Source organism: Gopherus evgoodei, unplaced genomic scaffold, assembly GCF_007399415.2.
Source record: "Gopherus evgoodei ecotype Sinaloan lineage unplaced genomic scaffold, rGopEvg1_v1.p scaffold_37_arrow_ctg1, whole genome shotgun sequence".
NCBI classification, from domain to species: domain Eukaryota; kingdom Metazoa; phylum Chordata; order Testudines; family Testudinidae; genus Gopherus; species Gopherus evgoodei.
The window spans coordinates 398,826-669,381 of record NW_022060049.1 but is presented as its reverse complement, the minus strand read 5'-3'; the positions used below and the strand labels follow the sequence as shown (position 1 = coordinate 669,381).

Below are 270,556 nucleotides of genomic sequence, written 5' to 3'. Positions count from 1 at the left end.
CCGCTCTCTGCACTTCACATGCGGCTGGCAATGTGCTGAGGAGCAGCCTGGGTCCAGGCTACAGAGCCATCTTCCCCCACTTGGCCATCAATGGGCCTTGTTGAGTGGGGCCCCGCCACCTGTTCCCCTGCAAAGTCAGACATGGGTCCTGCAGACCAGGCTGTGGCTCCTCTTCCCTCCACAAAGCCATCATTGGGCCCCACATACCGAAACCCAGATGTACTTTCCCTCACCAAGCCATTGATAGGCCCTGCTGGCCCAGACCTACCTCCACTTTCCCCTGCCAAGCCAGCTGTGGGCCCCACATACCTGGGCCCAGTACCATGTTCCCCTGCGGAGCCATCAATGGGCCTTTATCCCCCCTCATTCTAGGTCTGAGAATGCCTGTGTCTCCTTAGCCTGGGCCTTGGCCTTCCCCACAGGCAATGCCCACCTCCCCGTTCTGAGGTGGGGCATGCTCCCTCCCACCCACAGGGCAGAGACTCGTCCAAAGACCAAACCAAGGGTGGCTCCTTGTTCAGAGGGGTAACCCAAAGGGAAAGGCAGGCCAAGAGCCAGGGAACAAGAGTGACCAAAAACAGGACTTGCAGTGTCTTGGGAACAAGTATCAGAGGGGTACCCGTGTTAGTCTGGATCTGTAAAAGCAGCAAAGAGTCCTATGGCACCTTATAGACTAACAGACGTTTTGGAGCATGAGCATGAGCTTTTGTGGGTGAATACCCACTTCATCAGATGCACATGCATCTGACGAAGTGGGTATTCACCCACAAAAGCTCATGCTCCAAAACATCTGTTAGTTTATAAGGTGCCACAGGATTCTTTGCTGCTTTTAATGTCTTGGGAAGATGTACAGATTTCCCAGGACAGCTATTTCAAAAAATGGACAATCCTGGACAGGTGGCAACTCTTGCTCTGATTGAGCATGGTAAAAACAGCAGTGTAGCTGTGGCAGGACAGTTTAGCTGCCCTACATACATACCCAAGGTTTCAGATGGGATTGTACTTGAGGTGGCTAACCAGACCCGTGCCTATGCAGCTGCATCTACGCTGCTTGGCACACACCTTCCTCCTGCATTCTGTCTGCCAGTGTCTATGTAGACAGCCTGTCCGTATGAGGTTGAAAGAAGGCATAAGTTAGACACTCTTAGACTTACCTTATAACAGGTGGTGCAGTCCCCCTCGGTGCACTGGAGGTTGGTCCTGACTAGTATCATCAGTATTGGAGATCCAGGAGACTACAATCAGAGGGACTGGGTCGACCCCTGGGCTCCACCCCTCACATCCCGCAGTGTATGCTCCAGGTGAGGGCAGCCTTACTACCTGCCTCTCGTGCTTTCCTTGAGCGGGCCCTATGGGAGGGTGCTCTGTCCACCCCTCATTTCTGGCCCTCCAGAGCTCACCATCAGGCCCCTGTCCCTGGAAGCCTCCCTGGCTGCATCACCTCAGCAGGCTGTGAGACCTGTGAACTGCGCCCAGGAAACAGCTGCTCCACACCCATCACTTCCTTACCCTCGTCTCTTGCCCCAACAGCCGGGACCTCCTACCACCCATGGAAGGTGAGGAATGCCAGTTGGCCAGTCTGCATTCCATCCTGGTCCCGCTGCCCACCTGGCATATTAGTTGGCAGCTCTTTCACAGAGCCCTGAGCACATGTGGTTCACCACCTCCCCTGACACCTGCTCCTTCTGCATTGAGGGGAAGATCCTGGCAAACATCTACTTTGATTTGCAGGTTGCAGCCCCTTTTCTGTCTCTCCCAGAACCTCCTCCTCACATTCTAACCATACTTTCCCCCCTCATCTCCTGATATATGCATACCCCACCTGTGGCCCCACAAAGTCCCCACAAAGTCATGAGACCTCCTCACATCAACCTCCTCCTGGCGTCGGCCATACCAGGAGGAGAAAGCTAGATGTGCAAGTGGCCTGTGACTGTGGGACCTATTTCCGATTGTCCCTGAAGTCACGTCTCTGGGCAGAGTTCCTCTGGGCCACATCCACTGGTTCCCTGGATGCCTTAAGAAGCAGTGGGTGCTGTCCAGCGTTCTCTTCTTGGTGTCACCCTCTGGAACCCTGCTTTTGACTCTGCGACCCTCGCTCCTGTCCCGTTTTTTCATTTGTTGTCCCCCACATTCAGTTGAAACCTGGGTCTGGTAGCTCTTCTCCTTATGCTAGGGAGGGGCTGTTGGTTGTGGGTGGGCTTCCCCCAGAGCCTCAGTAGGTGCAGCTACAGTAACTCCTCACTTAAAGTCATCTCAGTTAACATAGTTTCGTTGCTGATCAATTAGGGAACATGCGTGTTTAAAATTGTGCAATACTCTCCCTTATAACATCGTTTAGCAGCTGCCTCCTTTGTCCATTGCTTGGGGGGATTAGAACTAGGGTGGGACGGCAGCCTCCCCCCTCCCATCAGCTCCCCTAAATTCCCTGTAAGGTATGTGGCTCTACAACTGTCCAGCAGCAGTTCAGCTGTCCCTCCCCCAACTGCTGTGCCCTCTGCCTTGGAGATGCCAGGAGTTTCTGGCTTGCTGGGGAAGGGAGAAACAGGGGTACTTATATCAGGATGTCCCCCTGCTCCTGCCCCCCCCCCCACAACCCACAGGGTGACACGGCTCAGGGACAGAAAGGAAGAAGCTGTTGCTTCCTGTCTGATCTGCTTAAAAAAGCAGTATACTTGAAGTGGGGTCAGCATACATAAAGGGGCAATGCATATCTCGCACCCCCCAGCACTTTGGAAAGTCAGCACCTGTGAAGCTGTGCATATGCTGTTAGGAAGAAGGAGTGGGGAACTCCAGCTGGAGAGCATGGGCTCATCATGTTCAGTTTTTGCCTGGAAGTGTTTGCGGCCACTGCCCTGCATCTATTCCTCCCTCCTGCCTCAGTCCATGCTGCCTTTTAGAATGTGAGGCTACATTAACAGCAGCTTATTAACCCTTGAGGGCTCAGCCAGGTGCTAGTTCATCATTTAGCAGCAAGGCACTCCCTGGGAAATATTCCACCCTCTTGCTCCACCACCTCAACTAAGCTTCACACTCATGCATTGTTGTGTACAATATTAAATTGTTTAAAATTTATACTGTATATGTATAATATCTTTTGTCTGGTGAAAAAAATTTCCCTGGAACCTAACCCCCCCATTTACATTAATTCTTATTGGGAAATTGGATTCACTTAATATCATTCCACATAAAGTCACATTTTTCAGGAACATAACTACATTAAATGAGGAGTTACTGTACATTGCTATTTTTACCATGAATTAGTGTGGGTACGTCTATTTGAGCTTGAAATTACACCTCCAGCTCCCATATAGACCTACCCAATCACTCTGCTCTAATCCAATCACTCTGCAGCTCCCAATTTTATTTCATACTGTAGCTGCTCTCACTCAAGCTAGCTTAACTCCAGAGGAGTTGGCTCGAGTGAAGGCATACCCTCAGAAAGCTCATGTATAAGCAGAGGGACATTGCATAGGAGGAAGAAGGTGAAAAGTGAGAGACTGAAGGAGCTCACTTTATGTAACTTATCAAAGGTAAGGGTGACCTGATCACAGTCTATAAGCACATCCCAGGGGATATTTCTGACAGAAGAGGGCAGACTGAAATGCAGTAGCTGGGAGCTAAAGCTATCCAATTCATACTAGAAATAAAATGCAAATGTCTAATTGGGAGGTGAATTAACTATTAGAATAACTAACCCCCGGATAGGGTGGATTCTCTACCACTTGGAGACTTTTAATGAATGATTATGGGTGAAGAATGCGCTGCTATTGCAAAAAAGACCAATGTCATTCTGGGGTCTATTAGTAGGAATGTTATATATAAAACGTGGGAGCCAATTGCTCCATTCTGCCTGACCCTTGTGAGGTCTCAGTTGGTGTACTCTGTACAGTCTTTAGAAGTAGACAAATTGGAGAGACCAGAGAGCAACAAAAATGATCAGAGCATTAGAAAATATAACCTGTGAGGAAAGGTTGAAAGAATTGGGCATGTTTAGTCTAGAGAAGACTGAGGGGGAACACAACAACTGTCTTCAAATATGTAAAAGCTTATGAAGAGGACAATGTCATCTGTTTTCCATGAGCACCAAGGGTAGGACAAGAAGGAATCAGGTTAATCTGCAGCAACGGAGATTAAGATTAGCTAGAAAGCAAAATGTTCTAACTTCAAGTACAAAAAATGATTAGGGGGCTGGAGCACATGAGTTATGAGGAGAGGCTGAGGGAACTGGGATTGTTTAGTCTGCAAGAGAGAAGAATAAGGCGGGATTTGATAGCTGCTTTCAACTACCTGAAAGGGGGTTCCAAAGAGGCTGGATCTAGACTGTTCTCAGTGGTACCAGATGACAGAACAAGGAGTAATGGTCTCAAGTTGCAGTAGGGGAGGTTTAGGTTGGATATTAGGAAGGAGGGTGGTGAAGCACTGGAATGAGTTACCTAGGGAGGTGGTGGAATCTCCTTCCTTACTGGTTTTTAAGGTCAGGCTTGACAAAGCCCTGGCTGGGATGATTTAGTTGGGAATTGGTCCTGCTTTGAGGGAGTTGGACTAGATAACCTCCTGCGGTCTCTTCCAACCCTGATATTCTATGATTCTATGAACAGGTTACTGAGGAAGGTTATGAGTTTTTAAGAAAAGGTTAGACAAACACCTCCTGGGTTGGTCTAAGTATACTTAATCCTGCCTCAGCATGGGCAGCTGGACCAGATGACCTGCAGAGGTCCTTTCCATCCCTACATTTCTATGATTGTTTTCTTAACATGAGTTAGTTACTACTTCCAGTGCACATCCAATAGTGGCAGCACCAGTGTACACTGGCTTCAGGTTTAGATGACACAGTGATTAAAATGCTAATGCCTGTCACCATCCATCACTGCAAAAACTACTGGAATACCATGTCCAGTTCAGGTGCCCACAATTCAAGAAGGATATTGATAAACTGGAAAGGGTTCAAAGAAGAACCACAAGAATGATTAAAGGATTAGAAAACATGCCTTATAGCAGGGGTTCTCAAACTGGGTTGAGGACCCCTCAGGGGGTCACAAGGTTATTACATGGGGGTCATGAGCTGTTAGCCTCCACCCCAAACCCCCCTTTGCCTCCAGTATTTATAATGGTGTTAAATATATTAAAAAGGTGTTTTTAATTTATAAGTGGGGTTGCACTCCGAGGTTTGCTATGTGAAAGATGCCACCGGCACAAAAGTTAGAGAACCACTGCCTTATAGTGATAGACTCAAGGAGTGCAATCTATTTTGCTTAACAAAGAGAAGGTTAAGGGGTGACTTGATTACAATCTATAAGTACCTATATGGGAAACTTTTTATTAATGGGCTCTACAATCTATCAGAGAAAGGTCTAACACCATCCAATGTCTGGTACTTCAAGCAAGACAAATTCAGACTGGAAATAATGCATTAATTTTTGAGAGAGAGAGAGAGAGAGAGAAAATTAACAGTTTACCATGGGTTGTGGTAGATTCTCCATCACTGATGATTTTTAAATCAAGACTGGATGTTTTTCTAAAAGCTGTGCTGGAAGAATTATTTCAGGGAAATTGTATGGCTTGTGTTAAACAGGAGGTCAGATTAGATGATCACAATGGTCCCTTCTGGCCTTAGAATCTATGAAATGGAGGAAATTTTAAGAACAATATTCTAGTCTTGACAAGGTGGGATGGAAACAGCTGTAAAGCCAGTCTATGAGCAAATGCCATGGGATCTTAGACTAAATATTGCCCCCTGAAAAGAGCAGCTGCATCTTCAATGATCACAAGAAAAATTTTTGTGGGAACACTGATCGGAGAACCCATAATAAATCACAGCTGCAGGCTAGACAGACACACAACTATTATAAGACACAGCATCTGAAATGGGACACTAGGATGGAAAATGGGTATGCTGGAGCAGGTTTTATTTCATATGGAGAGAGACTGCAATACAACAGGAAATACAGTATTAAAAGCAAATTTTAAAAAATGGGAATAGAATCTAGGTACCCAACAGGAATTAAAATCCTGGGACGGAGTCTGGCCAGAATAGACAAAAAGGAACAAATGCTAGGGAGCTGCCCATGGGACTGAAATGGCCTGCATTCTGTCTGCCAGTCTATGCAGACAGCCTGTCCATATGAGGTTGAAAGAATGCATATGTTAGACCCCTTTAGACTTGCCTTATTACAGGTTCCTTAGCTCCTGTGGCAAGTGGCATCATCTCCCGGATCTTGCAACAGGCGAGGCTGGGACGGGCAGCCGCCTCTGGCAGTGGGAAGGAGGGTTTCTAGTCTTTGGCATTGTACACTTGGTAATTTCTCCCATTAAGTGTCCTGCTGGCCCCATGCTGTTTACTGCAGCGTTGGGAGCTTGCTCAGCAAACAGACACGTTGGCCCGCCCCATGTTCAGGGTTTCTGTGCTAGGTGGGTTCTCTGGTGCTCTATGAGGTTGGAGCTCCAACTGAAGCTCTTCCCGCAATCAGTGCACTGGTAGGGGCGCTCCCCTGTGTGGATGCGCTGGTGTTGGGCAAGGTTGGAGCTCTGGGTGAAGCTTTTCTCGCAGTTGGAGCACTTGTAGGGGCGCTCCCCCGTGTGAGTGCCCTGGTGCCGGATGAGGTGGGAGCTCTGGCAGAAGCTCTTGCCACAGATGGTGCAGCGGTAGGGCCGCTCTCCAGTGTGGGTACGCTGGTGGCTGACCAGGTGGGAACTTTTGCAGAAGCTTTTCTCGCAGTCAGGGCATTGGTAGGGACGCTCACCTGCATGGCTCAGCAGCTTTGTGCTCTCCCCAAAGGTCTTTCCACATTGGGGACATCGGTACGGCCGGTCACCTGCATGGCTGAGCTGGTGCCGGGTGAGGTGGGCACTGACCCCAAAGCCCTTCCCGCAGTCCCCACACTTGTAGGGTCTGTCGCCCGTGTGGATGCGCTGGTGCTGCACCAGGTACGAGCTACGCCCGAAGCTCCTACCACACTCCCCGCACTTGTAGGGCTTCACTGCCACATCAGCTCGTAGCTGGCTGCCAGCAATGCGAGAGAAGCGTGTCTCACACTCAGCACAGTGGTGTGGCCGTGGCCTCTGCTGGATGCTCCGGGTAAAGCTCTTCCCACAACTGGTGCATGTGCAGGGCAGCTCTCCAGCGGCATGGGTGCCCTGGTGCCGGATGAGGTGGGAGCTCTTGTTGAAGCTCTTCCCACACTGCGTGCACTTGTAGGGCCTCAGCCCCTTGTGGATGCGTCGGTGTTGGATGAGCGCAGAGCTGCGGGTGAAGGTCTTCCCACAGTCGAGGCACTTGTCTGGCCGCTCGCCCGTGTGCACGCGCTGGTGCTCAATGAGGTTGGAGCTCCAGCTGAAGCTCTTCCCACACTCTCCGCACTTGTAGGGACGCTCACCCGTGTGGATGCGCTGGTGCTGCACCAGGTTGGAGTTTTGGCTGAAGCTCTTCCCGCAGTCAGGGCACTTGTAGGGGCGCTCACCCGTGTGGGTGCCCTGATGCCGCAGGAGGTGGGAGCTCTGGCTAAAGCTCTTGTTGCAGTTGGTGCACTTGTAGGGCTTGACACCCTGGTGCACGCGCTGGTGCTCTGTCAGGTGGGAGCTCTGGGTGAAGCTTTTGTCGCAGTCGAGGCACTGGTAGGGGCGCTCGCCTGTGTGTACCCGCTGGTGCTGGGCAAGGTTGGAGTTCTGGGTGAAACTCTTCCCACAGTCAGAGCACTTGTAGGGGCGCTCGCCCGTGTGGGTGCCCTGGTGCCGGATGAGGTGGGAGCTCTGGCTGAAGCTCTTGTTACAGTCAGTGCAGTTGTAGCGTTTCTCTTTGGATTGGAGCCCTCTCCCCCAGAGGGGGGATCTGCCCAGTAGCTGCTGCTCTCTGTCGTTTCCCCCCAGCAACTCCGACCCGCCAGGACTATCTAAGCCGACTTCCTGGGTGATGTTCCCTTTGGGTTTAGCCCCTTCCTCAGGACCTCCCTGCAGAGGGCTCTCCACTTCCTTCTCACTCATGATCCCATCTGCTGAAATAAGAGAATCCATGCAATCACTTATTTGCCCTGTGGGTTGGGAGGAAAGAGGAACTGCATCACAAGAATTTTTGAAGGGACAAAATGGAAAGGGGAATTTGCAAAAAAGGTTTACTGTTGGACCTAACAGAGAGTACTGGCCCTTTAAGGCATGCTTATTACAGGACCTCTATCTCTTTAAAGCCAGGCATTCTGGGAATTGTTGGGCCTAGGCCCCAGTCATGGTAGGCAGAAAGCAAGGCCTGCTGGGATTAGACAGATGTTACTGCTACAGCAGCTTGGCATTTGAGAAAGGAATCTTTTATGTGGTGAGTAGCTGGGGCTGTTAGGTCTTTTCTGGCAAGAGCTTGGAGAAGGAAGCTGCCTGGAACTATGACCATACACTGATGAGAAAGCTAACAGTTCTCTGCAGCTCAGTGAAATGAAAGGGCTGTCATCAGAGACCAGTGGGAGGGCTAAGGGGAGCCTCTGTAGCTGAGAGGTGGAAGGTCAGCTGTGATCCAAGGGAGGCTGGACTGTCTGCAGACTGTAGTCTAGTAGCATAAGGATAAAGTGTGGCTGGAACTGGAAGAGGGTGTCCTATGCCAAGTATTGGAATATTCTGGGCCATGAATAAAACCAGGACCTGGGACGTCAAGCTATTTTGGAACTGTAGCGTGGGTGGGTGGGTGGGTGTGTGAGAGAGACACACAATATTGCCAACTCCAGTGACCTCTATTGTGTGACATTTCGTGTCTGCCTTAAAGCCCTCCTGGCTGGAATTAAGAGACTGCATGAGAATCTCAGCTTTAATTCTTCAGAGAGGTTTCCTGCGCTCATGGCTGCAAAGAACTGCTTGTAAACTGCTTGTGTGCAGCCTGAAGGTTCAAAACCAAGAAGGAAGATAAACCTAGGTTTGTTTTCTTAAATCTCATGTTTTTTAAGTCACTCATGGTATTGGGGGGGGAAGGGGGGGAGAAAAGCTGACAGTTTTTGAATACTTGTAACTGGGGATAACAATAGTCACTGAAGGGGGAAACTGAGGCACAACTGTACCCCTGGTGATGGAGGAGTGATTTGAACCTCCTACACAAAACAGACCAAGCACTGTGTTGCCCAAACATGTCTGGAGGGGAGAGACAAGGAGAGCCGATGAGCAGCTGAAGTAAAACAGAGAGCACAGATGAAGCGAGGGACTATCACCAAAAATCCAGGTGGGATTGATAAAGTCAGAGCTGCTCCCCCCAAGTTCACCCCATAAAAGAACTCCTTCTCCCATTACCACAGTGACTTGGCTTTTATAGCCTTCTAATCTGAGCAGGCCCTTCTCTCAGCCTGTCAACACATGAGCCATAGGTATTACAAGTCCCAGAACACCTGTAACATGAGTGCTCTTAAACGTTCAAGAGCAAATCTTTCTTTCAAATTCCTCTTTCTAGTCCCCCCCCCAAATATTATGTTTTGCTGTTCCCCTTTCCTCCCAATTGTCACTGGGTGGATTTTAACAAAGGCATCATGGAAGAGTTTATTCTTGATCTTGTTTCAATATTACCTCTCCCCGGGCTGCCATGGAGCGAGCTGACTGACTGGCTTATAAGGCAGAATGGGGCAACAGGCAGAATGGGGTGACAGGTTGCTGGGCTGTGCACCCCCAGAATTAGATTAGGAGCCCTGCTGGACTATGCATATTCCTCCCATTGTGGCCCTGGAGTTGGCTGGGTTGTGGTGGGGTAACCCTACTGGGCTGTGCATCCCCCCGCGCAGCTGCCATTCTCATACAGCTAGCTGATTGGGTTGCATAGGATAGCCCTGCTGAATTGTACATTTCCCCCACGCTGCCTTGGAGTTGGCTGAGTTGTGGGACCTAGCTAGGCTGTGCACCCTCACATCACCCCTGGTGCTGCAGGGCAGTGCAACCCCCATGCTAGCTGGGTTGGGGGTGGTCCCTGTAGGGCAGTGCAACCCCCTCACTGCCCTAAGCCTGGTTGGGTTGGGGGTCCCTGCAGGGCATGCCCCCCATGCTGCCCTGGGGGCAGCTGGGTTGAGGTCCCTGCAGGGCAGTGCATCCCCCCTCACTGCCCTGGGGCTGGCTGAGTTGGAGGTGTAGCCCCCAATTCACCCTGTGCAGGCAGTGCAGGGAGCCCCTCAGCCTGGCCCCAGTTCGGATGAAAGTTCTCATTAACATGCTCCCCCCCCCCCCCCCCCCGCACAGGGCACTTCTGAGTCTCTCTAGCTGCTGGAGGACTCAGCCACTCTGTGGTTGTATCGCTCCTGTTCCCAGCTGTGTGGCGGGCCGGGCCAATCCGTGTTCCCTGTTCCTGCAGGACATCATGGGGCACTTTCCCATCACAGCCCGGGCCAGCCATCCCACCGCTTTATCACATAGCAATACTAGGGGCTTTCCCTTGCTGCCTGAGCCTTTAAGGGTGCACATAGGACTGGTTCTCCAGCGCTTCTCAGCAAATGCCAGGGCCAGACACTTGCTCTGGTTAAAGTAAAAGCTGAGATTTCTCTGTGATCACTGGACTCCAGGAGCTGGGGCTTGAAGAAGAGCAACAGAAGTCACCAATGTCAAAACATGACCCCCTAAAGGCTTGATTTTGGAATGTGTGGGTAACTTTTAAAAAAGATGGCTTTAGGAAGCATTTAGAGGTCAGGGCTGTTGTTGGGTGTTCCCCCGCACTCCCCCAAACCATTTAGTTACGCCTTCCCCACTGTAGCATTTCTCATTCCATAAGGGGGTGGAGGGGAATCCAGCTTTTCTCCCAGCCACAAAGACTAGAAATATTTAAAAAAAAAAAAATAAAAGCAGACACTACGCTCAGGAAATGTGTCCTCTCTCTCCTGTCTTACATGACAAATACATAGTTAAAAATTGTAGGGATTCAGCATTAAGGTGGAATTTATGATTGCATGCAAATTAACCAGTGACATAACTTTTATAAAATGTTGCACCTGGAGCGGTACCAAAGTTGGCAGCTGTTGAGATAGTCTGTGCTCTGGAGAGCTTACAAGTGAAGACCCAGATCCTGCCAAAACTTCCCACACCATGTAGGCTGAAAATTGAGTATTTGCATAAATCTTGGTAGAATCAGAGCCTAAACAAACAACAGGAAGCTCATTAAGGGAAGTGATCTTGAATACGATCAGAGTGATGGTTTGCTAATATCAAGTTAGTACCATGATGTTTTGTGTCTTGCTTAGAGACCCCAAACTGAGATTGGATCACCTAGCACAATTGTTCTCCAAATACCTTGGAGTATAAATAGGGTTAGTTAGGTTATAATGCAGTATTGGGTTTTTTTGCTCTATTTTTATTTATCGACATTAAATGTATGACAGGGTGGGGGTGGCTGGCTGAGGGAGGCACTAAGGCAGGCAGGGGTGAACTAAGGGGCAAGGAGCATTGAGGGGAGCAGGTAGAGTGAGGGCATGAGGGAAGAGTCTAAAGCCAGCAGCCAATCAGCAGAGGGATGAGAATATCTAGAACTGGAGCAGTCCCTGTGATGGCATCAGTGCTTAAAAGTCCCTGCTGATGCAGCTGCTGGCTAGAGTCTTGGAAGGGATTCTCCTTTACACAGATCTGGGTGCTGGATGCCTCACACCTGCCCCTGCCTGCAATGTCATAGCCTCTGGTCAAGAGATGGGAACAAGTTGTGGTGTCTGGGCCACTTGCATGGTGGCGAGGGACAAAGCAGATGAGGGTGGGCTGTACGCTAACTGCCCCAATAACAGCCATGTGGGTGAAACCAGACAGACACTACACTCTCAAATGAACTCCCACAGACAAATGATAAAAGACAAGAACACCCTGTCTCCCACGGGTGAGCACTTTTCACAAAGAGAGAGCTATGCCAGGGCCAGGACGGCAGGCAGAGCTTAAGAATCTCAATGCGTGGATGAGATGATGGTGTAGACAGAAGGGGTTTACGTTCATTAAGAACTGGGGAAACTTTGGGGATGGAGGGAGCCTAAACAGGAGAGATGGGCTCCACCTAAACCAAAGTGGAACCAGACTGCTGGCACTAAACATTAAAAAGGTTGCAGAACAGTTTTTAAACTAGGAGATGGGGGAAAACCGACTGCTGCAGAGGAGCATGTGGATCGGACACAGACTTCTCTTAGCGGAGAGTCTGATGATAGAAAATCTCCAGGTTATAGTCAGGAGCAGAGGACAGAAGAGGATAATGTAAGGGCCAGATCAGATGATAAACAGTCACATAAAAAAGAATCTGGCACATCAGAAAAGGGCAGACAAATAAACAGGGACAAGTTTTTAAAGTGCTTGTACACAAATGCTAGAAGTCTAAATAATAAAATGGGTGAACTAGAGTGCCTTGTGATAAAGGAGGATATTGATATAATAGGCATCACAGAAACCTAGTGGACTGAGAGCAATCAATGGGACACAAATCATTCCAGGGTACAAAATATATCAGAAGGACAGAACAGGTTGTGCAGAGGGAGGAGTAGCACTATATGTGAAAGAAAATGTAGATTCAAATGAAGTAAAAATCTTAAGCAAATCCACATGTTCCACAGAATCTCTATGGATAGAAATGTCATGCTCTAATAAGAATATAACATTAGGGATCTATTATCGACCACCTAGCCAGGACAGTAATAGTGATGATGAAATGCTAAGGGAAAGTAGAGAGGCTATCAAAATTAAGAACCCAATAATAGTGAGGGATTTCAATTTTCCCCATATTGACTGGGAACATTTCACTTCAGGATGAAATGCAGAGATAAAATTTCTCGATACTTTAAATGACTGCTTCATGGAGCAGCTGGTACGAGAACCCACAATGGGAGAGGCAACTCTAGATTTAATCCTGAGTGGAGCGCAGGAGCTGGTCCAAGAGGTAACTATAGCACGACCGCTTGCAAATAGTGACCATAATATAACAACATTTAACATCCCTGTGGTGGGAAGAACATCTCAACAGCCCAACACTGTGGCATTTAATTTCAAAAGGGGGAACTACACAAAAATGAGGGGGTTAGTTAAAGAAACGTTAAAAGGTACAGTGACCAAAGTGAAATCCCTGCAAGCTGCATGGGTGCTTTTTAAAGACACCATAATAGAAGCCCAACTTTAATGTATACCCCAAATTAAGAAACATAGTAAAAGAACTAAAAAAGAGCCACCATGGCTTAACAACCATGTAAAAGAAACAGTGAGAGATAAAGACTTCCTTTAAAAAGTGGAAGTCAAATCCTAGTAAGGCAAATAGAAAGGAGCATAAACACTGCCAGCTTAAGTGCAAGAGTGTAATAAGAAAAGCCAAAGAGGAGTCTGAAGAACGGCTAGCCAAAAACTCCAAAGGTAATAACACAATGTTTTTTAAGTACATCAGAACCAGGAAGCCTGCTAAACAACCAGTGGGGCCCCTTGACGATCGAAATACAAAAGGAGCGCTTAAAGACGATAAAGTCATTGCGGAGAAACTAAATGGATTCTTTGCTTCAGTCTTCATGGCTGAGGATGTTAGGGAGATTCCCAAACCTGCGCTGGCTTTTGTAGGTGGCAAATCTGAGGAACTGTCACAGATTGAAGTGTCACTAGAGGTGGTTTTGGAATTAATTGATAAACTCAACATTAACAAGTCACCGGGACCCAATAGCATTCACCCAAGAGTTCTGAAAGAACTCAAATGTGAAGTTGCGGAACTATTAACTAAGATTTGTAACCTGTCCTTTAAATCAGCTTCGGTACCCAATGACTGGAAGTCAGCTAATGTAACGCCAATATTTAAAAAGGGCTCTAGAGGTGATCCCAGCAATTACAGACCGGTAAGTCTAATGTTGGTACCGGGCAAATTAGTCGAAACAATAGTTAAGAATAAAATTGTCAGACACATAAAAAACAAATTGTTGAGCAATAGTCAACATGGTTTCCGTAAAGGGAAATCGTGTCTTACTAATCTATTAGAGTTCTTTGAAGGGGTCAACAAACATGTGGACAAGGGGGATCCAGTGGACATAGTGTACTTGGATTTCCAGAAAGCCTTTGACAAGGTCCCTCACCAAAGGCTCTTAAGTAAATTAAGCTGTCATGGGATAAAAGGGAAGGTACTTTCATGGATTGAGAACTGGTTAAAAGACAGGGAACAAAGGGTAGGAATTAATGGTAAATTCTCAGAATGGAGAGGGGTAACTACTGGTGTTCCCCAAGGGTCAGTTCTAGGACCAATCCTATTCAATTTATTCATAAATGATCTGGAGAAAGGGGTAAACAGTGAGGTGGCAAAGTTTGCAGATGATACTAAACTACTCAAGATAGTTAAGACCAAAGCAGATTGTGAAGAACTTCAAAAAGATCTCACAAAACTAAGTGATTGGGTAACAAAATGGCAAATGAAATTTAATGTGGATAAATGTAAAGTAATGCACACTGGAAAAAATAACCCCAACTATACATACAATATGATGGGGGCTAATTTAGCTACAATGAGTCAGGAAAAAGATCTTGGAGTCATCATGGATAGTTCTCTGAAGATGTCCATGCAGTGCGCAGAGGCGGTCAAAAAAGCAAACAGGATGTTAGGAATCATTAAAAAGGAAATAGAGAATAAGACAGAGAATATATTATTGCCCTTATATAAATCCATGGTAGGCCCACATCTCGAATACTGTGTATAGATGTGGTCTCCTGACCTCAAAAAAGGTATTCTAGCATGAAGAAAAGGTTCAGAAAAGGCAATTAAAATGATTAGGGGTTTGGAGAGGGTCCCATATGAGGAAAGATTAAAGAGGCTAGGACTCTTCAGCTTGGAAAAGAGGAGACTAAGGGGGGATATGATAGAGGTATATAAAATCATGAGCGATTTTGAGAAAGTGCATAAGGAAAAGTTATTTACTTATTCCCATAATACAAGAACTAGGTGTCACCAAATGAAATTAATGGGCAGCAGGTTTAAAACAAATAAAAGGAAGTTGTTCTTCATGCAGCGCACAGTCAACTTGTGGAACTCCTTACCTGAGGAGGTTGTGAAGGCTAGGACTATGGCAGTGTTTAAAAGAGAACTGGATAAATTCATGGTGGTGAAGTCCATAAATGGCTATTAGCCAGGATGGGTAAAGAATGGTGTCCCTAGCCTCTGTTCGTCAGAGGATGGAGATGGATGGCAGGAGAGAGATCACTTGATCATTGCCTGTTAGGTTCACTCCCTCTGGGGCACCCGACATTGGCCACTGTCGGTACACAGATACTGGGCTAGACAGACCTTTGGTCTGACCCGGTACGGCTGTTCTTATGTTCTGATGACATATGTTTTCATTGTAGACCTGCCCTGAGCACCTTTCCCAGGTCTGAACAAGAGCTCTGCAAAAGCTCCAAAGCTTGTCTGTTTCAACTACAGAAGTTAGTCCAATAAAAGATATTATCTCATCCACCTTGACGTGCTCTTGTTTTGGAGGAGGGAGGGAGACAACACTGAATGTGGGAGCACTGATCTAGGGAGCAGGGGTCAGAATTGATGAATCCAGAGATTTGAGTTTGGGGAAGGGGAGATTGCAGTGTTGACAACCCCACATGTTCAAAAATTATGAATCAGACCTCAAAAAACCCACATGCTTCTGGTTGAAAAATCATGATTAAGTAATACATTTTTGGCTTCATTTTCTCTGCTTTTGAGCCTTTAAGGTTACACTTGGGTCACATTTCTAAGCATTAGTCCACAACATGAAGAGCTGGAGACTTAGGGTGTGTCTATACTACAAGCACTGCACCCCTGCTGCTGTAATGTAGACAGAACAATGGAAGGTGTTTCTCCATCACCACACTTAAGAGCCAGTAGCAAGGTCAATGACAGAATTCTTCCGACCTACCTTTGTCTACAGTGGCTGTTAGGTTGATCTAACTATGTCCCACAGAGTGCAAAATTTCTCACAGCCCTGGGCGATGTAGCTAGGTTGACCTAAGTTCTAGGTTGACCTAGTTTGAGGCCTCATCTTTTTTTTTAAATAAAGGGTGTTGCTGTTCTCACTCAGTCTTGTGACTCCAGAAGCTGGGGCTCTGGGGGGAAAAGCACCAAATATTGCAAGACTTGTGACAACTGGTGTCCTATGGGAGGGGGAGACAGAACTGATCATGGCAATCATTGGCTGGTGGGAAGGAGAGGCTATTCTGTTGTGGGGGTGGGAGTGTGGGAACTGATTTTTGGAGTATATTGTGTGGTGGCAGGAATTGGTTTTCCACAGGGAAAGAGAATTGGAGGAACTATTTTGGGGGCTGTGATGGTTCTTTGAAGAGGGAGAAAACAGATTGTGGGAAGGAGGAGTGTTGTGTAGTGGGGAGGTTGACTTGTTGGGTGCCATTCACAAATCACCTTTTACCCTTTGACTCAGTCCCAGAATTGTGGTAGGGGAAATAATCATAACTGGTTGGGGCTGGGAGCCCCCAGGAAGGCTGGGTGGCAGAGATGGGCTCCTTAGTCCTCTGAGTTTTTTAGTAAGCCCACAAGACCCACTGGTAGCAGGACTGATATGGAGAGGTGTTGTGCATGAAGTTGAAGATGCTGGGAAGTTGCTTTAGTGGGAAGCGCTAGGGCATGATGCAGGCATGTTTATTTTGTTTGGGCTTCTGTTGCAGTGTAGGGAACAAAACAAGAACCATGCTGCAGGTGACACACTGCTGGGGGCTTAGTGCTTGGTGCAACTTTCCTGCTAACTCTTCCATATAGCACTTTTTTTTAATGATAAAGGACAGCAATCATTCTGTGCCCCTATACTGCAGCTCTGCCCTCCGCTGCTATGGGGCAGCCTAGTTAAGGTAACCTTCCTTTAGATCAGTGGTCCCCAAATTGTGAGGCATGCTCCTGGGGGGAGGGAAGAAGGGGAACATTGATGGGGGTGCGGCAGGGTCCAGGGACAGCCCCAAGGGGAACAGTGAGGAAATGCTACCAAGCCTCGCTCTGCCCCCAGCCCTGCTCCAGTCACAGCTGTGGCTTTCGTCCTGGCCCTGCCCCCCAGCCATGGCCATGGCTCTGCCCACAGCTGCAGTCCTGGCCTTACCCCCTGGCTCGGCCACAGCTCTGCCCCTAGCCAGGGCTCCGCTTGTGGCCCTGCTTCCAGCCTCAGCCCCAACGCCCAGCTGTGTGTGTGTGTGGGGGGGGGGGAAGATGTGGACAGCGGTAAGAGGGGAGTTTGAAGTAAAAAGTTTGGGGACCACTGATCTGGGTTGTATTTCCCTAGTTTGTTTATGAGAAGGTCACATGAGACAGTATCAGAAGCCTTACTAAAGTCAAGATATACCACATCTATACTTTCCCCCTAATCACAAGGCTTGTAAACCTGTCAAAGAAAGCTATTAGATTGGCATCACATGATTTGTTCTTGACAAACCCATACTGACTGTTGCTTACCACGTTATCTTCTAGGTGTTTTGCAAATGATTGTTTATTTGCTCCATTATCTTTCCAGGAACAGTAACTCCTCACTTAACATTGTAGTTATGTTCCTGAAAAATGCAACTTTAAGCGAAACAATGTGAAATGAATCCAATTTTCCCCATAATATTAATATAAATGCGGGGGGTTAGGTTCCAAGGAAAATTTTTTGGGGGCAGACAAAAGGCATTATATACTGTACAGTACTGTACTGTGGTTGGGAAGTGCCCCGGCTTACCCCACACAGGCACAGCCCGCTGCAGGCAAGGACACTAGGAAGCACCTTTGCAGCAGCAGCCTCAGCTTCCCCAGAGAAGAACAGGCTCAGACTTTGCTGGGAATGCTCCAGGCCTGCCTCTTCCCAACCCCCATTCCACCTCCTATGCAGAGCACGCCATATCCCTCCCCCTCCCCCACAAAGTCTTAAGTGCTACCAAACAGCTGTTTGGTGGTGCTTAGGACTTTCTGGGAGGGAAGGGGAGGAGTGGAGAAGCGGAACTTGTGCAATGCTCTCTTGTACAGTCGCTCCTCTTCCACAGAATCTTATAAGCAGGCAGCCAAACGACGTTATAAGGGAACATTGCACAACTTTAAATGAGCATGTTCCCTAATTGAGCAGGATGTAACATTGAAACAATGTGAAGTGGGACAACATTAAATGAGGAGTTACTGTACTGATGTTGAGCTGACTGGTCTGTAATGCCCCAGGTTGTCCCTATTTCCCTTTTTATAGATTGGGACTAGATTTGCCCTTTTCCAGTCCTCTGAAATCTCACCCCTCTTCCATGACTTTTCGAAGATAATTGCTAGTGGCTCTGATCTCTCTGCAGTCAGCTCTTTGAGTATTCTAGGATGTATTTCATCAGGCACTGGTGACTTGAAGACATCTAACTTGATTAAGTAATTTTTAACTTGTTCTTTCCCTAATTTAGCCTGTGATCCTACCTCATTTTCACTGGCATTCCCTATGTTAGATGTCCAATCACCACCAACCTTCCTGCTGAAAACTGAAACAAAAAAGTCATTTAGCACTTCTGCCATTTCCACATGTTCAGTTATTGTCTCCCCCCACCACCACCTCATTGAGCAATGGGCCTACCCTGTCCTTGATCTTCCTCTTGCTTTTAATGTATTTGTAGAATGTTTTCTTGTTACCCTTTACTTGTTATTAGCTGGTTGAATCTCATGTTGTGCCTTGGCCTACATACTTGCAGTATTTGTTTATATTCACCGTTTGTAATTTGACCTAGTTTCCACTTTTTGTAGGACTCTTGTGTTTCAGGTCATTGAAGATCTGCTGGTTAAGCAAGGGTGGTCTCTTGCCACACTTCCCATCTTTCCTACACAGTGGGATAGTTTGCTCTTGTGCCCTTAATAACGTCTCTCTGAAAATCAGCCAACGCTCTTGAACTGTTTTTCCCCTTAGACTTGCTTCCCATGGGATCTTACCTATTAATTCCCTGAGTTTGCTGAAGTCTGCCTTCTTGAAATCCATTATCTTTATTGTGCTGTTTTCCCTCCTACCATTCGTTAGAATCATGAACTCTGCCATTTCATGATCACTTTCACCCAAGCTATCTTCCACTTACAAATTCTCAACCAGTTCCTCTATATGGGTCAAAATCAAAACTGGAACAGCTTCTCTCCTGATAGATTTCTCCACATTCTGAAATAAAAAATTGTCTCCAATACATTCTAAGAACTTCTTGGATAATCTGTGCCCTGCTGTGTTCCTCCCACCCCCGCACCCCAAGAGATGTCTGGGTAGTTGAAGTCTCCCAAAATTACCAAGTCCTGTGCTTTGGATGATTTTGTTAGTTGTTTAAAAAAGCCTCATCCACCTCTTCTTCCTGGTTAGGTGGTCTGTAGTAGACCCCTACCATGACATCACCCATGTTTTTTTAACCCTTTATCCTTACCCAGAGACTTTCAAAAGGTCTGTCTCCTATTAACATCACAAACTCAGTCCAAGTGTATACATTTTAAATATATAAGGCAACATCTCCTGCCTTTTTTCCCTGCCTGTCCTTCCAGAGCAAGCTGTACCCTTCCACTCATACGTATTATCCCACCAAGTCTCTATGATGCCAGCTATGTCACAGTTGTGTTTATTAACTAGCATTTCAAGTTCTTCCTTCTTATTCCCCATACTTCTCACATTAGTATACATATATCTAAGATATTGATTTGCCCTCTGTTTTCTCTTGTCTCTTCCTTATCCCTGCTATTAATGCCCATGCTCCCTCCCAGCCAAAGATGAGGACAATGCACTATAGCTTTTAATAATACAATATAAACTGAAGCCATGGGAAAGTCCTGTGGTTTATTATATAACAGACATTATCTGAATGGCCCCATTGTCCTGAGGAGTCTAGGACCTTCCTTGTCCTGAAGACTGAAAATTCAGGATCAAGAACAATGTCAGGCTGAAAGGACTTTGAGAATTCACCATGTCCAGCCCCCTGTGCTGAGGCAGGACCAGATAGACAGACAGCATCTCTGACAGGTGTTTACTGGCCAGGTTTCCATGGTCTTTTCAGTTGGAAACAGACCAAGAGCAGCGCTTTACAGAGATTCTTCTGGCCTCCTAGAGAGAGATCCACTAAGTGGTGGATCCCAGACACCTCTCCCCCGGGAAATCCACTGAGTGGCAGATCCCCACCCCCAAGCTCTTCTACAACATCAGGGAGACTGGTAACTTAGGGGCTCACTCAGATATAAGGGCTTTGTATTAGTCTGTGATATTTTTCTGTCTGGTTTTAGATCCAGGATCTGCACTGTCCTCCTTACCTGAGGGATGTATTCTGGGCACTTACCAGGAAAGGTGGTGCACTCCTGTCTGGAGATGGAGGCGTTGGAAGCTTTCTTGATTTCTGCAGGTAGGTGGCATGGGTTGATAAGAGGAGCGTTGAGTCTTGTGAGTTTGGGATCCCTGCACCTCTAACTTGTGCTCTACCGTTTGGTGCACTCTTCCCTGCTGACTGTCGAATAGGGACAAATCCACATTTGTTCCAATTTCCTTTTCTGCATTTGAGGAACAGTGCTGTGCTTCCAGGGACAGGGTTCCAAGTGCTGCGAGTCTCCTGGCCAAGGAGAGACCCTGTAAGTGACAATTCCCAGAAGATAGTTTGCTCAGTGACCTCAGGGATTAGCCCCATTCTTGTGTGGAGGGGGAAGCGGAAGTAGATTAAGCACTTCCTCAGGGTGACTTCATTAGTGTTGTCATAAACATACAGCTAAGGGTAGCATAAAATACCTCCTTACCCTGTAAAGGGTTAATCCCTCCTTTACCTGTAAAGGGTTAAGAAACTCAGATAACCCGGCTGGCACCTCACTAAAAGGACCAATAAGGGGAGAAGTTCCTTCCCCTACAGATTTGAAAGTTCTTTGTTTTGTGTTCCTTTGTTCTCTCCGGGTCAGCAAGGAACCAGGGCAGGGAAAATACATCTCCCTAAGCCATATCTGAACTAAGCATCCAATATTACAGAAATAGTAAGTAATAGCAAGGAAATGCATTAGATTATCTTTTGTTTTAGCTTGTGAATTTTTCCTGTGCTAAGAGGTAGGTTTATCCCTGTTTTTGTAACTTTAAAGTTTTGCCTAGAGGGGAAATCCTCTGTGTTTTGAATCTGATTATCCTGTAAGTTATCTTCCATCCTGATTTTATAGAGATGATTGTTTTTCAAAGACGTTTATTTAATTTATATATATAAAAAAAGGATAAAAATAATCAGGTTCTTAAGTGTCCTTAGGACCCACAGGGGTTGATCTGTGCTCACTTTGTAACCAATTGGTTAGGATATTATTCTCAAGCCTCCCCAGGAAAGGGAGTGTAGAAACTTGGGGGGATATTTTGAGGGAGGTGGGGCTCCAAGTGGCTCTCCCTGAATGTTTGTTTAAATCACTTGGTGGTGGCAGCGATACCAAGGGAAAGGAAGGAATTTGTGCCTTGGGGAAGATTTAAACCTATGCTGGTAGAAATAAGCTTAAGGGGTTTTTCATGCGGGTCCCCACATCTGTACCCCCGAGTTCAGAGTGGGGAGGGAACCCTGACAAGTGTCTTGGTGGAAAGAAATTTACCTTCTGCCTGTAGACTCCAAGGTGCTGAACAGAACTTCTTCCAGGCCCTTTGATGGCAGCACCACTGTAGGGACAGATGTTCCCTCCTCGGACCCTCACAATCTTCTCTAACTATTTATTTAGGAAGGTTTAACAGGTTTACAAATCTCTGCCATGTAAACGTTGGAGACAAAACAGTCATTACAACAGTGAGCTCTTCTTTAGAGCAACCTAGTCATACAATAAATCAGCTCGCTCTCTCTATTTCACAGGGTGCGACCACTGACAGAGTGAGTCTCTTTACAATACCCACAACACACGGGTTCTATGATTTTATCACAGAGAGTGAAATCTCTGATTGCACATATTGAACAAGCCAGGCCTGTCTATCAAATAGTAATATTCAAAAAAAATTGGACAGGTGCACTGATATTTTGCAGGAGAATGTACTTGGCATATTGAATAAATGATAACCAAATATCTAAGTGTCCTTTCTTTGTTTTGCTGAGTATATAATTGGTGCATAATTCTTCCATGACCTGCCACATATTTTGGACCAGTCCTCTTGAGCTGGACTATTTATTTTCCTGATAGGAGGCTAGCACTAGCTTAGCAGATACTAGCAGATCAGAAATTAATTCTGCATTCTGTTTGTGTGACCATTTTTGCTAGAAGGATTATCAGAGGATTCTTCATAACCAAACTTCACAAATTGTTGGATATTTATTACAAATTGTATTTCAGTGCTCCACCGTACATATATACAATCTCCTCTTTCATCATTTTTTTCCCCCAACACTTATCACCATTCAATTTCTATTTTTAATCTGACCGATGTGAAGCACCATTGAAGCAGTACCTTAAAGACATTTTCTTGTATCATGCTACAGTTGCTGCTCTTTCCCAGATCAAACCCTGTTCCTCTGGGTTAATTTGTCAGTCCAAATCCTTTTCCTAGCATGTCAGATATGGACTTTTTTTTTTGTTAAGAAACTGGTCTACAAAGATTGATTTGTTTTAATTCTTTTATTTCCCAACTACCAGATGCCATTGCTTCTATTAAAGTTAACTTTTTGTTTAAAAAGAACTCTTTTCTAGAAAGATGAGAAACAATGTTTAACCTAAAGGTACTATTACCATGGGAGAGTGGGTCAGCTAAAGTTATCTCTGAGTAAGTTAGAAATGCACCTCACACTCTTTAAGGTTCGTATAGTCTCCTCACCCCTGAAAGGCAAGGTAGGGCTATTATCCCCTTTGTACAGATGGGGAAACTGAGGCTCAGAGATGTGACTTGTCTGAGGACACAGGAAATTCATGGCAGAGCAAGGAATTGAACCTAGGTCTCCCAAGTCCTTAGCTCATGCCTGAATCATTGGCCCATCCTGCCTCCTACCAGGGCCTTAGCTGGAGACACTTTGGCTTGTTGTGCCAGCTCCTGGAATTTGTCCTAGTTTTGAGTCAGTGCTGGTGGTTGACACTTCTAGATGCCAGAAGAGCAGAAATAGGCTTGTCTGGATATTCCTCTTTCCTTGACAGGCACTCACTGGCAGCGGCCGGAAGCAAAGCAACATGGCCCCAGCCCACTCCACTCTGCTCTGCTCCACCATCTCCCAGCTGCAGCGCTCTGCTTCCCGCCGCCGGTGAGTGCGGGGAGGTTGGGGAAAGAATGCCTCCCGTACTCACCTGCAGCAGGAAGCAGAGCGACGCGGCCCCAGACTGCTCTGCTTTCCTTTGTCGTGGGGCCAGCCTGCTCCACTTCTGCCACTGCCGGTGGGTGTGTGGGGAGGATCCCTTCCCCAAAGCGACACAGCTGGGGCTGGGGTGAGGGAAGTGGAGCAGGCTGCTCCCAGCCCCCTGCTAATCCCCCAGGCCACTCCGGGACTGCAGGGCCCCCAAAGTTGCCCCCCCACAGCTCCTGCCTCCTAGACCCTACAGGGCTGGGGGCGCCCCAGACGGCCCCGAGACCCTCTGCCCCAGCTTGGCCCAGCACCCTTAACATGCTGCTCAGAGCAGTGTGTCAGAGCTTTACTGCATTGTATGTAAACCCGTGTTATATCAGGTTGCATTATATCAGGGTAGAGGTGTAGTTGATTGAAAAATGGAAAAAATAATATCTGGTTTTTACAAAAAAAGTTTTCCAGCTAGCTCTGAAGATAGTAAAAAGGTCATAAAATCCTTGGTACAACACGGACGACAGTTTAAACTACCAGTCAGTGATATAAAAAACCTACTATGCTGCTCTGCTAATCAATCTTTGAGGAGTGGAGAGAGGCTTCCTTATGCTAATTAAAGTGTGCAGATTAGTGAGATTCTACCATACAGCTGGGCATATCACACTAGTCTGAGCACAGTGAGCATGGCCTCTGGAAAAAGACAAGTATTTCCAAAGGCAGGCCTGTTTCAAGTTTAGGTCTAAATGCAGATGCACTGCCATTTTTCGTGTCTTTCTGGTACAAGAACTAGAAATTCAGTCTTCTAGCATGCTATGACTGCACTTTAATGTTCAGTGCCATTTCACAGAGAAGTGATATCAGACAGAAAGACTGAAGGAAAACAGATAGTGGATACAAACTGCTGACTTCTGGGAACAGAAATATCTGGTTTTGTTGATGCACAAGGCAGAAGAGTAAAGACATGAGTTGTCACGGAGTGTGGGGGAGACAAGGCCCTGCACCCCCGGCTTCCTATGATTCACCATGACTCTCAGCCAGCCAGTAAAACAGAAGGTTTATTTAAACAGGAACACAGACCAAGACAGGTCTTGCAGGTACAGACAACAGGACCCCCTCAATTAGGTCCATCGGGGGGAGAGGCAGAGAAAGGGAGGCCAGAGCCCCGTTGGGAGGCCAGAGCCTCATCTGGGCTCCCCTGCATTTTCCCAGCCAGATACAAACTGAACCTCCCTCCAGACATCTCACTCAGTCTACCCTCGGCTCCTCCCCCACCCTTTGTCCAGTTTCCCGGGCAAAGGTGTCACCTGGCCTCCAACCCCCTTCCTGGGTTTTCAGGTTATGTGTTCAGGTATCCTCCCTTAAGGAAAGACTCCCATCCCCAATGCAGACAGTCCCAGCAAAACTCCCCTGCAACCTTCCCAGGTCAATACTCCCCACCCAGTATTCAAACAACACATTAAGAACATTTCCACTTCATCACATCTTTCCCCCCTTAGAGACCAAACTGAGCAGGGTCACTTCAGCCAGTGACCTGGGGAAGTTCGAACCCACCAACATTCCCATGGATGCCCCAGCATCCCTCCCATTCCTTGGTGAGAATTACACCAGGCCCTTCCAGTTTCACAGCCCCCTTTAGGTCGAGTGTGCTCGATTTCATTCGTAGTCCGCATGTGGGAAGGCTTATGCGGCCCATGTCCTTTTGTCACTCCAATAACCCTGGGGTTCAACCTGGGATTGGGTCTTCTCCCAGCATTCCAGTCTGGAGGGTTGTGATTTGGGCTCTCTTGGTTAAGAGTCCCCCTTTTGACCTTGGCCACCCTCTGGAAAGGCTCCTCTATGATGGGCAAGCGTCCTAAAGCCATTTTCCCCTTGTCCCAGGCCTTCCTCACCCTCTGACAAGGGTGATAGGATCAGCAATACTGTGGGACAGTAATAAAGACCCCAGGCCAGTAAAAGTTCTGTAGCAGCCTCTGCTGGGTATGCCAGATTCCCTGGTGCCCTGAGAGGGGGATGTCATGGGCCAGGTACAGCAGCTGGTGGAGATATTTCCGGGGGGGAACACCAGCTGCCTCCTGATCCCCCATGACTCCATTTCCCCTGGGGAAGCCTATTCTCGCTACAGGAATCCCTTCTCCCACAGGAACCTTTTCCAGCCACCTCTCCCCATGGTCTGTACTGCACCGAGGTTGGCCAGATCCCTTATCTTCCGTGAGGAGGGATATTTTTGCAACTCAGCCTGGAGCTCAGCAGCTGGGACAGGGGTGGGGACCTGCTTTTTCTCACTGGCTGGGTCTGAAGATGCAGCCTCCCTGAGTCATTTCCCTGGGCACTCCCTCCCCACTGGGTTAGAGCCGTGCACCTCGGTCAAGGTATCCTCCCTGTGGTCAGGGTGCAGTGCCTCTCACCGGCTCTGGCTACAGGTCACGACCAGGGCACCCTGGGGGTTGCTTGGCCAGTCCTCCAGGTCCCCCCTCGCCATTAATAGCACAGTGGACAAATGGGGGTGCACCTTCACTTCCTTGGGGCCCTCCTTGGCCCCCCATTTCAGGTGTATCCTCACCACGGGCACCTAGAATTGGGTCCCGCCCACCCCTGTCAGGGTCAGATAGTTGTTGGGCATCACCCGATCTGGAGCTACCACCTCGGGCCGGGCCAGCGTCACCTCAGCGCCCATTTCCCAGTATCCATTGGACCTTCCTCCCATCCACCTCCAGGGGAAACAAGGCAATCGCTCCGCAGGGAGCACCCCACGCCCACGCCGTAAATGGAAACCTTGCGTTTGGGGCATCCAGCTCTCCAGAGGAACTGGCCCAGGGCCCTCCTTTCTCCTGAGCAGTTGATAAGCTGCCAGCCCCCCTTGCTTGGGAAGCCTGCCCCTCATCCGTCTGGGTCTCTACCCAGTTAACCCTGTGTGGGTTTGGTCTGCTCAGTCTATCCCTGACCTTGGGGCACTGGGTCCGTATGTGGCGCCTCTGGCCACAGTAATAGCAGCCCATGTCCTGTTGGTCCCCTTGAGCTGATTGGTTGGCCCTGATGCTGGATGTTCCCCTTGGGAGGGAGTCTCCATGTTTCCCCTGTGGGATGTCCCAGGGTCACTCTCTCTCTGCACTGTAGCAGGCCTGTTCTTTTGGGACTCCTCCCTGCTATCCCTTGCCCGACTGTTCACAAATTCATCAGCCAGGTGCCCTGCATGCTGCAGGTTCTCTGGCTTTTTTCCCCACCAACCACAGCCTCAGGTCAGATGGGCATTGTTCAGACAGTTGCTCCAGAATGATTAGGTCAAGCAGGTCCTCCTTAGTTTGGGCACCAGCTGTCCACTTGCGGACATATCCCTGCATCTGGTTGACCAGTTGTAGGTATGTGACAGGAGTTTTACGCTGACTCTGGAACCTTTTCTAGTACATCTCAGGAATCAGCCCAAACTTGCGGAGCAGGGCCTTTTTGAACAGTTCGTAGTTCCCTGCCTCCGCCCCTTTCATTTGGCTGTACACCTCCATGGCTGTGGAGTCCAATAAAGGGGTGAGAAACTGGAGCCTGTCTGCAGGGTCAACCCTGTGCATCTTGTAGGCATTCTCAAAGGCTGTTAGGAAGCTATCCATGTCCTCCCCCTCCTTCCGCTGGGCCAGGAAGCACTTATCAAAGCTCCTTGAAGTCTTGGGTCCCCCCGCACTGCAGTCGGGGGGCCCCCTGCTCCTCAGCCTGGCCTGCTCCAGCTCATGCTGCCTCTGTTTTTCCCTGTTCTTCCCACTCCTGCTTCAGTTCCTGCTGCCTCAACTCGAGCTCTTTCAATCTCATCTGCCTCTCATATTCCAGCCGCCTCAGCTCCAGGGATGGGGAGCACCACCGAGACGATCCCCTGCTGGCCACTGGGGTCAGGGTGCCCACGGTATTTGCTGGGCTTCCCTCAACCCCTCCCCTAGGCATAGGTAGGAAGGGTCTCGGGATGTCCTTGGCAGCAGTCTGACCCCTCCCAGGCAGGTCAGACCCCAGGGCCCATGCTGTGTCCGCTGGGCTGCTTCCCTCAGGGACAGGGATCAGTTCATCCAAGCGATCCTTCTCCTCCAACTAGGCAATCAGCTGTTCTTTGGTGGACCTCCCAATGCGCAGCCCCCTCTGCCTGCACAGCTCCACCAGGTTGCACTTAAGGCGTTTAGCATACATCTTCCTGCTGGCCACTTACAAGTCTGTGCTCTCAGCTTTCCATGGTTTCCAGGAAGAACCCCTAGTGTGCCAGCCCTTCTTGAGGTCACCACCTCTTTGCCAGGGTCGAGCTGCAGATTCCTCCACCCTGGGACTGCTCGCTGCAGTCCCCAGGGGAACCCTGTTACTGCAAAAGTCCTTCTCTCTGGTCACAATCCCAGGCATTAATTGCCCCCTGAAACCATCTCTCTCTGACTCTTCAGCACACCTGGTCCCCATCAATCCCCCTTCGTTTTACTGTGCCCCAGTCACTGCAGGAAGCGCCATCCACGGGGTGCAATAGATTCCACCGCTACCACCAGTTGTCACAGAGTGTGGGGGAGACAAGGCCCTGCACCCCCAGCTTCCTATGATTCACCATGACTCTCAGCCAGCCAGTAAAACAGAAGGTTTATTTAGACAACAGGAACACAGACCAAGGCAGGTCTTGCAGGTACAGACAACAGGACCCCCTCAATTAGGTCCACCTTGATGGGGGGCAGGGAGGCCAGAGCCCCATCTGGGCTCCCCTGCATTTTCCCAGCCAGATACAAACTGAACCTCCCTTCAGACATCTCACTCAGTCTACCCTCGGCTCCTCCCCCACCCTTTGTCCAGTTTCCCGGGCAGAGGTTTCACCTGGCCTCCAACCCCTTCCTGGGTTCTCAGGTTACCTGCTCAGGTACCCTCCCTCAAGGAAAGAATCCCATCTCCAATGCAGACAGTCCCAGCAAAACTCCTCTGCAACCTTCCCAGGTCAATACTCCCCACCCGTATTCAAAGGACACATTAAGAACATTCCTACTTCATCATACTTGACTGTCACAGTTATATGGGTTCTACAATGCTGACAGAAATAGAGTTGTGTGTGACCTAAGAGGATATTATTTGGACATGTGGAAACAGATTTGAGTTGTGAAAACCTTCAATTTTATAATCATTTTTCTGACTGATTGTCATTTAATGAATTTTTTCATGATAACGTATTAAGATTTTACTATACTTGCCTCTGTTTGTCCCAGAGTTCCAGTTGCCATAACCTAGAAAAAGACCAAAAGGTGGTCAAAACCCAAATGATATGGTAATGCCAGCTGTTCTAGCTAAAGCATAAGGAGAATCAATTCTATCTAAGATCTGACCATCAAATGCACCCAAATAAGCCTCACTATATCACCGTGGTTACCCCTAAAAAGAGATCAGAGCTTGATAAACCTATATTACTCTGGAGGAATTCTGCACCACTGAGCATACAGAATTCATGTCCTCTGCAGAGAAGGATGGGGAAGCAAAAAGGAAGTCGCAGCAGTAGAGGCGTGTGGTATTCGGTGCCTGGAGCAGCCAGAAGAGAGGTAAGTCACCGGTGGGGGGTGGGGGGGAGGCCCTCCCATTAACATAGTAGGTATTGCCCCCCCCCAAAAGAAGCATGGCATAGAGGGCTGTGTGGGGTCACATGCCACTACCTATTTCTGCAAGATGATGGAGAGTGCCCCTTCTGCTAGCTGACTCCACCTCCTGGGTCCTGGTGCCAGTCAAACCCCTCTTCTATGTGTGCTGGGAGCCATACTGTTTTCCATACAATGGTGAGTGCCACTGGTGGATCATGGCAAGGGTGGTGGAGGGGGAGGAGAGGCAGTGAGGAAGAAAGGGGGACAGGATTGGATAGGAGGAATGGGATGTAGGAGTGAGGGGAGGGAGACAGATGCAGGGGACAGTGGGGAGAGGAAGAGGCAGTGAAGAAAGGGATAGGATAGGACAGGATAGGGAAGAGAAGCTGATGGGGGAGGGATCCTGGCAGGAGCAGCAGCTGGGGCTCCCCTATTAGGCAGGCCCATCAAACCCTCACCCCAACAAACCCCACAGCTGGACCCCAGTATGAGGCCTGTTGTGGGTACTGTAAAGACACTGGTCTCATCACACCTCTTACCACACACTTTTGCACACAAGTAATTGCATCATCATACCCTTCCTGCTCTGTCTGTGTTAGTAGCTGGCAATTTCTGGCACCCAATTCCCAAAGTCAACCCACAATTAGCAAAATCAACCAATTCCTTGTGTCACATCACATTTATCTAGCTTCAAAGTCTGCACGCATTCTTCTAAGGACGAGCTATTTAGTTTTTTGGGTTTTTTTTTAATATTTCATTCTGGGCATTTATTTTCCAAGAGACACTCAAGGTCCCCAAGGAATCAATTCTGAAGCACTTAGAGGAGAGGAAAGTGATCAGGAACAGTCAGCATGGATTCACCAGGGGCAAGTCATGTTTGACTAACCTAACTGCCTTCTATGAGGAGATAACTGGCTCTGTGGATGAGGGGAAAGCAGTGGATGTGTTATTCCTTGACTTTAGCAAAGCTTTTGATACGGTCTCCCACAGTGTTCTTGCCGGCAAGTTAAAGAATATGGGCTGGATCACTAGGGGTTCCAAAGAGGCTGGATCTAGACTGTTCTCAGTGGTACCAGATGACAGAACAAGGAGTAACGGTCTCAAGTTGCAGTGGGGGAGGTTTAGCTTGGATATTAGGAAAAACTTTTTCACTCAGAGTGGTGAAGCACTGGAATGGGTTACCTATGGAGGAGGTGGAATCTCCTTCCTTAGAGGTTTTAAAGGTCAGGCTTGACAAAGCCCTGGCTGGGATGATTTAGTTGGGAATTGGTCCTGCTTTGAGCAGGGGGTTGGACTAGATGACCTCCTGAGGTCCCTTCCAACCCTGATATTCTATGATTACATGCCCCCCAAAGCCCATGCAATGGTGTGAGGTAGAAAGGAGAAAAGATATCACAATCACCTTCTCCACCCTTATTATACCCCATTCCTTCAAGCAATGGTGAGTGTATGCGAGGAAGCGGTGTAAATTTCTTCCACAATTGCCAAGACGATGCAGTGACAGTAAGGTAAGGGTACAATCAATTCCACCTTTACCCTCACTGTCTCCAAAACTCACAACTGATGGAGAATACTATCAGTGCTCGGTCTCCCACTCCCTCATTATTTATTACACACATACTCATACCAATGCAATACTGCATACAGGGAAAAGCATGTCAGCTCCTCCTCTAGTTGTTATACCCACTCACCAGAGGCCCACTCAATGTTATGTATAGCAGAGTAGTACTGCCAATGCCTCCTCCAGGTTATTATATCCCACCAGAGCCTGTGCAACAGTGTGGGTGTGTCTCTGTCCCCCACCCCTTGTATATCTTCCCATATGTCCAAAATCCATGTAATGCAAGATGGGTGATGGTGTATGTGAGGGGTGTCAGTGGCTGATCCCCCCTGCCCCTGGCAGGCCCCAGGCAATTCTGTTATGTGGTGTGTGTGGACTGGTGAGTGCCAGCTCTGCCCACACAGTACTTCACAATGCAGCTGAGGTATGTATGGGTGTGTGTGTCAGTGCCAGACACACCCCCACCCAAGCTCCATAACACACTGTGTGGTGAGTAACAGGCCCCCTGTAATGCTGTGCAGTAGGGGTATGGGGTCAGTGCCCCACCAGGCCCCACACTGTACGGTAGGGGAACGGGTTCTGCACCAACACCCCACCAGACTCCATACCTGTCCCCCTGCAGGCCCATACTATGCCATGCACCAGAGGCTCAAAGCCAGCGCTGTGCCATGCAGCAGGGGGTCAGGGCCCCCTCCCCCCTTAGGGCCCGTGCCAACCCCCGTACCGTGCCATGCAATACAGTGGAGGGGGGGCAGTGGCACCAAAGGCCAGGGCATGGCATGCAGCAGGGATCGGGGCCAGGGCCAGCCCCACCCCCGGTGCCCAGGCCATGTTTGCGGTAGTGTATCAGGATCAGTGCCAGCTCCAGTCCCCTCAGGCCCTGTGCCAGGCGGCAGGGGTCGCGGCAGGGGCGGCGGCGGCAGACCCCCTGCAGGGCTATGGCCTGTTTGTGCTCTGGGTCGGGGTCAGAACCCGCCCGACGACCCCCACAAGCCCTATGCTCATGAGGCGGGTGGGAAGTGACGGTCAGGCCCCTTCCACCGTCACCCCGGCCCCACGGAGGGGGGAGCGAGCGACTGGGCCAACCCTTCGCCGGGCGCGGGGGGAGAGAACTCGGAGTAGGCCCCGCAGGCCGCCGTGAGGGACAGGAGAGGAGGGGCAGCGCCGAACCCCCCCACAAACGGGGGCAGCCGCCATCTTGCACCCAGCCGACCCCCGAGGGCCCGGCCCCCGCAGCCTCACCTGAGTAGCTCATGACAGCAGCTCCACGTCCCGCTCTCCCCTCACACACCCACCACCAGCCCGCGGCTGCCTCCTGCGACAGACGGCAACGGCAGCTGCCCAGCCCCGCCTCCCGACCGCATTGGACGCGCTGCTCCGCCCTCCCGCAAGTCATTGGTGGCCGGGGCTGCCAGCCCGCCCTATTCTCCTCCCACTGGGGAAATTTCCCGCCGGGCTCTGTTGCCGTTAGAAGAACAAAGCCATCAATCAAAATCACTCTCACTTTCCATAGGCTAGACAGATGTAAATCAAGAGCCGCTTCAACGGCAAAAGGTGGACATGAACGTCAATCGAAAAGATTTTAACAGTTCATTGGTCATGATATTTGTCAGTCATTAGACGCCAAAGAGGCGCAGTGAAGGCTGTCTAGACTGCAGGCAGAAGAGAAGGAAGGCGTGGATTGCACCCAGCACATGGGACGCCCTAGAAACCAGATGAGCCCTGAAGAAAAAGGTTTTAGACACAAAATCCCAGAAGCTAAAGGACAAATGCCTTGAGGAGTATAGAGGGGCAGCCGTGTTAGTCTGTAGCCACAAAAACAACAAGGCGTCCGGTGGCACCTTAAAGACTAACAGATTTATTTGAGCATGAGTTTTTGTGGGTAAAAAACCTCACTCTTTCAGGTGCATGGAGTGAAAATTACGGATGCCGGCATTATATTGTGGAACAAGCCAGGACATCTGGAACAAAATCGATGAAGCCAGGAACACCTTCAGGAGCTTAAATACAGTCTGGAAACCATCAACATACAAGACCAACACCAAACTCAAGATTTATCAGAGCTGCGTACTTTCAGCACTACTTTATAGTGCAGAATGCTGCGAAATGAGAAAGTATCACATGTCCAAACTGCCTTCATTCCATACAACCTGCCTCAGAAAAATCTTCTGTATCTTTTGGCCCAGAATAATATCAAACCAAGATCTAGTGACACAGTGCAGCCAAGAGGATCTGAGCACCATAATTGCCAGGAGGCGTTGGAGATGGATTGGTCATGTGCTTCGGACGGAAACTGATTCTATCACCAGAGTAGCAATAAATGGACACCTGAATGCAAGCGAAAATGAGGCCACCTGAAAACAACATGGCAAAGAGCTGTGGAAGCCAACCTGAAAAACCTGGGGCACAGCTGGGGAATCATTGAAAGACTTGCCAGAAACAGACAGGAGTGGAGGAGCTTTGTCACTGCCCTAAATGCCAGAGGCATAATAGTAACATGATGATGATGATGAAACGCCAAAGCAAGGAGGGGGGATTGGCTAAGATAACTGTTGATCAGGAGGCAGGGTCACAGGCTGTATCCTGCTCTCTGGTTGGTCAGAAGGAGGCAGGCTAGGCTGGCCTTAGCTATACACAGACCCACTCCACCTTAGGTACGATGGCAGCTTGGTGGGGCCGTGATGGTGTGGGCCTGTCTCAGAGTGGGGACCCAATCGAGGCTGGCTAGGCTGCGGTACCTCCGCAGGGACATGGGACAGTGCAGCTGTCAGAGCCTCCCTGCCAGGCTGCCCAAGGCCCAAGCAGGGCTCCCAATGCCAGGCTGCAGTCCAGGCCTTGCCCCCAGGGGCTAACCCCACCAGGCTGCCCGAGGCCCAAGCTGGGCTTCTGAGCTGTTGAGCACAGCTGTCTAGAGCCCGGCTGCACCCAGGCTGCCCCCAGGGGTGGCGGCGCCTGGCCCCTTAGAGCAAGACACAGCGGATTTAGCGTAACGTGCACCTGCTGCACACTGAGGCATCTGCCCTGGAGTAGAGGCGGGATCCCCAGCACAGCAGCCGCACCCGCATGAACAGGTACTAGGGCTGTGCTGGGGAGGGTACCACAGCAGGCTGCGGGAGGCTTGGTGCCGCTCACTGCGCTCCCCATGTGACTGTGTCAGGAGCAGGCCTGTCCCGCATTCCCACACAGAGAGCCCCCCATAACTGGGCCTGCCTCGCGTTCCCCTGCTGAGCCAGCCATGGACGATCCGGTGCCACTGAGCCACCCATGAGCTTCCTGGTCTCACCTTCTCTGCTAAGTCATCGCGGGGCCCTGCAGTCCTGTCTCAACCCCACTGTCCACCATTGATGGATGGTGTGGACCCGGTCCCAGTCCCCATCATCACCAATTGAGCTAGCTGTTGCCTGAACATACCCTGGCTGTGGCCCCTATCTTCCCCCACTTAGCCATCAATGGGCCTTGCAGAGGGGCCCAGCCACCTGTTCCCCCGCCAAGCCAGAGATAGATCCTGCAGACCAGGCCCTGGCTCCACTTTCCTCAACAAAGCCATCAATGGACCCCACATCCCCAGACTCAGTCCCGCCTTCCCCCACCAAACCATTGATGAGCCCCACATACCAAGGCCCAGTCCTGCTTTTCCCCACCAAGCCATCAATGGGCCCTGTCAACCTGGACCTGGCCTGGCTTTCCCCTGCCGAACCATCCATGTGCCATGCAGACCCAGACCTGGCCCTGCTTTCCCCTGCCAAGTGATCAGTGGGCCCCAGATACTCACATCCAGGCCTGCTTTCCCCCACCAAGCCATCATTGGGCCCCACATACCCAAATCCAGACCTACTTTCCCCCACCAAGCCCTTGATAGGCCATGCTGGCCCAGACCTGGCTCCACTTTCCCCTGCCAAGCCAGCTGTGGGCCCCACATACCTGGGCCAGTCCCGTGTTCCTCCTTCGAGCCATCGATGGACCCTCATCTCCCCTTATTCTAGGTCTGAAACTGCCTGCATCTCCTTAGCCTAGGCCATTGCCTCCCCTGCAGGCAATGCCCACCACCCAGTTCTGAGGTGGGCCATGCTCCCTCCCACCCACAGGGCAGAGATTGATCTGGAGACCAAACCAAGGGTGGCTCCTTGTTCAGAGGGGTAACCTAAAGGGAGAGGCAGGCCGAGAGCTGGGGAATGAAAGTGACAAAAAACAGGACTTTCAATGTCTTGGGAAGACGTACAGATTTCCCAGGACAGCTATTTCAAAAAATGGACAATCCTGGACAGGCGGCAACTCTTGCTCTGATTGAGCGTGGTAAAAACAGCAGTGTAGCTGTGGCAGGACAGGTTAGCTGTCTCGCATACATACCCAAGGTTTCAGATGGGATTGTACTTGAGGTGACTAACCAGACCCATGCCTATGCAGCTGCAGCTACGCTGCTTGGCACACACCTTCCTCCGCTGCCTCTGAGGGATCTGACTGGCAGCTCTACTAGCTCCATCTGAAGGGTCTCCTGCATGACCTCTATGAGCTGCCAGTCTTTTACGAAGCCCTTCTTGTGGAGCCACTGCTGCACAACCCCCATCTCACTGTGCATGTGGTGGAGTCCCCCTCAGTGCACTGGAGGTTGGTCCTGACCGGTATCACCAGGATTGGAGATCCAGGAGACTACAACCGGAGGGACTGGGTGGACCTCCAGGCACTCAGCTGGCACATGGGGCTCTCCACCTCTCGCATGCCCCAGTGTATACTCCAGGAGGTGAGGGTAGTCTTACTACATGCCTTTCATGCTTTCCCCAATCGGGCCCTGCAGGAGGGTGCTCTCCGTCTACCCCTCAGCTCTGGCCCTCTGGACCTCACCATCAGGCCCCTGTCCCCACAAGCCTTCCTGGCTGCATCACCTGAGCAGGCTGCATGACCTGTGAACTGCAACCAGGAAACAGCTGCTCCACACCCATCACTTCCTCACCCTTGTGTCTCACCCCCACACCCAGGACCTCCTACCACCCATGGAGGGTAAGGAACGCCGGGGGGCCAGTCTATATTCCGCCCTCGTCCCGCTGCCCGCCTGGCATTGTAGTTGGTAGCTCGTTCACAGAGCCCTGAGCACAGGCATGGTTCACCACCTCCCCTGACACCTGCTCCTCCTGCATTGAGGGGGAGATCCTGGCGAACATCTGCCTTGAGTGTGCCAGGTTGTAGCCCCTTTTCTAGCTCCTCCAGAACCTCCTTCTCACATTCTAGCCACACTTTCCCCCTCATCTTCTGATATATGCATACCCCACCTGTGGCCCACGAAGTCATGAGACCTCCTCACATCAGCCTCTTCCTGGTGTTGGCCACGGTGGCCATCCACCATACCAGGAGGAGGAAGCTAGACGTGGAGGTGCTGTGCGACTGTGGCGCCATGTGACGTTGCACTCCATATATTTATGGAAATATGCTTATGAGTGTAAATATAATGTAACTGGAATATGCTTTATGCAAAAGGTCTCATAAGGTATCATTACAAAGCTTATAATCTAGTGGATCCTATTTGTATGTATGTATCATTCTTGTATCTAAAGCTAGAAATATGAAGTATTACTCTAAAGTCCTATTGTAACTATGCAAAGTGTGGGCCATTAATGGTGGTTTAGAATTTTGATGGCTCCCATTGGCTAGGACAATTAGTTATAAATGGCTCTGTTTACTTGCAAACCTTCTTGTATACATATGGGCCAGCTTTGGGGACATGGCCCAGACCCTGGATCTGAATTGCAGCAGGCTTGCATGTCTGGCTTAACAAAGCAGGGTTCTGGAGTCCCAAGCTGGCAGGGAAAACAGGCTCAGAGGTAATTTCAGCACATCAGGTGACAGTCCCAAGGGGGTATCTGTGACTGAATCCGGCACATACTCTATGCTTTTTTTGCCTTAGTTTTCACAGACAAGGTCAGCTCCCAGACTCCTGGACTGTGCAGGACAGTTTGGGGAGGAGGTGAGCAGCCTTCAGTGGTGAAAGAGCAGGTTAAGGACTATTTAGAAAAGCGGGATATGCACAAGTCCATGGGGCCGGATGCAATGCATCTAAAAGTGCTGAGAGAGTTGGCTGGTGTGATTGCAGAACCATTGGCCATTATCTTTGAAAACTCGTGGCAATCGAGGGAGGTCCCGGGCCACTGGAAAAAGGCAGATATAGTAGCCATCTTTTAAAAAGGGAAGAAGGAGAATCCGGGGACATACAGATTGGTCAGCCTGCACCTTTGTCCCCAGAAAAATCATGGAGCAGGTCCTTAAGGAATCCATTTTCAAGCACTTCGAGGAGAGAAAAGTGATCATGAACAGTCAGCATGGATTCACCAAGGGCAAGTCATGCCTGACCAACCTGATTGCCTTCTGTGGTGAGATAACTGGCTCTGTAGATATGGGGAGAACAGTGGATGTGCTATAACTTGACTTTAGCAAAGCTTTTGATACAGTCTCTCACAGTCAGGGGCAGCTGTATGTATTTTGCTGCCCCAAGCACGGCAGTCAGGCCGCTTTCGGCAGCATACCTGTGGGAGATCCGCTGGTAATGCGGATTCGGCGGCATGGCTGCGGGAAATCCGCCGTTCCTGCACCTTCAGCGTACCCACCACCGAATTGCCGCCGAAGCCGCAGGACCGGCGGACCTCCCACAGGCATGCCGCTGAAGGCAGCTTGACTGCCGCCCTTACAGCAAACGGCAGGCCACCCCTGTAGCTTGCCACCCCAGGCACATGTTTGGTGCACTGGAGCCACTCCGGCCCACAGTATTTTTGCCAGCAAGTTAAAGAAGTATGGATTGGATGAATGGACTCAGGGCTGGATTAGCTTTTGTGGGCCTAGCACCAAACATATTTGTGGGCCCCCATGGGGGCAATGGAGCATGGCGCAGGGGGTTTAGTTATCACATCCCAATGGCCCCATCCCTCAGGGCGTCCCCGGGGAAGGCATATCCACATTGTATGTGGCTAACGCTGTTGCAAGCATAGCAAAGCAATTTGGGGAGGGTCAAAGGAGTGTGAGTGGGGAAGATTCCTTTGCAGGAGTACGAGAGGCTAGGGGGTGGTGGGGAGAAAGAAATCTATCACACAGTCCCTGGAGTGAGGAGTCAGCAAGGGGCAATGGGGCTTGGCATGGCAGGGGTGGCCCCGCTCAGCCCAGCCCAGTGTGAGGGCACTCCTTACAAACTGGCAGTTGCCAGACGCACAGTGGCCTGCCCGGCCCTGTGCTGCTAGCATGCCTCTTCCCCTCAGGGGTGGGCCCATGCCACATCACACAGCCCCCCTGCCCAGCCCTGGAACACACACACACACCGATTCCTTATAGCCAAAGCCCCCCCGGACCCACTATGCCCAGCACCTCCCCAGACCCTGTCACAAATGCATAGAGCCCTGCACAACACCACAACTGTCCAGCACCTCACACAGAACCCCCAATCCCTAGTGCCCCAACACACAGAGATCTTCCCCACCCCCTCACAGCCCAGCACCCCCCCAGGCCCTCCAGAGACCCACTGCCCCTTGCCCTGCCTCCTGGACCCACTCACTCTCCTTGCTGGGAGATGACTGTGTCTGCCAGGCTGAGCCACAATGATCCTGGGGCGAGGAATCACTCCGGCCCCTCAGGAGTAGCACAATCAGCCAGGCCAGGGCCTGCCCACCGAGGCTCCCTCAGGACCCACTTGCCTTGAAGGGCTCAGCCAAGGCCCCCACACTATCCACCCCCACCACACACACAACTGGACAAGACTGGCCAGGCTTCTGCCTCAGTCCCAGGTGGCTCAGCTCCAGGGAGACGGGTGGGGCCCCACAGGTGGTGGGAAGCAGAGACTGCCCGGAGCAGAGGTGCACTGAGGTCCAGCCAGGAGGCAAAGAGAAGCCAGCAGGTGAGGCCAGGGGATGGAGAGGAGCTTTCGGCCAGCTGGCAGGCAGGAGAGGAGAGAGTGGTGGGCAGGGTAGGGGGGCGGGAGCCTGCAGGCTGATGGGTGTCTCAGGATACAGTGCAAGCAGAGCAGTCCGGGGCCCTTTCTGAGCATGGGCCCGGCTCCATGGTGCCACTGGCGCCATTGTAAACCCAGCACTGAATGGACTATAAGTGGATAGAAAGCTGGCTGTATTGTTGGCTTAATGGGTAGTGATCAACGGCTCAATGTCTAGCTGGCAGCCAGTATCAAGCGGGTGGGTTCTGGGGCTGGTTTTGTTTAACATCTTCATTAATGATCTGGATGATGGGATGGATTGTACACACAGTAATTTCATGGATGACACTAATCTGGGGGGAACGGTAGATACACTGGATGGTAGGGATAGGGTCCAGAGTGACTTACTCAAATTGGAGGATTGGGCCAAAAGAAATCTGATGAGGTTCAACAAGGACAAGCGCAGAGTCCTGCACTTTGGATGGAAGAATCCCATGCACTGATACAGGCTGGGGATAGACTGGCTAAGTGGCAGTTCTGCAGAAAAGGACCTGGGGATTACAGTGGATGAGAAGCTGGATATGAGTCAACAGTGTGCCCTTGTTGCCAAGAAGGCTAACTGCATATTGGGCTGCATTAGTATGAGCATTGCCAGCAGATCGAGGGAAGTGATTATTTCCCTCTGTTTGGCACTGGTGAGGCCACATCAGGAGTATTGCGTCCAGTATTGGTTCGCCCACTACAGAAGGGATGTGAACAAATTGGAGAGAGTCCAGTGGAGGGCAACAAAAACGATTAGGAAACTGGGGCACGTTGTGGTATCTCATGCGGAGCGAAGAAAATTCACACAGTCAACACAGCTGCAAACAAGTCAGGAATCAATTTATTCTTTTCCACCACCTCCTTATATAGTTAAGTCTGGTTACATAAGAACTAATCATGTGGGCTAACATCGTACATGCTAGCAATCTAATTGGACAAGAAGAAAAATCACGCGCTTACCATGCCTCTAATCACGCGATTGGCCAACCGCAACAACGCAATCCCCGACCACACAAAGAAGGATCTACAGCCTCCTCCCCTCTCCTCTCCTGAACCAATCGCTCCGTGTGGAACACAGAGAACAAGCGGCTCGGACCAGCCCCCCCAGCTACAGCCACAGGACTCCAGCTGAAGAGGCAACGGACACTTACATGTGACAGCTGCCACCCACCTCTGCCCGCGGAGCGCCTTGCGCAGGGACCCACACCTACCCGAGATCAGCGCGGGAGCGGCGCCGAGCCCGGCCGCCTAGGCTCCCCGCGCTGCCCGGCCGGGGCCCCAGCAGCGCCCGGCGTCCGAGCGCATGAGAGGGAGCGAGGAGCGGGGGCCGCGGCCCGAGCCGCTCGCCTCCTCTCCCGGACGGCGGCAGCAGAGAGACCGGCCAGGGGGGAAGCAAGGAGGCAGCGAGGAGGCGGCGGCTCCACGCAAAGAGCCCGGACACAACCCCGGTCCAGCGCCGCACTCGATCAGAGTAGGGAGGATAAGTCCCTACACCTCCCCCTTTCTTTTCAAACAAGGCCATGGCAATGCGCATAAGACTTTGTCATAATATATAAACAAAACAAGGAGCAAAACAAGAAAAGCAATACAATCATTAATAGATACAATTTAGCATGTAATAGTGAAGTATACCAAGTTGGTTAACCAAAACTATTAAGCCAATCCCACGGAGGATTCTCTCCCTGGGTGAGGTTATACACATTATTCTATAATCAATAGTTGCTCGATTTTACAAAACTGCACAACGTATACTATCTACCTCTTACAACTTAACTAATAATTACAAGTTTCTATTTAAAGTCAGGAAAGAGGAAGCGTAGATCCGGGATGGTATCGTCGTTTGCCGCTTCTATATCGGGATCGTGTGGTTGCTTATCACGTCGCTGGGTGAGCCACGGTCGAACCCACTTCGCGGGGATCCATCTGGGACCTGTAGTAGTAGAAACACAGGCATAGCCCCTTCCCCATGTTAATAAATCCACAGGACCTTGCCACTTTTGATCTGTATAATTAAACCATCGGACCTGTGGGCGGGGCAATTGGCAATCTTGGCCCATAGCACCAGCAATATGTCGCGTAACTGGTGGGACATTATGGGTTCCTACCTGTAACCAATTAAGCACATATAGAGCCTTTGAAAGGCGAGCATGGGGCGTACGGGACAATGGATCAGCATCGGGGGCAACTCTCCCTTTTTGTTTTAACAAAAGAAGCTTTAATGAGGCATGAGAGCGTTCCACAATAGCTTGGCCGGTGGAATTGCCAGGGACACCGGTAACATGAGAAATTCCCCATAAGGAAAGAAAACGAGCTGTACGACGAGAAATATATCCAGCGCCATTGTCCGTTTTTATGGAAGCAGGAATGCCCATAACAGCAAAGCAGACCTGCCAATGTTTAATAACATCCCGAGAACCAGTACTGGCTAACGCTGTAGCCCACAAAAGTCCTGAAAAGGTGTCTACCGTGACGTGAATATATTTAAGGGAGCCAAACTCAGGAAAAAGGGTAATATCTGTTTGCCAAATTTGTAAGGAGGACAAACCACGAGGGTTAACACCAGAGGCAAGGGAAGGGGGTACAACATGCTGTTGACAACTAGGACATGAGGCCACAAGGGCACGAGTGGTAGCCAAAGGGAGCTTAAACTGTCGGGCTAAGGCACGGGCAGATTGGTGGAAAAAATCGTGCGAAAGGCGAGCCTGAGCAAAGGAGTCAGGGACATGAACTGAACCAACCAATTGGTCAACGATGGCGTTGCCCTGGGCAAGACCATCAACAATACCAGAATGACTGCGAATATGAGTAATAAAATAGGGGCAGGAACGGGCATCAAGTAAATGCCAAAGTCGCAAAAGGGCTTGCCACAGCACAGAATTAGACACTTGTCTCAGAAGAGAACGTTCCAAGCGACATGTCACACCCACAGCATAAAGAGAATCACTAACAATATTAAGAGGGGTGGTGGGCCACTTGACAAAGGCACGAATAATGGCTTGAAATTCCAAAACTTGGAGAGATCCCTCAGCTACGACCAGCTCGTGATGCCAAGCACCGGCCGTATGCCACAGAAGGCCGGCGCGGGCCATCTTGCCACTGGCATCAGTAAATACAGTAAGTCCTTGCACAGGGGAAGATTGTCGCATGACCACCTTTTCTAAGGGAATTGTTACTGACAAAAGGCGATGAGAGGGATAATGATTGGTAAGACGACCAGTATAACTTAACAAAGCAACAGCAAAAGAAACATCATTAGCAAGAATGTGGGAAAGTAACAAAGCATTAAAAGGCACATAAATAACATCAGGGTCAGCGCCCGTAATTGCAACAGTACGGGAACGGGCTGTCACAATAAGTGATGCAATGGCTTCCAATCGAGTGGTAACTGTTTTGGAAAATTGAGAAGATGGAAAAATCCATTCGAGTCCGACAAGAGGATCAGGTAAATCCGGGAGCCATTGGAAAAGTAGCGCCTCCAGGGAGGTATCTCTAGAAAGAATTGCTAGGGATACAGGTGAACCTGGGAGAACACGGCCGGAATACCGAAGCGTGACCTTACTGGCAATAGTGCGAAGGGCAACTTCATGTTGTGGTTGCAAGGAGCGAGGTTCAGCTGGATCACGGCCTCCTTTGAGAAGTTGAAGAAGAGGAGCAAGGTCCTCATTAGAAATGCCACAAAGCCCACGGACCCACTGTAGGTCTCCGACCAGGCGTTGGACGTCATGTAAATTGCGAACAGTAAGATTAATAGTTAATTTCTGAGGTCGCACAATAGAGTTAGTAATGCGCATGCCCAGATAAAAATAAGGCGCCTGTCGCTGAATTTTATCCGGGGCTATTGTGAGGCCAGCAGATTGTAACACAGAAGCAATTTCCAAGATGGCCGTTTCAGTATTAAGAGTTGCTCCAGCAAAAAGAATGTCATCCATGTAATGGTAGATAAGCCATTCGGGATGTGCATGACGGAGCGGCCGCAACGCCCAGGCCACATAAAGCTGGCAGATGGTGGGTGAGTTTTTCATGCCTTGGGGAAGCACTGTCCATTGATATCGTTGAGCGGGCTCGGCCTTGTTCACAGAAGGAACCGAGAAAGCAAATTTATCCTTATCATCAGGATGAAGAGGAATTGTAAAGAAACAATCCTTTAAATCAATGACAAGTAGAGGCCAATCACGTGGGAGCATCGTAGGGGTAGGCAAGCCTGGCTGAAGGGCTCCCATGTCTTTCATAACCGCATTTATTGCCCGCAGATCATGCAAGAGACGCCATTTTCCCGATTTTTTGGGAATAGTGAAAATTGGAGTGTTCCAGGGGCTTAAAGAAGGTTCGAGGTGGCCCTTTTCGAGCTGTTCTTGGACCAATTCTTGTACACGGGCGAGCTTGTAAGCTGGTAACGGCCATTGAGCAACCCACACCGGAGTAGAAGTTAACCATTCCAACTGTAGGATCGGCCGCCCCTCAATGGCCGCTAAGCAAAAGGGGAGTTTTGTAAAACAACCCCCCACTGACTTAAGCAATCACGGCCTAACAGCCAGACGGGAGCAGAAAGAACGTAAGGACGCACCTTTGCTGTTGTAGCAGGGTCCTCGTCATCACAGATTGTAATATAGTACGTACTGATGCGAGTGGGTTGGGTCCCTCCAATACCTCTAACCGAGGTCATAGCATCCTGCAGGGGCCAGGTATCAGGCCAAAATTGAATCGGAACAACAGTGACATCGGCCCCAGTGTCTAAAAGGGCTTCATGTCGGATCTGGCGGCCATCCGGGCCCTGTAGACGCACCATCCATGAAGGTTTACGTTGGGTTACTGTCATGGCAAAGGCTACCTGTGGAGAATCTGTAGAGCCAAAACCATGGGACCCACGCTCTGTCAGTTTAGTTTTTGGAACGGAGCTTTGGAATGGAATTAACTGGGCAATACGAGTGCCAGCTGCAATATTGACTGGAGGGAAGAGGGCACGGACCATTATTCCGATATTCCCAGTATAATCTGCATCGATAAGACCAGGTAGCACAAAAAGCCCTTGCTTGGACATAGAAGAGCGGCCAATTAAGAGAGCACTAAGTCCGTACCCCAAGGGGCCATTTACTACCGATGGAACAATTTGTACTTTGTCATCTTCTAATGTTACATCTGCTGCGGTGGCCAAGTCCACTCCAGCACTTCCTCGGGTGGCTCCTGTAAGGTATTCCAAACAACCGGCTTGGGGTTGGGGGACTCTTGTGTCTTCGCGCCCCCCCGGCGGGCGCTCCGCGTCCCGTTTCCCTGAAGCGGTGTGCCATCCTTTTTAAAACGAGATCGACATTCAGACGCACGGTGTCCAAACTTATCACAGCGGTTACAAGTTCCTGCAAAAGTCTTCGTTGCATTTTCGGTTCCTGCCTGTACATTTTTACTTGGGCAGTCCTTTTTCATATGCCCCGGCTTTCCGCACGCAAAACAAACCCCTGACGGGCGGGAAGGCTTACTGGGCCTCACCAAAGGTCGTAGGGCCATTGCCAACGCTGATGCATGAGCCTTTGCATGTATTTCCGCTTTATCAGTTTCCTCGTACACCGACGCTCTGTTACAAGCTTCCACCATTTCTGTCAGGGAAGCAGTTTTTGGCAAGGTAGCCAAGATACGACGACAAACAGCATTGGCATTTTGTGTAGCAAGATCAAGCCCAACAGCTGTCTTCGCTTCGGCCGTCAAATTAGGGGAGCGGTCTATTGCTTCTCTAAGTCGATCAAGAAATGTTGAATAAGGCTCTGAGGGATCCTGGACAATTTTTGCGTACGGTGGGATCGGTTTACCCATTTGAGGTACATCCTTAAAAGCGGCCAAGGCCAATCCCTGCGACTGTTGTAAAATCCGAGGATCAAGACGAGCTTGTCGTTGCGGGTCCGCATAAACTCCAGTTCCCATAAGCATATCCTGAGTGGCATAACGCAGCGGATTGTCCTCAGACAAATCAATATTGCGTATGAGAGCCATCTCCACACGCTTTGACCAATTATCCTTCCACAATAGCCTTTGAGTGGGTGTTAGAAGCATGTCAGCAAACTTTAACGAATCATAAGGGCACATAGCTTGTCCGATGAACACCTGCTCTATGAGGGACCGTACATATGGATTATTCATGCCGTAGGACATTATTGATTTTTGTGCCTCACGGACAAGTTTCCAGTCCAATGGTGCCCACTGTCGCCTAGCAGGGTTATTCGGGTCTGGTGTAATAACCGGGAAGGCATTAGGTAAGAATTCTCCTTCTATGTGGGCTTCCTTGATAAGCCCATGCCACCGCCGCACCGGATCCGGAGACCCTGGACCCACATCATCAGAAGAATATGTTGGTGGCTTATTAATAAAGGGATGGCCAAGTTCCCGCGGTTTGCCCACAAAGGGGTTATCCCGCTCAGTACATTCCACATTACACCCCCAACGCCCGCAGCGACGACAGGGGGTGACAACATCACTCGAGGGTGGGGTTTTATTGGGCGGTTTAGTCTTATAGGCTGTCTGAAAATTAGACAAACCCGGCTCAGACATTTCGTGCAGAGTCTTTAATGTACGAGATTGCAGAGGATGGTCCTCCCCGACCATCTGGGACAATTTATTTAACATTTCTTGCAATTGATAACCCTGCCTTCTGATCTCCTCCTGGAATTCAACTGTCCCTGCATTGATGGCTTCCATTTTTTCCAAGGATTCATCTGAATCCTGAGGGAGCGGGACAGTGCTAGGATCGACTTCAGGCGCACTGGGGGCTAGAGGAATTACAGTCTCTTCTCCCCCAAAGAACTCTCGGGCGCCAACCGGCAACACACAGGGCGGCTCCTCTTTCCGCCGAAAAATATTATTAACCGCCGCCTGCACTTCTGCCTCCGCGGTGAGTGTCTCTACAACCCTTTTTGTTTTGCGCCATGTTTGGCTCAGGGATGGGGCTTCTTTGTCGCCATGCGAGACAGACTCCCATAGTTCAGATCCCACCTGTTCCCAAACGGCTGTATCCAAAACAGTACTTGGGGTAATAAAAAACCCGCGCCTTTGCCCCCACTTCAACAACTGGGACAGCGCGTCGGAGGGAATCTTTTCTCCCTGCTTCTCAGCAGTGCATAACAAAAAGTCATGCACCGTTTTTTCCTCCGCTGACAAAGCGGAACCCATATTTCTTTTTATAATATGCGCGGCCGCTCACCTGTGAGCTCACAACCGTCTCTCTCGGACGACCAGGAGCCGATCTTCCTTCGGTACCTCCTGCTGCGGCCGCTACCTCCGCTTTTCTTCTCTCGAGTGCGCCGACCAGGTCCTGCCGGATCGGATCACGTCGGGGTCACCAATTGTGGTATCTCATGCGGAGCGAAGAAAATTCACACAGTCAACACAGCTGCAAACAAGTCAGGAATCAATTTATTCTTTTCCACCACCTCCTTATATAGTTAAGTCTGGTTACATAAGAACCAATCATGTGGGCTAACATCGTACATGCTAGCAATCTAATTGGACAAGAAGAAAAATCACGCGCTTACCATGCTTCTAATCACGCGATTGGCCAACCGCAACAACGCAATCCCCGACCACACAAAGAAGGATCTACAGCCTCCTCCCCTCTCCTCTCCTGAACCAATCGCTCCGTGTGGAACACAGAGAACAAGCGGCTCGGACCAGCCCCCCCAGCTACAGCTACAGGACTCCAGCTGAGGAGGCAACGGACACTTACATGTGACAGCTGCCGCCCACCTCTGCCCGCGGAGCGCCTTGCGCAGGGACCCACACCTACCCGAGATCAGCGCGGGAGCGGCGCCGAGCCCGGCCGCCTGGGCTCCCTGCGCTGCCCGGCCGGGGCTCCAGCAGCGCCCGGCGTCCGAGCGCATGAGAGGGAGCGAGGAGCGGGGGCCGCGGCCCGAGCCGCTCGCCTCCTCTCCCGGACGGCGGCAGCAGAGAGACCGGCCAGGGGGGAAGCAAGGAGGCAGCGAGGAGGCGACGGCTCCACGCAAAGAGCCCGGACACAACCCCGGTCCAGCGCCGCACTCGATCAGAGTAGGGAGGATAAGTCCCTACAGCACGTGACTTATGAGGAGAGACTGAGGGAACTGGGTTTATTTAGTCTGCACAAAAGAAGGGGAGGGGTTTGATAGCAGCCTTCAACAACCTGAAGGGGAGTTCCAAAGAGGATGGAGCTCAGCTGTTCTCAGCGGTGGCAGATGACAGAACAAGGAACAATGGTCTCAAATTGCCATGGGGGAAGTCTAGGTTGGATATTAGGAAACACTAGGAGAGTGGTGAAGCACTGGAATGGGTTACCTAGGGAGGTGGTAGAATCGCCATCCTTAGAGGTTTTTAATGTCAGACTTAACAAAGCCCTGGCTGGGATGATTTAGTTGGGGTTGGTCCTGCTTTCAGCAGGGGGTTGGACTGGATGACCTCCTGAGATCTCTTCCAATGCTAATCTTCTATGATTCTAAACTCTACAGTAGGAGCCCTGGTCATGCAAGTGTGCAGGGCCATTAATTGCCTCCTGCTATACAGGACTGTGACTCCCAGCAGTGTGCAGGATACAGTAGATGGATCTGCAGCAGTGGGGTTCCCAAACTGCAGGGGATGTGATAGACTCATGCATGTCTCTCTTTTGGCACCCGCCCACCTTGCCACAGAGTATATCAACAAAAATTCTGACTTTTCTCTGGTTATGCAAGCATTAGTGGATCACCAGGGACACTTCCCTGGCATGAACATTGGCTGGTCAGGGAAGGTGCATGACACTCACTTCTTTAAGAACACAGGACTGATCAGCAAACTACAAGCAGGGACATTCTTATCCAACTGACAGCTTACCATTGGTGAGATTGAAATGCCAACAGCCATTCTGGGGGACCCAGCTTATTCCTTATGCAGAGCCCCCTCGCTACCTGGACAGCACCAAGGAAAGATACAACCACCAGCTAAGCAGGTGCAGAATGTGTATTTGGTAGATTGAAGGGATGTTGGGGATGTTTAGTCACCAGATTAGATCTCAGTGAGAAAAACATCCCAATGGTTATAGCTGCCTGTTATGTCCTGCAAAGGGGGAAAAGTTGCCAACTGGCTGAAGGTCCAGGTGCTGTTTGCTGAGTTTGAGCAGCCAGATACAAATGCCACTACAAGAGCTCAACGCGGAGCTGTGTGGTTGAGGGAGGCTTTGATAGAGCACTGTCAAGTCACAGTAGTCTATTCTGGACTATTCTCCGGCACTGGAGCTCTGCATTCTGGCAGGAATTGTGTAGTGCTTGCTGTACATTTATAAATATTAGATGTGTTTTACTGAAGCTATGAATTATATGGTGATTGCTTTACATTTATACATATGACTGGGTGTTTTCTTGAACCTGTGAATTCTGTAGTGCTATACATTTACAAGTACTGGGTGTGCTGGGTTTTGCTATACATCAGGGGTAGGCAACCTATGGCACACGTGCCGAAGGTGGCACGTGAGCTGATTTTCAGTGGCATTCATACTGCCCGGGTCCTGGCCACTGGTCCAGGGGGCTCTACATTTTAATTTAATTTTAAATGAAGCTTCTTAAGCATTTTAAAGTTAACATAACTCATGCTGCGCTCTTATAATGGCCCTTGTGTCTGGCTGTTCAAACTCAGCAGACAGCTGCTGTGCCTCTGCCCGCCATCCTGGCAGTGACTTTTCCTGCCTTGCCTCACCAATAATATGCAGGACACAACAGGCAGCTTGAATCATTGGGATGTTTTTCTAATGGAGATCTAGTCTGCTGAGTAAATGCCACCAGTGTCCAGGGCCGGTGCAAGGAAGTTTCACACCCTAGGCGAAACTTCCACCTTGCATGCCCCTCCCAGCCCTGTGGCAGCTCCCCACCCCCTCTGCCCTGAGGCGCCCCCCCCACAGCAGTTCCCTCCCTAGGAAGCCATGCAGCGCCTCCCCACCCCAGCTCACCTCTGCTCTGCGTTCTCCCCGAGCACGCTGCCCCCACTCTAATTCTCCTCCCCTCCCAGGCTTGCGGCGCCAAACAGCTGATTGGCGCTGCGAGCCTGGGAGGTGGAGGAGAAGTGGAGCAGCGACCGCACACTTGGGGAGAAACCGCTGTAAAAAAAATTGGGGGCATTGCTTTTTGGCGCCCCCAAATCTTGGCACCCTAGGCAACAGCCTAGTTTGCCTTAATGGTAGCACCGGCCCTGCCAGTGTCCAATCAATCTGCCAAAAGTGCATTCAATTCCCATTCTGCCCCTGCTGAGCTGGTAGTTGTATCTTTTCTTGGTGCTATCAAGATGGCTGGTGCATGGCTTCATGAGCCAGGGGTAGGCTGGGCCTCAGGATCACTACTGGTGTTTCAATATTTCCAATGATAACTCACTGGTTTGGGGGCGGGGGCAGGGCGGGGAATGCCCCTGCTTGCAGATTTCTGAACAGCCCTGTGTTCTTAAAGATGTGAGTGTCATGCACCCTCCCTGACCAGGTCACACTGATGTTGATAGGGCATCACTGCAGATTGCATAACTATAGAAAACCAGCCCTCTGTGTTGATGTACTCTGTGGTAAGGTGGGTTGGGGCCAAATTAGGGATATATGAGTGATCACCTCCAGGGTAGTTCAGGCACCCCACTGCTGCAAATTCATCCACGTTGCCCTGCACCTTGTCCTGCATAGCAGGAGACAATTAAAGGCCCTCCACACTTGCATCACAGCAGCCCCATGGTGGATTTTCCAAGTTCACAATAATTTCCCGCTGACCAGTAGCAATCCAGCATTCCAAGCTTCCAGAGTGTGATCACTGCTGACTTCTCCACTGTCAGTGCAGTTCATTCTGGTGGGCTGGGGTGAGCTCAGCACATGGTTCTAGGAATGTGGCCTTTCACAGCCAAGAGTTCTTCAGCTGCTGCTCATCATCCCAATCCTGTATTACAATGCGCTCGCACCTGGCAGGGCTCATTTCACAGGTGCAGACGCAGTGTTCCATTGTCTGCAGCTGCTCTACCACCACCAGCCTTGAATGGGTTTCACTATGTCCCTTAGCAATCAGCCTTTGAAGACATCGTCATGGCCCATGTTGCTGCAGTTCCTCCTGCAGGTCTATGAATACCACAGGATCGCTCAGCCTGCATTTTCAATGCTCATGAGAACGGTGCAGAGCTGTTCAGGCTACCAGCTTCTGTCAGAGATGAGAGCCTGAAAAGTGCTATGCGGGTTTGTGGGATTTTTTTTTTAAATGTGCAAAAATTATGGCATCTGGACGTCATTATGGGATGGCAAAAGTTGCATGCTGGGAACTTGACCCCTAGATTTCTGTGTAACTCATTTCTACCCCTCAAGACATGAAAATTTCCCAAAAGTCATTGCGCTAGATGTGCACACACACAAATACACCCAGTGAGTATATGCATTGCGGGCACAAGCGGCTGAGTAGGCCCACACACAAGCCATATGAAAGCTTTGGCAGCTGTACACCAACATAAATTGTGTCATCCAACATGTGCAGTGTAGACATAGCCTACCTGGGGCTGTGAAGCTAGCCTGGGTGCACATCAGGCTTTCAGAAATCTGCACAGAATCGCATCATGCCGTCCTCCTGGTGGCCAAGTTAGCAGTTTGTTTAAATGCGTACACACAAGCTCACAGTAGCTGTACTTCTTCCCAGGAGGGTGTTCATGTGTGCACATGTGCGTACACACACAAAATCACAGCAGCTGTCCTTTCTCTCCAGAGGCTGCATCCATTTCTCAGGGTTCAATGAGTATCTCTCCAAGGGATCAGGCTAGGCTGAGCAGAGGATGATGAATCACGCCATAGTCCTACCTCCAAACAATGATATAAACCTGCAAAGCTGCCCCCCATCCAGGGTCATCCAGGGTTTTTGCTGCCCAAAGCAGCAGAAAAAAAAAAAAAGCTGCGATCACGATTGGCGGCACTTCGGCGGCAGCTCCACCACACTGCTTTCTTCTTCGGCGGCAATTTGGCAGCAGGTCCTTCCCTCCGAGAGGGACCTGCCACCGAATTGCCGCCGGAGAGCCCGACGTGCCACCCCTTCCCCTTGGCCGCCCCAAGCACCTGCTTGCTGAGCTGGTGCCTGGAGCCAGCCCTGCTCCCACCACCCCAAAGTGGCGTGTTTTAGGGCTGAGACTGCTCCTCCCTCCATGAGCCAGGCTGGGCCATAGCCACAACCCCAGAAACCTCATGCAGCACCAGGCTGGTCTGCTGTCTCAGGCCCCGCCCCCGTTCTGAGCATGTTTACACAGGACAAGCCTGTTGGGCACTGTTCTCTCCTCAAGACCTCACTAGGGCCTTGCCTTTTGGGTGACAGCAGCATAGGTGGCTCTGGGATCAACTCCCGTGCCTGTGCACCATGCTATATCCCTCCACTCCTGAGGTGGTTCCTTTTGTCCGCCAACTGGTGTTTCCCTTGGAGTGTGTAACTAGCACATCCCTCCCCAACTACAAGCATTTTTCTAGCTAAGCTCCTCCACCTGGCCATAAAGAAGCTCAACCAGCAAGACTCCTCCCCCTGTGGGTCAGGCTGAGGCCTATTGTTAGAGGCAAAGAATGGAAATGGCAGTTGTTTTGTTTCCCATGGGTTATATTTTCATGACATGGATTTCAGAGTCCAGCTGAATTGCTAGACCAGGCTAGGAGTTAATGGTTAGCAGACTTAAAGAAATTTAACTCTGATATGACCAGAGCATCACCTTGCAAATGTAAATCAGACACCATCAGTTTCACTTTGCTTGGGTGCCCCTGCCCTGGAGATGGACTGAACCAAAGCTTTTTCTACCCTTCTCTTTGGCCCAAGCAGTTCCCCAGTATTCAGTGCCTTGCAAAACTGTTTCTATGAGGAGAAGAAATGCTGCTCCAAGTGCTATATTTCTCTGTCTGTAAATAAACAGGATTGCAACAAAGACCTGTCTCCATAGATGCAGCAGGAACAAACAGCAACAGGCAGTTTTCTTGCTCATGATTTCCTAGCTGGCCTCACCAGCCAGTCCTGTGCCTAAAGAGCTCTGGCTCTGCTTCCTCTCAGGTCAGCCCTCACCCCTGCTTCTCCCACTTTCCCAACCCTTTCCACCTTATGCACAGTTGTAACCAGTCACTGCCCAACCCCTGCATTTGCAACAAGTCCTCAGACCCACATGGCTGGCCAGTGCCTTGAGCGATGGCTTCCATTTCCAGCTATCACTACACAAAGGGGCATTTAATTGCTCCTTCATTTAGCCTGAATGAAAGGCGGTTAGTATATGCATCGGCTTAATGTAGCACTGTCACTGATGGCAGCCATTAACGCTTTCCAGTACTGCTATTCTTACAGAGAAAAGCTGGCAGATACTAGGCAGCACAGCTGTTCCTTCTCCAACGACAGTGACTTTCAAGGTAATTTTGCTCCAAGGGACTCAGTCATTTCTATTGCAGCACCAGTCTGGATCAAGGCTCTGTCATAAGCCTCACACCAGGGGTCCCCAACGCGCTGCCCACGGGTGCCATGGCACCCAATGGGGCGCCTAAGTGTGTCTGTGTAGTGACCAGCAGACGAGCATGCACCGAAATGCCAACAAGCATCATCATCCAGAGGCGTCGCCGCCAAAATGCCACTGATTTTCTGTGGTATTTTGGCGGCGACACCTTTGGATGACGCTGCATTTTGGAGGCAACATCTAGTGACATTGCTGCTTGTTGCCAGCATTTCGATGGATGCTTGTCTGCCGCCATGGTCCTCTGTGGCTCATCGTCTGGCACCCGCCAGATGAAAAAGTTTGGGGACCACTGTCCTACACCATATATGACAGTCCCTGCCCTCAAGAGGAAGGAAGAATCCCATGCACTGCTACAGGCTGGGGACTGACTGACTAAGCAGCAGTTCTGCAGAAAAGGACCTGGGGATCACAGTTGACGAGAAGCTGGATGTGAGTCAACAGTGTGCCCTTGTTGCCAAGAAGGCCAATGGCATATTGGGCTATATTAGTAGGAGCATTGCCAGCAGATAGAGGGAAGTGATTATTTCCGTCTGTTCAGGCATTGGTGAGGCCACACCTTGAGTACTTTGTCCAGTTTTGATCCCCCCACTACAGAAGGGATGTGAACGAATTGGAGAGTCCAGCGGAGGGCAATTAAAATGATTAGAGGGCTGGGGCACATGACTTACAAGGAGACGCTGAGGGAACTGGGGTTATTTAGTCTGCAGAAGAGTGAGGGAGGAATTGATAGTAGCCTTCAACTGCCTGAAGTGGGGGTTGCAAAGAGGATGGAGCTCGGTAGTTCTCAGTGCTGGCAGATGACAGAACAAGCAGCAATGGTCTCAAGTTGCAGTGGGGGAGGTCTAGGTTGAATATTAGGAAACACTGTTTCATGAATCTGTGATAGCATGTTAGATGGGGTGGGATCTGAGTTACTACAGAGAATTCTTTCCTTGTTATCTGGCTGGTGAATCTTGCCCACATGCTCAGAGTTTAACTGATTTCTATATGTGGGGTTGGGAAGGAATTTTCCTCCAGGGCAGATTTGCAGAGGCCCTGGGGGTTTATCGCCTTCCTCTACAGCATAGGGCACGGGTCACTTGCTGGAGGATTCTCTGCACCTTAAAGTCTTTAAACCATGATTTGAGGACTTCAGTAACTCAGACATAGGTTTGGGGTTTGTTACAGGAGTGGGTGGGTGAGATTCTGTGGCCTGCATTGTGCAGGAGGTCAGACTAGATGATCATAATGGTCCCTTCTGACCTTAAAGTCTATAAAGTCTATGAGGAGGGTGGTGAAGCACTGGAATAGGTTACCTAGGGAGGTGGTGGAATCTCCATCCTTAGAGGTTTTTAAGGCCAGGCTTGACAAAGCCCTGTCTGGGATGATTTAGTTGGTGTTGGTCCTGCTTTGAGCAGGGAATTGGACTAGATGACCTCCTGAGGTCTCTTCCAGCCCTAATATTCTATAATTCTAAGAGTGCAGTTGCTGATAGCACTGTTAGGATATAGATATTCAGGCCTGTCTGCAAAGGCCTATACTTTAAGAATGTAGGAGTATTCGTATCACTTAGCTAGTTATAGAAATATAAAAGAAAGAATCAAAATCAAAATCACTAACCCTAACCCTAACCCTCTTACTGTGACAGGCTAAGGCCTTCAGCTAAGATGTAGTTAGGCAGCCATAAGCTGGGAAGTGTATGGTCACATCCTCACATTCCAAACTAGTCACATTGAAATAAGGTGCTATTGCGCTGTTAGGAATACAGTCCTGTCCTGATATTCCTATCACCTCCAGAGAAAGGGAAGAGCCTAGAAGATGTAAAAGGAAACTTAGTTTGATAGTATCCTGTCTGGCAAGAACTCACTTATCAACAGACAGCTGGAAAACCCTTATGTCTGTATAGATGCAGTTGTGAAATCCTCACTTCTGTATTGTTTCGTATGTTTATTTGCATGGTCTCTGTCTGGTTCTGTGATTGTTTCTGTCTGCCTTATAATTAATTTTGTTGGGTGTAAACCAACTAAGGTGGTGGGATATAATTGGTTAAATAACCATGTTACAATATGTTAGGATTGATTAGTTAAATTTCAATAAAATGATTGGTTAAGATATAGCTAAGCCGAACTCAGCTTTTACTATATAGTCTGCAGTCAGTTGGGGGGGGGGAGAGTTGGGAACAGGACTGGGGATGGGGAAATTGGAATCATGTTTTGCTAAAGGGGGAAGTGGGAACAGGGGATGGGAACAGAAACAAGGACACAAGCAAGGCTCTGTGGTGTCAGAGCTGGGAAGGGGGACACTGAGGAAGGAAACTGGAATCATGCTTGCTGGAAGTTCACCCCAATAAACATCAAATTGTTTGTGCCTTTGGACTTCAGGTATTGTTGCTGTCTGTTCATGCGAGAAGGACCAGGGAAGTGAGAGGGTGAAGGAATAAGCCCCCTAACAAGCACCATGCCCACAGATGTTTGAGAGATTGGAACATAGAACACAAAGAGGTGGGGCAGGCGATCTCCTGGCATGCGGAACAGGCTGAGTCACTCCATGGCAGTGGAGTCTTCTACTGATCCTCTCTCCACTATCTGCTGCCCCCAAAGAGAGTGGGTCCTGTGCTCAGCTCCTTTCCTTCAACCCTTTGGAATACGTGCCTCTGTGTTCCCCCTCCCCACACAGAGTGAGTCCTCCTCTAGCATCGCCTCTCATTTGGGTCCATCTCAGGTTGTTATTACATTCTCTGTGGGTCCCCCAGTATTGTTCACCATTCCCAGGAGTGGGCAGGAGGGAATTGGCAGAGTTGAGGGGGCCCATGGTCAGTGGTAGATTCCACAACCTCCTGCCACAGCCTTTGAGTCGCCCACACTCAAAACTCTGCCTCCCTTCTCTGTTTGCCCCAGTTCCTGAGAGAGCTCCTGGTGCAGCTCAAAAGGGGACTGATCTGGTCACCAGGGAATCCTGGCCCAGTAGCAGAGGGTGGGAAATTTCCCATTACTCACCTGCATACAAGACACTGCTGCACTCCTTCTGTTGAGACCCAGCTCTAGAGCAGGATAAACCCTCTGGTCCCATGGACACAACCTACTTAGTAGCAGTCAGTTGGTTTGAGGCTTTCATGATGAGCCATCTGCTACAGCCAAGGGGCCAAGAGCTTCTCCCCTTCTGTAGCATGAGGCCAAGCACTGGTTAGTAACATTCCCCAGGCAGCAGTGCACGGCTCCCCCCAGGTACCACAATGATGCTGACCCTTTGCTCTCCTAATAGCACAGGCCCCAGCTCCAAGCCCTGTATCATCACAATAGTATCAGGGGGATGGAGTGATTGAAGGTACTTAGCCCCGTTACTGTAGAGTCACAATGCTCTGGGGGGCAGGGATGGTATCACAGAAAGACCTAATGACGGGCACAGGGTGTCTGGTAGACGGAATTGAACTCAGACCTCCCCACGCCCAGGCTACCATCTAACCCTCTGTCCTGGCCAGTGGAGTTGTCCCTCTCTCTCCCTGGCATACCACCCTTCACGTCAGCAGAGTCCTGGACAGTCTTTGGTGGCTCTCTGCCAGCCTCACCATTCTGCAATGGTCAGTGGCTAGTGCTTGAGGCGCCAGGTACCAGCTTCCTTCCCAGCACAACCAGGGACATGAGGGACTCTCCAGACTGCAGCCAGTGCAAGTTGCCCATACTGGCTTCTGGATAGTGGCGTCACCAGGTGGCAACTCGGAGGCTATCAATGCATTTGTTCACTAGTCCAGTGCCATGGCAGGGCAACTTCCACCCCATCTGCAGAGGATGTTGTTACTCCCTCCCTTTCTTGTTAAATAATGTGTAATACAAACACACTGCAGCCACTGACACGCCTGGCCCAGCAGAGACAGCCAGGAGTCAGCTCAAATGCATAAGGATTCCCTCTCTGTCACTGGAGACCTGCTGCCGGGATGGAGCTGCCTTCTGGAGCCTGCGTTTGCTGCACCTACTGCGCCAGTGACTTGGGAGAGGAGTGTTGTGCTGGCAGCAGCATTCTTGGTGTCCTCAAGAAGCAGGTCGCCAGGGTCTTCCCTGGGCCTGTTCCATTTTGTCTCTACCTCCGGCAAGGCTGGCACACAGGGTGGTTGTGACGTGCAACTTCAGGGCAGCTGGCAGAGAGCTGCTACTTTGATCAATTGCAGGACACTTATTTGGAGTCCAACATTCTTTTTCACTTGCAATGGAGGCAACTGTTTGTCATAGTTTCATAGAGTGTTAGGACCAAAGGAACCCTTACAGCATCTAGTCTGACCTCCTGCCTAGCACAGGCCATTCATTTTCACCCATTTACCCTCTAGCTTGGGTTAGAATGAAGTGTTGCAGCCCTCAGGAGACTAAACTGCTGTACGCCCCCAGCAGGGACCAGGAGAGCCTGAGTGGCTTAGTTGATGCTACAAAGTTACGTTGACGTAAGTCACTGTGCATCGACTGATTTGTACTTGTGTCTACACTCACATTTGTCTTCAGCTAACATGAGTGTCCCATTACAGTGATGCAGTAAAACAGCTCCACAAATGGCACCGAGCCATGGACAACCTATTGAGGTTGATGCAGCGCAAATGTAGACACTGCATGACGAATATCACCCTAACAGGCCTCCAGCTGCTGTTCCAAAATGTCCAGCACTGACTGTTCTGATTGTGAGCCCACTGCCCGGGGTCACAAAGAACAGAAGGACCCCTCCCCCTGCACTTTAAATACCCCATGTATTTTGGAAATACCCACCTCAATGAGCACATCGAGCAGTTCTCCATTGTTGTGCACAGCTGCCCAATCAACCATGCTGGCTCCACACACTAGACATGTTCCTGCCGGGAGTAGACAGGAGGTATTGCATCAACTGGGCCAGTGGGGAGAAGAGACCATGCAAGCACAGCTACAGCCAGCCATAGAAACAGGGATATCTAAGAAAAAATTGCGTGGGGGATGCTGGCAAAGGGGCATGACAAGGCTCAGTAACAGTGCCATGTGACAATGCAGGAACTGCAGCAGGCATACCACAAGGCCTGGAGGCCAACAGGTGATCTAGTGACTAGCCACAGACGTGCCACTTTTACAATGAGCTGCATGCCACATTTGCCTGAGACCAGTGTTCCCGCTAATTTTTCCCACCCATGTGTGGAATGAATTTTGTTATGTGCAGCAATATGGAGGTGGTGTGTGACATATCACCTCCACACTGGTGCACATAACAAAATTCATGTGGTGGGAGCGGAGCCGAGGGATTCGGAGTGTGGGAGCAGGCACAGGGCTGGGGCAGAGGGCTGGGTGCAGGGGGTAAGGGCTCCAGTCAGGGAGGGCGGAGGGGCGGGGATGAGGAACTCTGGGTGCAGGAGGGGGTCAGGGCTCATGGCCCCTCCTGCTGTCCCCAGGTGATTTAAAAGGGCCCGGGGGCCCCCAGTCACTGCCACCACCAGCAGTGCAGCAGGATTGCCCACGTTACAGTGCAGCTGCGGCCGTGTTGTGACATGAACAGTGTAGTCACGCTTTATCGCTGGGGATGGGCTCTACCAGCAAATGAGGGGTAGTAGCATGGGTCCCTGTTTTCAGTACTAAAACTTTTGTCCCTCAGGGGGGTGTTTTTTCACACCTCTGAACAACTGAAGTTTTAGCACTTAAAGTGGCAGTGTAGCCTCACCCTATAATGGCTTCCTGCCTGCCCGCTCTGCGCTGCTCCAGGAAGCAGCTGGAACTTCCCTGCAGCCCTTAACATTACACGTGCATCATGGGCCACATCCTTACCCTACCACCTCATACGAGGAGACAGCAAGGAAAGCCACAGCTTCACATACGCTGACCTGTGAGAACCACAGCTGGTGTATGCATAGCCAAATCAGACTATATTAATGCACTAAAGTGACCAGCAATGATTACTGCCTTTTCAGTTTTAAAGTTCTATTAATTTATGTTGAAAGTTAGTGTTGAACTGCCTTTTTCTTTTCACATTGTTCTTCTGCACTGTATTTGCCACTCAATAAATTTCTATTTTTTAAAAATATCGTTATCTTTATAAGTTCACAACACATATTGCAGAATGTATAGCAGGGGTTGGCAACCTTTCAGAAGTGGTGCGCCGAGTCTTCATTTATTCACTCTAATTTAAGGTTTCGTCTGCCAGTAACACATTTAAATATTTTTAGAAGGTCTCTTTCTATGTCTATAATATATAACTAAACTATTGTTGTTTGTAAAGTAAATAAGGTTTTTAAAATGTTTGTCTGAAAATGGGGAGACAGAATCAGACTCTGGTTTAGCAAATTCCCCAGAGGGCTCTTTAAACGGCGTATCCATCAACGGCTCTTTAGATGGGTCCCATTCTACTCCCAATGACCCTCATGGAGGCACTTCAGAGTCTGACTCTCAAATAGCATCTGATGTAGAAGATGCCGCTAATGATTCTGTAGAGGAACCCCCAAGTAACCCCGAAAATGCAGAGGTGTATATGGAGAGAGTGAGAAGTAGGCAATGTGAATTACTTAGATTTGGGGGGTCGCTGTATTGTGAGGAATTTCGTTTTGTCAATCTTGAGCAAATAAATTCAGCTCAGCAGGTTGTTGAAGCCATACACAGGGGAATACAGTTAGTGCTTGATGACGTTAATGGTAGGGTAGGCCCTGATGACTATGTTCAGGTACATTTAGAGAGCCATAACTAACTAACCCTTTGTTTTTGGTCAGAAGAACTAGAGATGAGCTGTCTGCTGAAGATTTCTTAAATCAGACCTCAGAGCTGCTACAAAGCAGCAGAGAGTTGCATGTCAATGGGACATTGCGCCTCGTTGTGACAGTTATAAAAAGGGGTGGGGGTGCTTGCAGAGTTTTAAATTCTATCCTCAGTAGTCAAATTATTTATAAAAAGAGACAATGTTTAGTAGACCTGATTTACAATGGTACCAATCTATGTTTTGCGGGTGGGCTCTTGGCCATCGTGCCCGAACATAAACCTACGGACGCGGAATTGTTAGCAAGAAAGTTGCATGAGAAACTGGGGTGGTCAGATCAAAAAAAGGTTCCACTCAGTGACGTAGCAATGTTTGAACAGCATTTAGGAGTTAACATACAGGTGGTGCTGTATACAGCGAAAGGTGGCTGGGGCTTTTTTAAAAAGGGGGCGCCCAGTGTACTTCAAGACTTATTTCATCCTGTTGCAAGATGAGCATTTCTGTGGGGTTCTGGTTGTGAAAAAGTTGTTTGGAGCAAAAAATTGTGAGTTTTGCCAGACGGTGTACAGTCAGGACCACTCTTGCAGGTATTGTTGCCGCCTCTGCTTGAGAGTAACATACTCAGAGGGCGTGGGCATGCAGCTGAGGTGTCCTAGCTGTAGACTATATTGTCAGTCCAAAGGGTGTTTGATGAACTCTTTTCAGACTACATAAAATTACACCTCCGCCAGAAACAAGAGGCTTCAGGGTATCCCAGCTGGTGCACCGACGAAGAAAAACAAAATAAGTACGTTAGCAATTTCTACCAGAAAGGCGGCATGCATTTGCACCAACATGAGATCAGATCAAACCCTGCTAAACGCTAAATCGCTAAACTGTTTTTAAATTCTCTGTGGGGTAAATTTGGCCAAAGAACCAACTACCCAACACCAGCATTGTGAGAGACCCTGACGAACTCTTGCAGTACCTGTTTTCCTCCAGTTACGAGGTTATCAATGATGAAACAGCATGTGTGTCTTGGAAGCACGCAAAAGAATGGTACTCTGTAATACCAATGTTTTCATAGCCTGTTTCTCCACCACTTATGCCCGCTTAGAACTATACAACCTCCTAGACGGTTTGCAAGAGCGATGCCTGTACCATGACACTGACTCAGTGATATTTGTGAAAAGGGAGGGTGCCTGGAATCCCCCTCTGGGGGATTATTTAGGGGACCTCACAAGTCACATCCTGCCAGATCAACACATCACCGAGCTTGTGTCAGCAGGCCCGAAAACATACGGGTATAAGCTGTCAGGAGGAAAGACCTGTATGAAAGTCAAAAGTATTACCCTAAACGTAGCAAACTGCGAAAAGATCAACTTTGACAGTCTGAAAGATCTAGTCCTGGACTATTGCATGGGCCTGTGAGAAAACACCTAAAAAAAGATAGATCTGCAGCAGCCCTCTATCATAAGAAACAAAAATCAATGGCAAATAGACAAAAACCCTTTAAAAAACACACAAAGTTGGGCAGTGCTGCCAACAGAGATCTTTTGGAATGCCTCAAGGCCTCGACTGCCGATACCGGGGTGGATCGAGAAACTGTGACCCCTTTTTTGCCATCTAAAAAATGAAAATTGGCTAAAAGAGCCAAATGGCTGAGTGTGTAATGTTTTTCACATTCTAAAATTTTTAAAACTGGTAATGTTTTATTTAAAGCAAAAAAAAAAAACATTTCTATGCTTTACTTTAAAAAAAATAATCTGTGTACTTTTTCACAATTGGTCATTGGTGGTTTGTTTTGTTTTGTTTTGTTTTTTAAAAATCAATTGTCTTTAAACCCCTCACCTGGGGTGCTTTATTGGGTAACATGGCTATGAAAATCATTGCAAGATACACATGTCGGGGATTGTTGAAACATGTTTTGAGCAAGGTTAGGCATGCCCAAGAATTTAAATTTATTTTTTACAAAATTCATCACCATCCAGTCATTTTGCACTAAGTCGTTAGAATACAATTTTAAAATCCTATCAAAAGATAAACCCTTGCCACGATGATGTAAGAAAAACATGCAGTGATAGCCGCAGGTGATGGAGCAGGGGTCTTGTAATTGTCTTTTGTGAAACACCATGTCTGTGGCATTTTTGTTTAAAAAATTCATAATGCTTTTAGGAAACAACACACTGTTCGGGGGGTGCCCATATGAGTCAAAAAACTCTCCACGGTTATGCTCCGCCAGATACAAGGGAGCCAGTGTTCACTCGGTTGGTTGTGTGGGTGCGTGTTCACCACCAAACCTAGGGGTCTCTGAGACAGCTTGCCTCCAGGAAGCCAGTCACAAGGGAACACATCTAAGAAATTCTTTTTCATGTAAGGGTCCATTGATAAGACATGTGAAAGCTGCATGGTGTCCATGTTCACATGTAGTCAAACAGAACGTTTCTCTTCTGATTTATCTCTGACGTTGTCAAGAACCGCATACACAATCATATTGACAGTGACCGTTAAAGCCTTCCCAAAACGTATTTCTGCTCTCAGGTTCCCAGTTTTAATCTGGGAATAGTGATCAGGAGACAGATCAAAGGCAAACAAAGTGTAACTTTGTGCAAACTCTTCAAGGTCGATTTAACAGAGCACGATCTTTCCTGTGTTTATCAGCCGTCTGTACCAAATTCATGTATTCTCTCATGCAGTGTCCTGCCTCGAAGTCTGGTTGCAGAGGCTCCGAAGAAGTGAGCTGTAGCTCACGAAAGCTCATGCTGAAATAAATTTGTTAGTCTCAAGGTGCCACAAGTACTCCTGTTCTTTTCTTGGTTGGTATCCGTTCACCATCCACATACAAGGCCACAAAATTAATATCGTAATGTTTAAAATGAAAGGGATTTTTGCATAACTTCCACTAAAGGCATCATTATCCACAAACCCTAGGACAAGCATTTTGGGTAACTGTTCCAAAAACAGGTTCTCCTGGTTATTGACCCTGCTGTCTACAGGGATGCTAAACACTTTCATTCCCCCACGGTCCATGGGGTATTTAGAATTAGCGGTAAGCAGGGCCTCCGCGTGCCCCAGACAGACACCCGGGGCCACCTGTACTTTCTTCACAAAAAGGGACGCTGATACAATGTGCAGTTTAATGGGCAGTGCGGCTGAAGGCTTTAAACAGAAAGCATCTTTACTGTGCGTCAGTTTAATTTTCACATCCATTCCGTTCAACAAACGTTTTTCTTGAAAAAACAGGTCGCTGTGTAGATGGCCCAGCAGCCTCACAAACCCCAGATTCCTGACATCCAATTCTGTTTTTTCATGTTGTCCAGCAGTGTCTTTGTAAAACAGGATGGCGGAAAATTGCATGGCGAGGGTGTCGTCACTGTAATTGAGCACCAAATCTATAAAGGCCCTGTAAGGGGAACAGTTGTTGCTTTGGCTTATGAGGCGGTCTCCCAGCGTGACATCCAACTGACTGAAAACAGAGGCCACGGGGTAATTCACCAGGCCCAATTCGGCGTCCACGGCAAGTTCAGTTCCGTCTCCTTTTACAATCTTGAAACACAGGTACAGCAGCGTGTTGTTTAAATCCATATAATCTATGCCATTCACTGCTATAAAAAAGTCAATGGGGGTAGACGCTGTCACGGCTGACAGAGGCGGCACCTCGATGTAGATGCTTTTCTCAATGCTGGTCTGCATAAGGGCTATTTGAAACAAGTCTAGTTCGGATTTGGTGCACACTTCAGACCCGCAGTGAACAAAAACCATGTTGATTAAAATATCTCTTTTACCAGGCAGAGCGCGTCTCCTCTTTCGCCCAGGCTTCCTCTTGGACTTTTGCTTATGGCTGGCCCTGCACATCAAAGCCCTTCATTTAAAGGGTTTTGGGGGACCTGTGCATTGTGGGTATGACGTATTTCTCTTTCTCTTCCTCCTTTTAATGTACATCAGCCCCGATCCTTCCTGTGAAGCTGTATTCCCCACCTTCTCCAGAATGGCGCGGGAGACATGACCTACCACGTCTTTAGCTATGTTTTGAGCGGTGGTTTTTACGTGGGGTTTAATAATCTCTAGCCCCCTCCTCAAAAGCGGTACAGCTTTTTGAAAGAGGCTATGAAATATTCCATCCACACCAGCCCTGTACATCACCAGGGGAGGGGGGCGGGCCATGATATCCAGGAAGAGTGTATCCAGCCTGGGCTTTGTAATAGTTCCTGTAGGTGGTGGGGTCGCCATAATTTTTTAGGATTGCTATAATAGTGTTTTGCTCTTTAGAAACCTCACTCTCTTCACGGCGCAGATGCAGCTTGACGATCATCTTGCCAAAGTGAAATGAGATGCTTCTGTTCTGATCTGTCTTTATTTCAATGGTGATGGTGTCAGTTGTGGTGTTTACTGACAGGGACGTAATGAGGTTTATAGTAGGTGATGGTAACAAACTCGTTGTTCCTTCTTCAGACAGGGACGCAGCATAACTGAAAAGTCTCCCACAAACTGGTGTTCTACAATATCCGTGTACAGATACAAGGAGTTAAAACCCCCTGTGATGTCTGTCGAGAAGGGGAATTTTTGGACGTTGCGTTTGAGGCCCAAACCCAGAATGTTAGCTAGCTCCCTGCCAGTAGAAAACATAGACTTAAATCTACCGATTTTATGTATAACTTTTCTACTCACAAGTTCGTAGTTCATGACCACCTCAGGTGGTCCGGGATGATGAGCCACAGTGCTGTTCATATGATCCAGTAATTCGGGTATGGTCGAGTAATAACCTTGTTGTAGGATGAAATTCCACGTCGTATCTCCAAAGGTGATTTCGAAAGGGATGTCTTCATTGGTAGTATTCCAGCTGTGTGTATTGTATTTCCACTAATCCCACCTCCCAGGCACCTGGGAGATCCAAGGGCTTGCTTAGCCATATTGTAAAGTTCAAGAGGGTGTTTTGGGGAAAAACTGCAGGGCAAAGTAATGTAAAACCCGCCATCGCTTTTTTTTTCTTCTCTCTCTCTTTGTAGGAGGAATTTTTTTGTTTGTTTGTTTGTGTCTAAATGTCAGAGTTGAGAAGCTTCCATCCAGCTGTTAAACTTATCGGGCCACCCCAACCATTTCACCAGTAGCTGCTTTTTTCTCCCTTTTCCTTTCTCTGCTAGAACTTTTTCAATCCTATAAATCCTGTCTCGTTTGGGGTTTACTTTTTGTAATTCTTCAGGGTAAAAAGATCCAGTAACTGCCTCACCCTCGTAATCTTTTAATTGGTATACAGGTCTCTGGCCCCTGGTTAATGCTTCATCCACTATGAATCTCTCATGGGTAAACGTCTGTTCATAATCTTTTTCAAAAGCACCTCTGGTTTTAGATAGTCTCATGTGGTCACCTTTGCTAAAAGGGGCAACAACTGGTTTTATTTTAAAACCATCTCCATAAACCACTTTCCATACCTTCTGAGAATGTGAAGGGTTAACATCAGCGGGTCTGCTACGTATAGTTCTGTGAAAGCTCTGGTTGAAACTCTTTATAAAGTCTGGTAAGACATCAACATAGCGAAAGGTATTATGGGCTGTAAAATATTTCCACATCCTAGTTTTTAAAGTTCTGTTAAATCGCTCCACTACCTCTGCTTTGACTTCATTATTAGTAACAAAATGGTGAACCCCATGCCTCTTTAACAATCTGTTTAAAGGTTTGTTTAAAAATTCTTTCCCCCGATCAGTTTGCAATTTTTGAGGCACGCAACCTTTGCTGAAAATAGCTTTAAAGGCCTTGGATACCTCACCACTCGTCTTGTCTTTTAAGCCTAAGACCCAGGCATATTTGGACAGAATGTCTATCACTGTTAAGATGGACTTAAAACCGCTGTTGTGTTTGGAGAACCAGTGCATATCTACCAAATCTGCCTGCCATTGCACATCCACATCTGAAACAATGGTCTTGTTTCTTTTAAAATGTATTCGAGCTGGTTTATGTAAAGTGTAAACATCCTGGTCTGAAAGCCAAGCTGTTACCTGTCTTCTATTTAAAGTTTTATTATGCTTTCTGGCCATTTGAAAAAGAGGATTTCCCCCCCGCCAAAGCTCCCAACTTTCCTGGGGGTGTAATATATTTTCTTTAACAGAGCCGTCTGTGTAGACATGACTGTTACTGGTAATGTCTTTTACTACCACAAGTATGAAAGGGGATACATTCATATTGACACATTTAAATAAGTTTTATTAATCGCCTGGTTTAACATGACCTTTTACAGCCGCCTGTAAAAATGGACGCCATAACCCCTACCATAAGGGAGTCTGAGCTGGTTCATTCTTCCATTTTGTCCTTTTCTTCTTGAGATCTGTGTCTCAGACATGAGCAAAAACAGCTGACGCACAATATATTTACTCCCATAGGGCTACCGATGTGTAAGTTCTCAAAGGCCTCTAGAAAGGCATCGTCGAGCTGTTGAGAGATTTTCAGAAAAGAAACCGTGTAAGCACCCCACTGCTTGTTTTTAATTTACACAAGCCCCGGTTCCTAACCCATTACACCCTCTCCTCAGCTGTTGCTTCTTAATCATTAATTTACCTGTGCAACATCTTTTCCATTCTCCTTGTCTGCTGGTGACTCCCCTGAGCTGCAACTGCCTTGCACCTCTAAGGGGGTGGACAAAGAGAGGCCATCACGTTCATCAGAGTGTATCATAAGGGTTTCAGGGTCAGGTTCTGGCGTATCCATCAACGGCTGGGTCAAAGGGTCCTCCTTGGAACTGTCACTGATGTAGTGCTTTCTCCACCCAAGTCCAAAGGTGCTGAGGGGCTAAAACAAGTCCGAAGTTCTCGCAGGGGTGGTGAAGGAGTCCATGTTTCCTCTCAGTAGCCTTTCCATGATTTCTAAAACATGTGTCCTTGGTAAGAGATGGTCTCCTCTGTCTGGCGCTGGGACTTATAGGGTAATGATGCTGCACTCTGATTGGCAGAAGGCCTTGGGAGGAGTTCTTAGAGGGGTCACACGACCCACTCCGGATGGGTCATCTTGCCCCGGAACTCACCCTGATTGGTCAATATCTCCTCTCAGGGTGGTCCTGTCGGGGCAAAACCCATCCTGATTGGTAGAGGGCTGTGGGGGGAGTTCTTAGAGGGATCACATGACACATCTTGCTTCTGGTCATGTGGCCATCTTGACCCTGGAAGTAATACCCCCATAGGGTAGGACTTCTGGTGACAGATGGAGAGCGATCAAGGGGCAGGGCTTAAGGGGTCAAGGGGCGAGGTTAGGGTTTGATTGATGGTGGGGCCCTTATACTACTATCATTGGATTTACAGTCACAACGGAAATTGGGAGTTTCTGAACTCCCTTCCTTTATTCCCATTTTTTAAAAATAAGACATGCTTATTGTCATTTCGCCTCTGCACAACATAGGCTCCAGCCCCAGGGAGTATGGCCCATGAAGAGGGGGTGGGGGTGGGAAAGGAGAAAGGCACTAAGAGTTTTGATTGTATTAAACAATAACATTTTGGGTCCTGTTTCCATGGATATGAGCATAGGGCACTGGCACTGAATATCGGCACTATTGTCCACAGGTGGTGGTGGTGTTAGCTGCTCTCTCACTCCTGAGGGTATCAAAGACACAAGAAAGCAAGGCTGTTGCTGGCAACTTGAAGCTGCCCAGGCCCACATGCCACTAGCCTGTTAACTGCAATGGAGCCAGCTGAATTCATGTCTGAGTGGCATGGGATAGAATCCTACTATGGGGTAGGAAATAAGGCTGCCATCCCATGCAACCTTCAGGAGAAGACTGCAAGAGGATTGCAGAGTACCTCAATGGATGTTTCATTGAACTCTCTCAGGTGGATGCAAAGAATATCCCTAAGTATATAACAAACTGCTCCATCTCCCTGCCTAACCCTATAGAAGAATGAACTGCACATGCCAACTACTCCTCTGTCTGTTGCACTGCCACCGCTTTCGTATAAATAAAACAATGAAAAGTCGATACCTATGTCTTCTTAATGTGGGGGCTGGACTGGGTGCCACCTTTACATTTAAACACTGCAAGAGAACATGCATACGCACACGTACCCAAGGTGGTTCTCCCCTCACAGGGCTTGTCCATGTCCAGTTGGAGGGACTGGCTAGACTGCAGTGGAGTCTTGAACAGGTTTTGGCTCATGGCATAGCTGGACCACCAGCTGCCATGTCTCCCCTGCTCACAGGAATGGTTTCTGTTTTGGTGTCCTTGGAGGTATCCACTATGGCCTGTGGGGTGCTGGAGAGATCTCTGCCAAGTACAGCATGCAGCTTGTAGTAAAACTGGTAGCTCTGGGGATCAGCGCCAGATTGATTGTTGGCCTCCCTGGCCATGGTATGCCTACTGCTGTTCTTCCACTTTCATGTGGCACTGCTGCTGATCCTTGTCATATGCAGTCACCTGCATCCTCTGTGCAATCTGGTCACAGATGGCCACATTTCTACAGCTATTCTGTAGTTCTACCCGCACAGCTTCTGCTCCTCAGAAGGCCAGGTGATCCCGTTTCCTGCAGGCAGAAATGTGTCTAGTGCCTGGAGCCGGCCTGGTCCATTGGAGAGTGGTGCCAGGCATGCACACCATGCTGGGCATCAAGGCATTTCAAAAACACGCAGGAGGCTTTAAAGTTGGGGACAGGGTTGTCAGTCTCCATGATCCAGGTAGTGGAGTTTGCAATTGTGACCAAAGCAGTCACTGTCACTGGGAATGGGGCATTGTGGGCCAGCTGCTGGAGGACTGTTGGGGGTTGACATAGGCTAGGCAGTGTCTAGATTTGCAAAGCATCACATGTTGATCATGGCTCATGGTGGTTCAGGGAGGTGGTTTTACTGTATGGCTGCAGACACATACACAAATAGGATGAACAAGGTGCTTACAATGACCTAACAGTGTAGTGTAGTCCACGCTTCAGACTGAGGGTAAAGACAAAGTACCCTATCTGCATGTGCCTGGGGCAGTGAATCAGGTACTACCTCTTCCCCAGGAGTTGGAGGAGCACTGTGCACTGGTTACCCCGCATTGCCCATAGTTGTTTGCTTGCCTACTGTCTGGCCTCTGGCAGGCTGGCCATATTCCGAAGCCGAACACACATGTGGTCCGTGAGATGTAAATCCTGTGGACGAGGCATTTAGTGCCTCCTGGAGGGACCAGCTGGAAAACCTTCCATGCAGATACTGCCAACAGGTCCAGAAACCAGGTTAGCAAGAAACCCCAGCCTGCGCGTGGACCAGGAGGAGATTAGGGAGCCAGGGGGCATGTGCAGTGCAGGTCTTATGGGGCCTCCAGTGGCAAAAAGGGCCGTAAGGACAGAAACAAAAGGCACAGGTCTTAAGCCACACCTTCGCATTTAGCTGGGAGGAACAAGTGCCTCGTTGGCCACATTCTAGTGCTAGCAATACCCCTGCCTGATAACAAATATGCTAAGGATGGTAGAGGAGCAGCATATCACCTGGCCCTTGGCCACCCTGTGCATCAGCTGAAACCCATGGCTCCAAGTGGCCATCTCCACAGTTGGCTGGGGAGCAGCTTCACTGCAAGAGAAGGAAGGACTGTGCTACCCAGCCAGAATGACACACACAGGAGATGCTGTATTCTTGAGTCCCCACAAAGCATCACGGTGGCTGCAGAGCCTGAAGGTTCCCAGCCCTTGGATACAGAGGTGGGGCTGTGGCCATATGACTTGGGGACCAGGGGAAAGAATCACAACAAGGACAAGCCAATTCTGAACAATAAGATTGACTTGTCATCTCTATTAGTGCTCAATGACTGGAATGGTTAGAGAACAGTGCATCGTGACTCATGGTGACTCATAGTGGATGGGTGGGGGTCACCCTCTCCCCCAGATTTCTGCCAGGGTGAAAGTTGAGCTGGGCATGGCTGAGGGGGATGTGCCTGGGAAAGGCATCGGCCTCTAGTGCTCCCTCTGGGGCCTGCTAGGAGGTGCCTGAAGGCAAGAATGATAGGGTGGCAGCACAGCTTGGCTAGAGGGAAGCCCTTTGATTCCCATCCCTTCCTCGCCCACAGCTGCTCAGGCCGTAGGTGTCTGGAACTCAACCCAGCCTGCGCTGTGCCTGCAACACGGAGGCAATGGGAGAGGTAAGTGTGGCAGGTGCTGAGATAATTGGGGGCAAGGTGGTGCCAGCTTGGAGAGTGTGTGGGGGGCATCGGAGGATTGGGAAAAGACCAGAGGCAACATGTAGGGTGTAATGTGCCATCCCCCAACCTTTAAATTGTGACACTCCCCATCAAGAGTTACAGGTCATCTCTGCTTGCACTATACATCCCCTGCCACAGCTGCTCCCTTCAGCCTTTGCACCCAACCCCCTTCCCAGATGGATGGTTATCTTGGCCTTCTCCTACCAAACACCAGTGGATTTGCTGTGGCCCCGTTGGGTCCCCTATGATCTTGCTGCAGCAATGCAGTAAGATTCAGTCTTCTCTGATTTTTTATCATCTCCACACCTGCAGGAGCTGGAGTCTGTCACATATTCCAGCCAGCGTGTGCAGCTGCACAGTGGGTTGTGTTGTGCAAGAGGCCTGGATTTTAATTGCTGAAAGCAAGTGAAGGGTAATCAGAGCACAGCATGGTCTCTAACACTAAGCAGAAGCTGGCAATACAAAGCCTGCATCAGCTGGCTGTGTTTAAAGGTAAAACACTCCCCCCCCCCACCAGTTTGGGATTGCTAACACCTGTCCCCCCCATGCCCAAGGCCACAGGTGGCACAATGGTGTGCTGAGCGATTCTATAAAGGTGATCTGGCTGGAATCCCTGGAGGAGTGTTTTGTTGGGTAGCTCTGAGGAGATGAGGCTATTGCCTCCTTCCTGGATTCCTTAGTGACTGGAGGTTGCAAACTGAAGAGCTCAACTCTACTGAAGAACAGGGAAGTGAGCGAGCAGTGCTATCAGGGTGCAGCTCTGCAACCTCAACCTATCTCTTCTGCTCCCAAAAGATGCCCTGATCTGCCTGGGCCAGCACAAGCAGCAGCTCTCCTCCTATCTGATTTGGTGGAGTCCTGCCCACCATAGACTCACAGACTTTTAAGGACAGAAGGGACCATTATGATCATCTAGTCTGACCTCCTGGACAATGCAGGCCACAGAATCTCACCCACCTACTCCTGTAACAAACCCCTAACCTATGTCTGAGTTACTGAAGTCCTCAAATTGTGGTTTAAAGACCTCAGGCTGCAGAGAATCCTCCAAGTGACCCGTGCCCCATGCTGCAGAGGAAGACGAAAAACCTCCAGGGCCTCAGCCAATCTGCCCTGGAGGAAAATTCCTTCCTGACCCCAAATATGGCAATCAGTTAAACCCTGAGCATATGGGCAAGACTCACCAGCCAGCACCCAGGAAAGAATTCTCTGTAGTAACTCAGATCCCACCCCATCTAACATCCCATCACAGACCACTGGGCATACTTACCTGATGATAATCAAAGATCAATTGCCAAATTAATTGCCAAAATTAGGCTATCCCATCATACCATCCCCTCAAAAAACTTATCAAGCTTAGTCTTAAAGCCAGATATATCTTTTGCCCCCACTACTCCCCTTGGAAGGTTGTTCCAGAACTTCATTCCTCTAATGGTTAGAAGCCTTCGTCTAATTTCAAGTCTAAACCTCCTAGTGTCCAGTTTATATTCATTTGTTCTTGTGTCCACACTGGTACTAAGCTTAAATAATTCCTCTCCCTTCCTAATATTTATCCCTCTGATATATTTATAAAGACCAATCTAGTTCTGGTGGCCACACTCTCCCTGGCATGTCACTCTCGTCCCTTCCTTGTCACCTGAAGAAAGGCTCAGCCATCACATCAACTCCACACTGAGCCTGCCTTTATCATAGCAGCATGGGATGTGGTGGTGCTTCAAAGAGCCCAATGCTGGTAACAGCTGGCCAGCTCTCAGGGGCACTACTAAAGTTGCTTACCACACTGGTAACCTCCCAGCAAGAAGAGATGCTGCCTTGTCCAGCCTTATGACTTTTCTTTGTGTTTTGTCAAAGGGAAAAGGAGATTTGGGCAAGACCCCAAACTACAAGCAATGCCATGGAATCTTTTCCTTGGACAGCTACAGGGAATAAGAAAAGCTCAAAGCGCAGAGTTTCAGAGGCTTTCACTGTACTTCCTGGTGTCTGTTTAACAAAAGTCTGGGGGAGTTCTGAGAATGGGGCTTAGCAGGGAGAATTATGCAACCCCCCCAAAACACAACTGACTGGTCAATGTAATAGTAACCAAAGAGTTTATTCAAATCCAAACTCTTGCTGGGCCCAAAGTCACCCCCTCCAAAGAGAGCAGCTGGACCAGTCCTGTGGAACACTGGGAGCAGGGAGAGAGGTAAGCTGCAAAGCTTTCTGGGGTTATGTGCTCAAGGGTTCACTTTGACCAGCTGCTCCCAGGCAACACTCTACCTTTGCCCTGGCTCTGTGAGGATATTACACCTATTTTCCAAGCATACACATGGCTTGGAGGTGGGAAATGCCTTAGGAGGCTGGCTCAGTTCACTTCAACTCAGAGCTTCCGCAGGGGATCAGAGAAATCAGACCTGACTTTTTTCTGCCCCTCCCATTCCCACGGAGCAGGAGGCAGCAGCAGAGAAAACAGACATGGTTTTCTATAGTAGATGAGATTAATCGACAATCCCCGCTCTCAGCAAAATACAAGCTCCAGCTCAACTACAAGATACAGGAGTCACTGGGTGAAATTCTCTGGCCTATTCCGTATGACTGGAGGGAGGCCTTGACCTTGATGAGATGTACAGAGGCTGAAGCTAGCATTCCTAGGGGCCCTTCTGTAAGTTTTTGAGCTCCTTGAACGTGGACAGGCCTTAGCTTTGTGTTGCATGAACTCGTGGAGAGTCTCCATGGATGGATCCTCATTGCTGGCTGCCTTCAGACACCTGCACTAGGCAGAGGCACTGCTACCCCTTCCCTTCTGGGCAGCTCGGTTACCATGTGAGTGGAAAGATTCAGTTTAAACTGGTGTTTAATGATTGATTTTTATGAAATTAGCTCTGTCTAGACAACCTGCTGTTATCTAGCTCCTACAAAAAATTCTAGTCTCTGGATACAGCTGGTCAGATCAGTCATAGCGATTACTTTTAGGATCAGAGTTTGTGAACTGAAATTGGTGCCCGTCACTGCAGTGAATAAATGTGAATTACAGTTAAATGGTTTTGCTGACTCTGGTTTGAGTTGCCTTCTGCAGCCATTCTATTCTGAACCAGTAATGGGAGTGGTGGGGGAGATTTCCTGCTAGTGAAAAAATCTAAAGATACTTGAAAAAACATCTGCAGAAATTCCTAAAAGCGAATCTTCCCAAGCTGACTTTTGGTCAGTAAATAAAGAGGTAACAATTCATAGAAAACTCCCAACTGGGTTTATCTATCAAAGCATCACAAAAGGAATTTTGCCTCTTAAATTGTGATGGTCCCCTGTGCAAACAACATCCGATTCCCTCTCCTTTCTGTCTGGATAATATAAATGCACACACTGTAGGATGCTTGGCTTAGTTTCCAGAAGAGAAGTTTAATCTAATTTACATATTCCTAGGTACATTAATAACCAGAATATGCCCAATGAAAAAAGTTAAAAGGTAAATTCCCTCCAAGCTCTGCTCAGCTTGGGATTCCAAATAAAAATGAATGCTCGTTATTTCTACACAAAACTAGAGTTAAAAAAGTTGAGGTTCTATGCAGCTACACATAAAAAGCAACAGCGAGCAGGGCTGTGTGGAGAACGTCCAGGTTCTCCTGGAGAGAGCTGGCGACCGCCACTGTTGCTGTTCTGGAGTCTGAATTGGCAGGAAAAGTGTTAGTAGCACTCAGCACTTCCCCAAAGAACCCTGGAAGCCCATGCCTGCTGTCATGCCTCCTGGGATAGACTTAGCCGGTATTTACACACCTGAACTCAGTCAGGAGTTTACACACCCACCCTTCAGACAGGTGGGGCGAGAGGTCGCACTGCAGAGACCTTAAGACATTCTACAAATCGAAGGCTAAGAAAGGAAAGGAAGGCAGCGTGCAGCCTAAAGCTCCCCCCTCTGGTAGTGTTGGGTCACCGCCTCGGGAAGCTAACAGCAACAGAAACCCGCGGGGCACTGCACAATCTCAAGTGAAATGGTTAGGACGACAACTGGACAGCAAGAAGTTGTGGGGAGAGGAAGAATGAATGCAGACATTACGAGACAGGTGGAGGATCAGTAAATCCATGACTTGCCATTTAATGTGTGGGATGAAGTTGACCAATGATGTATTGTCTGGGGGAGGGGGATGGGTAACATGCAGCGCAACCCAGTAAGAATGGACTCTGACATCTACGTGAACTAAATTAATCGTCGTCTAAGGAATCGAATATACATTAACTCTAGGGCCATATACATAATTAACAACATTCACCGTCACAGACAGAGTTGCTTTCTCCTCTCTCCCTATCTTGTTACAGATGGCCTGATGGACTGTCATGTTTGCAATTCTCATAGAAACCTGAATCGCAACAGAGCAAACACGCACTCCCCTCCCTGGACCAAAGCCTCTGGACTAATCTGCATTCATTAGCGGGAAAGAGGGATCCTCACATTCATCTCCTTTTGCAGGGAGCTCCTGTTCCCAGCTGGGAAAATGAGTCTCATTTCACACCCATCAGGATTCCGTGCAGCAGCCTCCTTGCCTGCTTCATGGGAGCCCCATGGGGTCCCATCTCCAGTCTGTAACAGTTGTCTCCCCCAGAAGAATGTCTTATGTCACGTAGTGCCCAACGCAGGCACTCCCATGCAATGTGAGTCAGCCTAGGGGAAGTTGGGCTCTGGGAGGCTGCAGAGCCCAGCAGTAAGAATTTAGCTACCTCCCTTTGGTAACCGTCTGCAGCAGAGTCCTTCAACGTGCTCCTTTGGAAATGTGCTCGTACAAGAGAGGGGCAGAGGGACGCTGGCCAGCGGGCTCCGTTACTGAGCCTCAGCTACAGCCTGCACCTCGGGGGCCTCTGGCTCGCTGCGCAGGGGGTCGGCTTTGGAGAAATTCATTTCCAGGATGTGTCGCTGGAGATGTCGCACCCACTCCTCCTGGATGGAGAGAGGGCCCTGGAACTCCACCTCGCAGAACCTGCACCCAGGGGAGGAGAAGGGGGAACAATGTCAGACCCTGGACGAGATGCTCATTCAATATTTCTATTATGGCTCCAGTTGGGAACAACCCCATTGTTCTGGGCACTGCCGCCCAACTCTAAGGAGCAAACAAATGGGGAGAGAGGATGCAGACGTGCACAGTGCATTGGAGGAGGTTGTTTAATTAACTGTCAAGACTTTGCATTGACTGTCAGGCATCCAGAGAAGCCAGTCTCGGGGAAGCAGCTACCACTGATCTCAGCACCAGACAGACAGACATGGCCCTTTCTGGAAACCAAACGTTACCTTAAACTCCAAGCAGGCAAATACTGGGAAAGACCTTAAAGGAAGAGGGGTGTCATAGCCAGGACTGGCTAGCGTCACACAGTATGAAAGGGCTCTAAGACTAAAGGCACTGATGGCAGGCTGAGGGACAGCTGCTGGCATTAGGAATCATTGTGAAAGGCTACACATAGGTGGGGGTCTCTCTGCATGTACTGCACAGTCACTGCCAGGAGTCCATGCCTTCAAGGAGACAGTGCTGCGGACTGGGTGCCATCCAGCACTCCGGATGGGGGAGCAGGGAGCCCTCTCTGTAGACATACCTGCACTTCAGGGTGTAGATGTTACCCACAAATTTCACCAAGGATGTCTGTGGAGGCCTGGGGACCAGTGAGGGCACTGGTCTCATCCTGGGTGCTGGCTGGCGAGCTTCCTCCATTTTCTGCTGGAAGTCGCTGGCCTCCTCCTCTCGGGAGAGGGAGGCCTCTGGGGGTTTGGCTTGTCTTCGTTCAAACTCTAGGACAGAAGAGGCATCTTCAGAACACAGCACCATTGACAGGCACGTCACCCAGGTTACAAGCTTGATGCTGAGCTGCAAGGGCCCACTATGCCCCCCTTCCCCTCACCCTGCTTCCCATCCCAGGGGACTGGCCGTATAATCCCACCATGGGCAGTGAGTAATGGTTGGGGGGTATGGGGGAGAGAAAAGGCAGTGGTGGATTATTGCACTCGCCAATGGGGCCTGTGCCCAGGGGCCTCTGGCAATTTGGAGTCCCTGGAAAAATCTCCCACCACGGCCTCAGGGTGGAATGGCATGGGCCACGATGGGCAGAACAGGGGAGGGGCTCCAAACTCAGAGCTCTGCCATTGTGCGGGGAGAAAGAGGCTCCAGGCTTTGAATTCTCTTCATCATGGTCCCAGCTGACTGGGGTCTGGTCCTGCTTTGAGCAGGGGGCTGGACTAGATGACCTCCTGAGGTCCCTTCCAACCCTGATATTCTATGATTAGCTCTCAGGCCCCCCGAGCCAGGAGCCACGGGAGGGCTGAGAGCAGCAGGTGGAGGTGTGGCCTTGGCAGGAAGAGGCAGGGCAGGGGGCTAGCATCCCCAAGGGGTAGCTTCGTTTGCTGCCCATGGATCCCACCACCTGTCACCAACAGGAACTGTGTCATCATGCGGTGCATTGGCTGGGAAGAGAGGACAGGAAACACAGGATGCTGACTGCCCACCTGTGGGCTCATCCTTCCCTCCCTCCGGGGGCAGTGCTCTGGACAAGGGTCTCCCAAGCTTTGCCAGCCCACAGCATCCCGAGACACCCCAGGGTAAAGGTGTTTGCAGGCTCCTGCTTGGCAGTGAGTTCAGGGGCAATCAGAGGTGGTTCCCAACTCACTGTTGATGTTCTGGCGATGCTCCTCCACCTTCACCAGTGACAGGGGAGAGGTGACCATGGGCCGCTCACTGCCCCCACCACTGCCCCTCTCCAGAAGTTTGCTGGGCTCACTGTGCCCCATCTCACCCACCAGGCTCTTGCTCATGAGGGGCATGGTGCCTGGCTGCAGGCCCAGGGGCAGCCTCTTCCCTGTGCTGTCCTGCTCCCGTGAGTGGGACGAGTTGCGGAACTTCTTGGTGAAGGGCCGGCCCCCCTGGATGTAGCTGCGATAGGCTCCGGCCTTCTGGGGCCTGTGTTTGATCCACTCGCTCAGCGTCTCTATGGGTGAGCCATTCACGCACCACTCAGTCACACCAAACTGCCGCAGATGAGCCCGAGCATGGCTGGCCAGTGCCTTGCGGTTCTCGAAGTAGAGGCCACAGAGCTCGCAGCAGGCTTCACTGGCTGGAGACAGAGAGAGCAGGGAGTGAAAGCTTGCAGAGGGCCTGGGAAGTAGCTGGCAGCCAGCAGGGAACCTCCCAGCAGCTGGAAAGCAAAGAAACACTGGGGTGCTAGGATCCAACAGGAAGGAGTTGCTTGCTCCCTGGCCCTCTCCCCAATCCTCCTCCTCCACGGGGTCGGTCTGGGGTGCTGGGGGTGTGTGTGTGAGGGAGCAGCATTTCCACAGGCTGTGGAATCTGCCCCTTACTGTCTGCAACCTACAAAATGGCTGGAACTGTCTTGTGACCCAACTCCCCACAATCCTTTGCATCTGCAGGGGGCTGTGGGATGGAGTGGGCTGCATGATGATTGCTGGCCATTCTGTGGGTCACAGGCCACTGGCCCAGGCTACCCAGTAGTGAACTGCGCTACTTTGGCTATACGGTGTCCAGAGACCACTGGCAAAGGTCTTTGTAGTCCACTGAGTGCTGCAGGGGGCTTTCCAGGCCAAGCTCGGTAGGGAAGTGATAAACTAAATCCTGCTGCCTGTGCCCTGAGGTCTTCTCACTGCTTATTCAGCCAGCTCCCACGGGATGTTGGTCTGCTCTGCAGCTGGGAGGCTACTTCCCAGCATGGGTAGACAGACAGGTGCTAGCTCTGCTGAGGCTAGTTCTTACAGCAGTGTAGCCAGGAACAGCACAGGTGGGCAACTCTGACTAGCCACCTGGATGCATACCAGGTGGTCTGGGCAGGTTTGTATCCAGGTGCTAGTGCGAACCATCGCCCATGCTACCCCAGCTACACTGCTATTGTTAGCATGCTAGCTTCAGCAGAGCTAGTGCATCTACCTGTGCTGGGAAGCAGCCTCCCAGCTGCAGTATAGATGTACCTGGGTTAAGGGCTCAGAACATCCTCTGGTACCAGACAAGTTGCTCTTGTAACGTGGCAGGTTTGTGGCACCAGATCTGAGACCCAGAGCAGTGGACTCCCCCGTCCCTTTATGCTCTCTTGGTTTCTGGGGATGGGGCAGCAATAGAGGAGACAACAAAGCAGGACGTCTCTCTGCTGGGAAGTGGGAAGGAAAGCGCTAACACCCCAGCAGTGTGCTACCTATCCCCTTCTCCTTGGGATACAGCAAAGCAGGGCTCTCCACCCACCCATCCCTCTCTATAGGATGGGGCCCTGGCATGGCACTCCACTGGACCCTCTATGAAGGGACACTGTACCTGCGGGGCTCTTTGCCTGTCTCCCCCACCACAATGGAGCCCTGGCACAGCTCTCTGCCTGCCCCCGCCCCCACTTACATGTGTGTGCCGGCTTGTCATGAGCTGCCTTGGCTTTGAAGGGCAGCTCGGTCTGGATGTAGGTCTTCTGCTTCACTTCGCCATGGCCCCCAAGACGATCTTCCTGCAGTGGCCGCTTGGCGGAGAGTGGAGTCAAGAAGCCTCCGTGGGGTTTGTTGGTGAGTGGCGAGAGTGAGATCTCCCGGCTCATGCTGGAACCACTGGGGCTGGGCTTCCCCGTCCTTCCACCCAGTGGGGAGAGGGACATGGCCTGCAGCATTTTCCCAGGGGACTTGAGGGCTGCACCTTCCTCTGCCATCGGCTTGGGGGGCTCAATGCTGGAAGTATGGGGCTCCTTCTTGATCATACAGGGCTTGGACTTCTTCTTGAGGATCTCCCGCAGAGTGTCGATGGGTGAGCCATTGACAGACCACTCGGTCACCCCCATCTGGCGCAGGTGGGACCGGGCATGGCTGGACAGCCCCTTCCGGTTCTCGAAGTACTCCCCACAGAACTCACATCGGATATCCCTCACGGGGTCAGCACGGGAGGCTGCAGGGAGCAGAGACAGAGAAGGGAGTGCCTAGAATCCGCAGGCAGCATCCAGCCCCACGCCACTGGAAGGCTCACCAGGCATTGCAGACTGGCGCACCCCCACTCCGTCAACCTGCACGCCACAGAAGATCTAACAGCAAAGGCTGGTGAGCCATACCTCTGCTACTGCAGCCCTCTATCTCTGTAGCAAGGAGGCACCGGGACATCATGTTAAACATGATTAAACATAGCTGCTAATATTCAGCCGCATCTGTAATGTGGCACCTAAGGATCTCAAACCACGCTACCAACATTGTCACCCGCCCTATGAGAGATAAGTGTGATCTCCAATTAACAGTTCGGGAAACAACATGCCCGAAGTGGCCAGTGGCAGAACTGGGAACAGAACCCAGGAGTCCTGACTCTCAGTCCCATGCTGTGGCCAAACACTGATTTGATCTCCCCACCCCCCCTAAACTCTTGCCTACTATGGCAGGTGATCACTAAAGTCAAAGTCACCCCTCCATGATAGCAGGAGTGCCGCTGCTCACACTTACAGAGGTTCAGGGGGGACATCTCCTCCCGTGACCAGGTCCTGTTGGATGGATGGGGCTCACCGTGGAGGTTCCCAGACATCATCTCTCGCTTGATCTCCATTCTCATTTGGTCTTGTTTCAGTTTCTTCTGAAAAGAGGAAGGGGCCATCCCTGGAAACATCTTCCTGGCTGTTGGGGGAGGGGAGGAGGTAGGAGAGTGTCCCATGGGACTTCCTGGCTGCTGGACCTTTTTGGGCATGGAGGGCACATGAATCTCTCCTGGGCTGTGAGGCTCCAGCGATCCCATGCTGCCGATGACGGTCTTGGTCATGGCTTTCTGCCCTGTGGTTGGTGGGTTTGTGGTGCCACCCCGGGGCTGAGCTCTGCGCTTGAGGATCTCCCGCAACGTGTCGATTGGGGAGCCATTGACATACCACTCGGTCACCCCCATCTGGCGCAGGTGGGACCTGGCATGGCTGGACAGCCCCTTCCGGTTCTCGAAGTATTCCCCACAGAACTCGCATCTGATATCCCTCACGGGCTCCGATCCAGAGGCTGAAACAAGGAGGGGAGACGTGCATTTACTGTAGCACGTGGCAGGCACAGCCCTATGCCACTGGGACACTAGGAATTTCATTCCCCCCAACCAGACAGCACAAAGCAAACACTCCACGCGCCAGAAGTCAAGACAATGGCAAAGCTGATCCAGGAACAAACTCAATGAAAGGAATCAAACCACTGAACGATCCCTGGGAAATGCAATAGGCAGGGGCAGTGCAGGGAGGACAGAGCAGGCTTTGATGGTAGGGAAGAGAGCAGGCCCTCTTGGTGAGCCTAGACACAGCAACCGCAATGGCTGGAGGCCTTGGTAGCAGCTGTGATCCAGGAGGCCTGGGAGAATAGTCATTTCAGTATCTTCCTTTGTGTGCATGTCCTGCTTGCCCAAGGCTTTAGAGGTGGGTGTCTATGTGTGTTGGGTGCTGAGTAAAGGAAGGGGACCTGCAGGCATGCTAGAGCCCAGATGAAGACATACATTCCACGTTTGTTTGAATCTCCTTCCCACAGACACTGGAATGATCTGTCCAGGAAGCGCGGCAACCCAGGCTTGTATCGCGCACTGGCTTGCTGTCCACCAAGCAGCTAAACCAAATGTGGGCGTCCTTGTCATTTTTGGCTAATCAAAGTGCTGAGCACTCTTCCTTCAAATGCAATGTATCCTTAACCCCATCCCCTCTTGGTTTCTGCAGATCTGCCTGCCTGCAGCATGATCCAGGAAACCCTGATTTCTCAATGTGTGCTTGGAAGGAGCAAGAGGAGTAACACGATGCGGTATAATTTTTTGCCACCATAAGCAAGCTGCAGTCTGAGCCATGCAATCTCCTGGAGGTAAATGTTTAGCGGTGAGTGGGTGCAACTTACACATCGTCTTACAGGCTGCTTGAAAGGGAGAAAGCTTAGCAGCCAGTCAGCATTAAATCACCAGTTTATGGAGAAGAGAACGCACAAACTAGCCACAGTCACTGATCACCCCTCTCCATCTGAAGGCAAAAGCAGAACCTGCCTCCTTCTCTGCACCAAGGTAAGGGGAGAATGGAAACAGACACCCCCCTCCCAGAATGGGGACCAGACTCAGGCCAAAGGCCTGATGAATGCTGGCCTGAAATGAAAGGACAAGAGAGGTTGATTCCTCCTCTGCCAAGGACAGACAGGGCAATTTCAACCCAAGATGAAAACACCCAGCACTGGGTTTTCTAGCAGGGTCCAGGCACTGAGTCAGCATGACATAACTGTACACGTTAGGCCACCGAGTATCCTAGAAAGTGCAGCAGTCCCTGTCTATCGAGCAGCAGAGAGAGAGCTCAGCCTGTACAAGGCGACAGGCTTTCTGCAACATGAGAGCACCAAACAGCCTGGCCTCCCCTCCCTGATCTGGGTGGTCAAGCAGTCAGAACCCATTTTGACTCAAGGATTCATTCCTGAATGGATGGTGCCCAAGCAGGTGCCTGGTGTTACCTTGGAAGGGAAGGGGCTGGGCTCTTTATCTACTCAGGACTGAGGTAGGAACATTGTGTGTGTGCCTGTCTGAGGATGGACACAGAAGCTGGCTCAGAAAGTGGTGAGAGACAGCACTTTATGGGGAAAAGGAAAAAGGTGTGTGACCAAGAGCCATTTATTCTCTGTCATTGTCCTGACACAGAACCCAGGAGTCCTGACTCCCAGTCCCCTGGGCCATACTCCATCCCAGCACTGGGAACAAAACCCAGGAGTTTTGATGCCCAGTTCCCTGCTTTAGCCAAACAATGGTGAAGGCTTGATAGGGAGTGGCATCAGGCCTTGCTTAATGTAAACAAGGGGGAGAGGAGGAGGGAAGAGGAGGCAGTGATGAGAGAGAACCTACAGAGGTTGAGTGGAGACATCCCAGCATCTGAAGCCCAGTACGCGCTGGAGGAAAGACCCTGTTTTCTTTGCAGACTGGCCTCAGCTGACAACCTGTGGGTTTGTGGCTTCAGTTTCTTGGATGGTGGAAGGGAGTGAGGTGAGAGGATCGCTGGCTGTTTGCCCAAAGGCCTTGGTGGAGGTGGTTGTTTCATGCCTGTTGCAGGTGCTGCTGCTGTGCTCTTTGGGCTGGGTCTGTCCGAGCTCCCAGCCTCCACTAATGATTTTCTCTCACTAGGGAGGAGAGAGGAAAGACGGCTTTTGAAGTCTTCACTTTGGATGAGGTCATTTAAAACATCAATTGGAGAGCCTTTAGCATCTGGATCATTCACTCCCAGGTGTCTCAGGTGGGCTCTAGCATGACTCGATAACCCCTTTCTGGTTTCAAACCAGGCACCACATAACTGGCAGTCAATTTCTTTGCCCGAGTCACTATCTATAGCTGCGGAAACAAAACACATCGATCATAATACATACAGTCACTGAGGAGAACGTCTTTCAAGCACCAGTTACAACCCAAAAGGGACTTGGTTCAAGTGGCCTGGGTTGTCTCTCCAGTGAAGAGGTTATATGCTGCATTCTCTAGAGGTTTTAAACAGGTAGCCCTAAAGGAAAGATAAATTACCACGCTGGCCCAGGCAGCATTGCTGCTGCTCCCTCATGGTTATGCTGGAATTCCATCGGAAACCTTGATTTTCAGGACTTCTCCATCATTTCTGGGTCTCCATTTACATGTGCCAAACAGCTTTAAAAAGTGGTAGCCAAAGGCTGTGCATAGTAATCAGGGATCAACATTTTATTTTGTGTTCGCTGGCCCAGGAGCAGCCTCTGGAGAATGTTACTGTTCCTGAAAACCTGTGTGTTGCTCCTCCAGCTAAGCAGTCCTTCCTACATTACTTCAATAGCCAATATCCCATGAATGGCTAAATTTAGAGATTAACGCTTTACACCATTTGAAAGCTGGAAGGCCAAAGTGTCAGACAGCATAAGGCTCTAGTTTCAGCTTTGGCTGACCCCAGTGGTACCAGCTGCTACAGTCAGGTCAGATTTAACATTGGAAAAAGCAAGAAGATAAATCAGAATGGAGTGATTTTAAAGTCCAATATTTTGTGACAGGATGGGATGAAAACCAAAGCTTTGGTGTAAGTTCTAAATGCCTGGGGTTCCCTAGCCCCAGTTCTTTGCAATACCAACCCTTAAAACCATACTGGGCACACAGGCTCCTCACGCTAGCTGTGCTCCTTTGACACTGGAACAGAACTGAATACAGTCAGCTCCTGAGCATTCTCTTTCCCCATCCCTGCTAAGTAGCAAGGAAAATCTCAGACCTAGTTTTAAACATGATCTTTTTTTAAAAAGGATTTCATTTTATGAAGTTGGTGACTTTCCCAAGGGCATGCATGGCAAGGCTATCCCACAGGTGGCACCAAGAGATTAACGAGGGATGGGACTTTCTGAGGGAAAGAGCCCTCACTTGAACAACTAAGAGTGAAGACTGGAACATTGTTACTGAGCACATGCAGAACTGGTGCATTGATCATTACAAGCTCACAAAGTTCATGCACATTTCTGCAGAAAAACTGCCATATGTGCTTATAGTGGCTGTCTCTTCCATGCAAGTCTATGAATGTCAAGCAGGCACATAAGATGTCAAGGTAATGGCAAGCCTCTTGATTTGAAATCTGCACTCAGGTATATGGCTATTCCCCAAATTGCCCAGCCAGACCCCAGCAGCCTAGGTGAAGGTTAACACAGGGGCCCCAATATCAATGGGAGTACTGCCCACTGCTATCTCAGGAGCTTGGATAACGGAAGTCTAGGCCTGGTCGTCATAACTGGGCTAAGAAAGATTGGGACATGAGGATGCCAGGGCATGAGACAGTCAAACATGTCAAGCGGACAGTCACTTTCCCAACTGTTCAGCAGAATCACCCACACCTAATCAGCTTGGATTCAGGGCTTTAGTGCTCAGGTAAACTAGGCTGTGGAAGAGTTAACTGAGTGATACATAAAGGTCAATCACCCATTTGGAATGACAAACCTTGATGAACAATAGAAAGGGGGACTGGGACATGGAACTGTTCATCTGCAGGGGCCTGGGTAGGATGGCTGGTCTGTGAAAGTCCAGATCCAAATGGACAGTAGACAAGACACATTAGCACAAGCAGGACTGATTGCCACCTTGCTGCAGAGGGTGAGGACTAGATGTGTCACAGAGGCCAAACTCCATTTAGTGCTAGAGAAGGTCGCTGCAGGTCATACCCGGGACCCTGGGGAAAGGGGAATATGCAACAGTTTGTGCTGCTGTGGTCCACCTCCATAGAGAGAGAAGTTGAGTCTAATCCTGTCAGATCAAAACTAACGTTACTTGAAAAGTAACAGAAGTTAGGCTCCAAACCATACTCTGCTGAGCTTAGATATGGCAGCATTTACAGTGTGTAAAACCATGGGCTGCCCTGACTCAGGAGATCTAGCAAGGAGTGGAGTGCATGTGCTGGAGGAGAGTGGGTAATTCGTTGTGTGTATTTAGGACTATTTCCAGTTGCCAATTCCACAAGCAGTCAGCACCCGACGCCTCACCTCTCATTCAGGGTTACCAGACACTGAACTGCTACAGCCCAGTTTGGACAAGAGCTGCTGAGAAAAATCCACCTGTGCTTTCTATGCAGAACTGAAGAGTCTTCTCAGAACTCAACCACGCCGTGTTGGAACAGTTGCTGCACTGACTCAGTCTGGTTCATGGGGTGTCTCAGCTCAGATGTTGTAGAAAAGGAAAGCTAGTTGGTTGGCAAACTAGTTCAGACTAGGATTCCTCCCGACTGGCTGTTGCATCCCAGAATGCCCTTTGCTTCCCAACAGACACAGGGCACTGCAGGGAAGAGTTATACAGAGTCTAGGAACAAAGTTCGAAAGCAGCAAGTGGCATCTTACAGGAGGGTGCCTCTAGGAACTCCCCAGGAACTCCCCTCCAGGAATAAGTGGGGTCGGGTGCACAGCTGATAGACTTGCTTAGCCCCCAGAACAGGCCTGGGGAGATGGCTGCTGCACACATGGAGAGAAACAGCAAGATGGACGACCAATTTGGCTGCCCTGGTACAAACACACAGCAAAAGCAGCAGGGCCTCTGAGGAGGCAGCCTGCTCCACTTATCTGGCTGGAGAGAAATGTGGTAGGAGCTGGGGGAGCAGTGGAAAGCTGCAGGTGTAGCAGGGGCACTTACTTTACCTAGATTTGTTCGGGCGGGGGAGGAGAGAAGGAGCAAGGAAACCCTCACCAGCTAAATCAGAAACAGATGACAATCACCTCCCACAATGAGCTATGATTAGCACTCATCCTCCACAGACAGGAAAGGAGCCACACGCTTGTCAGCGAGCCACACAGAATGCAGTCCAGGACCAAGCTGGGACTCACTGCCCTGTGGATGTTTGCAAGGCGTATCCAGATTAGACAGCAGCAGCCCCTATGGGACCTCGTTGGAAAACTGCTGACAGCTACACTGAGTCCCACCCATGGCTGAAAGACAGGAAAGCCTCGCACCCATTCTCCCCACATGACAGCGAAGGGATGCCTTGTAGCAGGTTACCCAACAAACCAGCAGCATCGAGTTTTGGTCAGCAAGTTCCCACACACTCAGCTCTCCTGCCACATATCTAGTGGGAAACACCAAAGGTAAAGAGACTCACTTAGATTTAAGGGCCCTTCCTCCTCAGGCTGCGGCCACTGTGCTTTTGGAGAGCTCTGCAGAGGGCTCAGGGGCAACTTGGGGGTCTTGTCCTCGGGGTGTTTTGGAGGGGGAGAGCCTGAGAGTGTGGATGGCACTTTTTTGAGGAGGGGGGATCCTGGTTGCGAAAGGCTCTTTGAGGAGAAGCCTGGTGGGGACTTGATCGCTTTGTTCACAGGGGGATCTGGCAAGCGGTCGCTTGTCTTGCTGAGAGACAGCAGTGCTGGCCGTGGGGAGCTGCCTGTCCCTTCTTTGGGGGAGCTGGATTTTTTGCTGAGTGTTGGGGACATTGGGCTGCTGTCAGGTTTGCCCTTCTGCTTCATCAGTTCATAGAGCAAGTCGATGGGAGCTCCACTGCTCTCGGACTCTGCCACGCCCAGCTGCCGAAGGTGAGAGCGAGCGTGGCTGGACAAGCCTTTGCGGGTTTCAAAGCAGGCGCCACAGACCTCGCATGTTGTGAGGTTTTGAGCTGAAAAAGAAAAGCAGCTGTTAGCAAGTCACAGAGCTTCACAAGATGCAGTGCACAATCCCTGCATAGCTCATGCCGGGTGCCCTTGTCCTCAGCACCCGGAAGCAGCCCCCCCCATCCCAAAGTGCAATTCTAAACTACTCTAACTCCCAAGACTACTTATGCAAATGTAGCTATCTTTCCTGTTGCCTTGTCACCTCCTATCAGAACCCTGCACTGTGAGCACTTGAGGACAGGGACTACCTTCGGTTCACTTGTCTGTAGAGTGCCTAGCACATTAAGGCCCTGACCAAGGCCTCCGGGTATCAATGCAACCACCAGCAATAAACTGGGAGAAGCTGGGGATGAGGGGGAAGCAGACAAGTCAGGCAGTGTGATACGGCAGAAAAAGGACAACAGATCTGGGCCATCCCATTACAGCTGTTAACTTTGCTGTTCACCTTGCCCTCCCGTCCCCCTTGCAGTGTGTTATTCTTTCATTGTATGGTTTCTAAGTTATACTATAAATCTCAGGCCAGGGACCATGGGTAATGTTTTCAGAAGCACCCATATTCCTTTTCAAAATGGTACCCAGGGGGACCTACAATAAGAGATATGGTGCAAACTGAGCTGGCACATTGTGTACATTTCTAGGCATCTCATTATCAGCAAACCCAGAAACTGGAAGAAACCAAGGAGAAGAAACTGGAAAGACTCAGTTATGAGGTCAGACTGAGATTGAGACTGTTTAAGTTGGCCCTAACAAGGACAGAAAAGGGACATACCTGCCTAAAGACATCTGAAAGGTGCCAACACCCAGGACAGAGAGGAATCATTTACACAGCTGTTTGGGAGTGTAACTAAACCACTCTCTTCCAGTAAGGGCAGAATTCAGGACAGACACCAGGAAAAGCTTCCTTATCATGTAACCTTGTACTTATGCTGAATCATCTGCTATGGAAGGTACTGGACGAACCCACATTTGGGGTACTGAAGGTATCATGGGAACCATCTTGCGTGGCAGCAGAGTGGAGCAGATAGTCTAAGAGGCCATGCAATGCTCTGTCACAAGGCGTGTTGTTTGGCAAATTGTCCATGACTGCTCTAATCACAATAAAGTGCTGTAGTCTGGGTCCTCTAGCCTCTAGAGCCACACTAGAGTACTAAGAACAGGGGTGGCAGTAGTCCCCTCCAATTTATTCATATTAGAGGCAGCCCTTCAGCTCATGGCAAGTTGCCAACATGACTCCTCACCACAGCAACATGCGAGTATTGCCCTGCTCCAACAGGACCAACTTTCATTCTATCACTCCACGCACTGAATAGGCAGGCACAGAGACCTGGCCTGCCTGCCAGCTCCATTCCTTTCTCAGCGTTCCATTCCTTTCTCAGTTTTGAGTGAAGAGGGATTGCAATAGAAGAGCCCAATGGTGCTAATCCAAGAGAGATTACTTGAAAACTCCACCTGTTGCCCAAGGCAGACTAACACCACAGAATCTCTTTCTGCCAAGTTATAAGGATGGAAAAAGTTTGAACTGCAAGTACCTTCCTACATCAACGACAATTCTCCGTAATTCTGGGCAACAGGGAAACAGCCAAGAGCAAGGAGTTTTTATTTATTTTTAACATGACTTGCTGTCTATTAAATCACAAACAGATAGAAATAAAAGCAGGCATGTGGGGTCTGGATAATCAGGAACAGAAGCCAATAAAGGCCTTGTCTGGTTCTTAAACCTTGGAGCAGAGACCATCCTTCTTAAAGTTTTGGAAAGTGACTGGCGTGGATGCGATCACTAATAAATCATCATAATCGAGTTCTTCCTTTATAGATATCTTCCCATTTTGTCACACCCATTGACTTGCTATTGTAGGGCCATTCTTGTGTGCTTGTTCATAACTGCAAGATGCCTTGTAAGTGATGGACTTGGGCAATCATTTGTTCATGTAGGGGGAAAAAAAAAAAGCTTATTTTTTTCCCAGTGATAATTACATGCAACAAAGAACAACAAAACAAGGCTCCCAGGATTCCTCTGAAATAGCTGAGGAAAGTGCCTCCCCATAAACAGGAGATGCCAACTGCTACGGAGCCAAATTACAGAATGAAGTTGAGCCCTAATCTGAAAAGTACTCACTTTTGGATTCCTGGGAGTCTGGCTTGTTTCCAGGAGGTTCAGGAGACAGTTTGGTCCCTATTCTGTTTGGAGTTTGATCCAATTGTCCGACCGGAGTACTCTTCTTTGGGATGGGTGGTGACCCGACTTCCATGACAACCATTTCTTCCTCCTCAGAGGCCATAACTGCCAGGGAGAGAAGGAAACATTCAGTCCGAGCTGTAAACAGTAAAGTATTAATGAAACTCACTCAAGGGGAGCAGTGAATAAAGGTTAAACCATTCCACATTTGATTAAAATGCCCTACAAGTTACTCATTAGCTCCATGTTATCAGCCAGGCACTAAGAATGGAAGTGAAAAAATATCCCAGTCAATACTATCTACTAATGGAAAAACAAGTTTTTAATAGGTAGGTTTACAGTAAACAGATGCTTTTGGACCTGGGTCATTAAGAGACTAGGGACTATAACTCACGGATGCAAATAAAGGGGGTTAAGTCATCACTGCACTGGAATATACAGAAATTCTCAGTGTAAGCTTCCCATGCTATCAGCAGTGACTCAGGTAACAAAGAGTGGTATGAAATGATGGTATTTGCCACACAGCGCAAAACACATTCCATATCTTCTTGTCTCTAGACTGATAGGACCAATGAGCCTCAGCCATAGATCAGGACACCACTGAGCCTGGCATCGTACAACACAAAACAAAAAGAGGGTTCCTGACCATTTCTCTGTAGCTAGTGAGTTGTTAGTTTACATAGCATCACTGATGTCCATAGAGTTTTACAGTCAAGCCAACAGGTCCTGGCCCTGAGGATATTACAATCCTGCCAACACTTCCTACCGTGTGTAGCATTTACTATCAGGACATCAATAGGACTGTTCATAGCACAAGAACTATGCTTAGTAGTGTTTACATTACCAGGTTAGATGGCTAAAGGCACAAGAAGTGACAATAGACCAAAGGGAAGAGAAAACACAACAGGATTGGTACACTGCTTCTGGGAGAGCATTAATTACGGACAGTTGGACTGTTTATATTGTGTTTGTAATGTTTGTTTTATTTTCATTGAGAGCCAGGATAGGGGAAGCACTCAGTGGCACAACTGAGATTACTGATAGCAAGCTGGATTAAAAAAGTTTTGAAGGGGTATTTGAATGGAAGGGTCCTGGAACCATGGGACAGAGGCACAAAGAACAGTGGAATCCCAAATTGGAGCAGACAGAAAATATTAAAGATGACATGAACAGACAGGGCAACAAGAAATCTCCAAAATAAAATGTGGGAAGTTTATAAAAATCACTTTTATTTTACCTACTTCTAGAAGCCATAAAACAAAACAAAAACTTAATGGTAGTTTAGAGAAAAACTGCACTGGAACACAAAAAGGAATTCGTAGCAATGTGTCCAGCTACAGGGGAGTAAGCCACTGCTCTTTAAAATGCCTTAAATATTAAATGTGTTGTTTGGAGTCTTGTAGCCCAGGATATCAGAGAGACATGGTGGGTGAGGTAATGTTTTTATTGGACCAATTCCTGTTGGTGAAAGAGACCAGCTTTTGAGCTTAAGAAACGCCCTGTGTGTGCTCAAAAGCTGGTCTCTTTCACCAACAAAAGTTGGTCCAATAAAAGTTATTCCCTTGTCTCTTAAATATTAAACAATAGTTAAAAAAATCAAACAGGAAGCTGTCAGTTTGGAATGCAAGGTAGGGCTTTAGCTGCTTTATTATACAGCAGGAAAAGACTAATTGTTTCAGTTATGCTAAGGTAAACTGCTACATAGGCTTGGTTTTTATAGTTAGTTTTACAGACTGAAGTGACTCAAGCATTTTCTTTTGGTTAAATTTAACTATAGAACTGTCTCTGTAACTCTGAAAGTTTCTGAGGGTGACACCAATTTCCCCTGTTCTGTTTCATATCGTCAAACTGGGACTAGTCACTTTCTTCAGAAATATCTCACCCTCATTCACTAGCTGGAGACACAACAGGACAAGAGTTTTAAAAAATGATTCAAAAACAGTGTCTTTTAACAGGCTCTTTTTGGTAAATATTCATGTTGCTCCCTGAGATTACTGCTTGGGCATCACAGTGATACATAATATCCAACAACATGAAAGAATCATATAATATCAGGGTTGGATAGGTCCTCAGGAGGTCATCCAGTCCAACCTCCTGCTCAAAGCAGGACTAATCCCCAGACAGATTTTTGCCCCAGATCCCCAAATGGCCCCCTCAAGGATTGAATTCGGAACTCTGGATTTAGCAGGACAACACAGCCTCCTGGAAGTGAAAGAGGAGGCAGAGGTGGGGGCAATGAGCTTGGCCCATCAATGTGAAGGGGGGGCAGAACTGGGCACAGCCCTTGGGGAGTGAGCCCAGCATGTCGGGGGGGGGTAGGAAGCAGGCCAGAGCCCTCAGGATGAGGACAGGGGATGCACTGAGCCTGGTTTAATAGTGGGTGTGACGGGGCGAAGGTGTGCAAGCCTGGTCTATCAGTCCAGGGGGAGCAAACCCAGTCTGTCACTGTGTATGTATGTATGTTTGTGAACTAGGCACAGCTAGGGTGAGTGCACCTAGTCTGTCAGTGCAAGTGGGGGGGACAAAAGCAAGCCCAGGCTGTCAGTTTGGGAGAGGGGCAACAGGCTGGGCAGAGCCCTAGGAAAACTGGGGATAACACTGAGCCCAGGCTGTCAGTGTAGGGGGTGAGCAGAGCCCCCCCCGGATGGAGGCAGGGGAGCGTGCCGAGCCTGGGCTGTCAGTGCGGGTGGGGAGGCGGTGCGGGAGAGCGCGCTAAACCCGGGCTGTATGTGCAGGCGGGAGCGGGGGATGCTCTACGGAGTCCCGGGGGGGTGCGCTAAGCCCAGGCTGTCTGAGCAGAGCCCCCCCCCCCACGATAGGCAGCCGGGGAACACTGAGCACGGGCTGCCGGGGGGAGGACGGGACGACGGACTACAGCGAAGTGTGTCTCCTTCCCCAGCGGGAGGGGCCGAGGAGCGAGCTCAGACACCCGGCGAGACCCAGACCCGAACCAGCCACCGCCCGGAGCGGGGGGGAGTCCGGCCTGCTCCACTCCCGTCTGGCTGCGGGCTGGGTGGGGCCGCGCCCGGGTGGAGTGGGGGGGTCCTCACCGGTCTCGGGCACCCCCTCCGGCTCAGGCTCCCCGTCCCGCTCCCGGGGCCGCGGCGGCGGCGCCGCTTTTGTCACTTTCAGCGGCGAAGAGGTGGAGGCCGCCATCTTGGGTCCGGCACATGCAGGGCGGCCACAAGGCGGGACGGCCGAGCGCCGAGCCAGGGGCCGCGCCAGGCCAGGCGGGGCAGCCGAGCGCCGAGCCAACGCAGGCGGCCCCCGTCGCCGAACCAGAACCCACAAAGCCAGATAGGAACAGTCACCTGCAGAGCAATCGATACTCAGCCCTCTAGGCGGGAGCCGCAGACACTTGCCACGCACGAAGGCAGGAGCAGAGGAGCGCCGAGCTCGCGTAGGGCCTACAGGCCTAGGCTGTGGAGGCCCGCAGGGGCCTTAAAGCCATGTCTGGTTGGTGCTGCCTGGGGCAGTGCGAGGCAGGGTTGCCACCCCCAGTGCCCCCCTGCCTTTGCTAGCAGGGCAGTACCCCAGCCTTCGGCCAACAGGCACGGGGGCCTTTCTCCTACAAGGGAGTGTTGCTAAGCCTCTGCCACAGGTTCCTTCATCTTCACCACCTCAGTTACTGAAATCCCAGTGCTCCCTCCTGCCCCTACTTCCTCACACCCCCTCAGCTTTTCCCTGCCCCTGCCTGTCCCTTTCCCCTCAAGCAGGTTCTGAATGGAGGCAGACGGTCCTGCTCAGCCTGTAGCAAAGCCTGGCAGCAGGAGGTTGATAGATGGCTAATATATCTTCCCCTGTTTGTGCCTGCATTGTCAAGAAAGGCTCAAGGAGGGAAAGGGGGAGGGCAGGTCCCCTCACAGCAGCCCCAAAGGACAGGCCGTCAGAAATTATTTTAAATTCCATGCCAGTCTGCTAACGTAGCACAGCAGGGATAGCCAGCACAACCCCTACTTACTACAGCTCCCGGGAAGCACTGCAGCCTTAATTGCCCCATGACACGTCAAGAAGTGGCTCATTTTGGACATGCATAAAATACAAGGAAAATAAAGTGCCCCACCCCGCAATGCCCCCTTATTAAGAGCATAGAATGGCCTGAACACAAAGGGTGCTTTGCTGGATTCTGAACCACATGGCAGCTTAAGAGCCTTAACTCCAAATCACTCATTAACTTGTGCAATGTAAAGAGAAAATGATTTGCCTTCACCAGGAGAAGAAATACATGTGATTGTGACATAGTTCATAAAGAGGAAGTTACTCACCTTGTGCAGTAACAATGGTTCTTCAAGTTGTCTCTCCCTTTGGGTGTTCCACTGTAGCTGCGTTTGCATCCCTGTGCTGCTGCTCAGAGAACTTTGGTAGCAGTTGCCCTTTTGCCCGCACCTGTGCTGTCTGCAGCTAACTAGTGCTGCACAGGCAAACCCGCCTCAGTTTCTTCTCTACTAGAGTCCTTGACAAGAACTCCAAAGCAGAGGGGAGGAGGAGGGAGGGTCATGGAGCACCCATACAGACATACATCTCGAAGAATCATCGTTACTGCACCAAATGAGTAACTTCCTCTTCTTCAAGTAGCGTCCCTGTGGGTGCTCCATTGTAGTTCACTCCTGAGCAGTATCCCTAATGGGCGGCTGAGGCTTTGGAGTTGAGTCAGTTATGGATGACAATACTGCGGAACTGAAGCAGTCCTCAGTAATCGCATAGTGTTTTGTGAAGATAAGTGCAGATGCCCAGGTTGCTGCTCTGCAGATTTCTGAGATAAGAACATTCTTGAGGAAGGTGACAGAGGAGGAAACTGACTTAGTGGAGTGTGAGCAGATTCTGGATGGAGGTATGGTGTTGTGACCTGATCACTGTGTTTGATACAGTTTGAAACCCATTTGGAGAGTGTCTGGGACAATACTGCTGTGCCTTTAAGACCTGCTTTTGGACCTTTCTGCAGTGGAGAGGAAAAGTTTAGGAGATTTCCTAAAGGCCTTTGTCCTGTCCAGGTAAAAGGCCAGGGCTCTTCTAATGTCTAGTGTGTGCAGAGTAATCTCTCTGTTATCACAGTGAGGCGTAGGGTAAAAGGTCTAGAAGTAAATCAGCTGGTTTATGTGAAAAGACAAGGTCACCTTGGGGATGAACTTTGGGTGTGGTTTGAGAGTAACCTTATCCCCAAGAAATAACGTATGAGGGGGATGTGCCATAAATGCTGCTATCTCCCTTATTCTCCTTGTCAAGGTGATTGCCACCAAGAATGCTGTCTTCATAGACAGGTTTTTGACCTAACAAGGGGCCATGAGTTCAAAGGATGGCTTACTCAGGCTCTTCAGTATTAAGTTTAGATTCTATGTTGGGGTGGGATGTCTGGATTGGGGAAAGGTTTACTATACCCTTGAGGAATCATTTTGTAGTTGGGTGTGAGCACTGAGTATTCCTCTATATTTGTTGATGGAAGGCTGTTATGGCCAGTACGTGAAATTTGAGTGAGCTAAGAGAAAGTCTTGATTTCTTGAGAGTCAGTATATAATCTAGGACCATTGGGAGAGTAGAAGTAGTCAGGGAAATTTGTCTTGAATTACACCAAGTCTGAAACCTGGTCCACTTTTGCAGGAAAGTATGACAGGTAGCTGATTTCCTACTGTGTAGTAACACTTCCTGTACCTCCTCAGAGCAGAATCTTTCTGTGTGCTGGAACCATGAAGGACCCAGCCTCGAGTCAGAGTGTCCGTAGGTTGGGGTGGAGAGTGCGTCCCTCGTTCTGCAAGGGGAGGCATGGAGTGGGTTGAAGGGAGATAGGTGGAGACATTGCCAGTTGTGACAGCTAGGGTACCATGTTTGTCTCAGGCAGGAGGGAGCAATCAATAAGACATTTGCTCTCTCTTTTTTTATTTTTAAAAATGTCTTTTGATAATAGAGGGAACCAGATAAAGGTGTATACAAGGTCCTTGACTCATAGAAGGAGAGCATCGCTTAAGGAATGCTGTCCGAGGCCTGTTCTGGAGCAGTAGCATGGACATTCTTGGTCAGGTAAGTGGCTAATAGGTCTATAGTTGCTTTCCATCAGTGTCAGAATATGTTGTGTAGTACAGTTGAGTTCATCTCACATTTGTGGTTGCGTGGGAACTTGTGGCTGCGACTGTCCGCTATCGTGTTCAGTACTTCTGGAAGGTATGCTGCTGCTATTGTGACACTGTGGGAAATGCACCAGTTCCATAGCTTTAGTGCTTCTATGCAATCTGACACCTCCCCAACAATTTATGTAGTACATACATGCTATATTGTCTGTCAAGACTCTTGGGTGTGTACCTCTGATAATCAGAAAGAAGTGGGTGGAGGCATTCCTGACTGCTCTGAGTTCAAGGAGGTTGATGTGAAGAGATATGTCTGTGGCTAACTACTTACCTTGTGTCATAAGATTGTTGAGATGTGCGCCCTACCCCATGCGGGATGCAGCGGTGGTGAGAAGCAGTGATAGAGAAGGTTGTGAGAAGGAGATCCCCATGCAAACATTTGCTGGGTCTTTCCACTAGTCCAGGAAGTGCTTAACTTTGGTGGGCAGTGACAGAGGTTTGTCTAGTCTGTCACTGTTCGTCCTGCAGACCGAGCTGAACCATGTTTGGACATGTGAAGTCTGGCATGAGATATTACAGACATGCCTGCAGCCGTATGCCTAAGGAGTTGGAGGTAGTGTCTAGCTGATATTTGAAAGCTGGTTTGTACTGTCTGGACAAGCGATGGAACTAGTGCTCTGGTAGGCGTTCCCTCGCCTGTAATGAGTCTAGATCAGCTCCTGTGAACTCTAGGAGCTCTACGGGGGTGTCCAACAGAGGGATAGGAAGATGGGTTTTGGAATGGATATGTGCAACACATATTGCAACTAGGACACTCACCACATAAAAAATGGTTACTAACCTTCTGTAATCATTGTTCTTCAAGATGTGTTGCTTATGTCCATTCCAATGTAAGTGTGTGCTCATCCTAGGCACCGCCGCTGGAAAATTTCCCCCTCAGTGGTATCTGTCGGATCAGCTCTAGTGCTCCCTAGAGTCATGTTCTCATAGCACTGGTATTAAGGGCACTGCTGACCAGGGGCGGCTCCAGGCCCCAGCACGCCAAGCGCATGCTTGGGGTGGCAAGCTGTGGGGGGGCGCTCTGCCGGCGCCGTGAGGGCGGCAGGCTGGCTGCCTCCGGTGGTTTGCCTGTGGAGGGTCCGCTGTTCCCGCGGCTTCGGTGGAGCTCCCGCAGGCATGCCTGCGGAGGGTCCGCTGGTCCCGCAGCTTCGGTGGAGCTCCCACAGACAAACCACCAGAGGCAGCCTGCGTGCTGTGCTTAGGGCGGCAAGATCCCTAGCACCGCCCCTGCTGCTGACCCACTACCCCCCAGTTCTTTCTTGTTGGCTAACTCCAACAGAGGGATAGGAGGACGGGTTTTGGAATGGATATGAGCAACACATATTGAGGAACAGTTACGGAAGGGTTGGTAACAGTTTTTTCTTCTTTAAGTGCTTGCTCATGTCCATTCCAATATATGTGACTCCCAAGCAGGTGTAGGTGGTGGATTCTGAGTTCACTGACAAGCAGCCTATAGCACCTCTCTGTCAAATCCAACATCATCTCTGGCCTGCTGACTGATGGCACAGTGAGATGCAAAAAGTGTGGACTTTGCTGCTCTACAGATGTCCTGGATAGGGCCTATACCATGAATGCAGCTGAAGATGCCTGTGCCCTAGTGAAATGTGCCGTCAGGGCCGGAACAAGGACCTTTGCCAGGTCATAATGTGTGAATACAAGAGGTTATCCATGGTGAAATTCTCTGGGCTGAGATTGGAGAGCCTTTCATCCTATCTGCAATCGCCACAAACAGTTGAGTAGTTTTCCGAAATGATTTAGTCCTTTCTATGTAGAAAGCCAGCGCACATCTGACATCTAATGAGTGAAGTCTCTGCTCCTGGCTCTTGGTATGTGGTTTCAGATAGCAGACCAGAAGGAACATGTCCTGGTTATTATGGAAATGTGAAACTACCCTCGGGAGGAAGCATGGATAAGGACACAGCTGGACCTTGTCCTTGAAGATTACAGTGTATGAAGGTTCTGTATGAAGGGCCCTAATCTCCAAGAGCCTCCTAGCTGAAGTAATGGACCCCCAGAACGTCACCTTCTAGGACAAGTAGGGAAGAGAACAAGTTGCCAAGGGCTCAAATGGAGGACCCATGAACCTTGACAACACCAGGTTAAATGGAACTGGTCATTGTACCTGGGGGCACAGTCTGTCCAGCCCCTTCAGAAAACAACTCCAAATTGAGTTTGCAAAGACAGACTGGCCATTCACTCATGGATGAAATGCTGAAATAGCAGCTAGATGGACTCTAATTGATGACTCTTATAGCCCTTGCTGCTTCAGAATGAATGCTACTGATGACCGGGTGGGTAAGACACCTTTCTGTGTTGACCAGATGGAGAACCTTTTCCACTTTGCCAGATATGTAGGTCTAGTGGATGGCTTTCTGCCCCCCTAGAAGAACTTCTCAAACCAGACTGGAGCATGCTAGCTCTGAAGGGTTCAGTCATGGAGCTTCCAGGCCATGAGGCGAAGCGACTTGAGATTCGGGTGACGCAGGCAGCTGTGGTCCTGGGATATCAAATCTGGAACCTGAGGTAGCCAAACTGGCGATTCCACTGACAGGTTCATGAGCATAGTGAACCAGTGCTGTCATGGCCAGGCTGGAGTTATTGGGATGACTTGCACTCTGTCCCATCTGATCCTTAGCAAAACCTCACATATGAGAGGAATGGGTGGAAATGCATAGAACAGATGACCTGTCCAGGCAAGAGGAAGGCGTCTGTCAGATATCCTAGACTGTGGCCCAGGAGGGAGCAGAATTTGAGACACTTCTTGTTGTACTTGGTTGCAAATAGATTTATTTGAGGAGTTCCCCACTTCCACAAGATGAGTTGTAGGACCTCTGGATGAATGGACCCATTCATAATGGTTGGAGAAGACCCTACTGAGGTGCTCTGCTAGCTCGTTCTGAGAGCCCAGCAGATAGGAGGCCTTGAGGTGAATCAAATGGGCTATGCAATTTCCCATAAACGAAGTGCCTCCTGGCACAGGTGAGAGGAGTGCATTACACCCTGCCTGTTGATATGGTTCATGGCTGTTGTGTTGTCTATGAGGACTGACATGCACCTGCCTGACAGGCCAGGCGAACTGCCCTGAGCTCTCTGACATTGATGTGTAACAAGAGTTCTTCCAGAGACCAGAGGCCCTGAGTTCTGAGGGACCCCAAGTGAGCTCCCCATCCCATTGCGGATGCATCTGTGATGAGGGACACTGATGGTTTGGTCTCGAGAAAGGGACTCCTGCGCAAACTGCTAGCTGGTGCAACCACTATAAGCCTTTTTAATGCTTGGAAGTGTGCACTTGGGAGAGAACCCCTGGCCTGTACTGAGTCCAGAACTGCCCCCGAGGATAGAATTAATCGGACCAGGAGAAGGTGGATTTCTGTGCATTTATGAGCAGACTCAAATCCTGGAAGATTGACTGAATTACTCGCATCTGCCTCTATCTGACGTCTGGACCGACCTTTTACCAGCCAGTTGTCAAGATAGACCTGGACCCCCTGCTTCTGGAGAAAGGCCGCGACTACTGCCAAGCATTTTGCGAACATGTGAGGGGCCACTGAGAGACCGAACAAGCACCATAAATTGGTAGTGCATCTGGTTGACAACAAATCTGAAAAATCTTCTGTGTTTCTGAAAGATGGCAATGTGGAAATAAGCATCCTTTAAGTCGAGGATGGCATACCAGTCCCACGGATCCAAGGAGGGAATGATGGAGGCCAAGGAGAGCGTGCAGAACTTCAGCTTCTTCATGAATTTGTTGAAGTTTTGCAGATCCAGAATTGGTCTGAGACCACTGTTGGCTTTCTAGATTAGGAAATAGTGGGAATAGACCCCTCGGCCCCTTAGCTCTGGTGGAACCTCCTCCACTGTGCCTACCCTTAGGAGAGACTGCACCTCCTGGGCTAGAAACTGCTCATGAGAAAGGTCCCTGAAGAAGGATGGGGAGGGAGGAGAACAACAAAACTGAAGGGTGTATCCCAGTGCTATCGTCCATAGCACCCATTGATCTGAGGTGTTACAGACCCACACCCGATAGAAGTGGGAAAACTGGTCTACAAAAATTGGGGAACCTGGATCCAAGCACTGTCCTGGCATGTCATCTCTGAGTGTACCATCAAAATTCCTGCTTTAACCCTGCCAAGTGTCTGGGGTTGCAGATGCAGATGAAGACTCTGTCGGAGGTCTCATCATGTAGCCCCTGCTCCTTCCCCTACTATAATCTTGTCAGACAGGTGGGGGAAGAAGTGAACCACCAGCTGTGGCCTATAATGCTTCCTCACTGGGGCTGGAGTGTGAAGGCCCAAGGATTTAAGTGTAGCTTGAGTCCTTCAAGCTGTGTAGTTTAGAATCCGTCTGCTCAGAAAAGAGTGATGTACCCTCAAAGGGGAGGTCCTGCAGAGTTTATTGGACCTCACGTGGCAAGCTCGAGGATTGAAGCCACGAGCTCCTACACATAGTGACTGCTGAAGCCATAGAGCAGGCTGCCGAGTCCGACACAAAGAGAGCTGCAAACTCTCGTCTTGCTTCCTGAGGTAGCAACTCCTTAAACTTTCTCATAGAGTTCCAGGATTTGAAATCGTATCTGCTCAGGAGTCCCTGATAGTTGGCTATCTTGAGCTGGTGACCCCCTGTTGAATAGATCTTCCTGGCCTTAGGTGTCGGTCCCTGTTGGCCCTGCCTTTCCCGCTCAGCTGACACCTCCAATGAACCCGGTGGTGTGTGTATGTACAGGAACTCAAACTCTTTTGCCAGGACAAAATATTTCCTCTCAGTCCTTTTTGCCGTTGGCTGAAGGGATGCCAGGGTCTGCCACAACACCTTGATAGGGTCCATGATGGCATCATTCAGGGCCTGCGCCACTCTCATGGGGCTTGTTGCTGCCAATATGTCCACAAGAGAGTAGGAGGATTCCCTAAATTTCCTCCACCTGGATCCCCAGGTTGAGCTACCCTCCTTAGGAGCTCTTGATGTGCCTTATAATCCCCCTGTGGGGGCACAACATCAGTTCCTATGACTGCCTCATCTGGGAAAGAGAAGGAGGATGCTTGGACTGGCACTGGGCCTTGCTCTTTCCCTTTGGCACCCACCAGGTCCCACGGTGCAGTTTCCTGATACACGACAGTGGCCTCGGTACCAAGGTCTGGATCACGTTCTGGTGGTGGAGGTGATCCGGGCTCTGAACCCACCAAATATGACCTCCTGGAATGGGACCCAGGTTGCGCTGGGAATGCCCAGGGCTTCCAGAAAGGCCATTGCATGGGGAACTGCCACTGCCCTGGTGGCCACACCGCTGGTCAGACCCCTTGACTCAGGTCCATAGTCGGATAGTGTCTAGACTTGCAATGTCGGCTTCTTCATGAGACGTAAGACCCCACCTCCGAGTCCATCTCTGAGGATCCCCCTGGATACCAGTGTAGAGTGGTGCTGACCGGTGCCTCTGACTGGTGCCAGGAGGGGAAGGGGACTGGGACTGTACCATCATGGTTTGTTTTCCCTTTAAAACTATCTGTGGCCTCGAGCCTGCAGTGGTCTGTCCTTCAGTGCCTCCCTTGAAAGTTCCTATAAGGCTGGAGATGACAGTACTGGTAGCACCAGTAAGTCTCTCACTGCCATGAAGGCCTCCAGTGTCAATGGCACGTGTAGGATTGTGGGGCTCTGGCGCCTCTCTCGCAGTGGTGAGTCTCTCGCAGTGGTGAGTCTATCAGTGCGGGACTTAATGGCTCCCTTTCTGGGACTGCAGTCAATGCCACGGCATGGAATGCCAGTGCCACAGGGTGGTCCTAGCCAGGTTGCACTCTGGTAGTATCTCCATGTCTTGCCAATCTGTGTTGGTGATTGGCCTCTGTTTCTTCCTAGGCACCGACGATGGTGAACCATGCCTAGTGTCTCTTGTCAGCGCATCTCTCTTCGTCCCTGGAAATAAAATCAGAGTGTCTCTCCTTGGTGCTGGAGACAGAGAATAGCACTGAGTGTCTTGAAGTAAGGCCAGGGCACTCCCTCACTGAGGTAGTCAGGCACAGGTCTGAGTGTGCTGGCTCTGATGGAGGTCAGAGCGCTGCCTCCATGGAGGACAGGGCAAAGTCTAGCTTCCTAATCCTTAAATTCCTTACAAATCTTGCACCACTCTCACATGTGAGCTTCCCCCAGGCACATAAGGCAGCTGGAGTAGGGGTCACTCACAGATATAGGCTTGTGACAGGAATCACAATGCTTAAAGCCTGGAGATTGAGGCATGTCCCAATGCCGGGGGAAAAGGGGGGTTAATCCCAGTTAGCAAACCCCACTAACAGCTAACAACTGAAACCCCTTCTAAACTGCAATAAACTATATAGAAACAAGAGTAGAGAGATTCCACTAGGGAATACTCGCAGAACCAAGAATGTAAAGCAGTTCCAGTAACCGTTATGAGCGGTAAGAAAGAACTGTGGTGTGTGTGTGTGGGGGGGTGATGGGTTGGCAGGGACCCATATCAGCACTATGAGAGCACAACTCCAAGGGGGAACCGGGGGTGACCTGATGGATACCACTGAGTGAAAAACACTTTCCAGTGGCGGCGGTGCTTGGGGTAAGCACATCCCTATATTGGAATGGACATGAGCAAGCACAAAGAAGAGCCACAGCTGTAGAGATGAACCAAGCTGCTGTGCTGGCTGCATCAAATGCTGATTAAAGTGCTGTCTTGGCCACCAGTTGTCCTTCATTAACAATGGCACGAAACTGTTTGCAGCGTGACTCCGGGAGCTGATCAATAAATGCGTTCAGCTTGGCCTAATTGATGTAGTTGTATTTTGCTGTCAGAGCTTGATAGTTTGAAATTCTGAATTATAGTGTGGTGGATTAATAGGCCTTTCTCCCAAGTAGGCTGAGGTGCTTCAAATCCCTATCAAAGGGGGTGAACTTCACCTTGTGTTGGCAGCCCCGGGAGTTTACTGCATATACAACAATTGAATTGGAGGAAAATGAGAAAAAATAAATATTTCTTATTGGCCCCTTTGCCATATCTGACTGATGCCGGGTTTGCCATACAAGCTTGGCTGGGTCCAGAAGGGTCTCGTTGATGGGGAGGGGTATTCTGCAGGAAGAGGAGTGCAAAAATGTCCATGAGTTTATGATGGGTGTCTTTCACCTCAAGAGATATCTGCAATGTGTTTGCAAACTGTTTTGCTAGATCTTGAAATAGCTGGAAGTTGTCGGCTAGGGATGGCGGAGGGGGCATCACTGCCTCAGCTAGAGAGGAGAAAGATGTTAGTCTGTGGTGTGACCTCCTCCTCAAATCCAACCTCCTGTTCCTCCATGATCTCTTCTGGAGATTCAGTGGCTCTGCATACCATGGCTGAGGGAGAGCACCCCAAAGGCTCACGGTGGGCCATGCTAGATGTTTTGGAGGCATGGAGCCTGTATGCCACCCAGGGATCCCAGTAGGTCCACTGGGGTGGTGGAAGGGGTCTCAGTGGTTGAGCCCATCGTTGGCCATACTATGGTGGTTGAGGAGCAGACGAAGGGTATGACTGAGGGGGCCCCCCAAGTTGATAATGAGCATTATAAGAATGTGGGAGGAATAATGGGAGACAACCTGCTCCTGTTTCTGTTCACTATCAGATTCTCCACTGGAAAACAGAGGTGCATGACACACTACTGATGGAGATTCCCATGTCCAAAGTAAAAACTCTGTACTGGAACCCAGTAGCAAGCAGCAAGGGAGACTCTGGTATCTCAGATATTGTGAGGTCCTTAGAATGTCTGAATTCTTGTGGTGCTGTCCGACTCGGTGCCCACAGCACTGAAGGGATTGGTGATCTGGGCTGTACAGAGCACTCAAAAGTTGGATGGCTTGCTGTTGACCATGCTGATGGTAATGCTCATACTGACAGCATCTGCTTGGTGGCGGTGTGGTCTCTGTCCTTGCCTTTGTATGTCGGTACTGTTGCGTCAGTGCCTATGCCCATCAGGTCCTTAGGCACGTTGAGGGTACCTGCCACTTCAGACCCTCATGACCTATGAGTACCATGTTTGAAGTGTCTCAGTGCCGATGGTACCAATAATACCAAATGTGCCTATGATTTTTTCTGGCTCTCTCATGTCTCACTCTGGGGACTTGCGGCTGTTTTCTTTGATCCATAGTCCTTGGATGTCGAGGGCTGTCGGGAAGCATTGTGCCATCTGGGTGACTCCTTGTGTGGGTCCAGGGATGGCTGAAGGGCTGCCTCCATGAGGAGTTTTAGTCTCAGTTCTCGGTCCTTCTGAGATCTGGACCTGAGCTGTTGGCAGAGACCATACTTTTGGGAAATGTGGCTTTCTTCAAGGCAACAGATGCAGTGGGAATGTTCGTCTGCTACAGGGATGTCCTCCTTGCATGAGAGGCACCTCTTAAAGCTCAGTGAACCGGATGGACCCCAAAAGGGGAAAATAAGTTTTTGTTTTAGTTTTTAAAAGAGAAAATTTAAGAAAACTCTAAAACTAAGAAAGGGATTAACTATTCAAGTTCTGAGAGAGAGAGAGAGAAAATGATCTGATGAGTGGACTGCTAATAGCTCTGTCTTTTGCTAAAGGCAGTTGAGAAGGAACTGAGGGGGGTTCGCCTGCGCAGCACTGGTTAGCCTTGTGGCAGAGCGGGGGGGAGGGGCGGGAACAGCACATGTGCAGGCTGAATAGAAACTGCTACCAAAAGTTCTCTGATCAGCAGCACAAGGACACAAGCGCACTTACAGTGGAGCACCCATAGGGACAGTACTCTAAGAAGAAGAGACTGCCGAGCATTTCATTCCAAAAGGAATACAATACACTAGTGGGTATGTGCTTTTCCCAAAGGATGCGGAAACCCAGAGAAAGCAAGAAAGCCTTTATAAAAACAGGCCTGTGTGAATGCACAGAGCACTGCGACCTTGCTGTCAGCAAAGAACAGCACAAAAGAGATTGTTGAGATTTTAAACAAGGCACTTTCACTGGTCAAGAGAGACTACACTGATAGAAATACAGGCCCACTCAGTGGCACCACCTCCCATGGATGTCCCCAGGCTGATGGTTTGTCAGCAGGTCTTCAGTGATGTAGTCCTTCGGCCAAGTCATACACACTGTCCTTCTTTTGGGTATACAGTGTCTAGTTCTTTCTCACAGCCTTGGTATGGGGCTGTAGCACCAAGGCTTCCTCCCTAGAGACACTGCCTTCTTTAACAACCCAACAGGGGCTCATCTCAGTACCCTCAATTGGTGTTCTTTCAGCAGCCTTCCCTGGGCTCAGTCCTGCCTGCAGTAGCTGTCCATGGTCCTCCCTCTTTGAGTGCCAGGCAGCAACTGCCTGCTCTGCCCCTCCTGCTTCCTTTTATATGGTCCTTCTGACCCATCATTGGTTGCTACAGCAGCCCCTCTGATTGGCTGCTCCCCTGCAGCCACTCTATGCTGCCTGGAGGACTTCTCTGCTCTTTTCTGGGGCGGGGTGAGGAAGGGCCACGAGGCCTTCAGCAGGAGACCTCCAGGGCTAGTCCAGCCAATCATACGAATCATATGTATTTCTTGTGCAGCGGGTATATAGATACATGGAAGTAAGTGTTTTGTAGATTGAGGGCCGAAACAAATCCCATTCCTCCAGTAAAGGAATTATAATTGCTAGAGTCACCATTCTGCTTTTGAGGCTTTACAAACTTGTTCAACTATCTTAAATCTCAGATCAGCCTCCACCCTTCTTTGGCCCCAGGAACTATTCTGAGTAGCACCCCTTGTCCCTGTGAAAGGAAGGGACTGGTTCTATAGCTCCTAATTACAGGAGAGTTTCTCTCACTCTTGTTTCAGTAGAAGCTTGTGAGAGGGTTCCCTAGAGAGGGACATGAAAGGTGGGGTGGAAAGGAGGGAGTGACATAAAATGAATAGTATAGCCCGTTGTTATGACCTCCAAGACCTCTTGGTCTGTGGTAACCTTCTCCCAACCCTGGGGGAAATGGACAAGGCAGTCCTCAGAAGGGGGAAGGGGGAGGTAGGCTAAAGGGCCCCACTGTAAATCCAGAGGAGTGGGAGAGTTTGAACCTTTGGCCAACCCATTAAGACTACTGTTTATTTGACACCTGGGTGGTTGTGGAGGGTGCTTGGGCAACCCTCTTCCTCTAAACTTCTCTTTCTAGGAGGGGTTCCATTGGTCAATGATATCCCGAGAATTGAGCAAGGTGTGACCTCTGGACAGTCTGCATAAAATGTTCCTCATTCATAGGTGTGTAAATGCCCAGGGAACGTAGGATAGTCCCGGAGTCCTTCAGCATGTGAAGGGAATTGTTCAAGGTCTCTGAGAAAAGCGTATGACCAAAGGGGAGGTCCTCTACTGTGTTCTGAACTTCTCTCGGAAACCCCCAAAGTTGGAACCATGGTGCCCTGTGTCTAACTACCACGGTAAAGATGGATCTGGCAGCAGGGTCCACAGCATCTAGGGACACTTGGAGAATTGTACAGGCAAATAGCTGATTTGCTGTGACTACAGAATTGAATTGCTCCCTGCAGTCACACGGCAGCTGTTCAGTACAAGTCGTGGGCTTGTTGTAATTAGTAAAATTGTATTTGGCCATGACCACCTGACAGTTTGTGATCTGGAACTGGAGGATTGCAGATGAGTGTGACTTTTGTCCAGAGAGATCTGGTCGCTTTTGGTCCTTGTCATAGGGGATAGATCTTGAAAAGTTCTGCTTATAGCTGCATCCATCATTAAGGAGTTAGGTGGGGGATGGGAAAATAAAAAGACTCCTTAAGGGGCTCATAATATTTCTTATTTCCCACTTCTGCATGTTGGTGCAATAGTGGCAGGTGTTGGCCACACTATCTTAGCTGGGTCCAGGAGATCCTCAATAATAGTAGCGTCACTGTGAACTGCAAGAGATCCAGCTTGTGCTGTGAATCCTTGACCTCCTCCAGAGGGATTTGCAGACTGCCTGCTACCCTTCTAATGAGGCCCTGAAACTGCCTGAAGCTGCTGGCGGCACAACCACCTCATCCAGAGACAATAATGAGATGAGAGTCTCAGGTGGTTTCTTTATCTAGTCTAACCTCCTGCTCCTCAAATGTCTCCTCCTGTGGGGGTGGTGGATGGGGATGGGGAGGATGTGAAACCCGGGTCCCCTGAGGGATGGTACTGGTGGTCTGGGTCCCAATATGGCTATTGCAGGAGTCCATAATGAAGCAGGAGTGGCACGCAATGCTGGTTCCACCATACTTAGTGATCTGCATGGTCCTCCCTGTGACTGGTCAAAAGCAGATTCCCAAAGGGGAATGTAGGCGAACTCCTCCCTGAAATCAAGGAGACCAGTTAGGAGTCTTCTTTTCTCCACATCCTCCTATGGTGAGGCAGCTATTGAAGATGGAGGAGAATCCTGTGCCACAGGATGGCTGCGTGGAGACTGATGGCTCAGTATCAAGAGATGCTTGGTACCAGTCAGCAACGGGGACTGGTTCATCTGACACGGAGAGGTCCCTCGAGTATTGGAATTCCTGTGGTACCAGAAAGGACTCTGTTATCAATGCTGAAGCTGATGGTGTTGACTATGATGAATGTACTGCTGGCATTGTAGATGTCTGGCACTGTGTCTTGATCAGTACTGAGGATACTGCTTGCACAGGCACCCACATCTGAACTGCCTGCATTGGTACTGATAGCTGGGTTAAGGTACACAATGGCACCAAGAGCTGAGTGGGATGCCTTGGTGCTGATGGCAAGACTGAATTCAATGGCACCCTGTGCTTACTTTCCTTACCAGTGGAGGGTAGCAGTGCCCTATTGCAGTGGTTCGCAAACTTATTTGATCGCACCCCTTTTTTGTGTCTGTAGTAGTTTACACCCCCTCCCCTGGTGCCTGGCCAGCAGCCACTTCTCTCTGGCTGTCCAGCTCTGAAGTCAGAGCGGAGAGCACCCAGCTCTGAAGGAAGCGCCACGGTCAGCGGCAGTGCATAAGGATGGCAATACCATACCATACCATGCCTCCCTTCTCCGCTGCTGATGGTGGTGATGGCTGCCTTCAGAGCTGGGCACCCAGCCAGCATCTGCTGCTGCTCTGGCCGCTCAGCTCTGAATGTACACAGTAAGTTTTTTTCCCCCTAAAGCTTCTCATGCCTCCCCAGAATACATTCCGTGCCCTGTGATTTGAGAACCTCTGCTCTATTGGAGCTGTGCTTCTTGTGCTTGGAGCTCAGGGGTTCACAGGCCTGCTAGAACTGGGGAAAGAGTCCTTGGCCTCAACAATATCCTTTGAGCTGGAGGACCTTGATGGGGACTTGGCCTATTTTGGAGTTGGCTCCTTAGAGCGAGAGAGTGCATTCTTCTTTCTGAGATTCTTCCCAGTGGGCTCCAAAGACTTCCTTTCCTCAGGAGAAGCACGCCCCGAGGTTGAGGCAGCCAGGTCAGGAGACCCCTGCCCTATCCAGTTACAGTAACTCCTCGCTTAAGGTTTTAGTTATGTTCCTGAAAAATGCAACTTTAAGTGAAATGATGTTAAGTGAATCCAATTTCCCCATAAGAATTAATGTAAATTGGGGGAAGAGGGGATTAGGTTCCAGGGGCTTTTTTTCACCAGACAAAAAGCTATATATTACATAGATATACACACAGTATATGCTTTAAACAAACAATTTAATACTGTTCACAGCTCTGACGACTGTGAAGCTTGGTTGAGGTGGGGAAGTTAGAGGGTAGAAGAGAGAGGGATATTTCCCAGGGAATGTCTTGCTGCTAAATTATGAACTGAGCCCTCAAGGGTTAACACATTGTTGTTAATGTAGCCACTCATGCAAGGCAGCACGAACACAAGGGAGGGGAGGCAGCATAGCAGACAGACAGACACACACCTTGTGTGTGGGAGAGAGATGCACACTGCCCCTTTAAGGAAGCTGACCCACTCTTAAGTGCACTGTCTTTTTAAGTGGATCAGGAAGTTGAGACAGCAGCTGCTGCCCCAGGCACTCTCGGTCTCTCTCCGTCCATATCCCCTCTCTGCTCTATATGGAGAAGGGGTAAGTGTGGTGCAGGAGCAAGGGGGAGGGGGACACCCTGACATTAGCCCCCCCCCCCTTTCCGCTCTGCACAGCAAGCAGGAGTATCTGGGAGCAGCTCCAAGGCAAAGGGCAGGAGCAGCACATGGCAGTAGGGGGAGGGACAGCTGAACTGCCTTGATAGCCTGCTGGGCGGCTGCAGCACAGGGAACTTAAGGGAGCAGGGAGTGGATAGGGGGAGCTGATAGGGAGGCTGCCGGTCCACCCTGGTTACAAGCCCCCATCTGCTAGCTGCAATGGGCTGCTCTTCCTGCAAGCAGTGGACAGAGCAGGCGGCTGCCAAACGATGTTAGAAGGGAGCATAGCACAACTTTAAATGAGCATATTCCCTAATTCATCAGCATCGTAACAATAAACAACGTTAACCAGGATGACTTTAAGTGAGGAGTTACTTTTTATAATTTGTTGAGGTCATTTGTTGAATTCTGTCCTCCACAATGCCTGCAACCCCTCCCAGCTTCATGTCATCTGCAAATTTTATAAACACACTCTTCACTCTATTATTCAAGTCATTAAATCATTAACAAAAATATTCATTAGTACCAGACCCACAACTGACCTCTGTGGGACACTGGTACTATTCAATATTTCCAGTGTTTACAAAGCCACAGCCATCTCAGTGGATATCAACAGCTATAGTCTCAGAAGGTGCTATTCCAGCTACACAGGAATGACTGGACACTCAGGACAAATTGCTCCAGATGGCTTTCAGGTATGTCCAAATAAATAAAAAAATACACCTAGTGAGCAGCACATAGGTTCGCAAGAGATCTGGAGGATCCTGATTTCAGACTTATGACTGACCAAGAGCCACTCATAACATTAAGAAGTGGCAAAAACTTGGAGAAGGTATCGCTTAGATGCCAGAGACTACTTACATATTTGAGATATACATAGGAACAGGCACCAGCAAAGTCCCTACTGGTGGCCAATATCTTACAAACCCCTAGAAGCCTGGAATGCTATAGAAGCGCACATTGGGGTCAGTCTGAATGGCCTGCCAGCCTCAGCCCAGAAATTGGAACTGATTAATGAAGCCATTAGTGCTATTCCACGGTTATAAACTATATTCAAGTTTACAAGACATGGCTGACCCCATTATTTATCAGGGTCCCATATCCAACAGTGATGTCTATGCAATGAGAAAGGAACTCTCTGAACCTGAAGCATGACCTATGGCAGTCATACGGTTGTCCCATTATCCCCCCAGGAAAACACTGGACACAGGCATCAGCTTCCTCCAGGCCCTGGGGGGTGCTCAACCCCCTGCTTCTCCCCAGGTCCTGCCCCCACCCCTTCTCTGAAGCCCCCCACCTCATCTCTTCCTGTCCCACTCCTGCCCTGCCTCTTCCTGTCCAGTTCCACCCCCTCCCCCGAGTGCACCCTGTCCCCACTCCTCCTCCTAAACCCAATGCCTCCTGCATGCCATGGAACAACTGATTGTGGCAGGCAAGAGGTGCTAGGAGGAAGATGCGGGTGCTGGCTGCCCTAAGCACCCACTAATTTTTTCCCCTTGGTGCTCTAGATCTAGAGCACTCACGGAGTCAGTGCCTATGACACTGGGAAGGATATGTGAGTTATCACAAAGTGCTGGTTGTGAGCTGAATGTCTACATTGGCTCAGGATAGGGCAGGGTCTAAAACCCAAGGTGGCATCCTAGGATTTTTTCCAAAATGCCACACACAACTCATGCACCTCACATAGCAGAGCATTACAGTATAGGCCTTGAAGGAGAACAAAATAGTGCTATCCCTGTGGTGAACAGAAGACACAGACCTATCTGGTAGCCAGTAACAATTTTTCTAGATTTGCAGAACTACTTCTCATTACACTCACAAGGTAAATCATCATCTCTCTCTCTCTCTCTCTCTCTCATTTTGGCATTCAGAAGAAACAGTCCTTGACTGTGGAACACCCACTTCCCATCACAGATTGCTAAGCTTTTGGGATAAGCATATTGCTTTCAACCACCACCTCCCACCAAGGCCGGTGCAAGGAAGATTCGCGCCCTAGGCGAAACTTCCGCCTTGCATATCCCCATCCCTGCAGCAGCTCCCTGCTCCCCCCCTCCACCCTGAGGAGCCCCCCCCACAGCAGCTCCCCACCCCCTGGCCCAGGGAGCCCTGCAGTACCTCCCCACCCTAGCTCACCTCTGCTCCATGACCTCTCCGAGAACGCTGTCCTGCTCTAATTCTCCCAGGCTTGCGACACCAAACAGCTGATTGGCACTGCAAGCCTGGGAGGCGGGAAAAGCGAAGCAGCGACTGCGTGGTGGAACCCCGGGGCTGCCGGCGGCGGCGTGCTGACCCAGGGGAACCCCTGGGCTGCTGGCTGCAGCTCAGACTTGCTCTCCCTCCCAGGGCAGCGGTCGCTCAAACACTTAAAAAACAAATTTGGAGGCGCCACTTTTTGGTGCCCCAGGTAACCGCCTAGTTCGCCTAAATGGTAGCACCAGCCCTGCCTCCCACAAGAGAATGGATTGGCAGAGAGATTTGCTGTAGAATTCACTTAGCAAAATTCTGCTGAGCTGTAGGGCAACCTAAATCTTAATCACTGCAGTAAGCCCAGCTCAGTCAACAGATCAGAACAGCGCTGCCAACCTTAGAGTTAACATCTTTGTCCTAAGTGGCCCTACTTAAAAGGATGTGAAACAGAGGGACACCAAATCTAAGAGATCTCAGGCTTTAATTTGTCTGAATACAGCCAGAAGCTCACTCACATTTAAGCCAAGAAACCCAGTCCTAACAAAATTAGGAGAGGAAAAATACTGAACATCAGCTAATGTAATTGGAAACAGCTGCAGCCCAAGATCCTGTGTATCAGAGTGATCAAGTTATTTGATACAGGAGATGCAGGTGGTACTTTCCACTGGTTCCAAACTCAGCTGAACTGTGCGTGATCCAAATGGAAACTACACCCTTATTGCCAGGACACTGTCCTGCTAAGAAGAGTTCTAAACAAAAAGGAATCTACTCCAGTAATGCAAACCCCTGTAGCATTCAAAAATCAGGAGTCAAACCTCAAAACCGCCCTCAAAATTGGCTTAAAAATTATGAGATTATTGTAACAATATTATTGTTTGTCTGCCACCTTTTGTCGATTTTAGGGCCAGAAGGGACCATGAGATTCATCTAGTCTGACTTTCAGATAACCTCATCAGTGATTCCTACATCAAGCCCATAACTTCTGGTTGAGCTACAGCAGATCTTTTAGAAAGCCCTCTCATTCTGAGATAGAGTCTGCAAATGATGGAGAATCCACCATGGTCCTAGATAAGCTATTCCAATGGTTAATCACACTCACTGTTAATATATACCTTATTTGTAATCTGAAATTGTCTAGCTTCAGCATCCAACCATTAGAGCTCATTATGCATTTGTTTGCTATATTAGAGTTGTCTGTTATTAAAAATCTTCTCCCTGTGTAAGTATTTAGAGACTGAAAGTCAACCCTTAACCTTCCTTTGGATAAATTAAATACATTCTATTTAAGGTACTTCTCTGGCTCCATTATCACAATATTCCAGCACATCACAATCTTTAATGTATTTATCCTGTATAACATGCCAGGGAGACAGAGCAGGGCTGTTATCCCATTGTACAGAAGGCGGAACTGAGGCAAAGAATAAGTGGCTCTCCCAAAAGTCACACAAGGAGTTGTGTGCCAGAGTAGGGAATTGAAGCCAGGCCTCCTGAATCCCAGTGTACCACTGTAACTCTTGACACCCTCCCTTCCTCTCAAAGAGCATAAATGTAATAGAAGACATGGGAAGCCACCTGCCCACAAGTTTTGAGAGCGCGCATTTCAGGTGTAAATTCACCCTAAAAGCATCCCAAAATGCATCCTTACTGCTGGCCTCTTAGAAGGGACTTCCCTCTGCTAGCTCCTGGGGTACGAGAGCTGCCCTCATATTCCTCCCACATCCTCCCCTGATATTCTTCTGTCATCTTCCCCATCCACCTAGCCTCTCTCCATCTCCCTGCTTCCCATTCACTAGCCCCCCAGTCTACCTTCTCTGCTCCCTCCCCCCGATTCCCCACCAGTTCCCAGTTTCATTTCTTAAATACAGAGTCCAGTTGGCAGCCATCTTCTGAGGTCAGCTGGTCTTCAGTCTCATTGAAAATAATGGGAGGAGGCAGCCATGTTGACTGGGGCAGCCTCACCTCCACCTAGAGTTACCACTCTTGAAATGCGAAAAAAACAGCACACCCCTCCCGCCCGAAAAGGCAAGTCTACCACAACCCCAACCACAATAAGTCTGCCGCAACCCCAACCACAAGGCAACTCCGCAATCCCCACTTCAACAGCCACTTATTGTATCTAGAGAGAGAACACAGAGATAAGATTGATAACATTGCATACCTTCTCACTCTCATGTGACTCAAACCCTCTCTCACACATACACCAAAAGGGCACTTGTGTGTTGGTGGGCAGACAGCAGCTATATTTTCAACAGTTCTGATCTGTTATTGCTTAAACTGTGGAAGTGGGAACACTGCAGTATCTTTAGCTGGACACAAACTTTTAACATTAGATATCCCATTACTGTGATGATAATGCAAATCTTTAGACCCACATAAAAAAACCTGGCAGCTAAAATTATTTTTCTGGCAACTAGCAAATCCATACAAAACCAGCCAAGCCGGTCAAATACTAGCCAGGAGGTAACCCTACCTCCTAGACCTGCAAAGGCTATATGTAAATGGCAACCAATTTGAGAGCAGGGAGCCTGTAGCTTCGGTCCCATTGCAAGAAATGGCATGTTGGCTATTTTGAGCAAGGGCAAAAATTCAAAAGATTCCTGCCAGATACCAGGAGATCTGGAGAAAGCGTTAAAAATGCACAATATTGCAAGAGCTGGCCACTGTTATACCTTTGAGACTCGATAACACAAGGGAATCAATTCAGGACTAGGAGATGAGGAAGCTGGTGACTCACCTGGCCTCTACAATTTGTTTCTAAACATTCAAGTATCAGAGGGGTAGCCGTGTTAGTCTGGATCTGTAAAAGCAGCAAAGAATCCTGTGGCACTTTATAGACTAACAGACGTTTTGGAGCATGAGTGTTCGTGGGTGCTGCTTTATAAACATTAAATCTTTTAAAAGATGTTTTTATATAGGAAAAAAAGTGAGTGGCTATGAGAACATGTGCACTGTTTCTTTAAACAGATAGCAGTCAGCCAAGTAGGAAGGGTCCGGGGAAGGGTGAGATGTGGATGCTCTTGCATGGAGTGGGAGTGGGGTGTGTGTTTGTGGAAGAAGAAGAATTTTCTAAACATTACAGAAAACTTTCTAACAAAAAATGTATTGGAATATATCAAGTGAGAGTAATAACTGGGAATTGTCTTACAATACTTTATTAGATGCCCTCAAACCACAATTCTGCAATCATGATAGACTTCTTTCACTACAATAAAAAAAAATTCTGTTTGAAAGGGGGAGATGAAAGAATAATTAAAATATAACATTTGATATATTTATATATAGTACACCTGGAGGAATTCTGCGCCACTGCATGTGTGCGTAATTCATGTGCTGTGCATATTTTTAATTTTTTATGCAGAAAATAGCTTCTGCCAGGAAGTTCTGCCTTTTGCCCCCCAGAGTGTGCTGTGGCATTAGAACAGAGTAGCTGCTCCTGGCCAGCCCCAGATACCATAGGGCAGCGAAAGAACCTGCAGTGCATTCTTCACAGCACTTGTCGGATCAGGTCAGGAAACAGGATATGGGATACTGACAGCGTGGGGCACATAGAGCTGCTGGAGGTAACACACAGCGCATCATACGGGATAGTGGGGGAGGACAGACTGAATGGGAGTGGAGGTGCAGGGCCACATGAGGGAAGGAGGCTGAGTGAGGGCACAGGCACGTGGGGATAAGGGGAAGAGGGTGCAGGGCTACATGGGCGAAGGGGGACAGATGAGTGGGGAAACAGAGATACATGGGAACGGGGGAGAGGAGGTGCAGAAAATGTGGAAATGGCAGACTTAATGACTTCTTTGTTTCGGTTTTCACCAAGAAGGTTGGTGGCAATTGGACGTCTAACAGTGAGTGCCAGTGAAACTAGGTAGAATCAGTCTAAAATAGGGAAAGAACAAGTCAAAAATTACTAAGGGCTGGTCTACACTGGGGGGGCAAAGGGGAAATCGATCTAAGATATGCAACTTCAGCTACGCTATTTGCATAGCTAAAGTCGACGTATCTTAGTTCGACTTACCTGGCCATCTTCACGGCGGCGAGTCGACTGCCGCGGCCTCCTCCATTGACGCTGCTTACTCCTTCTGCTGAGGTGGAGTACGGGTGTTGATTTGCAGATCAATTTATTGCGTCTAGACGAGACGCAATAAATCGATCCCCGACAGATCGATTACTACCCACCAATCCGGTGGATAGTATAGACGTACCTTTAGACAAGTTAGTTGTCTTCAAATCAGAAGGGCCTGATTAAATGCATCCTAGAATACTCAAGGAGCTGAATGAGGAGATATCTGAGCCATTAGCCATTATCTTTGAAAAGTCATGAAAGACAGGAGACATTCCAGAAGACTGGAAAAGGGCAAATATAGTGTCCATCTATAAAAAGGGAAATAAGGACACCCTGGGGAATTACAGACCAGTCAGTTTAACTTTTGTACCCGTAAAGATAATGGAGCAAATAATTAAGCAATCAATTTGCAAACACCTAAAGATAATGAGATAAGTAACAGTCAGCATGGATTTGTCAAGAAAAAAAAATCATGTCAAACCAACCTGATAGCTTTCTTTGACAGGATAACAAGCCCTGTGGATGAGGAGGGAAGCGGTAGATGTGGTATATCTCGACTTTAGTAAGGCTTTTGATACTGTCTCACATGATCTTCTCAAAAAACAAACTAGGAAAATACAACCTAAATGAAAAAGCAGCAAAAGAGTCCTGTGGCACCTTATAGACTAACAGACATATTGGAGCATGAGCTTTCGTGGGTGAATACCCACTTCGTCGGATAAGGTGAGTGTATAACTGGTTGGAAAATCGTTCCCAGAGAGCAGTTATCAGTGGTTTACAGTTATGCTGGAAGGGCATAATGAGTGGAATCCCACAGGGATCGGGTGTGGGTCCGGTTCTGTTCAATATCTTCATCAATGATTTAGACAATAGCATAGAGAGTACACTTATAAAGTTTGTGGATGATACCAAGCTGGGAGAGGATGCAAGTGCTTTAGAGGATGGGGGAGGGATAGCTCAGTGGTTTGAGCATTGGCCTGCTAAACCCAGGGCTGTAAGTTCAATCCTTGAGGGGGCCACTTAGGGATCTGGGGCAAAAATCAGTACTTGGTCCTGCTAGTGAAGGCAGGGGGCTGGACTCGATGACCTTTCAGGGTCCCTTCCAGTTCTGAGATAAGTAAATATATGGAGATATGCTTATTAAAATTCAAAATTAACTGGAGAAATGGTCTGAAGTAAACAGGATGAAATTCAATAAGGACACATGCAAAGTACTTCACTTAGGAAGGAACAAATCAGCCACAAACATACAAAATGGGAAATGACTACCTAGGAAGGAGTACTGTGGAAAGGAATTTAGGGGTTATAGTGTATCAAACTAAATATAAGTCAGTGTAACACTGTTGCAAAAAGAGTAAACATCATTCTAGGATGTATTAGCAGGAGTATTGTAAGCAAGACACAAGAAGTAATTCTTCTGCTCTACTCCATGCTGATTAGGCCTCAACTGGAGTACTGTATCCAGTTATGGGTGCCACATTTCAGGAAAAATGTGGACAAATTGAAGAAAGTCCAGAAAAGAGCAACAAAAATGACTAAAGGTCTAGAAAACATGGCCTATGAGGGAAGATTGAAAAATTGGGTTTGTTTAGTCTGGAGAAGACTGAGAAGGCATATAACAGTTTTCAAGTACATAAAAAGTTGTTACATGGAGGAGGGAGAAAAATTGTTGTTCTTAACCTCTGAGGATAGGACAAGAAGCAATGGGCTTAAATTGCAGCGAGGGCAGTTTAGGTTGGACATTAGGAAAAACTTCCCAACTGTTAGGGTGATTAAGCTCTGGAATAAATTACCTAGGGAGGTTGTAGAATCTCCATCATTGGAGATTTGAAAGAGCAGGTTAGACAAACACCTGTCAGGCCTGGTCTAGAGATAATACTTGAGTGCCTGCCTTGAGTGCAGGGGACTGGACTGGACTAGATAACCTCTTGAGGTTCCTTCCAGTTCTATTATTCTATGGGGACAGGAGGAGGAGATGCAGGGGGATACTGAGTGGGGTCACAGAGACACATAGGGATGGGGGGAGGGGGTGCAAGGACACATTGGGACAGGTGCTGATGTGCCTGACTGAATGGGAGAGGCTAGGGGTCAGCCAGAGTCTGCATGGGCGAAGCTTCTTAACAATCCCCCACCCCCACCCCCACCCCCGAAACCCAACCAAAGCAAAAACAACAACTCCTTGTTCCATACTTTTTCCACCCATATCCAACAACCTTCCAAGTTCACAGCCAGACTCCTTCCCAGCAATTACTTCCCTCTGTCTCAGCTCCTCCATTATCTTCCACGCCTTTGCACTGCTTCTGAGGGGTGCGGGAAATACAGTTCTGTATTGTAGTTTAAATGAATTATTACTCAGAGTTCTGTATTAATATGCCTAGTAAGGAATCTGTGAAAAAACATTTCTTGAATCTTTTTTGGTTTTCTATATTGTTAGCGACATACTTGTTGACAGGTATTTTGAAATAAATTACCGAAATAACTGAAATTGATGTGTTTATATTGTGTTATTTTGAAAAATAAAATATGCAGAATTTTGCAGAGTTTTAAAATGTTGTGCACAGAATTTTAATTTTTGGTGCATAATTCACCCAGGAGTAATACAGGAAGCTGAAAGCAATGAATGCAAACCAGCAGTTAGGCAATGCAGATAGTGGATAAGGGAAGCTAAAGGTATTTATGGCTAGTAGTGTTCTTCAAAATATATCAGGATTGAATGAAATCCTAGCAGTAATACAAGTATGATACTAGACAAGAAGGGTAAAATTATCAGCATGATGCAGAAAAGGCCAAAGAATGCAATAAACATTTCTATTCTGAATTCAGAAAGAAGCTGGATTATGTATCTGACAGTAATAATGAAATACTTTGTTCCATTAGTAACTAAGGAAGATGTTAAACAGAAACTTTTAAAGTAAAACATTTTTAAAGCTGCAGGAGTGGATAACTTGCACCCAAGAATATTAAAAGAATTGGCTAAGGAGTTCTCTGAACCATTGATGTTCATTAACACGTCATGGAACATACCGGAAGTTCCAGAGGCCTGGGAAAAAAAACTAATGTGTAAAAAGGGTAAAAACTTGGATGGATATAGAAAACTTTAGGCTTGGCAGTCTGACATCAATCTTGGACAAAATCATGGTAAGGCAGATATGGGATTAAAATGCATGGTAAGGCAGCGAAGGATTAAAAGATGCTAGCATAAATAATGCCAGTCAGTCAATTTTTTTTTTAAACAGAACAATCTTGATTTTTGTTGTATGAGATTATAATTTTGGTTGATAAAAGGTAACTGACACAATACACTTAGTCATCTGTAAGTATTTAGTCCCATATGATATTCTGGTAAAAATTAGCACTATATAAATATAAATCAATGCTACCTACATAAAAAGGATTAAAACTAGTGAAGTGATAGGTTGCAAAAAGGAATTCTAAATGGGAAATCAAAATCCAATAAACTCTAGTGGGGGCCTACAAGGATTGGTGATTGGCCCAGTGCTATTCAATATTTTATATCAATGATGTAGAACATTACACAAAAAACAGTGGAGTGGTAAATAATGATGGGGACAGGCAGGGCCAGCTTTAGTGTTTTTGCCACCCCAAGCAGCAAAAATAAAAATAAACGTGATTGCAATCGGCAGCAACCTGGTGGTAGCTCTACCACCGCTTCTTCTATGGTGGCAATTCGGCAGCAGGTCCTTCGCTCCAAGAGGGAGTGACAGCCCCGCCGCCGAATTGCTGCCGAATGGCCGGACGTGTCGCCCCTCTCCATTGGCCGCCCCAGACACCTGCTTGCTAGGCTAGTGCCTGGAGCCGGCCCTGGGGACAGGTCAGTTGTACAGACTGAGCTGGATAATTTGGTAAGATGGGTTCATTTGAGCAACATGCATTTAAAAACAGCCACATCTAGGAAAAAAGAACATAAATCATACTTGTAGGATGCTACTGTATTCTGGAAAGCAGTGACTCTGAAAGAGACTCTGAAGTCATGGTGGAAACCAACTGAACATGAGCTCCCAGTGTAATGCTGTAGCTCAAAGAATGAACACCATCCTCAGATGTATAAACAGGGAAATAAGCAGGACTAGTGCTATACAACATTATAAGACCTTTACTGAACCCTATGTACACATCTAGTGTCCAAACCTGAGGAGAATTTGAAAAACTGGAAAGAGAATTAAGAATGATTTGTGATGTATGAAAAAACCGCCTTTGAGCATCTTCAGTCTCTCGCTCTATCTATTTAGTTTATTGAATAGAACGTTAAGAGATGACTTGAACATGGTCTACAAGTATCTACACGGAGGGGAGATTTCTGATCAGCAGAGGGCTCTTTGATCTTGCCGAAAAAAAGCACAATGAGATCCAATGGCTGGAAGTTCAAGTTAGACAAATTCAAACTAGAAAAAAAGGTTCCAAATTGTTAACAGTGCGGGGAATTAACCACTGGAATAAACTTAATAATTCTCCATCACTTGTAGTCTTGAAGTCAAGACTGAATGTCTTTCTAAAAGATCCATTCTAGCTCAACCAGAAGTTATGGACTGAATGCAAAAAAATTAGGTGAAGCTCTCTGACCTGGGCTATGCAGAAGATCAGACTAGATGATCATACTGGTCTTTTCTGGCCTTAACATCTATGAATCTATGGGGAGAAAAAAAAAGTTGCAGTTTAGTCAGATCTTGGGACCAGAGTCTTCTCATGCCAGTGGTGCGCAAACTAAGTCAAACAACTGAGCTCCTTCGAGTTCTTGGGATATTTTTTAGTTCATTATGCACAATTAAAAACATCATATCCACCTTTGTTGAGGTTGCAGCCCATTCACTCCATACTCCCCTCCCCCCTGCAAACAGACTGAGATGTTAATGGAGTGCTACAAAGCTAAGGGCCTTCTACGTGGGGCTATAAGGAGTCAAGGCCTCGCCTCTGAGACATACAGCCAGAGCCGGAAGAGTGTACTTCCCTGCAAGGTTAGGTGAACTGGGAGATATGGAGCCAGGAAGAAATTCTATGACATTATCATAGAATCACAAAATATTAGGGTTGGAGGGGACCTCAGGAGGTCATCTAGTCCAACCCCCTGCTCAAAGCAGGACCAATCCCCAACTAAGTCACCCAGCCAGGGCTTTGTCAAGCCTGACCTTAATCTTAGATTAGATTTCTTAATTTTGTAGAAGCTTTGGAAGAAGTGAATTGTCTGGGATATACTGACCATAAATTAACAGGGTCCTTGTAGTCTGAGTCCAGTTCACAGAATTGTAGGCTATATTTGGTACTTATCTGGAAATCCAAATCAGTGGAAGGAGTAAATTCCTGAGGGAAGGAGCCCAGATCAGCAGAAGTGGCAGCTTCTCACAGTTGCCAACTTGGTTTTCATGTGCACACACTTGCCGCAAAAGGTCACTGCACACCCTGTTTAAACAAAACCTGGGCAGGCAAAGCAGCTCAGGTCACTCTCTGCTCTCATAAGTAACTTTCCATTCCTCACACTGAGCAGGAGACTGACAGAGAGAAACAGCGGGAAGCTGCACTCCAGCCTCTGGCATAATGGAAACCGTGGCGGAAGAGCATGAAGTACTAACAGAAACAGGTGTGCAAGAGTTAGCACTGGGTCAGTGCTAGGTCATGAGCTACCCTCCCGTGGATGCATTGCAGATCTCGTGAATGACTGTGATTCAGTATGAGTGAAACAACTAAAAAGGATCCCTTCTGATCTCACAGTGTTAGGGACAGACTACACTGCTGGATGCCTAACAGAACAGGCTTTGTAATGCACAGTAACCAAGGACAGGCTTTCTATGGCTTTAGATTGCACAGCTGTGGCCTTCCCACACAGGTTAACAGAAGCACCAGGATAGAAGAGCTTAAAATTAAGCCTGCAGGTAACAGCTTGAGAGGGTGGCAAGGCTTACAAAAAGGGAGAAAAAGACCTTCAGATAGACAAGCTAGGGCTGGGCCAAAGGGAGAGTCATGACTCAAGGTGGTGGAGTCTTCCTCGTTGAGGTAGTTCAGCACGAAGCCTGCAAGAGGAATTTGGAGAAGGGAGGTGAAAGAATCCTGTGCATGTGCGCACACAAGTGCTGAGACTTTTTTTCCCCTCAGGGGGTACCTCATAGAATGCAGGTTTGACAGGAAGACATATCATCCTTGGAATATGTAGGCTCCAAACAGATATAGTGGTCTCAGGGACAGACAGACATGAATGTGACTTTCCCTTGTCACTACAAGCAAGTAGCCACCAACAAGCCACACCTAGAAGGCTCCAGTTAGAGCAGCTGGTTGCAAGAAAGGTGAGTACTCTGCACAAATTAAAACCACAGACCCAGTGATCCATGAAAACATCAAAGAAAACCTCTAGGAAAAGCACAGCACAACCGATATTCTTTCCAAAGGGATACACGTATAGGGACTGGCTTTGTGTAAGTGGCATTCCACTTTCAACAGGTGATGCTAAATCACAGAGGACCACTGCTGTGCACGAGAATGGGAAGCCTGGGACCATGGTTAGCTCTAAGCACCAACTGATATTTGCATGCTCTCTTATTAACCATCCAATCAATCTTCGAAAAGCTTTAGTCCATCAATGCTTGGGCTGCAAACAGACATTACAAAAACAACAGGGCTGCCCCCGAGTTTAGCTATAAAGATCTCTCTGCTGCATAAGACCTTCAGGTTCACTCACATTAGCTAAGTAGTGATGGGTTTATTTATCTCTGAGCAAAATGGGGGCAGCTCCCTTTTAAACACTGGTTTGGGTTATCTTTGAACAATCCAGCAGCCAGCTGAGATTAGTTCAGACCATCCATCCCTGAGCGGGGATAATCTCCCTGTTCTCCACCAGGCATCTCCTCCTTAACACCTACTTCTTCCAGTTGTTTTCCAGCCATAGGGGCAAATGTCCACCTTGTTGGCTCTGTGTTGAATGTCCACAGGGCAGCAGATTAACAAATGATACAAATGCACATTTGCTTCTGCAACACTACTGCAGTTCGGTGCTGTGCCTATGGGAAATGACACATGGGTCTGGGTAAGGCAGCATAACATCCGTTTTCTGTTTCTTCATGATTAGCATTCTGCTCTTTTAAATTAAGGTGCAGATCAGTCAAACAGGCAGACATCACTGCTACTGCATCAGCTATCCCAGAGCAGGAAGAGATGAAAAGGTATAAAAAGTCTCTAGATCTATACCTAATATGTTTCCTGCATTTGGCTGTTAGATATGAGAGCAGTTCCCAGGACAGAGAACGGCAACAGCCTAAGGGAGGAGAGCTATAGCACGTACTTGGAAGGATATAGATCGTGAAGAACACTGAACAAGTGGAGAGGATAAATCATGGGCAACCAAACATCATCCTAGCTAAGTTTACCTCTAGCAAGGAGCAGCTCACATTTGCCTAGCACCTTCCATAGCAGAAAAATCTCAAAGTGCTTTACAAGCAATCAGCAAAGATCGCTTTGCCTGCCACTTAAGCACAGCCCGGTGATGCTGGCGGTTATTTAACCGAGCACAATAGGCTAGGGCAGGAAGTGAAGAATACAATAACCACTTGACAGTGGAGTGGGGGAAATTCAGGGAGGCAGAATAATTCCCGGTTGGAATTTGACCAAGACACTCAGGTTATCATCCTTACTCAGAAAAGGCATTGTGGGGTTTTCAGTTACCACCAGAGCCAAGACCTCTTTACATTTCACACAGATGTGACAGCTCCAACAGCACAATTCTCCCTTTGGTTCAGTCTGACTCAGAACGCACCATTTTTTTGCACCGCCCTCTTTATACCTTGCATTTTCCTATCCAAATACATGTCCTGAGTTCTTATCTTCTATTGGATACAACTTAAAACTCTTGCCATAGGTCTGAACATCAGATGTTTCCACTCCCCCCTCCCCCCACTTTTATTTTCATTTGTTCAGATGTTTTTACAAACAATCAATCAGATTTTAAGGTCAAGAGAGACAATTATGATCAGCTGGTTTGACCTCCTACATAACCCAGGCGAGAGAACACCACCCAGTAATTCCTGCATCTAGCCCATGGTTGAGCTAGAGCAGATCTTTCAGCAAGACAACCCTTTTCCACTGATACTCTCTGGTTAGTTTTTGTTTGTGTGTCATGCAAATGGGGAGGTTTACAGGAAGAAGACAGTAAGAGAGCCTCTGCCGCAGGAAAACTAAGGCCTGGTCTACATCTAAAACTTAGGTTTACCTAGCTATGCCGCTCTGCAGTTATGAAAAATTCACACCTCTGAGATGCAGTAACTATACCTAACACTGCTAAAATGGAAGAATTCTAGCTAACACCTCTGGAGGGGTAGATTTACTACAGCAATAGGGATAGGCCTTTCATCACTCTAGCAAGTGACTACACTACAGCGCTACTGTGGCATACCTGAGGTGCTACTTTTTAGGGCTTTATCTGGCTAATTCCTGTAACACTGGATACCATGACAACTTCCGAAAATTGACACAACTTAGAAGACAATTAATAAAATGCTAAAAGAAATTAGTGTCTTTATCTTCTCCTGAAGCTGAGCTGCAGCTCCTGACAAAGTGTATCCTGACAACGGGGGCCTTGCCACCAGAAATGCATGGTTTAAATGTAGGGTCTAACAGCGAGCTATTCCCTGCCTGGAGAGAAGCTTCTCAAATAACCAGAGTCAATACCAGTCAGCTTTTTCCATGATCACGCCTGGAAGGGGACAGGAAGGAAACAGGAATTCTGTTCTGAGAGCCGTGAGCATAGGTGTTATACATTCTCCACTCACAATAGTCCAGGGACAGGTTTAATGCATCTCAGCTAAGCCTTATGATTCTCACAGCAACTGTAACTCACAAGAGGCAGTGTGAGTTAGTAGTTAAAAGCAGAGGAGTGGCAGACAGGAAACCTGGGTTCTATTCCTGACCCTTTTAGTAACTTTTGCAAATCAGCTTGCCTCCATGTGTCCTTAACTATCCACCTGTAAAACGGAGATTGGATGTGGGGTTGGTGTATAATACTCACCTTCATAAGGGGCTTTGAGATGAAGATTGTTACTGTGGTGCACAGTCATAGACTTTACAAGCATAAGTTCAACAGAAGACAAAGCAAAACATAAAATACTACTATCTATGCACAAAGGAGCAGCTGTATGAAACTCTTCATGTGCTGGGTTTTGGGAATATCAATTGCAAACTACAGTGTCCCATTAACTTTTTTTGCAGTTACAAAAATGTGTATATTATGGAATTAGCGTTAAAAAAAAACAAACCCCAGAAGTCTCTCACAAGAGAGATTTGCTAGGTAATTCCTTCTCCTGATACTAAGTGCTAGAGGTCTTGAAGGAGCCATTTTAAAATTCAGCTGGACTCAAACTAATTAAAAGATTTACTCAAATTCTCAGAAAGCAGATTTTGTACTCAGGGAGGGAGTGCTGTAAATTGGGGTGGATACGCTGTGTTCTCTATGCATAATTAAGAGGCTTTGTTCCCTATTCAAATGCAAAACTCAACTCAGTCTTAACTCTGGAGTTGTGACTAGCACTTACATAATGCTGGGTGTGTGTTAATTACACTTCAAGTTTTTGAAGCCCTAAACATGGCCTTTAGCTTTCCAGATTAATCCCTTTTTCTGAGATCCCACTGCCCCAGCACACTAGTAATGAGACTATAAAACAGAATAAAGTAAGCAATATTTAAATCCAAGAGATAGCTTTGCCATACTCTTGCCCTGGTTTCAGAGCAACAAGGCTTAACACTGGGTTTTCCCCACAGCCATATCACTTAACACTCACTCTCTCCTAAACACACACACTTTGGCATAAACAAGCTGATCGGGGTTTAGATGAGAAATGGAAGCACAGGAGACTCTGTTCCACTCCAGCTCCAGTACGGTACTAATCACTGTGGGACCTCAGTGCTTTCCGAGATGGCAAGACATTTCTTTATTTTTTTTTGACCAAACCCAGGAGTCCCATTTTCTTTCTGGACTTCATGGGACAAGTTTCTAGATAGTTTTTGACGCTGTAGCAGCATCAAATGGATGAGTCCAGATTGTAAGGAATCCATGCAGTAGCTTCAGTGTTCACATGATTGTAGCAGTAGCTTTCCCTGAGCAAAGCTGAAATGTTATGCCCTAAGTGGAGTACACTTTGGAGGTCCCACAGCACAACACAGTCAGGTTGGCTTTGTATTGGGAAGTCAAGAGAATGCTGTTTTTATGGAAAGATTCACATTGGATCACACAGCTAAACAGTTTGACAATCATGGCACAAAGTGACAGGTATATTGGGGTAGGTAATTTTTTCCTGGACTTTGATAAAAGGCAAACAGTTGGCAATGCTCTGAGGCTGACAGGGGTGTGACATGTGCATTCATCAAAATTTAGCAGGAAACATTTTCAATTTAGGTACTGGGTCTACATTACTTCCTAAAGGTGACTAATGGCATAACAATTGAGATAGGAATTAACACTAATATTAGCACTACTGGCCCTAATTAAAATGCCTGAACTTAGAACACTGGATCAATCACCCTCATTTCTTGTTTGCATTTACAGTACACTCCTGTTTATTGGAATGGCCTGGGGACATCTGAAAGTTTTGGATAACTGGGTGTTTGAATAAGCAGAAGTGCTATTAACTAACATCAGGCTACTTGAGGGACACTGTTTTGGATAACTAGGACTTTTGGATAAGAGGAATTTGTAGAACTAGAATTACACTGAAAATCCAAAGTGAGGGTCAGGGTCTCCCATTTTTTAAACACTCTCTTCATTGAGAATGATTTGCTACTGAAAGGCTTTTGAAGTGACAACTGACTGAGGTACCTTCCCTCTCCATTCATTTAATTTATTAACAAGAACACAGGCACATTCTGGGAGTAGGGCTAATTTTTAACAAGACCAACACAGTATTCTAAGTAAGTACACTGCACGTATTAGAAAAGCATCTCTGCAGTCTTTCATGGAACCTGTGGCCTGAAGCTACTGAAGTGCCAGCCAAAGACAGCAACATTTCTAAGACACCAAAACTGCTTACGAGCATATGCAAGAGGTGCATCAAGGCACTGTGTCTATGACAAGCCCATAGCTCACAGCCAGCCAACCACAGTCACAAAGCTATATGCATCTACTCTTATTTGACTTGCCAAGTAGAGCTGTGTTTTTCAGATAATTCGTTTATATTCATCTTCAAGAATCCTTTTAGATGCACATAGGGCACGAGGAGCATGCCAGCACACCCTACATTGCATGTTCCTTATTTTAACTAGAGTCAGCTAAGATGACTGCTAAGTTTGGAATTCCAATGACCATCCTTTATTCATCTGTTTCAAGGGCTTTGAGAAAATTGCCAGGATATTATTGCTGTGGTAGGTGTCACCAGAGAGTGCTGTCATACACAGCCTTAGAAGTTCCTTTTATCGAGTTTTTAGTCTTTGAAGAAATGTTGTATTATTGGTCATTTTGTTATCCAGTCGTTCTTGGAGAGAAGCTGTGGCAGATAGGCGAATTTCTTTGTTTTATTCTCTGCATTTGGAGTGGATTCTTGGGACAGAGAAACTTCCTGGGAACTGGGGTGGGATTTCTGGAAGAAGGGATTGCCTGCATGCTGTCTGTGACTGCCTCTGCTCCAGAACTGGTGCCATGGGTACATAAAGCAAGGCACACTTAGGATAGCCCCAGACTCTGCATCAGTAGTTTCTCTTCCACTGGGAAGCAGACTTGCAAGGTCCAGAGTTCCGTCACCATTCAGCAGAAGGGCTACCCATTGAGGGCGGTTGGAAGACTCAGACTCAGAGACTTTAAGGCCAGAAAGGACCACCACAATCATCTACTCTAGTGGTTTTCAACCTTTTTTTCATTTGTGGACCCCTAAAAATTTTCAAATAGAGGTGCAGACCCCTTTGGAAATTTTTGATATATAGTCTGTGGAACCCCAGAGGTCCATGGACCACAGGTTGAAAACCACTGATCTAGTCTGACTTGCACATTGCAGGCCACAGCACTTCCTTCACCCGTTCCTGTAACAGACCCACAACCTCTGGCTGAGTTACTGAACTCTAGTTCAAACCAGCAAGTAACTTGTGCCCTAGGCAGAGGAAGGCAACCCCCGCCCCCCCAGGACAACAGCATTGATATACTCGGCTTCTGTATCCAGGAACCCTACAGAAGTAGACAGGCAGGCTACCCTGCTCACTGGTCTCTGTTTAAGGCACTGGGTAGAGATTTGGGAGGTTCTGGGTTCAATTCCAGGCTTTGCCATAGACTCCATGCAAGCCCTTGAAGGAGTTAGTGCTTCTGTACCTCAATTTCCCTAATTGTAAAACAGGCATACTAATCCTTGCTGATATGAAAGGTATGTCAAAAGGATAAATTAATGTTTGCAAGGTGCTCAGACACTGCTGCAGTGGGAGCCATTTCGCTACAGAGAGTCCACTTTTTGGACTGCATTTCTGAACATAAGATTACATGTATTGAGATTTGTAGGGCTGTCACTGGTTCCCTACAGCCAGAATTCTGGAATTAAGATTGGAATATACTGCCCTAGTGAATGCTCTCTAGCCGTTTCCTATGTTAATAGGAACTGCAGTTCTAGATTTATGCACCCATAGTTTCAGACAGACATGTTTAAAAACCAGGACATTGGGTTTCTGTCACTTGCATCCACCAATCTGGGTGAGTTTACCAGCAACAAATTTTGTTTGGGGTGGCTGATAGTTACTTTGAACACATACCTGTCCCTCAGAGTTATGTTAGGCTCAGGGAGAGCGCAGCAGATGGGGCAAATGCACAACTTCTCAGGCCATGGACTCTATTCACACTTGATTGTTAGCAGAATAAATAAATAACTGGAAGCCACTGAACTGGTCCCAGTGGCTTCAACTTTGCCATTTCTCCCTCCTACCAAAGTTCTGCTGAGTGAGGAAAAAACTGGGCCAACTCTCATTCCAGGTTTATAGGTTTTAGTGACAGAAACCCAATTCAATGCAGGAGAATAGTCCTTCTAATAAAAAAAAAAAATCCTTCTCTTTCAAATACAGGTGACTGCTCCTAAGTGGTAAGACGTGGGTCTCTCCACAGGAGCTTTCAAGGATGTTGTGCTGTGTGTGAAGAGAAAGGCAGGTTCTTTTGCCTATTGCTCCACCACCGCAGATCTATTTGCCTGCTCAAAAGCCAGTGTCAGGTTTCATTGGCACAGCTCAAGCTTCAGTTTATCGCAAGACAAACGGATAACAAGGTACGGATGGAGATTAATAACAAGGGGCCCAATTCTGCCACCTTTATTCATGCAGAGAAGAACTCTGCTCTGCAAATCGTCCCCTCCATCGAATTCTACTCAGTGTAAAGATGGCAGGATCTGGCCTTAGATTAGCAGTAAATACACTTTTCGGCTTGCAAGGTAAGTTCAGGACTTGCTTACCGTCTCGGAAGGACTGCATGGACTCGTCTCCCCACGCAGGTGGGAACGGGGATAAAGGAGACCGTGGAATACTGCATTCGGACATGGGGGTCATGCTTTTTCGGTGTCCAAACCCGTGCACCTCCCTTTCTTGGTTTGGGGATGAAGGCTCCGTTCCTACTGCAGACTGCAGCATAGGGTGTTGGGATGAATTGGCCAGCAGCTCCTTTAAGATGTTAATTGGGGAGATGGTGAGCTCCCAGTTGGTGATACCGAAGTCCCTCAGGTGGGCTCTGGCATGGCTGGACAGACCGGCACGTGTATCAAAACCAGCCCCACAGAACTCACATCGCATTAAACTGAAAGTACTTGGGTCAAAGTTGGCAACTGCGAAAAGAAGGACAATTTGTCAGCATCATCCAGGAGCAGCTAACCAATATTAAAAGCACCTAACAAATATTTCCAGACATGGGAAGCCCAAGGGAGGACTTTACTGCACATAATATGGTAAAAGCCCCAGCCAGGTAGTAATGCCAAAAGAGAAAAGCCAGATGAAAAAGCCATGAATGGATGTTGTATTGTGACAAGAGACTCAGAGATTCAGGCCAGCTACCATAATATACATACCCAGCATCAGTGGGAGGAATTAAAAAAAAAAAAAAAAGTTAAAAAAAAAAGTAAAAAATAATAAATTGAGTACATACTACCTTTTTTCTTCTTCTTTTGGAAGGAAAATTTTTGCTCAATAGCTTTCACTTCTTCTGCTGAGATGAAATGACGGACATTGTAGCTCACACCCACCCTGTTCAAGTGTCCCCGCACGTGGTTGGCTAGGCCAATCCCATTGTGAAACCTGTCAGGACAATACGGGCATTTCCTCTCTTCGTTCTTCAGCATGGGAGAGTCTGTATCCAAGAGGTCATCTAGCTCTAGGGAACCCTCTAGAGGGGAGTCCAGCAAGAGAATATCTAAGGGGAGGGATTCGTCCATCACAAATGCCCTGGAAGGAGCTGCTATTTTCTTCTTGTACAGCTTCCCTTTTGGCTGCTTTGTCTTTTGGGGATGAAGGTTCATCTCCTCTAGAAGGACAACAGGGACCATCTTCTGTAACTGATGCTGCTGTTCTTCCGATGCTATAGAAGAGTCTGTTGCTTTCAAGGTGTCTCCGAAAGTCCTCTTGAGGGCCAAAGCAGATTGAGGAATAGCAAAGGGTTTGAAGCTTCTATTCTCAGTCAAATCTATTTCCGTGGTTAAAGAAATTTCCTCTTCCATGCTCCCAACATCATTTGCCAATGCCCATTTGTGCCTGAGCTCCTCCAGCCCCTCCGGCTGACTCCTGACATCGTCTCCATCACTATCAAGGTGGTGTATTGTGCTTTTTTTTTTCATTTGCTGCAGGGCAAACTGAGAACAAACTTTTGCTGAGGTAAGGGTGGACAGCCCTACGTTTTTGTACAGGGCACCGTATGGGGCTGCTTTCCTGGTGTAAAACTCTGATGTCTGGAAGTCCTTTTTATTAGTCCCATTGCTTTTACTGAGTCTCTGGTGACCCATGGCAAAACCATGGACAGATTCATAATGGGATTTGCTTTCTCGGTGAGGCTGGGGAAAAAGTCTCTCGGCTTTGCCAAAATAATCCATCTCTGAAAATCGGCCTGGCCTAGCAGGGCTGTAGGCATCCCTGCTAGTTCCGGGCTGATTAGAGTCCTCTTCAAAAATCTCTATGTCCCAGGGAAGATGGGAATGGGCATATTTCATGTGTTCCTTTAGGATATTTTCATTGGGGGCGGGGAAGCTGCAGAGCATGCAAGTGCTGAGTCCTTTACTGCTGCTGTGTGGCTGCACCTGCACAGGGGTGTGTTTGTTTGGTTTTAAGTGTTTGTAGATGTTGTGCACTGGGCTGTCATGCATTTCTCCACTGCCAGTGCCGCCAAAGAGATTCACATTCTTCATGCCTTGGTCCTTCCTCTCTTTGACGTGCATCTTGGCATGCTGGACGAAGATCTTAGAGGAGTTGGTTCCAAAGACACACTTGGGGCACTGCAGCCGGGCTTCTCGACCTTCGTCTGAAAACTCATTGAGCTTCTGGATTTCTTCAATGATTTTCTCTCTGGACTCCTGATGAAGCCTCTTGTGCTGCTCCAGAGAGCCAGGGTCCCCAAATGCCCATCCGCATTCGTTACAGGAGAACTGACACGGACCTCCAACTGCATCTCTGTCTTGGTCCTGCCCTGGTCCCTGGTTATGCTGAAGCATGTGATCCATCAAGTGTTCCTTTTTCTTAAAGTAAATGCTGCATTCAATGCACGTGTACACGGTGGGATCCTCCTCCTGGCCAACCTCGTCTTTTCCCTGCTCCTCTAACAAGACACTGCACACATACGGCCTCATCTCAATGTCATAGGAGCTGCAGGGAGTCGGTTCTAGAGACATAAGTGGGATTCGCTCCACAGAGTCTTCAGCGTTTACCGTCCAGGACTGTTTGCTGACAGCAAGATCTGCATTTATCTGGAGGCTTGGCTTTTGCAATGTCCACTCTGCAGCATTAAGAGAACTCAAGTCACTCAAACTGGCCTCCATTGCCAGCCCTGTCCTGTGGGAGGATACACTCTCCAGAGTTTTCGACTTGCTCAAGACAGGGTTTAGCGTTTTTCTGAATACTGGAAGAGTCAACGGACGAGGCACCTCATGCACAGCCTGTCCCCTGGTGGATAAGTTAGTTGCTCCATCTGTTGGCTTGTTTATGTCTTTATAGTGAGGACTAGAACTCTCACTGTGCCCAGAAATCCAGTCAAACTTCTGAGTGCCCTTCTTTTTTTTAACTAAGTGCTCTTTGCTGAAGGCTTCAAGTTGCTTTGGTTTGTTTTTATGATATTTTTCCTCTCCACTCACAGACTGTACTCCAGCACAAGCAATGGAAGTTTCTGCTGTAGCCTTGTGAGTGTTCACGTCCTCAGAGTTGCTCTCCAGTTGATCAGTGTCCATCTGCACAGTATTTACAATCTTGGACTCCACTGTAAACGTGGACTCCATTGAGTGTGAAGGATTTACACACTGCACTTCTTTTGAGCCTGCTGAGTCCTTCAAACCAGAAAGTCTTTCTAAAGTGCTTTCTTCTCTCAAGTCACCTCCTCTTGTCTCTAGAGTGGAACAATCCCATGATGTGCTGCCAGACACAGTCATGCTTCTTAGCTCTGCTGAACCCCTGGAATCTGCTCTGTAAAACCCTTTCTTGAGTTCTACATGTTCTTCATTCCTGGTGCTGTAAATAATTTTTGACATTTATTAGCTAGTTAAAGGATATGAACAAACATTTCTGTTTACATAAAACACATCACTTCATTTTCATAGCTTTTAAGGTCAGAAGGGACTATTAGATCATATACTCTGAGCTCCTGCATAATAAATGTCAGAGAACGTCACCAGGCTTCCCCTGTATGTAGCCCATTTAAAATTAACAAGGCTGATCTGTTAATCAAATATACTAAGGATGGAAAGGACCTATTAGGATGCCTATTCCACTTTTTCCTTCCCCCTCCCAGTGCCACGTGCAAGATGAATTTCTTCTACATATCCTCAAGGACTTGGTCCAGTTTCATTTCAAAGATTCCAGCAGCGTTAGCAGCTTCCCTGAAGAAGCTGACCCACATATTAGAAGTGACCCTATTAGAAAGGGTTTCCTGAAGTCCAGCTGAACGTTTCCATCATCATTTCCTGGATTACTGGTTCAACCCACCTAAACAAAATTTTCCCTTTCCCTTCTCAAAAATCCGCCTCACCCTCTGCAGAGACCTTTGGGACACAGGCTCTTAGACAGTTCTATCACTCTTTCTACCAAGCTGCCCATGGATATTTGCTGTTGTGGGAGCACAGATATTTTATTATGAGGCCGAACAGGAAGCAGTGAGGCTTTCATAGAGCTTAATGGACGGTGCAGGCATTGCCCCAAGCACCCTGCCTTTTGGATCCATAAATTCCACGGTTAGAATTATGATCATCTCGTCTGATAGCCCGTGTAACATAGGCCAGATAAATGCCCCACAATAATTCCTAGAGCAGAGCTTTTAGAAAAACATCCAATCTTGATTTCAAAATGGTCAGTGATGGAGAAACCACCAAGATCCTTGGTAAGTTGCTCCAGTCATTAATTACTCTCCCTGTTAAAAATTTACATTTTATTTCCAGTCTAAAGTAGTCTAGCTTCAACAGCTAGCCATTGGATCATGCTTCTACCTTTCTCTGCTAGATTGAAGGGCCCATTATTGTTCTCTTTGTATGTACTTACAGACAAATCAAATCACCCTTTAACCTTCTCTGAGTCCAGACATAGGAGCCTTGCCAGTGGCTTATTCAGAGGAAAGCTCTATCAGCTGGCAGCTCTCTAGAGGAAGTGTGAAAAATTACGAACCATTTTTGCTCCTCTTTATTTTTTTTTTGTTTCTCCAGCTTCAGCATTCTGTATAGGGGCCACAAGCCAATGGGGGCAGGAGCATCCCCTCACATCTTGGCAGGGGCTCAAGGTAGAGAGAATAAGCCCTAAAAAGGTTTCTTCCCGCACCTACTCTTTCTACAGTAGGGCACAGAACAGAACAGTGCGAACCATCTGCCAGGATGATGGCTGCATCTCATCTGCATTAAGTGGAGCAAACAGACACGAGGTCACTGCTGCTAAGGCAATTGCAGTCTTGCAGGGAAGACATTACAATCTCCATCATTCACAGACGATCCCTATGGTGTTTGCACCAGTTTTGAAAGAGCTGAAGGCTTTTTACTGCCAACATGGCTGCTGGTAGGAAGGGGAAGGAGATGGGCAGATGCCCAAAGGGACTAGGGTTCGAGAAGCAACACCCATAGGTCAGCTATAGCTAAAATTTCAACCCCATTGGGAAAGAGGTACAGCAGAAATCTAAAAAGAGGTGCCTGTGAACACCACATGAGGGCAACTGTGGATCAGATAGGGCTCCTGTTCCCCTCTCTGCCACTGACCAGCTGCTCAACTGCTCTGAACCACTCCTACTCCCTCTGCAAATACAAGGACAAAGATCTACCCACCTTTACCTTGGAGATCTATGGATGAAAAAAAGCTAGGCAAGTGTCTTTATTAAAATAGAGGTGCAGATGGTGGAGACCACAGGTCCCAGCAGGTTTTGACTGAGAAAGAGCATTGCATGCTGAGAGCGATAGTCCGATGGCAGCTATCAGAGGTACTGCTTCAAAGACGATTGGGTGTAGCACACACTGTGCAAAAGGCAGCACAGTGACAGCCATACAGACTCCAGGCCTCTGTACAGTCAGAGATCAAGGTAAGATTCCTCCACACACCAGCTCCTGCCAATATACCTTATTCCTGGATTACAAGGACTACACTTGAATCTCCATAGCCTACTCAGTCCTCAGCTTCTCTGTTGTCAGTGACACACGTGGCAGTGATTGTGTGATGTGGATGCTTGTCAACTAACATCTGGGTTGAGACCCCCCCCTTGTTCAGTTCGCACCAGCCACCAAATACTCATAGCTTTGGCTCATTACGAACCTGTCTCAGTGGAAACCCCCTGAACGTCTTTTATTAATCAACCGAGTCATTCAATACACCACCTCTCTCTCATTCCAAGCCTTCCTCATTGAAAAACACTAAGAATTCCACTTGCTCCTTATGATGGGCACTGGGCCAGAGAACCTAACAGACAGGAGACTCAAATGCCTCCAATTGCAGAGGTGACCAGAGGCGATAAAAACCGCAACAGCCGCTCTGCATTATCTAACCAGTCAAGTTCTACTGAACTGAGAACAAAGCACCTTTGTTGGCTAAGATCGAACAAATGCCAGCCCACAAAATTCCCACACAGCACTGCCATTTTCTGTTTTAAGAAAACTCCTCTCCTCACAAATTCACATCTATTTTTCCAGCTTTTTTACCCAAGCAAAATAACTGCTGGTTGGAAGAGAGTTTCTCCATGGTCACCAAGGAAAGGTGAAAATCCCATGTGTATTATTAACAACTCATTAAGGAAACTCCTAACTCAAGAAGGATCAGAACACTGAGTAACACTGGATACAAAAATAAACCCATTAAAATGTGCTGGGCACTAGTTATGTTGTGTAAGCAGGATAAACAAGGGGGATTCTGAGCAGGTCAGTGGTCCGTATTGCCCTACAGAATTATCAGTCAATGGCACAATGTGGGGGACAGAATATCTGACATGCTTTCTCCATCATATTCCACAGCTACTCCTTGAACATCCCTCCATCAACCTTCAATCTCTGTTACCACTGCCAGCCTACTCAGAGATAATGGCTGCAGGCAAGCCCCCATTAGCCATAATGGTGGCACTGGGAGAGGAATGGTGCACTACCTGGCCTCAGACACCCCTGCAAGAGGTGATGTGCATGCAGGCAGCTGGTGGATATGGGGGAAGAGAGAAACAAGAAAAAGCAAAAGACTGAATGGCAGGACATGCACCTCCATTCCCTCCCAAAAGCCATTTTGTAGCATGTCATGATGGGAAACATAGGTCACTTGAGAGGTGTAATCAGGAGAGCTGTGTTTGATTCCTCACCCTAGTCTCTTTTACTTTAAGACTGAGAATGTTGCATGGGTTGGGCTCGGAGGCCCAATGATGTCATCAAGTAGGACACCTGGGTTGGACATGCATTCAGCCCTGCCTGACAAGCGTGAGTGAGACTAAGATGCCCAATATTGCTCAACAGCAAGGAGCGACACTGGCTGGCTCCAAACAGGAGCTCCTCTTTGGCCAGGAAGGATAATGACGGCAGGGGGAGGGGCATCCTCAGGCTTTACTACCTAGAAGCTCTGTTAAAAGTGAAAGTTGTCGGGATCGGTTCAGTGGCAGTGACACAAATGTGTGATTTATTCCAGGAGCATCAGCACTTACCAGAGTTCCTTCCTGTGAGGCGTGATCGGGACAGCACCACAGAGGGCAGGATCGGGCTCATCTGCAACAGAGAGAAGGAAAGCTTCATCGATCAGGGCCGAATCTTGGCTTCTTTACTGCCATTTGGAATAATATTTTGTGTTAAAAAGCTTTCCTGGCAGATAACTGCCCCCTCCTCTGCTTCTGCTGCGCCTCCTCCCCTCCTGCAGCCGGGTTGAGATTACTGTAGCATTTCTAACCCACACTTAAGAGGGTTTAATCCTGTGCACCAACGATTTGATCTATAATCATTCTTCCAGTAGCAGTTTAAAATTAAAATGCACATGCTTCAATGCCTGGCTCCCATCCACCCTCTCTTGAGAAGGGCACCCAGTTCATTTGAAGTCAAGCAACTGGGAGGTGGTTGATTTTTTGTAAAGAACCCTTGCAAAGGGAACCTTGTGAAAATGATGGAACCTGTGCAGGTAACACAGTAACACAGTGATGTGCCCTCTACTGCCCTTGAGCTGGACTGACCTGCCCTCAGGCTAGAGGTATCCATTCAAAATGCTGATGCAATGGATCATTGTCCTAGCCCAGTAGTTCCCCACCTATTTATTTTATTGTGGGCTGCATCAAATACTACCTCTAAGGCCCTGAGGATGTCACATGGGCCGCACCTCTGTGCTGATTGGGCTGCAGGCTAAGAAGCACGGTTCTGGCCTATTGTTTTGACCATGTCATCCTCTCTGAGCTGCTTGTCTTCACTTCCATGGCCCTTTGTGGCCTATCCTCACACCCTACTCATCTCAGCATCGAAAGTTCTACCCCCCGCCTCTGATCAACCCATGATCCCAGCCCTCATCCACCCACTTGTTAAATTTTCAAACAAGCACCTTTGTGCGTTTTCCCATGCTGCCCCACATGCTCCCCATTAACACCCCCAAAATGAACTCATTATACTCCTTCAAATCTCTCCTTTGCCATGACGCCTACAAAAAATATCACAACAGTTAGGCCGCTGTGTGCCGAGAGCCCTGCCCATCGAGCTGATCACAGCTGTCTCATTGTTTCCTTATGCTTCTCCCATCTGTCTGTATCCACCTGTTATCTCTTCTCTTACAGTTGGACTGTAAACTTGTTAGGGCAGGGACCATATTTTTGTTCTGCATTTGCACAGTACAGTAGGGTCCTGGATTGTGATAGGGGCTCCAACATGGTCCCCTAACACAAATGATAAGAACAATTTCTGTGTTCCATCGAAAGCCAGTTCATACCCTACACAGCCTTTGAGCTTGACTTCCAGACACAGCCCGTGGGATGAACATTTATCACAAGAACACAAAAGCCAGCAACAGGGTGGAGCTGTTCAAACTGTATGATGGGTATCCACATTAAAGTCACAGGTGTCTCAGGCCAAGGAGGCTGCACTTGGAGATATGGACAATGTGAGCAACCATTAAGGCTGGAATTTCCAAAAGCCCAAGGGAATTAGGTGCTCAAATGTCTAATTTCAATGGGTGTTGGATACTGAACTCCCATAGGCTGCTCTGCCAATCTCATCTTACCATGGCCTGGAGTGTTATCAGCGCAGTGGTCTGCTATTGTACACTGCACTGTCAACTCAATATATGGATCCCATTTTACCAAACATGCCTACTGCAAGCGGGGATCCAAGTGCTGTCAGTTCAAGAGAATTCCAAATGAGCAAAAGTAACTCAGGGAAAACAACAGTAAGAAAGGCCTCACAACATGCCCTATCAATCTTTGGTACTTATCTGCCTCTCTCCCCATTACCCTCATATCTGAATGTCTCTCAGTCACCTCACAAACCCCCTAGGCAGCAGGGCAGCACTGCTATCCCTATTTCAAAGAGGGGAACTGAGCACAGAGAGTGTGAATGACCTGCCCCAGGACACAATGGACATCTGTGACACAGCAGAGAATTGAACCCATCTCTCCCAAATCCCAGGCTAGTGCCCTAATCACTGGAAAATCCTTCCCTCCAGTCAAAAAGGCTAACAGAATGTTAGGAACTATTAGGAAAGGGATAGAAAACAAGAAAAAAAAAACACCTCTCCCCCCTCCCCCCCAAAAACAAACAAAAACAGTGCCACAATACACGCCCACAACTTGAAAACTGTGCAGTTCTGGTCCACCGCCCATCTCAAACAGGATATCATGGAACTGGAAAAGGTTCAGAGAAGAGCAACAAAGATTTCTGAGGCTTTCATACCAGGAGAGACTACAAAGATTAGAGCTATTCAGCTTAGAAAAGAGACAATTAAAGGGTTGGAGGAGAATATGACAGAGGTCTATAAAATCATAAATGGTGTGGAGAAAGCAAGTAGAGAAGTTTTATTTACAATACACAAATCAAGGGTCAACGAATTAAGTTAACAGGCAGTAGGTTTAATACAAACAAGAGGAAGTACTTTTTCCACAATGCATGATTAACCTCTGGTACTCATTGCCATGGGACACTGTGAAGGCCAAAAGTATAATCGGGTTCAAAATGAACTAGATGAGTTCATGGAGGATAGATCCATCAATGGCTATTAGCCAAGATGGTCAGGGATGCAACTCATGCTTGGGACAACCCTAAACCTCTGACTGCTAGAAACCAGGAAGGGAAGACAGAGTGGATCACTCCACAACGGTCCTGTTCTGTGCACTCCCCCAAAGCTCTGGCACTGGCCAGAGACATGATACATGGCTAGATGGGCCATTGGTCTGACCCAGTCTGGTACTCTTATGATCTTAACAATGGCAGCAGAAGTCTGTCCACATTAGGACACACAACGTGGACACTGGTGATAGCAGAGCCAGTATTGGCAACAGTGGGATGTTTTAAACAATATCCCTAGAACAGACTGGGTCTTAGACAGTGCAGACCTACATTACTGTAGAGCTCTACAGATCCTGGCTAGCAGCCAGTACATTCTATGGAGCACAGGTGTGATATGCTCCATTCCTGAATCACCTCTAAAGCAAATGAGAGCCACAGCTCCATTCAGCTGAAGCTTTCAGGAAGCACAGGCTGCATTACATACAGAATGCAATGCAGAATTCCAGGACCTGCTTCTCCATGGCCCAGCTGCCACTTACACCACCACAAAGGGGGTAAATTGCCACCATGCTGAGCTGACAGCATTTGACAGCCACTTTGCCTTGGGGTAAGGGACTATACAAAATGCAGGGCAAGGGAGATTGAAGGTACCAGTGTCCAGCTCACTCCAATCTCCGCTTTGCCAGAATAGGCCTGCCATGTGGATGGCTCAAGGAGTCAGAACAGTAGTCAGTTAAACCCACCTTGCTTCTTGTTTAGTTTTACGATCCCAGCCAGGTACCCATGTTTGATTTCTGTCACCAAATGGAAAAGGTTTTTATATCTTTGTCATGGTAAATCAACATCTCATGACCCTGCTTCAGTCGTCATCATCTTGGGTCACACAGTTCTCCTAGTAGCTACAGGGCCGCCTTCCTCTCCATCCCAGTATTCTGTAGCTACCTGGCTCTAACCCAGGAAGCCAGCTATGCCTTAGGATTACCCAGTTAAACAAAGAGATGCAGCCTGCAGAGACCACAGGTCCAGTCTGAAAGTGCTCCTGCACCCTGACAGATCGGGTGAAGGGGTAGTCAACACACAGGATTCTTACACAGTAACCAGAGAATTTACTGAGCATTTCACACTGCAAGCAGAGATGATGGGATACCCAATTAACAGGTGCAGCAGCCACCAACACTGACCGTACAAGGGAGCTGGGCCATTACTAATGAGAGATCCTTTAATAGTTAGCCTTAAGACAAGTTATGGAGAGAGGAAATGGTTACCTGCCAGCACTGACAGAGGCACGATGGGCTCTCAGGGAATGTGGCGCTGCAGGGGAGTCAGGCTTTCCTTAGAGTACTCTACATATGCAGGCTCAGACCCCGGAGAGCTACTTTAGACCTTTAACAGGGTGCAGTCCACTTCCTTCTCTTCCATGGAAGAGAACAATTTGGATCTTTCCAATCCTGACCTTCTCATGGGTGCTGTCTCTGTGCTTTTTAGCATCTGGGGTTTGCTTTCCTCTGTTAGGAGGACAGCAAATTCTAAGGCAGCAACCTCGTAATTTTCAAGGATCTTGCATTTGTTTCATGAAGCGCCAGTTACGTTTACTGTGCAATAAAAATGACTGAATAATAGGACACCCCCAGCAAGTGCAGAGTCCAGAATGTTGTCATAGCTACAAAGGGAAGCGAGGAGCACAGACACCATGATCATTCAAAGAAAAGAACTTTTACTTAAAGACTCAGGCTGAGACTTAAAATTATGGAGTGGACTTGTAAACCCCATTATTCCAGAGTCCCAAATCCTCTAGACTACTTTGAAAATCTCAGCCTTAAACATTCTGTGATTCAAAAATATCCCCCAGAGTGAGTGCTGAATTCTGATCTCATTTATACCAATCTAAAACCAGAGTGACTCCAGTGAAGTCTCTCAGATTACTCTGGATTTATACCATTCTGTGATCGTCTGGCCTGAAAATGCTGCAGCAAAAGGACAAATGTCTCTAGGATCCAGAAAGAATGTTTCAAACACTTTTCTTTTAAAGGGGAACAATAAGAGTCTGGTAACAAACTGCAGAATTATGTTAAATGGGCTGTGTTCAGGAAGCTGTCACACCAGTTTGGAAAGCCAGGGGGAGGGGACAGAAGCTGCAATCTTTAAAATCTGACACACCAAAAAAATGACAGATTTTGAAGACTTCTAATGGAGACTTCCAATCTATATGGAGAATAGATGGCATCTGGCAGACGGGCATGTAGCTAGGTGTGGAGAGCCAAAGAGCGCATATATGGAGAGAAGGACAATGGCAGAGGTGGTTCCCAAGAGTTCTTTTGTTCTTCGTAGCTCCAGCATGGCTCCTGTTTTTAGAAACTGTCTCCTTTAGAGGAAAACATGCAGTGATTTATCTTCCTCTGGATGATCATGTAGCTGCACTCCCTGCAAACCCTGGTATCTTGGGAACAGTAAGAGACAAGGGAGTTTAATGTCTTGGACTTGGTGGATTCAATTTTACTCTCTATGGTAATCCAAGGAGAACTTATCCTCTAAGTCGCAAGAGTAGGGACGGTGTATTTTTCCAGGAGAGAGAGAATGCAGAGTTTACATGCTGCTCTCAACAGCAGCAGTAGCTCTCAAGCTTATGCTCTTTCCACTAATTACAGGAACATTCAAGAGGTAAAATGCCATCATTACACAGACACAGACAGGCCTTTGCTACTCTGCCATACTGCACTAGGGAAGTTCAGTCCAACTGGCTGGGACACAAAGACATTTTCAAAAGCAAAAACACCGCATGAGAGCATAGGGAAGAGGAGGCCAAAATATGCAGCCAAACAAAAAAATAAGCTTTCCATTATGTGGTTTTTCAGAGGAGGCACTACATAGACTCAGACTTTAAGGTCAGAAGGGACCATTATGATCATCTAGTCTGACCTCCTGCACAACGCAGGCCACAGAATCTCACCCACCCACTCCTTAACAAACCTCTAACCTATGTCTGAGTTACTGAAGTCCTCAAATTGTGGTTTAAAGAGACCTCAAGGTACAGAGAATCCCCCAGCAACTGACCCGTGCCCCACACTGCAGAGGAAGGGAAAAAACCTCCAGGGCCTCTGCCAATCTGCCCTGGAGGAAAATTCTTCCCAACCCCAAATATGGCCATCAGCTAAACCCTGAGCAGGTGGGCAAGACTCACCAGCCAGCACCCAGGAAAGAATTCTCTGTAGTAACTCAGATCCCACCCCAGACCACTGGGCATATTTATCTGCCAATAATCAAAGATAATTAATTGCCAAAATTAGGCTATCCCATCATACCATCCCCTCCATAAACTTATCAAGCTTAGTCTTGAAGCCAGATATGTCTTTTGCCCCCACTACTCACCTTGGAAGACTGTTCCAGAATTTCACTCCTCTAATGGTTAGAAACCTTTGTCTAATTTCAAGTCTAAACTTCCTAGTGTCTGGTTTATATCCATTTGTTCTTGTGTCCACATTGGTACTAAGCTTAAATAATTCCTCTCCCTCCCTGATATTTATCCCTCTGATATATTTATAAAGAGCAATCATATCTCCCCTCAGCCTTCTTTTGGTTAAGCTAAACAAGTCAACCTCTTTCAGTCTCCTTTCATAAGACAGGTTTTCCATTCCTCGAATCATCTCTGAACCTGTTCCAGTTTGAACTCATCCTTCTTAAACAGGAGAGACCAGAACTGCACACAATATTCCTGATGAGGTCTCATCAGTACCTTGTGTAATGGTACTAACACCTCCTTATCTTTACTGGAAATACCTTGCCTGATGCATCCCAAGACCACATTAGCTTTTTTCACGGCCATATCACATTGGTGGCTCATAGTCATCCTGTGATCAACCAATACTCCGAGGTCCTTCTCCTCCTCTGTTACTTCCAACTGATGTGACCCCAATTTATAACCAAAATTATTGTTATTAATCCCTAAATGCATGACCTTGCACTTTTCATTATTAAATTTCATCCTATTACTATTATTCCAGTTTACAAGGTTATCCAGATCTTCCTATATGATATCCCGGTCCTTCTCTGTGTTAGAATACCTCCCAGCTTTGTGTCATCCACAAGCTTTATTAGCACATTCCCACTTTTTGTGCCAAGGTCAGTAATAAAAAGATTAAATAAGATTGGTCCCAAAACTGATCCCTGGGGAACTCCACTAGTCACCTCCTTCCAGCCTGACAGTTCACCCTTCAGTACGACACATTGTAGTCTCCCCTTTAACCAGTTCCTTATCCACCTTTCAATTTTCATATTGATCCCCATCTTTTCCAATTTAGCTAATAATTCCCCATGTGGAACCGTACCAAATGCCTTACTGAAATTGAGGTAAATTAGATCCACTGCGTTTCCTTTGTCTAAAAAATCTGTTACCTTCTCAAAGAAGGTGATCAGGTTGGTTTGGCACGATCTACTCTTTATAGTACTATGTTGTATTTTGTCCCACTTACCATTGACCTCAATGTCCTTAACTACTTTCTCTTTCAAATTTTTTTTCTAAGACCTTGCATATTACAGATGTCAGACTAACAGTCCTATAGTTACTTGGATCACTTTTTTTTCCCTTTCTTAAAAATAGGAACTATGTTAGCAATTCTCCAGTCGTATGGTACAACCCCTGAGTTTATGGATTCATTAAAAATTCTTGCTAATGGACTTGCAATTTCATGTGCCAGTTCCTTTAATATTCTTGGATCAAAATTATCTGGGTCCCCTGATTTAGTCCCTTAAGATGTTTGAGTTTGACTTCTACCTCAGATGTGGTAATACCTACCTTCATATTCTCATTCCCCATTTGTCATCCTACCATTATCCCTAAGCTCCTCATTAAAGACCGAAGCAAAATATTTGTTTAGATACTGGGCCTCAGTGTTTAGCGGTCCCACTTCTTCTTTGTTTTCTGCTTATTTATATGGCTATAGAACCTTTTACTATTGGTTTTAATTCCCTTTGCAAGGTCCAACTCTACATGGCTTTTGATAGAGCAGGAAGTAAGAGTCTCTCAACACGATGGACTTAGTTCTAGATAGCCCTCAGCAAAGAGTTTATTTACATGCCATGTTTTAATGTTCAGGTAATTGAGAAATACCTTTTGAGACCACCACTAAAAAAAAATTGTGGCTCATTTAGAAAAACTACTGCAACTTGAACTATGGTAAACAGAGGTGAATTGCATATTGAAGAGGCATCCATTGCACATCAACAGCTTGAATATTTTGTTTAATCACCAACCTATTATCAAAAGGAATACCCTTGCTCACATGGGATAGCAGATGCAGAATAACTCTGACATGCTTCGTGTAGGTGATAAAGCTTGTAAAGCACAGAACCATCTTTCACTGCACCCACTGAACTCCTAAGGAAAAGTGTTAATAAACACTCATACAATAATAGCCCCCAGTCTGGACTGGAAAGTGATGTACAACTCTATAGCTGTGGATGGGACATACCATCCACAGCAACAGAACTCCTCTGCAATATCTGAATGCAAAGAAAAGTTCTGCAAAATAACACCAGCCTCATCACAAATGAAGATCCCAAGAAGGACTATGCTAATTTTAGAGGCAGCTCTAGAGAGAGCTACAGGGAGCATGCCCTAGAACAGAGGTTCCCAAATTGTGGGAGGCAAAGAGGAATGTCGGGGGGGGGCGCCGCAGGGCCCAGGCTAGCCCCCATGGGAGGGGGAGGGGAGAGAATCACTTAGCCCTTCCCCACCCTCAGCCGTGTCCCTAGCTTCCATCCCCAGCCTTGGTGTGGCTCTGCTCTCGGCCCCGCCCCTAGTCTTGGCCACTGGCCACAGTTCTGTTCTCCACTCAGGGTTGAGGCTGGGGTCAGGGCTGGGAGCAGAGATGCACCTAGTCCCAGGCCCAGCTACAGCTCTGCTTCCACTTCTGGCCCCAGCCATGGCCCACTCCTGGCCTCAGACCCACCCCCAGCTGCATCCTTGTGCAGCTCTGTGACTCAGTTTCCCCATCTATAAATTGGGGGTAATGATACTGTCCTCCTTTGTAAAGTGCTTTGAGACCTGCTGATGGAAAGTGCTATACAGGGGCTGGGGATTATTATTAATAAAATGTTTCAGACAGATTTCTGGACAAAAAAGCATGGTGCCCACAAATATTAAATTAACTTGAAGACTGTTAGAGTGGGCTTTTCAAAGGCATTTAGCATTGGTCTGACTCCCACATCAAAGTCAATGTTAGTTTTACTTAATGGGAGCAGAATTAGGCGAAAGTGGAATGTGTTGAAAATCCCACTCTTAATATGTGATTTGTACAATGCACCAATGACTAAGGGAGGCAATATGCACCCAGGAATTGGTTAGAATGATCTAAGGCAGTATAACTAGGAGGAATGGGATAAAATACAGAGAAGGAAAATTTAAGATGCATGTTAGGAAAATACTTCCTTAGTGGTACAGATCTATTCAGATGTGTACAGGTCTCTTCAAGGGATAGAGTGAAAGAGCCATTACTTGAGACATTCAAAACTAGACAGGGCAAAGTCCTGGAGAACATTTTGTAGCATTCACTAGCCAAGGACAGACAAACAGGATTTTTCCATCTCTAGCATCTATGGTCTTATGGACACCATATACTCAGGTGGTGTGATGGTGGAAAATGCACTCCTGTCGAGGAGTTTGCTGCTGTCTTGCAGCTACAGAAAAACGTCCAGTGACCAAACTAGCACCTTAACAAAGTCTTTACTGACCTGAGCAATGCCTTGGATTACGCTCAGGTGTCAGTCTTCAAAGGTTTCCGAGATAAATTTTGGCACAGGCAAGACAAACACATTTCAGCATCTCCACAGTAGCATTGTTAGAGAAGTCTGTACAGACAGTTAATGTTCAGCCATGGCATTAAGCAACGGGTGACAGTCACTGCCCAATCTTCACAGTAACGTAAGATGAAGCAAATCATGGTTTAGCTCTACAAGACTAAATTCCACTTGAGCAGTTTCTTTGAATCTATGGTATTTCATTTATGAGCACAGGTACTGAAACTGCTCTACTGGTGACCCTGCACTAGCAGGTAAGTGCATTATCACTGTCTTGTCCCTAGCTTGGAAAGCAGTGACTCTACAGTCAGCTGTTCTAAGGCAAAGCTCTGGCACAATAACCATCAGTGCCAAAAAATATAATACGTTAATTCGAACTGCAGGGTCTGTGCTAAGCAAAGGGTAATATGCTGACTGGAATAACCATGGCCGTGTCTGCTCTGACTATGAGGAACACCATCAAGTCAGGCACCAGAATACCACTACTGAGTTGGCCTTTTACATGGCTGCTTGTGGAAGCAACATAGTGTTTGCCTGTGCACAAAGTAAAAATCGTATAGTAAAGATTGCTGCCTTGCTGTACAGCGTACAGCTACTAACCTGTTACCAGTGCAGCAACAAAGCAGCTCCCATACCAGATATGTTCGGCTGCTTTTGGTTACAAGAGAACCAAGATAAAATCATACTCTCTCCCGGGTATTTATCTGGCCCCCCAGCACCTTAGTGTCTGGGCACCTCACAAACTTTAATGTATTTGCCCTTGTAAAACCCTGTGATACAGAGCACTACCATTATCTCCATTGTATAGAAGGAGGACCTGAAGGACAGAGAGGCTAAGAGACACCCCAGATCATACAGGGAGTCTATGAAAGAGCAGGGACTTGAGTCCCCCCAAGTCCTAGGCTGCTTTTCAGTGGGGCTGAGCACTTATAGACTCTCAGACTTTAAGGTCAGAAGGGACCATTATGATCTAGTCTGACCTCCTGCACAATGCTGGCCACAGAATCTCACCCATCCACTCCTGTAACAAATCCCTAACCTATGTCTGAGTTACTTAAGTCCTCAACTTGTGGTTGGAAGACTTCAAGCTGCAGAGAATCCTCCAGCAAGTGACCTGTGACCCATGCTACAGAGGAAGGCGAAAAACCTCCAGGGCCTCTGCCAATCTGCCCTGGAGGAAAATTCCTTCCCAACCCCAAATATAGCAATCAGTTAAACCCTGAGCATGTGAGCAAGACCCACCAGCCAGCACCCAGGAAAGAATTCTCTGTAGTAACTCAGATCCCACCCCATCTAACATCCCATCACAGACCACTGGGCATGCTTACCTGCTGATAATCAAAGATCAATTGCCAAATTAATTGCCAAAATTAAGCTATCCCATCAGACCATCCCCTCCAGAAATGTATCAAGCTTAGTCTTAAAACCAGATATGTCTTTTGCCCCCACTACTCCCCTTGGAAGGCTGTTCCAGAATTTCACTCCTCTAATGGTTAGAAACCTGTGTCTAATTTCAAGTCTAAACTTCCTAGTGTCCAGTTTATATCCATTTGTTCTTGTGTCCACATTGGTACTAAGCTTAAATAATTCTTCTTCCTCCCCAGTATTTATCCCTCTGATATATTTATAAAGAGCAATCATATTCCCCCTCAACCTTCTTTTGGTTGGGCTAAACAAGCCAAGCTCTTTCAGTCACCTTTTCTAACTCAGGTTTTCCATTCTTCAGATCATACTAGTAGCCCTTCTTTGTACCTGTTCCAGTTTGAATTCATCCTTTTTAAACATGGGAGATCAGAACTACACACAGTATTCCAGATGAGGTCTCACCAGTGCCTTGTATAACGGTACCAACACCTCCTTATCTTTGCTGGAAATACCTCGCCTGATGCATTCTAAAACCGCATTAGCTTTTTTAACGGCCATATCACATTGGAGGTTCATAGTCATCCTGTGATCAACCAATACTCCAAGGTCCTTCTCCTCCTCTGTTACTTCCAACTGATGTGTCCCCAATTTATAACTAAAATTCTTGTTATTAATCCCTAAATGCATGACCTTGCACTTTTCGCTATTAAATTTCATCCTATTGCTATTACTCCAGTTTACATGGTCATCCAGATCTTCCATTGAGAACAAGTAGAATCAGCATTTCTGGAAAAAAATTCAGTCTGTAGGTCCCCTCCCAGCTTGGTATCATCCGAAAAACTTTATAAGTGTCCTCTCTCTGCCCTTGTCTAAATCATTGATGAAGATATTGAACAGAATCAATCCCTGCGGGATCCCACTCAATATGGCCTTCCAGCTTGACTGAATCATTGATAACTATTCTCTGGGAACGGTTTTCCAACCAGTTATGCACTCACTTTATGGTAGCTCAATCTAGGTTGTAGTTCCCTAAGTTGTTTATGAGAAGACAGTATCAAAAGCCTTACTAAAGTCAAGATATATCATATCATCTACTGCTTCCCCCGATCCACAAGGCTTGTTACTCTGTCAAAGAAAGCTATTAGGTCAGTTTGAAATGATTTGTTCTTGATAAGTCCATGCTGAGTGTTACTTATCACCTTATCTTCTAGGTGTTTGCAAATTGACTGCTTAATTATTTGCTCTATTATCTTCCTGGGTACTGAAGTTAAGCTGACAGGTTTGTAATTCCTCGAGTTGTCCTTATTTCCCTTTTTATAGATAGGCAAATGTAGTGCCATTTTCCAGTCCTCTGGAATTTCTCCCATCTTCCATGACTTTTCAGAGGTAACGGCTAATGGCTCAGATAGCTCCTCTGACAGCTCTATGAGCATTCTAGGATGTATTTCATCAGGTCCTGGTGACCTGAAGACATCTACCTTGTAAGAACATTTTTAACTTGTTCTTTCCCTGTTTTAACCTCTGATCTTACCCCATTTTCACTGGCATTCACTATGTTAGACATTCAGTCGCTACTCACCTTTTTGGTGAGCATCTTTTCTTTGAGCTTGATGTGGATGTAAAGTGCAGATCACCATGGCCAGACCCAAATTGGGCGATAACTTCTGGCCACCTGCAGGTGGAGGAAAAGACGGTTACTCACCTTTGTAACTGTTGTTCTTCGAGATGTGTTGCTCATGTCCATTCCAGGTAGGTGTACGCGCCGCGCGTGCACATTTGCCGGAAACTTTTTACCCTAGCAACTCCAGTGGGCCAGCAGGTCGCCCCCTAGAGTGGCGCCACTATGGCACTAGATATATACCCCTGCCGGCCCGCCCGCTCCTCAGTTCCTTCTTGCTGGCTACTCCGACAGTGGGGAAGGAGTGCGGGTGTGGAATGGATATGAGCAACACATCTCGAAGAACAACAGTTACAAAGGTGAGTAACCGTCTTTTCTTCTTCGAGTGATTGCTCATATCCATTCCAGGTAGGTGATTCCCAAGCCTTACCTAGGCAGTGGGGTCGGAGTGAGAGGTCGCGGCCTGGAGTACTGCAGAGCCAAAGGCCGCATCCTCTCTGGACTGCTGAACCAGGGCGTAATGGGAAGTGAATGTATGGACCGATGACCAGGTCGCCGCCCTACAAATCTCTAGGATTGGCACGCGGGCAAGGAAAGCCAGCGATGATGCCTGTGCTCTGGTGGAGTGAGCAGTCACATGGCCCGTCAGAACGTGGGCCAGGTCGTAGCAGGTCCTGATGCAGGAGGTAACCCAGGAAGATATCTTCTGTGAGGAAATTGGTAGCCCCTTGACCCGGTCCACTACCGCCACAAATAACTGGGGGGACTTGCGGAATGGTTTGGTCCTGTCCACATAGAATGCTAGCACCCGACGGACATCTAGCGAGTGGAGCTGTTGCTCCCTGCGGGACGCATGGGGTTTTGGGAAAAAGACGGGGAGGAAGATCTCTTGGTTAATGTGGAAAGCTGAGACCACCTTGAGAAGAAAGGCAGGGTGTGGCCTCAGCTGCACCTTGTCTTTATGGAAGACGGTATACGGGGGGTCTTCTGTGAGGGCCCGTAGTTCTGACACCCGTCTAGCTGAGGTAATGGCCACTAGGAAGGCGGTCTTCCACGAGAGGTAGAGCAGGGAGCAAGTAGCTAATGGCTCGAATGGAGGATCTATGAGCCGAGTTAGGACCAGGTTGAGGTGCCATGAAGGGGCAGGAGGGCGGATCTGTGGATAGAGACGCTCCAGTCCCTTCAGGAATCTCGCCACCATAGGGTGGGAGAAGACGGAAGATCCGTCCACCCCAGGATGAAACGCGGAGATAGCCGCTAGGTGGACCCGGAGGGACGACAACGCCAGACCCTGGGTCTTGAGGGACCAGATGTAGTCTAGAATAGTGGTGATGGGAGTCTTCATAGGGCGAAGACCTTTCTCCGAACACCAACAGGAGAAACGCTTCCACTTAGCCGAGTAAGTAGCCCTGGTGGAAGGCTTTCTACTGCCCAGGAGAACCTCCCGAACCGGGGTAGAGCAGCGTAACTCACAGCCCATCAACCACGCAGGAGCCATGCCGTAAGGTGCAGAGACGGAAGGTCCGGGTGACAGAGCCTGCCGTGGTCCTGGGTGATCAGGTCCCGATGTAGGGGCAAGGCAACTGGGTTGGCTACTGAGAGGTCCAGCAACATGGGGTACCAGTGCTGTCTGGCCCATGCTGGAGCTATGAGAATCACCCGAGCTCTGTCTCTGCGCACCTTGAGGAGAACCTTGTGTATCAGCGGAACGGGAGGGAATGCGTAAAGCAGGTGGGTTTCCCATGGGATCAGGAATGCATCTGCTAGAGACCCTGGTTCCCGACCCTGGAAGGAGCAGAATGCTCGACATTTCCTGTTCTCCCTAGACGCGAAGAGGTCCATCCAGGGACGACCTCACCTCTGGAAGAGTGAGAGGGCGACGTCTGGACGGAGGGACCACTCGTGCGAGCGGAAGGATCTGCTCAGTCGATCCGCTAGAGTGTTCCGCACTCCTGGGAGATAGGATGCGGAAAGGTGAACGGCATGGGCTATGCAAAACTCCCAGAGACGCATCGCCTCGACACATAGGGGAGAGGACCTGGTGCCGCCCTGCTTGTTGATGTAAAACATGGTCGTCATGTTGTCGGTGAACACCGCGACACAACGACCTTGAAGGAGATGGACAAATGCTTGACAAGCAAGATGGACCGCTCTCAACTCTCGTATGTTGATGTGGAGGTCCATCTCCTGAGGGGTCCACAAGCCCTGAGTTCTTTGGGCGCCGCAGTGTGCCCCCCAGCCCAGATCTGAGGCGTCCGTAGTCAGGGATGCCGAGGGCTGGGGCGGATGAAACGGGAGCCCCGCACAGACTATGGACTGGTCCAGCCACCACCGAAGGGAGTCCAGCACCCTGAGGAACGGTGACGACTGTGTCCAACGAATGTCTGGCTGGCCGGTACTGCGCGATGAGCCAAGATTGAAGAGGCCTCATGCGGAGTCGGGCATATGCCGTCACGAACGTACAGGCCGCCATATGGCCCAGGAGGGCCAGACATGTTCGTAGAGAGGTCAGTGGGGCCGCCTGCAAGCGCAGAATGATGGCCGACAGTGACTGGAACCTGGGCAAGGGTAGCAAGGCCCTGGCCGGGGTAGAGTCCAGAACGGCCCCGATGAACTCTATCCTCTGCGTGGGAAGCAGAGTAGACTTGTCCACGTTGATGACGAGGCCCAAGACAGCAAAGAGGCTGCTGATCCTGCGGACGTGGTCGCGGACCTGCAGTTCCAATGTGCCCCAGATCAGCCAGTCGTCCAGATAGGGGAACACGTGAATGCGACAATGCCGAATGTGTGCGACAACGACTGCCATGCATTTCGTAAACACCCTCGGGGCCGTAGAGAGGCCAAACGGGAGGACCGCAAATTGATAATGTTGGCGGTCGACCACAAAGCGGAGGAAACGTCTGTGCTGGGGGGAAATGGAGATGTGGAAGTAAGCGTCCTGCATGTTGAGGGCGGCGTACCAGTCTCCGGGATCCAGGGATGGGATGATGGTTCCAAGGGATACCATACGAAACTTCAACTTCACCATATACTTGTTGAGTTCCCGCAGGTCGAGGATGGGCCTGAGGCCGCCCTTGGACTTGGGGATTAGAAAGTAGCGGGAATAAAACCCCTTGCCCTTCTTGCTCTCTGGAACCTCCTCTATGGCTCCCTTGACAAGGAGCGTGTGCACCTCCTGACGGAGGAATTGCTCGTGAGAGGGGTCCCTGAAGAGGGACGGGGATGGTGGGTGGGAGTGGGGGGGGGAAGAAAACTGCAGGCGATAACCGGCCTGCACCGTACGCAAGACCCAACGGTCCGATGTTATTCGGGTCCACGCCGGGAGGAAAAAAGAAAGACGGTTGGAAAACTGCGGGGAAGGATCCGGAGGGGAAACTGGTACTGCGCCCTCGGGCGCACCTTCAAAATGAAGGCTTAGGTCCCGGGGGGGCCTTGGCGGAGCCTTGGTTCTGCCCCGTTTGGCCACCGGACTGTCTGCGGCGGTTGTTCCTGCCGCGGCGCCTAGTGAGGTCATGCCGCGGACGGAACGGAGGATACGGCCGACGCTGCTGCTGTTAGTTCTGCTGCCGGAATGGCCTGCGCTGTGTCGCAGGCGTATGCATCCCCAGCGACCGTACTATGACCGTATTATCCTTAAGGTCCTTTAGTCTGGGGTCTGTTTTATCGGAAAACAGGCCCTGGCCTTCAAAGGGGAGGTCCTGGATAGTATGTTGGAGCTCCGGTGGAAGGCCAGAGACCTGCAGCCAGGAAATTCAGCGCATCGTGAGCCCCGAGGCCAGGATCTGAGCGGCCGAGTCGGCAGCATCTAGAGAGGCTTGTAGCGATGTCCTTGCTACTTTCTTGCCCTCATCCAGGATGGTGGTAAACTCCTGGCGGGCGTCCTGTGGCAAGAGCTCCGCGAACTTCCCCGCCGCTACCCACGAGTTGAAGGAGTAGCGGCTGAGGAGGGCCTGCTGATTTGAGACCCTGAGCTGTAGCGCCCCCGCCGAATTGACCTTGCGGCCCAGGAGGTCCATTTGTCTCGCCTCCTTCAACTTGGGCGCTGGGGCCTCTTGACCGTGGTGCTCCCTGTCGTTCACCGACTGGACCACCAGTGAGCAGGGTGTTGGGTGAACTACAGGTATTCATAGCCCTTCGAGGGGGCCATGTACTTCCTTTCCACCCCTCGAGCGGTCGGAGGGATGGAGGCCAGTGACTGCCAGATATTAGCTGCGTTGGCCTGGATTGTTTTTATAAAGGGCAGGGCCACTCTGGTGGGCGCATCGGCGGAGAGGATGCTTACCACCGGGTCCTCGATTTCAGACACCTCCTCCGCTTGCAAGTCCAGGTTCTGTGCCACACATCGGAGGAGGTCCTGGTGTGCCCTAAGATCCAGCGGGGGAGGGCTGGAGGACGAGGTACCCGCCACTGCCTCATCCGGTGAAGACGACGAGGAAACCCCCGGCAACAGAGTGTCCACGGGGGGTTCCATCTGGGGCTGCACCTCCGTCACTGGAGGGAGCTCTGGGTCCTGGTGGCTGGACCTGCCGTCTGCTTCCGGGGAGGGAGAGGGTCTAGACACCGTCGCCTCCGGTGGCCTGCGTTCCCCCGTAGGGCGGGGGGTAATGTGTTGTGGACCCTGGGCTTGGCAATACGCCCATGGGGTCCAAAACTCCCACTGTTGAGGCCCTCGCTCCTGTGGTGGAGGGTCCTGGAACAGGGCCGAGTGTCTGTCCTGGCCCAAGGCATAGGCGCTGTCAGCCTGAGAAGACACCGATGGTTCCCTAGAAGGCCACGGAGGCGCTGAGCCTGTTTGGTAGGCGTCTCTGTGCGCCAACTCCGACGCTCCCCTCAGTGCCGAGGGTCGGTGCCGCGACCCGTATCGGTGCCAGGATCGGGAACGGCGTGGTAGCCGGTGCCGGGATCCGGAGCGATGTCGTTGCCAGGAGTGGGACCGTGACCTTCGATCAACGTGGTGCCGGGATGGCAGTGGGGACTGGGACCTGCCACCGGCGCGGTGCCGGGAGGTCAACCGGGATCGGGACCTACCACCGGCTCGGTGCCAGGAGGTCGACCGGGGAGCCGAACGTCGAGGTGAACGGCTCCTAGAGTCTCTGTGCCGGCGGTGAGAGGAGCCAGACCGGGACCATGCAGATACCGACCGGTGCCGCGAGTACGACTGGTACCGCCTGGGAGAACCGTGCCGGGACTGCGAGCGGCGCCCCGAGCGTGAGCGTTCACGTCTCCGGGGTGATCGGTGCCGGGACTCTGGAGACAGCGCTTGTAGCATCGGTTTGCCCCTGGAGGTTACCCGTCCCGGGGGTGCCGTCTGAGGCTGCGATGGCTCCATCAGCACGATCAAGTCCTGTGCCGAGGCAAATGTCTCCGGCGTGGATGGTACTAGCAGCTCGACCCCTGATCTTAAGGGGGAGCTAGGAGGGGCTGGACTCGACGGACCTTCCGGGCCCGGAGTCGACAGCAGCCCTGCAGGCGGTGCCGCGGCCAAGGTAGGTGCCGGGCGCTCCACTCGGGCCTGCCTCGATGGTGTTGCAGACGCCGAGGGTCATGGATCTGCTCCCGGTGCCGGGGATGGTTGGTGCCGGGGAGTCTTGCCGGTGCCAGCGCGGTCCAGTGCCGGAGTAGAATTGGCCGACTGCGCCGCCGGTGCCGGAGTCAGTGCCGCTTCCATGAGGAGAGCGCGGAGTCTTTGATCCCTCTCCTTCTTTGTGCGAGGCTTAAAGGCCTTGCAAATACGGCACTTTTCACTTATGTGCGATTCCCCCAGGCACTTGAGGCACACGTCGTGGGGATCGCTAGTAGGCATCGGCTTCTTGCATGCCGAGCACTGCTTGAAGCCCGGCGAGCCAGGCATGAGCCCGGTGCTGGGCGCCGGGGAGGGCAACGGCCCACCCACAAGCAAGTTAAACAACTATATACAATACACAACTAACTAATATACTATCAAACTATCTATGAACTATCTATGAACTATTGACTACGAACAAGGTACAGGAGAGCTAGGTACGTGGAGGACAGCAAGCCGCATTCCACAGTTCCAGCAACCGACGCGGCAGTAAGAAGGAACTGAGGAGCGGGCGGGCCGGCAGGGGTATATATCTAGTGCCATAGTGGCGCCACTCTAGGGGGCGACCTGCCAGCCCACTGGAGTTGCTAGGGTAAAAAGTTTCCAGCAAACGTGCACGCACGGCGCATACACCTACCTGGAATGGATATGAGCAATCACTCGAAGAAGAAGAGGTGTTTTGCTGTTGTGGCTATTCAGGCCAGAGCTGAAGGAAGCTCCCAGGGCTGTAAATTGTTAAATCCATTTAGGTACGGATGCCTCTGAAAATGGGAGTAGTTATGAGGAAGGGTGCTCTCCTTGGCTTCACCTCAGCTTTTTGGGGTTTTGCTTCACTGAGATGCCAATTCTAGGCACTGTGCAAGCGGGGAAACTGAGTCATTTATGTTTGGCATTAAAGTTATGCAGAAAAGACGGTTACTCACCTTTGTAACTGTTGTTCTTCGAGATGTGTTGCTCACATCCATTCCAGGTAGGTGTGCGCGCCGCGCGTGCACGTTCGTCGGAAACTTTTTTACCCTAGCAACTCCAGTGGGCCGGCAGGTCGCCCCCTAGAGTGGCGCCGCCATGGCGCTCTATATATACCCCTGCCGGCCCGCCCGCTCCTCAGTTCCTTCTTGCCGGCTACTCCGACAGTGGGGAAGGAGGGCGGGTGTGGAATGGATGTGAGCAACACATCTTGAAGAACAACAGTTACAAAGGTGAGTAACCGTCTTTTCTTCTTCGAGTGATTGCTCACATCCATTCCAGGTAGGTGACTCCCAAGCCATACCTAGGCGGTGGGGTCGGAGTGAGAAGTCGCGGCACGGAGCACTGCAGTTCCGAAGGCCGCATCCTCCCTCGACTGCTGGACCAGGGCGTAGTGGGAAGCAAAGGTGTGGACCGATGACCAGGTCGCTGCCCGACAGATTTCCTGGATGGGCACACGGGCGAGGAAAGCTAGCGACGACGCCTGCGCCCTGGTAGAATGCGCAGTCACACGGCCCGTAGGGACATGGGCCAAGTCATAACAGGTCCTGATACAGGACGTAACCCAAGAGGATACCCTCTGGGAGGAGATAGGAAGCCCTTTCATACGATCTGCTACCGCCACGAAAAGCTGGGGGGATTTTCGGAAGGGCTTAGTCCTCTCTATGTAGAACGCGAGAGCCCTACGGACATCCAGCGAGTGGAGCTGCTGCTCCCGGCCTGAGGAGTGAGGTTTTGGGAAAAAAACCGGAAGGAAAATCTCTTGGTTGACGTGGAAGGCTGAGACCACCTTGGGCAGAAAAGCAGGGTGTGGTCTCAGCTGCACCTTGTCCTTGTGGAAGACCGTATATGGGGGGTCTACCACAAGAGCTCGGAGCTCCGACACCCGTCTAGCTGAGGTGATAGCCACTAGAAAGGCAGTTTTCCAAGAGAGGTAGAGCAGGGAGCAAGTAGCTAACGGCTCAAAGGGGGGCCCCATGAGCCGGGACAACACCAGGTTAAGATCCCAGGTTGGAGCAGGGGGACGGACGTTAGGGAATAAACGTTCCAGCCCTTTAAGGAATCTCGACACCGTCGGGTGAGAAAAAACGGAGCGACCGTCCGCACCCGGGTGAAAGGTGGAGATAGCTGCTAGGTGGACTCGCAACGACGATAAGGCCAGACCTTGCCCTTTGAGGGACCAAACGTAGTCTAAGATTTCGGTTACCGAAACTTCCATAGGGCAGAGATTTCTCTCTACGCACCAACAGGAGAAGCGCTTCCATTTCGCCGAATATGTGGCTCTTGTGGACGGTTTCCTGCTGCTCAAGAGCACCTCTCTCACAGGCGTGGAGCAGCGCAGCTCGGAACCAGTCAGCCACGCAGGAGCCACGCCGCTAGGTGCAGCGACTGCAGGTCTGGGTGACAGAGGGTCCCGTGGTCCTGGGTAATCAGGTCCGGATGAAGGGGCAGGGGAACTGGGTCGGCTATGGCCAAGTCCAGCAGCATGGTGTACCAGTGCTGCCTGGGCCATGCCGGGGCCACCATGATCACTAGAGCCCTGTCCCTGCGCACCTTCAGGAGGACCTTGTGGACCAGAGGGAACGGGGGAAATGCATAGTACAGGTGGGTTGACCACTGGATGAGGAAGGCATCCGCTATCGACCCCGGCTCCCTGCCCTGAAAGGAGCAGAACGCTTGGCACTTCCTGTTCCCTTTGGACGCGAAGAGGTCCACCCGGGGATAACCCCACCTCCGGAAAATGGAGAGAGCGACGTCCGGGCGAAGGGACCACTCGTGTGACAGGAAGGATCTGCTCAATCGATCTGCCAGAGTGTTCCGTACTCCAGGGAGGAAGGAAGCCCTGAGGTGAATGGAGTGGGCTACGCAAAAGTCCCAGAGTCGTATCGCCTCGTGGCACAGGGAGGAGGACCTGGTGCCTCCCTGCTTGTTGATATAGTACATGGTCGTCGTGTTGTCCGTGAACACGGCGACACAACGACCTTGAAGCTGATGACAAAACGCTTGACAAGCAAGGCGGACCGCTCTCAACTCCCGCATGTTGATGTGGAGCCCCACCTCCTCCTGGGACCACAGGCCCTGTGTCCGCAGGGTCCCTAGGTGAGCCCCCCAGCCTAGATCTGAGGCATCCGTTGTCAGGGATACCGAGGGCTGAGAGGGGTGAAAGGGAAGACCCGCACATAATACGGACTGGTCTAACCACCAGCCGAGAGAATCTAAGACCTTCTGGGGGATTGTGACTAACATGTCTAAAGGTTGCCTTGCCGGCCTGTAATGACTGATAAGCCACAGCTGGAGAGGCCTCATGTGGAGCCGAGCGTAGTCGGTCACAAAAGTGCACGCCGCCATGTGGCCTAACAGGGTTAGACATGTCCTCACTGACGTCAATGGGGCTGACCGCAAACGTTGAACGATCGCCGCCATGGTCTGGAACCGTTGCAAAGGCAGCGAGGCCCTGCCCACAGTGGCATCCAGGACGGCCCCGATAAATTCCACCTTCTGCGTGGGCCTCAGAGTGGACTTGTCTGTGTTTATCAAGAGGCCCAGACTTGCAAACATGGCGGTGATCATGCGGACATGGCTGTTGACCTGCTGTTCCGACGTGCCCCGAATCAACCAGTCGTCCAGATAAGGGAACACGTGGACACGGTTGCGCCGAAGATGCGCCACGACAACTGCCATGCATTTTGTAAACACCCTCGGGGCCGTGGACAGGCCGAATGGGAGGACTGCAAATTGATAATGAAGAGCCCCCACAACGAAGCGGAGAAAGCGTCTGTGGCGCGGCCAAATGGCAATGTGGAAATACGCGTCCTGCATGTCGAGGGCGGCGTACCAGTCTCCCGGATCCAGGGATGGAATAATGGTCCCCAGGGATACCATGCGGAACTTCAACTTCACGAGGTATTTGTTGAGTTCTCGCAGGTCGAGGATAGGCCTGAGGCCCCCCTTGGCCTTGGGGATCAGAAAGTAGCGGGAATAAAACCCCTTGCCTTTCTCGTTTTCCGGAACCGCCTCTATAGCTCCTTTGCTGAGGAGCGTCTGCACCTCCTGCCGAAGGAATTGCTCGTGAGAGGGGTCCCTGAAGAGGGACGAGGAAGGAGGGCGGGAAGGAGGAAATGAAACAAACTGCAGGCGGTATCCCGTCTGCACCATGCTTAAGACCCAGCGGTCCGATGTTATTTGGGACCACGCCGGGAGGAAAAACGAAAGGCGGTTGGAAAATGGGGGGGAAGGATCCATAGGGGAAACTGTTACCGCGCCCTCGGGCGCACCTTCAAAATGAAGGCTTAGGACCAGGCGGGGGTTTTGAGGAGCCTTGGTTCTGCCCCCCTTGGTTCCCAGACTGCCTGCGCCTGCCGTTCCTGCCGCGGCGCCTGTAAAGGTCCTGCCGCTGGCGGAACTGGGAAAACGGCCTACGTTGTTGCTGTTGTTGCGACCTAAAGGGTCTACGCTGCGTCACGGGGGTGTGCATCCCGAGGGACCGCATAATGACCCGGTTGTCTTTTAGACTCTTGAGTCTGGGGTCTGTCTTATCAGAAAACAGGCCCTGGCCTTCGAAAGGAAGGTCCTGTATAGTGTGCTGGAGCTCCGGCGGAAGGCCGGAAACCTGCAGCCAGGAGATGCGACGCATCGTAACTCCTGACGCGAGGGTACGGGCAGCCGAGTCCGCAGCGTCCAAGGAGGCTTGTAAGGCCGTGCGTGCGACCTTCTTGCCTTCGTCCAAGATGGCCGTAAACTCTTGGCGAGCATCCTGTGGCAGCAGCTCCTTAAATTTGTCCACTGCCACCCAGGAGTTAAAGGCGTATCTGCTCAGCAGGGCCTGCTGGTTAGAGACCCTGAGCTGCAGCGCCCCAGCCGAATACACCTTACGGCCTAGGAGGTCCATCCGCCTGGCTTCTCTGGATTTGGGGGCCGGAGCCTCCTGGCCATGATGCTCCCTATCGTTCACCGATTGCACCACCAGTGAACCGGGAGTCGGGTGAACATGTAGATATTCGTATCCCCTAGAAGGGGCCATGTACTTTCTCTCGACTCCTTTCGCTGTCGGAGGAATGGAGGCCGGGGACTGCCAGATAGTATTGGCGTTGGCCTGGATGGTCCGTATGAAGGGCAGGGCGACCCTGGTGGGAGCATCAGAAGAGAGGATGGTGACAATTGGATCCTCTATCTCCGAGACCTCCTCTGCCTGCAGACTCAGATTTTGAGCCAATCGCCTGAGGAGGTCCTGGTGCGCCCTGAGATCCAGCGGGGGGGGACTGTTGGAGGAGGTACCCGCCACCGCCTCATCCGGGGAGGAGGATGATGAGACCCCAGGCACGAGAGTGTCTAACTGAGGGTCTTCCTCAGCCCTCGCCTCTGCCTCCGGAGCCGCAGCGGAGTCCTGCTGTTTGGACCCTTCCTCCCCTTCCGGGGAGGGAGGGGGGCGAGACAAGGAGGCTTCAGGGGCCCTACGTTCCGCAGTCGCCGGTCTAGCAGGGAGCTGCTGGGGGCCCTGGGCCTGATGGTATGCCCAGGGTGTCCAGAATCCCCACTGTTGTGGGCCTTGGTCTTGCAGCGGCGGATCACCGAACAGCGCCGCCTGCCGGTCGGTGCCCAGCGCATACCCGCTGTCCGTCTGGGAGGATACGGACGGCTGTCTCGAGGGCCACGGTGGGGCCGACCCCGGATGGTAGGGGTCTGCGCGGGCCGGCACGGAGGATCGTCTCGGTGCCGGGGACCGGTGCCGGGAGTCATATCGGTGCCGGGACCGGGATCGGGACCTGTCACGGTGCCGGGATCCTGATCGGTACCGGGCGCCGCTTCGGTACCGGGACCTGCCACCAGCTCGGTGCCGGGAGGTCGACCGGGACCTACCACCAGCTCGGCGCCGGGAGGTCGACCGAGACCGGGACCTGCCACCAGCTCGGTGCCGGGAGGTCGACCGGTGCGGCGAGTAGTGTCGGGACCTGCTCCTGGAGTCGCGGTGCCGGTGTCGCCGACTGGAGCCTGACCGCGACCGCCTCGATGCCGACCGTTGCCGCGAGTGCTAGGGACGTGGAGGACAGCTAAGCCGCGCTCCACAGTTCCAACGACTGACACGGCGGTAAGAAGGAACTGAGGAGCGGGCGGGCCGGCAGGGGTATATATAGAGCGCCATGGCGGCGCCACTCTAGGGGGCGACCTGCCGGCCCACTGGAGTTGCTAGGGTAAAAAAGTTTCCGACGAACGTGCACGCGCAGCGCGCGCACCTACCTGGAATGGATGTGAGCAATCACTCGAAGAAGAACTGGGTGCTGTCTGCATACTGTCCTGAGCCATTTCAGGACATTCCCATCTATCTCTGCTGGCGAGGGTCAGAGCAGGGCAAGACAGCTGGGTGATCAACATGAAATGTTGCACCGATGTTAGGCAGCAAGAGCATGGACACGCTTTCCCTTCAGTCTGGAGATGACCTAATATTTCTCCTTGCCACGGCAGACACACAGATTGAGCAATACATTCAGCAGGTGCGGGAAGATGGTGGAACATATGTTCAGGAGATTGAAAGCTAGATGGATGTGTCTGCTGAGCTGGAAGGACTGTTCAGCCACTAATGTATCTGCCGGCTGCACTTTGCATAATATATGTGAAAGCAAGTGAACAGCAGAGCGCTAAGGCAGCCAGACTGACAGCAACCCATGAATAGCCAGACAGACAAGCAGTTCCATCTGAGGTTGTCAGCATTATGCACAAATAAGGAATGATATGTCCACACACTAGAGAATTAGATCCTGATCAAGTGAAGTGAATATACCTTCTGTTTTAAAACCAGCCTCTCTTAATTAGACAATTCCATTTATTGGCCCAGCAAAGAAAGTCTTGAAGGAGTGGATTACTGTGAGATCAGAGCTATATTCTGGATGAGGTTATGTCCTTACAGCAAGTGAGTTAATGGAGGTGTGAACTGCTATTGTACTGATGCTGAAGGGCAGTATTGCTGATGTGCAAAGTACGCAAAGAATAAACTGTTACACACAAACAATCTGCACTCAGTTCTAAGATACAAACCAGGGTAGGGCACTGGGGCTATTCTCTTGCAAGTGCCTCTCATTTGGCCACATTTTCCTTCCCACATTCTTGCAGAGAAGTAAGATGCCCGAGAAAAGATTAGGAAGAAGTGGGGGCGCAGGAGGACAGTCTCATAACTGCTGTTGCCCTGAATTATTGCACTACCTGTCATTATCAGGGCATGAAGGATGCAGATGCTGGGTCAAAGCAGCAGACATTTTCATATTCCTTTAAATAACTCCTACTGGATCTGTCTGTTTTCCCTGCACATCTCCCTCTCATTCTTAACACATTCCTGCATCAGTGCCTTAGCCTCTCTTTTCATAGTAACTCTCATTTGCGCTTCTATAACTGGCACATCAATTCAGAGTCCCTATTTGTGTGTCTGTGCATTTCCAGGAACAGACCCTCTCTGCTCTTCCCCATCCCTGGACCTCAAGGTTCCATCTCTGCAGATCTAGGTCCACCTACCTCCCTCCTGGCTCTGGGTCACCTGTGCTGCAGGGGTGGACGCTACAATGTAAAGCAAATGGTACAGTTAATAGCAGTGTCCCAGTCATCTTTGCAATACGAAGGAATGCCAGGAAAGCAGAGATTCCAAGTCAGGTTTGTATTCCAGTGCCTACTTGAAAGCCACTCTCTCATTGAGGTACAAAGGCTAAGGACAAATTAGAACTTAGATACAAAACTTTAAAAGATGGGGTAGAGGTTACAACGTGATATGGGAATCAAGATCTGCCCTTTTGGAACATTTCTCAGTGAAGCGCTGCATACCTGCTGTAGAGAACCCCTCCTCCACCTCCAAACTGGCTCAGCTGCTATCTCTGCAGCTGTGCCAAGGTGCTAGGTCTGCTCAAGAAACCTTGAGATCCCAGCAATTTACCAGGCACCACCTGCACTGCTCCTCTTTGCTCTGGTTTGTGTAGTTCTCAGTCTGCTTAGCACCTCCTCTAATGACTAATTTGCAAGGTGCTCCTCTGCCACGCTGGGTGGAGTCCCTAGGATTCAGAAGTGCACTTTGTAAACAGGCACATTTCCTTTCTGAGTAGGATGAACTGCTGCCATCCTGGGCCTCATTATACTGGACCGGCAGCCTCTTTATCTTCTCATGGCACTGCTTTTGGCAATGCCCCAGTTGCTCTGCCACCCGGTCATACGCTAGGGTATGCATGCAACAGTCAGTTAGCCATGATTTTTCCTCTCCCCAGATGGGAGACCTGAACCCAAAAGGCAGCTTTAGGCTAGCTGGAAGCAAGCTCGTAGGATGGTCTCCTCTGAGCCAGGCAAACGATAGTCTCAACTGCAAGAGTCTTTCAGTGCTGACACTGACACAGTGCCACACAATGACCAGAGACCATGGGAGGGACATGTTTATAAAACAAAACTAAATTTCAGAATGGTATAATTTCAGGCAGAGTGTTATTAAATGGTTAGAGCAGAGGTCTAGGGGTCAGGATTCCTGGGTTCTGTTCTACCTTCTGCCTTTCCATCTATTACATGGGCATAGTTCCCACCTCCCAAGAGTGCTAAGAGGCTAATTATGTGCAAAATGCATTGAGATCTTTGCATGAATGGCACCAGGAGTGTGTATTTGCATTACCATATAGAGAGTCTAGGAGCTCCAGTCATGGACCAGGAGTCTCAAAACACCACCAGCCTAACTGTTGTAAAGTTTGTTATAAAGCATCATTATTTGCCTCAACTTTATAAAGACTTTGGTCTGTTCAACAACCTCACTGTTATGACCACTGTACCATTCAGAATATTCCTTGTGCCATGAATGAGTTGTTCCACTAAATTACTGTACAACAAGGATTGTCTCACCAAACCTTCGACCTACTTCAGCCTCTAGATTGTTATTTAAAGGAAAGCTTAGTTACAGAAGAGTCAAGCTCACACCCATCTCACAACTGTTTACATTAGCATGATCTCATGTTTCAACCACTCTCAGCCATCTCGCCTCTCAGAAAATTGGTTCGTAGGTCACTTTGCTTAATCTACAAGCCATTACTAAAATACCAACATGCCCACAGGTATTGAGCTTGGCTCCTCTGCATCCAGGGCAGAGGAGAGCTGGCAACTGCTGTACAGTACAGTACAGACCAATATTACCGTGACTTTTACAAGCCACCACAGCCCGATGCACACAAATAAATGTTGAGAGTTTCCTTTCTCAAAGCCTGCTGCACACCATGCCTGGCTTGTAGGATTTCTGCAGCAAATTGGAAGGGTAGCAAGACAGTAGACACCTCACTGCTAGCTCTGGAGCCTAGGTAACTAGTTCCATTTGGCCTGTGGAACATCACCTCCTCCTGCATCCAGGCTGGGTGAGTGCTTGGAGACAGTTTCTGGAGCAGTACGTCAAGGCAGAGAGGGAGGGAATTAATTTAAGGTCCTTCTCAATGTTCATAGCTCCCAGATGTCCTTCATGTTTAGATCTGAGAAATATCTTAAGCTCAGAAGCATGTCTAAAGAATCTCACCAGGGGAAGCTACTGAAGCAAGAGCTGAAGATTATGAAGTTGACCCTTGTGTGCTGGCAGTCAAAGTCTTTAAGATGCTGGCAGATGTGAAGCACGCTCAGTGTGACGTCAGGGCAAAGGCTGGTCAGTTCTCTCAGTCAGCAGAGCTTGTTTCACCAGTCCTCTCTAATTCCAGCAGCTGTCCTGCATACCTCCCTCTCCATCCGCTGGTCTCCCCAGCAATCACTTTGGGAAGGCAAGAGATAAGCTGTTGCTGTCTTCAGCTTCACGGTAGCTTTATAAATGGTTTAAAATCTGGTTATGATGGCAATCCTGATGGGCCAGGGATCATCTCTCAGGGTCTGTACAGCACCCAACACCAGGGGGCCCCAGTCCCTCCACAGTAGGGATTCTCTCTCTGGGTCTGTAACAGCACCCAGCAACATGGAGTCCCAATAGAGTAGCCAATCCTCTAGGATTAGCCTGGAGTCTCCTGGAATTGGCACTGATCTGCCAGTGACTGTTGAAAGCATTCTGGGATTTTAATAGGATATTTTGAGAAAATGACATTATGTCATGTTGGGGGGAAAAAAACCTCGAAATAACTTCAGTCAGAGTTGGCAACTCTAGGCTCTACCTTGATCTGTTTAAATCATGGGTGAGCTAACTTTTGGCCCGAGGGCCACATCAGGGAATAGAAATTGTATGGTGGGCCATGAATGCTCACAAAATTGGGGTTGAGACGCGGGAGGGAGTGCAGGGGTTTGGAGCATCAGGGCTGAGGCAAGGGTGTGGGAAGGGGGCAGGTTCTGGCTGGGGGCGCGGGCTCTGGGGTGGAGCTAAGGATGAGAGGTTTGGGGTGCAGGAGGGTGCTCTGAGCTGGGACTAAGGGGTTTGGGGCATGGGGGGAGGCTCAGGGATGCAGGCTCCTGGCCACGCTTACCTCAAGTGGCTCCCGGAAGCAGCAGCAGCATGTCTCTTCTATGGCTCCTAAGCAGAGGCATGGCCAGGTAGGTCCGCATGCTGCCCCATCCTCAGGCATCGCCCCTGCAGCTCCCATTGGAGCACCAGAGGTGGCCCCTGGAGCACGTAGGAGGCAGAGTAGGGCCATGCTGCACCTTCTGGGAGCCACGTGGTGCGGCTCCCAACCCAGCGCGCTGGCTGGAGTGCTGGAGCAGGGCCAAGTGGCGTGGTGCGACTCGCGGGCCAGCTTAAAATAGCTCGCGGGTTGTAGTTTGCCCACACCTGCTTTCATGTTGTAAGAAAGCAAACAAATTGATAAAGGACAATAACAAATGCACTATCCAAATCTAAAGGGTAATGGAGCCAAAGTCCTGCAGTGCTGTGAAAATGCCTAGCAACACACCTTTCCCTAGGAGCACACACTAAGGTCTCACCAGGTTTAATTAAGCCTAGCGGTAACCCTTGACTTAACTGTTCAGCACTTTGGCTGCTGAACTCAGACTTCCTGATTGGCTCTTGCCAATGGCTTGCATGATATCAGACAGTAGCTTGCCCTATTCTCTGCTTCCCCTAGAAATCACAGGACTCCAGCCCACAGCTTTCCTCTCCATGCAGCACACAGTATTATTGCTCAGCCAGCTACACACACAGCCCATGGCAGGAGGAACCTTTTCCCGGTGCAGTCCCCAAATTACTATTCCTCTCCTCTTAGGGTTCAATATTAAGAGTAAGGAGGTGAGTGCATTCTCCACCAGGAACTGTCATGCTGGAACAGACCATCAGCCTGGTACCTATTTCCTGCCTTGCCGGGGAGACCAACAGCTTAGTATCCCACTTTCTACTATTCTGTAAATGATGCATGTGCCCATCTAACCCTGTATTTCACCTCAGCAACCCATCTGCTGTGGGATCCTGCCTCTGATCGAGGTCTGAACCATTCACATATTCCACACTTGCTCTCCTGTGAGACATCTGAGCAGTAATAGAGGTAGAGACTTCTCATAAAGTGGTTTCAGCAACAGACGGCAGGAAGAGAAGAATATCTATGCTGAAAAAAGAGAGGTGGTGGTGCTGGATGTGCTAACTTGGTAGCAAAATAAGCACTTACTTGTCCAAGCACCTGGAGGACTCCGGTGTTTGAATATAATTTTATTTCTAATCAGAGTTTGTGTAACTCACACTGACAATGGGTGGATCTGTCCCCTTCTAGTGGCCACACTACATACGGAGGTTAATGAGTCTGTACTGCCTCTGGGGCTAACAGAGCTGGACCTTTAGCTCAAGCAGGAAAGGACTCCTGCTTTTCAAATATGAGGTGCTAGGTTCAAGTACCTGCAGACAATGAACGCAGGGGAAGTTGTTTTAGTGGCTCATGATCATTTAGCTACCATATATACTACTCCCAGCATTTACACTTCTCCCAAGCACACACAAATCCATGCAGGTTAGCAGGACTGGCTGGTCTAGATCATTGTCTTCTATCACACATCTAGTGGAATACTCAGTTATGACTATCTAGGTAGCAGAGTAGTGTTAATACCCAGCAGATTCCAACAGCAGCCACAGCAAAAAGACAGTTACCTTTTCTGTAACTGGTGTTCTTCAAGATGTGTTACTCTTGTCCATTCAACTTAGGTGTGTGGGCTCGCCACATGCACCGGTGTCGGAAGTTTTTCCCTCAGCAGTATCTGTAGGGGATTGGCTCTGGCGCCCCTGGAGTGGTGTGCACATGCTGCAGTATATAGGGCACCACTGATTCCCCCCACCCTCAGTTCCTTCTTGCCGGAAACTCCGACAGAGGGGAAGGAGGGCAAGGTTGTGGAATGGACATGAGCAACACATCTCGAAGAACACCAGTTATGGAAAAGGTTTCAGAGTAGCAGCCGTGTTAGTCTGTATCCGCAAAAAGAATAGGAGTATTTGTGGCACCTTAGAGACTAACGAAATCTATGAAAATTGATTTGAGCAGGGCCGGCTCTACCATTTTTGCTGCCCCATGCACAAAAAAATAAAAAAACAACCCATCGGGACAGTGCCACCCCAAGAATGGATGGAATGCCGCCCCAGGCACATGCTTCCTCTGCTGGTGCCTGGAGCCGGCCTTGTATTTGAGCATAAGCTTTTGTGGGCTACAGCCCACTTCATCAGATGCATAGAATGGAACATATTGTAAGAAGACATACATACATACAGAGAACATGAAAAGGTAGAAGTTACCATACCAACTCTAAGCGGCTAATTAATTAAGATGAACTATTATCAGCAGGAGAAAAAAAAAACTTTTGTAGTGATAACCAAGATAACCAGACAGTTGACAAGAAGGTGTGAGGATACTTTACACAAATTGAATCTATTTCCCCATGTTATGACCCCACCACTCCCAGTCTCTATTCAAGCCCAAGTTAATGGTATCTAGTTTGCAAATTCATTCTAGTTCAGCAGTTTCTCGTTGGAGTCTGTTTTTGAAGGTTTTCTGTTGCAGAATTGCCAGCTTTAAGTCTGTTACTGAGTGACCAGAGAGGTTGACGCGTTCTCCTACTGGTTTTAGAATGTTATGATTCCTGATGTCAGATTTGTGTCCATTTATTTATTCTTTTGTGTACAGACTGTCCCGTTTGGACAATGTACATGGCAGAGGAGCATTGCTGGCACATATCACATTACTATACGTGCAGATGAACAAGCCCCTGATGGCGTAGCTGATGTGATTAGGTCCCATGATGATGTCACTTGGCTAGATATGTGGACAGAATTGGCATTGAGCTTTGTTGCAAGGACAGGTTCCTGGGTTAGTGTGTGTTTTTGTTGTGTGGTTGCTGACGAGTATTTGCTTCAGGTTGTGGGGCTATCTATAAGTGAGGACGAGTCTGTCTCCCAAGATCAAAAGGTAATTGTCTTTTCTTCAAGTGATTGCTCATGTCCATTCAACTTAGGTGACTCCCAAGCAGTACCCCTCGGAGATGGGTAGGAGTTCACAGACATGTAGATTGCAACGCAGCTATGCCAAACCCAGCGTCCTCCCTGGCCTGCTCAATGCTGGCATAATGGGCCGTGAACGTGTGAACCGAGGACCACGTCACGGCTCAACAGATGTCCTGGATCGGGAAGTGTGCCAGGAAGGCTGCCGAGGATGCCTGCACTCTAGTCAAGTGGGCTCTGACGATCGGCAGTGGCAGGACCCCCGCTAACTCATAATGGGCCCAAATGCAAGAGGTGATCCAGTTAGAAATCCTTTGTGTGGACACTGGGAGGCACTTCATCCTATTAGTGGTAGAGATGAAAAGCTGAGTTGACTTATGGAAAGGTTTTGTCCAATCTAGGTAGAAAGCCAGAGCCCTTCTTACGTCCAAACTATGAAGGCGCCTCTTTTCACTAGTCTCATGGGCCTTAGGGGAGAAGACTGGAAGGAAGATGTCTTAGCTCATGTGGAAAGCAGACACCACCTTGGAAAGGAAGGCCGGGTGGCGCCAGAGCTGGACCATGTCCTTATAGAAGACCGTGTACGGCAGTTCTGAGGTCAGGGCTCGCAGCTTGGAGACTCACCTTGCCGACATCACCGCCACCAGGAAAGCTACCTTCCACGATAGGTGAGATAGGAAGCATGAAGCCAAAGGCTTAAAGGTGGGCGCCCGTGAGCCTGGACAAAACCCAGCTGAGATTCCACTGAGGGCCAGGGATTGGACTTGAGGAAAGAGCCTCTCAAGGCCTCTAAGGAATCTGACCATCATGTCATGGGAGAACACCTTCTGCCCCTGGACTGGCGGATTAAAGGCCAAAATGGTCGCCAGATGCACCCTGATAGAGGATTGTGCAGGCCCTGGCTCCTTAAATGACGCAGGTAGTCCAAGATCGACTGCACTGAAGAACGTGAAGGGGAGATACCCCATTCAGCCGCCCAGTGGGAGAACCCCATCCACTTTGCCGGGTAGGTCTGCCTAGTCAAGGTCTTTCTACTCTCAAGGAGAACCTTCTGGACCCCTTCTGAACAGGCCCATTCATCTGGATTCAACCATGCAACATCCATGCTATGAGGTGGAGGAACGCGAGGTTGGGGTGTAAGAGTCAGCCGTGATCCTGTGAGAAGCAGGTCCGGTCAGTTCAGCAGGGTCCAGGGAGGGGTCACTGACAAGCCTGATAGCATCCCAAACCAGTGCTGGTGAGGCCATCCTGCGGCAATCATGATAACCTGCACCTTGTCCCTCTTGATTTTCGGTAGGCCCTTGCTGATGAGTGGAACTGGAGGGAATGCATACATCAGGCTTCCCACCCACGGCAGGAGGAAGACATCTAAGAGGGAGCCCTTGTTCAGGCCCCATCTGGAACAAAACCTGTGGCACCTCCTGTTCTGCCTCGTGGTCAACAAATCCACTTGGGGAGTTCCCCACCTCTGGAAGATCATGCCAGCCACATCCGGTTGAGTGCCTCTTGGCAGATGGCCAAAAATCGTGATCCATCTTGCCTGTTCATGTATAACACTGAGGCCATGTTATCTGTGAGGACTCTGACCACCCTGCCCAACAGGTGAGGTAGGAAGATCACTCATGCTCTGCACACCGCCCTGAGCTCTTTGACATTTATGTGTAACATCATTCCTCTGGGAACCACATACCCTGAGTCTGCAGAGTGCCAAGGTGCACTCTACAGCCAAGGGCCGAGGCGTCGAAAACCAACTCCTATAGATTCATAGAGTCTAAGGTCAGAAGGGACCAATGTGATCATCTAGTCCGACCCTCTGCACAAAGCAGGCCACAGAACCCTACCCATCCACTTCTATAACAAACCCCTAACCTATGCCTGAGTTATTGAAGTCTTCAAATTGTGGTTTGAAGACCTCAAGCTCCAGAGAATCCACCAGCAAGTGACCCATGCCCCACGCTGCAGGGGAAGGCGAAAAACCTCCAGGGCCTCTGCCAACCTGCCCTGGAGGAAAATTCCCTCCCGACCCCAAATCTAGCGATCAGCTAAACCCTGAGCACGTGGGCAAGACTCACCAGCCAGCACTCAGAAAAGAATTCTCTGCAGTAACTCAGATCCCATCCCATCACCAACCACTGGGCATACTTATCTGGCAATAATCAAAGATCAATTGCCAAAATTAGGCTCTCCCATCATACCATCCCTTCCATAACCTTATCAAGCTTAATCTTAAAGCCAGATGTGTCTTTTGCCCCCACTACTCCCCTTGGAAGGCTGTTCCAGAACTTCACTCCTCTAATGGTTAGAAACCTTCATCTAATTTCAAGTCTAAACTTCCTCGTGTCCAGTTTATACCCATTCGTTCTTGTATCTACATTGGTACTAATCTTAAATAATTCCTCTCCCTCCCTAATATTAATCCCTCTGATATATTTATAAAGAGCAAGCATATCCCCCCTCAGCCTTCTTTTGGCTAGACTAAACAAACCAAGCTCTTTGAGTCTCCTTTCATATGACAGGTTTTCCATTCCTCGGATCATCCTAGTAGCCCGTCTCTGAACCTGTTACAGTTTGAATTCATCCTTCTTAAACATAAGAGACCAGAACTGCACACAGTATTCCAAGTGGGGTCTCACCAGCACCTTATATAACGGTACAAACACCTCCTTATCTTTGCTGGAAATACCTCGCCTGATGCATTCTAAAACCGCATTAGCTTTTTTAACGGCCATATCACATTGGCGGCTCATAGTCATCCTGTGATCTACCAATACCCCAAGGTCCTTCTCCTCCTCTGTTGCTTCCAACTGATGCATCCCCAATCTATATCTAAAGTTCTTCTTATTAATCCCTAAGTGCATGACCTTGCACTTTTCACTATTAAATTTCATCCTATTACTATTACTCCAGTTTACAAGGTTGTCAAGATCTTCCTGTATGATATCCCAGTCCTTCTCCGTGTTAGCAATACCCCCCAGCTTTGTGTCATCCGTGAACTTTATTAGCACATTCCCGCTTTTTGTGCCAAGGTCGGTAATAAAAAGGTTAAATAAGATTGGTCCCAGAATTGATCCTTGAGGAACTCCACTAGTAACCTCCTTCCAGCCTGACAGTTCACCCTTCAGTAAGACCCGTTGTAGTCTCCCCTATAACCAGTTCCTTATCCACCTTTCAATTCTCATATTGATCCCCATCTTTTCCAATTTGACTAATAATTCCGCATGTGGAACCATGTAAAATGCCTTACTGAAATCGAGGTAAATTAGGTCTACCACATTTCCTTTGTCTAAATAGTCTGTCACCTTCTCAAAGAAGGAGATCAGGTTGGTTTGGCATGATCTACCTTTAGTAAAACCATGTTGTACTTTGTCCAAATTACCATTGACCTCAATGTCCTTAACTACTTTCTCTTTCAAATTTTTTTCCAAGACCTTACATACTACAGATGTCAAACTAACAGGCCTATAGTTACTCGGATCACTCTCTCTCCCTTTCTTAAAGATAGGAACTACGTTAGCAATTCTCCAGTCGTACGGTACAACCCCTGAATTTACTGATTCATTAAAAATTCTCGCTAAAGGGCTTGCAATTTCATGCACCAGTTCCTTTAATATTCTCGGATGAAGATTGTCCGGACCCTCCGATTTTGTCCCATTAAGCTGTTCAAGTATGGCTTCTACCTCAGATGTGGTAATATCTACCTCCATATCCTCATTCCCATTTGTTATCCTTCCATTACCCCTAAGCTCCCCATTAGCCTTATTAAAGACTGAGGCAAAGTACTTATTTAGATATTGGGCCATGCCTAGGTTATCCTTAACCTCCTTTCCATCCTCAGTGTGTAGCGGTCCCACTTCTTCTTTCTTTGTTTTCTTGTTATTTATATGGCTATAGAACCTTTTACTATTGGTTTTAATTCCCTTAACTCCTACAATCTATGAATCTATGAGTAAGGAGTACTGATGAAGGGAACTCCTTCCAGGACTTTCCTGGAGTCGCAGCGAGGTAAGCACCGTTGCAGGGATGGTGATGACCTTCTCCAGGTGGTCCTTCGACTGGGAGTAGACTGTCGCCAGCCACTGCTGCAGGGGTCACATCCGGAGCCTGGCATGGCGCAAAACATATGTATATGCTGCCATGTGACCTAGTAGGCACAGGCAAATCCTGGCCATGGTCAGGGGAAAGGCAGACACTTCCGCTATGAGGTCCATCAGTGCCCTGAATCTCTCCAATGGCAGAAATGCTCTGGCGCAGGTCAAGTTGAGCACCGCTCCAATGAACTCAAACCTCTGTACCAGAACTAGCGTGGACTTGTCGTTCACCAACAGATCAAGACAATGGCAGGTGGCTAACAAGCATTGCGACATTCCTTTGGACCTGGCTCTTCCCCTGACTAGGCAGTCATCGAGGTATGAGTAGATCTAGACACCACAACATCTGAAGTAGGCAGCCACCTACGTGCACTTGGTAAATACCCATGGTACTGTCGCTAGGCCAAAACAAGAGGACCGCACACGGATAACAGTTGAGACCTACCGTAAACCGGAGGAAGTGTCTGTGACCCTCGAAGATGGCGATGTGAAAGTATGCATCTTTCAGATCAAGGGCAGCATACCAGTCTCCTGGATCCAGGTAGCAGGATGATAGAGGCCAGGGAGACTATGCGGAAGTTCAGATTTGCTAGAAAGTGGTTCAGGTCTTGCAGGTCTAGGATAGGTCATAGACTGCCCTTGGCCTTCCTGATACTTTTTAATCCTGAATAGAACGCTTTGTTCCTAACGATTTCCACCACACCTAGCTGCAGTGACCCCTCTACCTTCTGCTCAAGGAGACTCTCATGAGACGGGTCCCTGAAGAGGGACTGGGAGGAGGAGTGGGAAGGAGGGATAGGAAGCAACTGAAGGGCGTAACTCCGTGCCACTGTACTGAGGACTCATCGGTCCGATGTTATAGATGCCCATGCAGGGAAGAAAGACAGTTGGCAAAAATAAGGGAGGACCTGGGCAGGAAGGTTTAAATAGTAGGACAACTACCTTGGTTCTGCAGGGTTCCTCACCCTCCCCAACAAGATTTTGATGATGCTGGGTGGTGGAAGAAAGCACACAAAAAAAGAGCTTTCTGAAAAAATGGCATTTTTACCAACCAAAGACACATGTCTGCAGACCAGATTGTGTTGCTTCATGGCTCCTCACTGATCTGGAGTGTGTCTGTAAAAAGCTCACTCATCCCACCCCAAATGGCCAGAAACCCCATTTTATTCCTGTTGATGACAATCTTCTACCCTGTGCACACATGGCTCCCCAACCTCACCACATACAGATCCCCCCAGAGACCCACTTCTTCTGCAAAGCCTCCTCCCCCTTAATTCAGAAGTTATAGAAGATAGCTTCTTTCTCTAGTTCTGTCTTCTAGAGAGAGCATTGCCCTCTGGAGATGGGACTGGCTCATCTGTGTATTGTACAGCACCAAGCACATTGTTAGCACATTACACAGAAATGGAGTGCACCAAGTCTCACACTGTGGTTTTCAAAAGCAGACTCAGGGAGTTTAGTATTCAAAGCGCATTGAAATCCAGGACAAAAAGTTAGATGACTCATTCCCTTCAGCTCCTTTGAAACCAAATTCCTAGCCTTAGCTTACATCTTTTAATGAATCTGGATTGGTGCCACTTCCAAATATCAGGATATGCTGGCCAAAGCTAAATATGCTAATTTCAGGAGTATTCTTGCTAGAGTCAACGTGCAATCCTACTGCGGATACTAGACAAACTTACATGCAGAATGATCGGTTAATCCTTCAGCAGCTCCTTCCACTGGCATCTGTAATGAGGTTTGCAGTAATGAGGGATAGCTCAGTGGTTTGAGCATTGGTCTGCTAAACCCAGGGTTGAGAGTTCAATCCCTGAAGAGGCCATTTAGGGATCTGGGGCAAAAATCTGTCTGGGAATTGGTCCTGCTTTGAGCAGCGGGTTGGACTAGATGATTGCCTGAGGTCCCTTCCAACACTGATATTCTATGATACTCCATGCACATACAAAATCTTTATTTTAGAGTCCACAGCCACTCAGTCTTCTGCTTACGCTCTCTCCCATTGCAAATTTTTGTTTTCCTTCACCATACCTCACAGGTCCTCTGAATCCATTCTTTGGTATTGGTATCTGATAATATAATACAGAGTGCAGCAACATGTCGTTTTGATCTTATACCTAGCTTGCTGTTTTCTAGCAACCACATTCTTGTCCAGTTTCATCTCTGAAGTTTTCACCAGTTTTCACAGCATGGTTGTTGCTCTGCTAGAGCTGTTGCTCTGATTCTACTGGCGCTGAATGCAGCCAATTCAGACTCCTATTCCCTCCAATTTTCATCATCTCTCTTAGCAGCTTCATCAGGTACGGGATCCTGTCAGCACAAAAGGCCTGACTGCAAAGCCTCGTGTCTTGCCAATGACTGCAGTAGAAACAGGACTGGGCCCTTGGAGGTAGCTGGCCACTGAATTGTTGATTCGTTCAAACACATCAACTGGTGACAGACTCAATGGTTCAGCTGAGATCTCATCACCCCCGCTTGATGTGGTGTGCCTGAGGGATCCCTCTCAGGTTCCTCTTCTGATATTGCTGACTGCTGTCAGGGCTTATAAAGCTGTCCTCTCTGCCACTGAATAATCAAGCAGTGATATGTAACTGCTTACAAGCCACCAAGAAGTGGAGTTTACATGCATGCCATGGCACACAAGTCAAACAAAACTGAGATCTCATTAGTTCCAAGTTTTTGCGGAGCAAGGATTCAACCCTACAGATTTCATTTGACTGAACCTGTGCACTAAATTCACAGGATTATTTCCTTGAATCTACTCTGGCCTCTTTATACCACCCCAGCAGTGCAGAAGAGCCAGAAAGCTAGTGCAGCCTTCCAGCTGCAGAGTTAGCTGGCATGGGGAAAATCCCTGAGTGACACAGTTTGCACCACCAGGGTTTACTCATGGTGTGCCAGTGGTGTGCCCAGACAATGTTACACTGGAGCAATCCCCTGCTGTGTAATGGCCTGTTCGGGGCTGTTGCTAGCTAGCACAGTTTACAGCCGATCTGGGACTACTCCAGGGACAGAGACACTGTAGAACTAGTCCCAATATTGCATTGCTGCAAATGGCTCCTTTGTGATGAGAATTCAGCCCCAAAGAGTCTGAAGCTGTTCCTCTGACATCACATTACCTTTTGAAATGGCGGCTCGGTTCCATTTCAAAACCATTTTCAAATATTGTAGGAAATACAGCTGGACCAAGCAACAAGGGTCAGTGCCATTGAAATGTGCTTTTGATGGTCTCAAAACTCAATTAATGAAACTCATTAACTGTTGGAGTACAATGTACCATTGGTGTTACTGGAGTTCTTAGGACCCTACAGCAGACTTTCACTTTTGAGCATTCTCACCAGATGGGGAAGAAGGAACCCGCATTTCCATAATCTCTCAAAATTTATCTAACTAATATTTGATTCCAGTGGAGATATTAAGAAGGTGCCAGTTATTGCTCCACAGTTAAGGTTGAGCTGAGTTTAAAAGCAGAGATTCAACCTCTTATTTTATGTATGAAAAATCAGAGAATCATAGAAGATTAGGGTTGGAAGACACCTCAGGAGGTCATCTACACCAACCCCCTCCTCAAAGCAGGACCAACACCAAACTAAATCATCCCAGCCAGGGCTTTGTCAAGCCGGGCCTTAAAAACCTCTAAGGATGGAGATTCCTCCACCTCCTTAGGTAACCGATTCCAGTGCTTCACCACCCTCCTAGTGAAACAGTGTTTCCTCATATCCAACCTAGACCTCCCCCACTGCAACTTGAGACCATTGCTCCTTGTTCTATCATCTGCCACTGAGAACAGCCGAGCTCCAACCTCTTTGGAACCCCCTTTCAGGTAGTTGAAGGCTGCTATCAAATCCCCCCTCACTCTTCTCTTCTGCAGACTAAACAAGTCCAGTTCCCTCAGTCTCTCCTTGTAAGTCATGTGCCCCAGCCCCCTAATCATTTTCAATGCTCTCCGCTGCACTCTCTCCAATTTGTCCACATCCTTTCTGTAGCAGGGGTCTTTAAACTGGATGCAATACTCCAGATGTGGCCTCACCAGTGCCGAATAGAGGGGAATAATCACTTCCCTTGATCTGCTGGCAGTGCCCCTACTTATACAGCCCAATATGCTGGCAACAAGGGCACATTGCTGACTCATATCCAGCTTCTCATACACTGTAATCCCCAAGTCCTTTTCTGCAGAACTGCTGCTTAACCAGTTGGTCCCCAGCCTGTAGCAGTGCATGGGATTCTTCCGTTCTAAATACATGGTAATCTCTCCAAAATTACTGTGCTGCCTTTCTGAGCATAGAATTTATGCTCTAATAGATTCACTTGTGAATTCTCAATTAGTTTACCGATTCACAGATTCTAAGGCCAGAAGGGAGCACTGTGACCATCTAGTCTGACCTCCTGTATAACACAGGCTGGAGAATGTCACCACAATCATTCCTAGAGCAGATCTCTTAGAAAATCATCCAGCCTTGATTTAAAAATGGTCAGTGATGGAGAATCTACCATGACCCTTGGTAAATTGTTCCAATGATTAATCACTCTCACCATTAAAATTGTATACCTTATTTCCTGTCTTGATTTGTCTAACTTCAACTTCCACCTATTGGATCATGTTATACCTTTCTCTGCTAGGTTGAAGACCTCACTATTAAATAGCTGTTTCACATGTAGGTATTTATAGACTGTAACGAAGTTACTCCTGAACCTCCTCTTTTGAGTCTATCACTGTAAGGCATATTTTCTAATCCTTTAACCATTCTTGTGGCTCTTCTCTGAATCTTCTCCAATTGGGACACCAGAACAGGAAAAATAATTGCAGCAGCAGTCACATCAGTGCCAAATACCGAGGTAAAATAACCGTTCTACTCCAACTAAACGTTCCCGTTTATGCATCCCAGGATCAGATTAGTTCTTTTGGTGACAGCATCATAGAGAGTGCTCACATTCAGCTGATTATCTACCACAACCCCCAAATCTTTTCAGAGTCACTGCTTCCCAGGATAGAGTCCCCCATCCTGTCAGCATGGCCTACATTCTTTGTTCCTAGATGTATACATTTATCTGTATTAAAACACATTGTTTGCTTGAACCCAATTTACCAAGCAATCCAAATTGTTCTGAATCAGTGACTTGTCCTCTTCATTACTTACTATTTCTCCAATTTGTGTGTCATCTGCAAACTTTATCGATGATGATTTTACATTTTCTTCCAGGTCACTGATAAAAATGTTAAATAGTGAAGGGCCAAGAACTAATGACTGTGGGAAACCCTGGAAACACACCCAATCAATGACTATTCCCTGTTTACAATTACATTCTGATACCTACTCATCCATTAGCCAATTTTTAATCCACTTAAGGTATGCAGTGTTAAGTTTACATCATTCTAGTTTTTTAATCAAAATATTGTGTGGTACCAAAAGTTATTACCTCAACATTATCTTCATCAACAAAATATCTTTTTTGATGCAATTGCAAGTTAAGTTAGACAGGATCTATTTTCCATAAACCCATGTTGATTTCCATTAATTATATTACCCTCCTTTAACTCTTTATTTGAGTCCCATATAAGTTGCTCCATTATCATTGTAGACTGACAGGCCTACAATTACCCGGATGATCTGGTTTACTCTTAAAAAAACTGGCTCAACATGAGCTCTCTTTCAGTCTTCTGGAACTTCCCCAGTGCTCTAAAACTTCTTGGGGGAAAAGCAAAACAAAATACCAACATTAACAGTCCAGTGAGCTTTTCTCAGACAACTCTTAAAACTCTCAGATACAAGTTATATGGATTTGCTGATTTAAAAATGTGTTGCTTTAGTCACTTCTGTTTAATATCCTCCAGAGATAAAATCATAGAATATCAGGGTTGGAAGGGATGTCAGGAGGTCATCTAGCCCAACCCCCTGCTCAAAGCAGGACCAATTCCCAACTAAATCATCCCAGCCAGGGCTTTGTCAAGCCTGACCTTTAAAACCTCTAAGGAAGGAGACTCCACCACCTCTCTAGGTAACCCATTCCAGTGCTTCACCACCCTCCTAGTGAAAAAGTTTTTCCTAATATCCAACCTAAACCTCCCCCACAACTTGTGACCATTGCTCCTTGTTCTGTCGTCTGGTACCTCTGAGAACAGTCTAGATCCATCCTCTTTGGAACCCCCTTTCAGGTAGTTGAAAGCAGCTATCAAATCCCCCCTCATTCTTCTCTTCTGCAGACTAAACAATCCCAGTTCCCTCAGCCTCTCCTCATAAGTCCTGTGCTCCAGCCCCCTAATCATTTTTGTTGTCCTCTGCTGGACTCTTTGCAATTTTTTCACATCCTTCTTGTGGTGTGGAGACCAAAACTGGACACAGTACTCCAGATTAGGCCTCACCAATGTTGAATAGAGGGGAATGATCACATCCTTCAATCTGCTGGCAATGCTCCTACCGTAACTCCTCCCTTAATGTTGTAGTCATGTACTTGAAAAAATGCACTTTAAGCAATACGATGTTAAGCGAATCCAATTTCCACATAAGAATTAATGTAAATAGGAGGGGTTAGGTTCCAAGGAAACCCACACACAGTATAAATTTTAAACAAACAAACAATTTAATACTGTACACAGCAATGACTGTGAAGCTTCATTGAGGTGGTGAAGTTAGAGGGTGCGATATTTCCTGGCAAATGGCTTACTGCTAAATGATGAACTAGCATTTGGCTGGTCCCTCAGGGGTTAAACACATTGTTGTTAATGTAGCCTCACACTCTATGGGTATGTCTACACTACGAGATTATTCCGATTTTACATAAACCGGTTTTGTAAAATAGATTGTATAAAGTCGAGTGCATGCAGCCACACTAAGCACATTGTGCGTCCATGGTCCGAGGCTAGCGTCGATTTCTGGAGCGTTGCACTATGGGTAGCTATTCCATAGTTCCCGCAGTCTCCCCCACCCATTGGAATTCTGGGTTGAGATCCCAATGCATGATGGTGCAAAAACAGTGTCGTGGGTGATTCTGGGTAAATGTCGTCACTCATTCCTTCCTCCGTGAAAGCAATGGCAGACAATCTTTCGCGCCCTTTTTCCCTGGATTGCCCTGGCAGACGCCATAGTATGGCAAAAATGGAGCCCATTTTGCCTTTTGTCACTGTCACCGTACGTGTACTGGATGCCACTAACAGAGGCGGTACTGCAGCGCTACACAGCAGCATTCATTTGTCTTTGCAAGATAGCAGAGATGGTTACCAGTTGTTCTGTACTGTCTGCTGTGCTATTGTAAATTGGTGATGAGATGACGGTCATCAGTTGTTCTGTACCGTCTGCTGCTGTCATGGGTGCCCCTGGCTGAGGTCGGCCAGGGGCGCAAAGGCAAAATGGGAATGACCCCTGGGTCATTCCCTCCTTTATGTTGTATCTAAAAATAGAGTCAGTCTTGCCTAGAATATGGGGCAAGTGTGCTAGAGAACCAGTGTACCATAGAGCACAGCCGCTCCATGTCAGATCCCGCAGAAATGATGAGCTACATGCCATTCTAGGGGGTGCCCCTGCAACAACCCCACCCGTCGCTTCCCTGCTCCCCCAACCCTCCTGGTTTACCGTTGCAGTGTCCCTTCCATTTGTGTGATGAAGTAATAAAGAATGCAGGAATAAGAAACACTGACTTTTTAGTGAGATAAAATGAGGGGGAGGCAGCTGCCAGCTGCTATGATAGTCCAGGTAGGACATTAAACAGTGGGGGGGAGAGGAGCCCAGCATCCCGCTGTTATGATAGTCCAGGCAATACAGAATCTTTTCTTTAGACATGAAAAGGTAGGGGCTGATGCAGCTCAGCCCCCAGTTGCTATGATGACAGTTACCAGCCATTCTGTACCATCTACCGGGAATGACCGAGAGTCATTCTTATTTTTACCCAGGTGACCCCGGCCGACCTCACCTGAGGCCAGCCAGGAGCACTCACGGGATGATGACAAGGACGGCTATCAGTCCTTTTGTATGGTACCGTCTGCCACCAGGGAAGGGAGGGGAGAGAATGCTGCTGTTCACTGCCGCTGCACTGTGTCTACCAGCAGCATGCAGTAGACATAGGGTAACAGATAAAAAAGTCAAGAAACGATTTTTTTCCCTTTTCTTTCACGGGGGGAGGAGGAGGGTAAATTGACGAGATATACCGAACCACCCCGGACAATGTGTTTGACCCTACAGGCATTGGGAGCTCAGCCAAGAATGCAAATGATTTTCAGAGACTGCAGGGACTATGGGATAGCTGGAGTCCTCGGTACCCCCTCCCTCCCTCCTTGAGCCGTCCATCTGATTCTTTGGCTTTTTGTTACACTTGTCACACAGCACTGTGCTGTGGACTCTGTATCATAGCCTGGAGATTTTTTTCAAATGCTTTGGTATTTTGTCTTCTGTAACGGAGCTCTGATAGAACAGATTTGTCTCCCCATACAGCAATCAGATCCAGTATCTCCCGTACGATCCATGCTGGAGCTCTTTTTGGATTTGGGACTGCATCACCACTCGTGCTGAAAAGAGCTCCACGCTGGGTAAACAGGAAACGAAATTCAAAAGTTCGCGGGGCTTTTCCCGTCTACCTGGCCAGTGCATCCGAGTTCAGATTGCTGGCCAGAGCGGTCACAATGGTGCACTGTGGGATACTGCCCGGAGGCCAATACCGTCGATTTGCGGCCACACTAACCCTAATCCAATATGGTAATACCAATTTCAGTGCTACTCCTCTCGTCGGGGAGGAGTACAGAAACCCGTTTAAAGAGCCCTTTATATCGATATAAAGGGCATCATTGCGTGGACGGGTGCAGCGTTAAATCAGTTTAATGCTGCTAAAATTGGTTTAAACATGTAGTGTAGACCAGGCCTACAAGGCAGCATGAGTGGAGGGAGGGGAGACAGCATGGCAGAGACAGAGACATACACTCTGTCTGTGGGGGAGAAAGAGAGATGTGCATTGCCCCTTTAAGTATGCTGACCCCACTCTAAGTACATTGCTTTGAAAAAACATATCAGGAAGTTGAGACAGCAGTTGCGGACAGCAAGGTTTCTCCATCCTGAGCCCTGTTGTGTCCTCACCCTGCTCTATATGGAGAAGGGGGTAAGCGGGGATCAGGAGTAGGGGGAGGGGGACACCCTGACATTAGCACCCCTCTTCCCCTCTCCCCTGCACAGCAAGAAGGAGGAACAGCTCCAAGGCAGAAGGCAGGAGAAGCATATGGCCGTGAGGGAGGGACAGCTGAACTGCCAGCAATTGGTAGCCTGCTGGGAGGCTGCTGCTGCACAGGAAATTTAGGGAAGTGGGGAGTTTATAGGGGGGCTGCTGGTCCACCCTGGTTCCAAGCCCCCACCAGCTAGCTGTGACGGGCTGCTCTTCCTGCAAGCAGTGGACAAAGCAGGTGGCTGCCAAACAACATTATAAGGGAGTATTGCACAACTTTTAACGAGTAAGATCCCTAATTGATCAGCAACATAACAACGTTAACCGGGACAACTTTAAGTGAAGAGTTACTGTACTTATACAGTCCAAAATGCTGTAAGCCTTCTTGGCAACAAGGGCACACTGTCGACTCATATCCAGCTTCTCATCCACTGTAACCCCAGGTCCTTTTCTGTAGAACTGCTGCCTAGCCATTCGGTCGCTAGTCTGTAGCAGTGCATGGCATTCTTCTGTCTTAAGTGCAAGACTCTGCACCTGTCCTTGTTGAACCTCAGATTTATTTTGGCCCAATCCTCTAATTTGTCTAGGTCCCTCTGTATGCTATTCCTATCACCCAGCATATTTCCATGCCTCTCAGTTTAGTGTCATCTGCAAACTTGCTGAGGGTGCAATCCACACCATCCTCCAGATCATTAATGAAGATATTGAACAAAACCGGCCCCAGGACCGACCCTTGGGTCACTCTGCTTGAAACCGGCTGCCAAGTAGACTTGGAGCCATTGATCACTACCCGTTGAGACCGACAATCTAGCCAGCTTTGTATCCACCTTACAGTCCATTAATCCAGCCCATACTACTTTAACTTGCTGGCAAGAATACTGTGGGAGACTGTATCAAAAGCTTTGCTGAAGTCAAGGAATAACACGTCCACTGCTTTCCCCTCATCCACAGAGCCAGTTATCTTGTTATAGAAGACAATTAGGTTAGTCAGGAATGACTTGCCCTTTGTGAATCCATGTTGATTGTTCCTGATCACTTCCCTCTCCCTCTAAGTGCTTCAAAATAGATACTATTGGAATAGAAAGAGTGTTATCACCACCAAATTATGAGACTATATAATCATTTCCCCCCAAATATAGAACATTTATTGAACACTTCTGCCTTTTCTGCATTACTACTGAGAATTCTACCATTTCCATCTGGTAATGGACCAATACCATTGTCAGGATTCTTTTTGGTCCCAATATATTTAAAACACTCCTCATTATTGTCCTTAATTCTACTGGCCATAGATTTCTCCTTGTGTTCCTTTGCTCTCCTTATCAATTTTCTACAATTCCTAACTTCTGATTTATATTCATTACTTTTTATAATTATATAGCTGCCTTCACTTTCCCTTAACAGGTGATTTTTAAAATTTTTTTTGGACCTTCTTCCTCAGCTGTAGGATTGTGGCTTTTTTGGCATCTAGTAAGGTGTTCTTAAATGATTCTCATTATGAGTTAAAATTAACAGGTCTTTCAAGAAATGTAACACTCAGTCTGCCTTTCTGTCCCTTTTGGAAGGCAAATTTAGGCTGCTAGGTAAGAGATTGAAGTCCAGGACCTTCATGGTAGCATTCCCTGAAATGCTTCCAGTTTCACACACAGGACCAGTTAGACAGGCAGAAGTGCAGAGTTTCAATGCATGGAAGAGACAATGGTGTAGGGAGAAGGGGGTTAGATTTATTAGGAACAGGAAAAACTTTTGGGAGAGGGGGAGCCTAGACAGGAAGGATGGGCTCCACCTAAACCAAAATGAAACTGGATTGCTGGCATATAAAATTAAAAAGGTCATAAAACAGTTTTTAAACTAAGGGCTAGGGGAAAGCTGACAGGTGCAGAGGAGCACAAGGTTTAGACAGAGACATCCCTTAGGGGAGGAGCTATTAATGGAGATTCTCTATACCCTTGTAAGGTGGAGAGGCTGGAAGATGATAAAATACAGGTAGGATCTCATGAGAAACAGTCAAATGAAAAAAAGAGCCATTCAATTACATCACATAATGTCAGATATCTAAAAAAGGTGACAATTTAAGTGCTTATATACAAATCCTAGATATCTAAATACTAAAATGGGTGAACTAGAGTGCCTCGTATTAAAAGAAGGTATTGATATAATAGGCATCCCAGAAACTTGGTGGAATGAGGATAATCAATGGGACATGGTAATACCAGGGTACAAAATACATCAGAAGGACAGAATAGGTCATGCTGGTCGGGGAATGGCATTAGATGTGAAAAAAAGCATAGAATCAAATGAAGTAAAAATCTTAAATGAACCAAACTGTACCATAGAATCTTTATGGATAATAATTCCATGCTTGAATAATAAGAATCTAGCAGTAAGGATATACTACTATCCACCTGACCAGGATGGTGTTAGTGACTGTGAAATGCTCAGGGAGATTAGAGAAGAAATACAAATAAAAAATCCAATAATAAAGTTGGATTTCAACTATTCCCATGTTGACTGGTCCATGTCACCTCAGGACAGAATGCAGAGATAAAGTTAGTCCTGGAACTCACAAGAGGAGAGGCAATTCTTTAATAGTCCTAAGTGAAGCACAGGATCTAGTCCAAGCAATGACTGTACACCTAAACAACTTGGTAATAGTGACCATAACATTTAACATCCCTGTGCAGGGGGAAACACCACAGCAGCCTATCATGGTAGCATTTAATTTCAGAAAGGAAAATGACACACACAAAAAAAAAAAAAAAAAAAAAAAAAGAAGAAGAAGAAGAAGTTTGTTAAACAGGATTTTAAGAGGTACAGTGCCAAAAGTGAAATCCCTGCAAGCTGCATGGAAACTTCTTAAAGACACCATAACAGAAGCTCAATTTAAATGTATATCCCAAATTAAAAAACTAGGTTCACAGGCCTCAGAGGCATTTGTTCCCGTGGGTACATGGCATCGCCCTTCTCTGTTTCCAAAATCTTCCACCAGACCTAACCGAGAAAGACGGGTTTTTAGCTTTGGCTCTGCATGGGCAGCCCCAGCACCATAGCTCAGAGCTCCTTGGGACCCAGGGGATAGTATACACAGTGTGACTAGAGGACATAGCAATTGAGGCACAACCTATACTGGAAACAAAGGTTATAGTATAAAGAAGGAGAATCTGAACAGCTATTATGCCTTCCATGGTACTAATAAAAAAACCCAAACTCTTTATGCTGAAAAGCAAATAGAAAAAAAAATGGTCTATTACTTGAGGTGAAATGAGAGAGGTGGCAGAAATAGCATGGCATACATTGCACCTTGCTCTAGTTTGGATATGTTAGTTGCAATTAATAAATAATAATTTAACTTAATTGTTTAAAAGCAGCTCTTTTTCATCAGCTTCTACTTGTTTCACATAGGCTCCAGCTAACTTTGTGCAGTTTGTCATGACAATAAAGTTATTTGAAGAACTTTTCCCAGAATGCAGCACTCCAGGATCTCAGGGAGGAATGCTGCAGCTGAATTTTATGTCCAAGAACAGCTTGCAAAGCTACAAATACAGGATTAATCTGGTCTTGTGCTTCAGGCATTAAGTCTTCACTGCTGGGGTCAGAAGGAAGTTACTCCATGTCCCCCACTACCACCCCCACAACCCTACACAGTCACTAGCCTTGGATTATTGTTTGCCCTTCTGGGAAGCATCTCATGTGGGTAATTATCAGAGGCAAAAAATGAGCTTGTATAGGCCAACGGTCTGATCTAGCATGGGTAAGGCCACATTCTAGCCTCACACTTTATGCCCAGCTGTAAGTGAGAGGCATAGCCCCTTTCTGACCCACAAGCACCTCCCTGCAATGGCTTTCGGAGAAGAATGGAGCAATTGTGTAACATCACTGAGTAGCCTTGTAACATGGTGCCGCTGGGACAGAGAGCTGAGAACGTCCTAGTTTGAAAGGCTCTTGAGAGGGAAAGGCGGCAAGGGGATCCAGAGCCTCTGCCCGGAATGCCCCCAGCAGCTTATTTTTAAAATGCGCCTGGTTAGCGTGAGTGACAGCATGAGGCATGCACCGGCTCTTGGGTGCTGTGGTTGGGAGGCTATTTATAGAAGTTGAAAGACTGGCATGGCAAGTGTTTACTGAGCTTGGACAATTGCTACCAATAGCAAGATTGAAACACTTTCCTCCACATCAGGGACCATCCTGGCTGCTAATCAACAGGGAGAGAAGAGTTTGGGAAGGGATCCCCCATGAGCAAGGTCAGCTGACAAACCCTGAGCACTCACCTCACTTCCAAATTACTTTGCCAGAGACTAGCATTGCAAAATGAATAAGCATATCGACCGCTGCATGGTTCTGCTGGTGGCATGTTCAAGGACCACGTTGCATGCCTCCTTCCCACCCGCCTCCACAGAGAGAGAGTTCACCTAGATATAGATTTGTTTTAATGAGGGGCAATCAGGGAGCTCTGGGTCAATAATCAGTTCTACGGAACATTCAGTTAAACTAGTAAAACACTTGGATGAGTTTTAAAATTGAGGCTCCAATCAGTTCATTATTAGAGATCCTATGGCACTTTTTGCAACAGATATGAATTCCACCCTGCATCCTGGCCAAAGCTCTATTAGTGATTACCTCATACCTAAATCCTGCCCTCTTGGATTTTCTACTGGACACTGTATTCTTCACTTTTTATCCAAAATTGATTGTGTAAGTGTTGCCATTAAACCAGCAAAATTAAGTATGAAGCAAAATTATACACAGGTCTGTAAAATACTTTAGGATATTCCATATGAAAGGCCCTATCTAAATGTATTCTTACTGAACTACAGATTTAAAAAAAATAATAAAAATTACAATCTCATTGATATGAAAGCCAAAAATACCTTTGCTCAGACAAGATGGCTCAACGTAAAAAGTTACACAAATTCCACGTTAGGATAAGAGAAACGTTAATGAACGTTTTCTATTTACAAGATTACCTTATTATTCATAAGAAATTGTGAACTGCAGTGTTACTATTAGAATTAAAATTAAAATCAAATCACTAAAAGTCAGCATATTAAAATACTACTGTAAAGTTAATAAAAATCAGTGTAGGTGAAACAAAGAATACAAATATATTGACAAAGAAACATCAATCAAATGTTTCCCAAAGCACTTGTCAGTCATGCAGCCATCTCTGGGGTGGCACATCGCTGCCATTCTGTTTTGTGGATTGTTTCTTCCTCCAAATATCTGTTACATGCAAAACCCTTCATTAATGCAACAGTGATCTGAACACAGAATCAGAACAACAAAGGGAAAGTGGTTACACTGCACACACAGGTGTAAACAGATGCAGCTCCATGGGTTTCAATGAAGCTATACTGATTTACACGAGCTGAAGACCTGGCCTAGGGTATATTAAATATATTCACAGACTAACACCAGAGAGGAGCTGTGTGATTGAGAACCTGGACTAGACAAACTTCATTGCACCGCAACCCCCTTCAGCCAACAAAAATTACTACACAACCCCAGGAGGGGGGACTGAAGCATGAGTCCAGCTGAGCCTGACTGCCCAGGCGGGGGGACGACACTGATCCCAAGGGCTTCAGTCCCAGTTGAGGGCCTATAACATGAGCCCTGCCACCCAGGGCCAATGGCCTTTGTCTTCGGCTTTACACTCAGGTGGTGAGGCTCAGGCTTCAGCTTCGGCCCTCGGTCACAGCAAGTCTAACACCAGCCCTGGCAAGCCCATTAACAGGGCCGGCTCCATGTACTAGCTGAGCAAGCTGCTGCTTGGGGCGGCAGATTCCATGGGGCAGCATGCCACCCAAACCTAGGACGGCATGGCCGGTTATTTTTTTTTTGGTTCACTGCTCCAGCCGCCCTGTAGGGGGTGGCAGCGCGGAGGAGGGGAGCGCCCTGCAACAAACTCAGCATGGCAGCCCATTTAGTTCCCTCCTCGCCGACTGGAGTGGAGCAGAGCCCTCCCAGCAGGCAGCGCAGTGGTCGGGGCCGCGTGGTGAGTGCCCCGCTGAAGCGCTGGCCGCCCCCCTTCTTTCTCTCTCCCCTGCTCCCTCCTGTTCCCCCTCATTAGACCAGGGGCGCACTCTGCAGCACAGGGAGTCCCCTGGCTCCGGCCGCCCTGTAGGGTTTTTTGTTTTGTTTTTCCCCTGCTTTGCCGGCCACGCCGTTGTTTCTCCCACTGCTCCGCCCCTGCTTTGCCGCTCCAGCCGTGCTATGTTCCCACCTCCCCACTTTGCCGCACCGTTTCCCTCCCCCTGCTTTGCTGCTCTAGTGGCCCCGCGCCCCCCCCTTTTTTTTTTTGCTTGGGGTGGCAAAAAAGCCAGAGCTGGCCCTGCCCATTAAAAACGGGATTGTGACCCACTGTGGGGTCCTGACCCACAGTTTGAGAACCACCTGTATATCACAGGACTTCCCTGAAAATATTCCTGTTTGAACTGGAGCATGTCTTAAGAAAAAAAAGAGTCATCAGCTTTGATTTCAAGATTTCCAGGGACAAAATCCATCACAGCCCTTGGTAAATTGTTCCAAAGCTTAATTACCCTCACTGTTGAAAATCTGCAAATTTAGACTAGAAAAAACGATGTCCAGCTTCACCTTCCAGCCACTGGATCATATTAGACCTCTCTCTGCTAGACTGAAGAGCATCTTATCAAATATGTGTTCCCCATGCAGGTACTTATAAACCATGATCAAGTCACCCCTTAACCTTATTCTTGTTAAGCTAAATGAGAAAGCTCTCAGTCTCATTGTAAGACATGTTTTCTAATCTTTTAATTATTCTTGTAGCTAGTCTCTGAATCTTCTCCAATTTATCAACATCCTTCTTCAACTGTGGGCACCAGAACTGGTCACAGGATTCCAGCAGCAGTCTCACCAGTGCCAAATACAGAGGTACCTAATACAACCTCTCTACTTCTACTTGGAATTTCCCAGTTTATGCATCTAAGGATCTCATTAGTTTCCACTAGGAGATGATTGTCCACCATGACCACCAAATCCTTTTCAGAGTCTCTGCTTCCCAGGATACAGCCCCCACCCCCCCAATAAGTATGGTGTACATTCTTTGTTCCAAGTTGCAGATAGATATTTACATTTGGCCATTGTCACAACTATAAAAGGGAAGGGTAACAATCCTCCTGTATATAATTCTATAAAATCCCTCCTGGACAGAGGCACCAAAATCCTTTTACCTGTAAAGGGCTAAGAAGCTCAGGTAACCTGGCTGACACCTGACCCAAAGGACCGACAAGGGGAAAAGATACTTTCAAATCTTGGGGTGGGAGGAAGGCTTTTGTTTGGGCTCTTTGTTTTGGTGGTGTTTGCTCTTGGGACTAAGAGAGAACGGACATCAATCCATGTTCTCCAACTCTTTCTGCACAAGTCTCTCATATTTCAAACTTGTAAGTAACAGCCAGGCAAGGCCTGTTAGTTTTATCTTTGTTTTCTCAACTTGTAAATGTTCCTTTGCTAGAGGGAGGTTGTGACATTATTGATATAATCTGGGGCCATATAGAACACGGTTGCAACCAAGGTCCTGTAGTGGCACCAAATCTTATGTAAAAGGGGGTCATATGAGGTGTCTAAGATCAGGTTCTGGGTTGCTGGTTATGATTATGCTGTCTGGATGAATGCGTCATTTTTTAGTTGAACTTATGAATACTGGCTCTATACTGTCTATACTTCAAACTTGTGCTGTGCTTCTGGTGACATCCCAGACAAGTTTGTGTTAGCTCTGCCTAGCCTGCTTGATGGCCCATTAAGGACCATCAGCTATACAACTGACCCATTGAGAGAAGGCAGATACACCTTGTAACTCAGCAAAGTATGCAGGGACTTGCCCATGTGACTCCAGACTCCATTTTGCTATAATTTTCCACAGTAAGAACAAGGAGGTGTTCTTACACCTGGAAAAGCCTATAAAAGGCTGATGCCTCATCTCCATCTTGTCTTCAATCCTGCTTCTTACCTCTGGTGGGACTTTGCTACAAATTGAAGCTCTAGACAAAGAACTGAATGATCCATTCCAGCGGGGGATGTACTCCAGAGACTTGATTTGAATCTGCAGTTTACACCATCACTGCTACAAGCCTGAACTAAGAACTTTGCCATTACTGTATGTAATTGATTCCATTTAACCAATTCTAGCTCTCATCTCTATCTTCTTCCTTTTATGAATAAACCTTTAGATTCTAAAGGACTGGCAACAGCGTGATTTGTGGGTAAGATCTGATTTGTATATTAACCTGGGTCTGGGGCTTGATTCTTTGGAACTGAGAGAACCTCTCTTACTGGGGTATTGGTTTTCATAACAATTCATCCCCATGATGAGTGGCACTGGTGGTGATACTGGGAAACTGGAGAGTCTAAGGAAATTGCTTGTGTGACTTGTGGTCTCACCCCACTGGCTAACCAAAGTCCTCTTTGTCCGGCTGGTTTGGTTTGCCTTAAAGGTGGAAAAACCCCAGCCTTGGGCTGAAACTACCCTGTTTTAAGCAATCTGTCCTGAATTGACACTCTCAGTTGGGTCCCCCCAGAACCGCATCGTTACAGAGATTTATCCCTGTTTTGCTGTAACTTTAAAACTAAGGCTAGAGGGGGTTCCTCTGGGCTCTTTAAATCTAATTACCCTGTAAAGTTATTTCCATCCTGATTTTACAGAGATAAACTTTACCTTTACTTATAATAAAATCCTTCTTTTAAGAACCTGATTGATTTTTCATTGTTTTAAGATCCAAGGGTTTTGGATCTGTGTTCACCAGGACTAATTGGTGAGGGTATACTCTCAAGCCTACCCAGGAAAAGGGGTGTAAGGACTTGGGGTGGGGGGGGGGGAGAATTAGTCTCAAATCTGCCCAGGATAGGAGGGGTTAGGGACTTGCAAAATATTTGGGGGAAGGCAGAGTTCCAAGTGGCTCTCCCCTAAAATTTAAAACACGCTTGGTGGTGGCAGCTTACTATTAACCTAAGCTGGTAAATAAGCTTGGGGGTCTTTCATGTGGGTCCCCACATCTGTACCCTAACGTTCAGAGTGGGGGAGGAACCCTGACATGGTGGTAGCAGTGTGATCATTTTAAACTAAAAGCCAGTGAGACTTTTTTTCTCCTTTTTAGCTACTTAGAAAGCAGAGCTGAAGGGGAGACATATTCTCTCTCTTTGCCTAAAGGCAGAGGTGTTATCCTTGTTTAAAAAAAACAAACCTCTTTGTGGAAAGAAGGGTTCAAGCTGTGAGCAAGCAGCTAGTAAAAGGAATTTACAAGCCGAATTCCACCCCCCCCCTTTCTACCTCTCAGGTATAGCTAGCTTAAAAAGGCTGAACACTATATGCTGTGAAAGTCTCTGTTAACTAAGCAGCCCCTGAGCTGAGTGCATCCCAGTTTCAGTGAACTGTGTAACCCAGCACAAGAACGCAGGAAAATGAGTACCAGTGACGCTGCTAATAAACTAGAGCTGGCCAGACTAGAAGCACAAGAGAATGAAAAGAATCACAAAAATCTGATCAAATTAAAATAACTCAAGAAGAAAAGCTGCTAAATGAGCAGAGAAAGCCAATGAGGCTGCCCACAAGAAAGCTATGGAGAAGAAAAGAAAAAAGAAAAAGAAGAGATGGAGGAAAAAAAAAGAGAAAGCAAACTGGAGTTAGAAAGGGTAAGGGCTAGGCAAAAATATACCAGCCAACCCTAGCAACCCCTCTCCAGGTACCACTTCCCATCCCAGAAAATTCCCCACCTACAAGGCAGGCAATGATACCGAGGCCTTCTCAGAAACTTTCGAAAGGGCCTGCTTTGGGTACAGCATCTCTACAGACCAGTACATGGTACAGCTGAGGCCACAGCTCAGTGGACCCTTAGTAGAGGTAGTGGCTGAAATGCCTAGGGAAAACATGAACAGTTATAAAAATTTTAAAAACAAGGCCAGAATCAGAATGGGGCAAACACCCAAGCATGCCCGTCGGCGGTTCTGAGCTCTAAAGTGGAAACCGGACATGGCATTTTCCCGACACACCTAGCACATTGACAAAAATTGAAATGCCTGGATATCAGAAGCGAGTGTTAAATCTCTGGAAGATCTGTCTTTCCTAATGCAAATAGAGCAATTCCTAGAGGGTATTCCTAAGGAAATAAAAGGTACATCCTAGATGGGAAGCCCAAAACTGTAATTGAGGTGGGGGAGATTGGAGCCAAATGGGTGGAGGTAAAAAAAAAAAAAAAAGGCAGTTAGAGCGAATATCAGAAGGGGCAACCCGAAACAAAACCCTGTCACCGGGGGCAACCCAAGGCCCCACCTACATCCCAAGGGAAGCCCCAGACACCTTATTGTCCCACCACACCTTTCTCCAGCAGCCCACCTCACTCCAGTGACCAGTCAGCTGGGCAATGTTTTAAATGTAATGAGCTGGGGCATGTGAAGGCCAACTGCCCCAAGAACCCCAACAGACTGCAGTTCATTTCACCGGAGTCACACGCAAGGTCCTCAGGCCCAGATGCCTCCCAGGTACCCTCAGAGCAAAGGGAAACTGAGTGTGGGCAGAAAGAAGGTTACAGCATGGAGGGACACTGGAGCACAGGTGTCAGCTATCCACCAATCCTTAGTGGACCCCAAAGTTGTCAACCCAGAGGCCCAAGTGACAATTCAACATTCATATAAAAATCTTTAGACTTGCCTACAGCTGAGTTGCCTCTCCAGTACAAGGGCTGGTCAGGAATGTGGACTTTTGCAGTCTATGACAATTATCCCATTCCCATGCTGCTGGGGGAAGATTTGGCCAACCACATGAAGCTAGCCAAGAGGGTGGGAATGGTCACCCGCAGCCAGGCTAAGCAAGCTTTCACACCTATCCCTGTTCCTGAGCCTTCCACCAGGGCCCCTGTCTGTGTTACCAAAGACCCAGACAGAGGTGGTGGAACCAGACTCCATGCCAGCAAGTGCAACAGCCGTAGTGAATCCAGTCCCAGTGCCAGCAGTGAGTTCAGTGCTTGCAACCCCATCTACAACTCCAATGACAGAGGGCACCAGCGAGCCTGAACTAGCAGAAGCAGCAGACAACCCTACCCAAGAGGCTCAGCCAGAGCCTGAAATACCACATAGTGCACCAGCAGAGAGCTGTACACAGTCATCGGAAACAACCCCACCACCCGTATTGCTTCCGGAGGGACCAAGCCCAAGTCCAGAATCCAGTGAGGAATTGATGTCTCCAGCATCAAGGGAACAGTTCCAGGCTGAACAGGAAGCAGATGGCAGCCTTCAGAAAGCTTGGGCGGCGGCATGGGGCACCCCACCGCATCTCAGCTCTTCTAATGGATCCCAGTTTGTTGTAAAAAAAGGACTTTTATACAAGGAAACTCTTCCTGGTGGTTACCAGGAAGACTAGCATCCTCAAAAATAGTTGGTCATTCCAACTAAGTTCTGGGTAAAGCTCTTGAGCTTAGCCTGTGATCATCCTAGTGGCCATGCTGGGGTGAACAGAACCAAAGACTGTTTGGGGAAGTCCTTCTACTGGGAGGGAATGGGCAAGGATGTTTCTACTTATGTCTGGTCTTGTAAGGTGTGCCAAAAAGTGAAAAAAAACCTAAGACCAGGTCAAGGCCCCTCTCCAGCCACTCCCCATAATTAAGGTTCCATTTCAGTGAGTAGCTGTGGATATTCTGGGTCCTTTCCCAATGAAGACACCCAGAGGAAAGCAGTGCATACTGACTTTCATGGATTTTGCTACCTGATGGCCGGAAGCAGTAGCTTTAAGCAACACCAGGGCTAAATAGGTGTGCCAGGCACTAACAGATATTTTTGCCACGGTAGGTTGGCCCTCCGACATCCTTATGAGTTTGGGAACTAATTTCCTGGCAGGAACCATGAAAAACCTGTGGAAAGCTCATGGGGTGAACCACTTGGTGGCCATCCCTTACCACCATCATACAAATGGCCTGGTGGAGAAGTTTAATGGAACTTTGGAGTCCATAATACATAAATGAGCACTCCAATGATTGGGACCTAGTGTTCCAGCAAGTGCTCTTTGCCTACTGAGCTGTACCACACCCCAGTTTAGGGTTTTCAGCATTTAAACTTGTGTATGGCCACGAGACTAAGGGGCCATTACAGTTGGTGAAGCAGCAACGGGAGGGTTCTACGCCTTCTCCAGAAACTAACATTCGGGACTTTGTAAGCAACCTACAGAAACACCCTCCAAGACTCTTTCACCCTTGCTAGAGAAAAGCAAAAGGAGGCTCAGAAAGAACAAAAAGCCTGGTATGATAAACATGCCAGGGAGCGTTCCTTCAAAGTAGGGAACCAGGTTATGGTCTTAAAAGAGCTCCAGGCCCATAAGATGGAAGCATCATGACAAGGGCCCTTCATGGTTCAAGAGTGTCTGGGAGCTGTTAATTATCTCTTAACATTCTCCACCTCAAATTTAAAGCCTAAAGTGTACCATGTTAATTCTCTAAAGCCCTTTTATTCCAGAAAATTAAAAGTTTGTCTGTTCACAGCCCAGGAAAGAGATGATGCTAAGTGGCCTGAAGGTGTCTACTACAAAGAAAAAAGTAGCAGTGGCGTGGAAAAGGTGAACCTCTCCCTAACCCTTGGACATATGCAGCAACAGCAGATCAAGGAGCTGTGCTCTAGCTTCGCAACGATGTTCTCAGCCACCCTAGGACGGACCGAATGGGCATACCACTCCATTGACATAGGTAATGCTCACCCAATTACAGGCCAACCTTACTGGGTGTCTCCTTATGCTAAAACTGCTATAGAACAAAAAAATCAAGAATATGCTACAGATGGATATAATCTGCCCCTCTCACAGTGCATGGGCATCTCCAGTGGTCCTAGTTCCCAAACCAGATGGGGAAATACATTTTTGTGTGGACTACCGTAAGCTACATGCTTTAACTCACCCAGACAACCATCCAATGCCATGCACAGATAAACTATTGGAGAAACTGGGATGTATCCAGTTCATCTCTACCTTAAACTTAACCAAGGGGCAATGGCAGGTACCGCTAGATAAATCCGCCAAGAAAAGGTCAGCCTTCATCACCCATGTCAGGCTGCATGAATTTAATGTGCTCCCTTTCGGACTGTGAAATGCACCTGCCACCTTCCAAAAACTTGTAGATGTCTCCTAGTGGGATTGGGAGAATCTGCCGTCGCCTACCTTGATGATGTGGCCATCTTTTCTGATTCATGGGCAAAGCACCTGGAACACCTTCAAAAAGTCTTCAAGCACATAAGGGAGGCAGGACTAACTGTTAAGGCTAAAAAGTGTCAAATAGGCCTAAACAAAGTGACTTACCTTAAACACCAAGTGGATCAAGAAACTATTAGCCCCCTACAGGCCAAAGTGAATGCTATCCAAAAGTGGCCTGTCCCAAAGTCAAAAAACAGGTCCAATCCTTCTTAGGCTTGGCCAGATATTACCAGCAATTTGTACCACACTACAGCCAAATCGCTGCCCCAGTGACAGACCTAACCAAAAAACCGAGCCAAATGCAGTTCAGTGGACTGAAAAAAGTGTCAAAAGGCCTTTAATCAGCTTAAAGCAACACTCATGTCTGACTCTGCGCTAAGGACCCCAGATTTTAACAAACGGTTCCTAGTAACCACAAATGCGTTCAAGTGTGGTGTGGGAGCAGTTTTAATACAGGAAGGACCGGATCAAAAATTCCATCCTGTCGTGTTTCTCAGCAAGAAACTGTCCGAGAGAAAAAGCCACTGGTCAATCAGCAAAAAGGAATGCTACGCCATTGTGTACACACTGAAAAAGCTACGCCCATACGTTTGGGGATGATGTTTCCAACTGCAAACCGACCATGCTGCGCTGAAGTGGCTTCATAACGCCAAGGAAAATAACAAAAATCATCTTCAGTGGAGTTTAGCTCTCCAAAATGTTAATTTTGAAATACAACACATTTCAGAAGCTTCTAACAAAGTGGATAATGCACTCTCCTGTAAAAGTTTCCCAAAATCAACTGGTTAAAAATTGTTCTTAAAATGTGGGACATATTGTTAGTTTTTATATAATCAGTAGTATGTCTAAAGGTGTTTGTGTCTTATTAACTCTGCTTTCTCCTAGAGCTCTAGGAAGAAATCACAGCCAGCGTGGAACTAGCTGTCCAACACTATCTGTGATTTGGGGTGCGTGTCATAACTATAAAGGGAAGGGTAACAACTCTCCTGTCTACAATACTATAAAATCCCTCCTGGACAGAGGCACCAAAATCCTTTTACCTGTAAAGGGTTAAGAAGCTCAGGTAACCTGGCTGACACCTGACCCAAAGGACTGATAAGGGGATAAGATACTTTCAAATCTTGGGATGGGAGGAAGGCTTTTGTTTGGGCTCTTTGTTTTGGTGGTGTTCGCTCTTGGGACTAAGAGGAACCGGACATCAATCCATGTTCTCAATCTTTCTGCATAAGTCTCTTGTATTTCAAATTTGTAAGTAACAGCCAGGCAAGGCATGTTAGCTTTATCTTTGGTTTTCTCAACTTGCAAATGTTCCTTTGCTAGAGGGAGATTTATCCCGGTTTTGCTGTAATTTTAAAACTAAGGCTAGAGGGGGTTCCTCTGGGCTCTTTAAATCTAATTACTCTGTAAAGTTATTTCCATCCTGATTTTACAGAGATAAATTTTACCTTTACTTTTAATAAAATCCTTCTTTTAAGAACCTGATTGATTTTTCATTGTTTTAAGATCCAAGGGTTTTGGATCTGTGTTCACCAGGACTAATTGGTTAGGGTATACTCTCAAGCCTACCCAGGAAAAGGGGTGTAAGGACTTGGGGGCAGGGGGGAGGAGGAGAATTAGTCTCAAATTTGCTCAGGAAAGGGGAGGGGGTTAGGGACTTGCAAAATATTTGGAGGAAGGCAGGGTTCCAAGTGGCTCTCCCCTAAAATTTAAAACCCGCTCGGTGATGGCAGCTTACTATTAATCTAAATTGGTAAATAAGCTTGGGCATCTTTCATGCGGGTCCCCACATCTGTACCCTAAATTTCAGAGTGGGGGAGGAACCCTGGAAGCCATATTAAAATGTATATTGCTTGCTTGTGCCCTTCTTACCAAAGTGATCTGTATCTCTATTATTTACCACTCCCATAGTCTTTACGTCATCTGTACACTTTATCAGGGATTATTTTATATGGTTTTCTTCCAGATCATTGATAAAAAGATTTTAAAAAGTTATAGCAAAAGGCCAAAAACTCCTCTTTACAGGACCCCACTAGAAATATACCCACTTGATGACAATTCCCAGTTTTCAGTTACACTCACATTTGTCAGTTAGCCAGTTTTCAAACAATTTTAAATGTTTGCCATGTTGATTTTGTGTTGTCCTGGTTTCTTAATAAAATATCATGCAGCACCATGTCAAAGGCTTTCAGGAGTCTATTACATCAGTGCTATTACCGTTATCCGTCTAACCTGTAATCTCATCAAAAAGTGATATCTTGGTCAGTTAGCCAGTAGCAGTTGGTCGTTCAAGTTTACAGCCTTAGCACTGCTTTGTAGTAGTTCCTTCATTCAATCACCTTGATTTTCCTTTTTTACTTTCTCTGGATCTGATTCTTTATTACCCAGAACCCAATGTACTTATCTCCACCTGTGCAAAGAACATAAAGATGGTACACAATCAGAGCAGTTAGTGGCATGCTCTGGTATAAGTGACCGTACAAGCTGCAGAGCAAGAGATTCAGGCACATTATTTTCTTTTGGTTTTATGACAAAATATATAAATAAATTAAACACACAGCTGCAGTAAGATAAGGCAGAAACTGGTTTTTCACAAATCTCTGAACCAAGTTCTTGCTCCCTAGCTACATGGAGTCATCTCTGTGTTCCAAGCAGCTACGAATTGGAGCCATCACCATGACAGATACACTAAAAACACTGGGGCTTGTCTACATACAGGGGTGGCGTCGGTTTAACTAAAGGTGCAACGTTGCAGGTGTTTCATTTGTAATAAGATATACATCAGGCAGGCAGAGCTGTGGGAAAGAGATCGTTATTATGCAAATTGAGCTGCCAGTATTACTTGATGATGCTCTCGTATTTGAGCACGAACAGACTGTGCGCCCTAACTTGCATTCTTGAGCCCTGATGCTACAAACTGGTTCCCCCCTGAAACTTGATCCTCTTTCTCCAGTTCCCCATATCACATTACAGCATCGAGTTAAACCAGTTCAACTTTGCATGTGGACACATTACACTGATTTAAATCCAGCTAACAGGGAACAAGTAAACCAATACAAGCCAGATTTAAATGATGAACGTGTGTCCACATTAGGGTTGCCAAGTCTCCCAGTTTGGCCAAGAGTCTCTTGGAATCGAGGTGACTGAAACCAATCCAGGAGATTTTAGGCTATTAAAAGTCCAGCAGGGCTAAGGTAGGTTCCCTACCTGCCCTGGCTCTGTGCTGCTCCCGGAAGAGGCCAGCATGTCCGTAACGCCTAGGCGGAGGCGTGGCCAGGTGTTCTCTGTGCACTGCCCCCACTCTGAGCGCCAACTCCACAGCTCCCATTAGCCAGGAACGGGGAACCACAGCCAATGGGAGCTGCAGGGGTGGTGCCCATGTAACCCACACACCTTCTGGGTGTGGTATTCTGTGCCATCTAGTGGCACCGAGACCACTTAGAGAGAAATCTAAAATGAGTCTGCTCTAGAGCCTTTGCTAACAGCTGGTGCCATAGAGGCTCATGCGCTAAGCTCCAGAAGTCCCAGGTTCAATCCTGCTCGCCGACGACCGGAGTCTGTCAGTGTTACAAGTGGGGGGTGGGATGTTGCACTCTACATGATTTTATGAAAGTAGGCTGTTGAGTGTGTATATAATGTAACTAAAATATGCTTCATGCAAAAGGTCTCTTGTAAGGTATCATTACAAAGCTTAGAATTTACTGAGTGTGGTCATCCAAGTTGTATAAATATATCACTCTTGTATCTGAAATAAGAAATATAACTCTGAGGTACTATTGTAGTTATGCAAAGGAACCTTAACAGCTCCCATTAACCATAACGAGTGACTGTATATGGCTCTGTTTTAATTGTAAGTCTTCCTTTATACGTGTATGCTGTCAAGTGTGGGTAATGAAGTCTTACAGTGACATGTGATCATGTCACCTGAACTGGAATCCATCTTTAACTTGGTGTCTTTCCATTGAGAAGGAGGGGGTGGGAACCCAGAGGGACAAAGGATTCCCGCCTTATGCAAAAGGTATCTAAGTGGGTGGAACAGAACAAAGGGAGTGGTCATCATGTGAAATCCCCAAGCTACCACCTGAGCTGGAACAAGGGCTTTACCAGGGAAAGGATTGTGCCCAGACTAGGAAGGCTCCAGTTTGTGAAAGAAACTTATTGAAACATCTGACAGTGATATTTTATCTGTATTCAGATTTCTTACTGTACTAGGCTTAGACTTGCATGTTTTATTTTATTTAATAATTCACGTTCTGTCTGTTACTACTTGGAACCACTTAAATCCTACTTTTCGTATTTAATAAAATCACTTTTTACTTATTAATTAACCCAGAAAATGTATTAATACCTTGGGGCAGGGGGGACAGCTGTGCATCTCTATTAGTGTTATAGAGGGCAAACAATTTTTGAGTTTACCCTGTATAAGCTCTATACAGGATAAAATGGATTTTATTTGGGGTTGGACCCCATTGGGAGTTGGGCATCTGAGTGTTAAAGACAGGAACACTTCTTAAGTTGCTTTCAATTAACTCTGCAGCTTTGGGGCTCATGGTTCAGACCTTGGTTCTGTGCTGGGGCAGACTGGTGTGTCTGGCTCAACAAGACAGAGTGCTGGAGTCCCAAGCTGGCAGAGAACGCAAGGACAGAAGTAGTCTTGGCACATCAGTTGGCAGCCCCAGGGGTTTCTGTGATCTAACCCATCATAAGAGGCTCATCTGGGATTTCAACTGAGAGGACTCAAACTCAGGAAACACTTCCTCAGCTAGGGGAAGTATGTAACCCACGCACCTTCTGGGGGTGGTGTTCTGTCCCATCTAGTGGCACTCAGACCACTTAGAGAAAGAGAAAATGAGTGTGCTGCACAGCCTTAGCTAAGAGCCAATTGGCTTTCAGCTCACACACTAAGCTCTAGAGATCCCAGGTTTGATTCTGCCCGCTGAAGACCAGGGTCTGCTGGCATTACACCTGCAAGCAGGGGTAGCATGCACATCTGCCTGGCTGCTGCTCCTGAGCCTAAGAGCCACTGCTGGACATGCCACCACTTCCAGGAGCCACCCAAAGTAAGCGCCGCTTGGCTGGAGCCTGCACCCCAACCCCCTGCCTCAGCCCCCTCCTGAACCCAAAACTCCCTCCCAGAGCCCATACCCACCATTCCCATACACCCCCAGCCACCTGCCCTAGTCCAGTGAAAGTGAGTGAGGGTGGGGGAGAGCAAGTGACAGAGGGAGGGGGGCTGGAGTGAATGGGGGATGGGGCAAGAGAATTTAGGTTTGTGCGATTATACAGTTGGCAACCTTAGTCGACATATAATGTTGTGACAATTTCACAAAAATCACTGCAGCACCACACCTTTACGTAAACTGGGCCATCTATGTCTGGGTGAGGCCTAGCTGCACTCTGGAACTGTGCACTTTATTATAGGTTTTTACAAATTCACAATGCCAAGGGCAATTATGAAACAAAAGCCGCAAGCAGTAATTGCTCATGCATAAAAGTGAATTTTTAAAATCATTGCAACATGCTATATAAGACCTAGATATTAAAAGTAATACATTTTATAATAAATAACTGTTCAGGGAGGAAGAGAAGTTTGAAAACTAGCTCCATGTGATGGGCAGCTATAGTTCTGTGCAGTGTTTTTTTATTTTTTTAAATTAATCTCAACCTCTCTCTCACACCCCCCAAAAAAAAACAAACAAAAAAATCTTCTTTAAGGATTATTCTCAAACTTTCTATAGAGGAAAATAAATAAATTAAAAAAGGAAAAATCGCCACCAGGTCAAGACCAAGAACAAAAAGACAAAATTGTCACATTACCATCAAGGGATGATGAGGTTTATAATGGAAACAAAAGATGCAACCTTTAAAATAAAGCTGTCACCACTGCAAAAATCATCCATTTTCTTCTGTCTCATTAGGGAACAAGAAAAGGCATGAAGAAGAACTCTGACACAAGGCAAACAAAAATATTTCCATGTTAAGAGACACCATACTATCCAATGAATGTCAGTCTTCTAACAGATCAGAGAATGGGAGACCTGATTAAAATGTTCCATTTGGTGAAAGGGAGGGAAGGAGGGAAAGATGCTTTTCTTAGAGAAGAAAGAAGTCACTAGTGGCCTGTGTCCAATATAAGAGAATTAGGCAGCTCAGTAATATTATGCAGATGATCCATTTATGATTATGCACGTAGAAGCAAATTCACCTGCTTCTGGTGCTCCAAAAAATAACAGGTTTTAAAGGCCACAAGGCTCCATTATGTTCTAGCCAGATCTCCTGCAATACACAGGCCATAGAATTCCACCTGAAGATTCTGGCTCACAGGCCAATAACTTAAGATGAAACTAGAGCCAATTTGATCCATGTTTTAAATGATGGAGAATGTTTACCATCATGGTGCTCAGTAGAAGGGAACCACATGACAAGACTTCAGATGTATCTGTAACAGGGTCTTTCTCTGAAGCCAGAAAGCTGAGCAGTCCTTGAGTGTGTGTGTGTGGGGGGACTTTAAGGGGAAATACTAAGGTTATTCACCTGTGACTGTAGTTCAGGCATGCTGCTTCATGTGTTTAGGCTTGTAGGATATAGGGCTTTACCAAAGTACAGACACACAACATGGCTTCAGACTTCCCTAAAGCAGAGGTCCTAGGAGCCAGATTCCTGGATCCACCTGTAGCACAGAGACCCTATTCTCCCTTTGCTGTTATGCCTTCTAATTAGGGGAAGCAGAAACCCAGTGTGCCGGGGCCTACAGTTTCCTACACACGCAGCATTACAAGGGACATACCAGAGGCAGGTCTCCTCCCTCCTCCACTGAGGGAATGCATGGTTCTGTCACTTGACCTTGTAGACATAGTCAAACAAAGAGGAAAGCGGCCCTGGGCAGCTTCTTCATTCTCTAGCGTATAGCTGCAGGCTCAAGTAAAGCTCTTGAGTTTTACTCCACTGGCAAAGGAAAACCAGGTTTATATATTCAAGAGACTATGGGCAGGAATCTCCCTATCGGTTAAGTGATCTCTCCAGACAGGGCTGTCCCAAGTCATTTAGGTTAGCTGTGTGGGGGCTGTGTGGGGCCCCAAGCCTCCTCCAGGGGGTGAGGGGGAGCTGGCCTCAGGCCTCTGTGGGGGGGAACCAACCCCCCAGCCCCAGCCCACTCCACTCTGCTCCCAGCCTTGGGGGCAAGAGGGAACCACCCCCAGCACTCGCCAGCAGCACGGCTGGGAGCCAGAGGAGTGGAGCAGGCGGGGGCCAGGTTACTCCACTTACCATGTGGTGAGTGCAGGCCTGTCCCCTGCAGCAGTTCTCAAAGGAGTGGTGGCGGGGCTGGGGCAGAGCAGAGGTGGAGCAGGAAGAGGTGGGGCAGAGCAGATGCTGGATCATTACATAGCTGCGCAGGACACCAGGAAATGTGGTTCCCTGAATTCCCTGGTGCCCTATGCAGCCGCATACTTTGCGTATGGGTAAGAACAGCTCTGTCTCCAGAGCCACAGGAGAAGGGATAAACCTTTCCTAGAGAGTGCTCTTAGCTACAAGGACAAACCCCAATGGAACTCAAGAGAGATGCTTGGATGAATCATGAGATCCTCTCCCACTACTGGCAGCTCCCCTTACAAATCAGGAGAGAGTGTCAGGGGACAAAAGGAGAGATAGAGAGGGAAAAGATAGATGGAGAGTGAGGAGGGAAAAAAGGAAGACAAAGACATGGAATACAGGCCGAATCTAATCCCAGCTCCAAGCAGTGCATCCTGGGTATTGCCTGTGGAAGAGGGGCTATAAAAATTAGACTGGAGATGCAGGGACCTCCTATTTAAAGCAACTCACTCACCTTTGTGAATGGGAGCAGGGGAGTTTTATAATCAGTTTTTTTTTTAATTTACATATGTTTCCAAATATTTAAGGTGGCTGACCCTCTGCTAGCTTGAATTTGTCTCATCTACAAAGACTGCTGGATTCCACTGGGTAGCGATGAGGGATGGTTATTTTTTATTAGGTGTATTATGGTAGTGCCTAGCAGCACCAGTCATAGAGCAGGGCCTCACTGTTCTAAGCACTGTACATTTGTTAGATGCTCAGTAGCCACAGCCATGAGCTAGATGCTGTATAAACACAACGAAAAGATGGTCACTGCTGCATAAAGAGCTTATGTGCATACAAGCTGCATGCTTGGCATCCAACACCCTATCAATTTAATATTCTAGGTTGGCTGCCAATAAGATGTGTCATGTTTTAGGAGAGCCAGTCACCCTGTTTTCTTGAATATTCTGCAGAAACTTTTATCCAATTCTGCTCTTCCCAAATGAGCCAGGTAATATGACCGGAGATCAGAGGCAGAAACTAAAGAAGTTTAAGAATTATTATTTTTTATTAATTAGTAGTAGTAGTAGTAATAGTACTACTACTACTACGGTATCCCATATGAGACCCAGTAATGGACCAGGACAAACCCGGGACAAAATTAGGACCAGTACAAACCTGGGACAAAAAGACAGTCCTTACCCCCAAAGAACTCACAATTTTAACAGGTACAAAAATAAGCAAAATATCTCATGTTCCCCAACAATTCCAATCAAGACCCAACAGAACAGATTGTTCTTCAAAGTTTTAAGAAATCCAATGCTCTCAAGACAGATATGAATGATGGAATGTTCCAGCCCCCCCAAAATGGATGTTGGCTAAAGTTATAAACATCTGAAAAATAGGACAGAATACATTTAATATACTCATCTGCTAGGACAATCACATTCACGTAGATAAGGGGTGTAATACTCAGCCTGTGGGAAGGGCCAGATTACACTAGCAATTACAGTTCAAGTTACACTGAGGCTCTCCCACCAATAGCAGCAAACACTTGCACAGAGACTGAGGGCACAATACGGTAATAATTAAACCTTTAGTTATTGAAGTCACATCTGTATTAGGCACCATTCTAGACAAAAGTGACCCCAAGCACTTTAAGTCCAGTGCTATTTCTGCCCTTTGCTGATCTGGCCATTTGTCTATATAGTAACCCAATTAGTACATAGCACTGCTATAATGACACACAAATTGGTTGCAAAATTGTGTACCTATATTATAGAAAAATCTGGCTGAGTGACATTAGGCTTAAGAGTTAACACCTTACTATGGCTATTGTTTGTCTTTCACAATCCCAGTGCCATGTTTCAATCTGTCAGACAACACAGGAAGAGAACTCTGAACACTTGACGTTTTATTCACAATCTTAAACAAGAAACTCAGTCTTGCCAATTACAACATGCATACAGAGCCCTACTGAAGTCAAATGGGGCTCCCTGCAGCCACAGCAGTCCATCTGTTTGATGTGAATCGCAGGATCAGGGCCTCATTGCAGAATCTGAATCTCTCATGGTGTTAGATAAATCTCTCAAGTGAGTGAGGCACTGGACACAGAGTGTCAAGACAGAGTGAATACTGCAAGATGACTAAGGCTGGAGGAAAAAGCCTGTGGCTATCATACTGCAGTATTTGGGAAATTGTATACTATTCATGTAATTAAAGAGACTATCATAATGCATAGGCTAAAAAGGAGACAAGATTAAGGTTTTGCAGGCAACTTGAGTATTAGGAAACAAAGCACAATTCTTAGCTATGTAACTTTAATGCTTCTCTGTCCAGAGATTATTATTATTAAGGTTTTCCAATACTTCCCATTATAAGATCCTGTTTTCAGTTGCTTATAATTTTGCAGATTAACTCTTTGAGTTTAAGTTTTCCATGCCCGTTGTCTACCTCAGGCTGAATTGTTTTGGAAAGTTTCAACCAAAACAGTTTAGTTGTTTCTGAGCCTAGGGAAAATACATTGTTTTGCCACGTTAAAAAAATTCTTACGATCTTCTCATTGAGAATCTCTATGCCCAGATGCTTTGGAGCAGGAACTTGAAATTTGGCAGAGGTGGGCAATGAATAATCACTTCAATTATTAGGTGTAAGCAGGGAGCCTACAAGGAACAGAAGAAGGAACTGACTGCAAAGAAAACTACATCTTAGAGGTCAGAAAGTACAGAGAATTGCAAAAGTCAAGCTGAGTTAAATCTTGTAAAGGAAATTAAAAACAAAATAGGATGCAGTATTTTAGATGCAGTATATATATAAATAAAAAGAGATCAAGAAAAAGTGGGGCTGCCATGGGCAAGGACGGATAGAGATTAAAGATAAACTAGGTATGACCCAAAAACCAAATGAATACTTTGCTTCAGTTTTCAATAGGGATGATAATGTAGAACATGGGGGCAGAGGCAGAACGGCTGATGGGAATGAGTGTCCAGATCCAAGATGGAAGCAAAACTCAGAGTTTAACGTGCTCATAATGGGGGATTGGGGTGGGGACCAGAAAATGTCCATCTCAGAATACTGAGAGATCTGGCACATGAAAGTGCAAGTCAAGTAGCAGGGATTTTTAATGAATCTATGAAATTGGGGGTGGTGCTGTATCACTGGAAAATAGCAAAAGTCCATTTAAGAAATGGAAAAAAGTGACCTTGGCAACTGTAGACCCATTAACCTGACCTCAGTTGTATGCAAGGCTTTAGAACAAATTTTGAAGGAAAGAAAAAATAAAGCTCTGGCAAATGAGAAAAACGCAAGATGGGTTTACCAAAGGTAGACCATGTTAGACTAACATGATTTTTTTTGACAGTTGATTTGTTTGACAAGGGAAATGTGGTAGATCTAATCTACTCTGATTTCAATAAAGCATTTGATATCATACCACATGGGAAATTAGTTAAACTAGAGAAGATGGAGATCAATACAAGAATTGCATGGTGAGTAAAGAACTGGCTAAAGTAGTGAAGACAACAAGTTGTGTTGAAAGAGGAACTATTGGGCTGGAGGGAGGTTACTAATGGCATTCAAGGATTTGTCTTGGGACCAATCTTATTTCCATTAAGGAACTTTGCATAAAAAGAAGCTTGCTAATGAAATTTCCTGATGACAAAGTCAGGAGGCACTGGCAATACAAAGACATCTGGAATATTATACAGGAAGAACTGGGCAACCTTGATGACTAGAGCAATAAAAATAGGATGAAATTTTATAGTACAAAGGGCAAGGTCATGGACTTAGAACTAAGAACAAGAACTTCTGCTATGAGTTGGGGGTTCATCAGCTGGAAACGACAGAGGAGGAGAACGACCTGGATGTACTAGTTGATCATGGGACAACTATAAGCCACCAGTGTGATCCAGCCACGAAAAAGGCAAAAGTAATGCTATGATGCATCAGGTGAGGTATTTCTAGTAGAGACCAGGAACTAATAATGCCATTGGACAAGGCACTGGTAAGACCTCATCTGGAATACTTTGTACAATTCTGGTCAGCCGTGTTCAGGAAAAATGAATGCAAACTGGGCAAGTGCAGAGAAGAGCTAAGAGCATGACCAGGGGAATGGAGGGCCCATCTTATGGGAGGAAGCTAAAAGGCCTTGTTTAGCCAGCAAACTAAAGGTCGAGAGGAGGGTCTCACTGCTCTCTCTAAATACACTGAGGGTTAAGTACGAGGGAGAAGAACAAAAGGACCATGTTGTTAGAGAACAAAGGGGATAAACTGGCTATGAGTACACTGAGGCTGGTAATGGGAAGCGGGTTTCTAACCATCAGAGGAGGGAGGTTTTGGGACAACCCCCCACCCCCATACGAAGCATGGGGGCAAGAAGCCTAAGTGGCTTTAAGATGAAGTTTGATAAGTTTATGATGTGCTGGGGTCCAGTGGACTGCATTTGATGACCCAGAAGGTCTCCTTCATGTCTCATGTTCCTGTCTTGCCTTTTCCGCTACCCCCCAGCTCTCTATCCCAGTCCTATTCACCTCACCTAACCAGTCCCAGTCTTCACCCCAGTCCCAGTCTCTTTGCCCAGGCAGTTCTAGTCTCCCACTTTGGCTCCCTGTCCAAATCTCAGCTCTTTTCCCCAATAGTTCCTAGCCTAGCCAATCCATCTCTTTTGCATCTCCTCCCTGGCCTTCATTTCTCTCCCTAACCTATTTCTCCTCATCCAGTGGTTCCCAGTCCCAATATCAGTCTCCTCTCCACACCTCCTATGCCCACCCTGGCTCCTCTTTGCCCAGCCAGTGCCAGTGCCAGTTCTCATTGCAAATTCAAATGAGAGGGGATCCCAGGATCAAGCCTCAAGCAGATAGAGTGCTGTCACCCACTGAGAACTGGAAACAGCTGAACAAGAGCTTATACACGGAGGTGTGACATGACCATGGCACCAACCGCCCCAGTCTCCACCTGTTGATACAGGGAAGATACTCTACATGTTTGGGGTGATATGGAAGCATGGTATATAGGGAAGAGTTATCACGGCTTGTCAGAATGCAGCTGAGAGCAGTTTTGAGACAAACTTCTACAGATCCATATCTGACAGACTAAATCACATAAAGCTGGGACTACCGCATCTGAACTGGTCTATGATTCACTGTGCTAGTGATTCTATCTTGTATTCTTGAGAGAAATGGACCTAAAAATGAAGACAAAGCAAGAGCTAATGGGGGGGGGAGAGGGAAGAGAATGAGCAAGAGCCCAATGGCACAGGGAGAAGAGGAGGGAGAGGTAAAGGGTTAAAATGTAGAACCCCCTCCACTTCCCCTATAATGTATTAAAATAATCTCCACAATAGCAAAGCTACCTTCATCCATGGCAGGGAGGCTAGGTTGCTTGAACTATTTTCAATCTCTGGGTCCATCTCCCTAAGCCATTTTTAAGCTCTAGGCCTCTCAAACTACTCTTTAGCTGGGCTCCTCCAGCAGAAAGCAGACACAGGGTAGCCCTGGGTGGAGCACCGTGAATAACATCCCAAGAAGTGTAACATGCCACTAGTTAAACTGGAGACATTTTCAGGAATGTGGCAGGAGGTGAAATGAGTGAGCAGAAAAAACAAGGAGCTAAAAGATTAAATTAAAGCTGGTATCTAACCGGTCCTGGTTCCATACTCCAGGCCCTCTCTCTTGTTCCTAGTCCCTGATGGAGACCTGTGGATTCTCGTTTGTAGGACTGTTTGCAGCATGCACCACTGCGCAAACCCAGGATCTTGTACAGACTACTTTTCACGTAAAATATTGACACTGCAGCCACAAAGGGTCACCGATCACTTAGGAACTCCCCATATACCTGAGAGCAAGTACCATGCCATGTCTGGGTTCAGAGGGCCAGGAATTTCCTCAGTGGCAGCCTGACAACCAACCTTCATTCCAGAATTCCCTGCTTGTGCTGCTCAGAGTCAGAGCCAAGCAGCAGCAACCTAACAGAGACCTGCATAGCACTCCTATGGTTACAAGCCCATTCACAGGATCTGCACTGAGCCTCATACAGCAAAGAGCCAGGTCACGGTTCATCAAGCCTGTGCAGTCACCCACTTTATCATCCATTTGTTAGCACTCTCACAGGGCAGCATGCAGCACAGTATTCTACAGCATTCTTCCATTCTCCACCCCCCACTGATTTAACTTTTCCTCCCTACAGTGCCCCCCAACCACACCCACAAAAAAAAGTTCCAAGTTGCAGCCACAATTTTTCTTGCCAAGGACTTCTGGATGGAATTTGCCAATGCCATTCATATTGTCCAAAGAGGTTGCTGTGAGCAGTGGGCGGGGGGTGGGGAGGGGAAGGGAATAACCCAACTATCCATCCCCAGTGCTCCTGCCACACTAAGGCCATGTCTACATCTAAAATTTTGCAGCGCTGGTTGTTACAGCTGTATTAGTACAGCTGTATAGGGCCAGCGCTGCAGAGTGGCCACACTTACAGCAACCAGCGCTGCAAGTGGTGTTAGATGTGGCCACACTGCAGCGCTGTTGGGCGGCTTCAAGGGGGGTTCGGGGAACGCGAGAGCAAACCGGGAAAGGAGACCAGCTTCGCCGCGGTTTGCTCTCGCGTTCCCCGAACCACCCTGCAAACCGCAGGGAAGGAGACCTGCTTGCTTGGGGGTTCGGGGAACGCGAGAGCAAACCGGGAAAGGAGACCAGCTTCGCTACGGTTTACTCTCGCGTTCCCTGAACCACCCTGCAAACCGCAGGGAAAGAGACCTGCTTGCTCGGGGGTTCAGGGAACGAGAGAGCAAACCGGGAAAGAAGACCAGCTTCGCCGCGGTTTGCTCTCGCGTTCCCGGAACCACCCAGCAAACCTCAGGGAAGGAGACCTGCTTGCTCGGGGTTCGGGGAACGCGAGAGCAAGCCGGGGAAGGAGACCAGCTTGATTACCAGAGGCTTCCTCAGGTATGCTGGGATACCTGCTTATTCCATGGAGGTCAAGAAAAGCGCTGGTAAGTGTCTATACTTGATTACCAGCGCTGGATCACCAGCGCTGGATCCTCTACACCCGAGACAAAACGGGAGTACGGCCAGCGCTGCAAACAGGGAGTTGCAGCGCTGGTGGTGCCCTGCAGATGTGTACACCTCCTAAGTTGCAGCGCTGTAACTCCCTCACCAGCCCTGCAACTTTCTGATGTAGACAAGCCCTAAGACTGCCAACTTTGCATAAACAAGTTGACAGAGCAAAAACCTTTTCAACTTCTTCCAGCCCAGATCCACATCCCTGCCTCATTCCTAGACCAGTTACTCAGCATATGTCTACACTGTAAAATGAGACCTGTCGTAGCAAGTCTGAGCGCCCAGGTAAACTGACTTGAGCTTGCAGAGCTCACGCTAGGGGGCTAAACAGGGCAGTGTAGATGTTCAGGCTTGGGCCTGAGCCCCAGCTCTGAAACCCAGAGAGGGGGGATGGATCTCAGTCTGGGCTCCCATTTGAGCTCAACAACTGCACTGCTATTTTTAGTCCTGTGCATGAACCTCGTGAGCCTGGAGTCAGTTGACCCAGGCTCTAAAACTCACTGCCACAGGAGGTCTATTTTTGCAGCGTTGCTGTATCCTCAGAGCGATCCATCTCACCTAGAGAGGAGAAAATTGCCCAGAAACCACAACTGTACCCTGCTCTCACCAGAGGAAAACATTTAATGGCCTGGCACCTTCAGCATGGATTGCCTATAACATGCAGGCTCCTGAGAAGGCACTCTGCAGTAAGGCAGGGCAAGCCACTGGGAGAAGGCCTGACCTGTGCCTAGGTCTACCCTGGCACCTTCGCTGAAGGTTTGTCCTTTCAAGCATGCTGAGTGGATCTATTGGAAGCCACAGGAGGCAGGATACATGTGATCAGATGGCATGGGACACCAAGCAAGAGGAGTGAATTTGCTCGGTCACTTCCCTCTTCTGTACTGCATAGTGGCCAGGAAGGGGAGAGAGATATTCCAGTCTATTGCCACACAATTCCTTTGCCAAGCCATGAATACCATAGCTCTGAACTGCACTATGGAAAGCATAACACAACCTTTGGATTGCTGCAGGTGGGGGTTGTCATTCATTTCTGGCTGTTTGGACCTTTCACAGCAGTATTTGATACAGCTGACCATGACCTTCTGTTGACTTGTCTGCAGCACTGGCTGGAGCAGCATGGACTTGGTTTTGTGCTGATCTCTCCCAGGAATTTCTGAAATTGCCTATGGCAGAGAATTTACAAGTCTGTGCTTTCAAATCTGTTTTGGGTCCTTTAACTTATGTGCATTTGTATGGTAACCACTGGGATTTCCTTTTTCATAGATATGGGCTACATTACGCCCCACTAAAATGACTTATTACCACTTGACTCTACACACTCTAGTGCTAGCCATTTGCCAGCATGCTGTTGAAGGGTAGCTACCAGGGAATTCTATTCAATTAAAATCATAACAGGCTGAAATGTTATTAACTGGACAAGAACGCTCATTAAATCTGGTTTCTTTAGCAAGCAGTTTTGATAACACGATTATACCACCAACCAACGTAAGAGGCCTGCATGTTACACATTAGCCACTGATAAATCTTCTCTTACTAAAACTGTCTTTTAACTATCTTCACACTAAAGCAAGTGGCAGTTCATTGCACAGTGAATGGATATGGCAGAGATACTACATAGTGGTTTATTATCCCTAAAGTTAACTATTACTGAACACAAAGTTACCTGGGTCCCAGAGACTAAGATTTAGTTCCCAGGATTCAATGACCAAACATAGGCTGAATCCCAGTTTGTCACCAGGAAGAGGAAGAAGCTCAAGCACTCTGTCACTGGCTGGTTGGTTAACCCTGGGCAAATCACATCACTGCTCTATGCCTCGGTTTCCCCTTCTGTAAAATGTAGGATTCCCAGCCTACACTGCTGTAAAAAGGACAGCATCTTATCACACTATGGTTGTTTCAAACATATGACAGATATGACCAGGCTTTTAACTAGACTAAGGTTATCAGCCCATATTACCCAAATGCTACCAGTACAGTTTCACACTGATCAGAAAGGCATCATCAACTTATACTTTAACACGGATACCAAATACCTTGTAGAGTCTCTCTCTCTCAGACACTTATCTGACAGTATCTGAGCGCCTCACAATATTTACTGTATTTATCCTCACCACCACTCACCTGTGAGCCAAACCAGGTCGATTATCCCCATTTCACAGATAGGGAAATGAAGCAGAGAGTGTGAAGGTCACACAGGAAGTCTGACAGAGCAGGGACTTGAACCCAGCTCTCTCAAGTTTTAAAGCAGCTCCCAAACCAATACATCATCTTTCCTCACTAGAAAGAGCCACTTTCTTTATGTGACAGGCTGTGAAGGTATGTCTGGTCAACCTGTTAACTACATTTTTGTTCTGTGAGCACCATCTATGAAGATTTGGCTTTGTACATTCATTCTGGAGCAGAAGCCTGACACCTACTGCAGAGACTATGTCATCAATATTGCCTAGTTCTCCCCTGCTAGAATGGTGAGGTTGCTATGGGCAGGCCACTGACTTGAACAACTCTCTGCCCAGAAGCCAGTGTGGGGGTTAGAGAATGGAAATTCCCCAGCAGAAGAGCAGGGGCAGAACAGGTGTCAGAGTCTGCTTTAAAAGAGACATGCTCTCTAAGCAACTATGCAGTTTCATTGCCAGAAACAGAAGACACAGCTAGAGAGAGTGCAGCCAGGTAGAACTTTGCTTCCCCTTTGGCTCAGGCCAAAACCAGGACTCTCAAAGAGGGGCAAGATCAGACTGAGAGGGCTACATTCAGAATTTTTTTTTTTCATAGATTTGTAACTCCCCTGTGTTTTCTAAGAGTAAAGCATGTGAATGGGAAACCCTTTAGCATAGCTTTACTGCCACAGTGTCTCTGAAGGGCAAAACTAGGAAACCAGAACTTTCTCAGCCAGGTAGACTCTGGGGGAGCATGTCTAAGTAACTGGGGCTTGGGAGGGCTGGTTCTGGGGTCCAGGCAGCCAGACCCCACCCCCCGAACCAAGAAGGGCGTCAGATCCAGGAGGGTGCAAGACAGAACCAGAGCGAAGATCAAAGACTAGTCACTGCCCAGACCTAGGGTGCTGAGCATGTGGGACCCCATCACAACAAACTGATAACCATTCAGAAAGAGGGACTGGACCAGGCTGTGTCACAAATTTTATCCATCAGGGCTAGATCCTGCCAGTTGCCAAGCACCCTCAGTTCTCACTGATGTGAGTGGACCTTCACACCTCCCCAGATCCGGCCCTTCGGTAATGGTGTGATGGGAGGTGGTGATTAGAAGCCAATAACTGAAATTAAACAAAATCCAGGCCTGAAAATCTTTTCAGTATTAGAGTGCCTTGACTATGGGAAATACAACTGCTGTATCTCCCAAAAATGGAGTCTGTGGAAGCATTTAAACACAGATGTGACACTGCATTTGATTGTATTTATTAAAAGGCACTCAGAAGAGTTCTGTGGCACCTTAAGAAGAGTTCAATACTACCCATTGCCTCTACAGAGCATTTTCCTTTCCCAGTACTCTACTAGATAGGATATCCAGTTCCTTCTGGCCAGCTACAAGATGCGCCTTTGTGAACCATTCCACCTCCTTTGGGCACTCTCTCTGCTCCACCAAGGTCCGTTGTACCTAGTGAGGAACCCAGATGTGGACACTGGACCCTGACTGCAGCTTTACTAGTGAAGAGGGAATGTCTCACATGTGCATGTCCCAAGGCAGCACCCAGGAGGCCTACACAAAGGTTTTGTACCAGCATGCATCCAACAAGTGGGTATTCACCCACGAAAGCTCATGCTCCAATATGTCTGTTAGTCTATAAGGTGCCACAGGCCTCTTTGCCACTTTTACAGATCCAGACTAACACGGCTACCCCTCTGATATTTGGTCAGAAGTATGATCCTTCTTTTCTTATAAACCAATGGTGTTATACCAATACAAACCCTAATGTGAATACTTACACTGGTATAAAAGTGCCTTATACCACATAGCTTATTACCCTCCTCATATGGAAACAGTTATACCAATAAAACCTCTTGAGCTATACTGATCAGATCATCATTATTTGTATTACCATCATGCCTAGGAACGCTAGTTGTTGTCCAGGGTCCTATTGTGCTAGATGCTGTACAAATAAAAAAAAGACAGTCCTTTTGCCTAGAATCTAACTTGTTAAAATGTACTGTACTATACCAGTTATGTGCACACAATGACTTTAATTTGGGGCTTTTCCAAGAGACCACCACATACTCATCTGATTTCTCTACTCTCCATCTAGTTCCTGCTCTATGTTGCTCGTTAGAAAGCTGTATTCCCCCAGATTTGTTTCCAATCATTCCTTGTCCCCAGCACATAATCTGGATTTAACAACAACATTCCATTTCACGCAGACCCTTAAACACTTATTTAAACTTCCCAAGTCCTTGTGCCATTTCATGCTCCTCCATCCCCTAAATTTGGAATAGGCAGTTGGGTTATTTTACAAGCTTCTCCAGATCCCTGGCCCAGAGAATCTCACCCCAACATGGCACAGCAGTACTCCTAGTTACTCTGAGCAGTTCATGAGACAGCTGTGTCCTGCTGCAAGGCAGATGTCTTTCCGATAACCAGCAGATACTTTTGTGGAACTGGATCAAAGAAATATTTAGAAATATTATGCTCATTAAGTTTCCCATTGCTATTAAATGTGGGATTTTTCAAGTCAACAAGGTTAAGAGAAGGGTTTCACTCCAAACACAAATTCCAGTCTCAGCCCAGCTGACTTCACAGAACCCTTTGCTCTAACCAGAGTGTGACACAGCCCACTAACACATTGGGTGAAGAGAAATGGTCCATGCTTGTGTGTGTGCCACTGCACGAAGAGTACACAATGCTTTCCTTCCATCCTATCCACAGAGACCTAGGGCTTAGCTACATACAAATTTATCCTGGTTTAATTAAACAATGTGGATATGCTTATATCAGTCTAGACTGTCCATACCCACCTGACAGCAGTTTAACTAAACTGTTTAAAAAAAACCACACACAATCACATTACAGTTACCCAGGTTTAACTACTGTGTTTAGACCAGGTCCTGGTGACTTCTTTCCCAGTCCCCTTTTGAGCACCAGGCTACCAGCCCAGCCTATTCCTTGTGGCTTTATCAAGGGATGTAATCAGGTTTGATTGGAATCATCTAGCCCTGCATCCTCCAAGCCATCAGATGTCATCATTTACATGTTTAAAGCTTCCTCATGATCACAGAAGCTCAGCTAAGGCTTCCTTTGTTCCCCAATGGCTCCTCTTGAAGGCTCAGCTCTCTGCTGTTCTCCATCCTTCTGGCAAGTCCCCTGGGTTAGTGATTTATTGCAAATTATTGCTAACAAGCCCACCATTTCTTCTTCTATGGCCTTCAAAAACTTTGCATGGAAATGGTCAGGGCCAGCCCATTGAAATATGTTTATCCTATCTGATCTATGTTGTGACCAGTCTCATCCGTCATGATCTGCAGTCACGCCACCTCGTTACAATCCTGTAGGCTCCCAAACACAGCAGGGCTGGGCATGGCCAATACTTGGATGGGAGACCCCCAAAGAACAAGGAACTAGCATGGGTGGCTCACCAGGATGCAGGGGCCTGACCACTTTTACTCATTAGAGATCCCATGGCCCTTTTTGTTAATGAAGGAATGTTACCCATGGTATCCCCAGGCAAAAATTTTATGAGGATTTTGCCTCATAAAATTGCCCTTACTTTTTTATTTGGATATGGCATTTCCCTTCATTTCCTGTCCTAAACAGATGTGCAGTGCTGATGTGTACATTTAAGCCTTAGACTTTTACATTTCACTGGCAGTCAAAGACAATTTCAATACATAAAGTGGATGATTTCGCCACCCCTTACTCATGTGAGTAATCTCATGGATTAGACCCCAAGTTTGTAAAGCACTTGGGGTAAGACATTACGTAAATGTAAATAATCATTCAGGCTTATGCCTGTAATTTGCCAATTCAGTTCCCTGAAGTGATAGTCTTGTGGAATCCAAAATACTGTCATCCACTTTGGCCTTTAACACATTAGGTGTTTAACACAGTAAAAGCTGCCTTGGAAGTTACTAGAGATGATGCATGAGTAATAAGAGACATTTCAAGGATGCTCTTCTTTATCTCTCTCACCCCTCTCCCCCAAACAGCTAACAGAATTTCAAGCATGGAAGCCATTGGGGGCTCAACAAATCCACCACACCCTCCCAAAGCTGCACCGTTGCAGATGCCAGCTCTTATTCATGTGGTGCACTGTCTGCTCCAACAGTAAGGTTCTAATGCAACAAGTGTTTGTTTTACCAGCATAACACCATCATGGAAAATAAGCTTTAACAGACTGCTTGAACTGAAGCTAGAGATTCAATAAATACTACAGCTTTTTAAACTGTGCACCAAGCTGCCTATTCACTGAGGTCGTTAATAATACAAATAACCTACCCTTGTTAGGCAGGAGAGTCCTGGTAGTCTACTTGGGCTTCCCCATGAGTTCTGGCCACCAGGAGAAGATTAGTTTTAACAAACCCAGGGGTGGGGGAGCAGAAGAGTCCCAAACACACACACTCCCCACTCCTGAGGCTTCCAGCTCAAACAAAAACAAAAACAAAACAAACTGTCTAGGAAACGGGAACACTGGACTGATGCTGCAAAGTGCTGATCACCTGCAACTCCCACTGAAGGCAACAGGAGTTGGGGCTCAATCCCAAAAGGTTTTGATAGATTTAAAGGCCAGAAAAGACCAGTCTGACTTTCTGTACAACACAGGCCAGGGAAACTTCCTCCAAATAATTCCTAGAGCAGGTCCTTTAGAAAACCATCCAATCCTGATTTAAAAATTGCCAATGAAGGAGAATCCACCATGACCGTTGGTAAATTGTTCCAGTAGTTAATTACTCTCACTGTTGAAAATTTATGCCTTATTTCCAGTCTGAATTTGTCCAGCTTCAACTTGTTGAGCTAGAAACATCGGGATGGAGTGTGTTTTCTCCCCCAGCTCTAGGTTTGCTAAAATAAAATCTGCTCCTATTGGACAGACTTCATGGTGAAAAATCAAGGAGACTACACCAGGACTCTCTTGCCATTGGATCAAGTTATACTTTTCTCTGCTAGACCAAAGAGCCCGTTATTAAATATTTGTTCTCCATGCAGATACTTTTAGACTGGAATCAAGTCACCCCTTCATCTCTTTGTTAAGCTAAACAGTTAGAATCCCTTGAGTCTCCCATTATAAGGCATATTTTCTAATTCTTGAACCATTTTCATGGTTCTTCTCTGAATCCTCTCCAAGACTGACACTAATAAATTGAATTGTGGACCCCAGAATTGGACACAGAGGTAAAATAACCTCTATACTCCTACTTGAGAGAGTCCCCTGTTTGTGCATCCTAAAATTGCATTAGCTCTTTTGGTCACAGCATCATATTTGTAGCTTACATTTAGCTGATTATCCACCACAACCCCCAAATCTTTTTCAGAGCCCCTGCTTCCCAGGATAGAGTCCTCTATCCTGTGAGTATGGCCTACAGTCTTTGTTCCTAGATGCAGACATTTACATTTAGCCATATTAAAATGCAGTTTGCTTTCACCCAATTTACAAAGTGATCTAGATCACTTTGAATCATGACCTGTTCCCTACTTCTCCCCCAATTTTTGCCATCTGCAAACTTTACCAGTGATGATTTCATGTTTTCTTCCAGTTAACTGATGATAAAAAAAATTAAATGATGCAGAGCCAATAACCGATCCTTGCTGGACACCACTAGAAATATCAATGATTATTCCCTATTTACAATTACATTTTGAGACCTATCAGGTGCTGAGAGCCTTCAGGTTTAATGCTATTTGTTCCAAGTGGGTGGCAGTTCTTGGGTTGCTTAGACATAGTCAGGGTCAGGAGGCCCCTAATCTGACACCTTGCACTTCCCCTCTCCTCCAGCACCAGGTTTGCAATAATAATACATTCCTTATATGTCACACATACCCTTCCCCAGATACATGGTTCATGCTTTTCTGAAATAAAAGCTAGTGCTAGCAGTTATAAGTAAGGCTAAGATTATGTCATGGAGGTCACGGATTCCATGAATTCCAGAGACCTTCATGATATTTTCCACTTCAGCCCCAGGATGGTGGAGCTAGAGTTGTCAGCTGGTGGGGACCCCAGAGCTCCCAGCTGCTGCAGGTGGCAGGGAGAACCCTAGAGCTCTCAGCCACCACAGGCAGGATCTTCCTCCCCTCCTGCAGCAGGGCTCGGGCTCTCATCTCTCCATCACACCCATTTTGTAAAAATTATTTTTAGTAAAAGTCACAGACAGGTCACGGGCTTCTGTGAATTTTTGTTTATTGCTTGTGACCTATGCTGACTTTTACTGAAAATAGCTGACAAAAATCTTAACCTTATTTACGAGCAACCCCACAACAAAGGGAAGTGTACATGTTTTACTCTTCTCTCACTCCTTTCAAAGGAGTCAGAGCATTTTATGGACACCTACCAAGCCCCACAACCCATCAAGGATATAGGGAAGGATTGCACTGTCCAAGCCAATCAGAAGGTAGAGATGCTGAACAATGATTGACCCACAACTGTACAGTTTTCCAGCAAATTTTTACACCAGATTATGCAAATTCCTTCCCTTCAATGGGCTGTTGCTCTCACAACTCCCTGTCCCCAGCCAGTAAACAGCCACCACTTGATCAGCATCCTATACAGCAAACAGAAAAACATCAAAAAAGAGCTCTCCAAACTAGAGACTTTCATAAATAACCAACCTTCCACACAAACAGACTTTACTAAAATAAGATAGGAGATCTACATTACACATTTCTCCTCTCTACAAAGGAGACAGGACCATAAGCTGTCTAAAATCCTACCTGCCACATGGAGCCACAACAGCAGAACCCCTCACTCACCCAGCAATATTGTCAGTTTATCCAGCTACACACTCAACCCAATAGAAGAGTCAGCCCTATCTCAGGGACTGTCTTTTTGCCCCACAACTCCCACAAACATGATACAGTTCTGTGGTGATCTGGTGATCTCCGACTCAGAGAATACTTTCAAGATAACACTGAACAGCACACTGATACACAGATACCCCCACACCAACAGCACAAGAAGAACTCCACATGGACTCCTGAGGGTCGAAATGACAGTCTGGACCTATACATAGAATGCTTCTGTCAACGTGCAGAGGCAGAAATACTGGAAAAACAATGTCACTTGCCTCATAACCTAAATTGTGCAGAACGCAATGCCATTCACAGGAAGGAGACTCTGGAAAAAGAATTCCACCACTATTTCAACAGCTTCCATCCCACCATCGAACTCAGCCTGGACCAGTCTACACAGGAGGTCCACTTCCTAGACACCACAGCACAAATAAGTGACAGTCACGTTAATACCATCCTATACCAAAAACCCACTGACCACTATGCCTACCTTCACACCTCCAGCTTCCATCCCAGACACACCACATGATCCATCGTCTTCAGCCAAGCGCTGAGGTATAACCGCATTTGCTCCAACCCCTCAGACAGAAACCAACACCTACAAGATCTTCACCAAGCATTCTCAAAACTACAGTACCCACATGAGGAAATAAGGAAACAAATCAACAGAGCCAGATGTATATCTAGAAACCTCCTGCTGAGAGACAAGCCCAAGAAAGAAACCAACAGAACTCCACTGGCCATCACCTACAGTCCTCAGCTAAAACCTCTCCAACGCATCATCAGTGATCTACAACCCATCCTGGACAATGATCCGTTGCTTTCACAGGCCTTGGGAGACAGGCCAGTCCTCGGTCACAGACAACCTGCCAACCTTAGGCATATTCTCACCAGCAACCACACCATAGTAACTCAGGAACCAATCCATGCAACAAACCTCGATGCCAAATCTGCCCACATATCTACACCAGCGACATCAGCCACAACATCACCGGTTCATTCACCTGCACATCCACCAATGTAATATACGCCATCATGTGCCAGCAATGCCCCTCTGCTACGTACATCGCCAAACTGGACAATCCCTACGTAAAAGGATAAATGGACACAAGTCAGATATTAGGAATGGCAATATACAAAAACCTGTAGGAGAACATTTTAACCTCCCTGGACACACAATAGCAGGTTTAAAGGTAGCCATCCTGCAGCAAAAAAAAACAAAAAAAAAAACTTCAGGACCAGACTCCAAAGAGAAACTGCTGAACTTCAGTTCATTTGCAAATTTGACACCATCAGTTCAGGATTAAACAAAGACTGTGAATGGCTAGCCAACTACAAAAGCAGTTTCTCCTCCCTTGGTGTTCACATCTCAACTGCTAGAAGAAGGCCTAATCCTCCCTGATTAAACTAAACTCATTATCTCTAGACTGATTCTTGGAGAGAATGAATTTAGGCATGAGCTTTCCAGGCCTCCCCTCAGACAGCACAGAGATTGCATTCATAAAATTATACAAAGCAATACAAGTCCATGCCCAACTAACACAGTCTTGCGAGCTCACACACCTATCTCACCTGGAGAGGCCACTGTTACTGGAGATAATATATCACAGCCTCCTTCCCCCAGAACTATTTCCCAGCCAGGATTCCTGGGTGCAGTGGGTGGGGAATGAAGCTTAGATAACACACATCCGAGCCAGATTAGCTATGCACCTGTTCCCAGGTAGAGAACTCTCCATAGTTCTTAGTATAGAAACATGCAATAGCAGGAGGGCATCACACAGAGCCCAAAAAGAGAACTGGCAAGCCATAGGTTCCTGGGAGGTACAGCTTTTCACAGCGACAAGGAGACTGTAACCAACGGAATATTTTGTGCCTATGAACTCCACTTAGTAAAGAAAAGAAATCACTCCAAGTTCTCCAGGGTTCCTATTTCCATCTGCTGGCAGAGGAGACTATCCCCACAGCTCTGGACTGGTACAAAGAGAACAAGTGGGAGGTAGTGCAATCCACAGATGTGCAAAGTGCCTAATTAGGTCTCCCAGGGCAGGATTCATGTGTCATTATATAATGCCTGCATCTGTAACTTTCACTCCATGCATCTGAAGCAGCTTACCCATGAAAGCTTATGCCTAAATAAATCTGTTACTATTTAAGGTGCCATCAGACTCCCTGTTGTTTCAATGCAGAACTGTTCCTATGTGTTTTATAGATAGAAACACTGCGCTTTAAGATAGCATAGTAATCCTCTGGGTATGCTCTAAGCAAACAGTAACATTTTTTACACAGTTCACATACACAAGTCACTAAATTACCAAGTGCCACTGGCGTTTCAGCATCTGACTGGCACCATTTAATGGGTCTGACAAGTCTAAATGAATTGAGCAGTTAGTTTTGACTGTGGCAAGCAGAACTCCCAAAACCTATCACTTCATGACTGCCACTGAATTTTGCATCCCTGTCTGTGGTGCTGAACTTGATCATTACCATGTTGCTAAATTACCAATTAACGCATTACATTTGGATTCTCTTCTGGTTGCCCCAACAAATGTATAAGCTTAAAAAAACTAGAACAGGAACTGTTCAGCATGGCTGTGTCATCATCACACTCCCTCCAGCTCCAAAACTCTCAACATCACAAGGGGAAAGATCTTGGAGCTATTCACCTAGGAAGGAAGCCCAGTGCTGCACTCATATCCACAGCCTAGCTGCGAATAGGAGATCTCCATATGGAACACCACTAATTCCTGGATCTTTGAGAAAGTGAATCCAGGAGAGATGAGGGAGGAGGGGAAACAGCTGTGAAAGGCCCAATGCACAGGAGCTTTCATCAACTGAGTGCTACAAGGAGCTGCATGCCAAGGCAGAGGTTGCACGGCTGGCCACTGCAGGCGGGTTGCTCACCAGGGAGAGTCCACTGCCAAGATGGCTCAAAAGACATCTGCTAGCCAGAGGCCAAAACAAAAGATGAGGGGAGGCCCTCCCCACAGCCCTAGCCTGGAGCAGGTGAGACGCCCAGATACATACCCCCTCCCACTACCACTAGATGCTGGGAAAGGCTGCAGGTGAAGGGAAGGAAAAGGATGCTGTTCATGGGACTTTGCTTTTCTTTTTAGGTGCCTCTGGTGTGTAGATACCTAATAAATTTGAATGCCTCCCCCCGTCACTTCCAGCAACCAGAGGATGGGATGTCTCTTGACTTCACCCACAGCTTCCTGACAGACTCCTCCCTCATTTCCTGCGAACATCTCCAGTGTCTGCCTCTCTCACTGCTCAGAGCAGCAGGAATGGAAAACTAGCAGGGATTCTAATCCACTTCACTGCAACCTGCAGGGTCCCGAATAGCAGCAGCTGCACTAAGCAGTGTATCCTTAACTCATTCTGCAATGAGCAGAAGTGGGGTGCTAAAGCAGTCTGCAGACTCAGGAAGACTTGCTGCTCTGCTGTCCCATTTAGAAGGTTTCCAGCACCATCACAAATACGAGGTATATTTTAAAATGAAAATTAAACTCTGCAGCAATGTAGGCTTTTGACCTCCCTTCTGTTCACCAGGAAAGAGGCTTTGACTTGCCATTAGCCAATGGTATTTGAGTGTCACCTATCGATTTAGGGTGTGGAACTTACCTGCCACGTTGTGTGCTTCCAAAGCAACGTCTGGCTCCTGGCGGACTAGAGGCAAGAAAAAAGTAGGATCCTTCTTACAGCTGCACATATCATCAGCACCTGAATTCCCTCTCTTATCTCTGTTCATGGCTGCCACGTTGTCGGAAACATAGAAGGCAGTCTCCTTGAGATCAGTCCCCCCTTCCACTGATGTCCCTGATAAAGCTGCACTCTCCAGAGGCATTTTTGCATCTTTAACAAAAGTAGCTATTCTCTGTTCACCTTGGGGGCACTCAAGGGCAGAAAAATCTTCTTTGTTTGGTTCCAGTGTCATTAACACAGTTTTGCCTCCATCACACCAATGCGCGCTTTGCTGCTCTGATGAAGAAGAGACAGCTTTCTCCATTCCTCGCAGATTCTGTTGTGTCACTTAGGAAAAAACAAACATCAGGACTTCATAGGATTCACAGGCAGCTGTAGCCAGAAAATCTAAAAAGGGAAAAGAAAGTGATGAGGATTTCTCAATTGTGGAAAGTGATGAACCTTCCCAGGTCACACCTGCTCTCTTCAGGCCCGATGGCATGACCTGGAGTAACAACAGATAGTAACAAAAGAATCTTATTGTGCCTTTCAGCCCAACACCTTTACAGTGTCACTACATGACTGGCTTCAAGTGGGGCAAAGCAGCAGTTATTTCAGCTGTAAAGTGAAAATATCAAACCCAGTTGGTTAAATCCCAGTATGGGATGTAACCAGGACACCGGGATCCATGCCCTTAGTGCTATGGGATTTCAGGATGCAATTGGTCAGGACCTTCATTTTACATTTCCATATGTAAACATGGCACCTCTCACAGCACAGTGCTCTCTAGAGCCATGCTGGAGCGTTGAAGCTTTTACGCCAAGAGCTTGTTGAGCCTAGGAGCATTTCACGGTGAGGCAGGAGGAATGAGAAAGAACAATATAGTGCCCACGGCACCACATGATACTTTAGGAGACTGATCTGCTTAGCAAGATTCTGCATCACTCCCTGGCCACAAGGTTAGCATGGAACAAGGATGAGAAAGGCTAAAGAAGTTATACAGGTGAGAAGGGCAGTTCAGAGCAAGAGGGTGGACAAAGCCGCCAAATGGCCAATACAAAGACTGGGAAACTGTTGAATATCTGTGCTTTGGAAGCAGTGTATCTTGCTGACACCTTGGTCCCCTCCTTGCTGGAGGAGTCAATGGGGAAAGATACAAGATGTCTGAAGTTACCCACTGGCGATGTAGACCTTAGTGACATGCCAGCATATGTATGTGTACATAAACACTGGTCTTGAGTCTGTGTGTATCATGAGCTGTTCTGCAGAAGGGCAGGATTATTCCACTGGTCCCTACCATGCAGCATCTCTCCTCATTCACAGGCTAACACTGCACATTTCCATCACACATTGTTGCTCTTCATTTGCACCATGCTACAGAGCTCCCTGTTATCCTCTGAGCATTTGCTGTCTCCAAGTTTCATGTTTAGTGTTGACCTAACACAAACTCTCCTAAAAAGGAGAAACACACAACTTCCAATATCACCAGACGCTACTAATAGCTGCAGTTACATTTTTTAAATGGCGTTTCATGCTGGTGAAAGGCACCATGTTAACAGACTATTTCTCCCCAAGCAGGTACAGCAGCAGAAATGCTAACATATCTCCCACTGCCTACCCCCAGGGATAAGAAGTTTGCTACATGGCAACCTGTTGAGGCCACCAACAAAGAGGCCAATCACACTGTAGTTCTGAAAAATGGACACCTACCTAAGCAGGATCTGGACTGAAACTAGCCACTCACTTCACGTAAGCCAAAGAGAAACAAACAGATTTCAGTTACCACTGTCCTGGGATGCACTTGAACCAGCAAACTAGAGGCTAAAGACTTTGCACAGCCCCTTACCATCTCCCCAGGGATTTACACTGCTACTCACACTGAGTGTGCCTCACAAGCCACAGTCACCCTACACACACACAAGTTTGGGTCTCTTCCCACCCCCACACCTCCCCCCTCTGCCTGTTGAGGGGTTTGGGGAGAGGGGGAGAAGGAAGAGAAATGCTCAGCTAGTTATTCTTCCTGGGAGGTGGGCTTTATTGTAGGGAAGCAAATGGAGACAAGATTTTGCCCCGAAGGCAATGAAATTTAGGACTGTTCTAGTCTCTCATGGAAGGAAAGTTCCCCAGCTATGGGCCAGCAACTGAGAATGCTCATGTCCTCCAGTTCCCATGAGCAACACTCATCCTGTTGACAGTTCTACTGTTCCTGAGGGTCACAGCTCCATGGTAGGTCCTGACTGCAGAGACAATTCCAGCCCATTGAGGGCTTTGGGACTTTGAACTTGTTCTAGTATTAAGTAGACAGTCAGTGTAGTGTCTGGGGTACAGGACGATTGGCTCATGTCAACGTGTGTTACTTAGCAGGATAGGCATTACATGTTGACCCAGCAGGAGCTTCAAGATCTCTCCTTAAATTCATAGCTACCATGCATTGCATTAGCCATGCCTAGAGTTTGCTGCCGCTAGGTTTGCATCTGTCTCAGTGAGACTCACCATCCTAATTAGCCACAGGTGTAAGAAAGCAATTGTAGCATCACTTGCTACTGGGGCATGGACCCAATAAAGCAGTGGTTCTCAAATTTTTTATTTTTTTTTACTGGTGACCCTTTTCACATAGCAAGCCTCCAAGCGCGACCCCCCCCCTTAAATATATAAAAGTGTTTTTAATTTATAACACCATTATAAATGCTGGAGGCAAAGTGGGGTTGGAGTGGAGGTTGACAGCTCGTGACCCCCCACGTAATAACCTCACAACCCCCTGAGGAGTCCCAACCCCAGTTTGAGAACCCCTGCAATAAAGGATCCCTGGGTGGTTTACCACCTTGATGATCAGAGTGCAGATACAGGAAACAAATGATGAGGACTACTTCAACATGGAAGTCAAGATGATTATTGATCCCAACCCATCCGGTCTCCCTGGGGATGAAGTTACTGTATAACCAACTTCAATCACTAGTGAAGTGAACAAAACATTTTTCATAGTGGGTCTGAACAGAGCTTGAGTTATACTCAGGGAAAAGCAGTGAACCATCTCTCGCAGAATCACAGCCACAATCTCTCATGGTGTGCTGCAAGGCAGTTATTATTGCACGTAGGAGGGGTAAATCACATACTTGAGCTGGGGAGGAGATAAGGCTGCCCTACATAACCCCAATATGGCCACGTTTCAAATAAGCATGAACGGCTCCAGACTCCATGATCCAGAAAGAACGCTAAAGAAAGCACAAGGGACAGCGAGCAAATGTACCAGAGAGCTAGAGAATAAAGATGCATGAGTAGAGGAAGCAAGAGAGCTAAATTTATGTAGTTAAGGAAAGAGAAGGCCAGAGGAGAGAGATATCAGTCTATAAAATACCTTCAAGGTAACAATACAAATGAAGGGAGGGAATTATTTGCTGTCTCCTAAGAGGTTACTACCATACAAGGAGCAATAGCCTGTAGCCATTTACATAAAAAGTTCTTAACCATGAGAGCAAAGGAGCCCTAGAAGAGATGATAGGAGATGAAGTCTCCACCACTGCTGAGAGCCAGGAATGAGCAGAGACCAAGCATCTGTGGGAATGATGTAGAGAAGAGTCCTCTGAGCGCTGCACGTGGGGAGGTGAGGAAATCAAACTGAATGCCCCACGTGATGGGCTTGACTCTATGATTCTCTGCCGCCCCCCCCCCCACACACACACTTGTGCTAGCTACTCTACAGGGGCTACAGAAGGGGAGGAGAAAAAACCCAAAACAACCACAGGCTAGCAGGTCAGTAACACAAAGAATTTGACCTTCACGCTTGTGTCTTTTAGAGTTTTCTGGAGAGGACTAGCACTGAGAAACACTTGGCTCTCCCCCCAGTGTTGGGGAGGAGGGGACACAGCCACCGCAAAACAAACAGAGATGCCTTATGCTTACTTAAGTCTCAACTCTTCCGCTCCCTGCAGCCTCGGCTCTCACACACATTGCCCACAGAACCATTAACCCACTCCCCTTGCCTAGTCCAATTGCACCCTCAGCAAGACACACACACACAAAAATTGCTTCAAATGCTCTTTTTCTAGCCAGCAGGGGTAGGACCTACCAGCTGGCTTTGATTGCTAAGAGCTTCCTTTAGCAACAAGCACCATTCCACCTGGAGCCAAGACACCTGGAGAGGGCTGACTGACTCCATCAGGAGCCCATGCGTGGCATGCCAGTGCAGCGCTAAGTCCAAAACACTGATAGTGAGGATCTGCTGAAATCTTTTCTCTAGGTTTTTTAGGATTCCAGTGGGCTCTTGCCAGTCAAGCCTACAGCTGCATATTTTCAGTGCTTCGGACTCTGTACAAGTCCCTCAGGAACATATATAAATAATCACTACACAAAAACCCCACACTGACCTCCCATTGGGATTCACACCATGTACCCAATACTTTAAAGACTGATACATGGCTTTCCTCAAGGGACCCTTTGTGCTCATTAGAGCTGTGAAGGTTCTCCTCACCCAGCCATTAGGGCAGGGGTGGGCAAACTACAGCCCAGGAGCTGCATCCAGCCCTCCAGATGTTTTAATCCGGCCCTTGAGCTCCCACTGGGGAGCAGGGTCCAGGGCTTGCCCCACTCCGCATGGCTCCTGGAAGCAGCAGCATGTTTACACTTCGGAGCCAGAGGGAAGAGGCAACCAGAGGGCTCTGCACACTACCCCACCCCAAGCACCGCCCCCACAGCTCCCATTGGCTGGGAACTGCAGCCAATGGGAGCTGCAGGGCCAGTGCCTGCAGACAGGGCAGCATGCAAGGCCACTTGGCTGTGCTTCTGCCTAGCAGCCATAGGAGGGACATGCTGCTGCTTCTGGGAGCTGCCTGAGGCAAGTGCTGCCCAGAGCCTGCACCCCTGACCCTATCCCGTGCCCCAACCTCCTGCCCCAGCCTTGATCCTCCTCCCACCCTCCAAACCCCTCAGTCCCAGCCCAGAGCACACCCTGCACCCCCATCCCCACCCCAGAGCCTGCAACCCCAGCTGGAGGCCTCAGCCCCTGCCCCAGCCTAGAGCCCCCTCCTGCACCCTGAACTCCTCATTTCTGGCCTCACCCCAGAGCCCATACCCCCAGCTGGAGTCCTCATCCCCTCCTGCACCCCAACCCACAATTTCATGAGCATTCATGGCCCGCCATACAATTTCCATATCCAGATGTGGCCCTCGGGCCAAAAAGTTTGCCCACCCCTGCCTTAGGGTCTTATACTGCAGTGCCCATACTCTCCCCCAGAAGGGCTGGACAAGAACACTAAGGATTCTCTTTAATGGTGCGAAGATGTCTCTGCTGTGTAGCACAGGATCACCTGGTTCCTTGGCAGAAGGAGTAGGCTTTCTCCCTCTCTCGGGCTGGCACACTCAAGAGAGAGAAAACAGCCTTCAAATACTGTGTTGCCACATGAAGGCCAGAGTGCTAATTTCTTTGCTACCAGCACAGCACTTGTCACCTATTTTTAAAAGGCGTGGTAGAGAAAGAAGGGTGACTCATATTTCTCAAGGGCCTTCTGCCCAAGGATCCCAGAGCACTTCAGACATTAGTTCCCTCAGTTTCACAAATAAGGAAACTGGAATTAATACAAAATTCTTTGCTTAAATAAATACAGAATATCCACTAGTTTGGGGCATATGACATGAGCCACTTAATACAGAACACCTGCCACTGACATCGATTTCATCTGGAGTGGAGGATGCTCAGTGCCTCTGAAAAGAGTAGCAAAAGAAACCCCCTGTCTAGAGAGCTAACTGACCCATTGCGCCCACTCATGCCCCACATTAGGAAGCAATCCAGGCCTGCTGGCAGACACATGCTTCGCTTCATGTAGTGTACCTAGTACCATAGACCCTAAACAAGAGGTAAGATTTTCGATTCTAATTTCTAGCACTCGTTTCAAACACGTCTCTTCAGAATGCTAGAGAGACAAGATGGGTGAGGTAATATCTTTTATTGGACCTACTTCTATTTATGCAAGAAATCCAGAACAACTATCAAAGAAAGAAGCTGGTCCAATAAAAGGTATTGCCTCACCCACCTTGTCTCTCTAATATCAAGGGACCAACATGGCTACAACAACACTGCATATTTTCAGAACTCATACAGTTCAGACCACAGAGGAGGTTTTCTAGGTTGGAGGAGGTTGTAAGAAGCATGTGAAAGTTTCATTACCCAGACTCCAGGTAACCCTAAAAATATTTTCCATAGTGACGCAACCCTAAGAAGAGCACAATAAAACCAGCATTTCTAATCTTAAAAGCACTTTACAAACAACTAACTGCAATAGCATTGACTAAAAGGAGCAAGCATCAACTAAATATGTTGTCATGATGTGCAAACACCCCATCAGAAAATAATGTGTGCTGGGGCAATTTTAATTTCAATTTACAACTAGAGTCTGTGGGAGTTCTCATGGGTTTCCCTCCTTCTTGGAAAGAGCTAGTTTGTTTCTGTGTGAGGAGTCACACATAACCCTTTGTCAGTGCCACACATTGCAGAGGGAAAGTGGCTGGGAGTGGGATAAGCAGGAAAGACACTGAACAGCAGGAGAGGGCAAGTTTAAGAACCCAAGCAGTGCTATTTGGAGCATGGGAGAAAACCAGGAGATGGGGCTCCAGATACCAAACTAATCTTGTACAACTGCATTTCCAGACCTGTCCAGCTCCAGAGACTGAGGGGAGAAGCAGAGACTAGAGTCTCTGGAGCTGCTACCAAGACGTTGTGAGATCATGAATGGGCTTGTAGGAGATACATCCCCAGAACACTCTTGTTAAAGGATGACTAGGCTACAGAAAGCTTGTGAATTCCTGAGCTCACACAAATAGCATGCTGAGAAAGTGAAAAAACCCAGAACAAGGAAGCGGTTATACAAACAACGAATAGGCCAGCAAATCTAGGGAATTCACTCAGGACACCAGCTTTGTAGACAACTGAAGATTAAGCAGTAGCTTGAGCATAGTCTATAGAAACCCCCGGGGTAAATTTCTGCTAGAAGAGGGCTCTTTAATTTATCAGACAAAGACAGAAAAGCTGAAGTTATACTGAAAATAAGGCACTTAAAAAAAAAAAAAACAATGGAGGGCAATTAACCCTTGGCATAACTGATCTAGGACCTGTGATGCATTATCCATTGCTTGAAGTCTTTAAAACAAGACTAGATGTCTTTCTAAAACATACACTCTAAGTCAACAAGAAATTATGGGCTTGATGCAGAAATTATTAGGTGGGGTTCTCTGGCCTGTGTTATGCAAGAAGTCAGACTGGATAGTCACAGTGGTTCCTTCTGGCCTTAAAAATCTATTAATTTCTGCTGCCCTGCTCTTTCTGGGGCTCAGGCCAACATCAGAATTTCTCTTTACTGGTACCCTCCTGCTCCTTTGTCTCTGAATCTTCATCTGAGCTCACCAAGAACTCTGACGGCCACAGTTCTAGGTTACGCAGTAGGATCACAGGCAGTGAACACTTTCCGCTGAACCTGCATACAATACCTGGCCACTTCAAGTGCATCCAGAGTCACCAGCTACCCTGACCCTAAGCAGTACAGCAGAGTAGCTGCCTGGTTTCTGCAGCAGCCCAGTGGTAGATTAGCTCCTGGAAGAACATTCAGGTCATGAGCACCAGTGTCATTAGCCTATAAAGCGAGCAGAGGATTTGGCATCCCTGTATTGGCCCCAATATAGTGTTTTTGAATTAGAAATCATGGATAGCACCAGTGCATAGGAACACGTACAAGGCTTTTCCAAGTGTCTTACAATGCAGTAGCCATAGCAGAATAGATTGTCTGACCTGGGTGGCAAATAGGCAGAACGAACAACATTATGAAAGAGAGGAGTCTTAAATTATATATCAGGAGCCAACGTCATGAATCTGAGCAGGACAACAATGGCCCATAGACTCTCCCAATTTCATTGACAGCCACTCCCAATGTACGTTGGATTCTTCCCAGGGTGAACCACCGTGCAGTGGAGCCTGACAGTGCTGCCATGCCTAGCACGTCCCACAGATCACTTTCTCTTTTTCAGGGTGCTGAAGGGAAAGACCTGCAGAAGTTCTGCAAACCCGAGGCATCGGAAGTAAGACAGTCTCCACTCCATATAGGCATTAAGGGATAGAGATAACAGCAGTGGCTTGCTGGGGTCTTGGAGATTAGTGTGTGCAATCTGGTGAAGATCGGAGAGGATTTTGACAAGCTAGGAGTCTGACATCCAACTCCCCAGCAGCTAGGAGGAAATCTGGCTACTGGAAACCTGCTGTTGACCACTCAACACCATCTCAGACTTTGGGTAACTATATCTGGGGTTCTTTAGACTATTGTTATTTTAGATGTGTGCTTGAGACAATAAAAAACAAGGAATTTTGGGTGAAAGCACTCATGTGTACCAATTATTTATGAGAGGAGCTGTGTCCACATTGATTTATGCCCTGAAACTGCCTGAAAAACAGACTAGTTACCATAGTTTTGGGTTCAGAAAACCCCAGATAACAAGAAGACTCTCCAAAATTTCCAGCTGTGTATCCAATCAGCAGTGGGAAATGAGACCTTCTTCTCTTCCCAAACTGACAGCCCCTATTCCCTCAGAATCACAAACTGCTTCCTGTGGGTACAGATACACACAGACAAGGATCTTTGCCACCTGTGACCCATCACTACTAAACTGTGCTTTATGTAGCTTTTTGGATACTTTACACAATTAATTCGTTTAACTTTTCTAATACAATCATGTTCTCTAGTAGCATTTTCCCAAAGGATAGAGGGACACACTTGTAAGTAGCTAATTCATTTTATTATATAGCAATGATCGACTGACATCACAGCAGTTAGCTCAAGAGAATGCAAGTTAATAGAGGGCATGTGACATTGCCACATGGCAAAGTCCCTCTTGTTCCCCCTTCAAGTAACCAGATGAACCCAAAGCACCTTGACACAGCACAAGCACCAGCAGTGTAGCTCTCCTATCATTTTAGCTTAAGTCAATTAAGAGAAATTTAAGCTAACCCAATAGCATCCACACATACAGCAACTACACCTGTTTAAAGTCACACCTTTAGTTAAACTGCTGCAAATATGTGTTTTAGACTGAGCCTTCGGCTGGTGCTATCACTCAACATAAACTGGTAAATGTTCAAATCTATGTGGTGCAGTGCCATGGGACAAATTTAGCTGGGGTGCCACCACTGAGGTCCATTCTACACTCCCCACCTTGTCTTGTGTTTCAACCGCCTCAAGTGACATAAAAGCAAAGCCCCACCTCCACCCCCAAAATAAAAAAAAAAATAAAAAAAGACTTCCTGGGACAAAAGGAGAAAACCAAGGCCATGTGCACATTCAGGATTTTCCATGAGCGTAGCTACTTGGAGGGAGCTGTACTGGTGCAAACCCCCTGTGCAGACAAACTGCACCAGTGCAACTTACCTTCAGGGTTTGCTCAATCAGTGCAAACCCTGTCTACTCTAGTACAGCTACTCTAGTATAGCTAGCATGTCTACTCTAGTATAGCTACACCAGTGCAGAAAATCATGGACAAAGGCAAGCCATAAGCCACTCTAGTCCAGAGACTATATAAAAATCAATGGGCTTATCTTAGCAACGGGCAGCAGAATTTGGGCCTGGGTTTCTAGATGGCCAAACTGGCTGGAATGGGAAGACTCATCATGCTCCCAATCTCGTATTCCTTTCTGGTGAACTCCTGCTATTGGAAAGGTTGCAAAACAATTTCAGATGTGACCTACTGATTTCATTCAACCATCACTTGGCACAAATTTGTGTTTGGCCTGAAGTTTTCCATACTTGGTCTCAGCAGAACATGGAAACTGGCTTCTAATTAGGAAAGACCAATTCTTATTTCATTAGCAAAATATATATTTTCCTCCCCAATCGGTCCTGTCAAAAATCTCTCCTCGTAAACCAGTTTCTATGGAGTGTCACCATTTTTCCTTTCTCAAACACCTGATCAGTTGTTTTTAAATTGCATGATGATGGGTAGTGAGGTGACACGGTGATCTCCACACCTCTCTTTAAAGTTCAGTATCTGCGCAGGCTCCTCAGAAAATCTGCCTGAGAAAGATCATAAACACACAACACAATCCTCTGAGTTCACATTTGCCTCACCAGGAATCTAGGGGTCTAATAAAAGTTGCAGATCCCTCAATTGTGGGGCTACCACTTAATTTTTGTAGCATTCTGAAAATTCAACAGTGTCACTTAAAAAAAAGTTTCTGTCTTTCCTCTTTGCCAAGATAGCGTCCTCCACCCATGTAAACAGATGCACATTTGTCCTGTTAACCCAGACTCACAGCAAAGTGCCTCTTGCCAAATGGCATCATCATAAATTCTTTCCTGCTCCATTCACCTCCATGCTTCAAAGCAGAACCAGGGAATTTGAATGCTAAAGTGGTTAACTATGGACAATCACCTCCTTTCCTAAAAATCAAAAACAAACAAGGCTCATTCATGCCAGAGCTTTGCAAATGGAAAGTTGCAGATGTTTTTAGATGCGTAACTATGCGTTACTTCCCCCATGCTGCTCATGCTGTATACTTTATGGCAGGGTCTGCTGGGCATGTGTCTCTGGTCCACAGAGAGCCAACAGGCTACATGGAACTAGCATAGGCACCAACTTTTTCCGGCGCTAGTGGGTGCTCAAGTCTCCCACCGACCTCAGTTCCATGCATGCCCTGCCCTGCCCCCTCCCAGCCCCATTCCAACCGCTTCCCCAAAGTCCCCTCCCCAACTCCACCCCCTCCCTGCCCCATTGGACCCCTTTCCCATATCCCTGCCCCAGCCCCACCTCTTCCCCGAGTGTGCCGCATTCTCTCTCCTCCCCACTCCCTCCCAGTGCTTGCCACTGTGAAACAGCTGTTTTGCGGCGCAAGCACTTGGAGCCAAGGGGAAAAAGGAGATGCAGTGCGTTCAGGGGAGGAGGCGGAGCAGGGGCGAGCTAGGGCGGTGGATTGGGGCAGAGAGCTCTCCACATACCATTTTTTTTTTCTGTGGGTGCTCCAGCCCTGGAACACCCATGGAGTCGGTGCCTATGGGAACTAGATTCTTCCCAGCTGCTTCTTCAGGCACCCAGGTTCTTCTGTAAGGGCCTAGGCACATAAGAACAGGGGATGCTGCGGCTACCTAAGGCCTGGTTTACTCTTAAAACTTATACTGGGATAGTTATGTTGGCTAGGAGTGTGAGGGGTGTGATTTCCCCTGCCACACACACAACGTAGCTATGCCAATAAAACCTGCAATGCTGCCGAACGAATAGTGCTCTTGTTGGTGTAGCTAATATTATTTGAAGTAGTAGTGTTCCTGTACCAGCAGGACTCCTATCAGATTATGCTGTGTCTACACTAGGGCTATGCAAGCATAGCTATGCTCACATAGGCTCTATAGTGTAGACATGAGCTACAAGCAGGGTGAGGCCAAAGTCAACAGCAGGACTGAAGTGCCAGTCACCACCAAGAGCCATCAACAGATCCAAAGCCACCAGCTGGAAAGGAAAGTCTAGGGGAAAAAAAGGCAGAGAAGAGGCAGCAGCTGGGCAACAGGTCAGCCTGCATGGGGAAAAAACAGCAGGACAGAGGAAAGGGGAGCAGGAGACAGTGTGATGAACTTATTTTTAAATAGGACAAATAGACACGAACACTCTCCTGATGTTACTCTTCCATGACGGATTTGCTGTAGTTATAGAGATGCTGCATAATCAGCCAGGGGATCATGAATTTGTCTTAGACACACTTCTTCCCAAAGATGCAGCTCCACGCTATGAACACGTCTGAGAATCCCATTTCATGGTACAGACTTAACAAAACAAAAAACAGCTTAAAACAGCCTTTAACAAGAGAGGTGCGCACAAACCCATGCCAAGTTAAAGATGCCAATGAATCCTAACGTGTGCATCAGCTATTTAACCTGTGAAATTTAAGATTACATGCAAAACAACCATTGGTGAGTCAATGAAGATAGATGAAAATAAGAACAATTGTTCTGGAATCAAATCAAACGGGAATTCAGGGAACTGGGGAAGCTCCCAAAGCAATTCTGCGCCTCTCTCCCACTCCTTAATAGCAATGCCCCATCAGGGGTGAAGTCATATTAGACAGGATCCCTTAAGATTTCCCTTCCTCAGAGAAACCTCAAAAATCAGCAAAACATCTTCCAAGCACCTGAATGGCTCAAATCTTTCTCTGAAGTCACACTAATGAGAGCATTTAGCAGAGGAAGAGGGGATTTTCTTCTCCCAGAGCTGGAACTGGAGAGGGATGTATCCCCAGAGATCTTCCTTCTCTTCTGCTTACACAGTCGTAGTGCCAAGGCTAGGCAGGCTGGCAAATCTAGCATCAAGCATTTAGCTATACAGGGCTTTGTTGGTATTTGGATTATCTGAACTTAGTTGGTGCTAGGATCTTCAGGGAATTTGGCTCCAGGGGTCTTCCATGACAATGAACTCACGGAAGAATCTGACAGGGAGAGATTTCCTCTCCCGAGATTTCATGCTGCAGTAAGATAAGCAGAGATATAAGCATTCAGGGACTTCAGCAACATTATCCGGGAAAGCTATCCCTGAGGCACCTCACCCCTCACAGGATGCCAACACTACTTTCCCACTACCAGTAGGGTCCCATGGTCACGTGGCCTTGTACATTTCTGCACAATTGTAGGGTGTTTTTTAGTTGCTATCTAATTAAACTTGGCTTTGTCCCCCACCCCCAATTTAAATAAATATTCCAGCCTGTTTCATTGCAAAACAAGCCTTCAAAACATGTTCCACGTTTAAGCAATGCTCGAGTCTGCAGAAAGCCTGAAACAACTGCTCTGGAGAGGGACAGGGGAGATGAACTGGCCTATTCACCATATTGGGCTGTACTCTGCTATTTAAAGGCCTATATTGTTAGATTATTTCACTGTTGATCACCTTCTATGCCAAAACCTGCAACTGTCTCAGACCTGCTGCCAAAGCTTCCAGCTTCTCCCTCCCTGCCAGCTCCCTCCAAGAGGGTTGCTGGCTCTCAACACAGAAATCCAAGCCTTGAAGAAAAGTGACAGTTCAGAGGCTGCACAAAATATACTACAACGAAGGTTCCTGTACTTGTGAGGGGGAGAGGCTACATAGGAGCACAATAATTCAGGTATGATAAACCTCAAGGGATGATGCCTTACCCATTAGCATGCCCATTGCCTCCCTGCCCCAGGAAACACCATGAAGGCTACCTCCCTCAACGGGCTACCACTAGCCTCACATCCTTAAAGTACAGCCAACCGCCCTGTTGCCTTCTTTGCCCAAGCCTGTCTGAATTCCCATCACCTCTCATGCCCAGATCACCAGGAGTCTTCAATCTTTGGGCATTACCAGCCTTCCTGTCACAACTCATCCCCTACATCATGAGCATCCCTACTCCATCAACTGCACATAACCAACTCAGGCACCATCAGCATCCCTGACAGCTCCTTTACGGAGGGCTGGATCAGCCACCCTGACATAATCCAAACACAGTCACTGGCTAGGAAGAAGTTTGCAACAGATGAGTTGTGTCACTTTGTGGCCTTCTGGAAGATGATCAGACAGCACAGTGACAGGCATGAGAACCTTGAATAGAAAGGTTCCCTATCTCTCCTCCTGCCACTGGTGCAGTTACTTTATGGGGTTTTACAGTTAACTCCAAAAGACTTGGCACTGTGCCTTGTCTCTACAGTAGGATTTTATCACCTTTAAATTCTCACCCTTGCTACCAATAGTTGTGCTCCATCTTCAGGAGCAGTGCTAGGAGCACTAGTGGCCACATGATATAACCAGCCCCTAGCATTTTAAACACCCTACTGTCTCACCCTGTTCAATACAGCTCTAGATTATACTGTGGTTAGAATGCCAACAGTTGCTGGCATAGTATCCATGCTAACACTTTCACTGATGTATCTGAACCAGCAGCAGCAATAGAAGAAAACTTTAGGGAGAAAATCCCAGCATGGGTCAGGCCTGTCAGTAGCAAGCCATCATGTCCCAGAGCCCTCCCCATGCCAAGCATTGTGCCTTATGCACCGGCTGCCTGGTAAGATGGTCCTCATCGTTATTGGCATTATGTTAACACCTAGGAATCCCAATCAAGGAGCATGTACCCACTGTGCTGGGAGTCTTACGGACAAGTAACAAGGCAGACAGTCCCTGCCCCAGAGAGCTCACAACCTAAATGTCAGGCAGGTCATAACAGGTGGATACCATGCCCACGGCCCCCTTTCCTCACAAAAAGACAGCCTCGTTGCTGCCTCCCAAAGCCCTATCAGCTTCCCTCTCATTTCCATTCCTGGAGTGGCATCAGCCCACTTCCCCCATCCTCCCTGCCCCAGCAGTCTGCCCTCCATCCCCAGTACCTGTCTTTCAGCATGGCAGCATCCTCCTGCACTCATCTCCAGGCACCAGCCTCCCTGCTCCTTTACTCCTTAGAGCACCATCAACTCCATGTCCTGACCCTCAGTTCTATCAAACCCTCTTCAAGACAGCTGGCTCCCAACCACCCCAACAAACCCTAGCATCAGGCTCCCAGCACTAGATCATCCCGCCGACCCCTCCCCTGACACCAGCCTTCCATCCGCAGGCACCTGAGACTGAGCCCCATAGCAATCCCTCTGCTGTCCCTCCCAGACAGCTGGATTGTCCTTCTGCCCCTTACTCCCTTCCCCGAATAGCTATGTTGTGTCGCTTCCCCACCTCGGACACCTGGGGCCCCACCCCCAGAATTCCTCCCTTACTTCCCTCACCAGGGGCCCTGCCACACTGCTGCCCCCACAACCCAAACACCTAGGGGCCTGCCCCAGCATGTCCCCTCCCCACTCCAGACACCTGGTGCCCCACCCCCAGAGCTCCCCCCTTGCCAAACACCTGGACCCCCAACATTCCGCCTTGCTCCCCTCCCTGGACACCCAAGTCCCTGCCCCCAGCAACCATCGCTCTCCACCCCGGGCACCTAAACCCCCGGCACCCCCCTGCTCCCTCTCGGACACCTGGATCCCTGCCCCCACCCCCAGGACCCCCCGCGTCTCTGCCCCCGCCCCAAACTGTCCAGGTTTCAGCACCCCGGACGGGGCCGCTCCCCAGGCTCCGCGCCGCCTCCCCGCAGGGCCGAGCCGGGCGCCGAGTCCCCGGCGGCGGCTCCGCTTTGTCTCCCAGCCGGCCGGGCTCCCAGCGGACACTCACCCGGTCACGCGCCGTCCCCGCCTCCCGGGCGCCCAAGGGGGCCGGGCCCGCAGGGCTCCTCAGCGGCCCCGGTGCAGCCGCCGCCGCCTCCTCCCCGGCTCCGGCCTCCGCAGCAGCAGCAGCAGCGCCGGGGACATGGTCCCTTTAAACCCCCCCCCGCCTCCGGGGGCCCAGCCAGTCCCGCTGCTGCCGCTGCCTGCGCCGCTTCGGCCGCTCCCCCGCCCCTCTTCCCGCGGCGGCGCCAGAGCTCGTCACTGAGCGCGCGACAGTGCAGCCGCCGACATCTTGGAAGAGGCAGGGAGGCCAAGTCCCTGGGCCGAGGCCGGGCCTCTCGCGCCGCGCAGCCGCCATGTTAGGAGAGGCAAAGGAGTCATTCGCCAAAAGCATGGCTTCCCTCCCAGCGGCACTGCTGGATTACGTCACCCGCAGTATGACCGTCAGGGCCCCCACCATCTTGGGAGACACAAGCCAAACTGACCCGGGTATGCCACGCCCCATGGTCGTGGCGCAAGCGTTTTGCGTCACCGAGCAGCGACGCCTGTTCTCTACCGCCATCTTAGAAGAGGCAAGGGAGGCAAAGACAAGTCCCAGGATTTCGTTCATCCTGGGGGGGTTCTTCCCCCCTGAGGGGATAACAGGCTTGAGGTCAGCCTCTCCTCCCTCCCATAGGTGACAGGCTCGAAGGAGACTGTCAGGCTCTCCCGCGGGGCGGCAGGCTCTTCTCACTCACAATGGGTGACTGGCTCAGGCTTTGCCCCGCTCCCCCTCACAGGGTGGCAGCCTCTCTGCAGGCAGCAGGCGTGGAGCTGTGCTGCAGGTGACTGTGTGTCCTTCAGGAGACTGGGTGTAAAAGTAACCCCTGGAGCAGCGGTTCTCAAACTTAATTGCACTGCGGCCCCCTTCTGACAAAAACAATTACCACATAACCCCAGGAGTGGGGACCAACTCCCAAGCTCTGCCATCCTAGGCAGGGAGGTCAAGTGGCAGGCCTGGGGCTTGAAGTCCGGGGTTCAAGCCCTCCTGCTTTGGCCCTGGGGCACAGGCTTTGGCCCCAGCAAGTCTAACTCTAGCCCTGATGACCCCATTAAAATTGGGTTGTGACCCACTTTGGGGTCCTGACCCACAGTTTGAGAACTGCTACCTTAGAGTGATATCAGTGAATATTAACCCAGTCATGTGACACTGATATTTTCTGCCCATCACATGATCAGTCTCCAGTGACTCAAGAAACTGGAGCAAAAAAAATCTAGGCTAAGACAATGCCAGGTACTGTCATTGGCTTTGGGAGAGCAGTAGCTTCCGAAGAGCGTGTGACTAGCAAGCTGCTTCTTTTGCAGGTACACCACAATCTGCGCCACCACCACCACTGAAGGTCAGCCTAAAAGGAGGGCAGATCACACCAAGGAGAATGCTGGCATTTCTTGCTAAGACACAATTCTGTTGATAAAAGAAACACTCCTCCAACCTGACAATGTGAAGTGTCAGAAACCCCAAACAGGCACCAGGTAATGGAGCTGTAGTGGTGGTCATGTGATCAAAAACCCACTGATGTTCAGATAGAATTATTATCAACAGGTGTGCAATAAGATTCATAGACTCCCAGGCCAAATGGGACCATTATGATCATCTTGTCAGAACTCCAGTAGAACACGGAAGTTCCCCAAAACAATTCCTACAGCATAGTTCTTTTAAAAGTGTTCAATTTTGATTTCAAAATTGTTAGCGATGACCCTTGGAAAATTGTCCTAGTGGTTAAATACCCTCACTGTTAAAAATGTACACCTTATTTTCAGTCTGAATTGATCTAACTTCAACTTCTAGCCCTTGGATTGTGTTATTTCTTTCTGTGCTATATTGAAGAGCCCATTATTAAATAGTGATTCCTCCTATAGATACTTAAGTCATCCCTTAACCATCTCGTTGTTAAGCTAAATAAATTGAGCTCTTTAAGTCTATCACTCTAAGGCATATTTTCTAATCTTTTAAATCATTCTTGTGGCGAACAGCAGAGGCTAACAGAGGGAGTTTGCCTGGGGAGAGCAAAGGGTTTCATCTTGCAGGCTTCTCTGAGTAATTACTGCAACAGCTGAGGAAGCTCTTAGAAGGAAGGTAATATGCAGAGGTGAAAGTAAGCCTGTCCGGTCCCCTCTGGCGTACTGGCAAGAGCCAGTACACCGTGCTGGTCCACAGTGGCTTCCACGGCGGGGATAAAAAGGGCTCTGGACTGCCCTGTAACCTGAGCCAAGGAGAGGGGAGATGTGTCAGCACCTTTGCCCAGGAAGCCGGACAAAGGAAGAGGCCAGTTGGAGGAAGTTAGTTCAGTTTCGGTTTTGGGCTGGGTGGTTGGAATTCAGGGAATCCCAAACTGGGAACTAAGCTTCCTGAACCTCCAGAAGGACTTGATTGAGGGGTCCTGGTTGTGCCTCCAAGCTCTGCTGTAACCTGCATTCCTGTTGTCCAGTAAACCTTCTGGTAGCCGTCATTGTTATCCTGTGGGTGCTCCTGGCTGGCTTGGTGAGGTCGGTTGAGGCGCCTGGGTAGACATGGGTGCACCTGGCCAGCCTTGGTGAGGTTGGTCAGGGGCACCTGGACAAAAATGGGAATGACTTCAGGTCATTCTCTCTCTAAGTTTTGTGTAATGGAGATTCAGTCCTGCCTGGAATATCATGCCAGCTGGAGGCTTCTGCCTCAGGCTGCTCTCCCAGTCGGCAGGATCATGTGGTCGCACCTACCCCAGCCTACCTCTTGCTCCCATGGCTCATGAAGCCTGGACAGTAGTAAGGAGCAGTCCAACTATAGGCTGAGCAAGTGCAGAATGGTGGTTCACTCTACTTCCCTGTAAGTCAACTGCCCTCCCCTTTGATCTCTGCTTGCAGAGGCAATAAAGTCAGTGTTGTTTCAAATTCATGCATTTGTAAGCAGAGTCAGGCTGAGCTGTATCCTGACATCTGGTGGTGAATTGTGGCAAGTGTGGAAAAGAACTTCAGGGGCTGATCTTGTTTGCATAGGCATACCCACCCTGCCTAGCATGAGCCCACAGCAGCCCCAAATGGTCACTTTGGCAGCTGTGGGATCCCCAGTTTCTCTGTTATTGGGGCAGGAGGAATAAAGTATTGTTACCCTGATTATGTGAAACAAGGACAATGAAACTGTTTTCTGACAGAAAGTCTCGTCATCAACTAAGTAGCACTCGCTATACAAGGGACATAGGTTCCAAAACCCAGTGAATAGAGAGAATATGGGGACAGGTATATGTACTTGATTGTCTGGGCCCCTGTTGTGGGGCTAGAACATTAATTGCATGTCCTTCTCTTCCTCCCCTACTGTTAAATAGCAGAGCTAATTTTGATTCCATTAAGAGTCTAGTTACAGATGGCTGTGCTGAATTCACTTTGGGCCAATGGTACACTAGCACTAGGGCTCCCTTACTACAAGCTGAAATCACTAAAGAGCTAAAATTACTGAGCTGAGATCACTGAGTGCTGCATTAATTAGTGGGGGAGCCTGAAGATATATTGCTAAGCAGCTGGCAGAATGGAGCAGTTTGTGGGACAGATGGAGCAGCCCATGGAACAGAGCAGCTGGTAGAGCACAGAAGTTTGTGGGATGGTTAGAGTGGCCCATGGAACAAGGAGCGGAGCTGAGCAGTTTGTGGTAACGGCTGGTAGAGCGGAGTAGTTCATGGTGAAGGCTGCAGCAGAACCCCACAGAGAGGCGGGGCAGTTGGCCTCGGACCACATAAGGTACCCCGCATGCCCCCTCCCCCCCTCATTTCCACCCAGGCTGGGGGGGGGGTAAAACTCTGTAGATAAACTTTTGAACTCTGGGGCTGCACTGACCAGGGACAGAGACTTTTGGGTTGTTGGACTTTTGGATGATTTTTGGTTGCTGGACTCAAGAGACTTTTGGGACTTCGGGGTGATCGGATTTAAGACCCTAGGAGGAAAAGGATACTGCCAAACTTATTTGGAGATGGGTCTTTTGCTCATGGTTTGTGTTATGAATCCTGTTTGTGGTGTTTCCTCGACATAATACTGCATTATTTCCCTCCTTTATTAAAAGGATTTTGCTACACAAACTCCATACTTGCGAGAGGGAAAGTATTGCCTCCTAGAGGTGCCCAGGGGGTGGTATGTAATTGTCCCAGGTCACTGGGTGGAGGCTCAAGCTGGTTTTGCATTATGTTATTGAAACGGAACCCCCCAGATACTGAACCCAGCCCTTGTTGCTGCCAATTCCTTATTAATTCATCACACAAATGGGGGGATAAAGGCCAAGGTAGCCCAGGAGGGGTGGGGTAGTTGTAGAGGCACCTTCTAGAATCACATGCAGCTTATCATTTCTGCGGGATGTCTGGGGCTCTGAGCTGGAGCAGCCATTTGCCTCTCTGGTTCTTTAGTAGGTTTGCCTGATATTCCAGGCAGGACTGAATCTCCATTAGACAGAACTTAAAGAAATAATTGACCTGGGGAATCATTCCCATTTTTGTCTAGGCGCCCCTGACCGACTTCACTGAGGCCGTCCAGGAGCAACTAGGAGACAGCAACAGATGGTACAGTATGACTGGTAACTGTCTTTGCCAACTTGCAAAGGCAAGGAGCTGCTGCTGTGTAGCACTGCAGTACCGTGTCTGTCAGCAATACCCAGGGGACGTACGGTGACAGTGAGCTGAGCAGGCTCTATGCTTGCCGTGGTATGTCATCTGCACGCGTAACCCAGGAAAAAAGGTGAGATGTTTTTTTGCCGTTGCTTTCGTGGAGGGGGGGAGGGGCTGACGATATGTACCCAAAACCACCTGTGACAATGTTTTTGCCCCATGAGGCATTGGGAGTGCAACCCAGAATTCCAATGGGGGGTGGAGACTGCGGGAACTGTGAGATAGCTACCACAGTGCAAAGCTCTGAAAGCCAATGCTAGCCTCGACACTGTGGACGCACACCGCTGACTTAATATGTTTAGTGGGGACACACACAAAGGACAGTATCAAATCGACTTCTAAAAAAAACCCTATTAAATTGAACTAATTTCATAGTGTAGACATACCCTAAGAGAGCAGTATGACTGCTCAGAGCTCCGGTATGAAACTGCAGGAAAAACCCGAGTCTCTGGATTAAATTTAGAATTGTGAGCAACAAGGGTGGTGTCGTGGTGGGAGTCTGCTATAGACCACCAGACCAGGGGGATGAGATAGTTGCCAGAAGAAAGCCTCATCTAACAGAAGTTACTAGATCGCAGGTCCTGGTTCTCATGGGAGACTTCAGTCACCCTAATATCTGCTGGAAGAGCAATACAGTGTTGCAAAGACAATCCAGGAAGTTTTTGGAAAGTGTAGGGGACAATTTCCTGGTGCAAGTGCTAGAGGAACCAACTAGGGGCAGAGCTCTTCTTGACCTGCTGCTTACAAACCAGGAAGAATTAGTAGGGGAAACAAACATGGATGGGAACTTGGCAGACAGTGACTATGAGATGGTAGAGTTCAGGATCCTGACACAAGGAAGAAAGGACAGCAGCAGAATACGGACCCTGGACTTCAGAAAAGCAGACTTTGACTACCTCAGAGAACTGATGGGTGGGATCCCCTGAGGGAAATAATGTGAGGGGCAAAGTAGTCCAGGAGAGCTGGCTGTATTTTAAAGATTCCTTATTGAGGTTGTAGGAACAAACCGTCCCGCTGTGTAGAAAGAACAGTAAATTTGACAGGTGACTAACTTGGCTTAACAGTGAAATCCTTGCTGATCTTAAACACAAAAAAGAACCTTACAAGAAGTGGAAGCTTGGACAAATGACCAGGGAGGAGTCTAAAAATATTGCTCAGGAATGCAGGAGTGAAATCAGGCAGGCCAAATCACACTTGGAGTTGCAGCTAGCAAGAGATGTTAAGACTAACAAGAAGGGTTTCTTTAGGTATGTTAGCAACAGGAAGGTGGCCAAGGACAGTGTGGGCCCCTTACTAAATGAGGTAGGCAACCTAGTGACAGAGGATGCGGAAAAAGCTAATGTACTCAATGCTTTTTTTGCCTCTGTCTTCACGAACAAGGTCAGCTCCCAGACTATTGCACTGGGCATCACAGCATGGGGAGGTGGTGACAAGCCCTCTGTGGAGAAAGAAGTGGTTTGGGACTATTTAGAAAAGCTAGATGAGCACAAATCTATGGGGCCGGATGTGCTGCATCTGAGGGTGCTAAAGGAGTTGGCAGATGTGATTGCAGAGCCATTGGCCATTATCTTTGAAAACTCCTAGACGACTTGAAAAAGGCTAATGTAGTGCCCATCTTTAAAAAAGGGAAGGAGGAGGATCTGGGGGAACTACAGGCCAGTCAGCCTCACCTCAGTCCATGGAGCAGGTCCTCAAGGAATCAATTCTGAAGCACTTAGGAGAGGAAAGTGATCAGGAACAGTCAGCATGGATTCACCAAGGGCAAGTCATGCCTGACTAACCTAATTGCCTTCTGTTAGGAGGTAACCGGCTCTGTGGATGAGGGGAAAGCAGTGGATTACTTGACTTTAGCAAAGCTTTTGATACAGTCTCCCACAGTATGCTTGCTGGCAAGTTGAAGTATGGGCTGGATGAATGGATTATAAGGTGGATAGATTGTCAGGCTCAATGGGTAATGATCAACGGTTCCATGTCAAGTTGGCAGCTGGTATCAAGCGGAGTGCCCCAAGGGTTGGTCCTGGGGCCGGTTTTGTTCAGTATCTTCATCTGGAGGATGGCATGGACTGCACTCTCAGCAAGTTTTCAGGTGACACTAAACTGGGAGGAGTGGTAGATCACTAGAGGGTAGGGTTAGGATACAGAGGAATCTAGACAAATTAGAGGATTGGGCCAAAATAAATCTGATGAGGTTCAACAGGACAAGTGCAGAGTCCTGCACTTAGGACGGAAGAATCCCATGCACTGCTACAGACTAGGGACCAAATGGCTAGGCAGCAGTTCTGCAGAAAAGGACCTAGAGGTTACAGCGAATGAGAAGCTGGTTATGAGTCAGTGTGCCCTTTTGCCAAGAAGGCTAATGGCATTTTGGCCTGTATTAGTAGGGGCATTGCCAGCAGATCGAGGGACGTGATCATTCCTCTCTATTTGACATTGGTAAGGCCTCATCTGGAGTACTGTGTCCAGTTTTGGGCCCCACACTACAAGAAGGATGTAGAAAAATTGGAAAGAGTCCAGTGGAGGGCAACAAAAATGATTAGGGGGCTGGAACACATGACTTATGAGGAGAGGCTGAGGGAACTGGGATTGTTTAATCTGCAGAAGAGAGGAATGAGCGGGGGATTTGATAGCTGCTTTCAACTACCTGAAAGGGGGTTCCAAAGAAGATGGGTCTAGATTATTCTTAGTGGTAGCAGATGACAGAACAAAGAGTAATGGTCTCAAGTTGCAGTGGGGGAAGTTTAGGTTGGATATTAGGAAAAAACTTTCACTAGGAGGGTGGTGAAGCACTGGAATGGGTTACCTAGGGAGGTGGTGGAACCTCCTTCCTTAAAGGTTTTTAAGGTCAGGCTTGATAAAGCCCTGGCTGCAGTGATTTAGTTGGGAATTGCTCCTGCTTTGAGTAGGGGGTTGGACTAGACCTCCTGAGGTCCCGCCCAACCCTGATATTCTATGATTCTGTTCTGAGCCCTCTCCAATTTATCAATATCCTTCTTGAATTTTAGGTATTCGAACTGGACACAGGATTCCAGCAATGGTTACACCAATACCAACTATAGAAGTAAAATAACCTCTCTATTCCTACTTGAGATTCTCCTGTTTACGTATCTCAAGATTTCATTAGCTCATTTGGGCACTGGGTTATACTGGGAGCTTGTGTTCAGCTGATTATCCACTACAACCTTCAAATCTTTTTCAGAGTCACTATTTCCTAAGTTAGAGCCCCCCACCCCCCAATCTAAGAAGGGCTTATGTTCTTTGTTCCTAGATTTGAGTTTACCTTTAGCCATATTACATCACATTGTTTGCTTGGGCCCAACTTATCAAGTGATCCAGATCACTTTGAATCAGTGACCTGTCTTTTTAATTATTTACCACTCCAAATTTTTATGTCATCTGCAAACTTTCAGTGATGAGTTTGTTTTCTTCCAGGTAATTGATAAGTGTTAAATAGCATAGGCCTAAGAACCAATCCCTGTATGACCCCCACCAATAACACACCCATCTCATTCTTAATTTACAATTACATTTTGAGACCTATCCATTAGTCAATTTAATATGTGCCATGTTAATTTTATGTTGTTTTAGTTTAAATCAAAGTGTTAAGTGGCACCAAAACTTCTGTAAGGTATTTGACCAAGTATATTACATCAACACTATTACCTTTATCAACCAAACTTGTAATCTCATCAATAAAGATAAAAAGTTAGTTTGATAGGATCTATTTTCCATAAACCCATCTTGAGTTGTATTCCTTACATTACACTCTTTTAATTCTTGATTAATCAAGTCTCATACTAGCTGCTCCATGATGTTAGTTCAGGATAGTGTCAGGCTATCCCATTTATGATTTAAAAAAAATTGGCACAATGTTAGCTTTCTTCCAATCTTCTGGATCCTCTCCAGTGTTAAGACATTGAAGATTAACATTAACTGGCCAGCAAGCTCCTCAGACAACTCTTAAATATCTTGGATGCAAGTTATCTAGACCTGCTGATTTAAAAATCTGACTTAAGGAGATCATGTTTAACATCCTCCAGCAATATTAGTGGAATGGAAAGAGTGTTATCACCAAATGATGGGAAAAAACAGACGACAAGTCTCCACTATAAAACAGAAATAGTTGTTGAACATTACTGCCTTTCCTGCATTATTACTGAGAGTTCTACCATTTTCACCTAGTAATGCACCAATATCATTATCAGGATTTTTTGTTCCTAATCTTTTTAAAAAACTCCTTTTTGTTCTTAACTCTGCTGGTGATAGATTTCTCCTTGTACCCTTTTGCTTCCCTTATCAGTTTTCTATAATTCCTAATTTAAGAAATTCCAGGGATGTTTTAGTACTGGCAGTGTAAGACCTCCAGGATATGTCACTCAAACTGAAGTCCCACCCCCCCATCTTCATTCAGCTTTTTTTCCCTCTACACATTACAGACAGGCCCATGAGATGGTTCCCTAGTACGATTTGGTGGTCTGTAGCTGACACCAACTAATACCCCATCTTGTCTTTATTGGTTAGGACATTGATCCATAAACATTCAAGAGGCAGAACAATCCTCTCACATCTTGAGGTCTTCAGGTCATGTGTCCTGACTTCCATCCTAGACATCTCCATTTCCATGTTCTATTAATCAGCTGTATTATTTTTTTACTTTTGATTAGTATTATTTATGTGCCTGTGATGTCATAGTACCCAGAGATATTGACCCCCTTCATGTGACAGGGGTGTAAACAAGACAAGTCAGCTGTCTCTTACCAGCTCTCCTGTGTGTCCCAAGTTTATTGTACACCTCTACCCCCATAACACTGTCCTTGGGAGCCAAGAAAAAAATCTTACCACGTTATAGGTGAAACCGCATTACATTGAACTTGCTTTGATGCACTGGAGTGCACAGCCCCGCCCTCCTGGAGCACTGCTTTACCATGTTATATCTGAATTTGTGTTATATGGGGTTGTGTTACATCGGGGTAGAGGTGTACTAGGACCTGGCAACCACAAGTGGTTTGGGAGACTGAAATCCATAGTTACTGAAGGGTACATGTGACAGTGAAACTAATATTTATTGTGTATCTTCCTAAAAGTGTTTCATATGCTGGAAGCTCTGTATAAGCAAACAAGCATGCTAAGAGGGTATTATCAGTCCAAAATCCATCACAGCAGTCCCACAGTTAAGCACCCACAAGTCAGACAGTGCCAAAATTTATGTTAATGAGAGCACATCTAGGAAGTTTCAGCCTAAAAAAAGTAGAGTACTCAAATTTGAGCATAAGCTTTCGTGGGCTAAAACCCACTTCATCAGATGCATGCAGGGTAAGATACAGTAGGAAAATTATATACACACACACTATGAAAAAAAGGGTGTTGCCATACCAACTGTAACAAGGGTAATTATCAGCAGAAGAGAAAAACCTTTGTAGTGATAATCAGGATGGCCCCTTTCCAACTGACAAGAAGGGGTGAGTAAGTGGGAAAAGTTAGCATGGGAAAACAGTTTTACTTTGTGTAGCGACCCATCCACTCCCAGTCTTTATTCAAGCCTAATTTAACAATGTCTAGATTGTAAATTCTGCAGTTTCTCATTGGAGTCTGTTTTTGAAGTTTTTTTGTTGGAGTATTGTGACTTTGAGATCTGTAATTGAGTGACCAGCAATGATGAAGTTCTCCGACTGGTTTTTGAATGTTATAATTCTTGACATCTGATTTGTGTCCATTTATTCTTCTGCATAGAGACTGTTGGGTTTGGCCAATGTACATGGCAGAGGGGCATTGCTGGCACATGGCATATATAGATGTGCAGATGAACGAGCCTCTGATAGTGTGGCTGATGTGATGGTGTCCCCTGAATATATGTGGGCAGAGTTGGCAACGGGCTTCATTGCAAGGATAGGTTCCTGGGTTAGTGTTTTTGTTGTGTGGTTGCTGGTGAGTATTTGTTTCAGGTTGGGAGACTGTAAGCGAGGACTGGCCTGTCTCCCAAGATCTGTGAGAGTGAGGGATCGTCCTTCAGGACAGGTTGTAGATCCTTGATGCACTGGAGAGGTTTTAGTTGGGGGCTGAAGGTGACGGCTATTGGCATTCTGTTACTTTCTTTGTTGGTCCTGTCCTGTAGTAGGTGACTTCTGGGTACTCTTCTGGCTCTGTCAATCTGTTTCTTCATTTCAGCAGGTGGGTATTGTAGTTGTAAGAATGCTTGATAGAGATCTTGTAGGTGTTTGTCTGTCTGAAGGGTTGGAGCAAATCTGGTTGTATCTTAGAGCTTGGCTGTAGACAGTGGTGTGGTCTGGATGAAAGCTAAAGGCATGTAGGCAAGTACAGCAGTCAGGTGGTTTCCGGTATAGGGTGGTGTTTATGTGACCATCGCTTATTAGCACTGTAGTGTCCAGGAAGTGAATCTCTTGTGTGGACTGGTCCAGGCTGAGGTTGATGGTGGGATGGAAATTGTTGAAATCATGGGGGAATTCCTCAAGGGCTTCTTTTCCACAGGTTCAGATGAAGATGTCATCAATGTAGTGCAAGTAGAGTAGAGGTGTTAGGCAATGGGAGCTATGTCAGCAGCACTGCTATGGATACCCACATGGCCGCACCGTATGCCAACATTTTTATGGCTGACTTAGAATACCCCTGCTCTACTTATGCTACATTAATGGTGTAGATGATGTCATCAAATTAGACTTGAATAAAGACTGGGAGTGGATGGGTCATTACACAAAGTAAAACTGTTTTCCCATGCTAATTTCTCCTCACTGTTACTCACACCTTCTTGTCAATGTTTGGAAATGGGCCATCCTGATTATCACTATAAAAGTTTCTCTTCTTAGCTCACCTTAATTACCCTCATTACAGTTGGTATGGCAACACCCATTTTTTCATGTTCACTGTATATATACACACCTCTATCCCAATATAACACAACCCAGTATAACACGAGTTCAGCTATAACACAGTAAAGCAGCATTCCGGGGGCAGGGGGGCCCCTGCATGCTCTGGCTAATCAAAGCAAGTTCAATATAACACGGTTTCACCTATAACGAGGTAAGATTTTTTAGCTTCCAAGGGCAGTGTTATCTTGGGTAGAGGTGTACATTTTCCTACTGTATCTTCCCCTGCATGCATCTGATGAAGCAGGTTTTAGCCCATGAAAGCTTATGCTCAAATGTTAATCTAAGGTGCTACAAGTACTCCTCATTCTTTTGGCTGATACAGAGTAACATGGCTACCACTCTGAAACCCATCAGCCTAAAAAAAGTTAGTCTGGGAAAGTTATTTCTGACTGAAAATAGGAAGTTGGAATGGGAACTGTTGGGGAACCTTAATTTTAGCTATTGCTAGTGCTGCAGCTACAGTACACTTACCACCATCACCCTCCACTGAAATGCAACCACATTTGGGGCAATGCAGCTGTTTAACACCACACATCAGATTAGTTCAGAAAGTAAGGAAGGGAATTTAGGGCATATCATTATCCAAGTTGGAATTGGGTCAGGATGCCAGGTTTAATCCCCTAAGTTTTCTAAAGGGGGTCTGGGATTTTTAGTAGCCAAAAGTAGTTTTCCATCCCCACCACAAGATGGCATCCCAACAACAGAGCCCCTCCTAATGCCATAATGGGCTAAGAGATAAAGGGAAGCACATCGTATAGCTCTGCAGTAGTGCACTTTCTGTCACACAGCCCAAGATTGGGGGAACAGGCTCAGAAGTCATACAAGAGGAAAAGCTCCTCTACTGAATCAGTAACATTTCCTGAAGCCTCCCCAGCAAGCAACACACTAGGGCACAGGTGTGAGTGCTGGCCCCTGCTATTTCCCCATATCGTTCACCATACAGATCTCTCTAGTACCCCAATGAAGCATTGGGGGGCAGTGCTGATCCAGAGGCCCCCCCAATGAATGACCCACACCATTCACTCTAGCACCATGCTGGGATCTTGGGGTAAGCACTCATCCTGAGAGGAGAGCACGCCCTACTGAATAATCCTCCCCTACTGCAGCACAGTGATCCCCACAGCTCACTGTTGCCAACCTAAGCATTCAAAAGTCATGAATTGGACACCAAAATACATAAATAAATCAATCAATCACAAGCCTGGCTCCAGAGTGACTCTTTCCCCATCAGCTTTGTGATTTTAGCAATGCACCCCATTCATGAGCCAGACACCCAAAATCATGAGACTGATTTAAAAAGTAGTAAGGTGTGTGGAGAGGAAACCAGCTAGGTACTCCAGCCAGTTAGGGCAGAAGCAACCAATGCAGGGACCTTCGGTCCTTTGGACATTCAGAAGACTTCCTATAGTTTTGACTGGACTTTCTCTGCCCTGTGCTGACTGACTGTTTGCTCCAATCTTCCTCTCTTCCACATTGTTTCTCCACCTCAGCATTACTCCATACCTACCTTTCCTCCCCTGCCTTGTCCACCTTCCTTTCCTTATCTTTCCAGTTAGCTGATCCCCTCCTAACTAACCCCCTCCTCCCCTAAATCAGTCATGGAACTACCATGCCATCTGCTCACAGGCAGCTCCAGGCACCAGCATGCCAAGCAATCACCCAGGCCCTCCAGTACAAGTCTAATTTCTCCACCATCTCTGTCTCAGTTCCTTAGTCTCACAATGTGGCACAATCTGCCTAGTCTTCACTCTTGCTCCTTGTATCAGGGCAGACAGCTCATGTCCACATTCTCCACCACATTGTGACAGTGTAGGGACTCACCATGTGGCGCCTCCAGGAATTCTGTCCAGAGGAGCACCCCTTCCTGGTGGTGTCCCATCCATCTTTCCACCTTCCATTAGCATCTCTGGACCCACATTGCTCACTGCCCTCCAGCAGTACCCCTTAGCCCATCCACACCCCCTTCTGGGGGTGGGTGATTGGCAGTCCTACACCCCAGCCACCATGTCCAACCACACCCTCTGAGTCTAATCCCTCTTGTCAGGGATCTGGTGTAATATAATGGCCACCTCCTATGGCCAATGGCTGGGTGTACTGCAAGGGGGAGGGGTCCCAGCCCAGGGACCCTCTAGAGCTCCCTAGCCTCCCTGAGCCTGACCAGCACTGCACTGTCCACAATGCTAGTCTCCCACCTTTGAAGACTTACCTGCCCCCATCAAAGGCCTGAGACAGACTGACTACTGCCTTCCTGGGCAGCCTTCTTATAGGGCTGAGCCTGGCCCTGATTGGCTGTCTCCAAACTGGTCCCTGATTGGCTCCCAATAAGCCCTTCTTTGATTGGCTCCCTGTCTGCACAGGAAGCTTGTGATGCCGCAGCCCACTTTCACGGGGAGTGGGGCAGTTTGCCCCACCACAACCCCAAAAGCACAATTGGCTATTCAGAGGAGGCTCCTTCAGCCCCAGAGGGGGGGACCTGCCATCCCACCCCTTCCTGAGCACTAGCCTACTTGCCTGTACATCCACCCTGCCCCTCTCTATCTCCCCACTTTCCCTGCCCACACTCCCATGTGCTCCCCATAGTTCTCTCTTCTTATCCCCCACTTCATCCCCTCTTCATCCTCTGCCTTCTACAGGTCCCTGCACTCCTAGCACCCACACCCATCTGCATCTCTTCCCACCCAGCACCTTGCAGGGGGGAGGGCTGTCTGGAGAAGCTGGGGTGGGCAGCCCCTTTGCAGGAGTCCTCCCCAGCCCTGCAAGGCTGCACAGAGCTGGGGGTGCAGGCAGCTAGCTGGCACTGGGAGGAGAATAACGGCTGCCCAGAGCAGGAGGGAAAAGCATAATAGCCCCTGGTGGCTGGCGGAGCTGGATTTTGGTACAAAAGGAACCTCCTTTTTCTACCCAGCTCCCATCCTGCTAGTGTGCAACACCAGCAGGCAGAGTGTGCCGAAAGGCCCAGCTGTGGAAGACATGCATTCTTCTGCCTGATGTACAGTACTTGACAGATTTATTAACTATCAAGCTGGCTTTAAAGGATGCTTCCTTGCAGCAGGAATCCAGAAAAGACGTTAAAAAAACGCTGGAAAAGCAAATACTGTGGCATGCAACAGCAGGTTCCTAGCAGGATTTGAACCATAGCCTTTCAGGTCCCCAAAGTTGACTGCTATCATTTCAGCTACACAACACACTCTTTGGTGCACTGATAAACCAGCTATGAGTAGGAGACATCACAAACTCTTTGCCCATAGGTTACACAGCTCTTGGTTAGGCTTTTTGTTTGGTAAGAACGATTGGCAGCGTGACTGCTGCTGTGTGAGTGGTAAAGGACCCTTGAGCTTGTAAGCTGCACAGCAGAGCTGCTGGCACTGAGTATTGGTGGGTGCTGCTTGAAGTAGTGGCTGAATTGACAGCAGAGGCACTGATGTAACTACTGGTGGGCGCTCCTGAACTCATTATCAGCTTGTTGGAAAGCAGCCGCTCCTGTGGTGAAAGCCTCAGTAAGCTCTGTTAGCACTAATACTTTGGGGGAAAGCAGAAACATTTGGGCAAGCCCTGGTGAGCCCTGTTAGTACTGAATATTAAGTGGAAAGCAGATGCTCCTGTGGTGAGAGTCCCAGTGAGCTCTGCTAAGTCTACACAGGTTGTACAGAGTCTCTACTGGTGAAAGTCTCTGAGCGCTGTGTGGTGCAGTACAGGCTCCAGTGGCGAAAATTCCTGAGCTCTACTAGCTGGTATCTGTGTCTGTGTAAGTCAGATACTTAACCAATTTACAGGATGAGTTCCAGGTGGTTTGGGTCAGATGGCTGATCCAAAGAGGTTAATAAAAATTCTCTTGACTATTATGTGAATTTTTATGGGAAATGCAAGAATCGTTGGGCCAAAAATGTTTTTAACTATGGTGATGCTTTTGAAAATCTGTGTAAATTGTGTGAAAGTTTTCTAGTGTCAAAGCTGGTACCAGGTAAAAAGCTTAAGAAGCGGGCAATGGTACAGGCTATGGATGGTAGCCATAGAACTAGACTGGCATATTAAATCTAAGGACCAGCTTATCTCTCAGTTAAGAGTCAGGTAGGACAACAGCAAGAAAGTAATGAGAAGTTGGCTGCTCAGAACAACATCCTGTCTTCACAACTGCTAAACTGGTCCCTGCAGATCGGCCAGCTTGAGAAGCAGGTACAAGAGATAAGTTTAGAGTTGACTAGGACAGAAAAGGAGATCTTCGTTTTGACAAAAAAGATTAGAGAGGTCTCAGGCAGCATCATGGTCAAGAGAACCCCAAAAGGTAGCTTGAGTCATGCCAGTTGTGAGGGCAAGGTAAGTGCCTTGAGGGAGTATCACGGAGTATGGGGGAGTCAGGCCCAGCACCCCACTTCCTAGGACTTACAGTGACTCTCAGCCAGCCAGTAAAACATAAGGTTTATTGGACAATGGGAACTCAGTCTACAGCAGAGCTTGTAGGCACAACCAGGACCCCTCAATCCAGTCCTTCTGGAGGTTCAGGGTGCTTGGATCCCAGCTTGGGATTCCCTGAATTCCCCCACGCAGCCCAAAACCGAAACTGACCAAACCCTCCCTAGCAGGCTGTCTCCCTTTTTCCAGCTTTCTGGGCCAAGGTGTTTTCTCCCTCCTCCCCCACGCCTGGTTCAGGTTACAGGCTCACGTCCTGTCCCTCACCTAAAGTCACCCTCTGCTCTCCTATCCCCCACACTGACAGTTCCTACTCCATCACATCTCTCCCCCCTTCGAGACTGAACTGAGCAGGGTCACTTTGACCAGTGACCTGGGGAAGTTCAGGACCCCCTCTTCAGGACAACGCATCTGCTATCATATTGGCACTTCTCTTCACATGGACCACATCCATGTCATAATCCTGCAGGAGCAGGCTTCACCTCAGGACTTGGCGTTGGCTCCTTTTATTTGGTGCAGCCAGGTTAGGGAGAGTGGTCAGTGTACATGATGAAGTGTCGCCCAAAGAGATATGGCTCTAGTTTCTTAAGGGCCCACACCATGAACAGGCATTCCTTTTTGATGGCCGCGTAGTTCTGCTCCCGGGGTATCAACTTCTTGTTCAGATACACGATGGGGTGTCTTTTCCCATGTTCATCCTCCTGCATTAACACGCCCCCAGTCCTGTGTCTGAGGCATCAGTGAACACCATAAAGGGCTTGTCAAAGTCTGAGTTTGCCAGAACTGGGCCACTAACCAGAGCCTCCTTCAGCGCCCGGAGAGCCTCCTGGCACTTCTCGGTCCAGATCACCTTGTCTGGCTTCCCCTTCTTGCACAGCTCAGTGATGGGGGCAGCTATGGCGCTAAAGTGGGGCACAAACCTTTGATAGGACCCTGCCATCCCAATAAAGGCTTGGACATGCTTTTTGGTTTGGGGAGTGGACCAGTCTTTGATCACCTCCAACTTGGCTGGTTCTGGCTTTAGGCAGCCACTCCCCACCCAATGGCCCAGATAAGACACTTCAGCCATCCCCACCTTGCACTTCTCAGCCTTTACTGTTAACCCAGCCTTTTGGAGTCGGTCCAGGACTTGTTTAACCTGGGACACATGGTCCGCCCAGGTCTGGCTAAAGACACAGATGTCGTCAATATACGCCACGGCAAAACTCTCCATCCCCCTCAGTAGCTGATCCACCAGGCGCTGGAAGGTGGCCAGTGCTCCCTTGAGGCCGAAAGGCAGGATCAGAAACTCGTAGAGCCCCAGAGGGGTGATAAAAGCCGATTTCAGCCTGGCATCTGCGTCCAGCGGCACTTGCCAATAGCCCTTGGTAAGATCCATGGTGGTGAGGTACCAAGCGCCTCCCAGCTTGTCTAGGAGCTCGTCAGACCTGGGCATGGGGTAGGCATCAGATACCGTGATGGCATTGAGCTTTCGATAATCCACACAGAAGCAGATTGACCCATCCCTTTTGGGGACCAGCACCACTGGTGAGGCCCAAGGGCTGGAAGACGGCTGGATCACCCCCAAAGCCAGCATCTCCCTGACCTCTCTTTCCAGGTCCTGAGCAGTTTTCCCTGTAACTTGGAAAGGAGAGCATCTTATAGGAAGATGTGACCTGGTCTTCACCCAGTGGACAGTCAAATTAGTGCGTCCAGGCTGGTTGGAAAACGGTTGTTGGTACAGATGCAGCACCCCTCTTATCTTAGCGTGCTGGGCCAGGGTCAGCTGATCAGAAAGGGGAATTGCTTCCAGAGGAGAACCAAATGTTGTCCCAGCGAACAGATCTAATAAAGGGTCATCTCCCTGCTCCTCCCAATATTCACACACGGCCAACACCATATTCCCCTGTCATAATATGGCTTCATCATATTCACATGGTACACCCGGCGGTGGTGCGCCTGGTTCGACAGCTCCACCACATAGTTTACCTCATTTAGTTGCTTGACAACCTTGAAGGGCCCTTCCCAGGAGGCCTGGAGTTTGTTCTTTCTCACGGAGATGAGAACCATCACCTGATCCCCGGTGGCAAAGGTGCGGGCCCGCGCCATGCGGTCATACCAGACCTTCTGCTTCCTCTGGGCTCGGGCCAGATTCTCCCTGGCCAGGCCCATGAGCTCAGCAAGTCTTTCCCGGAAGGTCAGGACATAGTCCACCACCGACCCCCCATCGGGAGTGGCCTTCCCCTCCCATTTGTCTCTCATCAGGTCTAGGGGCCCCCTTACCCGCCTCCCATATAACAGTTTGAAAGGTGAAAACCCAGTAGATTCCTGGGGTACCTTCTTGTACGCGAACAGCAGGTGAGGTAAGTACTTGTCCCAGTCCTGTGGGTGCTGGTTCATAAATGTTTTTAGCATCATCTTTAGCGTCCTATTGAACCTTTCCACCAGCCTGTTGGACTGGAGGTGATACGCTGAGGCCCAGTTGTGTCGGGCCCCGCATTTTTCCCACAAGCAGAGCCGACATGAAGTTGGACCCCTGGTCTGTTAAGACTTCCTTGGAAAACCCCACTCGGCTGAAAATGGTCAGCAGCGTATCTGCCAGTGTCTGCTTCGACAGAGGTCAAGGCCACCGCCTCGGGGTAGTGAATGGCGAAATCTACCACCACCAGAATGTATTTCTTCCCCGACCAGGTCATCTTGCTGAGAGGTCCCACTATGTCCATGGCCACCTTCTGGAAAGGTTCTTCTATGATGGGTAAAGGCCTCAAAGCCGCTTTCCCTTTGTCCCGGGCCTTCCCCACCCTCTGGCAGGGATCACAGGATTGGCAATACTGTCGGACATGGGTAAAGACCCCAGGCCAGTAAAAGTTCTGTAGCAGCCTCTGGCTGGTGCGCCAGATTCCCTGGTGCCCTGCAAGAGGGACGTCATGGGCCAGGTACAGCAGCTTGTGGCGAAACTTCTGGGGAACCACCAGCTGCCTCCTGATCCCCCATGCCTCTACTTCTCCTGGGGGAGCCCATCCTTGGTACAGGAACCCCTTCTCCCACAGGAACCTCTCCTTGCAACCTCTCCTCATGGTCTGTACTGCACTGAGGCCAGCCAGGACCCTTGGCCTCCGCAAGGAGGGATCTTTCTGCAATTCGGCCTGGAACTCGGTGGCTGGGGAAGGGATGGGGACTTGCTCTCTCTCATCAGCTGGGTCGGGAGCCACAGCCCCCCTGAGCCTTGCCCTTGGGTGTTCCCTCCCCACCAGGGTAGGGTTCTGTGCCTCTGGGGTGACATCCTCCCCAAAGTCAGGATGTAGGGTCCCTCGCCGGCTCTGGCTACAGGTTACGACTAAGGCGTTCTGGGTGTTGCTTGGCCAGTCCTCTAGATTCCGCCCCCATCAACACCTCAGTGGGCAAATGGTGGTGCAGCCCCACCTCCTTGGAGCCCTCCTTGTCCCCCCATTTCAGATGCATCCTCGCCCCGGGCACCTTGAATGGGGTTCCGCCCACCCCCGTCAGGGTCAGGAAAGTGTTGGGCATCACCTTATCTGGGGCCACCACCTCGGGTCGGGCAAGCATCACATCAGCGCCCATGTCCGAGTTTCCATAGACTTTCCTCCCATCCACCTCCAGAGGAACAAGGCACTCGCTTCGCAGGGACTGCCCTGCGCCCACCGTGTAAACCGAGAACCTTGAGTCTGGGGCCTCCAACCCCTCAGAGAAGATGGCCTGGGGACCTCCTCTCTTCTGAACAGTTGATAAGCTGCCAGCCCCCCTTGCCTGAGAAGCCTGCCCCTCGTCCAGCTGGGCTTCTACCAAGTTAACCTGGTGTGGGGTCAGTCTGCTCAGTCTGTCCTTGAGCCTGGGGCACTGGGACCGTATGTGGTCCCTCTGACCATAGTGATAGGCGCTTGTATCCCGTTGCTCCCCTCGAACCGGTCGGTTGTCCCTGATGCTGGGCGTTCCCCTAGGGAGGGAGTTCTCCCTATTCCCCTATTTGGGAGGTCCCAGAATGAGACTCTCTCTGCATCACGGTGGACCTGTTTCTTTGGGAATCCTCCCTGCCACTCCTCGACCAGCTCTTCACAAACTCATCGGCCAGCCACCCTGCATGTCGTGGGTTCTCTGGCTTTTGGTCCCTCAACCACAGCCTCAGGTTGGATGGGCACCGTTCATACAGTTGCTCCAGTACGAGCAGTTTAACCAGGTCCTCCTTTGTCTGGGCCCCACCGGCCCACTTGCTGGCGCATCCCTCCATGCGGATGGCTAGTTGCAGATATGAGACCTCAGGGATTTTATACTGACCCTGGAACCTTTCCTGGTACATCTCAGGAGTCAGCCCAAACTCACGTAGCAGGGCCTGCTTGAATAGTTCGTAGTCCCCTTTCTCCGTCCCCTCCAGCTCGCGGTACAATGCCACGGCTTTGGGGTCCAGTAAGGGGGTGAGAACCTGGAGCCTGTCCGCAGGATCTACCTGGTGCAGCTTGCAGGCCGTCTCAGAGGCATCCAGGAAGTCATCCACATCCTCCCCCTCTTTACGCTGGGCCACTTCTCGAAGCTCCGCGCAGTCCTGGGCCCCCCCTCACTCACCGCAGCCAGGGGACCGCTGCTCCTCAGCCTTGCCAGTTCCAGCTCATGATGACGCTGTCTCTCTTTCTCCTCCCGGTCATGTTCCGTCTGTCTCACTTCATGTTCCCTCTGTCGCTCTGTCTCGCTTCATGTTCTCTCTGTCTCTCACGATCCTCCAGCTCTCTCAGTTTTAGCTCTCTCTCCCATTCCAGCCGCTTCTGCTCCATGGATGCCGAGCATCACCGGGACGATCTCCTGCTGGCCAGCAAGCTTCGCCAGGAGGATCCCCTGCTGGCTGGGGGTGTCACGGTGCCCTTGGTATTCGCTGGGCTCCTCCCTGCCCTTCCCCTAGGCATAGGAAGTGGGGGTCTTGGGAAGCCTTCCGCAGCTGGCTGACCACTCCCAGCTGGGACAGACACTGGTGCCTGTGCTGCATCTGCCAGGCTGCTTCCCACAGAGACAGGGATCAGTTCATTCGAGCGATCTCCCTCCTCCAGCTGGGCAATCAACTGGTCTTTGGTGAGCCTCCCACTGCGCAGCCCCCTCTGCTTGCACAGTTCCACTAGGTCACACCTAAGCTGCTTGGCATACATCTTCCTGCTGGCCACACACAGGCCTGGGTGCTCACTGCTCCCCATGGTTTACAGGGAGACCTCTAGTGTGCCAGCCCTTCTTGAGGTCACCACCTCTCTGCCACAGTTGAGCCGCAGACTCCTCCGCCCCTGGGACTGCTTGCTGCAAACCCCCGGGGGACCCTGTTACTGCAAAAGTCCTTCTCACTTGTCACACACTCCCAGGGGTTAATCACCCCTGAAATCACCACTTTGTTTTACTGCTCCCTAGTCGCTTACTGCTGGAAGCGCCGTCCACAGGGTGCAGTAGATCCTGCCGCTGCCACCAGTTGTCATGGAATATGGGGGAGTCAAGCCCTGCAACCCTCTTCCTGGGACTTACAGTGATTCTCAGCCAGCCAGGAAAACAGAAGGTTTATTGGACAATAGGAACTCAGCCTACAGCAGAGCTTGTAGGCCTCAATCCAGTCCTTCTGGGGGTTCAGAGTGCTTGGATCCCAGCTTGGGATTCCCTGAATTTCCCCACCCAGCCCAAAACTGAAACTGACCAAACCCTCCCTAGCAGGCTCTCTCCCTTTTTCCAGCTTCCCGGGCCAAGGTGTTTCCTGCCCCCTCGCCTGGCTCAGGTTACAGGCTCAGGTCCTGTCCCTCACCTAAAGTCACCCCCTGCTCTCCCATCTCCCACACCGACAGTTCCTACTCCATCACAGGGAGGAATTGCAGAGCGCTAATGGAATGTTCTCAGTGTTGAATGCAGATCCCTTGAGAGAATATGAATCAGAAGGGTCGGATTTGGATACTACCTTTAATTCAGATAGTGTAGTGAGTAGTGAGCAGGATGAATGGGATAGAAAAGTGGTAAGTTCTCATTGTCCTAGGTTCCCTGAGCATGTGTTTCAGGGAGCAGAGGAGGGGAATAGGCACCCGCCCATGGCACCTATCACTACCTCGGTAGTGAATTATGGACCAGTAGACCTGTTGAGACCAGGCGTGGGGTGAAGCATTATGGTCCAGAGAAGGCTAAGGCAGTAGGTAAGTTCTTAGGCCCTTTGAATAGTCAGTCTACTGTTGATTGGTTGTTCAAGCTTTGTGGTATGCCTGCCATAAGCAAGGAGAATACCATAGCTTTATTAAGGGAATGTATACCTAGTGATGATTTCAGTGTGCTGCCAGATGCAGTGCAACTAAAGAACACTAGGGAAATTAGTGAAATGCATGAGGCAGTATTTAAACTGTACCACCCTCATGAAAACCTTATGGGGATAGGCAGAGGGTATGGGAGAGGCTGGATAGGTTTCTTGCTAGGAAAAGGTTGTTGTATTGGTTGTCTGGGATGTTGCAGGTGGTGAATGGAGTAGCCATCTGTGACACTGGAGAGTTTAAAGATGTTTTTGTTCAAGGACTCCTCCCTACACTCAAGATTGCGTTAGGTCCAGTAAACACTGGTCTGAGGTCGCTGCAGGAGATCAAGAGAGGCTCTGAGAGACGTATGAGTTCCAGAAGAAAGTCTTTCCCCAGCTGTGGCAGAGGAGGAAGGTGTCGGCAATGAGGAGTGCCAAGATGAACCCCAGTGTCTCAAGAAGCAAGAGGTCCATCTACCCTGGGAGACGTCATGCTTGTAGGATGGAGAGGGGTGGTGAAGAAGCCTTATCTTCTAGGGAGGCTAGGAAAAATCATGATTTTGTTGGGTCTGACTACCAGAAAGGGTTCCATATAGTCCTTTGGAGATGTCTGCTGAGGTAGAAGAAAAAGGATCGGATTGACAGATTACTTGCAGAAGAGCTGCTGAGAAGGTTGGCTACACATGAGAGTAAAAGCCTTTCTGCAGGTGTTGACAGGCATGTGGAGATTCAAGAAAAAGTGAATGTCTTGTGACAGGAGAGATCCCTTCCTTCCTCTTTTGTGGTGGCACCCATTGAAAATGACCTCTGGGGAAGACCAGTGGTTTAAGCCAACCTGGAAGGAAGATTTGGACGGTTTGATCAGATAATACTAGTGAATACTGGTGCCACATGATTGTTGATCTGCTCCAAGAAGATACCTGAGATCAGAAGACGCCCTGTCTTGAAAACTGAGGTCCTGGAAGGCTATAATGGGAAAGAAAGTGTAGTCCCATCTGTAGGCCCTCTCAAGTGTAGAACTGGAAAGCTAGTTACTTAGTCTAGCTTTGGTATCCAATCCTTGGATGGGCAAGGGATTTTGGGCGTGGACTTGTTAACCAGATGTGATTTGATCGTGGATTTGCCCAACTGAGTATTGGTTCAGGACAAGGCATCATCAGGAGGATTTATTATCCCTGCTTGCCACTGAGTAGCAGCACTCAAGGCTCCAGAGGTGGTGATTCCTGTGTGGGAGCAAGAGGTCACAGAAGTGTTGGTGAGGTACCCAAAATCTTTTGCTAATAACAAGCTACAGTGTGGTAAAATCAGTGCAGAAGTGGTGGTGCTGGGTTCTGACCTGAAGCCCCAGAAGCAATACTGATATGCTAAGAATGCTGAGGAAGGGATCAAAGAGACCATTGATGCCATTCTGGAACAAGAAGTATAGGTAGAAACAGTTAGTTCATGTAATTCACCAATATGGCCTGTGCTTAAAGCTGACAAGAAAACCTGGAGGCTCACAGTGGACTATCAAGAACTTAAGGTAGCTCGCTGGATGGTGCCGGTGATGGGGAAGTTTCAAGAGGTAATATTGGCAATTTCAGCAGGTGCCAAGTGGAGTTCACTGTATTGGATTTATCCAGTGCATTCTTCTCCATACCACTCCATTACAGCTCCTGGTACAAGTTTGCCTTCACTTTCGATAACAGTCAAGTTACTTTCATGCGAGTTACACAAAGATATCATAACACACTGTCCACATGTCACATGTCAAGATCTGGAGTGACATAAAGAACACGGACAGTGTCATAAGTTATGTGGATGTTATCCTGATTGCAACAGAGACCAGAGAAGAGCATCTGGAAATGCTAGAGACAGTATTGAGCAAGATACAAGAGACTGGCTTAATAGTTAAACTTGTGAAGACCCAGATGCTGCAATAGAGAGTCACCTGTCTGGGAATGGAGCTAGGTGAGTCTGGGTGAAGACCAGGTGCCCAGTGGATTGAGCTGATCTGCAAGATGCCTACTCCACAAGATGTTTAATCCCTACGTTCGTTCCTTGGTTTAACAGGATTTTCAAGAGATTTCTTCAAAAACTATTCTGAAATTGCTCAGCCCCTATTCAACTTACTAAAGAAAAATCAAGTTTGGATATGGGAAAAGCCTCAAGAGGAAGCCTTCTGCCAGTTGAAAATCTTTGTGTTGAAAGTGAGAGCACACCGAAAAACCTGAGATGAAGTAGCCAAATTGAACAATAGAGCAGACTTTCTGGCAAAGGAGGCAGCACTATTAGGTCCTGATACTCTCTGGATGAAGACAGTGGACCTAATCAGCAAAGTGCAACCTGATGACCCAACACTACAGCAATCACACCTTGTGGTACTCCAGAACCAAGATCCAGAGATTCAGGATTTGGTTAAACAGGGGGAGTCTAAGAACTTTAGGGTCATTAAAACTAAAGATGAGCTTGTTATGGCTTGCAGAAAAAGTAACAGTGAGGGAACTACAGTGGTAGTGATATGTGTGTCTAAGGAAAGAACTTGTTGCTTTGGCTCATGGCCAGCAGCATTTTGGCATAGAGAAGACAGTCAATAGGATCTTGACTGTCAGGAGGTGGCCTGCTTATGTGAGGTATGTAGAGCATCACATCATCCACTGATTACCCTGTCCAGAGAACAATCCTGACAGCAAGGTAGTGAAGGGACCCTTGCTGCACCAGCCCATAGTAGATCCATGGTCTAGGTTGCTGTGATGTTATCTGATTAAAATATGATCATGCAAATCATTGTTGCTACCACTGTCATATAATTGCAACAAATCTTATACTACGTGTGACTCATGGCCAGAAAAGGGTTAACCATCCTGAAGGATAATTGACCCAGATTCAACCTTTAGAGACATGATAGAAAAGTATGTGAATAGTAATTAGGGCCATTCCATGGTAAATAGGCTAGAAATTCGAAATGCAAACCTATATTGTTAGAAATTAGAGATTATACCAATTGTATGTCTATACTCATATCTTGTTAAACGTTAGCCATGTAAACAGACAGTTCCTGTCTGGCACCATAGCTGTTGATTTAAAGATCAAAAAGGAATATTAATATTTAAATGAATCTTGGGTGAAATAATATCATTGTCTATATTTTCTTTAAAGTTTGTGATAGACTGCCTAATGGATAAATTGCCTTATGTTAAGCTGTGTAGCTAATTATTGGTGAGCTTAGGAAACAGGGCTACTTCAAAGTATCCATGATTGCCTATTGTTTGCCAAAGGACTCCAACCTGTCAAAGAAGGCTAGAAAACAATAATAAAGAACCTTGAGTCCTGATCTTTTTGATCTCAGATTTGCTTAAGCTTTATCAGGGAAGCCTAAGTCACAAGGAGTGAGATCCCAGTTCTGACTGGACCGTCCTGAATATAAACATTGGACTATAAACTATTAACTAATTCTGAAAGAACTCTTTGCAACTACAAAGCTCACCATCTCTACTGTGAATCTGATTTCAGAAACCGTACTCATGTCTGTATGTATACTGATAGACTTCCAGACTTTAAGGTCAGAAGGGACCATTATGATCATCTAGTCTGACCCTTGCACAACGCAGACCACAGAATCTCACCCACCCACTCCTGTAACAAACCCCTAACCTATGTCTGAGTTACTGAAGTCCTCAAATCGTGGTTTAAAGACCTCAGGTTGCAGAGAATCCTCCAGCAAGTGACCCATGCCCCACGCTGCAGAGGAAGGTGAAAAACCTCCAGGGCCTCTGCCAATATGCCCTGGAGGAAAATTCCTTCCCAGCCCCAAATATGGCCATCAGCTAAACCCTGAGCATGTGGGCAAGACTCACCAGCCAGCACCTAGGAAAGCATTCTCTGTAGTAACTCAGATCCCACCCCATCTAACATCCCATCACAGATCATTGGGCATATTTATCTGTTAATAATCAAAGATCAATTAATTGCCAAAATTAGGCTATCCCATCATACTATCCCCTCCATAAACTTATCAAGCTTAGTCTTGAAGCCAGGTATGTCTTTTGCCCCCACTACTCTCCTTGGAAGGCTGTTCTAGAACTTGTATAATGGTACTAACACCTCCTTATCTTTACTGTAAATACCTCGCCTGATGCATCTCAAGACCACATTAGTGTTTCCTTTGTCTAAAAAATCTGTTACCTTCTCAAAGAAGGAGATCAGGTTGGTTTGGCACGATCTACCTTTTGTAAAACCATGTTGTATTTTGTCCCACTTACCACTGACCTCAATATCCTTAACTACTTTCTCCCAAAAATTTTTCCAAGACCTTGCATACTACAGATGTCAAACTAACAGGCCTACTCGGATCACGTTTTTTTTCCCTTTCTTAAAAATAGGAACTATGTTAGCAGTTCTCCAGTCGTACGGTACATCCCCTGAGTTTACTGATTCATTAAAAATTCTTGCTAATGGGCTTGCAATTTTATGTGCCAGTTCCTTTAATATTCTTGGATGAAGATTATCTGGGTCCCCTGATTTAGTCCCTTTAAGTGTTCAAGTTTGGCTTCTACCTCGGATGTGGTAATATCTACCTCCATATCCTCATTCCCATTTGTCATCCTACCATTATCCCTAAGCTCCTGATTAGTCTCATTAAAGACTGCGGCAAAGTATTTGTTTGAGCCATGCCTAGATTATCCTTAATCTCCACTCCATCCTCAGTGTTTAGTGGTCCCACTTCTTCTTTCTTTTTTTTCTTCTTATATATAGGGCTATAGAACTTTTTACTATTGGTTTTAATTCCCTTTGCAAGATGCAACTCTACCTGGCTTTTGGCTTGTCTCACTTTATCCCTACATGTTCTGACCTCATAGACTCATAGACTCATAGGTCAGAAGGGACCAATATGATCATCTAGTCTGACCTCCTGCACAAGGCAGGCCACAGAACCCTACCCATCCACTTTTATACAACCCCTAATCCAGGACTGAGTTACTGAAATCCTCAAAACTGGTTTGAAGACCTCAAACTGCAGAGAATCCACCAGCAAGCGACCCATGCCCCACGCTGCAGAGGAAGGTGAAAAACCTCCAGGGCCCCTGCCAATCCGCCCTGGAGGAAAATTCCTTCCCGACCCCAAATATGGCGATCAGCTAAACCCTGAGCATGTGGGCAAGACTCACCAGCCAGCACCCAAGAAGGAATTCTCTGCAGTAACTCAGTTCCCATCCCATCCAACATCTCCCCGCAGACCATTGAGCAGACTTATCTGGTGATAATCCAAGATCAATTGCCCAAATTAAACTATCCTATCATAGCATCCCCTCCATATACTTATCAAGCTTAGTCTTCAAGCCAGATAAGTCTTTTGTCCCCACTACTTCCCTCGGAAGGCTATTCCAAAACTTCACTCCCCTAATGGTTAGAAACCTTCGTCTAATTTCAAGTCTAAACTTCCTAATATCCAGTTTGTATCCATTCGTCCTCGTGCCTACATTAGAACTAAACTTATATAATTCCTCTCCCTCCCTAACGTTAACGCCCCTGATATATTTATATAGAGCAAGCATATCCCCCCGCAGCCTTCTTTTGGCCAGGCTAAACAAGCCAAGCTCTTTGAGTCTCCTTTCATAAGGCAGGCTTTCCATTCCTCTGATCATCCTAGTAGCCCGTCCCTGGACCTGTTCCAGTTTGAATTCATCCTTCTTGAACATGGGACACCAGCACTGCACACAATATTCCAGATGGGGTCTCACCAGCGCCTTATATAACGGTACTAACACCTCCTTATCCCTGCTGGAAATACCTCGCCTAATGCATCCTAAAATCGCATTTGCTTTTTTAACAGCCGTATCACATTGGCGGCTCATAGTCATCCTGCTATCGACCAATACCCCAAGGTCCTTCTCCTCCTCTGTCGCTTCCAACTGATGCGTCCCCAACGTATATCTAAAATTCTTATTATTAATCCCTAAGTGCATGACCTTGCACTTTACACTATTGTATTTCATCCTATTACTCTTACTCCAGTTTACAAGGTGGTTCAGATCTTCCTGAATAGTATCCCTGTCCTTCTCCGTGTTAGCAATACCCCCCAACTTTGTGTCATCCACAAACTTTATTAGCACATTTCCGCTCTTTGTGCCAAGGTCAGTAATAAAAAGGTTAAATAAGATCGGTCCCAAAACCAATCCTTGAGGGACTCCACTAGTAACCTCCTTCCAGCCTGACAGTTCACCCTTCAATACGAACCGCTGGAGTCTCCCCTTTAACCAGTTCCTTATCCACCTTACAAATTTCATATTCATCCCCATCTTTTCCAATTTAACTAACAGTTCCCCATGCGGAACCGTGTCAAACGCCTTACTGAAATCGAGGTAAATTAGATCTACCGCATTTCCTTTATCTAAGTAATCCGTCACCTTCTCAAAGAAGGAGATCAGATTGGTTTGGCACGATCTACCTTTAGTAAATCCATGTTGCAATTCGTCCCAATTACCATTGACCTCTATGTCCTTGACTACTTTGTCCCTTAAAATTTTTTCGAAGACCTTACATACTACAGACGTCAAGCTAAGAGGCCTATAATTACCCGGATCACTTTTATTCCCTTTCTTAAAAATAGGGACTACGTTAGCAATTCTCCAGTCGTACGGCACAACCCCCGAGTTTATCGATTGCTTAAAAATTCTTGCTAACGGGCTCGTAATTTCACGCGCCAGTTCCTTTAATATCCTCGGATGGAGATTGTCCGGGCCCTCCGATTTTGTCCCATCAAGCTGTTCAAGTTTGACTTCTACCTCAGTTGCGGTAATATCCACCTCCATATCCACATTCCCGCTTATCATCCGTCCATCATCGCTAAACTCCTCACTAGTCTTATTAAAAACTGAGGCAAAGTACTTATTTAGATATTGGGCCATGCCTAGGTTGTCCTTAATCTCCATTCCATCCTCAGTGTATAGCGGCCCCACTTCTTCTTTCTTTGTTTTCTTCTTATTTATGTGGCTGTAGAACCTTTTACTATTGGTTTTGATTCCCTTTGCAAGATCTAGTTCAATGCGGCTTTTAGCCTTCCTCACTTTATCCCTACATGTTCTGACCTCACCAAGGTAGCTTCCCTTGCTAATCCCGCCTTTCTTCCACTCCCTGTAAGCTTTCTGCTTTCTCCTAATCCCCTCTCTGAGTTGCTTGCTCATCCAGCTTGGCCTATAACTCCTGCCCATGGTTTTTTTCCCCTTTCTTGGGATGCAGGCTTCTGACAATTTCCGCAGCTGCGACTTAAAGTAATTCCAGGCCTCCTCCGCATTTAAAACCGCAAGTTCCTCTGTCCAATCCACTTCCCTAACTAATTTCCTTAACTCTTTAAAATTAGCCCTCGAGAAATCGAAAACCCTAATCCGAGATCTGCATTTGTTTATCCTTCCATCTAGTTTGAACTGAATCAGCTCATGATCACTCGAACCAAGGTTATCCCCTACCACCATTTCTTCTACGAGGTCCTCACTGCTCACAAAAACCAAATCTAAAATGGCATCCCCTCTCGTAGGTACTTCAACTACTTGATGAAGAAATCCATCCGTTATCACATCCAGAAAAATCTGACCCCTATTATTCTTGCAAGCACTCGTCCTCCAGTCTATATCCGGGAAGCTGAAGTCTCCCATAATCACACATTTCCCCTTTGTGTTTACTTCATTAAAGACATTAAAGAGGTCTCTATCCATATTAAAGGGGTCTCTATCCATATTTAAAGAGGTCTCTATCCTCAATGAGGTAGCTTTCCTTGCTAATCCCTCCCATCTTCCACTCCTTGTAGGCTTTCTGCTTTTTCTTAATCACCTCTCTGAGATGCTTGCTCATCCAGTTTTGGTCTACAACTTCTGCCTATGAATTTTTTCCCCTTTCTTGGAATGCAGGCTTCTGATAGTTTCTGCAACTTTGACTTGAAATAATTCCAGGCCTCCTCTGCCTTTAGATCCACAAGTTCTTCAGTCCGATCCACTTCCCTAATTAATTTCCTTAATTCTTTAAAGTTAGCCCTTTTGAAATAAAAAACCTTAGTCCCAGATCTATTTTTGTTTATCCTTCCATCTAGTTTGAACTGAATTAGCTCATGATCACTTGAACCAAGGTTGTCTCCTACAACCATTTCTTCTATGAAGTCCTCACTACTCACCAAAACCAAATCTAAACTGGCACCCCTCTTGTTGGTTCTTCAACTACTTGGTGAAGGAATCCATCTGCTATCACATCCAGGAAAATGTGAGCCCTATTATTGTTACTAGCACTTGTCCTCCAGTCTATATCTGGGAAGTTAAAAGTCTCCCATGATCACACAATTCCCATTAGTGTTTACTTCATTAAAAACATTAAAGAGGTCTCTATCCATATCCAAATCAGATCCCGGCGGTCTGTTGCACACCCCAAACACTATCTCAGGGGAGGCTCTAGTAGCTTTCTTTCCCAGTGTGATTTTTGCCCAGACAGATTCTGTCTAATCTATTTCATCCCTTCTTATTTCTTTACAGTCTGCCTCATCATTGATATACAATGCTACTCCACCACCTTTGCCTTTATTTCTGTCTTTCCTAAACAGCACATAGCCTTCAATACCTGTACTCCAGTCATGACTACTATTCCACCATATTTCTGTTATCTGTATAATATCCGGTTTCACTTCCTGCACCAGTGGCTGTAGTTCCTCCATTTTGTTACCTAGGCTCCTCGCATTAGTGTACAAACATCTTAATTTTTGCTGTTTGACTTCACTGACATTCTTTACCCAATTAGGCATAGACATTCTACCACCAGTATCACCTATTAGACTGGTATCTACACTACCTTTCCTCCTTATGTCCATTCCCCTACCCACGGCTGTATCTCTTCTTACTTTGTTTTCTTCCCTCTCAATGTTAAATTCTGGCGTGGAGATTACCTGGATATCTCCCAACCATCACCCCCAAATTCCTAGTTTAAAGCTCTCTTAATCAGTTTTGCCAACCTCCATCATAGAAGTCTATTTCCCTCCTTACTCAGGTGAAGTCCGTCCCGAGAGAACAGTCCTCTGTCCATGAATGCCTCCGAGTGGCCGTACATCCCAAAGCCCTCCTTATAGCACCACTGCCTGAGCCATCTGTTGATCGCCATAATCTTGTCACACCTTTGTCGCCTTTCTCTAGGAACAGGCAGAATCCCACTGAAGATCACCTGAGCCTGGATTTCCTTAAGTGTCTTCCCCAGCCTGGCATAATCTCCCTTGATACGTTCCAGCAAGAATCTAGCTGTATCATTTGTTCCCACATGAAAGACAATCAGAGGATTCTTTCCCGCTCCTATTAGGATCCTTTGCAGCTTCAGGTCCATATGTTAGCAGCCGGCAGACAGCACACCCTTCTGTTCTCCTCATCAGCTCTAGTTACAGGACTGTCTATTCTTCTCAGTAAGGAGTCCCCAATCACATAGACCTGCCTTTTCCTGGTGACAGTGTGATTCTCCGGTCTATCTTCTGCTCCCACTGGCTGCAAGTCCTCTCAATTCCTATTCACCCTTGCAGTCCTCCGCAACGCAGCCTGTATCCTCCTGGGGCTCATATTTGGTGTTGTTGTCTCCACTGACTCTTCCCCTCTTCCAATAGGACTAGTTGCTCTGCTCTTCTTCCTTGCCCTCTCACCTTCAGTGACCACCTGCTGTGCCCCTTCTTCATTTTCCAATTCCGCAAACCTGTTCCTGAGCTTTATTTCTCCTTCACTGGCCAGTCTTTTCCTCTGCCTGGTTCTCTTAGTCACATGCTTCCACCGTCCACTTTCCTCACCCAGCCGTCTCCCCTCAGAATTCTTTGGTCCTGTTTCCATCTGCAAGTCTGAGCTTTTCCCTTCAGCCTCCTCATGTCTTTGCTCCATCATCTGCTCGAACCCCTTTCTACACTCTACCAGAGTTTCCACCTGCATCTTTTCCTCAGATCTTTTCTTCCATCAGCTCTATAGGCAGCATTTCATGCAGACGAAACTCTTTTCAGGTTCCGCCTCCAGGATCATGTACATGCCGCAGCTTCCACATCCAGTCATCCTCATTGTGTCTTCCACTGCTGCCACTGTACAGGGCCGGCTTTAGGAAGTGCGGGGCCCAATTCAAATAATTTTGACATGGCCCTTGCAGGGATGACTTAAAAAAACCCACATACGAAAAAACACGTAGGGCTTGTATTCACGGGGTGGTTTTCTGAGTCTTTGACGGCACTTCGGCGGTGAGTCCTTCACTCGCTCCAAGTCTTCAGCGGCACTGAAGGACCCTCTTCCCAAGTGTTGCCGAAGACCTAGAGAGAGTGAAGGACCCACCACTGAAGTGCCACTGAAGACCCAAAACGCCTCCAGGTGAGTAAAAATTTAAAAGGCGCCTCTAGCCAGAGAAGGGATTCTCACTGGGCACGGTGCCCTCTTAGGCGCGGGGCCCAATTCGGGGGAATTGGTGGAATAGGCCTAAAGCCGGCCCTGCCTCTCTATCATAGATTCATAGATTCTAGGACTGGAAGGGACCCGAGAGGTCATCAAGTCCAGTCCCCTGCCCTCATGGCAGGACCAAATACTGTCTAGACCATCCCTGATAGACATTTATCTAACCTACTCTTAAATATCTCCAGAGATGGAGATTCCACAATCTCCCTAGGCAATTTATTCCAGTGTTTAACCACCCTGACAGTTAGGAACTTTTTCCTAATGTCCAACCTAAACCTCCCTTGCTGCAGTTTAAGCCCATTGCTTCTTGTTCTATCATTAGAGGCTAAGGTGAACAAGTTTTCTGCCTCCTCCTGATGACGCCCTTGTGGATACCTGAAAACTGCTATCATGTCCCCTCTCAGTCTTCTCTCTTCCAAACTAAACAAACCAAATTCTTTCAGCCTTCCTTCATAGGTCATGTTCTCAAGACCTTTAATCATTCTTGTTGCTCTTCTCTGGACCCTCTCCAGTTTCTCCACATCTTTCTTGAAATGTGGTGCCCAGAACTGGACACAATACTCCAGTTGAGGCCTAACCAGTGCAGAGTAGAGCGGAAGAATGACTTCTCGTGTCTTGCTCACAACACATCTGTTAATGCATCTCAGAATCACGTTTGCTTTTTTTGCAATAGCATCACATTGTTGACTCAGATTTAGCTTGTGGTCCACTGTAATCCCTAGATCCCTTTCTGCTGTACTCCTTCCTAGACAGACTCTTCCCATTTTGTATGTGTGAAACTGATTTTTCCTTCCTAAGTGGAGCACTTTGCATTTGTCTTTGTTAAACTTCATCCCATTTCTCTAATTTGTCCACATCATTTTGAATTATGACCCTGTTCTCCAAATCAGTTGCAATCCCTCCCAGTTTGATATCATCTGCAAACTTAATAAGCGTACTTTCTATGCCAATATCTAAGTCATTGATGAAGATATTGAACAGAGCTGGTCCCAAAACAGACACCTGTGGAACCCCACTTGTTATACCTTTCCAGAAGGATTGGGAACCATTAATAACTACTCTCTGAGTACAGTTATCCAGCCAGTTATGTACCCACCTTATAGTAGCCCCATCTAAATTGTATTTTCCCTAGTTTATTGATAAGAATATCATGCGAGACTGTGTCAAATGCCTTACTCAAGTCTAGGTATACCACATCCACCACTTCTCCCTTCTCCACAAGACTCGTTATCCTATCAAAGAAAGCTATCAGATTGGTTTGACACGATCTGTTCTTTACAAATCCATGCTGGCTATTCCCTATCACGAGGGCCGTCTCCAGGCACCTGCTGAGCAAACTCCTGCTTGGAGCAGCAGATTCTGCGGGGCAGCATTCCGCCCAAACCTAGGGCAGCATGGCCGCTTATTTTTTTCCCCCGCTGCTCTGGCCTCCCGGTAGGGGGCGGCAGCCTGGAGGAGGGGAGCGCCCTGCAGCAAACTCAGCAGGGCAGCCTATGTCCTTCTCTCCCCGCCGACCAGAGCGGAGCCCTCGCGGCAGGCGGCACAGCGGTCGGGACCGCAAGGTGAGTGCCCCACTGAAGCGCTGGCCGCCCCCCTTCTCTCTTTCCACCTGCTCCCTCCCCTTCTCCCCCATTAGACTGGGCATGCACTCTGCAGCACAGGGAGTCCCCTGGCTCTGGCTGCCCTGTAGGGTTTTTTGTTTTGTTTTTCCCCTGCTTTGCTGGCTGCGCTGTTGTTTCTCCCCCACCCTTCCTTGCTTTGCTGCTCTAGCTGCGCCGTTTTTGTTATCCCCCTCCCCCGCTTTGCCGCTCCAGTTGTGCTGTGTTCCCCCCCGTTTTGTCGCTCCAGCCGCGCCATGTTCCCCCCTGCTTTGTCGCTCCAGCTGCGCCCTTTTTTGTTTTTTTTCCTCTGCTTTGCTGCTCCGGTGGCCCCGCTCCTTTTTTTTTTTTTTTTGCTTGGGGCAGCAAAAAAGCCAGAGCCGGCCCTGCCTATCACCTTACCACCTTCCATGTGTTCGCAGATGATTTCCTTAATTACTTGCTCCATTATCTTCCCTGGCACAGAAGTTAAACTAACTGGTCTGTAGTTTCCTGGGTTGTTTTTATTTCCATTTTTATAGATGGGCACTATATTTGCCCTTTTCCAGTCTTCTGGAATCTCTCCCGTCTCCCATGACTTTCCAAAGATAATAGCTAAAGGCTCAGATACCTCCTCTATTATCTCCTTGAGTATTCTAGAATGTATTTCATCAGGCCCTGATGACTTGCAGGCATCTAACTTTTCTAAGTGATTTTTAACTTGTTCTTTTTTTATTTTATCTTCTAAACCTACCCCCTTCCTATTAGAATTCACCATGTTAGGCATTCCTTCAGACTTCTCAGTGAAGACTGAAACAAAGAAGTCATTAAGCATCTCTGCCGTTTCCAAGTTTCCTGTTACTGTTTTTCCTTCCTCACTGAGCAGTGGGCCTACCCTGTCCTTGGTCTTCCTTATGCTTCTAATGTATTGATAAAAAGTCTTCTTGTTTCCCTTTATTCCCATAGCTAGTTTGAGCTCATTTTGTGCCTTTGCCTTTCTAATCTTGCCCCTGCATTCCTGTGTTGTTTGCCTATATTCATCCTTTGTAATCTGTCCTAGTTTCCATTTTTATATGATTCCTTTTTATTTTTTAGATCATGCAAGATCTCGTGGTTAAGCCAAGGTGGTCTTTTGCCACATTTTCTATCTTTCCTACCCAGCGGAATAGCTTGCTTTTGGGCCCTTAATAGTATCCCTTTGAAAAACTGCCAACTCTCCTCAGTTGTTTTTCCCTTCAGCCTTGAGTCCCATGGGACCTTACCTATCAGCTCTCTGAGCCTACCAAAATCTGTCTTCCTGAAATCCATTGTCTCTATTTTGCTGTACTCCCTTCTACCCTTCCTTAGAATGGCAAACTCTATGATTTCATGATCATTTTCACTCAAGCTGCCTTCTACTTTCAAATTCTCAATGAGTTCCTTCCTATTTGTTAAAATCAAATCTAGAACAGTTTCCCCCCAGTAGCTGTTTCAACCTTCTGAAATGCAATCCAAGAACTTATTGGATAGTCTGTGCCCCGCGGTGTCATTTTCCCAACATATACCTGGATAGTTGAAGTCCTCCATCACCACCAAATCTTGGGCTTTGGATGATTTTGGTAGTTGTTTAAAAAAAGCCTCATCCACCTCTTCCACTTGGTTAGGTGGCCTGTAGTAGACTCCTAGCACGACATCACCAGGGCCGGTGCTTCCATTTAGGTGGCCTAGGCAATCGCCTAGGGCGCCAGGATTATTAGTGGGCGGCATTTTGCCAGAGGCGGCGGCAGGCGGCTCCGGTGGAGCTACCACAGTCATGCCTGCGGAGGGTCCACTGGTCCGCGGCTCCGGTGGACCTCCCGCAGACACCACTGCGGCAGCCCCACCGGAGCTGCGGACCAGTGGACCCTCCACAGGCACAACTGTGGTAGCTCCACCGGAGCCGCGGGACCAGGGCGTGGGGTGGCGAAATTGCCGTGCGCCTAGGGCGCTAAAACCCCTAGCACCGGTCCTGGACATCACCCTTGTTTTTTACCCCTTTTAGCCTAACCCAGAGATGCTCAACACTTCCGTCTCCTATGTCCATCTCCACCTCAGTCCAAGTATGTACATTTTTAATATATAAGGCAACACGTCCTCCCTTTTATCCCTGTCTATCCTTCCTGAGCAAGCTGTACCCATCCACACCAACATGCCAGTCGTGTATTATCCCACCAAGTTTCAGTGATGCCAACAATGTCATAGTTGTATTTATTAGCACTTCCAGTTCCTCCTGCTTATTACCTATACTTCTTGCATTTGTATATAGGCATCTACGATACTGATTTGATCTTGCCTCCCAGTTTTGCCCTGACCCTCCTTTCTCTCTGCCGTTATAGCCCATGCTCCCTCTTGTTTCCAACCCACCTTCCAGGTCTCCATGTATCAGTCATAGCCTTCCCACCTAAAACCTGTTAGTCCAGGAAACACAAACCAAAGCAAACTACCACCAGCTACAGCAAAACAAACCGCCAACGGGCACCAGAACACTGGCAGAACACCACCTACTCCCTTCACTAGCCTGTCTATTCTTCTGCCTAGCTCTCTTAGGGCTTGTCTATATCAGAAAGTTGCAGCGCTGGTGAGGGAGTTACAGCGCTGCAACTTTGAGAGTGTCCACATCTGCAGGGCATCACCAGCGCTGCAACTCCCTGTTTGCAGCGCTGGCCGTACTCCCGTTTTGTCTCGGGTGTAGAGGATCCAGCGCTGGTGATCCAGCGCTGGTAATGCAATGTAGACACTCACCAGCGCTTTTCTTGACCTCCGTGGAAGGAGGAAGCCTCTGGTAATCAAGCTGGTTTCCTTTCCCGGTTTGCTCTCTCGGTCCCGGAGCCAGCCAGCAAACCGCGGGGAAGGAGACCTGCTTGCTCGGGGTTCCGGGACCGAGAGAGCAAACCGGGAACGCCGCGGTTTGCTCTCTCGGTCCCGGAGCCAGCCAGCAAACCGCGGGGAAGGAGACCTGCTTGCTCGGGGTTCCGGGACCGAGAGAGCAAACCGGGAACGCCGCGGTTTGCTCTCTCGGTCCCGGAGCCAGCCAGCAAACCGCGGGGAAGGAGACCTGCTTGCTCGGGGTTCCGGGACCGAGAGAGCAAACCGGGAAAGGAAACCAGCTTCGCCGCGGTTTGCTCTCTCGGTCCCGGAACCCCGAGCAAGCAGGTCTCCTTCCCCGCGCTTTGCTGGCTGGCTCCGGGACCGAGAGAGCAAACCGCGGCGTTCCCGGTTTGCTCTCTCGGTCCCGGAACCCCGAGCAAGCAGGTCTCCTTCCCCGCGGTTTGCTGGCTGGCTCCGGGACCGAGAGAGCAAACCGCGGCGTTCCCGGTTTGCTCTCTCGGTCCCGGAACCCCGAGCAAGCAGGTCTCCTTCCCCGCGGTTTGCTGGCTGGCTCCGGGACCGAGAGAGCAAACCGCGGCGTTCCCGGTTTGCTCTCTCGGTCCCGGAACCCCGAGCAAGCAGGTCTCCTTCCCTGCGGTTTGCTGGCTGGCTCCGGGACCGAGAGAGCAAACCGCGGCGAAGCTGGTTTCCTTTCCCGGTTTGCTCTCTCGGTCCCGGAACCCCCCTTGAAGCCGCCCAACAGCGCTGCAGTGTGGCCACATCTAACACCACTTGCAGCGCTGGTTGCTGTAAGTGTGGCCACTCTGCAGCGCTGGCCCTATACAGCTGTACTAATACAGCTGTAACAACCAGCGCTGCAAAATTTTAGATGTAGACATGGCCTCAGTCTCACCCACAAAAACTCTCACTGAAACTCCTCTATTTACAGCTCTTTGCTGGCTCCTGTGCTGCTGCAGCTGCCTATGCTGCTGCCTGACTGACTGGCTACCTTTATAGGACCCCCTAAGCAGATAAGCCTTTTCCCCTAATCAGGGCTCAACTTCTCTCCCAGCACACTGCCCCTACCAGCCTCCACACATATAACTACAAAATACAATACACAAAATACAAAAACCATCTTTTAACCAATACTGACTCTCTTTTCTTTTTTAATACATTTTAGTTTAGTTGATAAGAATTGGCTATAAGTGTGGTTTTGGGTAAGATCTGGAATATTCATTAACCTGGGAGGTACGGTGGCCAATCCTTTGGGATTGGTAGAAATTTCTTATATGATTAATAAGATTTTCAGTAATCCTCATCATATTTGACTTGGGTGTCTGGCTGGAGGCCTCAGGCTGGGTTGCTTTAAGGGAACTGGGTGGTTAGCTTCTGGGTAACCAGTGAGGTATTATAAAAGCTGTTTTGTGCTGATGTGATGGAGCAGGGCAGATTTGACCTGGGAATGTTGCAGGGAGGTTACATTGGGGATGAGAGGAAATCTACCTGTGCTGTAACCTGAGCCAGAAGGGGGGCTGGGAGAATTCAAATCATCTGCCTAGGG

General features: G+C 48.0%; 2 protein-coding genes across 12 annotated transcripts; both read right to left on the bottom strand.

Annotated features, from left to right (window-relative positions):
* Nucleotides 1-5,880: 5,880 nt before the first annotated feature.
* Nucleotides 5,881-31,585, bottom strand: LOC115642042 (zinc finger protein 883-like). The gene is made up of 3 exons (XM_030545402.1): nucleotides 31,465-31,585; nucleotides 28,284-28,316; nucleotides 5,881-7,988 (listed from the first exon to the last, which is right to left on the bottom strand). The coding sequence occupies exons 1-3, from the start codon at nucleotides 31,475-31,477 to the stop codon at nucleotides 6,391-6,393; spliced, it is 1,644 nt and encodes a 547-aa protein (XP_030401262.1). The 5' UTR covers nucleotides 31,478-31,585; the 3' UTR covers nucleotides 5,881-6,390.
* Nucleotides 31,586-71,748: 40,163 nt separating this feature from the next.
* On the bottom strand, nucleotides 71,749-232,160 carry WIZ (WIZ zinc finger). Of its 11 annotated transcripts, none has more exons than XM_030545474.1 (14): nucleotides 231,998-232,157; nucleotides 216,770-217,237; nucleotides 144,526-144,618; nucleotides 132,242-132,302; nucleotides 126,053-128,610; nucleotides 125,370-125,735; nucleotides 86,522-86,686; nucleotides 83,904-84,410; nucleotides 80,183-80,662; nucleotides 77,806-78,339; nucleotides 76,736-77,266; nucleotides 75,012-75,455; nucleotides 73,947-74,139; nucleotides 71,749-73,339 (listed from the first exon to the last, which is right to left on the bottom strand). In XM_030545474.1, exons 2-14 carry the CDS (start codon nucleotides 217,152-217,154, stop codon nucleotides 73,183-73,185), a joined length of 6,474 nt encoding a protein of 2,157 aa, XP_030401334.1. In that variant the 5' UTR covers nucleotides 217,155-217,237; nucleotides 231,998-232,157; the 3' UTR covers nucleotides 71,749-73,182. The 11 variants fall into 11 exon arrangements, with proteins under 11 accessions (XP_030401334.1, XP_030401336.1, XP_030401335.1 ...); XM_030545476.1 differs by having other exon boundaries at nucleotides 126,056-128,610; XM_030545475.1 differs by lacking the exon at nucleotides 231,998-232,157 and adding an exon at nucleotides 231,175-231,329.
* Between the last annotated feature and the right edge of the window lie 38,396 nt (nucleotides 232,161-270,556).

Bases quoted from the DNA above. Each gene is read 5' to 3' on its own strand.
- LOC115642042 (XM_030545402.1), bottom strand. The intron at 7,989-28,283 runs GCAAGTATAGTA...CTCTTATTTCAG, and splicing joins GAACTCTGGGACAAACAGAG to CAGATGGGATCATGAGTGAG.
- WIZ (XM_030545474.1), bottom strand. From the start codon at position 217,154: ATGGAGAAAGCTGTCTCTTCTTCATCAGAGCAGCAAAGCGCGCATTGG. The intron at 86,687-125,369 runs GTAAGCAAGTCC...TCTCCCTGGCAG, and splicing joins CATGCAGTCCTTCCGAGACG to TTATGGCCTCTGAGGAGGAA. The intron at 84,411-86,521 runs GTGAGTACTTTT...TTTCTTTTTCAG, and splicing joins AGACTCCCAGGAATCCAAAA to CTCAAAACCTCACAACATGC.